Genomic DNA, 239,562 nt, shown 5'->3' on the forward strand with positions numbered 1-239,562 from the left:
AGGCACCTGGCACTGCTGCCTCTGATACAGAGGCAGCAGCACGGAGAGGCAGAGGGCTCCTCAGGAGTGGGGCTGGATTGTACTGGCTGCGGGGGACTAAATTTAGTCGAGTAACCAATAAGAATTCATGAGGTTACTCGACTATTCAATTAACCGATATTAAACATCCCTCCTTCAGACCGGTGGACTGTGATATGCTTCCATTACCAGACCACCTTCTCCCCTGTGTATTTCCAGAATACATAGCTCTTCTCTGGGACCCAGCAATCCAACACCTCTGTTATTCCGGGGTAAACTGCGCTCTCTTGTCATCAGTACCAGTACCGCAGATTTACCTCAGTGTCACTGAGAGGAGAAACTGTCCAAGGGATTTTGGTGGCTAAATAAAATAACAACAAAACTGTTTTCCACACCTGGAAAAACTGCTCAGCTAAGATTTGTGTAGGGCCCGACTTCAGAAATGCCGAGCGTCTTCGAAAGCCGCTGAAGTAAACAGAGGCTGCAGATGCTCAGCATGTCAGGTGAACGCAGCGTTCGGCCCCGATCCTGCAAAGCCAGACACACTGGCTTAATGTGGCTCTCACAGAATTCCACGGGAATTCTAAGCTAAGCCGAATCAGGGCCTACATCTTGTAGGCTGGAAAAAGTGACACTACTTCTTTCCAGCGTTTTCATTGAAAAGAACATTTCCCCCAGAGTTTGGATGCATGAATGCATGAACTCTCTGGGAGGGTGCATCCCTCCGGAGATACCAAATACACTTTCCCATCAAGAGCAATGATAAATAATACAGTTAACAAGTCATGTACAAAAATTCACCAGCAGGCATAATCCAGGAGCTAGCTTCTGATGGCATGTTTAGCTTGACTGGCTCAATATTGGAATTTGCCCCATCTCCAATTCACATAAGAGAAGTAGAACACAGAAAACTTACAGGCCTGGGGACACTGCATTGATTTTAGAAACAACACAGAGGGGTTCGGCATGGTCATGCGACCCAGATCCAATGCTGCTGTCTCTTAACCCAGTTCCAACATTGCTGTCTGAATGGAGCCTTATTGTGCTGTAAGTGAGTCGCACCAAATGGGCTAAATTAGTGGAATTAAATTCTACTTAGCTCCTGTATAGCCCTGTTCAGCCATCGATCTCCATGTGCGTTACAAAAGATAGGGGAGTAAACATCTGGATAATGCCAAGAAACACAAAATCGATGCCTGACTCTCGTCAGCTACCCCTGTGTAAACTCCATGGAGCTGTTCCTCTGGATTTACACTGAGGGTATGGCTACACTTCATTCCTCTTTTGAGAGAAGAATGCAAAAAATGCAGCCGAGCGAAATTGCAAATGAAGCGTGGATTTGAATTTGTCGTGCTTCATTTGCATAATCACATCCAGACGCTATTTCAAAATACCCCATTTTGAGAGAAAAAATGCTGCGTAGATGCAGTTATTTCGAAAGAAACCCTTTCTTTCAAAATAACCCTGATGCCTTAAAAAATGAGGTTTAATGGTTATTTCGAAAGAAGGGGTTTCTTTCGAAATACAGGCAGTCCCCGGGTTACGTACAAGATAGGGACCGTAGGTTTGTTCTTAAGTTGAATTTGTATGTAAGTCGGAACTGGTACATATTGTAGGGGAAACTCTAGCCAAACATTTCTCCAGAGCTCAGTTTTATTCTCCCACACCTCACTTCCCTCAGTCCTTTATTCTCAAGCTGAGGTGTCTGCTGAGAAAAGCCGCTCCGCATGTCCCTGGTCTGCTGGGGGGGCCCGCTAGCTTCGCGTCTCTCTGGTCTGCTGGGGGGAAGCAGCTAGTGCGGGGTTGCCTCACCCCGTTTGTAAGTAGGGATCCGATGTAAGTCGGATCCATGTAACTCGGGGACTGCCTGTAACCATGTCTACACAGTGTTTTTTCTCTCGAAATAGGGTATTTCGAAATAGCGGTCGGACGGGATTATGCAAATGAAGCGCGGGAAATTCAAATCCGTGCTTCATTTGCAATTTTGCTCAGCTGCATTTGCATTCCTCTCTCGAAAGAGTAACGCAGTGTAGACATAAAGGTAGCAGAAATCCAGATCTAGCTCTGTCTTTCATATTCATTTTAAATAAAGAAGAACAGGTGAGGCTCTCTACCCACAATCCTGCAAACACTTACTCATGTGAGTAATTAAGCACATGAGTAGTTCTCATGAAGATGATGGGATTATTCACATATTTAAAGTTGGGCATGTACCTGAGCATCTGCAAGACTGGAACCTTGAATCTTCCCTTTGCGTGATGGACTAATTTTCCATTTTAACACTCCCAGCCAATTATCGGCAGTCATTTGGGGGTTGTCTTTTTTTGTACCGCTTTTCCGAGCCAGACCGATGCCAAGCTCACTGAAATCAATGGCACCAGGAAGGTCCATTATTACCATTATTCCAGTTTCGGTCTCCGATTGCTCCAAGATACCAGTGAAAACTAAAAAATGCCGATTTGTTTCTGTTTCTTTAATTAGTAACAAAATGAGAACATTTGGAATTTGATCAGTTATTTTACACGTAAAATATTGGAGTGGTATTTCTCCCTCCTCCCACTTTTTGCTTTTTTTTTTTATTTTTTTGTTTCTCTGTAAAAAATACACATCTGGTAAATGAGATTTAAAAAATAAAATTAAAACAGTGAACACACAAAAAATCTGTGGATGCACTTGAATACTGGCTTTAACATTTCAATTTCATAAGCAAAAAAAAAACAAAACAGCACACGATTTAAATATTGACGTCATGGAACATACAAAACCTCTCCAGAGAAAGGCCAGAACATACACTTAACTCTACCATGGCTCAGATTTGATACACAACAAACAAAAAAACAAAAAACAAAAAAAATCACTTCATCTCTGGTCCAAAGGCCAGCGCTAGTTTAGTTAGTAATAGTAATACAAGAATGTGAAAGGATATTTCTAACGTATGATCTTAAAGCGCATCAGAGTTTAAACAGGAAGATCCAACAACAATCATGATCTGATTCCGATAAGGAGACAATATTCAGCAATTGTGTCTGAGGCATTCAAAGCCGAGAGTGTATCGGAAGCTATTGATCGGGTCTTCCCATTTTGATTTCCTGCCTTCACTTTGTACCATGATGTGGGGCTTATCATGGAATTTGAATCTTTAGAGCAAAGAACATTCCTGTGACGGAACATTCCCAGAGAGTTCGAAACAACACAGAACTCCCATTTCTCTGGTGAACTGTCCCTCCGACACGCCGCTTGCTGTTTGCCTTCCAAAAGCCGGAACAGGAAGATAAATCATCAATCGGTGCCACACTGTTTGGTTCCTTTCTGTAAATCCTCCATCCTTCCTTTTTTTTTGCCTGAAGTCCTCCATAGAACATTACAAAGGAAGGGTTTATTTATATACACAAAGGGAGAAGAAACCATGACAACATCTGCAAGAAATGATACTGGTCTGACTGGTCACCAAGGCCACCTATTCATGACGCTCCAAGACCCATTTAGAATGGCTCAGATTGATACCTTCACTGAGAGATAAGAGGGGAGATCTTGCTCCTTGAAAAATGCTCCCTGTAAGGAAGCAGCTACTGGTAGGTTCGTTAGCACGGCAGAAGGGAGAGGCATGACTGTAACAGCTATGTTTAAAAGTGCTACATGGGGTTTTAACCACACAAGTCCGCAGGAATTGCATGGCACTGAAAAGGTAGGGATGGGGATGGCGATATTTTATTGCAACTGTAAACAAATTAATGATCCTTTACCCAAAAACGGGCCACATTCAGCAAATTCAGTGGCATTGCCCCAGCAGTGAATTTGGACCTGAAACCAAAAGCTACTCAATTGTTAACTCTGAGAAAAGAGCAGTGTGAAACTTGATGCAAAACTTGACACCACCTGTAGCTACCTAGTATTGGAGTTTTGATAGAGGCTTGGAACACAAACGTGAGGTGGGACCAGCCCTCGAAACTCGTAGACATCACAGATTGAAATGCAGCCCTGGTTTGCACAGTTTATAAAGCTCTGGGGGGGAACCGGGCCCAGTTTTGAGGGAGCTGAAGGAGATACAAGAGGACTCGCAGCTTCATCCGGTTTCATGCCAAAATCAGATGAACAAAATCAGCCGTTGGACTGCATTTTGATTTCAGTTTTGGGGCTCTGCGCAACCCCACTCCCCAACTCACTGATTCTGAACCCCAACACTCAGAACCAGAATTAATGGGGTGCAGTTTTTGTTCGGATGAAAAATGTTCTTTTCCTCTCTATTTTCCTTACACGGTTTTCGAGTTTTGGCCAAAAATAAAATAAACCAGACAACCAATCCCCAAATTAGAGGGGCAGGTTCAAAGCCCAAAAGGGACCACTCTGAATAACAAAGGCCCTAGAACGCCCCTGAAATAATTCCTGTGTGAACCACAGCAGCTTTTTGAGAAAGGCCGCCCCTCTTGGTTTAGCATTGTCTTGGATACACCTTAATAAGCTAGTCCAATGGCTAGTGATGCTTACTGTTGAGGAGATACACCTTATTTCCAGTCGGAAGTTGCCTCATGTCAACTTCCACACGTTAAAAAACAACGAATAGTCTAGCAGCACCTTAGAGACTAACAAAACATGTAGATGGAATCAGGAGCTTTCGTGGGCACAGCCCGCTTCTTCAGCTGAATGGAGCCAAGTGTCCAGAGGTACAACTAAAATACGTGCACACATTGGCTCTTATTACACCTTCGCTAGATGAAAAAGCCAACAACCCTGAAAAACCTTTGGTGGAAAAAGTGAAGATATGGGAGGATTTGGCCAAAATGTTTGGTTACTGGGGCAAAGAAATCATTCCTGCAGTAATTTTCATTTTGAGGAACAAGCGGTGTTTGATGCGGAGCTGTTTCAACTCCGTATTGACCTGCTCTAGTCAAACTGACTCCAGTTCTCTCACTCCCGCTCACCTTCCCTCCTGCAAACCCCATCAGCTGTGCATCAGCCAGCCCCGTTACGTGGTTTTCTTTGCAGCCAACCTTCCTCATTTGCGAGGAAGAGCTCTCAGTGACCCCCCCCCCCCCGCCAGCCATACCAGGATGTGCAGGGGTGAAATTCATCCCCTGGTGTCACTGGGACGAGAAACAAGGTCCCAGGAGTTTTAATTAAGCACAGGAACCATAGCCGAGCTAAAGGAATTCACAAAGGCTGGGATTCGATCCCTCCCCGGCTCTGTATTCAGAGAAAGAGCACCTCAGTTTGATCTTTGCAGCTCCCCTTTGCATGGCTGAAGCTGGCGGGGGAAGAGAAGGTGCAGGGGGAATACGATTCTTGGTGCTTTTTTCCATATGCTTCTCCACATGGGCAGCGCGAAATGCAGGCAAGGGAAGGTATTGCCTTTCCCAAAATTACCTACACATCCTAGTTGCCTGTCTTCCCGGTGGTTGGGGAAGGTTGGGGCCATGCCACAGGGCAGCCCCCTCCCTCAACTAGGGTTGGGAAGGGTTGGCTCGGAGGCGGGGGAAAAGGTTGTGAAGGGGCATGGTCTCCGGGAAGGGGTGTGGCTTTAGGTGGAAGGGGCGGGGCTTCAGCTGCCTTTCCTAGCTAGGCCTTCATCAGCTTCTCTATGCTTCTAGGAAGTGAGCTATTTAGCTCCTTCCCAGTGTCAGGATCCGAGCTGCTAGTGCACAAGCGTGCAAGGGTACAAGAGGAGCCTTCCTCACATCTGGGACCCAGCCACAATCCCAAGAGAATAAACTCCTGGTTATCCCTACATTACCTGAACCCGTGCACTATCCAAACCCAGTTGTGCCTCAGTGCTTGGAATCGGGGCAGGCCCACAGTTTGATTGGCGGAAACCGAGCTTTGCTTGCAAGTTGTGTCATGAAGGGTAGTTTGGGAAGAGGGGAGAAAGGAAGAGTTGACCTGCAAAGTGAGCCAATTAGATGCTGCCATTATTGAGGAAGAACTAATGGGGACCACAGAGATGTGATTTTTTTTTTTTTTTTTACACTCGCTGGTAAAAACGTAGCTCTCCTTCAACACGCAGGGGGAAAACTGACAGAGGAATCAAAGCACTAGTCTTTGGGGACCCATTACCCTGAAGAGAGAGACTTGTCAAGGCTCCGTTTGAAAATCAAAGCAGCACGGGAGGCTCTGGAAATAGTCTATTAATGACTTACGAGGAGAAGGAGAAGCCGCAGGGGAGATTATCAGCAAAGTGCTCTAGTCAGCATTGCTGGGGTCTTCATTCCAGACTGGTTCCTGGGGACCCACGTCTGCTCACAGCACAGGGGGGAGGGGAGAGGGGTGCAAAGAGGGTAGTTGCCCTGGGGCCCGGTGGTGGCTGGGAGTCCTAGGCCCTTTAAATCACCGCTGGAGCACTGCATGGAGAGCTCCGGGTGGCACAGAGGGCTGGCTGCCCCGGCCCCACCCCTTCCAGGATTACAGAGCCAGGTATACCCCCTAACGTGCTCAGGGACATAGCAAGTCTGTTCGCCCCTCCTGCAGGGCTGGCCTTACCATGAGGCGAACTGAGGCGGCCGCCTCAGGTGCCAGATTGTGGAGAGGCACCACTAGGACCCAGAGTGTAGAAAATTGTGTCTGAGGCTGGTGCAGATGTATTCTCTCTGCTCCAGATGCACCGAGATGGTGGAGTGCTGTGTTGGAGGAAGGAGGGCACAAGAGACACAACAGGCAGGCAGGAGAAAAGGTGAGAGGAAATCAAAATTTTGGCCCAAGCGAGGGAGCATGGGGGCATCATTTGAGCTCCCCACCTCAGGTGCCAAAATGTTGTGGGCCAGCCCTGCCCTCCTGTGAGGACCACAGTTATTGGGAAAGTTGGAGGCTGCACAAGACTGGAAGAAGAGAGTTTCTTTATGTCAAGCAATTAACAAATCCATGCCACGAATCCATCCGGCGCCAAAGGACACATCAGGCTGCTATGTGGCTTTGACACCCGGAGAAGGGTTTTATAATGCCCTGGAGGTGTCCTCGCTCTGTTCGCGACCAGGTCTGCGAGTCAGCCAAAGAAGAGACCAGCTCCACTCAATCCGGCTCTTACAGTGAGTTCAGTGCTCGGACAGGACACTCGGGTGGGGGGAACTGAGGCAATAGGCGTGAAGCAGAAGTCCTCACTGGAGCGTTTAGCTAGGGATTTCACCCCCAGCGATCAGTGCCATCGTTCATGGAGATCCACAGAGCCGAGGACACACCAGGTGGGCTGGGGCTGTGGGAATGGGATTGAGGGGAATAAAGAAACCGGCAAGGAGAGCTTGTGGAGAGGAGAATGAAATCTGTCGGCATGTATTCAAAATACCCCATCCTTGTCCTATCCCTGCACTCGCCAATGGCTTCTAAACAAAGAATCCACTGGGATATGAATCCTGTTCAAAACTTGTCTGGAAGTTTAAGTTGTCACCCCGGCCCAAAAAAGGCGCTAGAGCCGAGTGCATGTTTCTGTGCGTTTCAAATTTCCACCGCAAGACCGTGGAGTCAGATAGTTCATCCTTCTGCGTTTCCATCCCGTGGCAAGTGCGAGGCAGACGAACTTCTCGTCTCAGTGGCAAATCCTCTCCGTCATTTCCTTCTGCATGGAAAATGAAAAGAACACACAACACAAGGTGATTTATTAAGGCAGAAGGACAGCCCGTTTGGCAGATCTGCTAGGATGAAGCGCCGTCTGGAAACTTCCTGCTAATGGAGCCCTGCATTCCCCAATGCTGCCGCGCTGGCATTTCTCACCAGAGGTCAGCTCACACTCAGCCTGCTCTCTCTGGCTTGCTGATGGGATTACATTTCAAGGAGATAAGAACTGAAACAGCTTGCAAAACTAACCCCATTCATGCAAGTTCATTCAGGCCTCTTGTGTGCCTATTTCGGATGATTTAGAATCATCGAGCAGGAAGAGACCTTAGGAGGTCATGAAGTCCAGCCACCTGCCCAAGGCAGGACCAATCCCAACTAAATCATCCCAGCCAGGGCTTTGTCAAGCCGAGACTTAAAAACCTCTATTCCACCCGCTCCCTAGGGAACCCATTCCAATACATCACTACCCTCCTAGGGAAATAGTTTTTCCTAACATCCAACCTAGGCCTCTCCCACTGTAACGTGAGACGATTGCTCCTCGTTCTGCCATCCCTCACTACTGTGAACAGCCTTTCTGTATCCTCTTTGGAACCTCTCTTCAGGAAGTTGAAGGCTGCTATCAAATCCCCCCTCACTCTTCTCTTCTGCAGACTAAACAAGCCCAAATCCCTCAGTCTTTCCTCATAGGTCATGTGCTCCAGACCCCTAATCATTTTGGTCGCCCTCCACTGGACCCTCTCCAATGTGTCCACATCCTTTCTATAGTGGGGGGCCCAGAACTGGACACAATACTCCAGGTGTGGCCTCACCAATGCCGACTAAAGGGGAATAACTCTCTAGCTCTACTGGCAATGCTTCTCCTAATGCAACCTAATATGCCAATAGCCTTTTTGGCTACAAGGCGCACTGTTGACTCATATCCAGCTTCTAATCCACTGTAATCCCCAGGTCCTTTTCTGTAGAACTGCTACTTAGCCATTCAGTCCCCAGCCTGTAACAATGTTTGGGATTCTTCTGTCCCAAGTGCAGGACTCTACACTTGTCCTTGTTGAACCTCATCAGATTTTTTTGGGCTCAATCCTCTAATCCAGGCATGTCCAAAGTCCAACCCTCGGGCCAATTGCGGCCCGTGTTCCGATTTAATACGGCCCCCGCTTCCTCCCCCTCTCCTGGCTCCCCGGCGCTCTTTTGAACTGGCGCACCCAGTGCGCCACTTCCGGCCGCGCCACCGCCGCCGCCGCCCATGGTCTCCGCGGTCCTAGAGCCTGCCCTGTAGGGCATGTCCGCAGCCCCGCTCCCCCGCTCGGCTGCGGGTTCGCCCTGCCCCCGGGCCGCCGTGAGGCCGGCGTGCCCTGCGCTCTCCGCCCGCCTCCGACCCTGCGGGCCCTCCGCCTTGGGGATGAGAGTGCGGGACGGCCCTCACGCATGTTCACTTCTTCAAATCTGGCCCTCTTTGAAAAAAGTTTGGACACCCCTGCTCTAATCTGTCTTGGTCACTCTGGACCCTATCCCTGCCCTCCAGTGTATCTACCTCCCCCTTTAGCTTAGTGTCATCCGCAAACTTGCTGAGGGTGCAATCCATCCCCTCATCTAGGTCATTAATAAAGATGCTGAACAAAACCGGTCCTAGAACAGATCCTTGGGGCATTCTGCTAGAAACCGACCCCCAACCTGACATCGAGCCATTGATCACTACCCGTTGGGCCCAACAGTCTAGCCATCTAACCAAAATCCCCTTATTTAGTTTTGAAATAAAAGTTCTGAGGAGGAAAAAAAAAAATCTCAATGCAAACAGTTTGGGTTGTTGTTTTTCTGTGAGGCACATTCTCATACTTTCCTTCACATTAAATTACAGCAGATGGCTCACTTGGATCACCTGTAAAGTACCTTGCTTCTTGATCTGAAAAAGGCTGTGAAAATCTAGCCCTAAGAAGACAGCAGTGACCCCTAATTTCTGGTACAATAAGAAAGAGGAGTGAGTACTGCTTAAGTACCTTATTTCTTCCTTAACATAGCAAAGAAATGAAGTCCCTTTAGGATGCATGTGTTTAGATAGGAGACATATGCACGTGCTTAATTGTGTCACTGAATCACAGCTTTAATGTTTAGAATCTTTATAGCCTTGCAATTGTTCATGAGGCATAGACTGTGCTGAACAAATAACCAAGCTCCTGCTCCAAATAGCATAATCCCTGAGCTAATGCCCACTGAAATGAACGAGGGCATGTCTACACTATGGGAAATACCAGTGCTGCCGTGATTGATCTTCTGGGGTTTGATTTAGCAGGTCTAGTGAAGACCTGCTAAATCAAACTCAGAGGGCACCCCCGTCAATGCCAGTACTCCTGCTCCTTGCAAGGAGTAAGGGAAGCCGACAGGAACATTTGTTCTCGTTGACCTGCTGCTGTGTGGATGGCGATTTAAGATACGTCAACTCCAATTAACATAGCTGGAGTTGTGTATCTTAGGTCAACCTTCCACTCCAATGTAGACCAGGCCTGAGTCTCTTTTCATGGACATCAATTGGCTTTGGATCAGGCCTTTCAAATCCCCATGTACCCAGCGCTGGGTTCCTCTTGCAAGCGGGCAGCTGCCTTCCAGATCAATTAAAATCAGCTGGAGTGGAAATGTTTAGACATGGAGCATGCGGTTCACACTGAGCGTTTCTTGGACAATACTGCAAAAACTGTCTAGATCAGCGGGCACCAAAGATCCCCTAACATGTTTTCATAAGACAAGGGTTTGCCGTGCTGTCCATATACAAAAATTTCCTTTTCCTCCACTTGGGTACAGCTCATGAAGGGACAGGGTCCAAATCCAGTTGACATCAACAAGAGTGTTTCCATTGAGTTTAATCTGAATTGTGCACTGATTGGCTACTGTAGTGGACTCAGAAGCATCTGGACAGCTGTGGTGCCTACGGTAACCAGATGCCCTGATTTTTTAGGGACAGTCCCTTTTGGGGTTTTGTCATATATATAGGGGCCTATTACCTTCCACTATCATCCCGATTTTTTACACTTGCTACCCTAGTGGTGCAGGAGGCAACTTTGGGATGGAAGGTCCCTTTGTAAATGTGAATTACTGTTAAACCTATGCTGCTCCTTCCAAACCACTGTTGCATTGTGATGCATAGTTTTTGTCTACGTCCTACACGCACAACCTTTCAATCTCAGTGGCAGGCTGGTGAACTTTTATAATCAACCGGGCATTGATCTTCTCTCTCTCCAAGTGCTACACAGTTTCCAACAGGACAACAGCTGGGACCGGAGGACTGCGAGTTGGAAGCAGCTAGAACAGGGCTTTGGTAGGAGATTGGGGACTAGTTGAGAGCTAGTTCTGGTCCCCAGGGGAAGGAGAGGGGTTTGATCGGTGAGACGCAGGACTGAACACCTTTAGATACTAAGGAGGGACCGGGCAGCTTTGCCTCATGACCAAATCCAGTTGTTAAAGTGATCATAAAATACATATTTAGCAAGCTCACAATTTGCCTTCTTTAAGAAGCAGCCCAGAAGGATATCACTGCTAAGACAGACCTCAGAGCTGGGCTGCTAATTAGCGCTACAAAATATATCGCTTGGGGGAAAAGAAAAATCAGTATGCAGAGTTGCTCCTTTTAGGAAATAAATGCTGATCATGGAGAGCTAATTATTTGCTAGAGGTCTATTGTCATTAAAATAAGGTCATTATTAAGCTAGAAGAAATGTTATTTATATAGTGGGCACGCACAGGCATTAAATTGTCATTTCAGAATGTTATTTAATAATCACAGAAGAGAAGACATTTTCAGAATGAAGGTTCTCAATTCATTCTTAAAGGGGCCTTACTAGATGGCAGAACAAGGAGCAATGGTCTCAAGTTGCAGTGGGGGAAGTCTAGGTTGGATCTTAGGAAAACTGTTTCCCTAGGAGGGTGGGGAAGCCCTGGGATGGGTTCCCTACGGAGGGGGTGGAATCTCCATCCCTAGAGGTTTTTAAGCCCCAGCTTGACAAAGCCCTGGCTGAGATTATTTAGTTAGGGTTGGTCCTGCTTTGGGCAGAATGTTGGACTCAGTCTCCTGAGGTCTCTTCCAACTCTAGGATTCTACGATTCTATGAAAAATAAAAAAAAAACGCTAAAATTATAAAGCCTAAGGCTGCGTCTAGACTACATGGCTCCGTTGACAGAGCCATGTAAAGTAGTTTACTTGGCATAGTCAAAGAAGCGGGGATTTAAATAATCCCAGCTTCATTAAAATAAAAATGGTCGCTGCGCTGTGCCGACAGTCAGCTGATCCAGCACGGCGCGGCAGTCTAGACACAGTGCAGTCGACAAAGGAAGGCATAAACTGAGGCATACCGGAGCGGTCGACAAAGGCTTCCCTTGTCAATCGCGCCACGTCTAGACTGCTGCACTGTGCCAGATTAGCTGATTGTCGGCACAGTGCGGCGGCCATTTTTATTTTAACAGCTTCTTTGACTATGCCGAGTAAACTACTTTACATGGCTCCTTCGACGGAGCCATGTAATCTGGACGCATCCTAAGATTAGAGAAAAAGATATTTGATGTCTTCCCTTTTACCAACAAAACAGTTTCACAGTCTCCCCTGTGCAGATGAGCCTAAAACAAAAGAACAAGACAGCAGGGAAAATACATTTTAAAGAAAAAGAGAAGATTGTATGATTGTAAGAATCACAAGGACAGAAAGAAAGACTGAGGGGCAACTGTGATATCGGGGACCACTTTCTGAAAAAGGCTAAATGCCACCGTGTCCCTAGAAGTCACTCCGTGCTGCTAAATATTATCACAGGATGATCAGTGGATTTTTTACAAGCCATCTGTGTGGCAATGCCACCCCATGTAGTTCAAAATCAGAAGCCAGTCCCACCACAAAAGGAGACTTTTTTACAAATCATGAGATTTAAAACACTAATAATCTCTTTTTAAAAATTTACATTTTGAGCTGTTAGGTGTCATGTTTTCACGCTTTTCTCCACAACCAGGAGGGCTAGTATGAATGTGACTTTAAAAAAAGAGGAGAGACTTTCACATAAGCACATGACTCCCGGAAATGGGGTTTTAAGAAAACGTCCGTAAGTATCATGACTACTAAACCAAGGTGGAGGGAAAAGTGTCTGGCTAATCTAGCTGTTCAAGGCAGCCAGTTGCAAAATGGCTGCTTTACAATGGCAGCTATTTGTGTGCCAAATTTAAAGGGCCCGCTCTAGAAAAGCACAATGAGTGGGCACAACTCTCTAAGGCCCTGTCTACACTAGGAGATTATTTCGAATTTACTAAGTTCAGCTTCTGGGCACCTGATTTTATACATTCGAACGTCTGTGTCCTCACTAGGGGGAAGAATTGAATGTTGTCCAAGGCAGGCTCTGTTAATGTGGACGCGTTACCTCAGACTCAGAGCTCCAGGAAGCGCTCTGGGGGAACTGTGGGAGGCGTCCTGGAGGCCTATTTTTTCAAATTAACAGCACCAGAACATCCACACTAACGTTATTTCAGACTTACAAGTTTGGGAATCGCATTATTCCTCATGAAGGGCAGGACGACAGAGTTTGAATTCCGCAGCCCCTTATTCCAGAATAATGGGCGTGGTAGCGTGGACACATTGCTTACAAATTCGACCTTGGGGGGGTTATTTTGGATTAAGGTCCTAGTGGATACCAGGCCTAAGAGGGTAAATAAGCCAGAATGCAACTGCACAAGAACATAAGAATGGTCAGACCAATGGCCCATCTAGCCCAGTATCCTGTCTGCCAACAGTGGCCAATCCCAGATGCTCCAGAGGTTGGGAACACAACAGGTAATTCTCACATGATCCCTCTCCTGTCATCCATTTCCAGGCAAACAGAGGCTAGGGACACCATTCCTACCCATCCTGGCTAATAGCCATTGATGGACCTAACCTCCATGAATCTATCTAGCTCTTTTTTGAACCCTGTTAATGTCCTAGCCTTCACCGCATCCTCTGGCAAGGAGTTCCACAGGTTGACTGTGCGCTGAGTGAAGAAAAACTTCCTTTGGTTTGTTTTAAACCTGCTGCTAGTCAGCCCCTGTATTCTAGAATAGAACTAATGCCTTCCAATCGAGCAGACAGGGCATTAGCTCTTGTCTAGTATGGCAACTGCTATGTTCCTATGATACAACTACTGCCTTGCTAACTGAAGACTACCCTTTGGTTTACTCCATTAAGCAGCCATTAACCAGCCAAGCCTGTTCTGGGTAACAATAGCCGAGATAGCTAAACCGGACATCCCAAGATGCTTTACTCCCTTAAAGGCCCAGTTCCACACTGCAGAAATGATGCAGTGTTGTAGGGACCAGGAAGATGCTGCCTCCACAGTGGGAATGGCTTCTTATATCGCGCATCTCGAAATGCACACAACAAAAGCGAAGTCCTCCTTGCAGGGTCAACACACAGTCGCTGGTTCTAACCACAATCTCTTTCCAGCTGAAGCTAAACAGCCAAAGCGATTAGCTCCAAGGCAGTTGCAAACTCAAACTTCTTTACGTGATCTACTCTCGCCACTGGGGGAGGACGGGAAATAAGAGAGCCGCAAACGTAGGCTCCTAGCACGACTTAGTCCCCCAAACCAGAAGCCTGATTGTTCTATATTCCCTCTTTTCTCACAGTGTATGCTTGTTTCATATGCTTCATGCATAAACACTGGGAGTCCTAAGGGGTTGTACACAGGAAAAGACAAAGACAGATCCCCTGTAGAAAGCAAACTCGATTCAGGCAAATGAAATGTTCTCCTTGCAATACATCTGTCTTGCAATGCCAGCTAGATTCACTGGGCTGGATTCTCAGCCGTGACAATCAACACAGTATCATCTGTTGGCTTTAAGGGAGCTTTGAGGATTGCAGATTTATACCAGCTCACGATATGGCCCAACAGGTTGAGTAAATCATTCTGCTGCAGGAAAGAAAGTTTCTGATTTTTCCCTGGTTCCCAATCAGCCAGGCGCAGAGTTGAGAGGAATTAGTAAATGTGCTAGAGGGTTTTATTTCATTTCCAAATGGGGTTTGACTTAAGACACTCTGAAAGATTCAGGAATGAAAGGAGGATAGCGCAGAAGCAAGAGTTGGGCAAGAAAACAGAACAGCGCCACGCCCCTTTAAGCGTTGCCTTGGCGATATCATCAGGGAGGCCGTAAGAAGCTAGAATCCATAAAATCCAATTTCAGCCTCAAAGCGCTTCCCCTTCCCCACCCTCTGTGAAATGGAAGTGAAATGCTGCTGTCGCGGAATAGTTTTCCCCATGAGCAAGCGCACATAAGTGGTGCAGGGGGAGAGAGGGAAAAATCCCCAGACTCCCAGCTCAACAGAACTCAGGTTGCTCCCCGCCGCAAGTTTGATGGTGCCCCCCCAAGTGCCGACTCTGCAGCTCCCATTGGGTGGGAACCGTGACCAATGGGAGCTGTGATTGGGGCGCCTGCAGGTGCCAGGACAGCGTGCGGAGCCTTCCTGTGCACAGGGACCTGGGGGCTGCTTCCTAGGAGCCGTGGTAAGCACTGCTGGGACTCTGCCCTCAAACCCCCTCCTGCACCCCAACCCTCTGCCCCAGCCCAGAGTCCCCTCCCACACCCACTTTCCATCCTGGAGCCTGCATGCCCCCCCCACACATCCCAACCCTCTGCCCAGCCCTGTGGCCTCACCTGCACCCGAAACCCCTCGTACTCAGCCCCACCCCAAAGCCCATAGGCCAGCTTAAGCCCTCCCCACCCGCATCTCATCCACCTACCCCAGAGCCCTCTCACCCACCCTGAACTCTTCACTTCCGGCCCCACGCAGAGCTCACACTCCTAGCCGGAGCCTCCATCCCCCACCACCCTCACCTAGCCCGGAGCCTCTTCCTGCACCCCAAACCTCTTGTTCCCGGCCCCACCCCAGAGCCCACACCCCACACGGATTCCTCCCCCCTTACCGCACCCACTGTCCTGCTCCAACCCAGTGAAAGGGAGCGAGGGTGGGGGAGAGCGAGCAACAGGAGATGTGGGGATGGAGTGAGCATGGGGCGGGGCTTCAGAGAAGGGGCGGGGCCTTAGGGAGGGGGCGGGGCAGGAGTGTACGGTGTTGTGGGATTAGAACGTTGGTATCCCTAAGGAAGGTGGCACCTCAGAACCAGCTGATGGTCACTGAGCCAGGGTCTCTACCCTCTCCTAAGGGTAGTACAGTGTCAGGAAGGCCCAAGTAGCCCTTCCAGACCGGTCTGCAGAAGGGGCAGTCTCTCAAATGGTAGGCCAGAAGCAAGTAACAGTTGCAGGGGGCTACCTGAGCAAAGTTAAGGCCTATAGTGTAAGGTACTGAAACCCCATTGAAGTCAGGCGTCTCACTTGCAGAAGGGCTGGACACAGTGAATGTGTCTTTCTTAGCTTCAGGAAGGAAGTATCTAGATACCAGACCCCTTTTGTACTAGGACCCTCCCCGCATTGTGTGTTTAAAAGAAACCAAAGGAAGTATTTCTTCACGCAGCGCACAGTCAACCTGTGGAACTCCTTGCCAGAGGATGTTGTGCAGACCAGGACTTAAACAGGGTTCAAAAAAAACCTAGATACATTCATGGACTTTAGATCCATCAGAACTTATTAGTCAGGACGGATACGGATGGTGTCCCTAACCTGTTTTTCAGAGGCTGGTCATGGGTGACAGGAGAGGGATCACTTGATTCCCTGTTCCGTTCACCCCCTCTGGGGCATCCGGCATTGGCCACTGTGGGCAGACAGGACACTAGGCTAGTTGGACTTTTGGTCTGGCCCAGTGTGGCTGTTCTTATCTAAATAGCCCATGCCTCCAGGGTTCAAGGCACATGCACGCCTCTCTGCTCTGATCTGCTCTTTGAGGGTGCTTTGGGAATTTCTTACATTGGCTCGCCTCCGTCCATTGCTACCAGTTCTCACATCTGGTTACATCTGTTGTCTCCGGTTTGCCCATGGGAGCCACATAATGGGGGATGCCAGATATTCTCAACCTTTAAAAACAAACCCAATGTATTGATCCTCTTCAAGGGCTTTGAGATTTCACCTTTCCCTGTCAGATGTCTAGATATTCCATTATTCCTCCCACCCACCTATTTTGAAAGCTAAGAAACAAGCTTGAGAGAAGCCTCTCGTTTGCTACTTCTCAGCAACAAACACCCACTCCGCTTTCTTAGCAAGACGGAGAGAGGAAAATAGTCAAGAACCACAGCGGCAACAGACAGATGTCAAGGAAACACCACACATGGGTGACGCTAGTGACTAATTTGCATGGGCTTGGGTGCTAGGGATTTCAGGGCATTGGCTGTAAACAATACGAACCGCGTTAAGTGTCGTGACCTGTCCAAGTCTCAATCCATCTGACTTTTCTCATGTCCTGGTGGGCTTTTTTTTAATAAAAGGAGACTAGCGATTTTTTTCAAAGTTTGCTGCAACGTTGAATATTTGTCAACAACCACCCCCCTCCTGAAGCCACAAAGATTGCCACAAACTCTTCTGATGATACCCTTCAGGTACAACCCTTTCTTTCATGGGCCACCAGAAGGAATCCAGCCTAGATCAGCAGTAAATTCAAGTCATCAACTCCTGTTACACGAAACAGGTCTGTAGGCCATAGTCCACTTCCCAAGAGCCAACAATGCCATGATCTGCTCCCCTAGGAACAACACCACCTTCCTACACACTGCCTTCCTACACTACCTTCCTTCTCAAGGGGCCTCTATTTCCCTCCCAGGAAAGTGCAGCTGCAAATGACTGCAGATGCAATTTTTCCCCAACATGTAGCTCACTTTGGTGTCAAACGACCCCAATTAGTTGGAGCAGTTCACTGGTTTGACATGCAGTGGTATAAACGACGTCAGCAATTGTTTGCATCTGCAAAGTGCCAGCTGCAAAACAGGAGGTTTGTTTAAGGCCAGCCTCCCTATGAATAGTTTAAATGACGTTTCATCCGTACATCAACAGCCTCTTCTTTCATGCTCTTCTCCTAGCTCGCCCGATCTTCCTTTATTTGCTCACTCGCTTTCCCCAGCCCCCTGGGCTGCATTTTCACTTCAGCTTTGTGTCACTACCTGTAAATTCATCCCCATTGTGTATTATCCCCATCCTCCTCTCTTCACCCCCCATGCACAGTGTAATGCCTCTAAGGGTTAAAAGACATTCATTACACTCCGAATATCCTCCCCCACATCTCTACACAGAACATAAGAACAGCCAAACTGGGTCAGATCAAAGGTCCATCTATCCCAGTGTCCTGTCTTCCAACAGTGGCCAATGCCAGGTGCTCCAGAGGGAGGGAACAGAACAGGGAATTATTAAGCGATCCCTCCCCTGTCACCCATTTCCAGACAAACAGAGACTAGGGACACCATTCCTTCCCATCCTGGCAAATAGCCATTGATGGACCTAGCCTCCATGAATGTATCTAGTTCTTTTTTTAACCCTGTTAAAGTCCTGATCTTCCCAACATCCTCTGGCAAGGAGTTCCACAGGTTGATTTCTTTTTGTTTGTTTTAACCTTGCTACCTATTAATTTCATTTGGTGTCCCCTAGTTCTTATGTTATGGGAACAAGTAAATAACTTGTCCTTATTCACTTTCTCCATTACCTGTCATGATTTTACAGACCTCTGTCATATCTGGCCTTAGTCTCCCCTTTTCTAAGCTAAAAAGTCCCAGTCTGTTTAAACTGGCACCCGGTCCAAACCCCTCATCATTTGTGTTGATCTCAGCTAGTTCTTTTCATCAGTGGATCTCAAAGTATCTCGCGATCTTTACCCCATTTATCCTCACAGCACCCCGGGAGGCAGGGCCGTGCTGTTTTCCCCACTGTGCTGAGGCCCGGAGAGGTTAGGGCACTTGCCAAAGGCCACACAGGCTGGTGGAAACCCAGATTTCCTACATGCTAAGTTGGTATCCTAGCCACTGGACCATCTTTTCTTTCCCGTGGTGCTAGGCACTGTACAAACCAACCTCTGTTACTTTGGGGAGTTCTCTGGCCTGATCTAGGGGTCAGACGAGATAATCACCATGGTCCCTTCTGGCCTTGGGAGCTATGCCTAGGCACCAACTCCCAGGGTGCTCTGGGGCTGAAGCACCCCCATGGGGAAAAATTAATGGGTGTTCCCTTCCCCCCCAGTCCCTGGTGCTTGCTGGCAGCTCCGCTGCTCAACTCCTCCCAGCTCCTGGCGCCTCCTGCCTGCCCCAAACTGCTGTTTGGCAGTGTTTGGGATGCTCTGGGAGCGGGGGGAGCAGAGACAGGGCAGGCTTGAGGGAGGAGGTGGGGAAGAGGCAGGGGCTTGGAGGAAGGGGTGGAATGGGACCAGGACAAGGGGCAAAGGAGAACCGGGAAGAGGCAGGGGCTTGGGAGAAAGGGTGGGGCTGGGGGCAGACAGAGGGAGGATCAAAGACCCTCCCAGCTAGAAGGAAAGTCGGTGCCAATGGATCTATGAATATAACAGAGACAGGCCCTTACTCAAGGATCTTATAGGCTTCTGACCAGGAGAGGAGGCAGAGCCCGGAGTGGGGAACGAGGTAGCTGGGAGCCAGACTCTACAAGTTGGTTCACATTACAGAACAGCCGGGGAGCCCTGTGCTAGGCCGCACGGCCCTCCCACTCAGAATCAGCCAGGTCCCTTCTCTGGTGGCTGGGCTTCGTTAGGGCCTCCTACAGATCACGGCTGCCATGTTTAGCCAAAGGACCTGCTGGCCAGTAAGAAGACAAGACTTGGCCCTTCCCTAGTAGGAGGATTTCAAGACACTCTATGGAGGTAGGGGCGCGTTGAAACCAATCCTTGGTCATCTGTGAACGCCATGGTGTGGGACGTGGGGGCCAGTCAAAGCTTCAGCAGCAAGAACAGAACTTGCCACCTCTTACTCTGACAAAGCACAGGTGAGGTCAGCCCTCTAGGGCCAAGGACCCACAGCTGAGTCATTCCTATTTCATCCACTAGAGGGCAGTAGTGCATGTCATGTGCCAATTCACTACACCAGTGGCTCCCAACCTGTGGTCCACAGACCCCTGGTGGTCAATGACGGTACTGTAGGGGGTCCACGGAAAATTTAAAATAGAAATTAAAATACATCTCTAGTGTCTAAAAACACTTCTGAATTTTAATTAATAAATCTTCATATATTGTGTCATTATAAATATATACTCAATATTTAGTTCCATGATCATGTTACATGAATAGGTCACCCTGCTCTAACTGTTCAAAAGCTAGTAGTATGGCAGGAAGGGTTTAGTTGTGACAGGGGGTCCGTAAAATCTTAATAGGGGTCGGAAAGGTTGGGAGCCGCTGTACTACATTATTGTGGAGAAGGTTGAGGGTGCTTGCCTGCAACCTCAGAGCCACAAGTTCAAGACCCTGCTCTTCCAGAGTGCCTGGGGCTGTGTCTAGACTGCAGGGTTTTTTTCCAAAAAAGTAGCCTCAGTTTCTCTTCTGTGCAATGAGGGTAATGCTGCCTACCTCACAGGAGTGTGCAGAGGACAGATGCATGAATGACCAAAAGGCACTCAGATACTATGGCTTTTTGGGGCAAGGGAGGGAAATATAAACAACCGGATAGATCCGGCCCGCTTTATAGCAACAGGAAGTGAACTATGGAGAGGTCGTGTGATTCACACAAGTGAGTGAGCAGCAGAGCCAAGAATAAAGGCCACGTTCCGGACTCGCGGGCTCTTCCTCTCTCTGCGCCACTGGGCCAGAGGGGCACAAAGGGAGGTTGGCTGAGCAGGAGCGGGGAGAGGGGTCCCTGATGCAGCCGCTCTCGGCAGATCTCCCATTCCCCAACCAGCCACCGAAAAAGCCCGACACGTCTGCGAGAGGAAACAGGGGCCGCCGCTGTCCAGGCTGCACACTCATTGGCCCGCTGCTTTAGCGCTCCAGTTCTCAAGCGGTAGGGGCACCCTGGGATGGGGTCGCCAGGGCTGGCTTAGACTTGCTGGGGCCAAGCCACGCTGCCCAGGACGAAGTAGAGATGTTACGTATAGATTAACCGAATAGTCGATTAACCTCATGCATTCGTATCGGTTACTCGACTATTCTATAGTCCCCTGGGGTGGGGCCGGCAGCCAGTGCACTAGGGTCCCACTCCCGAGGAGCCCCCTGACATTCTGATAGAGAGGCAGCAGCATAGGGTGCCTGCAGCCCCTGTCCAGGAGGGGAAGGGGTGCGTGTCTGAGCTCCTGGACCAGGCCTGAGCCGGGCTGCCTGCCTGCTTGGCTCCTAATACGCTTTACATGCAGAGTGACAGTGGGGGTAGGTCCCAAGCCTGGAGCAAGCCAGGACTGAGCCAGGCTGCTGGCCAGCCCGCTAAAAAATTACTGGCAGGGTGTGTGTGTGTGGGGGGAATGCATGTAGTGTCTAGCTTCACCTATAAGCTTTTGCTTATTGGTGAATCGGTTAACCGACCACACTATTCCATCCCTAGGCTGAAGCTGAAGTCCGAGGCCCCTTCACCTGCAGTGGTTGAGCGTGGGCTTTGCCCCCCGCCAGGGCATGCTGGGGGGCAGGCTCAGGCATCTGTCGCCACTCCAGGGGTGGGAACTGGGTCGTGGTGCCATGACGTTTGAGAACCCCTTGAGAGCCAAGCCAGCTGCGTCTGCATTCGTTTTCACCGCGGTAATGTTCTCCAGGCTAAATCCGGTGAGAAAACGGGAATTAGTTTATTTGCACCTGCCTGCAAATGGACTCCAACAGGCCTCACACAAACGTGGTGGCCAAGATTTGGGAAGCCGCAGCTAGCACAGACTGGAGGAAGGTGTTTTAGGTGTATATCTCAACTGAGCAACAACAAATATCTAGATACGAGCCTCATCATGCAAGGTATGCAGGAAAGAAACCCATGTCACCATGGATACGGTTAGGCATCTGTCCTGTGTTACACAGGTCAGACCAGATGACTAATAGTCTCTTGAGTGGAGCAGGGGCATTGTAGTCTAGTGGTTAGCGCGAGACCCTGAAAGTTCTGTTGAAGGCCCTGCTACTGACTTGCAGTATGACCTCAGGCAAGTCACTTAGGGTACAGCTAGACTGCAAGCTTCTTTCGAAGGAAGCGTTCCCAGAAGAGATCTTACGAAAAAACTTCTTCTGAATGACAGCGTCCACACTGACAAAGTGCATCGAAAAAGCAATCTGCTTTTTCGAAAGAGAGCGTCCATTCAGCGTGGACGCTATCTTGCATTTCAGCTGTGAGGATGGAGTGGCCACCAGGGCACCTGTGCTTTTTCCTGGAGGCCTTTCATTTAGAAAAAAAACTCCCTCTTCCCCGTCCACACACACCTTTTTCCAAATGGGCTCTTTCAGAAAAGGCATTCTTCCTTGTAGAATGAGTTTTACCAATGTTGGAAAAACCCTGCATTGCTTTGATTTTCTTTTGAAAGAATGCAATAGCAGTGTGGACGTAGGTGATGTTTTTTTCGGAAAAACGGACGTTTTTAAAAAAAAAAAACCCTGCTGTCTAGATGCACCCTTAGTCTACCCCTGCCTCAGTTTCCCCCCTTCTGAAAAGCAGGATTATTTCATTCCGCTTAGTATTGTGTATTGAGGTCCTCTGCCGAAATATTATTTTGCTGGTCTTACAATTCACAATGGGACTCAGCCAGCAATCACCCCCCCCCCCCCCCCACACACATACATACATAAATAAAGAGTTATTGAAACGGTGCAAGGATGTTAGCACTGAAACTTCCACTCATTGTGCCTTCAAGGAAAGAGCAGAGGGAAGGGGAAGTGGGTTATTATAGCAACATTTCCCCCCTCTCATCCTCTTCGGCTTCCTGGTTTTTAATAGTGCTTGGGGCCAGATGTGGGAAAGAGCAGCTCTCTGAGGAGACAAGCTTCACACAGCTCCTGCTGTGTGAGCCAGGCTCTTTCACAGGGCTCAGCAGCTGCTTCCAGCCCGTGGGATTCTGGTTGGTGTCTTGGCGGCACGGGCCGGCTGTATTTTTCACGCGGGTGGCCGAGAAAAGCACGTGACAGAAACAACTAGCTAGATCTCACCGTGTGACTGGGCCTTCTACGCGCCACCCTGGCAAAGTGCAGCCGTCTCTGGGGTGGATTACGGCAGCAGCCAGCCAACACACAGGCCAGAGGAAGGCAGTTTTGGAGAAGGAACCCAGGGCAGATCTCCCGGCTCACAGCAGAAGCCCCCTGAGTTCCATTACTTGTGAAAAGTACGCCAGTGCCTGCTCATAGCGGTGTATGTTGTGGTATAGCTAATAAAGAGGCAATAATGCCAGGTCCCCACAGATACCTGACCCTTTTAAGCAGTTAACCGCTTAAATATAATGTTTTAACCAGTTTGCTGATTAAATGGGATTTTACATCCTTGCTGTGGATCCTCTCCAAACTGTTCGCATCTTCCCTAGAGCATGGTGCCCACAATTCCACACAGGACTTCCGTCCAGGCCTCCCCGTGGCTAAGCAAACCAGGACAACTGCCTGCAGTCTAGTACATCCCGCGCTCCTGTCCACGCACCCCCGAATGAGAGATACCAGCCATGTTTTGCAACTGCCTCCCACTGTTGATTCACACTCCGTTTCCGATCCCCTGTCACCCCCAGACCCGCTCCAGCAGGGTGGCTACCTAATCCCTTAGTCCCCATTTTGTAATTGTGCATTCGATTTTTCCTTCCTAAGTGAAATACTTCGCGCTCATCTGTCCACCACCAGGACGGTCATCCAAGCAGGCGGGCTGACCTCAGTTATTGTTATGATTGTCATCGCAGATAAGGACTCCCGTCAGGTATTGGGGCCCTGTTGTGACAGCACGTGGGGGACCCCCGACCCTGCACCCCAGTCTGCAGCAAGATGGGACTCTACCAGCCGGTAGAATAGAGAGGGTTTATTGCTTCTCAGAGATACAGCACAGCCCGGGTTCGATGTGGACATCGGAGTAAGGGGGCAGGCAGCCCCAGACCCCTTGGGGTAGGGCCCACAGGCCCCCAAACCCCCAGCACTCAGCTTAGTCTCTTCTCTTCATGATTGCCCAGCCAGGACCGCCTCTTCTCCAAAACCACTCAACCCACATCCCCCAGGTAGCCACACCCCTTCCCTTGTTAAACCTCTTCCCCTGGTCAGGCGAGAACCGGTTGGCCCATTGACACTACTGCAGGCAGGGACGATCCCCCGCTGGGCAGTGCTTGCAGACAGAGGCCAGTAGGGGTCGCCCACAGCACCCAGTGAATGCCCACGCCCAGGGCACTAGAGTAGGCACCCCCAACTACGTCGCGCCTGTTCAACGAGGCGCTGTACAAATCCCAGACCCTGTCCCATGAAGGCTCGCAAGCTTGGGATAGACAACAGGCGAACAAACAGATAGGAAAGTAAAGGGAAGGACAAGGCAGTGGCACAGAGAGGTAGAGCCCTGCAAATCTGTGGTGCTCAGATACAGATACAAACTTTATATCTGCACCGGGCTCTACAGAGAGGTGGTTTTGTACAGCTGGGGAGTCACAGTGGTCTCCATGGCCACATGGGGTCACCAGCCCGACTAATACCAGGAGGCCTTTTTGTAGGTGTTGTGGCAGAAGCAGAGTTCAAGGAATGACTTTAAAAGAGGATCAATCAGGAGATGGTTTTGTGAATTTTGAGGGGGAGTTCTTCCTAAGCATAAGGGGAGGCATGGAAGAGAGGGGTAACACCAACAAACCCTGGTCATCTGTTGGTGGAATTGAACCTAGGACCTCTGGAGCTTAGTATATGCGCTCCTACCAGCTGGCTAGTAGCTACGCTGTTGAGTGGACTCCTTGTTCGCACTGTAAGGGTATGTCTACACTACAAAGTTAATTCGAACTAACAGCTGTTAGTTCGAATTAACTTTAATAGGTGCTACACATACAAACCGCTAGTTCGAACTTAATTCGAACTAGCAGAGCGCTTAATTCAAACTAGGTAAACCTCATTCTACGAGGACTAACGCCTAGTTTGAATTAAGTAGTTCGAATTAATTAATTCGAATTAAGTTAGTTCGAATTAGTGCTGTAGTGTAGACATACCCTAAGTGAGCTCAGTGCCACTAGATGGGACCGTGCACCACCCGTGGGAGGTGTGTGGCTTACAAAGGCAGGCGCAGCTGGCAGGACATCAATGTGAAAAGAACAAATTAGATTGCAACAGGACAGTCAGGGTTCCGTGGTGAAGGGCCATTAAGGTCAGGACAAGGAGGTTGGGGGGGGAACAGGTGTGTGTGGTCTTTCTGCATAGGGGTCAATTTCATCCCCCCGCAAAGTAGGCAACTCCTTACCAAAGGCTCCAGCTCCCGGTAGTCAATGAGGCTGAACTCTCGGATGAAGTAGTAAAAGTGCTTGTAACAGGTGTTGACGTGAGCTTCGGCGCCCAGGCTGATGATGCTATCGAAGTGATGGATGTAGACGTGGACGAAGACTCGGAAGAGGCGGGTGAGGATCTTGGTGCACACCTGCTGGAAGTTCTTGGGGAAGGGAACTCCTGTGAGGTAGAAGCAAAAGCCATTTTTAGCTTGTAAAGTATCTGACCGCTTCCAAACAAGTAACATTTGAAAGGCTTGGCACTCCATCACCATCACAGTGACAACATGGAGCGTTTCAACTCACGGACAATCACCGCTTCTTCCATCTGCTTGTTGTGTCCAATTGTCTCACGTCTTACCCGTAAGCACGATCATTCGTCTTTATAACAACACGGGCTAGCGTGAGGCACTGTGAGAAGGCCCATTAAAGTCACCGGAAAGAGATCCCTGAGTTTTGGATCACAGCTAAGAACCGTTCTGCTGTGGGAAGTTTTGAAATGACTTCCCATTCTGAATTGGGATCAAGTATCAAAATAGCAAAAAAAAAAAAAAATTATGAAAAAATGAAAAGACCAAAAAAGGGTTTCTAATTAGAAAGTATCAACATGGGAGACAACCAGATTTTAGACAAATCAAAAATTCTACCAAATGTCAATGAGAATGGCTAGTTTTGAAGTGTCCATTCTAAGTGATATTTTAGGGTTTGATTCCTCCCCAACTGGGAAATTTCATCCAATAAACATTTTTTTCCAGCAGAAAATTGCAATCTTGACAAAGTTTCCAATGGGATTTTTTTTCCAGTTTAAAAACCCTCACCAGTTCTACCCACAGGCCATAAAGTTAAGCATGTGCTTAAGCGTTTGCAGGATCAGGGACTTGGATTGTAATTTCTTTAGCCCAGTGGCTGTCTTTTCATGAAAGATTTGTACAATACCTAGCAAATGAAGCCTTGATTGGATCAAGATGCTACGGTAAAGCTAATAATGATCAGTAACAATAACACTATTCAAAGCTTTTCATAGACATTCACTAATTAATCATCACAAAATTACTAATATGCAGGTGTGTGTTATAAAGCTGGCTGCAGGTTTTAAAATGAAAATATTTTGTGGTACAGCCACCTTTTTCCTCCAAAATCAAAAACACAGTTGTCTTTTGACTATTATTAGCTCAGAAGTGCCTGGCTTGCAGATTTTAGTCCCCTCGATTGTGCAAGACCTTTGCCTAGCAGTTCCAATGGAAGTCTCATGGGAACACAAAGAGGATTTTCTGTGGCAGCCGCTTTGCAGGATAGAAATCTCAGCACGGCAGGTTTGCAGGCGGCAGTACAAAGAAACCCATTCCACTTCCGATTCTCCATGCCCTGTGATGTACATTCAACCAGGTCTGAAAACAAGCGCCAAGCCAGGCATCAACGGTACCCACTCCCTCTTTCAGTGACCCACAGAGGAAAGTTCCAGCAGTCGTGCATTTGTTTTCTGCACCCTGCTTTCCAGTGGGCTACAGTGGATCCTCCCCTGTGAAGTCACACCTCCCTGGAAACTTAGCACAAGGCTGTTTAATCAGTGACGCAGCTTAATGAAGCGCACGCTGGTGTTTAAAGATATCTCAGCAGCGTCGCATCTGGACACAATGCGGCTTCTTCCGATGATTTTCACACAAACAACAGCCTGTCGATGAATAGAAACCATCACGTCACAGCCATGTTCTCCACAGTCCAGCCGCTCCCTCTGTATTAGTGAATAGACCATTATTGTGTAACCATGGTAACAGTGTCAGGGTTGCATCTTGGTGAGTCCAACAACCACGGTAGGCCCGAGCCAGGAAGTTTGGACTTGAACAAATTCATAAGTGGAGCGTCCACACTACTAAGCCTGTTAATTCGAAATAATGGACCGCTTAATTTGAAATCTGTACTCCTGCTCTCCTCGGGGAATAATGCTAACTTTGAAATAGTTATTTCGACATAGCGGTAGCATGGACATTTTTGTGTTGCTATTTTGAACATAAGAATGGCCATACTGGGTCAGACCAAAGGTCTGTCCAGCCCAGTGTCCTGTCTGCCGACAGTGGCCAATGCCAGGTGCCCCAGAGGGAGTGAATCGAACAGGTAATGATCAAGCGTCTCTCTCCTGCCATCCATCTCCACCCTCTGACAAACAGAGGCTGGGGACACCATTCCTTACTCATCCTGGCTAATAGCCATTTATGGGCTTAACCTCCATGAATTTATCTAGTTCTCTTTTAAACCCTGTTACAGTCCTAGCCTTCCCAGCCTCCTCAGGCAAGGAGTTCCACAGATTGACTATGTGCTGTGTGAAGAAGAACTTCCTTTTATTTGTTTTAAACCTGCTGCCCATTAATTTCATTTGGTGGCCCCTAGTTCTTATATTATGGGAACAAGTAAATCACTTTTCCTTATTCACTTTCTCCGCACCACTCATGATTTTATAGACCTCTACCATATCCCCCCCTTAGTCTCCTCTTTTCCAAGCAGAAAAATCCCAGTCTCTTTAATCTCTTCTCATATGGGACCCGTTCCAAACCCCTGTTTTGAAATAACTCCTCCCCGGAGTTTTTGATCTGAGGAAGTGGGTCTGGCCCACGAAAGCTCATCATCTAATAAACCATCTTGTTAGTCTTTAAAGTGCTACATTGTCCTGCATTTTGCTTCATCCTCCCCGGAGTAATGCGAACTAATTACTGCCCAGTGCTTCTTGGGGCTCTAAGTTGAGGTAGCACGTCCCCATTAACAGAGCCTGCCTCAAGCTAATTTCGAATCTTCCCCATAGTGTAGACACACTAGTTCAATTTTGTTAAATTGGGAGTTATTGAGTCGTATTTAGTCATTTTGAAATAATTTCCTAGTGTAGGCATGGCCTAAATGTTTACCACTGGTGGTAAAACAGATTGGCTGATCTCAACCTTGTTCCCACCTGACATATGTTTGCCTCACTCAAAGATACCACCACAAGTCTCAGAGGAAAAGGACATGGGTAGATAAAAATGTCCCAGAAGTGGAAATGTTGAAAAATTCTGTTTTGTGGGAAGTTTTGAAAATATTTGTTTGGAATGAAACAAACTTTGAAATATCAAAATGTCTCATGAGATGGAAATCCTAAGTTTTGACCAGCTCTGTTCATACTATAATAGCCTCTGTTTTTATGGGGATGCCATCTGCATGTCTCCTTCCAAACTAAAATCACTGCTCTCTTTTTTAAAGTGGTTTCCAAGACTTGACAGAGAATTGGACAACTGCTTCATAAAGGAATTCTTAAGCAGCGACGGCTTGCTCTCCCCCTGTGTAACGGCTGCGTTCTTAGCAAGAGAGATTTAAAAGAAAATAAATAAAAGACAAAAGATTTTTCCGTAATCCTCCATTCACAAAAGTCAGCATTTCAAAGGCCAGAACTCAGAGTGCTGCCAATGCCACTGCTGGGCTAAATCGGGGATATACTTGAGAGGAGAGAGACAGATTTACAGTCTGGTTCCAAAAATGTACAGTTACCCTAAGCTCTGAAAACTATTGGAAACACAATGACTAAGCAGAATCCATCAAGGGTCCCCTTCTCATACATTGATTTAAAGAGCTGCCTAGAATTCATGCCACCTGTAGATCCAACGGATCCGATTTTACTCTCCCTTACGTGAGTGTAAATCAGGAAAGACTCCATTGGGTTTAATGGAATTACACCCAATTTGCACAGCTAGCGCAGAGTTTAGCTCACTGCTTTTGTTAACTAAAAAGCACTTGGGGGTGGGGGTGGGGGGTTTAAACCCTTTTGTGATAACAGGAGAGAGGATTTTGCTGCAGATTATCAATCCAAGAAGGCGTGGCTAGAATGTTGCACCAAAGGCTTTCATTGTTTTCATGGAAAGTGGGTGAATTGTGAACACCGCACTGAGAAAGCCAAGCGATCGCTTGGCAGCAAAGGATTAAAGTGACTGCAGAGGTTTATAGGGGCGGCCTGTGGTTAAGGAACTGGATAGAACTCCACAGATTTGGGTTCCGTTCCTGGCTCTGTCTCAGACTATGTGTAACCAGGGGAAAGTCGCTTCGTCCGGATCTGGCAGAGCCTTCACAGAGCCAGAGCTGAACGTGAATCTTCAAATGATCAGGCTTTCCTTGGACATGTCGGTGTGTTGTCCCTTCTCATCCACCCCTACATCCGTCACATGGATCTCACGGGCTATTGCATAAGCAACCACGACAGCTGTTATAAGATCTGAACTACTATGCACCGTCTCAAAGGGTATGTCTAGACTACATGGCTCTGTCAACGGAGCCATGTAGATGAGTTTACTAGACACAGGAAAATGAAACGGCGATTTAAATAATTGACACTTCATTTACATCAAAATGGCCGCCGCGCTGTGCCGATCAGCTGATTGGCAGCCTAGCGTGGCAGTCTGGACACGCTGCGGTCGACAAGGAAAGCCTTTGTCGACCGCTCCAGTAAACCCCATTCCACGAGGCATAACGGAGCGATCAACAAAGGCTTCCGTTGTCGACCGCGGTGCGTCCAGACTGCCCCACTGTGCCGCCAAACAGCTGATCAGCACAGCACGGCGGCCATTTTGATGTAAATGAAGCAGCGATTATTTAAATCGCCGCTTCATTTTCCTATGTCTAATAAACTCATCTACTTGGCTCCGTCGATGGAGCCATGTAGTCTAGACATACCCAGAGAGAAAGGGCTCAGCATGATAGCACATTTTGTGTTATCTCAGCATTGACAATTGCCAGCCCATAGGCTCCATCTAGACAGTAGGGCTATTTCGGGATTCCGGAAGCATCCTGAAATAGCAATTCCACGTCTTTAAACGCACCCGTCATTTCATTTCAAAATAATGGGCGTGCTCTTCCAGCATCCCTGCAACTCTCATTCTACGAGAATTAAGGGGCTTGTCGGAATAGCGCTTTATTTCGAAGTCTGGCGCTGTGTAGGCATTTCGAGGGAAGGGAACTGTGTAGATGCACCCATGGAGTCCGGATTCCGGCGGCCACCCCACGTCCAATGAAAGGAGAAAATAAGCACAATGCCCCTGTGCATGGGAGGCAGTAATTCCTTCCTGACCTCCGAGTTGGCCAGGAAATGACCTGAAGCATGAACATGCGACTCTGGAATCATAGCTCCTAGCAGGCAATTGCACCAGATACCGGAGAATGTGTATCCCTATCGTGCTCAGATGCAAGCCTTAGCACAGGCCATGCCCAAGTATTTAAAAACGAAGAGGCAAGCTGCCTGTTTGAGAGACACAGGATCCGCTCAGCATGAATCATAGAATCATAGAGCTGGAAGAAACCTCAGGAGTCATCAAGTCCAGCCCCCTGCCCAAGGCAGGACCAATCCCAACTCAATCAACCCAGCCAGGGCTTTTTCAAGACGAGACTTGAAAACCTCTAGGGATGGAGATTCCACCCCCTCCCTAGGGAACCCCTCCCAGTGCTTCCCCACCCGCCTAGGGAAACAATTTTTCCTAATATCCAACCTAGACCTCCCCCACTGTAACTTGAGCCCATTGCTCCTTGTTCTGCCATCAGTCACCACTGAGAACAGCCTCTCTCCATCCTCTTTGGAACCTCCCTTCAGGAAGTTGAAAGCTGCTCTCAAATCCCCCTCACTCTTCTCTTCTGCAGACTAAACAAACTCAAATCCCTCATCCCCCTAATCATTTTGGTCGCCCTCCGCTGGACCCTCTCCAATGCGTCCACATCCTTTCTATAGTGGGGGGCCCAGAATTGGACACAATACTCCAGATGTGGCCTCACCAGAGCCGACTAAAGGGGAATAATCACGACTCTAGATCTGCTGGAAATGCTCCTTCTAATGCCCCCTAATATGCCATTAGCCTTCTTAGCTACAAGGGCACACTGTTTAATGGCCTGCCAGGTGATTAAAAAGGCTTCCTCCGGGCAGGACGCAGGGTGGAAATCTGATTAGCATCCCCCGCCTGCTCTTCATGCGCTGTTGTCGGTTTGCAAAGCCCCAAAGGCTTTTCACCCCCCTGCTGGCCAGACACGCAGCTCACCCTCGAAGGTGGCACGTTCCAAAGCAAAGGATGCCCGGCCTCACCTCTTCTGACACATCACAAGGAGCTGGGGAAATGGAGCGTAACTGGATGCAGGTTCTTATGGATACGGCGCCGTTGGTCCTCGCAGCCGCCGCCCCCCGGCGAGGACGAAACACCCACGTGAGGCATGTTCCACACAGAGCCGCATCTCACCCGACCCTTGGGGAGCTGCCCGAATGCCTCACCCATCTGCACCTCGAGCCGTCCTGGAATGATGGAGCCGCCTTTGCCCCAGGAACAGGGCCTTGCGGAGCTAAATGAAGCTTTGTCTACACTGCCTATTCAATGGCAAAACCTTTGTCGTTCACAGGCGCCTAGGCCACCTCCCCCACAATGACGAAAGTTTTGCCACCACAGAGGTAGTGTGAGCAGCTTGTGTTCAGTAGGTGCGCTCTTCTGTTGACAACACGACCCCCCGGGTCTCATGCTTTGGGGGGCCCCCTGATTCAGGGAGAGGGGGAAGTGAAGACGCACCAGCCCCAGGGCAGCCCGAGGGACTAGCAAGGCCCTGATACCAGCCCCAGGAGTCGGGGCTACACCCGAACTCACCAGCAGTGATGAGAAGTGCGACCCACCCCCGACCCAGCTCCACGCTGCTCCACCAACCTCCACCCACGTCTCTCAGGACAGGAGGGTCGGAGGAAGCGGTGGAACTGCTGCTACACTCACCAGCGTGGCCGGGAGCTGGTGGCACGGAGCACGCTGAGGCCAGATCTCTCTGCTTCCCATCCCCCAGGCTGCATCACTCCGGAAGGGGCTTGGGGGGAGGCGTGGAATGGGGGGAGGAAGAGGCAGGCAAAGTGGGGTCGTCCTGGGCCCTGCACCTCCCTGGAACGGCCGTGTTCGTCAGCGAAAGTGCCGACAAACAGCATTCACACTGCCTGACTGAGCAACACGGCCCTCACAGAGGAAGCCCTGGGGACGAATTCTCCAGCCAGAGAAAGCGCCATGCATAGGGTTGCCAGATGGTTTCAGAAAAAATACCGAACCAAAAAAACACGCCAGGAAAAAGTTTATTGGGGAAAAAAAAAAAAAGACTCAGAGTTGTTAAGCAGAAAACCCCCCAGAAACAAAAAAAGACACCGTGGCCCCTTTAAAAACCATGTAGTGAGGCCTTTTGGCCCTAATAGGCTGCTGGCGGCCTCCTGCCATCTTGCCTCCCTGTGCCACACTGGACAGCTGCCCCGCGGAACTCGGTAAGCACTGGGGTTGCCAGGCTGCCTCTGTATTGAGCCGGACAGTCGGGGATTTTTGCCTCCTGGCGGGTTAAAAAAAAAAAAATCAGAAAGTACCGGACTTTTTGCATGTCTGGTATTTTCTGAAGTTTTTTACCGGCCAGGAGGTGAAAATACCGGACTGCTTGGCTTAGTACCAGACGCCGGTCAACGCTAGACATGCAGCTATAAACGAAGCCGGTGTGAGGAAGGCTTGTGTGTGCCCCTCACCGCGGCACAGTTAGAACGAGCCAGTGCTGAGACATTCAACTCCTTCCCCTGAGCCTGAGAAAGACTCACGCTGCCTCCCATTGATTCCCAGCATCACCGCCCCTGCCCTGCTGGACACTCAATGCTTATCAATGCTGCACTGGGTTGCTTATTGGAGAGGCATCATGTTACAGAGCAGAGAAGAACCAGGCCCTCTCTAATGTAGCCCAGTCTGGGTGGCCACCTCTCCGTGTCAATACAAATAACAATACTCCGTTGTTATCATCCCAGCCACAAAGCCTGTGACGAATTCTAAAATCCAGGCCTGTTGCTTTGGCCACTGTGCGAACCCGAGTCCTGATACAGAACTAAACCAGCTGAAAGACTTCCCTCGCACAAGTAAAATGGTGCACGATGGTGCCGCCGTAATCTTACACGATAGGATTTGTTTTGACTAGAGTGAGCGCTTCAAGGCTAATCTACTTAGGGACTCTCAGGAAAATGAATCAGGAAAATGAATCAAAATTAACTTTGGAAAGGGATCTGTTGAATCCCTGCCTGGACACTAAATTGCAATTAAAGTGGCCTTAATTCAGTGGAGTTTAATTCACTTTGGCGGACAAGCCCTCACATGGGAGTGACTGATTCTAAAACACTTTCCAAAGGGCACAACCTGACTGGACAGTCTATGCCTAGAAGCATCATTTCCCCTCCACTGAAATGCAGCCATAGCTGAGGTGGAGCAGAGCAACTGCTTAACAGCTCTTAGGAACATTACAACAGTATGTGAGACCATGAAGCCAAGAGAACAGTGTCCATGTGAAACCCTGGGAAGGATTGTGAAGAGCTTCACAGTCTGTGAAGAGCCTCAAAAAGATCTCATTTTGAACAAGAAAATGGCAAATGAAATTTAATGTTGATAAATGTAAAGTAATGCGTATTGGAAAAAATGATCCCAACTACACATACAATATGATGGAGACTAATTTAACTACAACTACTCAAGAGAGAGATCTCGGCATTATTTTGGATAGTTCTCTGAAAACATCCACTCAATGTACAGCGGCAGTCAGAAACTCAATGTGCAGCGGCAGTCAGAAAAGCAAACAGAATGTTAGGACTCATTAAAAAAGGAATAGAGAATAAGACAGAGAATAGCTTATTACCTCTATATAAAAGCATGATACACTCATGATACACTCAGGCTACGTCTAGACTGCAGGCTTCTTTCGAAAGAGCCTCTTTCAAAAGATCGCGTCTAGACTGCAGGCGGATCTTTCGAAAGAGAAATCCGCTTTTTCGAAAGAGAGCACCCAGCGAGTCTGGATGCTCTCTTTCGAAGACGGCCTCTTTACATTGAAGAACGCCTTCTTTCGAAAGAGGAACTTTCGAAAGAAGGCGTTCTTCCTCGTGAAACGAGGTTTACCGCCATCGAAAGAAAAGCCGCGTTCTTTCGAAATAATTTCGAAAAAACGCGGCTTGAGTCTGGACGCAGGGGAAGTTTTTTTGGGAAAAGGCTACTTTTCCCGAAAAAACCCCTGAGTCTGGACACGGCCTCATAGTGGACCACAAGTTGAATATGAGTCAACAGTGTGATGCTGTTGCAAAAAAAGCAAATATGATTCTAGGTTGTATCAACAGGTGTGTTGTAAGCAAAACTCGTGAAGTCATTCTGCCGCTCTACTCTGCACTAGTTAGGCCTCAGCTGGAGTACTGTGTCCAGTTCTGGGCGCCACATTTCAAGAAAGATGTGGAGAAATTGGAAAGGGTACAGAGAAGAGCGACAAGAATGATTAAAGGTCTAGAGAACATGACCTATGAAGCCAGGCTTCATGAACTGGGCTTGTTTAGTTTGGAAAAAAGAAGATTAAGGGGGGACATGATAGCGGTTTTCAAATATCTAAAAGGGTGTCACAAGGAGGAAGGAGAAAATTTGTTCCTCTTGGTTTCTGAGGCCAGGACAAGGAGTAATGGGCTTAAAGTGCAGCAGGGGAGGTTTAGATTGGACATTAGGAAAAAATTCCTAACTGTCAGGATGGTCAAATATTGGAATAAATTGCCAAGGGAGGTGGTGGAATCTCCCTCTCTGGAGATATTTAGGAACAGGTTAGATAGACATCTGTCAGGGATGGTGTAGCCGGAGCTTGGTCCTGCCTTGAGGGCGGGGGGCTGGACTCGATGACCTCTTGATGTCCCTTCCAGTCCTATTATTCTATGATTCTATGTCTTGAATACTGCATACAGATGTGGTCACCTCATCTCAAAGAAGATATATTGGCATGGGAAAAGGTTCAGAATAGGGCAACAAAAATGATTCGGGGTTTGGAATGGGTCCTGTATGAAGAGAGATTAAAAAGATGTGAACTTTTCATCTTAAAAAAAGAGGAGACTAAGGGGGGATATGATAGAGGTCTATAAAACCATGACTAGTATGGAAAAAGTGAATAAGGAAAAGTTATTTACTTGTTCCCATAATATGAGAACTAAGGGTCACCAAATGAAATTAATAGGTAGAAGGTTTAAAACAAACAAAAGGAAGTGTTTCTTCACACAGCGCACAGTCAACCTGTGGAACTCCTTGCCACAGGATGTGGTGAAGGCTAGGACTTCAACAGGGTTCAAAAAAGAGCTGGATAGATTCATGGAGGTTAGGTCCGTCAATGGATATTAGCTAGGATGGGTAGGAATGGTGTCCTTAGCCTCTGTTTGTCAGGAAATGGATGACAGGAGAGGGATCACATGATGATTACCTGTTGTGTTCACTCCCTCTGGGGCATCTGATATTGGCCACTGTCGGCAGAAAGGATACTGGGCTAGATGGACCTTTGGTCTGACCCAGTCTGGCCGTTCTTATGTTGATATAAGTACTCAGAATTTAATTACCTTAAATGATATTTGTCCAGGACCCTAGTATTAGGGGCAATTTACAGACCTGCAATGGTTTAGCACCTTAATTTTAACTTTACTGGAATGTGTCACTTGAAACCTACAGAGGGTTGTAATGCTCAAAGAGATGTGTTTTCCTTACACTGAACTTACTGATTCAACACACAAGAAAACTATATTGAACAGTGAGAGAAATCCAAAAGTTCACACGACGATGGAAACAGAATTCCAAGCAGTCTTGTATCTTTCCAGCCAGGTTTCTGCTTGTGTGCTGCCGGCTAATTACTTTCTTTCATTAATAATCAGTCCCATGAAATTGTAGAAAGAAATAATTCAAGTCAACAATATTAACACAATGAATGAATTAATTATTATTAAATCCCATTTTGGCAGCCTATTGTTACAGAACGGCCGCTTCCTCTTTGCCTCGTTAAAAAAAACACTTAAAATTAATGGTAGCACAGCAGCTGCAAATTATACATGGTGTTAATTGTGGAAAGAGATGGGAAAAGACAAAAAAAAATCTTGTTTTCTCAGCTGGCTGTGTCCAAATGTTCCCCCCACCTCCCTCTTTATTATTGGGAAAGTATCGGAGAGTTTTGTTTTGTTTTGTTAATTGTGTTCTTTGGGAAAGAGCGTGCAAGGCACAGATTGGGTTTAAAAAGAAAGCACTTTAAATAGTTGCTTAACTATGAACAAAGTTGGTTAACTTTTCAGTAACAGAATTGAAAAGGGGGTTCACTGCGCTTCTATCATCTGTAGGCCTCAGCTATGCAGTCTGCATGGGTTTAAGGTGGGTTAAGGATCTGATTTTTAATTGATCATTTTTTAATCAGTACAATCCCTAGTGTGGTCACAGATCGACCAATATAGAGACCCTTCTACCAGTATACCTTATTCCTCTTCCCATAGGAATAAGCCAAACCAGCGTGAAGCGCTTCATACCATTATAGCTGCATCTGCAGTGGAATGACTATATGGCTTTAACAACACTGGCATCATAAATCAGTACCCGGCATGTGTGTATACAAGCCCTCGGCTTTTAACCTTGCCTTACATTGTTGACTCAGACCACCACTGTCCTCCATCACCCTATACCCAAGCTTCGGTGTCAGATCATTCCAAGAGGCCTACAAAAGCCTCAACAACAGGGTTAGGCAGCTGGTCAGCTGATATCCCTGCCCACCACACTGAAAAATACTGCCTCATTGTTTGTGTCTGGCCCAGTCCATCTGGTGCCTCGTTTTACAAGCTCCTTGGGGGGCTCACAAGTGTTACCACAATGCAAATTAGAACAACTCACGGGCAATGTTCCCCTCTAACCTTTTCCATCCGTGTGCAGATTTTTTTTCATCCATGTGTGGAATAATTTTTTCCTGTGTGCACCAAGGCATGTGTGGATGTGCACCATCAGTAGACACAGAAAACCTCGCTGTGGTGCTCTGTTATTCAGCTGGGTGGCATTGGGAACTCTCTTGAGAGGCCGCACATGCGCCCAGCTTACAGGAAACGCTGATCCTAGGAGCAGGGTTGCCAGGTGTCCGGTTTTTGCCCAGACAGTCTGTTTTTTTTCTGTTTTTTCTGGCTCCTGTCCAGTAAAAACAACAACAAACTCCGCTCCCCCCCAACAACCAGAAAATACTGGACATGTAAAATATCCGGCATTGTCTGTTTCTCTCGGACGGAAGGCCAGTGAGGACAATCTTTCCCTGCCATGTCTGGCATGGGCGGGGGAAAGCAAGGAGCACAGGTATTCTTAAAGGCACAGCACCTTTTTTTTTTTTTTTTGGTCTCCCGGGGTGTTTTTTTGTTATTGCTGTTGCCATGTTCGGGATTTTTGGTGAAAGCATCTGGCAAGCCTACCTGGGAGCACCTGTCCCAGAGCACTGTGTGAGGACAATGGATGCCACCCTGTCAGCAGATGCAACAGACCAGCCAGGCCTCAGTAGAACCGGATGCCCCTGCCTTGAATCTCTCAGCCAAACTTTCCCATTTTACAACCTCCACAATGGAACGAGCCCTCGGCACAAACCAATAAACGTGGCATTTTCCTTTGGCCCTGCAGCTCCATCTTCTGAAAGGCCAGAGCTGCAAACCAATTAACCTCCGCACACTGTGGACGAGTCAGAGGGATTAATTGGGGAAGCGTTGGCATGTGACGACCCCATCCCAGGCCCCAGCCTGTCAGCGTAGGTCTACTCTGCAATGAGATATTTGCAGCTGGCCCATTCAGCCGCTTCCATGCAAACCCTGAAAGATGAAGGCGGCTCTATAGCTGCAGGGTCCTAGAATCTGTGCTGATTGAGTCAGGGAAGGCCTTCAAGTTCACAGCGCTATTGCTTTAGCTCGAGGAACCCAAGATCAGTCCGCCCAGATGACCTCACATGTCAGGACCCTCAATGGATAAGGACCAAAGAACATTCACAAATCACTCCACTCAGTTCTAGGGATGCAAACATCGCTCAAAACAGTTAACCGGCGCAACGATTCAAATGATATCCTTTAACCGGTTGGTGGTCACAGAGCAGCAAGGGGGACTGATGATCTCGCAATGACCTGACAGGGCAGTGCCCTTGTCTGCACAGCAGCAGAACCGCACACGTGTCAGAGACCCTATACTGGTGATGGAGATTCTCCTTTCGCTCAGGGGACTGCGCTGAGCAAGCCAGTGGCCCTCAGTTCTCTTTGCTACCTTTGCATCCAAGAACCAGAGAAGTCCAGCAATCCCAAACAACAGCCAAGAGCTTCAAGCTACGAGGGTCTTTATCCTCTCGCTCACAGTGGTAGTGGGAGCAGTTGCCACTGGATTTTCCAATGGAATGTTTCCGACCATAGAGACCTGGCAGGGGCATCAAGACAAGCGATTTCAGCTTGACAGAGAGATCAGCTGGTCCCTCTAACACAGAGCTCTCTCTCTTAGGTGTTGATCAACCCTCGGTGGGCTACATCACGTGTACCTCAGTTGTGTGTGGGGCAGAGCTGTGATTCAACCATCACTGCAAGTGAATCCTCTGGTGCTATCCCATGATCCCCCTAAAGCTTCTCAGAAAGGGAGTCTGTCTTGTCCTCTGCTTAGCCTCTTCAGCAAAAAAGTCATCCTGGCTGCGAGCCACCTGCCAGATAATACTGTCCCGCACCATCGTCTCGGTTTGGGCTTTTCCTTCCAGCATCCTGCGGGGGGCAAACAAGTCCCCCCGTGAGCCATGTGACACGGCACACTGCATGCCAGAGTGCGCAGCGGTGGCAGGACCCATCAGGGGCACGCTCAGAAATCCAAGTGCCCAACGCATGGGAGTGTAGCGGCAGCTTAGAGGCAAAGGGTAAAAACACAGCCACTGCCCATGCACATGCATCGAGTGTGGAGATGCTGCCTTGTTGTGCTCAAGTTACTGCGACAGGTTCCCTCTACAAGACATGCCCCTGAAGTGTGGAACCGTCTCCCAGGAGGAGAAATGGAAGCCCATCAGCTAAGTCATGTGGAACCAGACTGGAGAATACAAGGCCTCTTGATGCCAGCTGATGATTTTGCTCAATAATCCTGCACGCGTCTTTCCCATCCCAGATTGCTATGGCTTTCCCAACAAGGTAACAAAGTCCTGATCTACACTGGAGGCGAAGGTCGACCTAAGATACACAACTGCAGCTACGTTAATCATGTATCTGGAGTCGATGTATCTTAAATCGCTGTCCACACAGCAGAAAGTCAACAAACGTTCCCACCGTTTTCCCTTACTTCTCACAAGGAGCAGGAGTACCGGTGCTGACAGCGGTGCCCTCTGAGCTTGATTTAGCAGGTCTTCACTAGACCCACTAAATCGAACCCCGGAAGATCGACCGCAGCAGCATCAATCTTCCCCGGAGCATAGACATGCCCTAAGGTAGGAACCCTAAACAGCAGTGACTGGATTTGGAGCCACAAGCCCATGCCCCTCTGGAAAACAGTAACGGTGAAGAACAAACTCGCCAAGTGAGTGTCCCTCACTGGTGGAATGATCGGTTGTTCTGAAGCTTCTTAAAGCTTCCTTTGGGGGAGGAAAAACGTATGTCAAGCGTTGCTCACTTCATCAGGAAAGGAGCCGTTTCCAAGTGCGCCATGTGGGTTTGACAGCTGGGTTCATTCCAACCGAACCATGGAGAAGACCGACTGTGAGCGAGGGGGAAGTTTATTTATGGAGCCTGCATGCTTTATCAAGACACTGAAAACAGCAAGAGCAATCTGTAGGAAACCAGGGCTGGTGGTACGTGTCTGCCAGACCGAATAACAAATCACCAATACCGCTCAACCAACCCCGTAGACTCCAGTCCCTGGTCTCCCCAAAGACGTTACCTACAGGGGTAACAAGGATTAAATCTGCAGCCAAGGCAATCCATTCACAAACTTTTTGCCTCTGGGAACTTGGTTAGGTGACAAGGGCATGTGTTTGTGGTGGGCCATATCCTGTTCTCCTGGCGGAGATTTGTCCTCCTGGAAAAAGCTGGGTCCTAGTAGGCCTAGAAGTGGAGTAGCGGGGTAGGCCATGGGTCAGGAGCTGGAGTGCATTGTCACAGCTATTTGCAGGAATGTTAGAACATAAGAACATGAGACTGGCCAGACTGGGTCAGACCAAAGGTCTATCCAGCCCAGTATCCTGTCTGCCGACAGTGGCCAATGCCAGGTGCCCCAGAAGAAGTGAACCGAACAGGTAATGATCAAGCGTCTCTCTCCTGCCATCCATCTCCACCCTCTGACACACAGAGGCTGGGGACACCATTCCTTACCCATCCTGGTTAATAGCCATTAATGGACTTAACCTCCATGAATCTATCTGGTTCTCTTTAAAATCGTGTTATAGTCACAACTTCCTGAGGCAAGGAGTTCCACAGGTTGACAGTGCGCTGTATGAAGAGAACTTCCTTTTATTTGCTTTAAACCTGCTGCCCATTTGTTTAATTTGGTGGCCCCTCATTCTTATATTACATTGAGTTGCCCCGGTCCATATCTCCTGCCTGGCTTTAGCTAATGTACCAAGTATAGGAGGTAAAGATTCAGCCGTTGTGTGCATGCCGGGATGGGGCAGCCTCCCTCATCAGGAATCACACCCGGAATTCTCACCCCCATGTAGGTATTGGTGCAGTGGCCAGGGAAACTGAGGCACACGCACAGGGTGACCACAGGACAGTAGAAATCCCCGGAAATTAGACTTGGATCACTGGCTGGACATAAGAGACTGAATGTAAGAGGTACAGCCCACTTACCGATCCTGGTGGGGAAGATGTCCTCGTTGTTAATGAGCATCTCGATCCACTCCATCAACATGCACATGTACTGGGGAGCCGATAGCTTGGTGGGCCTCCTGTACTTGTGGTCGTCCTGCCACCGGTATTCATACTTCAGCCCGCCGGACATGATGGGACAGCTTTTCCCGGTGCAGAACTCCGACATGGTCCCATAGATGAGGTTGATCCGGTTGAAGAAGTCCACCACGTGCACTGCGATCCAGTCATTGATGTTCTCCCCGGGAGGCAGCTGGACCACAGTTTTCAGATCCAGCCCCGATTTCAGAGAGGCCTGGGCCTTCTTGTACAGCTCAAACCGTTGGGTGCCGGGCTCGAATTTCTTCCGGGGGCGAAAAGTTTTGTCTTTGTTGAAAACTTGGCTGAGACACAAAGCCATTCTGGGCGGGGGTAGCCAGGTTTAAAAGGGCAGGGGAGCGGTCCCGAGGTGGAGTCCTAGCCTGGAAGCTTCAGGGTGGACATCCTGGGTTTCTGAAAGGAAAACAGATGGAGAGACATTGGATTCGTTATTTATTAAGCCAACTGATGGATCGGAGGCACGTTCAAGAGAGCGCATGCCCTTGTAGCTAAAGTACTGGACACAGCTTGAAAGAATGTGGGGTCAGTTCCTGGCTCTAGCCAGACTCCTTGGGAAACCATGACAACATCACTTGAATCTATCCCCCACATCTCCCTTCCTCAGTTTCCCCTATCTGCAAAACAGAGATAATAATCCTTCTTGTGTCTTGTCTATTTCTATGGCAAGATCTTGGAGGCAGGGGGGTATTAATAGGGCCTGGGACAGTGGCTCTCAACCTTTTGGGCTTGGGGCCCACCCTGTTCAAAGCAGACCTCTGTGGACCACCAGCCAACCACCCATGATGACAAAATGGGTGTAGGAGAGGAAGGAGGTGCGGAATCTGATGCAGGAGGGAGGATGCAGGAGCAGGTTGGGGGTAGAGATCTGTCCAGGAAGTTGGGTGCAGAAGTGGGCTGAAGGTGGGGAGGCAGGGAGGATGGGTGCAGGAGCAGGGGGAGAGATCTGGAGGGGGGAGGGTGCAGGAGCAGGGGGAGGGATCTAGAGGGGGGAGGGTGCCGGAGCAGGGTGGGAGTGTGAGGTCTTGGCAAGAGGAGGGTGCGTGAGGGGGACAGGGGTGTGGCCATGAGGGAGATGGGGGGCACTTACCTGGCTCTCTGCCTCCCGCTGCACCCATTGATTCCCAATGGGAGCAGTGGGAAAAGTCTCCAGGTGAGCAGTTTCCTGCACGGCTGTTCCCCCAGCTGGGGGGAGGGGAAGCAGTACCACACAGAGCCGCCTCCTTACCCTGCAAGCCGGATCCGGCCCATGAGACTCCCCATTCCCGCAGTGGGAAACTGACGCTCTAACCTCATGGGGAAGCCGTGGGGCTGAAGCACCCTGCTGTGGGGTGGAGGGTAGGCCCCGAGCCTGAGGCCCACCGGCAAAACGGACACGGACCCCACTTTGAGAACCCCGGGCCGAGGGCGACGGGGACCCCGTTCTCGGTGGAGGCATCCCGCTGCTGCCATGATGCAACGGATGTGTGGCCGGTGGTGCCGTGGCAGGCCCCGCGGGAAGCCGGGCGTGTGAGAGATGGAGGCCCCTTGTGCTCAAACGCGAATCGCTATCCCGTGCGTAGCGGTGTGATCGACAGGAAAAGGCTCCGCTCACACTGGTATCTCGGGCAATGTGACGACTGCCACCGGAAAGCAAAATAAAAAGCAGCATCTGAAGTGGTCAGGGCGGCTTTCCCTCCCTCCCGCCCCTGCACTGCTCAAACGACTGGGGATGTTTTGCTTTCGGGCATGTCCGAGTGCTCTCTCTCACCTGCCCTGCGGCCAGCGTGGCTGGTCCCCCAGTGCTCTGGCGGGAGCACAGACATCTGGCCGGTCACTGCTCTATCCTGGATTCATCACTAGATTTACCCGGTGTTGCTCCGGGCCTTAACTCAGTTAATTGGGGGGGCGGGGTGAAAATAAACAGGGCTGTCAATGGACCTGCGTTAACACCTGCGATGAGCGCAGGGCAGGATTAACGTGCTCATTTTTTAAATGAGTGTTTATCCAACCTGCTCTCAAATATCTCCAGTGACGGAGGTTCCACAACCCCCTTAGGCAAAAAGGTGAATAAAATCACCACTTCATCAGTCAGTATAAGCTGTATCTCCACTTGGGATTTATGTCACATCGCTCGGCTGATACTTCCCCGGGACACAATTGTACATGGGAGTTGGGCCGAAAGGGCTTTTAAACCCCCCCAAACAGAACACAAACTCCTACTATATATTTGAGACAGTCGGTCTGTTTGTTCAAGAACGCCTCTTAAATGGGAAGAGTTAGGACCACCAAATTTGGTAGGTAGCTTCCTCTTCTCATAACTTAAAGCAGTGTCAGGGTTTGTTTGTGCCAGGCCAATGGGCTGTGCCTGGAATGGAATTGGTTCTCAAATCACCCTACAGAAAAGAGGCAGAATCACCAGGCAGGTGGAAGGGGTTGTCATAACTTACCTTCCTTTAAGGGTTGTGCTAGGAAAATGGGAGCCCTTGAGTGGGGGGGAGGTGGAGCCCCCCCAATTCATACAGGAACATATCCTATGGCAGTGCTGCAGGGGGTTCTGGGACTGGCAGCAGGCCTTCTTGTTGGCTGTGGCTCAAGGTCACTCCAATGACATCACCCTCTCCTGCCTAGCAGCGCTGACTGGCTTGAGGGGGAGGCTGGTAGGGCTCAGCCAAAGGCATTCGCCCAGTTACTGAGCCGGGACATGCAGCCTGATAAAGAACAAGCCTTAGCTGATATTTTCCTGCCGGGCTGTCACATTTTCCAGGCGCCCCCGGCTGAGAGCGAGACCCTTTCCATGCCTGTCTGTAGCCTACCCTTGTAGGGTGATGGCCACTTCTAAAATTGCCTGCCGGCAGCCTGCCCCCCACCAGCCGACTGCCGGAGCACGGTGCTTCATTTGAGGGGAGTGACTTACAGGGCTCCCCCAGAACTCTCCACAGGCTTCACGTGCAGTCGCGGCCTTCGATACTCGCGCTGGATCAGGGCCTTAACGACAATCGGGATGCGCATGCCGTACGTGCTGTGGCAAAGTCCTCGCTCGGGCCCCTTGCCCTGGGATGTCTCCTGGTCCACAAATCACCAGGAGACCCTCTCTTGGTGCAGGCACCCCGGGCCTTTATGGCCAGTTTCCCACACCCCCTATTTACAGAGCTCAGCAGCCTTAGCCAGCTTCTCCTTCTACCTCGGGAGCACACACAGCCACACACCCCTTAACTCCTCCCTCCTGGCCCCTTTCCTCGGCCTTGTCTAGCCCTCTGGCTACTGAGGCCCACAGCGGCTTCCATCAGGCCTTCAGCCTTGGGCTTGCTCAGCCGTCTGCCATCAGCCTTTTCAGCCAGGCTACCGCGGCAGAGCTCTTAGCCAGCCGTCTGTCACAGGGCACAACCCGCGAGTCAGACACCGGTAGCAACTCCATCGCTACAGCCGTATGGAGATTGGCACTCAACATAGGACTAAAAGTCCCTCCCATTATACAGCATGAGCCCATCCCTGGAGCGGAGTCACCACACTGTAACACCTCGGGCCAGAACCGCCATTTGGCGACAGTCGCCTGGCTCCACTGGGGGCCGTCCCTACCCATATACAAAACACGCCACCGGGAATTTCATGGTGCCCTATGCCAGGGTTTCTCAACCTTTTTTTTTTTTTTAAATAAAGCACCCCTTTAAAAAAATTATAAGTACCCCCAGTCCCTACAGTTTTCCGACACATTTTTTTTTATTACCGTTGCAACACATTTGTTTCAACCACTTAATCGTAGCAGGGCGGGCGATGAAATTTTGGGGTGTAAAAAGTACAGAAATAATAAAGGGCTGTAAAACTTAAAACAAAAATTCAATTTTCTCTAAATTTCAGCTGGGTTGACGTGCCCCCCAGACTTCTCCTGAGTATCCCTAAGGGTACTCGTACCACTGGTTGAGAAACACTGTCCAATGCAGCTGTTGTCTATGGGGCTTTGGCAATCCCCAACTCCCCTCCTTGCAGGCTCAGCTGACCCCCTTTCTCCCCCCGGGGCTCTGGCAACCCCCATCCCCATCCTTCAGCCGCTCCTCACCAGCCCAATGTGGGTCCAAGGGCCCTCAGACTCCTGCCTCGGATGCCCCCTCAGGGCTCCACACCCAGCCCCTATTCATCAAGGGGTGACACAGAATCATAGAACTGGAAGGGGCCTCAAGAGGTCATCGTGTCCAGTCCCCTGCCCCCACGGCAGGACCAAGCACCATCTAGACCATCCCTGACAGGCGTCTGTCCAACCTGCTCTGAAATATCCCCAGTGTTGGAGATTCCACAACCTCCCTAGGCGATTTAGTCCAGCGTCTCACCATCTTCCCAGGCGCGGGGCTGCAGTACTCTCCCGCCTCCTGCTCCTCTTGAGAAGTGACGCTTTCCCCTTAAAAGTGCCACTTCTCTCCGTCTGTCTGCACGACCACCCGTTGCTTCTCTGGCCCACTGCCCCTCCGGCCCATGTCTCTCTCCCAAGCCTGCTCCAGCGCTGCCAGCTCTCCTGCACCAGACAAGTTGGCAACCCCTTTCCCCCCTCTCGTGTGAGGAGCGGCTGCTCAGGGAGTGCAGGCAAAGCTCATGCCGGATTGCACGGGGCACCAGCACCAGTAGGGACAGCCCTGGCTCCCCTCAAGTCACCTATCCAGTGAGGGTGAGGCCAGAGGGGCCATGAGCCCAGTTGGTCCAGTGAAAATGGGCGGATCCCCCCATTTTCAAACGGAGCACCCTTTGGAAATCTTAGACCCGATGTGGGGACCCACAGGGGGGTGACAGACCACAGCTTGGAAACACTCCGCTCTCGCCTGACTCCTTGTCGGGCGCAGCCCCGAAAGCGTCACCCGCTGAGCCGTTTTATCTGGCGCCGAGTTTTATCCCACCGCGCGTCGCCACGGCTTTGGAGCGCCTACCACGTAAAAGCAACCGCAGTAACAAAGGGCCGGGAGCCTCTGGCGTCTCCCTTCCCGGGAACGGCCTGCTGGCGGTGGGACTTTTTCCCTTGGAGGGGCAGGGGGCTGGATCAAAGGGGTGTTTGACTTGTGAGGCTTTTTCTTCCTCAAGTAGATCTGTCTGTCCACATCAGGCTGGAGGGGCAGATGCCAGCTCGAGCAGCCAGATCCGCAGTAGGTCTCCAACGAGCCTGCTTAAAAAACCAGAAGCGTAGCTACAGCCGTGCAAGCTGCCTCGGTGCCCCATGTCCTTGTGGTCTCAGACTGGCTTGTACTCAGAGCAGCCAGCTCCTTCGGGAAGCCCAGCTAGTGAAGGCAAGCCCAAACTCCGCCCCCGCTGCCTGAGGCCCCGCCCCTTTAGCAACCTTTCCTCCCCCCCCTCCATAAAACCATGCCCCGCCCAACTCCAGCCTGGTCCTTCCTGGCCAGCTGGCAGGCTAGGACTGGTGCGCCTCCGCCACGGCCCCAGCCTTCCCCGGCAGCTGTGGCGTGTAGGCAGTTTGGGGAAGGCAATGCCTTCCCTTGTCTACATGATTTGCTGCCCAAGTCGCAAGCTCCACTCCTGGTTTTAGCACAAGCCATGAATCTCCAAAGGGGAGGCAGCAAATGAATTTCAGAGCCTCTGCCATAAAGCATGTCACAAAAAAAAATAAAAAGCAGTGACCCACGAAGAGAGGCTTTTACATCCCTGTTCCTCCAATCATGAGGCTATTATTTTTAGGTCTGTGGTATACTGCTCTGCCCAGATCATTTATACCCAGTGGGAAATGACTCTCTTCTCCCAAAACCAGCTCCCGGGGGCATTTTTCCTCATACAAACTTACTGCATCGTTTTCTTGTTGCCCTACAAAAGTGATCTCTTCAATCCTTCGACAAATGGACGTGGGTTTCCTCTTTAGATATTTATTGTCTTCCTAACACCCGATTAAAACCAATGAAGCTATTGAGCATCTGTTAAATGGTTCCTTGCAGCCTCTCCGTGAAAGACGTACCTGAGCGATTTCCTGGGTCTTTGACTTCATCCGTGATGAAAACAGCACTGTACGTGACCTTCCAGACTGTCTACCGCCGGCGCAGTCAGCACCTCCAGGACCGATTTGCCGCGGTTTTGCTTCCTGCTGCCAAACTGCTAAGTCATCCCAGCTGCACAGGCCTCGTAAACCCGGACAGGGCTTCAGACCGAAACCGTTCTAAAATGTGGAGGCAGAATGTTCCCAGTGAAAACAAGTCTGCCCGTAGCGCCACCGATCTCCAAAGGAGCCAGGTCACACTCCCGCGATCTCCCTCAAGGGCAGTTGGTTTAGTACCAGCGTGAATCTAGGACGGGGAGGGTAAAGCACCAGGCTCAGAGCCCAGGGACTTGGGGATGAAAACCTCGCCTCCCTGAAGTCAGGGGAGTTTGAAATAAGGGCTCTGGGATCTTTCGGAAAAGGCTTTATTTTCCGCAAGATCAGAATCTAGACTGGCGCTTTTTTCCGACAAAGCTCCGTGCAGAAAAAAAGCAGCAGCCATTTTTATGCTAACCAAGCGGGGGAGATTTAAATCCCCGCTTCATTAGCAATTGCGATACGTCTAATTTACATCCCTTTTCCGAAAAAGGGATGTAGTCTAGACATAGCCCATGTGTATCAGCTCCCGCCCACCCCTCTCCCCACTGCTGATAAAGAGGCCGCAGCGCACAGAGGAGGGGCCCAGCAGCTTGCGTGAGCCAATGTGTGGGGTGTCATGATTATGAGGGTTAGCCAGCAGCCTGGGGATTAAGGGGTTAACTACACCTAGCCAGGTGGAGTGACCAATAGGAATGTAGGTGGGACTTTTCAAACTGGGACAAAGGAATTTGGGTTTTTTTCCTTTCTCCTTTTTGTCTCTGAGAGAGTTCTCTGCAGCTACAGAGAGGGACAAGCATGTCTCTCTCTCTCCAAGACACCATTCTTCATTTTCTGTAAGTAGGGTAAAGTTTCGGTAGTTTCGTTAGGCTTTATTGTTTTAAGGATTGGGTATGGGATCTGAGATCTGGCACTGCTTAAAAGATGTTTTGGCTTTTCTTTGTAACTAAGTTCTAGGCCCATGGAGTTTCTCCATGAGTATATTTTGTTACCTCCCTATCTAGTCATTATGTTTGCAACAGGAATATTGTTGTAATAATAAAAGTTCTTTCTTTTCTTTTTATTAACCTGGCAGTGGTTAATTGTGTGCCTTGATTTTTATTTTAGGGTTAAGATTTCCCAAATGATTTTTCCCCTGATTTCTTTATCAACATTTGGGTGGTGGCAGCGGAAGTTTTATTCCCAAGATCTAGGTTTTTAAGATTTTGGGGGGAGTTTGATACCAAAGCCTGGTAGATAAGGCTTTGGGGTACACTTGCTGGCCCCCACTTCTGCATTTATCATGCCAGAGTGGGGAAGGAGCCATGACATGGGGAGCCTGCTTGAAAGCCGGCTTCCCACATCTACTGGCTCTCACTTGTTGCCCTCACACTCCATACTGCTGCCTCGCTATCAGAGGCAGTGGCACAGGGGTGGACGGGCAGGCAGCTCCACGGTTCTGGTGCTCATGGAGCGTAGCTTAAAAGCCAGCTCCTCATGGGCACCAACTCCTGCCTCCCCCGCTCTTGCTACCTCTAATACAGAGGCAGCAAGGCGGGAGGAAATGCGTGTTGACGGCAGGATTAACCGATAAGTCCAGGCTTCTCGATTAATGGTGTACTCAACGACATGTTGACATCCGTAATCACAGGAGGCACCTACACACTTTGCCAAGGACCAGCTGGAATTAAGCGAAGCCTCTGGAAGTCTCGACCCCGGGAAGGGGGATGTGGCATCAGTCTCTTGCCTTCTATTCCAGAGTTGCTACTGCCGTTGGGCAAGTCACGCTCTCCGCCTGTACTTCTCTATCCCACCGGGCTGTGTCGTAAGATCTCATGGAGCTGTGATCCTCTAGGGACACTCACCCCTTGAATGCCTCAGAGAGGCCGGGTGCAGGACTGAATCTCTCCCTTCATTTGCTCATCCCTGGTGCCGTTTGCAGGCTGTCCGCTGACCTCACGGCCTTTGGTGGGTTAGCTCTTCAACTGACTCCCAAAGTCTGAACGACCCTTCTGGGGCTTACAGGAGTCCAGTGAATAAACAGTCTATTTACCCTCGCTGGGGTCCTCCGTCACAGCGCTGGGTCCTTTATATTCGGTCTTTTGTTCAGTCCCATATAAGTTCCACTCCCCGTTGTGGGGCTTGGTGGAGGAACCTGCCCATTGTTCTCTGCTTCCAAGCCAGGGACCCTCCGCACAGCAGCCGTGCACTGCTCCTGCCAATCCTTCACTGCTGTTTCTTTGGGCTTCTTCCTACTGAGGCAGAGGCTCCGGGCGAACACCACCAGGTTCCTGTCTCTGCAGTCCCAGCTGTGCAGGTTCAGCCAGTCCTGTCTACTCTCCTCCAGTCCTAGCCAGCAACTGGTTCTCTAACCCCCAGGCAGCTCCTTTTATCTGGACCAGCAGGGCTCTGATTGGCAGTTGCTAGCCCCTCTAGCCCTTGAAGGACCACACCTCTATGGTTTTCCAAAGTGGCAGCTATGGAGAGTCCTCTCTAGGCAAGCCTGGAGGACTCACCTCCACTGTTCTTGTCTTCTCAGCTCACTGCTTCTTAGGGTGGGAGGTATCGTAGGACTTTGGGGCCCTAGCAAGGAGCTGCAAAGGGCAAACACACGCCGTCCCAGAGCTGTAGGCAGGCAGGTGACCAGCACTATACAAGCCTTGATTTCTTTATAAGAATTTGCCTGGATATTTATCCGAGACCCCCCGCTGAGCCATGCCATCCTTGTCAATGGCACATGGCGTAGCTGTGGTGACACCCCGCAGCTGAATCCGGGAGGAAATGAGGAACCGATTGGAAACCACAGCCTTTCACTAACTGACCCTAGCGACCAGGAGACCCATTGCAAAAGGGAGATGCTGAATCACAAACGATTTCTCCCTCAGCTGTTCTTTAATCACCGGTGACATTTCCAGGCATGCTGGGACGTGCCTGGAAGGAGATCAATAATCCTTCAACCTTTGGCCCACTTACAGCCACTGGCAGAGCTGAGCCAATACAGCCCATGCCGCACATGGGCAGTGCTGCCGTTTGCCCCCGTGGATTTTTGTTTTCCCTTCCTCGAAACTACAGTTGGTTCCTACCGGCGCGAACCACAATATAGCCAGTCTGCATGGGGACTTGCCTGATCGACTTATATGGCCCCTGTTACCATACTAGTGGAACATCCCATCCTCTGTAATGCATTTACCCCCACAGCACCCCTGCTTCACAAGTGCATTGTACCCATTTTATGGATGGGAAACTGAGGCACGGAGTGTCGACATGAGTTGCCAAAGATACCTGAGGCCACTCAGGAGACTGAACCCAAGTTTAGCCTCCTAAATTCCTGACCAGTCCTGCCCCTCCGTACATCAGAACATACAAACCACGGTCCTGGGTCAGACGAGGGTCTACCTATCTAGCCCAGCAGCCTGTTGCGGAGAGCGGCCTGTACCGGCGCTTCAGGGGGACTGTTCAGAAAAGTCAATTACGGAGCCATCCGTTCCTGGCTTCCGATAGTCACAGGGTGAGGTGGTCCCAAGCAGTCCCTTCTGATGGTGTTACTCCTACAGCTTGTGTGATTGGCTAGTTCCTTGCTGAGGGGTCGAGAGAAACCCATTTTGATGTGGCTTAGCCAGATTCCAGCCGTTTGATTTCATGGCAACCGGTCCACTAGACAGGGTTGGACAAAAGGGCCTCTGTGGGCCTGATCCAGCCCACCAAGTGGATGGATCCGGCCCACGGCGGCCCTGCTGCTCTTCCGCCCCCGGGCCAATTAGGGCCTGGGCATGCGGGGAAATGCACGAAGTTTCCTCCGCCCTGCCCCCGCCCTGCAAGGAGCACGTGGCACTTAGAAGCACCACGTGCTCCTGGCAAAGTAGGAGGAGACTTTGCGCCTGGAGGCAGAAGAGGGAGCGCTTAAAGTCTCCTCCCAACTCCAGGGGCATGGGCGCCTAGGGGGAACCTCTGTGGGGGGGGCAAAGACTTCACACACTCCCCCACCAATCATGGTCTGTGGGCGGGGAAGCAGGGAAGTATCCTGGCCCCGCCCCTTCTGCTTGAAGCTCCGCCCCTTCTGGTGTAGCCCCAGGCCACTTCCGAAATTTCTAAAATGGCCCCCAACAAAAAAATTATTGCCTACCCCTGCACTAGAGGCACCAAAAGGCCACAGAGCCACTCAAAACAACCCTGAGCACTTACACTTCCGGCAGACATTATCCGTCCTCTCCAAGAGACCAGGGACCCCACACTGCAGATTTTGCTTTGACCCCTTTGCTAACAGGATTGCAAGGAATTACAGCTAGCCTTGCAATAGCTGCTAGAGGCCCCATTGTTCCTGGCACCGTGCATACACCTGGCGAGAGAGAGTCTCTGTCCCCAAAGAGAGTACAAGCTGTATAGCCAACAGACAGGAGGGGAAACTGAGGCACGGGGCAGGGAAGTGACTTGTCCGAGGTCCCCCCCCAGCAGGCCCACATCTCCTGACTCCCAGCCCAGAGCCCGCCCTGCTCAGCCTGACCTGCGATCGCCGGGCCATTCTTAGCCGCAGCTCCCGCCAGCTTCCCGACCCTCCGTAAGACGCGCATCCTGCAGCATCCCTGCCCAGGATGGACTGGAGCAGATGGGAGTGGCTGTCCCTGCTGGAGCCCCAGCTGCCTTTCCTGCCGCGCTGGCCCCATTGTGAGTAGAGCCCTTCCTGTTCCCGGTGGGGCCTGCATCTCACAATCGCGGGGGGAGGCAGGAAGTTGGAGAGCGACAGGGAAAGCTCCCTCTCCCTCCCCCACACAGTTCCATTCTCCGTCCAGGGTCCCCGATTCATTGGCCACAGGACAAAGGCCTCGTTGTGGGAGCTGACGGAAGGAAGACAGAGCCCTGTTCCTGTGTCTGCAACGTCAGGCAGGAACGGAGCTGCAGGACTGACTCAGCTGCCAATTTCAGCCCCAGCTGTGCGGTGCTCGCTCCTTTCAGCGCATGGTCTTGTCTACATGGAGAAGTGGTCCCGGTGTAGCTCAAACCAGTTTCATTGAACCGGGAAAAATCCAGATCTGTTGAAAGCTGGTTTCATCGGTCTAGGTTGGCCTGTAAATTTACCAGCCAACCCAATGCTGCAGGCAGGACGGAGTCAAAATAGGCATTCACACGCAGGGCTGGAATTTAGTGTGTTCTCCACTAGCAAGTTAAAGTGACACAACCCACCTGGTACGGAGACAGTGACACCGGGAGAACAGTGGTTTCTAATGGTATAGCCCTGCCTGATCGGAAGAGAAAATAAGCCAGACTATTAGAGGCCCCTTTATAGTGGTATAACTCTGTCCACACTAGGGGTTGTACTGGTATAACGGTCACAGTCCAAATAATCATGGGTATAACATGAAGAAACATACAATGTCTCTTAATAGTTTTCCATGAACCGGTTCCTCTGTGCCTGAAAAGGACTGGCATTGCTAGGGTAAGGGTTAGCTCTTTTCAGATGCAGACTGCCAAAGCCCTGGGTCAGTCCCATCAGCCGCATTGTACGAACGGGGAAACCGAGGCACGGACAGCAGGAGTTGTCCTGTGTCACACAGCAGACACGGCGGCAGTAGAGTGTTGATCTGGGATCCAGGTTTGTTACCCTCTCGGTGTGACCCAGGGAAGCAAGCGCATGTCTTGATGCTCATTGTCTGACTTGTCTATTTCGACTGTAAGCTCTTTGAGGCAGGACACGATGGGGCTCTGGCTGATTTACACATAATGCCCCCAAATAGAACCCAGCTCTTTCCTGACTTCCAGTTCAGTGTATTACCCACTAGACGGAAGCCACAACTCAAGTTTCAGTTCCCCTAGTCAGCAGTACAGCTTCACAGACCTCCCCATAGGCACAACAATCTTTAAACACGAGAAGCCCAGCGAGCGTACGGTGTAAGGGGCGGGGCAGGGGGTAATCAAACAGACTCTCAAACATCCCCTCCACTTAGTGACCCAAACTGCTGGCCAAATCTCCAATAGACACTGGGGCAAGACACAGGCCGGGCAGCCGGGAGCCCATGAGCTCTAGTCCAAGTGATCAGATATCAGGGTGATGAGCACAGTATGAGAATGGATTCTGACTCTGATTTTCTCAGGCACATGGGCGCGTCCCGACCTTTCTGCCTCAGTTTCCCCATTTTTTACAACTCGGGTATGTAGGCTGTGCCCCTCTCCTTGCTCTGCTTTGCTGTATTTAGGTTCAGAGCTTCCTTGTCAGTTGAAAATCACTTAGGCCCGGATTCTCAAATATACTGCCGTTCTAAAAATGGGGAAACTGAGGCAGGGAGGTTGTGACTTGCTCAGGTGCCTGGACGTTTGCAGATCTGTGCAGATCTGTGGGCCTTCCGACATTGTGGATGCTGTCGGAAAGGATTAATAAGTGTATTATGAATAAAGCATGAGAAAGGAAACTCGGCCGTACACGGTGACTAAAACTAAAAGATCAGCCAGGATCATCTGTTCATCTGCCAAGAACACAGCTTGGTACTTGATTTATTGTTAAATGCAGAGCTGGGAGGCTGTTTGAAACCTTTAATGAATTAAGTCTCCTCACATGCCAGTGGTCAAAGGCTCACACAAGCATCTGGCTCCCGTAACCTCAAACATCCACGGAGCAGCCCGATCCAAACGTTAAAGCAGCGGAACAGCCGGGACAGGGCGAGGCATTTAACATCCAAACGGGGCAATGATGAAACCCACAAGCACCAGCAGAGGACTCTGACAAGATGCCCAGCCCAGGGCGGGTCCCAGATTGCAGGTTCTCAACTCCATACATGAATTGCTGCTGGGAGAAAAACATCCACCCGGGACCTTTAGGAACCACAGGGCCCTGTTTTGAAGCAAGGGGTCCCACGCCCACTAGCATTTTTGACCATGGAGTTGAGAAGGCAAGCAACCAAGGTTCCAGGGCCTCTCTGTAAAATGGGAATGCCCCTCTAATCAGCAAGGCCTGGATCAATCTGCCTGTTGCAATCTGCCTTCCTTTGTGTACAGCCTCACTTTACAACAAACCCGTTTTCGTGGCCTTGCAACGCTGCTCTCTACTGGACGGACTTGGTCCTGCTTACGTCTGCGTCCCACTGCCCTCTACTGGACAGATTCAATCCCCACCCTTTGCCATTTCTTCACCCCGGCTCTGCTCGTGAACATGCGGATCTCTCGAGCAACCTAGTTAAGAGCTTCCTTTTGGTTTGGGCCGTCCATAGGATTGATGGGGCCCTCGGCAGTATTATGAAACTGGCGCCCCTATGTCATACGGCAGCTGTGGGTGAGGGATGATTTTTTTTCAGAGGTGTGATTTTATACTCTTTAGCATAGAATCATAGACCTGGAAGAGACCTCAGGAGGTCAAGTCCAGCTCCCCGCCCACGGCAGGACCAATCTCAGCAACACACTCATGAAATATTTTTAAAGCAAACTGTAAACTAAGGTTCCGTGGACTAACACAGTAAATCCAGACACTGCAGGCGAGACCGTAGTTTGGCCAATGTCCGTGAAATAGGCAATCGGTACCCCTTGAATGGCTCTTTCCCAGGTTTAGTGGCTGCTAATCACTCCAGCCGGCTTTTTCCCTTTTAAATTAACTAGGGCCTGTCTGGAGGAAGCAGGGCCACAAAACAGGGGTAGGAAGAGGCGGAAGGGTGGACTTTAAGACCCAGAGGTGCCCCACATTTTTGGATGCCCGTACACAGCTGTGTATTCTGCGTATGAGTAAGAACGGCCCTTCTTTCAGTTGAGCACCTCATTGGTTTTGGGAACTCATGGTCACAAATTTCCTCTCTCGTGCCCAGCAGTGAAAGTAACTTACAATTTCTTACAGGCGCTGTCCTATTACACCCCTGACAGCTCTTTCAATAGCTCCCGGCTGGCTTTTGTGGCAGGGCTCGCCGGAGCTGTGCACCCGGGCGCACCCGCTTCCTTTCACCTCTGCTCACATGGTTTGTGGACAACCTTGGGGCCTGTGCATCCAATGTGTGCCCGGCCGTGTGTCTCGGAGGCTGCGACTGCTGGGTTTGCAGGGCTCATCCCACGAGGCCAAAAATAGCTGTGCAGATGTTCCCGCTCGAGTTTTAGACCGCGGGTTCCAGCCAGAGGTGCGACTCCACGGCTACTCCTGGACTCACGCCCCCCACGTCAAAAGTAGGGGGTCCACAGTACCCACCTCTCCCAGCTGTTTGGCAGAGCCCGGGGAGACTAGCCCCTCATTTGCAAGCGGCTGGTGGGAGACGCTTGGCGGGGGCCGGGGGCGGAGAGGAGCGAGCCGTGGGCGGGCAGAGGGGGGCTGGAGCAAGCGTGGGGCTCAGAGCATCCACAGGGAAAAAGAAAAGCCACTGCTCCTGGCTCAAGCCCAAGTAAGGACCTCGGCACGGCTATTTTTAGCTTCCTAGCGTGAGATCCACAAGCCTACAGGGTTGACTGGGGCTCTGAGACTCACTGCAGCGGGTGTTATTTTTTTCTGCCCCGCAGGCCTACCGCACAGGGCTGTGGGCTGCACACGCCAGCGAGGCAGAGTGAGGCCTGTCACCCTTCTCCTCACCCTCAGAGGCTGACCTCAGTTCCTCTGAAACGTGGCTGCATGTCTTCGCTTCAGTTTCACGGGTTAGGGAATTCCTCAGGAAAAGAGAAAAAGCCCCTGCTGACACATTGATAGCCGAAGAGCATCGGCGGAGTCTAAGGGGAAGCTGCTAGGGGAAGTTCAAAAAGGATACACTTGAGATCTTTAGTTTGGTTCTTAACCTCTCCGGCCAGGTGTCCAATCAACCTACCTGCCACTGTATTAACAGGGCTGTCCTTACCATGAGGGAAACTGAGGCGGCCGCCTCAGGTGCCAGACTGTGGCAGGGGGGCGCCCTCAGGACTCAGAGTGTAGAAAATTGTGTCTGCTGCTGCTGAACAAGGCATTTTAAGTTGTTAGTTCTCCTTTATCGGGGTAGGTAGCGGAGCAGTCCCATGAGAGGAGTAGGACAGGAAGAAGGCAGAATTGAGACCTTTCAAAGTTTTATCCCAAGCAAGGGGACATGGGGGCATCCTTTGAGCTCCCCGCCTCAGGTGCCAAAATGTTGTGGGCCGGCCCTGTGTATTAACGATTATTATTTGGGCTCTGAGGAGTGCCCCACGCCCAGCAAGTGTGCGGGTTACATCCCTGCTGTAAAGCACGCAGCCTATCGCATTAGTAATGCCACTGCAGTCCTTGGGACAGAGACGCTTCAAGTTAAGTGTGAGCATACGGATTTGCTGGGTTGGAGCCTCGTCGCGCAACCGTGCTACAAAGAGCTGCACAGCTGGAAACAGATCTCAAATTCTCTCCCGGATAGTCCGCTATCTCTGCCCTGTCCTTGTCCGGCCTTTGAGTTGAATTCATCAAAGGAGCCATGAAATGATTATATTTTAAAATGGTCCCAGGAACACAGTGCTCTCCAAACGGGGCTGGTTTTGCTTTCGGCTGAAGACCCAACCCAGCTGTGCTGCTGGGGAGGAACGGGGTTACTGGCCGCGGATCCCAACTATGAATGATGGAAAATTCCAGGAGACGTTCCAAGTGTCTCGCTGGGAGGGGGAGTTAACAGGCCGGGGTGTGAAGGGCTGTGGGAGAGGCCAAAGCGCACTACCGTGGGAGAGGGAGCTCGGACAGGGAGCCCCAGCTGAGCCGTGGGAGAAGATTGTCCACCAAGGACTTGGCAACTGCCTTCGGTCCCCTGGTGCACAATACTCCAGCCGTTCAAAGTCCTGCTTCCAGACACCGGCCCCTGCTGGTCTTGCTCACTGCCCACTGCCAGGCAACCCCTCCCTGGTGCTTGCACCTCCACTGCCTGGCAGCCTGCTTCTCCCTTCACTGTCACATCTGCCTGCCTCTCAGTCCCCTTGCCCTGAACTGGTGTTACTGGCTGGCCCATCGCTCTGCCCAGGGCTAGCCCACTGTGGACCTGGCATCACCCACCTCAGCTGCTGCTGCTCCTCCAACACCCTCTTAGCATGCGTCTCCCAACACGCCTCCTTGTGGGGTTCGTCTATCCTTGTGGGGCTCCAGTCTATCTTGGCCCTGTCACCATAGAAACCATGTCTTCCTCCTTCCCGCCCCTCTGTGAGGCAGGGCAGGGTGATTACCCCCATTGCACAGAGAGGCTAAGTGACTTGCCCACGGTCACATGGGCAGTCTGTGGCAGAGGAGGGATTGAACCCGGTCACCACGGAGACAGCCTTCCTTTCACTAGACCGACCCTCTTATGCAAATAACAGAAGGGAGATGTAGCTCCCTAGCCAGCGTGTGTTGCAGGTTCCTCCCTCTGCCTGATTCACAGAGGACACAGGTCTACCACTGCTGCTAGCTAGAGGATATGAGCCAACACCCGTGGGTAGAGACGGTGTCCCTGACCTCTGCTGGTCAGAGGCTGGAAAGGGGTGACAGGAAAGGGATCACGTGATGATTCCCTCTTCTGTTCACTGCCTCTGGGGCACCTGGCATTGGCCATTGAGGATACTGGGCTAGATGGACCTTTGGTTTGACCCAATATGGCCGCTCTGATGGAACTGGGGAGACGCTCGTGCTCTTCGCTCAGCCCTTAGTAACGGTTGCCATAGAGGCCGTACCCCAGAAGGTTTCCACGTGCGCAGCTCCCATGTGAGGCTCAGACATAACCCCAAAAGCACAACACAGCAGCCGCCTACAACTCATCCTCAGGCCAAAGCCAAGCTCTGCCCGGTCTCCGTACGGACCAGCTTCTAGAACATGCCGTTTCCTCCCTCACGCCACCAGCTCTGGAGGTTTAACTGCACAGCTCTACCCACACGCCCAGCGCATTTCATCTCCCAGACCCCCGTCAGCTTCGCCTTGCAGTGGCAACTGGCCCCGGTCCAAATTCTGAAAAACACAGGATACAGCTTCCAAATGCTGGTTGTTTTGGCTCCTCATCTGCTCCAGGAAGTCACATTGACTCTACTCGTCTGCTCAGAAAGCCACATGCGCTTCCCCCCTCTATATGCGCTACCCCCCCCCCCCACTATAGCTGGTTCCTCACGCTCGCCCCGGACACACACAATATGGGGGAGGGTCACTAAATATCGTCCAGCTGACTCTAGTTGGCAGCAGCCAGCTTCTGAAATGCCTCCTCTCCCCACCCTATAAAATGGACCAGCAGCAACTTCATTCCTGGGGTCAGAAGTTGGGGGAATTAATCCACTTGCTGCATTTGCTCTTGTCCCCCGTGGGGCTGGGACACAGGGCAGGCTAGAAGGGAAAGTGTGAGGCTGGAGGGGGAGCTGCAGACAGTTATTCTCAGAGCAAGCCAGAAACTTCTTCAGGAAAGTTTTATAAAACCAAACAAACACTCACCTAACTCCAGACCTGATCTGAATTGGAGAGCAACTGTCCCCCGCGGGTATGGACAGGTCAGCTAGCTAGGTCCTCCGGATTTCTTCCGAGCGTCCTCCGTTTAGTCCTGAGTTCCCAGAGTTAGGGAAAAACTCACACACGCACCAGCCCTTTCTGGGGTTTTCATGAAAGAAACTCTGCCTAATCTTTTTCTCCCCTCCCAATGATGTCATATCCTGAGAGTGTCTAGAAGTACAGCTGCCTGAGCAATAACTGACTGACACACACACACACACACACACACACACACACACACACACAAAAGAAAGTTGTGGCTCGCCCTGCCCCCCTCACGCCTCAATCTGTCTGTCTCCTGTTTCCTCTCTGTGGCATTGTGGTAGCTGTGAGTCCCAGGATATGAGAGACCCGGGGGTGTGGTAATAACGGCTCCCTACCAATGCTAAATAATCAGTTCTGCCTTGTATTTAACTGTGATGCCAGGAGCCAAACCGGAAGACAAGCTCTGGGTAAGCTCGAAAGCTTATCTCGGTCACCGACAGAAGTTGTTCCAATAGAAGATATCGCCTCACCCACCTTGTTCCTTGACTATGTGGTGCTTTTAGCTGTGTGAGTATGTCCTTGGGGCTTTGATGCTGCAATATCTCCTTTGGCTTATGTGTCCTTCCTCTAGTTGACTCTAGTCCACAGAGATATGAAGGAATACTACAAGTGACGGTTTAGCTCTCCAAGGCTGTGTCCACAGCAGCGTTGTTTCGGAATAACGGATGCTATTCCAAAATAAGAACATCAGAATGGCCATACTGGATCAGACCAAAGGTCCGTCCAGCCCAGTATCCTGTCTGCCCACAGTGGCCAATGCCAGATGCCCCAGAGGGAGTGAACCGAACAGGTAATGATCAAGTGTCTCTCTCCTGACATCCATCTCCACCTTCTGACACACAGAGGCTAGGACACCATTCCTTACCCACCCTGGCTAATAGCCATTAATGTACTTAACCTCCATGAATTTATCTAGTTCTCTTTTAAATCCTGTTCCAGTCCTAGCCTTCACAACCTCCTCAGGCAAGGAGTTCCACAGGTTGACTATGCACTGTGTGAAGAACTTCCTTTTATTTATTTTAAACCTGATGCCCATTAATTTCATTTAGTGGCCCCTAGTTCTTATATTATGGAAACACGTAAATAACTTTAGTCACCAAGCTGAAAAGTCCCAGTCTCTTTAATCTCTCCTCATATGGGACCCGTTCCAAACCCCTCATCATTTTAGTTGCCCTTCTCTGAACCTTTTCTAATGCCAGTATATCTTTTTTGAGATGAGACCACCTCTGTACGCAGTATTCAAGATGTGGGCGTACCGTGGATTTATAGAAGGGCAATAAGATATTCTTCATCTTATTCTCACATAACAATACAGTCCATGTCTACACACAAGCAGTTCTTTCGACAGTGCCAAAATAACGTTTAGCTGTTGGACTGCTTACTCCGACTCCTTGTAACCCTCGGGGTGCGTCTAGACTGGCAAGATTTTGCGCAAAATCTTGCCACCTCTCTACACTGGCCACGAGTATTTGTGCAAGAACACTGACTTTGCACTGTACAAAATCAGTGGTTCTTGCGCAAATACTCCGACGCTCCCGCTCAGGGATAAGCCATCTTGTGCAAGTATTCTTGCACAAGAGGGCCAGTGTAGACAGCCAAGTTAATTTCTTGCACAAGAAAGCCCAATGGCTAAAATGGCCATCGGAGCTTTCTTGCGCAAGAGAGCGTCTACACTGGCACGGATGCTTTTGCGCACAAGCTAATCTTTTGCGCAAAGGCACATGCCAGTATAGACGTTCTCTTGCACAAACACTTCTAACGGAAAAACTTTTCCGTTAAAAGCATTTGCGCAAAATCATGCCAGTCTAGACGCAGCCTCATTGTATGAGTAGTAAGGGAAGTTAGAATCATAGAATCATAGAATAATAGGACTGGAAGGGACCTCGAGAGGTCATCGAGTCCAGCCCCCCGCCCTCAAGGCAGGACCAAGCTCCGTCTACACCATCCCTGACAGATGTCTATCTAACCTGTTCTTAAATATCTCCAAAGAGGGAGATTCCACCACCTCCCTTGGCAATTTATTCCAATATTTGACCATCCTGACAGTTAGGAATTTTTTCCTAATGTCCAATCTAAACCTCCCCTGCTGCACTTTAAGCCCATTACTCCTTGTCCTGTCCTCAGAAACCAAGAGGAACAAATTTTCTCCTTCCTCCTTGTGACACCCTTTTAGATATTTGAAAACCGCTATCATGTCCCCCCTTAATCTTCTTTTTTCCAAACTAAACAAGCCCAGTTCATGAAGCCTGGCTTCATAGGTCATGTTCTCTAGACCTTTAATCATTCTTGTCGCTCTTCTCTGTACCCTTTCCAATTTCTCCACATCTTTCTTGAAATGTGGCGCCCAGAACTGGACACAGTACTCCAGCTGAGGCCTAACTAGTGCAGAGTAGAGCGGCAGAATGACTTCACGAGTTTTGCTTACAACACACCTGTTGATACAACCTAGAATCATATTTGCTTTTTTTGCAACAGCATCACACTGTTGACTCATATTCAACTTGTGGTCCACTATGACCCCTAGATCCCTTTCCGCCATGCTCCTTCCTAGACAGTCGCTTCCCATCTTGTATGTATGGAACTGATTGTTCCTTCCTAAGTGGAGCACTTTGCATTTCTCTTTATTAAACTTCATCCTGTTTACCTCTGACCATTTCTCTAACTTGCTAAGGTCATTTTGAATTATGTCCCTATCCTCCAAAGAAGTCGCAACCCCACCCAGTTTGGTATCATCTGCAAACTTAATAAGCGTACTCTCTATCCCAATATCTACATCATTGATGAAGATATTGAACAGTACGGGTCCCAAAACAGACCCTTGCGGAACTCCACTTGTTATCCCTTTCCAGCAGGATTTAGCACCGTTAACAACAACTCTCTGACTACGGTTATCCAGCCAATTATGCACCCACCTTATCGTGGCCCTATCTAAGTTATATTTGCCTAGTTTATCAATAAGAATATCATGCGAGACCGTATCAAATTTGGGGGAAAGAGTGCTCCATTTCGAAAGAACTGCTGTGTGGACAGCACCAAAAGCCAAAATAAGCTATTTCAGCTTAGCTACGCCATTAGCCTAGCTTAGTGTTTCTAAAACTGTGCTCCGCGGAGACCCAGGGCTCTGCAAGACATCTCCAGGGGCTCCGCGAGGTTGATAAACTAGAAACATCGATAGGTACAACACATACAATCAGTGGACCGCTGGGGCGCCGCATAAATTTTTATGAACGTAAATGGCTCCGGAGCCCCAGAAGTTTGAGAACCGCTGGCATAGCTCAAGTCCTGTAGCTGATTTTGGTTTATGCCCTGCTGGGTAGACGTGAAAAAGTGAATGGAAGAGAGAGAGAAATGAACTATTCTCCTTCCCTCTGCCACTGAAAATCAGCGGATGGATTTCACCTTCGATGAGAGCAGCTGCACAAGCGTCACCGTGTCCAGAGAAAGACTGGTCTCTTGATCAACAGAGCTTGCTTACTGGGCTAGCCCACCGGGAACATTTAATCAATGAATGTGCTGAAAAGTTGCTTCTTTTCAACGTCACATTCGAAATAGAGGTCTGAGCCCACAGTTCAGTGCAATGGATCCTGGCTCCAGCTTATTTGTGTCTGCAAGACTGGGTCTTGATATTTGTATATGATAAAGTTCTTTAAAGGAGCTCAAAACTCTTGGCATACTCCTGCATTCCTGGGGAACCCCAAAGCTGCCTCTAAGGCTGTGTCCAGACTCAGGGGTTTTTTCGAAAAAAGTAGCCTTTTTTCGAAAAAACTTCACCTGCGTCTAGACTGCAGCCGTGTTCTTTCGAAATTAAATCGAAAGAACGCGGCTTTTCTTTCGACAGCGGAAAACCTCATTTTACGAGGAAGAACGCCTTCTTTCGAAAGTGCTCTTTCGAAAAAAGGCGTTCTTGACTGCAAACAAGGGTTTTTCGAAAGAGAGCATCCAGACTGCCTGGGTGCTCTCTTTCGAAAAAGCGGCTTGCTTTTTCGAAAGTTCCGCTTGCAGTCTAGACGCTCTTTTTTGAAAGAGGCTTTTTCGAAAGTATCTTTCGAAAAAGCCTCTTTCAAAAGAGGCTTGCAGTCTAGACATAGCCTCTGTCAGGGGCAGGGAACCTTCTTTGGGTAGGGGGCTGCTGGCCCACAGAAAAATCAGCCAGGGGCCACACACAAGTGAGAAGCGCAAAACAAAACAAACCCCTTCACTGATACGACCCCCGACTAAGAAGGAGAAAAACACTCCACATATTCCCCTCACACACCAGAGCATGGGGGTCCCAGGCTAGTAGATTTTTGTGTGTTCCAGCCCGATGGGGGAACAATGGAGGGGGGGGCTGGAGCACCAGTGTGGACTCCCCAATACTGGGGGGAGCCCCAAGCCTTGGGGGCTGAACCCAGGCCAGCTGGGGGCTGCATCGGGCCCCTGGCCTTCGGTTCCCCAGCCTTGCTCTAAATCATATGGGCATTGTAGGGGTGTGAGGAAACTAGAATGAAGGCCCTGGGAATTGCACACAGCAAGTTTCTGTTCTTATGTAATTACCGACACCTCCAATTTCTGTGGCAAAAACATCCAATTTCCTTCACTGTTTGCTTTTGGCTGCTTTTTCTCAGCTCAGATTAGAGAAAGCAACTGGGCCTTTGCCTATAATCAGTTTCGCCATCAGGTTGCCTAGTAGTGGCACAAAACTTCAATGTTTAGGTAGCAAATATTGCTGGGGAGTATTTGCCAAAGGGGGTTTCACTGTGTGTGTGGGGGGGGGAGAAGTGATGGCAAATTGTCTGTTCTTAGCTGCTGCAAACCCTTATTTCATAAAAGGGAGATTTAGGGCCACGTTTGGTCTGTCAGCATCCATTGGGTACATCAAGTCTGTAACAAGCCCCCAATCCCGAGACTGACCTGCAGATTTCCTTAAAGAGGGTAATCAACATATATGTGATCTAATCCCTCTGCTTGCCACTGCCACTAGTAGCAGCTCAACTTTACATTAGAGCCATCTTTTTCTCTAAAATGATATAATGTAGCAGTGAGTTCCACAAGTTAATTGTTTCCCAAGTACTTTCTTTCACCAGTTTTAAGTTAAAAGTAACTAACTTCATCAGATGCCCGTTGTGAGGAAGATGTTCCCAACTGGCCTTGAAACCATCATTGTTTTATATACGTCTGTCAGGTCACCTCCTTGCTATCATGGTTTATAGAAGCATACTCATTCTTACACAGGAGGCATTTATTAAAGAAATTGACTACAGCTAGAGACACAAACAGGCTTCCATGCAGCTTGAGTCCCAGCTTTGTCTCCCTTGTTTACCAGTATAGCTGTACCTTACCTACAACTCTAGACAAAACACAGGGTCACCTGAGTAATATCCTGCAATGAAGACAGAGTAGATTCTGATCTTACTTCCCACTGATCCAGGAATAATTCCACAGAATTCTGGGGTGTTACCCCACAGTGTAAAAATGGAGTTCCAGCTCAAGCACCAGATTTTGCTCAGTCACCAACACGGTCTCCCCTGGCTCCCTAGCCTGCCTGCATCACCAGGGTTCCTGTGGGCCTGGTCACCGTTTTTGTGCATGTCACAGTCCCTTCCTGGCACAGAGTGAGTCTCAACTGCCATCTCCGCCCCTGGGCAGAGAACAACGTGGGGAGCGGTTTGATTTGCCTTTCCCTTTTTCATCACCCCTTAGAATCTTGTTGACATGACATGAGTCATCCAGGAGGCAGGAAGCCACAGACCCTTCAGCTAGCAAAAAAAAAAAAAAAAAAATCACACCCCTCCCTCCACGGCCTTGAATTCTAAACTGTGCCTCAAGAAAAGGCAACAAACGTGAAACAAGAAGGCAAGTTCCCCCTCCCCCACACCCTGGTCTGTTCCCTTTTACGGACCCTTGGTCTCTAGGCCAGATCTGAAACTGGTGCAAGTCACCTTAGCTCCACTCAAGTCAACAGAGTCACGCCAGTTCACGCTGATTGAGGGTCTGGCACTATCTCCACAGTCCTTTTTGGAGAGCCATTAAATCATATGGCTTTCTCCAGCATTTCCGTCCTGCTGCTTGTCCCTCACAAAGCAGGGGGTGGGGGTGGTTGATTTTTTTGCATTAAATTTGAGGTTTGCAGGCACTGATGTTTTCCACATACTGCTTTCATCCTTTGCAGAGGGCTTGAAGGTTACATGTTCCTCGTGGACAGCCAATATGTGACTTAAAAGTGTCCAATGTACAGTTCACCTTCAACAGAGAGGGCCCAGCCCTGCAGAGACTTATGCAGGCAAGTCACCTACATAAGTCTTAGCCCTACTGGGCCCTAGTCCCCCAAATATGGACTCTACTTCATATCATGTTGGATCTTGTTCATTTGGTTAACAGCTACAGGAGGCACTTACTAAAGCAATCGACGACAGCTAGAGACACAAACAGGTTTCTATGCAGCTTGAGTCCCAACTTTGTCTCCCTTGTTTACCAGCACAGCCATACCTTGCCGAGAACTTTATTCAGAACACAGGGTCATCGGAGTAATGTCCTGCAAGACAGTGCACAGTTAGACTCACTGAAGGCTGGCTCCTTCCCAAAATTCAGGGATGCTTCAATCTTGACAACAGTAATAATAATACAACTACAAGCATGGCAAGACTTCTAACCAGCTCCAATTTATTTCATTTTCAGCCTCCCAAAACAAACACTCAGCAAAAAACAGATACTTAAAAGCCTGGACCCTTAAAGGGTCAAACAGATTTTTTTGTTTGTTTGTTTTTTTGGGTTCAATTGGTGTTTTGCCCTGGTTGATGCTATATGAAGAACAATGCTCTCCAAAATTCAGGGATGTTCAGATCTGGATGGGTCTTGCTTTACACGCACCTCTAACAATGCTTACAATTCACTCTGATAGCTAAGTGTGACGTAGTGGGGGAACCTGGCTGGTTTCTATGCTGCTGGCTCTGGGGTAACCCCCACTGGCTGCCGTGGGTACCACGACCCAGCAAAACAGGATGAGTCACTATGCAAACCAGTGGCCAGACACCCCCCCATGGAGAGGAACAAAGGAAGGTGGAATGCTGCCCTGGCTGGGGGGCAGGGCTGGAAGAGAGTTAGTGAGTGGCTGGCTGGCTGGGAGCATGGAGGAGACAGCCTAGGGAAAGGGGCTGGAGTTTAGGGGCCCAGTCTCCCCCATCTCAAGGGGGCCTGAGGCATCCTAACCCAGCTCTGTGACCAGATTACATCTGTGCTGTGCTGTATCCTGGAGAGGCAATAAACTTCCTCTATTCCACCGGCTGGTGCAGTCTGTTTGTGCCATTTCGGGGTGCAGGAGACGGGGGACCCCCAACGCGCCGTCACACTAAGCAAGGCAGAGGAGAATTCTCTGACTGAATACCCCCATATGCTGGGCAAACAGAGGTTAGGTTTAGTGTGGGAGCTACAGCCAGCCACAAAAGGGCAGCATTCAGAACACGAATAAAGAGGGAGGAAGGATAATCTTGGTATGCTCCAGCTTCATTGTGTGACCCCACACAAATCACTTTGTTGCTCCATGCCTCAGCTTCCCCACCGGGACAATGGAGATACAGATCCTTTGTTTATGTGGCTTGTAAGCTCTTTGGGGCAGGGGCTGTCTCTCCCTATGTTTCTACACGACGGCCACCATCTTTGCCAACAGGCGATGGAATCAGCGGCCCCCAAGAGCTGAACTGGTGAGTTGCTACAGCTTGAGCTGAGCTGACTCAAGTCCTCCAGAGACTAGGCCGAGTGGGAAACAAAACACACCCCGGCCAGTGGGCTGTTGTGTATGTACAGCACCGAGCACAGCTGGGGAACGCGGATACGCAACAAACAGAAATTCCTTTCCTGCCTCTTCCTCCTTTAGAGCCCTCTGCAAGACTCACTGCTGCGGATACCCCCTTCCCAGAGCGGCCAAGGCTGAATTCGCCAACTGCGGGGCGGCTTGTCCTGCTTTGGGAATACTGTGTCTGGAGGTAGCCGCTGTGTTCATTCACTAGCAACACTGCCAGGGAAAGCAGCCTGAGGAGAAGGTGAAAACGGATCTGCCCCTCTCAGCAAACTCAGACTGGACAAGGCTGGTCCCATGTGCTGTGATGGGCTGCCTAGATCTCTGGGGCTGGACTTTTGGGCTGCCTAGATGCCCCAGGCTGGGCTAGTTAAGCAGAAACGGCTCAGTCCGGCAGGGGATCAAAGCCTCAGAAAGGTTTAAGACACAGACGCTTTCAGGAAGAGGGCAGATGGTTAAGAGGGGAGTTTGGGGCTGAGATTGTGGGGGAGCAGTCTGCACCCCAAAGGTTGGGAGGGTCTGGCAGAAGATAGCTCTTAGGTAAGAAAGGCCTGCATAGAGACTGTTTTAAGGGAGAATGTGGGCCGTAGTGGACAGAGGCTGGCCTAGGATTCATGCTGTCTGGATTCTGTGCTTGGCTTGTGGTAATCATGGACAAGGCACTTTCCTGTTTTCCTGTGCCTCAGTTTCCCCATCTGTAAAATGACAACGGCCCTCCATGGCAGAGTCCTTTGAGCTCCGCTGGTGAAAGATCAGAGATTCCAGCTCAACTCTTGTCATGCTTTGTTCTATTGCTAAGACCAAACGATATTTAAGAAGGCTGCTCTGCAGGACCGTCTTCCCCCTCTGCCAGCAGCCCTCTCAGGGGACAGACCTCAGGGGCTGAACTCAGTCGAGCCTGCGAGGCAGTGATGGTCGTTACACAGAAGTATTACAGCCAGCGCCCTCTCTGGCAGTGAAGAAGTGTGAGAGTCCTCCACAAGAAAGGGGAAGTTCAAGGCCTGACACATGGAGGGGTGAACTCAGAGATCCAGGAAGGGGTCAAAGATGCAGCCCTGCTTCTGAGAGTCGGGAGGGGGAGGGATGCAAAAGGAAACTTTGGGGGATTTTGGGGGGGTTTTGGTTTTGTTTTTTCCCCAGGCCTGGTCTAGAAAAACTGGAAATTTGGGGGGAAATTGAGAAGAAACAAAAGTATTTCTCTCTCAGAATGAGCAATGCTAGAGGAAGGACAGAAGTAACATTGAGTTATGTTGTTTCTGTTATATTATACTAGAAATCTTATCCGGTATTGCCCGGGGCCGGCGCAGGCTGGGGAGTGCAAGCTGCTTCTCCCCAGGACTGGCCTAGAGTGGTGGGGATCATGCTGCCTGCCGGCTTTTCCCCAGGCCAGCCCAGGATGGTGAGGCCACACAGCAGCTACTCCCCGGGGCATGCTGGGATAGCGGGGCTGTGCTGCCAGCAAGCAGCTGCTCCCTGGCACTGGAGCACTTACTGCCCCCCTGTGGTCATTCATGGGTATAACTGTCCCTGCTATCACACCTCTCCCTTTACATGTGCTGCAAAACAATCACACTCCACCCACATCCCATTGTCCTGGCATAACCGAACCCTGACCTGGCTTTAAGTTATAATAAGAGGAAGCTGCCTACCAAATTTGGTGGTCCTAACTCTTGCAATTTGGACTGAGTTATTGAACAACCGGACTCACAGGTGGACACACACACTCACACACAAACTCTCTAAAATATATACTAGACTGGTCCATAGGCTGGCTAGTTTTGCTTATAGTTATGACACCTACTACATACAGATGTGTATCAGATGATAATGCCCCTTTGAAGAGTTCGGTGGTGTTACTATAAAGTTTGGATATACAGTAAAACTCCATTGGTCCGGCATCTGACGGTCCGGCACTCCTGATGGTCCGGCACCATCAGGAACCCAGAAGTGCTCCGCAGCCGGACCATTGGAGCTGCTCTGCCCCCAGCTTCCCCTATTCAGCCGCTGCTAAAACTGACTAGTGGCTGAATCGGGGAAGCCGGAGGCAGAGCAGCTGGGGCGCTGCCGGGTAGGTCCCCTAGAGCTGCCCCTGGGGGCTGCGGGACCAACCCGGCAGCACCCCAGGCGTCCTGATTCAGCCACTGCTGAAATTGACCAGCAGCTGATTCCAGGAAGCCTGAGGCAGAGCAGCTGGGGTGCTGCCTCAGGCTTCCTGGAATCAGCTCTTGGTCAATTTCAGCAGCAGCTGACTTGGGGACGCCTGGGGCAGAGCAGCTGGGGTGCTGCCGGGTTGATCCAGTAGCGCCAAGGAGCGGCGCTGCGGGACCAACCCAGCAGCACCCCAGCTGCTCTGCCCCAGGCGTCCCCAAGAGCAGCTGGGGTGCTGCCTAGTTGGTTTCGCCACGCCAAGGGTCGGCGTTACCCCGACCAACCCGTCAGCACTCCAGCTGCTCTGCCCCAGGCGTCTCCGATTCAGCCACTGCTGGTCAGTTTCAGCAGCGGCTGAATCAGGGATGCCTGAGGCAGAGCCAGACTATCGGAAGGGGGGGCTATGAGGGGTCTGGGGTGGCATCCTCCCCACCCCAGACCCCTCATAGCCCCCCCTTCCGATAGTCCGGCATATCTGATAATCCGGCACCCCCTGGGTCCCAAAAGTGCCGGATTAGCGGAAGTTTACTGTATACCTACATTTACTGCATACTCACATTTACTGCTGGTCCATAATATTGTGTTCTGTTAACTTCCTTTCAGGGACATTCATTTTCCAAGCTTCTTCTTTAGGAACATGAATTTCTTCTGTGTCTGCGTGATAATGTCAGATCAGGACTATTTACATATTATTTCTGACCCCCCGATGATGGATGTTTTCAATTTGCAATCTGTGATATTTTTAGTACTCGTGGAATGCAAGTTTGTTCAAGAGCTCCCCTTAAAAAAAAATATCCATCTAAAGTACCTTGCTGTGCCTGCAGAATACAACGAAAGAATCTATTACAATATACCAAACAGCACTTTATGTATTAACTAAATTATCCATCACACAGGCCTGATGATTAAAGATGTAAATAAAGTTTAGTCTTGCAAACCAAGCAACTACTGCAGACACTGCAGTTTTCCCCCAAATTTCTGGGGGGAGGGCTCCTGAAAACAGGGAGGAAACCCAGTTTTTCCCCTCACGTCTTCAGAATTTCTGCCAATTTGACAAGCTTAGCCCTGGCCAGCTGTTTTCGAGATGGCAAACATCTGCTAACCCGTGGGGGCAGCCATCTGCTGGACTTCCAGCTTTTCCTTTAGCAGCCCCCATCTGGCCCTGCACCACAGCTCCAAGAGCTGATTGGCATGAAACTTTTACTTTTTTTAATCAGCGCGACATCCTTAGTACTCAGTTGCCAAGGCAACGAAGCATGTTTCACCGGTGCCCCTCTGTTTCAACACTGCTTGGAGGGGACCCCATACCACACCGGCGATGACTTTTGGTTTTCGCCAGTGGGTGCTCCACCCCCACTCCGGCTTCGCCTCTGCCCCTGAGGCCCTTTCCAGACGTAACCTCTTTCCACCCTTGCTCCACCCCCTCTCCTGAGGCTCCTCCCACCCGTTGCTAGCTCCTTTGCCCTTGAGGCCCCGCCCACTGCCCACTCATCTCCGCCCTCCTCCCCCGGTGCCTCCTGCCCCCTGCCTTAAGGGCGAGTGACATGGGGAGGGAGCAGAAAGGAGCCAGTGGCGGAGGGATCTCGGGGAAGAGGCGCAGCCCAGACGGAGCGTTGGGGGAAGAGGCTGTTTGAGCCCCGGAGCACCCATGGAGTTGGAGTCAATGCCTCACCACGTTCGGCGCCGATTTGACCATCCTCTTTCTGCACATCCTCCCGCCCTTGCGATGCTGTTTGTGGCTCTGGAGTCAACTGCTCTGGGCACCTCCTTGGCCAAGGACACGTTTCAAGGGGGCCAGTGGGTGGAATCGGAGGGGGTGGCCTGCATTTTAGGAGCCATTTCATGCCAATGCAGGAGAAAGCAGAGTCTCTCTGGCTTCCTCCTCGTAGCATCAATCTGATGCATCTGCCCTCATACCACCACTGCCAACAGGGAAACATTATCCCCCCTCCTTCCCTTAGATGGGTAAACTGAGGCACCAAGCATTTAAGTGATAGACTAGACCCTCCGATTCCCCAATCGGTGCTTTCATGCAACTACAATTTTCCCTCACCTATCTCTAGTGGGCGTTGTGTGTGTGACTACCAGATCAGAGTAAGACTGAGATGAAATAACGAAACCGATGGCTGTGGCATTCATCAGCAGAAAGCTGGAGTTAGTCATGGGGAAAACCCCGCCCAGCGCCCCAACCCCACGGCATGCACAAGCGACTGGGCAGGCCAGTCAATAGAATAATCCACTGCATCTTAATAGCCCAAGAGTACAGAGCTGTCCTGATTACGCTGCCACCCTGTGGCTGCTCCAACTAACCACATGCCATTATCCATGCAGCATCCTTGCAGGGAGCTAAGGAAGGTGTTCAAAGGTCCCGGCAACAACCGCAGTTCATTGGTAATGTTGATATTCAAGTTGCTAGTCCAGCAGTGGGCAGCCTACATGTGTTCTACATGTGGCCCATGAGACATTGTTACTGTCGCCGACATGCAGGACTGCTAGATTCCACGGTTTTCCGTCTGTGCAGGTTGTTTTCCCCATAATAAGAACATAAGAATGGCCACATTGGGTCAGACCAAAGATCCATCTAGCCCAGTGTCCCGTCTGCTGACAATGGTCAATACCAGATGCCCCAGAGGGAGGGAACACAACAGGTAATCCTCACGCGATCCCTCCCCTGTCACCCATTTCCAGACAAACAGAGGCTGGGGACACCATTCCTACCCAGCCTGGTTAATAGCCATTGATGGACCTAACTTCCATGAATCTATCCAGCTCTTTTTTGTACCCTGTTAAAATCCTAGCCTTCACCACATCCTCTGGCAAGGAGTTCCACAGGTTGACCGTGTACTGGGGGAAGATAAGCTTCCTTTTGTTTGTTTTAAACCTGCTACCTCTTGATGTCATTTGGTGACCCCTAGTTCTTGTATTGTGGGAATAAGCAAATAACTTCTCCTTATTCGCCTTTTCCACACCCATCATGATTTTATAGACCTCTGTCGTATCCCCCCTTAGTCTCCTCTTTTCTAAGCTGAAAAGTCCAAGTCCACGCATGTGAAGTGAGGTACGTGCTGATTACACACAACACATAGGATGTGTCTAGACTGGCCAGCTTTTCCAGAAAATCAGCCGCTTTTCCGGAAAAACTTGCCAGCTGTCTACACTGGCCGCTTGAATTTCCGCAAAAGCACTGACTTCCTATTGTAAGAAATCAGTGCTTCTTGCGGAAATACTATTCTGCTCCCGTTCAGGCAAAAGTCCCTTTTGCGCAAAGCTTTTGTGCAGAAGGGCCAGTGTAGACAGCTCAGATTTGTTTTCCGCAAAAAAGCCCTGATCGCAAAAATGGCGATCGGGACTTTTTTGTGGAAAAGCGCGTCTAGATTGGCACGGATGCTTTTCCGCAAAAAGTGCTTTTGCGGAAATGCATCCATGCCAATCCAGACGCTCTGTTCCAAAAATGCTTTTAACGGAAAACTTTTCCGTTAAAAGCATTTCCGGAAAATCATGCCAATCTAGACGTAGCCTGACTGTGTGCGCTCTCTGCATCCAATCACAGCGCTGCTGTGGTTCCATCGGCACACCCTGCAAATTCTACATACGCCAGTGCCATGAGCAACACATCCTTATCCTAGGAGACAGTCTTGGTTATGACAATCTTGCAGGCCACGGAGATGGAGGAGGGCCACTCCTACAACCCCCGCACTAGCCTAGGTTGCCTCTTGCTGTGCCAGTCTCTGGAAAGGGCTTTATTGGATGGGATGGCTGTGTGCAATAGTCTGAATCCCACTGCCAGGACAGTACCAGGGCTGGAGGAAAAGGTTGGGGGGGGAGGGGGATGGAAATGAAGCAGTACAGCATGTGCAGGACTGGTAACAGGTGCAAAAACAAATGCACCCAGGGTCAGCTGTGGGGCAGTACTGGCTAGAGAGTGAGTCCTAACAGAGCAACGGCAGCCTCACATACATAAGAGTTTGCTGTTTTATTGGCCCTGCATAAATCATCTTCGTCAGAATCCCCCACGCTCTTACAGCACACGCCTGTGCCTCCGTTTGCTCGGCAAGGCGGCTGGAGATCCAGGGATGGCAAAATATATTATTCTCCCAGACTAAGCAGATGAAGGCAAGCGCAGAATACCACTGTACTAACCAAAGCGCTCACCAGTAGGAACCTGCCCTAGGCTTGCAGGGAAATCCACCCATTGACCTAAACAGATCTTCTCCAACTCTCTTATTACCCCCCCTAGTGTGGGATAGGGTGGCTTTTAGGGATAAAGACAAAAAGGAAAGTTAGGCATGCAAACGTGGACCGTTCAGTCCCAGCCAGGAAAGCAGCTAGAGCTGTGGTGTCCAGCATGCTTGTCACTAGCCACATGTGGCTATGTGGCTGGTGGAGTGTGGCCAGTTGGCTTGAACGATGTGGCTATTTGTCCTGTTGAGTGTGGCTGGTTCGCTATAGCCGTAGCCACTAGAGTGGCTACTGCTTCAGAACTGGTGGGACATCACGGACCAAGACCAATGGCTCGCCCTTCCATTCTACAAAGATGAGTATTGCATTTGCTTTTCTCCATCTTCATCAGCAACCTGCCTCTTTTTAGCCCTTGTCCCACATGCAAATACAGTGTGTAGCTTGGCAGCCCTTTAGAGCAGAACCTCATAAAATATTTACGGTGGGTTACATACACACGTACCCCCACATCTCTGCTATCAAGAGAAACCCCTCCAACCCTTGGCATAAGTTTGACAGCTCCCCCAGAGAACACCATCTTGATGACTGATCGAATATGATGGACAGACTAGACAGCAAGGTCATGACTGCAACAGCTGGGAGATCCTTCACCCAGTTTGCAGGGGGAGCCAGTAACATCACCTAAAACACTGCTTACGTCTACACTGGCATGATTTTCTGAAAATGCTTTTAACAGAAAAGTTTTCCGTTAAAAGCATTTTCGGAAAAATCGCGTCTAGATTAGCAGGATGCTTTTCCGCAAAAGCACTTTTTGGGGAAAAGCGTCCGTGGCCAATCTAGACACGGTTTTCCGCAAAAAAGCCCCGATCGCCATTTTCACGATCGGGGCTTTTTTGCAGAAAACTACTATGCTGTCTACACTGGCCCTTTTGCGCAAAAGTCTTTTGAAAAAAGACTTTTGCCCGAACGGGAGCAGCATAGTATTTCCAGAAAAGCACTGATGATTTTACATGAGATTGTCAGTGTTCTTGCGGAAATTCAAGCGGCCAGTGTAGACAGCTGGCAAGTTTTTCCGCAAAATCATTTGCCAGTCTAGACACAGCCAGAGAGCAAAATACATTGCAATGCCGCACCTCTACCTATTGCAGTGCTGTGGGCATGCAAAGTTAGCACATTGGGCTCAGCTACAAACTCCTACAATCCACTGGCTCACCTGACTAAAACCGATATTTCTGAAAGAAACACTGGCCCTGGATAGAACAGTGTTTTTCAACTTTTTAAATAAAGTACCCCCTTTTAAAAATATTATAAGTACCCCCAGTATCTATAGTTTTCAGACACAGAAAATTTTCTTCTACCATTGCAACACATTTGTTTAAATAACTTAATCGTAGCTGGGCAGGCAATGAAATTTTTGGGTGTAAAAAGTACAAAATAACAAAGTACTGTAAAACAAAACAAAAATTTAGTTTTCTCCACATTTCAGTTGTATTGATGTACCCCCCAGGCTTCTCTTGAGTACCCCAAAGGGTATTCCTACCACTGGAATAGAGTACCTCAAGCTGATCCCCAATTCTGCAAGTGCTAGGATGCAGAGATGGGAAAATATGGAGTGAAACTTTTTTAGGGGGACTGACGGGGGTGGGGAGATATATATTTGTAAGGAAAGCATCACAGTTGCTGATAAATATAAAGGGAAAATATAGATCTTCTTGCAGATGTAATTAGTATCATTGTTCCTTCACAAATGCCATCGTGTGATGCTTTTTTCTCTCAAACGTTCGGTTATTTTAGCCCAATTTAAGCTTAAATTCAGAGCCATTCCTCATTGAGTCAGATTGGAAATGGCTGAGAGGAGTGGTTTTTGTTTAGAGCAGTATTTTAGGTGATTTGCAAGAGGAAAATTAATTTGTGCCTCTTTTTTTTTTTCTTATTTATGGTCCATTTCTCCCCTTTATTATGTTAGCAACTCAGATCTTATCTGTCCTGTTTTTCCTGGAAGACCTTATGGATGGTAAGAAACCTAGTGAAATGATGACATCGTAAGAGTTAAGAAAGTGAAAATGGAGTAATGGAGGAAGGGAAGGACTTTTCAGTCCGTCTATTAAAACATTTCCTGTGTGGTTTTGTCCGTGGCTATTTTATTCAAACACCAGACAACTAGTTGTGACAAGTCTCCGAGGGCGTTCGTCTGTATCTGCAACAACAAGGAGGTGTCCCACGGTACCATAAAGACAAACAGATTTCTTTGGGCACCAGCTTTTGTGGGTAAAACCCACGTCAGCATCTGACGAAGTGGTTTTGACCCACGAAGGGGATGCCCAAATACATCCGCTAGTCTCCAAGTTGCCGTAGGATTTCTCATTGTTTTGACAAACAGTTGGGATTAGTAAGCTCATTGCTAAAACAAAATATCAAACCCAGCTCCCTTGGGTCCACAGCTGAGAAAACTTCTGCTCTGCAACCTTGTGTCTTCCCAGAAAAGCTCCAGAAAAAACAAAACAAAACCACACTCTAACCCTTTGTATTCCTGATCCTGTAATTCTCAGGGTAAAAAAGCATTAAGAAAATTCACAGAACCCTGCCACACTTTCTCTGCCTCCGAAAAGCATCGAAGGACTCCCGCCCGTTTCCCCCTCTGCTGCATGGCACCTTTGAAAGCCTGGAGGTTGGTTTTCAAAAGCTGTTGGGTTGCGGCAAGAGCTTTGACTGGTCTGGGGGGAATAGAACGGCCCGAAGGAGCTAGGGAGAGGCCCCTCGCCCACACTCGGTGTGTGGGGCTGTGCTCGGTCAGGGAAGACGACACGGGGTAGAAAACCATCAGGACAGGCTGGAGGCTGAAGCGCAGTTGCCTAGCAACACCAGAAGCTGGTGCACAAAAGCACCCTCCCTCGCACGCTTCCCTCACAAGCAGCGCCCACTGCACAGCCCCAGAGGAGCGCACAGGTGTCCTTAGGGTCTTACCAAAGCCAGTGTGTCCTGGTGCAGCGCAGCCCTGACCCACCCATCCCGCACTGCACCATACACCCCACCCCCCCGACCCCTGCATCTCACGCCCCTCTGCCCAGAGACCCTCATACACCCCGACCCTGACTCCTGTACCCCCCATACCTCAACTCCCTGCCCTGAGCCCCTTGTACACCTCAGCCCTCACTCCTGCACCCCCCAAACCTCAACCCCCTGCCCTGAGCCCTTCATACACCCCAGCCCTCACTCCTGCACCCCCCAAACCTCAACCCCCCCATCCTGAGCCCTTCACACACCCCAGCCCTCACTCCTGCACCCCCAAACCTCAACCCCCTGTCCTGAGCCCTTCATACACCCCAGCCCTTACTCCTGCACCCCCCAAACCTCAACCCCCTGCCCTGAGCCCTTCATATACCCCAGCCCTCACTCCTGCACCCCCCAAACCTCAACCCCCTGCCCTGAACCCTTCATACACCCCAGCCTTTACTCCTGCACCCCCAAACCTCAACCCCCTGCCCTGAGCCCTTCATACACCCCAGCCCTCACTCCTGCACCGCCCAAACCTCAACCCCCATCCTGAGCCCTTCACACACCCCAGCCCTCACTCCTGCACCCCCAAACCTCAACCCCCTGCCCTGAGCCCTTCATACACCCCAGCCCTCACTCCTGCACCCCCAAACCTCAACCCCCCCAACCTCCCATCCTGAGCCCTTCACACACCCCAGCCCTCACTCCTGCACCCCCAAACCTCAACCCCATCCTGAGCCCCTCACACAACCCAATCCTGACTCCTGCACCCCCCCCCCCACACACACCTCAAATGTCTCCTCTGAGCCTCCTGCATCCCACCCGACTCTTAAATTTCTTAAAGGTGCTGTTGTATAGCAACCCCCCTGCTCTGCATCCCTGCCCCCAGTAGGGGGATGGGGTGAGATAGGGGTGAAAGTAACTTTACATGTTCCATCCTGACTAAAGCCTGGATTGTCTGGCCGTTGGAGAAGCCACAGAACAAGTCTCTGCACATGCGATGGTCACCATTGTAGCTAACTTTGGGGAGGGAATTAGCTAAAAGCACATGTCCCTACAGCTCATGCCAGACAGCCAAAGCCTAGAACAGATTCACCTACACACACACACACACACACACACACACACACACACACACACACACTCACTCACTTATTAGTTCACATGGCAGTAGCATGTAGGAACCTACCCATAAGCCAAGGCCACATTAAGCGAGATGTTTTACAAAAACAGAACTAAAAGGACAGTTCCTTCCCAAAGAGCTTGCCCAATGCTGCAGAAGTAAGAAGATTCGGTTTTGAAGACCTGCAGCATTCATTCCTCTGCTCTATTCCACTCTGATTAGGCCTCAGCTGGGGTATTGTATCCAATTCTGGGTGCCACATTTCAGGAAAGATGTGGAGAGATTAGAAAAAAGCCAGAGAAGAGCAACAAAAATAATTAAAGGTCTAGAAAACGTGACCTGTGAGGGAAGATCGAAAGAACTGGGTTTATTTAGTCTGGAGAAGACCGAGAGGGGACACAATAGCAGCTTTCAACGTACCTAAAAGGGGAGGGAGGTACATTTTTCTTTTTAACCTCTGAGGACAGGACAGGACCAAAAAAAAAAAAAAAAAAAAAAAAAAAGTCAATGGACCTCAATTGTAGCAAGGGCAGTGTAGGTTGGACATTAGGAAAAACTTTTAGTCAGGGTGGCTAAGTACTGGAATAAATTGTCCATGGAGTTTGTGGAACCTCCATCATTTGAGATTTTTAAAAGACAAACATCAGTCAGGGATGATCTAGATCAGGGCTCTGCAACTTTTAGCTCTCAACCTGTTGATGTTAGACGACTACTGGGAGGGGAGGGGGAATGTTCCTACAGACAGTGTCAGCAAAATGCCTTGCAGACCACCAACAGATTACTGTAAGGGGCTGCGAGCGAAAGGTTGCCAACCCCTGTTCTAGGGATGACTGAATCCTGACATACGTGCAGGGCACTGGACAAGACGACCTCTCACAGCCTCTTGCAGTTCTAGGATTTTTTTTCAGATCAAACTGACTGAATCACACGGTTTCCATCTGGACTGCGTTGTTGTCAGCTCGGTCTGGAGTAAATGACTTATCCGTAGGCTTGGGAGGATTAGATTTTCACCGGTAAATGTCAGCAAACGTCAATTTCCTCCTCCACACAAACTGACAAAAATTATTTCCCTCAATAACAATCAAATATTACAAATAGAGAAGTAAGAGCCAGGCAAGTTTCATTTAAGGCTCTTTACACTGTATATTCTGAAGTGACGCTAACAGTTTGTTTTAATGGGTATAAAGTGTTGGGTTTTTGAACCTCCAAGTCTACGGCTGTTAAAAATTATTGTCTGACACCCCATCATTTCCCAGAACGGTGAAAATTTAAATGGATAAAAAGAGAGAAAAATGCTTCACGATAAACATGACTATTATCTGTCAGAATGATTTAAACACAGAATCAGATCCCACCATGCCTACTTGTCAGCCACGTTGCTTCGTTTGTTTCCAGCCAGCCAGGGCAGGAGTTTGGTTGAAAGGCGTGGGGGGCAGAGACGCAGTGATCTCAGCGACTCCTGGGAAAGTACGCCAGGGCTACGAGGAAGCAGATCGTAGATGGGAGGGCTCATCTTGCCAGTCGCCTGGAGGGTCTGCTTCATAGAGCACAACAAAGCCCCCCTTGGCAGGCGCATGGGTTGGTTTAGTTGTGCAGAAGCCAGAGTTCGGATTGAGGTTTAGGAACTGATCTTGCAGGTGGGACCACACCCACCCCTCCCTCTGCCTATGCACGGACCAGTCTCAGCTGGGAGCTTGTCACCTCCCAGCAGAAAAACCCCTAGCAACGGTCACCAACTTGAGCCTCAACCTGGACACAGGGGAGTTTGTGGAAGCTACTGGCTACCAACCCCGTTTCATGCTGCATCCCTCTCCTGGCATCCCTCTCTATAAGGGAGAGGGAGGCCAAAGGCTGCTGTCTCTCTTGCCGAATGCACTATTCCAGTGATTTGAATCAATCCATAGCAATGCACCACTGGAAAGCCGACAATCCTTTCCAGCGCTTTGCCGTTTCCAGGCAGATGCCCTCTGGAAACAGTCCAGTACGGAGCAAAGTCCTGTGTGCCTAGACACACCCGTAAAGCAGACCTCAGATCTAAGGCAGTCCTGCTCAACCTTACCTCACCAGCTGTGGGAGAACTCACCTGGGATCTCTACCAGGGTTAGGCTTCCGTGTTTCACCCAACCTTCCAGAGATGTACTGGGTTGGGGGCTGTTTGCATTCAGAACTGCTGCTCGGATGCCTTCACCGGGTGGGAATTTCTGGCATTTGACATCTGAGCCCGGTGGTCGCAGCGAGCTGGAGATGGCTGCTAGGACTGTGCTCACCTGTCCCCTCTGCGGCTGCTCCAGGATGTCGGATTCCTCCCGGTGCTCAGGGTGCGTCTTGGAACTGACAAGAGCCTAGAGGAACATCGCTTCCTGAGTTGGGGCCTGACTCTGCCCGAAGGCGGAGCAGGGCAGGGCTGGTAAAGTGGATGATCAAGAGCAGCTGATCCTGTTGGTGGAGCTGCTGGGTCCAATTCCCAGCTTACACATGGGGCTGTGTCTAGATTGGACAGTTTTTCCGGAAAATCAGCCGCTTTTCCGGAAAAACTTGCCGGTTGTCTACACTGGCCGCTTGAATTTCCGCAAAATCACTGACTTCCTACTGTAAAAAATCAGTGCTTTTTGCGGAAATACTATGCTGCTCCCGCTCGGGCAAAAGTCCTTTTTGTGCAAAACTTCTGTGCAAAAGGGCCAGTGTAGACAGCTCAGATTTGTTTTCCGTAAAAAAGCCCCGATTGCGAAAATGGCGATCGGGGCTTTTTTGCGCAAACGCGCGTCTAGATTGGCACAGACGCTTTTTCGCAAGAAGTGCTTTTGCGGAAAAGCGTCCGTGCCAATCTAGATGCTCTTTTCCTAAAATACTTTTAACAGAAAACTTTTCCGTTAAAAGCATTTCTGGAAAATCATGCCAGTCTAGATACAGCCATGGGCTTTAAGGTGCTTTAGGGTGCTCCCCATAGCCTGCCCATGCTGCATTGTCCTCTGGCCACGCCCCCAACCGATCCCTTACTCCGGGGCTTGGAGCCCTATTGCGGAATCCCCTGGCACAAGACGCGAGTGGGAAGATTTTTGGGGAGCCATTCCCATCCCTTCATGCTGACAACATACCCTAAATGCAGGGGTGAGGAACCTCAGGCCCGGGTGCCGGATGCAGCCCCCGGTTTGCCTGGATCCGGCCCCCCAAGGCTCAGGGCCTTCCTGTGTTGGCGAGTCTTTGCTGGCACTCCAGCCTCCTCCCCCCCCCCCCGCAGCCTCACCATGGGGCTGGAGCCCACAAAATCAACTAGGCCGGGCCCCCTTTGGCTCTGGCATGTTAGGCGGAACGTGGGAAGTGTCTTTCTCCTCCTCAGTTGGGCTTTTGTGCACAGCCCTTGACTGATTTGTCTGTGGGTCAGTGGCCCCCAACCCCAGAAAGGTTGCCTTCGAGCAACCCTTTGCCTTCGAGCAACTGTCTCTCCAATCCTCAGAGCCTTAAACCAACCCCACGACACCTTAATTGCCGGCTGCGAGGGCTGCGTGGATCTGTGTTTTGATTCCTGAGCGTCTGATACTCAGTCCCCTCTAAGGAGCTGACTGCTGGTCTCATTTCCCCTTCATACAACCCGTCACTGATGGCTTATGCCAAATTAGCTGCACTATTTCTCCTGTGTTCCAAGAAGGCCGGTATCTCCCCCGCCCCCCAACTCCACAAAGTCACATTCTCTTACACTGACTATAGCAATCCAGGCAGCGCCAGCCAATTATAACCGCCCCCTCTAACTTCATTCATAGCAGCAGCGCAGCCAGGCTGTGGTTCATAAATCCGCTGCGCTCCTCCACGCCATGCGGCTGGGGACGAAACAAACGGTGGTTTTCCCAGTCGTCCCTCGGCTGCGCAACAACCTAGCGACCCCTGAGCTGCAGCCGCGCACAACGAACCTCGCTCGCTTGTAGAAACCTTGGCGGCCTCCACTGGCCTCTTCCCACCTGCTTTCCCTTCCCCATGACATGGCAGCTGTCCCCCCCCGGCAGGGTGCGAACTGAGACATTAGCCTGATTCATAGACGTTGGGGCTCAAAAGGCCAGATCCCAAAAGGAATTTAGGCTCCAAACTTTCATCGAGCCTAAATACCTTAGAGGATCAGGCCCAGGAGCCATATTAGGTATCGACCCTTTGGGCAGCAGGAGCAGGTGCTACCAAAGCCCACAGCCCGTTTGATCTCCAGCAGCAAATCTGCTGGCTAAAATCGGAGCAGTAGAGCTACCGACCTCATCCCCAAATATGCATCTGAGTGGCTGAAATGCAGCCAGAAATCAACAGGCTATCTAGGCAATGAACTTCGGAAAGGTACAACTTGGGGGCTCTCTCCCATACTCAGCACCCTATCACACAGAATTCCAAGATTTAAGCGCATCAGGAATACTTGATTGAAGACAGGGCGTTGTTACAACAGAGCCTACGCCAGAGGCACGGGAGACGGAAAAGAATCTCCCTGCCAGGACAAGACGGTTCCTACTCGACAAGTGCTGGGCTAGTATTTTGTCCAGTCTGATTTTAAACGTATTGCGCAGCTGATGTTTCTACTCCTTCCGCTGCCAGCTGCTTCGCCAGCTAACCCTTCCGAGTGCACGATCATTTCATTTCGATACTCGTCTTCTGTTTCCGTCACCTTTGCCTGCTCTGCGTTGACTTCCCACTCCTTGACGTTTTTAAAAGCAATTCTTAATTGCTGTTAGGCCTTTCAAATATTCGGTGGTTATTGTCCCTCCTCGCTGAAGGCCATCTCTTAACCAAGCTGTATTTCATTCTTCTTTGTCCGTGAGTCAGTTTTGCACACCCACACACACCTGCCTCTCCCTCCAGTAGCCTCATCGTTTTTGTTGCTCTTCACTGAATCATTTTCCCTCCAGCTTGTCAATGCTATTTCGGTGATGAGGTATCTGTCCTCTCATCCCCTCAGCCTCAGTAAGGGACAAGACAGAACTGTCCCACAGAACCGAATTTGCTGGGATTTCCAAGCCGACACCTTAGCAGGCTCTTCTCTAGTGTATCTGATCTGTGGTAGGCTTGGCCATGAAGATTCTGATTGTGAAATTAATTTCACAGGCCCACTTCTCCTATTTTAGCCAGGTGGTTTGCTGCTGGAGTCCAAACGTACTGCAGTCGACATGTAATATGGCTCTCAGGCCCAGATCTTTAAGGTATTTAAGTTTTATACAATTCATGGATTTCCTTGGATTATTTGGGCATCTTCTCAAGCCACAACTGGGAGCATTTTTGTGACCAGTCTCAAATCCTGCCTGTGTTCGGGTTGCTGGGAAATGACTTTGCTCATCAGATGAGACCCTAAACACCCACCATCAGTTAAGTGTGGAGATTGCTTTATGGTTTGGCTTAACGTCGCTGATCTTCCCTTGTACCTTTGTACGTTCAGTGATTTAAACCTTATCCATCACGCATCTCAGCAGGCTCCTCAGGAGTGTCTCTGGTCGGTGGTGGATGGACCATGAAGATTCTCATTGTGAAATGAATTGCACAAGACACATTCACTGCCTGAATAAGAGAACCAGCTGCTTTCTAACTCTGTTGGGCCCATGGCCCTTCCCAAAGAGTGGGTGATCCTGCCCTCTAGCGGCAATACGGTAGACTACACTTATTTTGAGTTCTTTTTTTCTCCCGTTTCCCTTAAGGCAAACAGACACCCACTCTCACTAGCACTCCAGGCTCAGGGTATGCAATACAGAAAAGCAATCTACCATTCAGAGCAGAGGCTTCAGAGATTTTAAGGCCAAAAAGCGCTGCTATATTGATCTCCAGCATAACACAGACCATATAATTTTGCCTCATGATTCTGGCACGGAGTCCAATAATTTGAAGTTGAACTAGAGTAGCTCCTTGATGTAGCTTATTAAAAAACATGATCAGGAGGGGACTTGATTATGGCATGTAAGTACCTTCACAGTGAGAGAATCCTGCATAGCAAGCCAGCTGCTAAAGGGCTATTTAATTTAACAGAGCAAGGCTTGAAGTTAAAGACAGGCAAATTCATATTAGAAGGCACAGGTTTTTAACAGCAACAGCGATTAGCTATTGAAACAAACTGCCAAGGGAAGGGCTAGGTTCTCCATGTCTTCACATCCAGACTGGATGGCTTTTGGAAGAAATGATGTTAAAGGCCATAAGGTACTGTTATGGTTCTCCAGTCTGACTTTCTGCATGTTGCAGCCTCAGAACCTCACCTATCTGCTCCTTTAACAGACGCCGCCTAACCTCAAGCTGAGGGCTTGTGTATACTTACTAGAGAATTGATGCTCCAGCGACTGATCTTCAGGGGTTAGACACACACACACACACACACACACACACACACACACACACACACACACACACACACACACACACACACACACACACACACACACACACACACACACACCCACACACACACACACACACACCCCCTATGCCAGCTTCAGGTCATTCAGTGACAGTGTGGGGCAAAGCAGCCTCACACCTGCAGCATTAGGTCGGTCTTCGTTCTTGTTGGCCTGATTCCCCTCCAACATATACCCCCGTCACTCTCTGTGGCGTTCCACCAGATTTACACCAGAGGAGATGGCAGGAAGAATCAGGCCTGGACTTTTATTGGGCCATTCACGCTCTGATGCCAATTGACAAGGGAGACTGTGGAATCTTCCTCATTGCAGATATTTAAGAGCAGGGTGGAGAGACATCTCGCAGGGATGGTCTAGATCAGTGTTTCTTAAAACTTTTTAAGACCAAGGAACACTAAACAATATTTTTTTTGTTGAGGGGGGGGGAAAAATTGCCTGCCCCTTTAAGGGCAGCCATTTTGAACTGTGCTGTTCTCCGCAGCATACTTTGACTGCCTCGCAGCCCACCGGTGTACCACGGAACAGTTTAAGAAACACTGCTCTAGACGGTGCTTGGTCCTGCCATGAGGGACCCTTCTTGAGGTCCCTTCCGGTTCTAGGGTTCTATGATGCTTCCGCCACACAGCTTGGCCATCGGTGTGGCCCTTCAAAGGGGTCCCGCGAACTTGAATCCGTGCAGCGAGCACAGAGAGACTGGCCATTCTTACAAAGCAACAAGAGCTGTTTTTCTAGTCAGAACAGCTGGAGGCACGCGGTCAGGTGGTATCAGAGGCTGACCCTGCCCCCTCAAAAGAGGGCTCTCAATATTGAACAGCTTTAGGGCTGGTTTGGAACCAAGCAAGTGCTAACAGGCTGCGGGATGAGACTGAAACAGTTGTCAGTCGAGAAACAGAAAACTCACCTGGAACTCTTTGACTGAGACACACACAGACACCAGCAGAGCTCTGGGGGGCACTGTTAAACCTCACGGTGTGCAGGACACCGTGCAGACCCATTTGAGATGGATAAACTCAAGCACACAGGGTCACTTTGTCAAATGCGCCCAGGCGCCTGACGCGAGGTCCCAATGTGTTTGTGGTTTACCTGGGAATAGAATGCTTAGCGCTCTCACCCCTAGGTAATACTGCTCCTGTTAAAAGGGACAAAAGTACCTGGCCAGCTCCACTTCTCCTCAGCTTGTTGGGGAGAAACCCTGAACCAGTAGGGCCTTGTTCTAGAGCAGGTGGTGGGTTTATATAGGGTCATGAGTTCCCATTTCTAACAACAAACGGACAAACATCTCTGCTCAAAACTGCAGCAGGCCCTACACCTGACTTTATTTTAGGAAGGGGGAAGAATAGTCTGTCTAGTGGGTAAAGCGCTGGAATAAGGGCAGCTGGGTTTAGTCTCAACTGTGTACCAGGAAAAAGAAAGCTCTTTGGCAAGCCATACTGCCTGTCTCTAAGTTTTCCCACGTACAATGGGGACAGTAACACAGTCCTAGCTCTCGGGGTGTTGTGAGGGTCAAGCCACTTCATTTACAAGGTGCCTTGAGAAACTCACCAGAAAGGTACCAGGGAGAAGGGCAAACTGAAATCCTGTTGCTTCCACCAGAGGACAGTGATGGTCCCGTGCAGCAAGACAGACGGCCACATGCACTGTGTTCACAAGCAAAGGGGGTCAAAACCCAGACTTTTCCTTTCATGGGGAAACAAGCCACCACGGTGACACCGGCAGTGTCCTTTTGACATGTCTCTTCGAAGCAACATTTATTAGATTGTCCCAGTTAAAAAAAACACTCTCTCTCATCCCCCAAAAATTCAACATTTTTCTACCAAGCCAATTTTGACAAAACCTGCCTTCTGCCGCGGGGGGTGGGGGGAAGAGAGGGGGAAAGAGGGAGGAACCCCTCTTCCCACCAAAAATGTCAGCTAACTGCAGCAGGAAACAAACTTTCATCTGCCACGTAGCTTCCCCCTCCTGCGTGTGCGCGCTCAAGCATCCGTGAAGTGACTGTTTATGGCAGGAAAAAACGCTTCTTGACCCCCTGAACATAATTATACCCCATTCCCTGAAACCATAAACTTGGATTACCTTATCTTAGCATGAACAGCTGCAAATGCTGTCATGCGTTGATACAATCAAGTCCGTATTTATTTTAATGCAGTTCCAGGAAGCGCAACACGGACATCCTACTGAGGTAGCTATACACAGCATAAAGAAATGCCTCTCTATTGCTTAACACATGCTCTTTAAAGCTCCTGGGAGAATTTCTTACCTTGTCATTATTTACAGGAGCTTCCGGGGGTAGCCGAGTTAGTCTGTTACAGAAAAAAACAGCAAGGAAACGGTCTGGTAGCACTTTATAGACTAACAAAACATGTAGAGGGTGGTTTGAGCTTTCGTGGGCACAACCCACTTCATCTGAGGAAGTGGACTGTGGCCACGAAAGCTCATGATCCCATCTACATGTTTTGTTAGTCTATAAAGTGCTACCAGACCATTTGCTTGCTATTATTTACAGGGTTGGCTTAAAAAAAAAAAAAGATATAAAATTATGGATCATACATGCTTACTCTGGGTGGTTCACTGTTCCCCTCTAGGACTAGGCCACAGCCTCGAAATGGGAACCTGCCACAGCCTCGAGCGAACAGAGCTTTTAGCTCAGAGAGATGCTAGGTTTTAAGTCCGGGATTTGAGACCTGCTGCCCAACAGGTGTCACGCTCCATATGCAGCAAAACCTTGTGCAATGGCTGGAAAATCTTGACACCAGGACGGGGTAAACACATGGAGATCCTCCTTTGCTCAGACTATGAAGGGAAGCCAATAAGCGTAAGAGGAAGGGCCCATTCGGGAACGAGGTTCACCCCCAGCCCCTGAAGAAGGGAGCACCAAGGCACGCCCCAAACCAAACAGATGCCCAGGAACCTTTGGGAAGCCAGCACCATCTGCGTGAAGGCACTATGCCTCCCTCCTGGTGTGTGTTCCTTTACAGCTGCTCCCACAGGGACTCCATGGTCCCACGTGCCTACCAGGACTCTGACCAAGCGTCTGACCTCCTTGCTGATTCCTATTCAGCTGGTGAGGGAGTGTCATATTCCCCCATCCCCACCTGCTCTGCCACTTGGCCTGAGCAGTGTCCATCGTGTCCTCAAGAGCATGTGGAGAAGCCTCCAGAGGCAGCAGGGTCAGATGGTGGTGGTGGGGGGGAGGAGAGAGAGAGAGAGAGAGAGAAAGAGTGTGTGTGTGTGTGTGTGTGAGACTGAGTGTGAGTGACTGAAAATCCAGGGTGCAGGGGGGGAGGAGGGAGGAACCAGAGGGGAGGGTGTTCATACCTCTGCCTGGTTCCAATGGGTCAGGCAAAGCTTCTAATCCTTGCTCTGACCAAGGCTCCTTCCCCAGCTTGGGGCAAGCCTCTTACCCCTCCCACTGTGACACACGAGGGCCGTTGGAAGGGCAAGGAGCATTAGCAAAGTGCTCTGGACATAGCCAACGCTCTCTCTGTGCTAAAGAGGATAATTACTGCTCCCGCAATTTGAAATCCATTTGAGAAGCCTTCCAGTTCCATTCCCCCGAAGGAACAACTGCAGAAGAAAACAACGCTGGCTGCTTCTCAATACTTCTCTAGGTGCACACTGGCACCACAGTATCAACGATCTACGCAAAGCTTTTGCATCCTCACCGGACGTCTCGTTACGGCCTTTGCTCAGGGATGCAGCGGCTGTTTCCCGCTGTCATGGCAAACAACGGGACCTCAAGCACAGCTTGTAAGATCCTTGCAGGAAAGGCGCTAGTTTCAACAGAGATCACTGAGGTTCGTTAAGACACACTCATTTTAATGGCTGTTCTGTCAAGTGTGTAGATTTCCTTCAGTGCATGTGTGTTATCCCATGAGGATCCGAAGCAGAATTACAAAGCTCTCTATTCGGGACTATTTTGAATGCTGCACACATCATCTTTCCCAAACCATAATGGGGAGTTATATTTTACCTCTTTTCAATGCTGGCTGTGCAGGGGGCTTCTGACAATAATGATGATGATCTCTAAAACATGTTAATTATCTGCTGGATCATTTTGAAAAGCCCCATATGCAAAAAGAAAACGCTGTTTAATCACATCCTGTCATCAGCAGAGCGACCTAACAGCCGGGCACCTGAATGAAGTTCATGCCTCCATTAAAACATTGAACATTCCCAAATCTAAGTCAGCTGAGTGTGCTTTGTCCTGAGCTGCACTAACACAGAAAGCAAAGCATGCATCATCACATGTTCATCAACAAAGGAGAGCCGGTTTTGGATCATCAACTGCATTATCTTTTCACTGCTGGATGGAAGAGGGGAATTTATAATCTTCAGACCAGATACAAAGCATTGACCCATGCCGTTATAGTGGAGGGCAACTTCCAACTAGCTTTTACTGAACACAAACGTCCTTTGTTGTCTTTCTCCCATGGTTGACATCGTCTGGTAAGCGGCTTCCCTTCTCGCGTGTGATTTATCATAGCCAAAAGAAACACAGAACTCAGGCATAAGTTAATGAAAGAGAGAATAAGCTGTTGTGATGAGGTTGTGCTAAGGTGCAGCATTCCCGTTTGGCTGCCACATTTCCTTGTACCAATACAAAACAGCCCGGGTGAATCTCACTCCCTGAACCTTTCTTTTGTCCACAGCAGCTTTGCAGCAAACAGGCCTCACCCCTGCCCCCGCCATGTAAAAAATGGTGCCTGCCCCGATTTAAAAAAAAAAAAACTCCTGTGCCAAGGACCCTTTCCGGTGAGTAGTTCCAGTTGTCTCTGGACCAGATGCGGTGCCCATCAGATGCTAGGCTTTGTCAGAGTCCCATTTAGGTCTCAATTCTCTTCCCAGTCCACTCTGCTCCAGCTCCGTGATAACTGCCATGTACTTAAACTCATTAGGTCTGTGGTTGAAGGTCTCCACTAATCTGTAGGTCTCTGGACGATCTGTCGCATAGAAAAGCTGTGCCTGATTGGCTAGGCACTGAGCTTCAGGGACACTCTGCAAGGTTTAAAAAAAGAAAAGAGAAGACCGTGTCACACAGTGAAAGCAGCGCTAATGGCATGAAAGCGAGTTCCCCTTTCAAAAAAACTGGGTAGCTGATGATGAGCTGCAAACAGATCCCTCTCCAGTCTGCTTCTGTTACCTTAGCAAGCTTCCTACCCCGTTCCTAACACCATTCAAAGTTGTGCTAGTTTGTCAAAGCTCTCTACAAGCCCGTTGCATTGGCCTATTTACCTCAGTGTCACTCTTACAAACCTGGTCTTCTCAGAGCAACGATTTTCAGGAACCAAAGCACCCCCTGCCACCTTCCTCCCCGACTCTGAACAGAACCCCCTTACCTTTCCCTTCTATTGCTCGTTGGACTTCCTCCCTAAAAACATTCAGTAATACTCTGTATTAAACACTGCAATTCCTATGTCTACCAGTATAAAATTCTGTCAGAGGTGAGATTTTATTTTAAGAACATAAGAATGGCCATAAGGTCCATCTAGCCTAGTATTGTCTTCTGACCGTGGCCAACGTCAGGCGCCCCAGAGGGAATGAACAGAACAGGGAATCTTTAAGTGATCCATCCCCTGTTGCCCCTTCCCAGATTCTGGCAAACACAAGCTAGGGACACCATCCCTGGCTAAAAAGCATTGATGGACCTATCCTCCATGAATGTATCTAGCTCTTTTTTGAATCCTCTTTTATTCTTGGCCCTCACAGCATCCTCTAGCAAGGAGTTCCACAGGTTGACTATGCGCTGTGTGAAGAACAACTTTCTTTTAATTAGTTGTAAACCGGCTACCCATTCATTTCATTTGGTGTCCTCTAGTTCTTCTATTATGGCAACTAATAAATAACTTTTCTTTATTCAGGCTCTCCACACCACTCATGATTTTATATACCTCTATCATATTCCCTCTCAAACCAGCTGAGCTGGTTCATTCTGATTGGAATTCCAAGGTCACATGTTTCTGTTTCCGGACTGGCTGAGCAACTAACAACCAAGCTTAATCCAACACAATGTTTCTGAATTAAAAATACATTTCCCTCGAGTATTCTCCAATTTCCACACTATTTCTATGAATCTTTGTGACCAGGGACTGATGGATGCTAATAGACAGATGCCACAAGGGGCACACAGAGCTTTTCCAGAGATCCCTGGTCAGCTATATGCAAAATAATTCGCTACAGGGTGGCATGTGAGGTGTTTCCCGAGAGCCAGTAGCCCACTGGACATCAATCACTATGCAATGTACATATAGATAATATTAAGGAGCTCTGTGTATACTGCAAATTGTGTTCTTAAGGCAGGTAACCAGGATAATGACAAGTCACACACAAATTCCTTTCATAGCAAGAGATAACACACACTGCAATCTCTCCCCTCCGGTCAAGGGTGTCATATGCGAATGTCTCACGTGGGGTGCCTGTGTGTACACTGAGCAAAGAGCTAATCAAGACATTGTGAAATCTTCAAGAGAGGACATGTACAAGAAAAAAAAAAAAAACAGCCAGGAACAAGATCCTGTTCAGGAGTAAAAACAGTGGAATGAGGCTGTAGAATTAGTTTATGGAAACATTACAGAAAACAGAGAAAAAAGGAATAAACATTTAAAAATTCATATAAATATCCACTGAACTGTTTTTATTTTGAGATTTGTCTCGCTCTAGTATTTAGAATCTGATATAAAAATATAATTCACAAACAAAACTTTGGTAACCAAGTTAAAATCAGAAATGCAGCAATAATAGAACATTGGGGTGATTGAAAATCATTAAGTATCGGAGAAGAAAATGTCCATTAAGGTAAAATGTTTCCATTTATTTTGCTGAAGTGTGGATATGCAGAGTTAAGGCATCTACACTCATAAATGTTAAGACCAGAAGAGACCATTAGATTAGTCTGCTCCAGCACTGAATCCAACAGATATACTCGAATCTAACAGAGTTATCAGAAAGGCCTCCAGTATTGATCTGAACACTTCAAGTGATGGAAAGACTATCACTTCCTTTGGCAAATTGTTCCACGCATCATCAAATCACCTTAACTCTGCCCCTTCAACAGCAGATCCTCTACTAAAACATTATACAAACATGCAATTAATGATCTTGGCAATAAGAGTCCCATAATTCATGACATGCACTAGTTCAGCTCTCTCAGTAGAATTACATCCTTACTCAGAGTAGGGGAAGGCACAAGGAAAATCCAAAGCAGGCTTTAATATAGGCTTTTTGATTTGTCTATCAGTGTTCATTTTAAAAAGCGTGTTTTAACATTGTTGGTAAGTGCCAACTTTTTCATCATTATTCTTTAAATCGCCTTCCTTAAAAAGGAGAAACTGAGGCTCCAAATCCTGCACTTTTCTAAATTATCCTTCAGTATTTTGCTAATGGGGGAAAAAAAAATAGACAGCATAAACTACAATCACTAGGACACCCAGACTGCAGGCTTTTGGGAGTTTTTGGCCTTACCTTAGGTTTACTATTCAGTGGATAGCTGTAGATTTCTTTAGTCTAATTACTTTAGGGGAAGGATGGAAAAGCAGCAGCACTTCTCATTCAGAAAAATCACCGGATTCTGTTCATTGTGGATTTACAAGACTTAGCTTTTAATTGCTTTTAAAGACGGAGTATCAGATCTTAGTATAACACTAAAGAACCAATATGGGATTCTCTTACCAGGAAATTGGAATTCATTTCGGCAGTCATTAGCACTATCCCCTTTTCTTCTTGGAGTTCTGGATAATGGTACAATATCAACTGGCTAGAGGCGGCTTCACCTCGGGTCTGCAGGAGAGAACAGAGATTTCTTAAGAGTGCCTTGGAAAGAACTCTAGATCTATTGCATATTTAATAGTCTGCTAATCAAAAAATGTGAATACTCGCTGCATGGATAGACTCACTCCTTCAGAGTCCCTCCTAGGAAGGTCAAGGAGAGGCAGTCTGAACTAGGAATCAATCATTTGCACGTCTGTGGGTCTGTAGACAACAGTAAGTCACAGACACATCGAGGTTAAGGCCAGAAGGGACTGACTATTAGATCTTCTGACCTGAACGGCAGGATAGTACATTAAATCTCACCCAGTTACCCCTGTATCGAGCCCAATCACTTGTGTTCAGCTACAGCTCAACTTCCAGAAAGGCCTCCAGTCCTGGTCTAAAGGTTTTAAAACCTTTTTTACATTCCAAATCCCCAGAAGTTGTCGTTTAACGTCACTAATGAATGAAAAAATACTTCATCGTCTTCATGTGAGGGGAGTACATTATCCTGCTTCTTCACAAATACAGACCAGAAATAATTTTGTGAGCACTTCTGCCTTTTCTGCATCACTAACAGTTTTACCATCGACAGTTAGTAATGATCCTCTCCTATTGCTAGAATTCCTTTTGTTCCTGCTATGTTTAAAAACCTCCGTCTCATTATCCTTAGCCCTGTCAGCCATGGATTTTTCACTGGCGTTTTTAGCTGCCCTGATCAATTTCTACCCTTCAGATTTTCAAATTTTATATTGACTGCTATCTTCTCTCCCCTCCCCTCCGCCCTTTTTCCATTTGTTATATATTCCTTTTTATTTCTAACTGTTGCCTTCGCTTCACCAGTGAACCAGGATTGGCATTTAATGCTTCACCACTGAACCAGTATTGGATTTTAAGCAAAGATGTTCAGTCGATTGATTGTGGAATCACTGCTTTCTGGCTATCTAATAAACTCTTCCTAAATAATTTCCACATTTCATTCATATTTTTCTGTCTAAATTTTTCCCCCTCAGTCAATTCCTCTGAAAACTTTCCTCATCTCTGGAAAACTAGCCCTTTTAAAGCACCAAGTTATCGCTATTACTAGCTGGGATTTTCCTTTGTTTGCACCTATTGAGAGTAATCAGGTTATGACTGTTGGTCTCCAGGCAACCACCAGCCTCCAGCCCAATGATTCAGTCATTTTCATGTGTCACAAAAAAGTCCAAAATAGAGTTCTTGTGTTGCGGACAATTCCTGTTGTTCTAAAAAAGGTTTATTCTAGATAATAATTTACCTACATAATAAATAGGTATGAAACTAGCTGTAAGATGCGAAATCAGAAAGCCTATTTCTGATTGGACAAGAATAACTATGCTGGTATACAACACAAGTCACAGAGGGGTTAGAAGCGAAAGTGTTTATAGACATTTTAAAAAATTTTAAACACAACAAATAGTCCTGCAGCACCTTAGAGACTAACAAAACATGTTGATGGTATCATAAGCTTTCGTGGGCACAGCGCACTTCTTCAGATGACTGAAGTTCTGAAAGGTTCAGTTTCTAAATAAATAGCGTGGGGGGAGGAGAAGGAAGAAGGGGAAAAAAGGGAAAAGAATAGTCAATTTGAGTGTTCATGCCACATGAAGCTGATACAGAAGGTACTAAGTATTCTTAAGTACCCATTGTTTGGCACTTTAAGGGTACATCTAGACTACAAGCCTCTTTTTTTGAAAAGAGCCGCTTTTTCAAAAGAGCACCCAGGCAGTCTGGATGCTCTCTTTCGAAAAAGCCCTGTTTGCGTTTAATAATTCCTTTTTTCAAAGGAGCACTTTTGAAAAAGGCGTTATTCCTCGTAAAATGAGGTTTTCCGCAGTCGAAAAAACTGCCATGTTCTTTCGATTTAATTTCGAAAGAACACAGCAGCAGTCTAGACACAGGTGTAGTTTTTTTTGAAAAAAGGCCACTTTTTTAAAAAAAAAAAACCTGTAGTCTGGACACACCCTTAGATAGGAAGATGATGTCTATTTGGATCTGTGCCTTCTTTATCAGCTTCACGTAGCAGGGACACTCTGACTATCCCTTTTTTCCCCACCTTTTTCCTTCTCCCCCACATCCGCTATTTATTTAGAAACTGGGTGTATGTGTGTGTGTGTGGGTGGGGGGGGGTGTCTTTATAAAGCATATGCTAACTTCTTCTCTACTGTATTCTCAATAAACATGGCATATTGCCTTTTCCCCTGAAAAAGATCCCATGTGTTTCTTATAAACATAAAACTTGTACCATGCAGTTGTTCTTAGTGGCGATAACCTGTCAGCTCTTTGGTTTCAAATCCAAAAGCACAGCAATTCCAGGCGTGCAGCACCACCCTGACACATGAGTTCGTGATTTTTATTTGGAGAGGATGAGCTTGAGTCTCCTTTGTACAGTGCTTCCAAATCTACAGAGGAAGTATTCGACTGCTCTTCCCTTTGCCTGTGCGTAAGAGTCCAGAAAATCGTCCACATCTTTTTAAAAAAATGGGATTGTACTCTTTGACTTGCAGTTACAGTTCTGCATGTTCCAGTTTTCTGATTCAGCAAGCTAAGCAGGTTCAGACACGCTCTGTACCTGGGTGGGAGACCTCCAAGGTTCGCTCTGTGACATTCGTTCCTCTGAGTTATCTCCTCCCACAAACTGCCTTCAGTCAAATACTTCATGCAGAGACCGATTGCTGAGGATATGTGAAAGGAAACCTTGCTTACTTGAGCAAGGCGGGCTAGGAAGAGGTAGGGTGGATCTGCAGAACAGGAAGGCTGACAGATGATTTGTCGTATTCGATCAAAGCAAACGGGAATAAAACCAGTAAGGGCTGAACAAACAGCTAAGATGACGACAACCCCTTTCGTTTCCAATACGACGAAGGGCTACATCCTCACCGAATTAGAACGGCTCATTTAAAAACCACACACCAGCAGCAGAAATGCTGCATTGCATGGCACTTGGAGGAAACAGCGCAAGCTATTGCTTGGCATTTTACGGAATGATTCCGTTATGCAGGGTTGGGTGGTTTCGTTTCAGGTCGCATCTACTTCTCGATGTCAATCAGAGCCAAATGCATCTGGGGTCTCTCCTCTACCCCTGGGGAGTGATACCATCAGATCCACCCACCTGAATGTTGATCAGCGCAGTGAAGTGCAGTTCTGAGCCTGACCACTGCCCCACAAAAAACTCGTAGCCTTCTTTCCTTGGCAAAGCACATAGGAACTGCAGAGAAAAGACAGGCAGCGTTATACGGGCTCCCAGCCCCCAACAGAACAAACGGGCACCCCCACTGCATGAAACGGGGAGCCACAGAAGGGAGATGGTTATGGAGACAGAACTTGGGCCTTGTTGACACTGAGGATGGAGTGTAGGATACACAGAGCTACAAGTTGCCCTGAATAGCAGGCTCATGTTTTTTAGGCCTTTAAATCGGTTTTGTTGCTGTTATGTGAGCCAAAGGGCAAAACAAGATTCTATCAATGTACCGGTACCAACGGGGTTCTTCAGCAGGGAGTCTGACATGTCTGTCATGCCCCTTGCACCCTATCCAGCAGCACTAGCGTGGGGTGGAGTCAGGAGCAATCCAGCACAGGGTGACTACATCTGCAATGAACTTGCCAGGAGCAGGGTGAGCAATGAGACATGCAGCTGTACGGAAGCAGACACAGATGTGACGCAGAGGTTGCTGCTGTGGAAAAGGTGCTGTGGCCATTCCCCAGGGAGCGACCATGACCTGCGCGTGGGGAACAAAGGGATGTGGTCCATCGCAGAGCGAACATATTCAACACGTCAGGCCTGACACAATGCTAGCGGTGCTCAATGGTGCTATATCAAGCCATTAGCCTGAAGGTTAATTAAGAAAGCAATTCAGGATCAGCAACGGGGGGGGTGGGGGGGTCACTATGCAGCAGTGTCAATAAAGCTGGCATACAAAGCTGGTTTCTCCACAGGGCAGCAATCAGATTTAACCACATGGCACCTAATAAAGTGAAATCGAGCTATGTCGTTACATTTCCAGGATAAAACTAAACTTGGGAAACTGGTGTCCAGATACGGTTGTGGAACTCTTTGCCTGTTCCAGACATACTGGAATGTTTGACAGCGATGAGTGATCGTATCTGATCGCTAAAACCAATACTGGATCAGCTGGCTTTCACCAATCAAGTTACTACAGTTAGTCTGAAGAACCAAAGGTCAAAAGTTCTAGTTTCACTTCTAGAGAGAAGAAACCCATTAAAGCTGTACAAGCATGCAGTATAGATCACACTTACCGACGGACAGGTCTGGGCACGCTTCCACATCAAATCAAACGTCTCTGCCTTTGAAGAAATAAGATCATTAAATTAAACTTTTGCAGCATGAAAATAATGGATATACAGTTATCACTCAGGCACTCCGTTAATCTTTATAAGACACAGGACTCCACTTGAGGTATAACCAGCGCAGAATCTTATGTATCTTCCTAGTTATGCTGCATAACCATGTAATCTTGTTCAAGCGTTCCACAAATTTCCTCTCCCTGCTGTTTTCTTTGCCCTTTTGTTGAGTCATACATTAATATAGACTATAAAGTCTTCAGAGCAAAAGAAATGTGATGTTCAACTGTTCATTTTGCTACGGTAACTACTTACGGGAATAACTGCATAAACTGTATCTCTTGCAGAAAAATACTGCTTCCAGATCTGTAAGAAAGGAGGGAAACCAGATACGATTAAGACCACAGAAAAGCATCTAGCATTTAATATAAAACACTTTTTAAAGTAAGTACTCACTTGTCAACTACTCTTTGATTGTAAGCCTATCAGGGCAAGGGCCATTTTTCCATGTATTTCTGAAACCTCTAATTTCCTATATAATGCTCCAAAACTATCAGTACCACACAACGCATACTTTATCCAGACAACTGCCATAAATAACAGGATCAGATTTGATGGCCGCCAGGTTAGTAATGGTGAGAAATACGTCAAACCGTGTGACTTTTCACAACTCTCTCAAGTGAAAGATTATTTCTAAGAAAGAAATGTACAAGATCTCTCCCATCAGAAGATTAGTAACTTACATTTTTAACAATTCTCTGTGCCCTGGTCTACACTAGGGCTTTATTTTGAAATAACCTCCCTTAGGTCGAATTAATAAGTGGAGCGTCCACACTATTTTGAAATAATGAGCCACTTATTTCAAAATCTGTATTCCTGCTTTCCTCGGGGAACAACACTAATTTTGAAATAGTTATCGTGAAATAGCAGTAGTATGGATGCTCCAGTGCTGCTATTTTGAAATAACTATTCCCCAGAGTAATTCAAACTAATTACTCCCCAGTGATTCCTGGGGCTATAAGTCAAGGTAGTACCTCCACAATAACAGAACCCGCCTCGGACTGATTTCAAAGCTTGCCCGTAGCAAGGACACACTATTTCAATTTTGTTATTTCGGGAGTTATTAAATGGATTTGTTATTTCAAAATAAGTTTCCTAGTATAGACATGCCCTGTGTACATAGAGTTACGCTTCTTACTTTTAAGTAAGTCATAAGAATTTTCAAAACATTTGATAAAGTTGGGTTGGTATTATTCCTTTTGTTACACATACAGGGAAAGTGAGTTATACTTTTCAGGTATCAAAAGGGGTGTCACAAGGAGGAGGGAGAAAACTTGTTCATCTTGGCCTCTGAGGATAGAACAAGAAGCAATGGGCTTAAACTGCAGCAAGGGAGGTTTAGGTTGGACATTAGGAAAAGGTTCCTAACTGTCAGGGTGGTTAAACACTGGAATAAATTGCCCAGGGAGGTTGTGGAATCCCCATCACTGGAGATATTTAAGAGCAGGTTAGATAAATGTCTATCAGGGATGGTCTAGACAGTACTGGGTCCTGCCATTAGGGCAGGGAACTGGATTCGATGACCTCTCGAGGTCCCTTCCCGTCCTAGTATTCTATGATTCTATACGCTCAGCCCAACGTCATTAATAATCTTAGAGGCAGTTAGACATACAACACTCCCTCTCAAAACTCTTTTCTAACTGCTAGACAATACTACCTCCCTATAATCCTCAATACTTAATCAGAATCTTCAGAGAGGCCTTTAACAAATGAAAACTTGGAAGTTTGGTGCTGCCTTAGAGATCGTGTGTATGCAAGATATCCTCAAACACTTTATTGTCTCTCAATCTGAGAAGCAAAAAACTTTGCTTGAGTTAGGCTGCTTCAGAGATGTAGAATGGAAGCAGATTTTTAAATAGATAAAAGCGGAAAATAGATCTCAGTGCAAGGCTCACAAGTGTGCCAGGAAAACAACCTTTAATCCTGCTATTTTTAATAAAAATTCACTTCCCTCTCCTCACCCTGAGCTTTGTTAGTGCTAGTGAAAGGCACCCCGCTCAGAGCCAGAGGACTTTGGTTCTTCTGAAGAATGGCAGAACAGGGTGCAACACAGGCAACCGGAGCTTCCTGCAAGATGCCCCACCAAATCTACTTTCAAATCCGACTGCAGCTGGTGAGCAGGCAATTCAGTTACACCCTTGCTCAATTGTTGGGACACTGCCAATTGCATTCAAGCCAACTGTTGACTGATGAGGTCAAGCTATGCTCTGCTGAGCTTCACAAAGGTGTTCCAGGTCCCATTACCTAATCCCAAAAGAGCTTTTTTCATTTGTTTTAATGTTTGGCTGAAAGAGATTCCTTTATTTGCATAATTCTTCCAAGTGCACATTGCAGCCTCACACACAGAAAACTAACACGTGAACTCCAAAATGACATTTAGCATGAATTTTAACATGTTCACCTGTTTTATTTCCTCTGGTGTTTTCTCCTTCACCATTTCAACATTCAGTACTGAATCAAGGGTCTGCAAAAGAAAGCACAAAGGACTCACAATGAAGGCAGTTCAGTGGTAGAACGAATCCAGGCTGCAGCGGGTTCAGAAGCGACATCTCATGTAAACTAGGGGGCTACGTCTACATTGGCCCCTTCTCCGGAAGAGGCATGTTAATTTCCAACTTCAGTATAGGGAAATCCGCGGGGGATTTAAATATCCCCCGCGGGATTTAAATAAACATGGCCGCCGCTTTTTTTCCGGCTTGGGGAAAAGCCGGAAAAAAGCGTCTAGACTGGCGCGATCCTCCGGAATAAAGCCCTTTTCCGGAGGATCTCTTATTCCTACTTCAAAGTAGGAATAAGAGATCCTCCGGAAAAGGGCTTTATTCCGGAGGATCGCGCCAGTCTAGAATCTTTTTTCCGGCTTTTCCCCAAGCCGGAAAAAAAGCGGCGGCCATGTTTATTTAAATCCCCGCGGATTTCCCTATTCTGAAGTTGGAAATTAACATGCCTCTTCCGGAGAACGGGCCAATGTAGACGTAGCCGGGATGTAAAATCCCAGTTAATCAGTTAACCAGTTAAACACTAGGTTTAACCAATTAAGCAGGATCCCACGCAGGCTAGTTGGCAGCCACTCGCCCGGCTCACCTTCTATGCTTGGGACAGTGAGGGGCTGCCCCTGCCCCACGCTTGAGGGCCGACAGCCCCAAGCATGGAGAAGACAGCTTCTGCTCCCCGCCCACCTGCAATCGGGGCAGGAGCAGCCCTCTGCCTGCAGCAATCGTGTGCGGGGGGCTGCTCCTGGGTACTGGTTAACCCAGAGATGGGCAATAATTTTTAACAGGGGCCACTTCAGAAATTTTTTTAAGTGGCCCGGAAGGGGCGGGGCCTCAGGGAAGAAGGGACGGAACCAGGATACACATGAAGTCTCCCTCCCCCACCCCACACTGCCCAGAAAGAACCGCCAGCTGTTTGGAACAGCTGGCGGCTCCCTCTAGGCACCCACACCCTGGCAGTGGGAGGAGACTTTGTGCGCTTCCTTCACTACCCTCAGGTCAATCAGGGGCGGGGACAGCATGCAAAGTCTGCCCCGCCCTGCAAGGGAGCACTGCACTTAGTCACCCAGCTGAGCAGCAGCTGGCGGCTGACTCCAAGTGCTGAGCCCCTTGCAGGGCAGGAGGAGACATTGCGCGTTTCCCCACCTCCAGGCCCTGATTGGCCTAAGGGGGGGAGGCGCGAAGCCTCCTGCTCCCTGCCCTCTGGCATGCAGGGCTTAGAGTCAACCTTGACTGACTAAGCGCCATGCTCTGCCCCATCCCTAGGCCCTGATTGACCCGGGGCAGGGGAGCAGCAGGGCCTCTGTGGGCTGGATCAACCCATGGAGGTCCTTTTGCCCACCCCTGGGTTAACCGGTACCCAGTAAGCATCACCTGTTACTGGGTAACCGGTTGCCCATTCATGTCCCTAATTTAAGCCATACCTGGCACACTTAATTATCTCTTAGCCGGGATTCTCTGGTCCGGCAATATCTATGGTCCAGCACAGATGTTGCAGGACCTCAGAGTCCCGGTGGAAGGCCAGTGGCAAGGATCCCTGCAGGGTCCGCTGGGCGGTGGGCTGCCCGCAACGAGCCCGCCTTCAGTGCGCAGCAGCAGGTCTGCCCAGTGGGGTTGGGAGACATGCATGTGGCTACCCGGCAGGACTGGGAGCTGCGGTAGCTCAGTGGGATGGGGATCCGCGGCTACCTGGCAGGTCCTGGAGCCAGGGCAGCAATGGCTGCCCAGCAGGATTGGCAGGACAGTGGGGCCAGTAGAAAGTGAGGAGCCGGGTAGGAGGCCAGTGGGCTTGGGCGGGGAGGGGCAGCAGCAGGGGAATCCAGAAATGACTTCCTCACGTCTGGCAAAATCCCTCATCTGGGACTGGTCAGGTGCCAAGAGTGATGGATCAAGGAGGTCCAACCCGTACAACCCCCCCAAAAAAAGAAAGAAAGAAATCAATCAATCTTAGCATGAGCTACAACATAAGGAATTTCAGACTCTTGCATCCCACACGAGAACTGGCCTAGCGAGAAAGTGATGTTTAAAATCAATCTCCAGGCTTGATTCCCAGGCATGCCAGAGCCGGGTACCGGGGTCCATTTGATCTCACCTTATCTTTTGTGAATCCTTCCTTTGATGCCTTCGAGCCCAAGGCTTCTGCCTAAAATTAAACACACATCCTTAAAGTTCTAAGTTTGTTTTCGTGTTATTTGCACAGCCCGATCCGCCACACGCAATATGCCCTCTGACAAAAATCAGTCGTGCTTGTGCCCAGTGGGGAGAAGTGAAGAAATCAAAGGACATACCTATGCAGTCAACAACCGTGTGCTGCTAAAGAGGCACTGACAAGGCCTAAAAATTAGATCTACAGCTTTTCTTTAACACGAGATGGTCATAACCACTGCGTTGTTCCTCTGCTCTGTTCTTGGAGCACAAATAAACAAGAGTCGCAGAAATCAGAGACAGAAATAGCTGCTAAGACGCCATGACTAGTTCACCCTTGTAGCCAGTGAAGGACCGCCCATTGCTTCAAAATCTTGGGTCTTTTGAAAAAGCCTCAAGCAATGGGGCTTCCAGCATTTCTCTAGCCCCAGTCTACACACAAAGCAGTCTGCTGTGAAGGGTATTTGTCAAAACCGTCTCCACTAGGGATGTGAACAGGTAACCAGTGAAGGGCGATGCTTTCTGGGTAACCGGTTCACAGGTGATGCTTACTGAATAATGGTTATCCACTTACCCAGGAGCAGCTCCCCACTCATGGCCTGCCACAGGTGGAGGGCTGCTCCAGCCCACAGGATTGCCTCTGTATCCGAGGCAGCAGCGCAGGATGCCAGGCGGGAGCTGGTCTGCGAGGGGAGCCAGTTTCAAATCCATCTCCCTTCGTAGACCGGCTGCCTGATGCCCTGTGCTTCTGCCCGGACCCGTCGTAAGCCAGGACTGAGCTGGGCTGCTGGCCAGCCTGCTAAAAAAGTGACTGGCAAGGGCAGGGGGAGGGAAATGCGAGTAGTCTAGAGCATTGACCTATAAGCTTTGCTTATCAGTTAATCGATTACACTATTACATCCCTATTGCCTCCCTCCCCCCCATCAGAGGCAGCAAGGGGGGGAGCAGGAGCTGGGGGGAGCCAGCTTAAAAGCTGGTTCCCCCCAGCACTGTCTCCGCAGGGGTCAGAGAGGTAGCGGGGAGCAACTGATCTCTGACTTGTGCCTAGTCCTAGATGCTGCCCCTCTGCTTTTTAAATGTATTAAGAGCCTGCTGGCTCTGAATTCATTTAAAAAGCAGAAGCACGGGGTGGGGGGGGAGGGAGGCCGGCTCGTGCTGCGCCCCCCTGCTGCGCACCAGCCTTTCAAATGTATTAAGATCTTGTTGGCTCCCCTGCTGCGTACCGGCCGACAGGCTCTCAATACATTTAAAAGGCAGAGCCACAGCACCGCTTATCGACTAATCGATGGAAAATCCATCAAGTAGTCAATTAGTTGACAACTAAATTTAACATCCCTACTGCCAGCTCCCAGCCCGCACAGGCTCACGGCCTGGGAGTTGGCAGCCTCATGAGGAGGGGGCTACCGCTTCCAGTCCCACTCAAGGCTCTGACTCCCAGCCCATGTGGGCTAGAAGCCGGCAGACCAGCATGTGGCCAGAAGCAGCCGGGCTGGAGTAGCCCCTGCCCATGGCATATGGGCCTCTCCAGACTGTCCCCATTCAATCAGTTAACTGGTTATAACCTGTTAACTAATTAAATGGGATTTTACATCCCTGGTCTCCACCTTAACTGGCACAGAAAATTATTTAGCTACTCCCGTGAATAGGACAACACTACTTTTAACACCTTTAAAGCATGCAAGTATATTCCATATTCAGAAAAACAAGATTTCAAATCATTCTCACGGTAACAGTGGTGAAAATGAACCTGGGGAACATATTGCTAACGACCATTGGCGGCAATGGGTCATTTACCAGTATAAAAAAAACCCTGGAAAGTGTTCTCCATCTAAGAGAGAAAACGGAAAATGCTCCCCAAAACTGAATCTGAAGTCTGCATTGTTCAGTTTTCTCTTATTACTCTTTTTATACCCCTAATTCCCCTCCCTTCTTGGTGTTTTTAGCTTCCTATAAGTATTGGAAGAGGAACTCTTCTTTTAGACCCTGCCTAAGCAAACTAAAACATAGGTTTTTTTTAAGAACTGAGACAGCAAAGTATTTGCACATAAATGGCCTCCTTGACTTTAACATCAACATGCTTAGAGTTAGGTATAAATTTAAGCTTCTTACTGAATTGAGGCCTATATCTTTCCTCAAAGATCAGTCCCTTCCAGCCTCTTAATCAAGTAGCTGGTAATTTCCACAGTTCTCAGACCTGAATTTGTTTACACATCCATGCAATTCAGGCTCATAAAAATGGAGTAACCCACCAAAGTAAGGTCCTAATGTGATGCAGCCAATGTTTCAGCACCCTTCAGGGGGTGTTGGGTCATCTGATGCAGAAGTCAGTATTTAAATAATGTTTTTGGTTGCTAGAGAAGTTTTTTGCAAGAGTATAAATAGTTTTCTTTTTAAAAAGTAATTTAAAACCTCGTCCTGTAATCCTGGCAGTGCACTTTAAGGCAATTCATTCACTACCCCAGTCCAGATTGGGTAAGTGGTGCACTAATTCTTCACACAAAGAAAAGAGCTGTTGAAAAATTAACTCTGCGTTATGTCTTCACACCCACCAAGAGAAGGCAGTGCCCCTGCAGCACTATAGCAGCAGCTCTGGAAGGGAATGAGAGGTAAAAATACTAAAATGCAATTAATTCAGATAAAATATTGGATCCGGACAAGTAAACAAATAATAAGCAGAGTACATGAATGTGAATTACTAATTACAAAAATCAATGGACAACTGCCCAACCACTTCACTTTTATCAGTGATTCAGCTTCAGGTTGGGAATGCCAGAGGGGACCTACAGAAGCCAAATCCAGATTTAATAGTATTCAATAATTAATTTCGTTCATAAAAAAGATTGAAGACCATGTGACAATTGAGCTGGAGCAGTGATTGATCACAAACACTTTAAATAAGATTAAAATGCAGCATTTAGTAATAGCAACACCACCACTTGGAGCAAGCACCTGTCATGCATATTGCCAATGAGTCTTGCACATTCATTCAGACACTATAGAACAGGTACGTTTTTTAATTCTGATTCCTAGACTACAGTTGTAAAAGATGACAGTTTCAAGCTAATTTAAACAGAACACTGAATTTAATTTAACAATTGGTCTTGCCTTTTCTTCCATATATCTGATGAAGTCCATTTGTTTGGAATGCCCCACTGGCTGCTTTTTCACTTCACTTCGTTTCTCCATGCGGGATTCAAAAACATCTGGATTGGATCTGAAACACAGCTGAGACAGTCACTACTTTTGAGTGGCTACTAACTTTCTAGCATTTTAAAACTTGACTTTCCAACACACACTTTTATTCTCATTATTCCTAATTAGAGCCCTGCAAATCCGTGGATATTCGCATTGTATCCGTGGACCACGTTTACGGATCTAATGCGGATACACATTTTGTATTGGTGCTGAGCTTTATTTCTAATGAAGGAAGGCAAATCCATTAACTGCTAAACCAATCACATTGGGGCAACTGATACCCATAAATACATGCAGCCCACGTGGTCTAAATTGAGAGTTGTGTAGCTGTATTTTAAGGTTGAATCTGGCCTCAAACACAGCTCATGTTTTAATAAAGAGACAGCCCCAAACACTCTACAGCACAGCACTAAAACGAGTTATTTCAAACAAAAATCATTTGTCCAGCCAGATTAGACCTAGAACTCAGGTGCTGTGCATAGCTGTGCAAGAGTCAGTCAGTAGGTCAAATCTGAGACATGAACTACTACAGCTGACCAGTAACTTGCTTGGACATGTCAAACAACAGCATCAACTGACTGACGTGTCATAAATTTGGGTTCGGGGACTATCCATAAAAAAAAGCAACACATATTTTGATGAATTTTGAGACTTTCCCCACCCCAACCTTGTAAAACTGAAACAAATGCAAAATCACACCCACCCACTGCTTGAATGTATTACATAAGTAAGGCGACGATTTAGTGACAGATGTTACAGAAGTCACAGATTCCATGACTTTACCAGACCTCCATGACTTTCTGGCTTCAGCTGTCAGTGGCAGAAGCCAAGGCTGGAGGTGGGACTGTGCACACCTACCCTGCAGCTGAGGCTGAAACCAGAGCGGTGTGCCCCCCTTCCCATGGTGGGGACAGGAGCCAAAGCCATGCACGCCTGTTCTGCAGTGGGAATCATGCTCTCCTGTCCTATGGCTTACACTGGGGGCTGTGATCATGGTTTTACACTGTGTGCACATCTCCCCAATGGCTGGGGCTGTGTGTCTGGAGTTGGGGTTGCAGCGAGGACAGTGTCCCCTAGCTCTACAGCGAGTCACAGAGCTCTGCCCCCTCCAGCCCAGTGGTTATGTGTCCGCCTGTGGCTGAGGCTGCTGAAGCTGTCTCTCACTCCCATGGTGATGGATTTTGGCCGGTCCTTCCCGCTCCATGGGACTCCTGCTATCAATCAACCCCTGTCCCTCTTCCAGACACACACATCCTTAGCCCTGCCCTCTGGTTACTTTTAATCAAAGTCACACACAGGTCATGGTTCCTGTGAATTGTTTTTGTCCACGACTTTTACTGAAAATAACTGACAAAATCTTAGCCTGAACAATAAGGTAGCCCACCTCCCTGCCAAACATCCCTCCCCATTGCCACAACCTCTCCCTATAACCCCCTTATGCCAACGCCAACCTCTATCTCCTACCTACCTGCTCCCCATCACTGGGCCTTAAGAAAACCAGAGTAAGGTTCTGGAGGAACTCACCCACCCCACTGCAGACACTGGATCAGCTCCCTCCTGTGGCAGCACCCCATGCCCCTCACATCCCCCAGCCCTCCCCTACCCTGAAGGCGCCGCCTGCTCCCAAGAGATCCACGCTCTGGGTCTCTCCCAGCACCCCAAGTGCCATCTCCCCCTGGCCCCAGGGGGCCTGCTCCCAATGACATGCAGCACCCCAACGGCTGAGAACTCCAGCCCCTAGGGGTGCCCCTCTTCAAAGGGACCCCCATTCCTCCGAGGTTCCCTCCCCAGAGGGGTCCCCCTGCAAGGGGTCTCCACCCCCAGGGGTGTCCCCTCAAAGGAGCCCCCATGCCCCAAAGCTCCCCTGCCCCCACGAGCGTCCCCTTCAAAGGGGTCCCCCATCCCCCCGAGGGGTCCCCCCATCAGACCCCTCCCCCAGGGGTGTCCCCTTCAAAGGGGCCCCCCCGAAATGTCCCCCCATCAGTCCCCTCCCCCACGGCCCACAGGCCCCTCCCCCACGAGTGTCCCCTCCAAAGGGCCCCCCCGCCCCGCACCTGCGCAGCGCCCGGATCTTGTCCCGGTAGCGCCCGTAGAAGGGGTTCTCCTCCAGGCCGGGCTCCCCCCGCCCGGCCGGGCCCCGCGGCACCGCCAGCAGCCGGGCCTGGGGGGCGAGCAGGCCCAGGGGCCGCAGCACGGCCCGGCCGCGCAGCGCCCCCCGGGACAGGCCGGACACCTGCTGCAGCGCCCCCGCCATCGGCTCCCCCCACATGCAGCGGGGCCGCTTCCGCTTCCGCTCCGGCTCCGCCGCGCCGCCCCGCACCAGGGTTCCGGGCGCCAAAGGTTCCGGCCAGGGGGGCGGGGCCTGGAATGACGTGGGGGGAGGGGCTGAGCTGGAGGGGGGGTCTGGGAGGTGGCTGGGGGGCAGGGTTTCCCAACCTGTGGGTGGCCAGGTGGCTCTGAAGGAGCCATTCCCCTTGTTTGACTTGCCCCTGGTCACCAGCTCTTCCTGAATTGTCAGAAGGGGTCCCCCTCTGGGACCCGCCGGGCTAGGGCCTCATCTGGGTGCGAGGGTGAGCCCCTCCTTTCCTCTCGCCCGGCATGCCTGTTGAGCCCACCAACCACCGAGAGACTGGGGCTACGTCCAGACTGGCAGGATTTTCCGCAAATGCTTTTAACGGAAAAGTTTTTCCACTAAAAGCATTTGCGGAAAAGAGCGTCTAGATTGGCACGGACACTTTTCCGCAAAAGCACTTTTTGCAGAAAAGCGTCCGTGGCCAATCTAGACACGGTTTTGCGCAAGAAAGCCCCAATCGCCATTTTTGCCATAGGGGCTTTTTTGCGCAAAACAATACCGCGTTGTCTACACTGGCCCTCTTGCACAAATGATTTGCACGAGAGGGCTTTTGCCTGAACAGGAGCAGCACAGTATTTCCGCAAGAACACTGACAATCTTACATGAGATCGTCAGCGTTCTTGCGGAAATTCAAGCGGCCAGTGTAGACAGCTGGCAAGTTTTTCCGCAAAAGCAACTGCTTTTGCAGAAAAACGTGCCAGTCTAGACACAGCCAGGATGAATCTGTGATTGGGGGTGGAGGGGGTGAGTAAGCAAATAAATCTCTTCTTCAGCTGTAAGGGCTCCTGGCTCTAGAATTAGTACAAAAAAACAAAACAAAAACCAACCCCCCCCCCCCCCCACCGCACTCAAAACAAACAAAACAAAACCAACCCAGAGGCTTCTACCAAGTTAAGTGTGTGGGGGCCATGCTGAAGAAATTGACTTGGAAGGTTTTTTAGATTATCTATCAGTAACTGTCCATCACTGTCCGTTTCCCCTGGAATAGTGATAGAAATGTAGCCCTGTTAGTCTGGTGTAGCTGAAGCAAAATACAGGACGATGTAGCACTCTAAAGACTAACAAGATGGTTATAATAAACCTAAAAAACCATCTTGTTAGTCTTTGGAGTGCTACATAGTTCTGTCTTTTGTTTCAGCTACACCAGACTAACACGGCTGCATCTCCATCGCTGTAGAACTCAGAGTTTGATTTAAAAGGTTGTGTCTTCGGGCGTGCTTTATTGGCCACCTGTGGTTTAACAGTTGTAAAGCTTTAGAATGTCAACATCTTCTGGCATTAGATAATGATTGTTTTCTCCCTGCCCTTTCCTTTCCCTCAACTGTGAACATTTGAATCAGTAAAAATAAAATGTTTATAAATAAACTTATAACCATCAAACTTATTTTAAAAATCAAATTATGTGAAGCTTATGATTTTGCTAGCCCAGGTCTCTGCTGTGCATAAGTGTTTCAGTGGTAATCAGCCCCTGGGTTTAGTGCAGGCTGGAGGAGTTTCTGTCTTTAGAGCAGGGGTCTCCAACCTTTTTAAGCCTGAGATCACTTTTTGAATTTAAGTGCAATCCAAGATCTACCTCTTACCCAAATACCCTGGCCCCGCCTCCTTTGTGCCCTTTCCGTAGCCCCACCCCCTGCTCACTCCAGCCTCCTTCATTTTCACCAGGCTGGGGCAGTGGGTTGGGGTGCAGGCTCTGGTCTTGGATTAAGGGATATGGAGTGAGATGAGGGGCTCTGAGCTAAGATTGGGGCAGGCAGTTGGGGTGTTGGAGGGGGTTCTAGGTGCAGGCTTTGGGAGGCTGGATGCAGGGGTGCTTGGGGCTAGGGCAGGGCCTTGGGCTGCAGGAGGTAGTTCATGACTGGGGTAGGGTTTTGGGATGTGGGCTCCAGCTGGGCCTTGCTTATCTCAGGTGGCTCCAGGGTGGTGCAGTGGGGCTAAGGCAGGCTCGCCCCTGCACCACTTCCAAAAGCAGCCAGCAAACTCCCTCCCAAGCCCTGTTGTGTCCCCTCTCTGTTCTGTGGAGATAGGCTACAGGGGGGCGGCTCCTTGACATCAGCATTCTCCTCTCCTTCCCTGGCACAGCAAGGAGGATCCTGAGGGGACAGTTCTAGGGCAAAGGGCAGGAGATGCACAGCAGTGGAGGGGATGGGCAGCTGAAGTGCTGGCACTTGGGAGCCTCTTGACCAAACCAGTCAAGATCATCTGTCAGAGGCGCCAAGATCTACCAGTTGATCCTGATCTACTGGTTAGTGACCACTGCTTTAGAGTAAGTAAGATTCACTACCAGTATCTCTCACTCTTTTTAAAGGAAAAACTAAAAAATACAACTAATAGTCTAGCTGCACCTTCAAGACTAACCAAACATGTAGATGGTATCACGAGCTTTTGTGGGCTTTGCATCTACATGTTCGGTTAGTCCTGAAAGTCCTCCTAGACTATTCCTTGTTTAAGTTTCTGAAATTACAGACGAACTCGGCAACCTCCCTGATCCTTTTAAAGGGATATTCCCCACTAGCACCGCATAGGTTTATTTTATGCTATCAGCTACGATTGGGCCCTACAGCCACAGGAGTATCCTTGAATGCCCCAAGCTTGTATTCTAGCTCTTGTTGATGCAGCAACAACCATTGTTGCATTGTGAGACCTAGAATGCTCAGCTGCTGCCACTCTGTTACATCAATGGCACCAGCTGTAATCTCAGTGTGTGTGTGTGTGTATCTTCAATCCCTCCTTACTCCCCTCTCGAGCAGGGATGGGGACCAACCCTGACCTGTGCTATTACCCACACCTCTTCTAGGAGCACTTTGTGGGTAAATAATGATTATCCCCAGCAGTGAGTAGCATTTACTACCTGAAAACTAATTATTGGGTTTCTGTTATTACATCCTTAAGATGCTGTTTCTCTGAGTATCAAATAGTGTAACTAAGCGAAACAAGCAAGCCATTAAGGTCAGCTTGTAAAGACAATGCTCTGCTTAACTCATCCTTTCTGCAGAATACTACTTATGGTGAAATGCCCTCTCACCATTAAGCCAGTACAACTGTTCTCCTGTGACAAGCCTTAAGAAATTACCCTGAAAATCTGGAAGGTCACATAGACAAGTGGTTATCTGAATGATAATATTTTGGTTCTTTAAGCGTTTATACATTTTATTAGCTTTTACGTACTACAGATAGATTTGCCGGGTTCAAAAGGCATTTGGTAATAGCACAGCCATAGGGGTTTAAGGCTAGAAAGATCCATAATATTCATCTATCTCCTCCTAACGCAAGCCTGAAATTCACCAAGTAGTTCTTGCATCCAGCTCATAACTGGTCCTCTTCGCATTCCTGGTGATAACCCCATGAAACAGATCTCATTATTACTGTCTTCTTGCTGCTGGCTATGCACTATTTATGTCCCACCCAGACAAAGCAGCTTTTTCAACGAGCCCCTCCCTCCCCGCAAAAAAGTGTTTGACTGGTGCCTTTCCTACAATACTGAGTTTTACATCACTTTTCTTACCGAAGGATCCCAAAGCACTTTACATTATAACAGTATTGATACTTCTGCACAACATAGCAGATTTTTGAACCAGAAATGGGGCACTTACCCAAAATATCACATGGCCTTTAACCTTTTACTGGAGGTTTTTAAGTACAGGTTAAACACCTGTCAACAATGGCTGAAGTCAGGGGCTCTCCATTTTTTGGGGTGAGACCCTGTTTGAAAATTTTTCAGGCTGTTATTCCTCCCTTCCCCAAAAATGTCAACCCCTCCCCTTATTTTTCCACTGCTGCTGGCAGAGGCAGTGCCTTCAGAGCTAGACACCTGCCAGCACCCACTGTTCCTGCAACCCCTATTTCAATAATATTGTGACCTCCCTTTTGAGTTAGAAGTCTACAAGTGTTTGAGGAACATGTGTCCTGGGGAGAAGGGGGAAGAGAAGAACAGGAAAGGTGACCTTTTGAGGTCCCTTTCAGTCTACATTTCTTTATATTCACTGAACATGGTCTTTATTTTTTTAAAGCTTTCCTAACGAATTTTACACAAACTGCATGTTCAGCCGACACTGGCACTTGTGGGATTTGAACCTAGCTTTCCAGATAACCCAGGGATTGTCTAAATTAGTGTTTCTCAACCCCCTGTACCTACAGTTTTCAGACAATTTTTTTTCCTACCATTACAACACATTTGTTTGAACAACTTAATCATAGCCAGCTGGGCGATTAAATTTTTGGGTGTAAAAAGTGCAAAAATCAAAAAATGCTGTAAAACTTAAAACAAAAATCCAGTTTTTTCCCAATTTCAGTTGTGTTGACGTACCTCCCAGACTTCTCTCTAGTTCCCTTAAGTCAGCCACTGACTGAGAAACACTGATCTAAGTAACCTAAGGTGTTACTTAAGGATTTAGTAAAACCAGTACAAAAAAAGGGCATAGACACGATTTCATATTAAGCTAAACCACAGAAAGATCATCAAGACAGTTTCAACTGGCAATCATTTGTGTGGCTCAATCACATACATGCTTTAAAGCTGCAATTCAGCTTCACTCCAATTAGGGATGCAAAATCCGTTAACCAGGATTTTGTGGGCAGGTGGCTCCTCCAGCCCAGCCTTGCCTGCCATGATACAGGCTGCTCCGGTCAGGCTGGGCTCAATCCGCCATGCCAGTGGTGGGGGTACTCAGACTGGGCCCACCGCACTACGGATGAGGAGTTGTTCCAGCCTATGCTAGGGCACCCCCGCCCATAGCGTGGTGGAGGGCTGCTCCAGGCCGCTAGCTAACCGGTACCTGTTAACATCTCTAACGTAAATTGAGTCAGATTACAATTTTAGAATAATTAAAACTCAGGTGTTGCTTGAAGCTTAGCCCTCCAACAGATACTAACAGACTGGGAAAGAGGAAATTCTCTTCTATAATTACTACAAGCACATAAAAAAAAATCAGCTGACTGACAGACACGGAAAGTCATTTATAGTAGAATCACTCTGAAAAGCCGTACTCAGATTTCTGTCTGATGCAGCATAAATGCATTAGCGGACCTGATACCTGCCCCAAAGAGCTTACCCTCTGCTCTTGCTTTTCAGGTTGGCTGCCTCTCTACTTTGCGAGCTTCGGGCTATGTTACATCTTGATCTTCAGCAGTATGTTTTACTTTCAGTGGAAGAAAGTTGTCCGCCGGGAGCAACGGGCGAAAGCATGGGTGGAGCTGATGAGGAGTGAAACATTCTTCCCCAATGCAATCGTTCACTGGGCAAACAAGAGAGCTCATTATGGGATTAAAGCAGAGGTTTGCACTCCGGAGTCCAGAGCCAGCCCAAAGCAATATGGCAAAGGCTTTGACAAAGACGACAACTCAGGCATTGATACTTTCCTTCCTTCCCTCCCAGGTGGGGATTCATACCAACTGGTATTTCAGGAACTGCCTTGTGTTCGTTCACTCTCCAATCTGCCACCCCTGCTCCCTCATTCAACTTCTTATCCCTTTTCAGCCATTCCATCTGGGACTGTTCCATTCATTTCTCTTCCCGACTTCATTCCATTAGGAGATGGGAGAGACCACTTCGGCAGCAGCAACTCTGCTTGTGAGTTGTAACTCTTGGCTAGCCCGCAAAGGGTGCAGCCTTTGGCTTTGGGATGGGAACCCAAACGAAACATGGACACATTTCTAAAGTCAAATAAAACTGGCTACAGCATACTGTCATCAGAATACTTTCAACGCTGCCTTCTGTGTGTTTTCTTTGTTACTCACAGGACACTTGGGGGCTTCAGTAGAGATACTTCCCCCTTTGAGGGAATTCAACCTGAACCCCTCCAATGTCAACTTCCTATATGTACATCTCAAGTTAAGGTAAAACTGGTTATCTGATTCCTCCTCAGAACGCCACACAAGCCCATCTGCCCAGCCTGGCGGTTTGCTTTGCACTACTCTGACTAGTACAGAATACACCACCTCTTATTTCCACATCCAGACTCTTGGCCAAAGCTCACTCTCAAATAAGCAATTGAGAGCTTACTCCATCAATTAAATGAGTTGTAGCCCCCCCCCTTTCAGTTTAATTTTTTTTTTAAATTCAGCCTCACATACAAAACTGCTTTGGCATTTTTCATCCTGTCATAACGGGGGTTACGAAGGGCAATCCATGCTAAAACCTTATTTTGTGTTGCTACTCAATTATGGAGAAAATGTCATGGCTCCATTTTAAAACTGGTGAAATCCTGGCTCCAGTGAAGTCATGGAGTTCGGACCTGGACTTTTAAAAGGATTTAAATCCTTGATGTTCAAACTCCCTCTGTCTTCAACTTAAGCTAGATTAGTTTGCCCATCAAAAATCTGCACGGTTAAAGTTAAATTGGAACAGAGTTTTCCCAATATTTCCTGGATGTTTTAAAAGTTTGAGATAGCCCGTTTATAAAAAGCCCCACTTTTTTTCCAGCTACCTCTAGTTTGAACAGACACACTTGTCCACAATTTTAACCAGTATTCGTAACTCCTTTTTGTCCTAATTATGGAAGACACTGCTGAAAGAATTGCCTCAAATATTGCTTTCCAAGTACAGGCTGAACCTCTCTAGTCTAGAACACTCCGGTCTGGAAACGTCCATTGTTCGGAATTATTTTAGTTAGCTGGATATTCACTCTTCATGGATGTGGCCAAGTTTCCCGCAGTGTCATAAAGTTTGTTTACAGCTACCAGTCCTGACTCAGTGTTCTGCGCTATTATTTAGCTCTAATTTACCTCTAAAATAGCCTCTAACAGTCCAATAAGCAGTGGAAGTGTTGGTAATGTTGCTAGACAATATTGACATCCCATGTTCCAGAAAATTCTCTCGTTCGCAACTGGTCAGGTCTTGAGGGTGCCGGACTAGAGAAATTCAACCTGTACAGGGTATATTTCTTTATTCTTGTCTTCAACAGCAAATGTAGCAGATATAAAATTATTAAAATCACAACATTTTTCCCTTGGAGAGGAAAAAATAGAATAAAATATTACACATAATAAATGTCAGTCAAAGTTTAATGCACTTCTGGAAGGTTCTCTTGACGCTATGGCGATAAGGGTGGGCTAAGACTCTGAACAGAATAAAAAGGATTCATCATCAGTTCCCATGTGCTAAAGTTGAACATTTAACACACCAGGGAAAGTGAAGCTGATTTCACATTTTTTTATTTTAACTGCTGATCACGCTAGAATTGGTTATTCCACAAATGATTTACTCACGTGCACACTACAAAATTTAAATATTTTATTTCGATAAATTAAACTGTTATTACATAATGACATGCGCAGAACTCAGTAGCTAAAACTAGCTTTAATTTACTCCATATACAGATCTCAAAAAGCCTCAGTACAGTTCCAAATAGGTCAAACTTTATTCAAATAAAGCCAACATTTCACTTATTGTACAGGAAAGGTCAGGTAAACTAAAATTCACAAAATGGTCCTTGTGTACTTTTGAGTTTAAAAACCAAGATTAGTAAATCAAAGTTTAAAAACAAATTAGCAGGCAAGAATGTAATGTATACAGAGAATAAACTAAAAAAAACCCAATGCAAAACAACTTGGAAATTATTTACAATGCTAGGATAGGTTCTAAAATGGGGTTTTAAGAATTCTGGACAATAATGGAGGCGCTTTAGTACTAGTTTAACAGGAGTACAGAGGCTTCTCTCAAGTAGATATTCTCAAACACGAAAGTCTACATCCCTATGGGTTTGTCTTTGCTTCAGGAGGACTCCACGCTGTAGCAATCAATCCACCGGGGTAGCTTAGTGACTCTAGTCAAGACCCACTAAATTGACAGCCAATCACTCTCCTGTTGACTCCGGTATTCTAGCAGATCGAGTAAGGAAGTTGACAGGAGAGTTTTTCCTGCTGATCCCCTGCAGTGTGGTCCCCACATAAATAAAGCTAAGCTGTGTCCATTTGAGTTCGCTTAAATCAACCTGTCCTTGTAGTGTAGCCCTGCCCTAAGTTAAGAGCATTAAAAGTCATAGTGATTGTAAAAGCCCATTTAATAAAGTGATGTACCTTCTCTCCTGACCTTTCCCACTGCTTAGAAGCAACTTTTTTCTAACCTTCCACTGCTAAAACCTCTGTTGGGTTCACTTCTCCATCTACTCTCCCAAAGTAAACCCATCTCCTTAAAGCCACCTCTGCTTCTCAGACGTAACACTTTCATGATAGGGCTTTCAATTAGTCAAGGTATAAAAGCTTTACTGCTACTTCTGTGGCAGCATCTCCTTTTAAGTATTGCATCCTAGTGACCATGGATGAGCCTTCCTAGGGTAACTACATTGGAATCCATGGTGTTAACCACAGTGAAAGACTACAATCTGGGATGCATGTATCTGCCATGAACTAGCCCATGGTTTCATTTTGCAACAGCTGTTCTAGTTGTGCAGAAGGGGGCATTAAGGCCCATAGCTGACAAAACATGATTTTAAAAGCCATACCAGCTGTGGCTTGATGAGCCTTTTTGGCTTGATTTCTCACTAGTGGCAGGTGGTACAAATGTAGACCAGTCAGCTCTCCTTGCTTAGAGTAAATATAGGAAAGTGTTTAACAAGCCTGCAGTTACCAGTGACCTATCAAACACTAGTGTAGATCATGTCTTTGGACTTTCAGACAAAGTCTGCTACCTAACAATTTAGGCCAGCATATGGGTTGATAACATTAGTGGCAAATGAGAAGCAGTACAAGTCTTGACCATCTAGATACTGAGCAATACTTTGAGATGGGGATGGCTGCCTGCTGGCCCAAATTAAATAAAAAACTAGTCCGCAGTCCTATTTGGTTCAATTCATTGTACATGTTTATTTCATTATCGCGGAAAGGCTGAAAATTTTGAGGCAATGCCAATTAATGGTTCTGGAGATGGCACTATGTATCCAAGACTCATATTAACCAAGGCTAATCAGTACCACAGAACGGTCTCGTGTCTTAGTGCTTCAATAATTGATCAATTCAGTACCACGGCCATATTTACAGATACAAAAATATTAGCGATCAGCAATATGCACACTCTCTTCAGAGAGTTTTGTTAGAGTAAGATTTCTCACTAGGGAAGAGCCCTGCAAAATTAAAACAAAATACAAGGAAAATGTTTAAAGTTTTCATTATACACAATCCTAATTTTTACCTTTTAACTAAGTTTTGTTTCATACAAATAAATCTTCCAAAAATACTGTGCAAATTCTGACAAAGCTATGATACAGTATGTACAAATAAAATACCAGAATGATTATTTTTTTTTATTGCTAGAATTTTATTTGGTTAAGGAATTTATACAGAAGTGTATAAAAGGGGTGTGGAAACTGGTCAGAAGAAGCTAGTGTCAACTTCTACTTGGCTTAGAAGCCAGGTTATACTGCATTTCAAAAGTTCACATCAATGAAAGCATCTTCCTATTGGGCAAAGCCAACATGCCTGAAGCAGGACCTACAAGTGATGGTGAAATTGACTAGATCATCTAGGAAAGAGTTCTATTTTGGAAATTCTTGACTGATTTGAATACTTCCATAGAATATTTTCTTGTAAAAATTATAAACATCCCATTCAAAGTAACATAAAATTAACAACTATGAACAGACTTCCAGATAGCCCATGTTACGAGACTATCACTGTATTTCACAGTGCACTAAATCAATTCGAAAGACCAAATGGCAATATTAGTATGTTCTTCTCTGGATGTGGATATTTGTTTCAAGGCCATAGCAAATTTAAAGAAGAAAATTTATATTGCACTCATCAATAAAAAAAATTATTCTTACTCTTGCACCCACACCTGCCTTTTATCCCCCTTTAAACGAGAAGAATATACAGTCATCTGAAGAGCCTAAGAACTGTGAACAGTCACACAGCAAGGAAATTGCATGCAAGCTCTCTTTAGTGTAGGCTTTCCAATCTGTGGGTGACGCTGCAGCACAAAAGAGGCATGTTCAGAAACAAACTGCTCTTGGTTGTGGATAGCCTAACAGCATCCTGTTGAAAATAACCCCAATGACCAGTCAGGAAAACCATATTCATGCATGGAAGCCTGCCAGATACAGGGACTATAAGGGTGCAAACAATTTGTCATGATGGTAGCCGGCAGCAGCTTCAGGTGACAAGCTTGCTTTTAAATTTTAAGAGTCAATTAAAATGTTCCAATATTTCCCTCTTATCGCCACCCTCCTCCCACAAATTATAATCCTGAATGCAACAAAATTAGAACTGGGTAAGAAGCAGTTACCTTATCTAATACCAGTCGTGTCATTATTCTGATGGGCCCAGAATGTAAAAAACACCGAACAATTAAGTTTCTCATGCCTTACCTCTTCAAATGAAAGCATGAGAATTCATGCCTTGCATCTGCCTCACTTTGAACTCAAATTCCATCCCTGGATGCACTGGCAATTTAAAATCCAAGTGGAAACTGAAATACCCTCTGCCTACAGACTATCCGACATTTATGGTTTACACACCAGCATGGTTATCAACACAGCCCTGAAAACACACACCCCTACAATATGCATAATTTATCCTATTTCAAATATTTACAAGCAGAAAAGGCCTATCTTTAAAAGACAGATCTCTTCTGGCTCTATATAAAGTGCAGCTCTCTAATTTAAGGCAAATTTATGTGAACTATAAAACATGGGTTTGTCCCTGTGTACCAATTTAAACCCAAGAATGCCCCTTAAGGGAAAGAAAATGTTGGGTGAAAATTCCTAATGTAGTTTGACTTTACGAGCTTCCTGGAATCTTGAAAGAACTTCCTAACATTATGCCATTGATAAAACCCTTTAAAAGTCTTAAATATATTCAAAGAATGCAAATTAAAAAAGGTGGCAACAAGTACATTAAGTTTAGCTCCAAAGATCTGAAGAACACTGCGCAAAGTGCAGATGTAGCTTTTGCAGTTTTCAGTAGCTATAGTAAACTTCATCAATACTGCGTTTCTAAATGTGTTTGCTATACACCTAAAGCTAATCTCAGTTCTGGTAATGAATATTTTTCATCCCCGTCTGTATCAAATTCCTTCAAGCTCTGTGACTCCTGTATGGCAAAGCCAACCAGAGTTTGGAGATCTTCCAGGGATAGCTTTCCATCAATGCCTTGATCTGTCTTTTCAAACAAACCCTGAAGATCTGCAAGAAGGGTAAACAGCTGTAAGGAGCAAGCTCTTAAATTACATGAAATTATAGTACAAGTTCTGCTCCTATTTTACTACATTATAGGGCCCACTCCAAGCCTGGAAAGCTAAACAAAACTTTAGAAGATGTTCTTTGTATACATACAGTAGATTCAACACAAAGCGCAAACCAGTAACCATGACAATTCAGATTGCAAGTATAAGCTCTGGTGAAGGAGTATTTCACTTAGTAAAGCTGAACACAAAAGCGTTTAAATTGATATTTCTACTTATACTTAACTCACTCCTACAACCAAACCTTGATAAAAACATGAGGACTTAGTTTACCATCCATGATAGAAGTCTTGGAGTTAAAGTTGCTGTACTTTCTATGCAGCTCAGATGGAGGGACAAGTGTCTATTCTCCACACATTTTCTGAAGCTAAAACATTACATTTTTACCAATGCCAATTTGCACCATCTTACAGCTATATCTCGCACCCTTGACACCTTCCATTCCTCTCTTTCTCCCCCATCCTGCTTGATACATCTTGCATGAGACCCCTTGTACACAAAACAGTCTTTCATTTCATGGAAGGGCCCCCTCTCCTCCAAATCACTAAAGCCCATCTCCTTCCAGCTATTCTTCTTTCTCCTTGACTTGCCAACATACTTTCTATACCAGGGATGGGCAGTAATTTGTGATGGCGGGGGCGGGGCAAGCCAAGATTTTGGAAAGTGGCCAAGGGCTGCACTTTTCTATGGTGGGGGTGCAGGGTCTGGCATGGAAGTTGGGTGCACGAGGGAGCGTGGGGGTAGGTACTAGGAGAGGGTATGGCGTCTAAGAGAGTTTGGGTGAAGGAGAGGATTGTGATCTGGGGCAGGGGACTCGGATGCAGGGTCCAGCAGGCAGCATGGGTGCAGGAGAGGATTCCGGCTTGGGAGAGTAGAGTAGGAGTGCAGTGTCTGGGAAGGAGATGTGACCTGGGAGAGGGTAGCGCAGGGGGGTTTGGTGATCTGGGGCAATAGGGGGTGTTGGCCTGGGCTAGTGAGTTGGGATGGGAGGGACTGGGTTGCTAGAGGTAGGCTCTGGCTCAGAGGTGCTTACCTAGGTGGCTCTTGGCCAGCAGCGCTGCAGGACCCCAAGGCAAGCTCCCTACCTGCTGCAACCCCAGGCTGTTAGAAACACCTGGCTGCTCCCTGTAGCTCTCTGCTCTAGGTGCCAGGGAATGGGGGAGAGGATCTGTGCACTGCAGCCACCCCCAGCACAATTTCTTTGCTCCCACTGGCAAGTGTCCCCAGCACTCAGAGCAGTGCCATAGGGAGCAGCCAGTTGTTTAAAGCGGGGCGAGGCTGCTCTGTGTCTGAGGGTCTTGGTAGGGTGGTCTGCAGGCTGGATCCAGTTCATGGGCCACATCTTGCCCAGCCCTGTTCTATAGGTTCCCTTTCACGAACAACTCCCACGTTCAGTCCGAGCGATATTATACAACAACTATGCACGGTCTGTTAGTCTGCGTGTACAGGAAGTGTTTATGAAAATCAAACATGCAGGCCAAGATTTACCTTTTATGGTGGCAATTCCTGGTAACGACAAGCGACTTGGGTGTCCATTTCTCTCCATGTTGCCTCCAACCGATCTTGATGCAAGTTTTGGAAGATTTGGAGGCTTTGATGTAGCAGTCTGCATTTTCCCAGCTGTTAAAAATTTTACACAAGTGTTATAAATGCTTGCAGTTTGACTGCACTTCAGGGCATAAGCAGTTCTCTAGCTGAGGGGCTAAAGAACAAAGTTTCCTAATGGCTACATTAGGGATTTGAAAGTGTAGCCGTGAACAGTTAACCAATGAGCCTGGGCAGCCAATGAGGCAGAGGCAGCAGTATGGGAGCGAGGGTGTGGGTGACTGCAGGAGGGGCAAGCAAGTAATTTATTTGAACACACACATTTTAACACCCCTAGGCTAGAAACCATAATTGTCCACTTCAGGGTGTCTTGCACCTTCTTCTGCATCATGTGGTGCTACATTTTTTGGAGATAGGCCATTTTCCTAATTCCTATGCAGATCTCACTGTTGCTCTTCTCTCTTTCTGGTGAGAGAAAATCCTCTTTTTTGGGAAGGAACTACCAAGTTTACCAATTATGCAAATGAGAATTAGCAAGGTTCAACTCCAGTAGAGAGTGGCCATTTGACATACATGTTTGGAGGACTGGAAAGAGCAGTACACTTAATTTGGCTACTAAGCACCAATTAATATTAAAATGACTTCATGGCACTAATAGACTACTAAGCAACATTTCATTCTATGCGAATAAGGTCCTATATATTTACTTACATAAATGGAAATGAGACACGGCATAAGTTTAGGGGGTTCTTCTAAGCATGGTGGGGAAACCTCATTTAATTTCTCCACATTATATTTTGAACTCGAAGCAAGAGCTCTCTGTTTTAGTACCATCAAATTCTTATTATTTTAAACAACACATGGTCTTTGACTAATATAGTAAGAAAATATTAATTATTCACCTTTGCTACTTATTTTTTGAACTATAAAGTAATCTTTCAGATTTACGTGACATTACTACACAATAGTCTCACCTCTTTTTGATGCCTCAAGAAGTTTTTCATTTTCTGGCTTATTTGTGAGAGCATTGATCAGCTGAAGCTTCTCTCTTAGTTTTGATACCTGAGAATCTACGTGTTCTATTGTCTGCACAAAACAGGAAAATATTTCTTAAGAACAACCTTTCTTCGGCAAATACAGCACAGCAAGTAGAGAGAATTCACTTTACAACAGAGCTGTATACTTCTGAGAGGCTGTGTGTGTTTCCAGGACAAGGAAGTTTTAGTTAAGAGGGAACAAAAAATTTCAGGGAATTATATTCCATCTAAGTACTACACAGGCTCTAATACCAGAACTTGGATCTAAAAGAACAGGCAAAAAATACTTCTTACATTATCTATTTCTAAACAAAATCAATCTTTATTTACTACTATTATGTATCTAAATGTAAAGTGTCTAATGTGGACTAAAATCTTTGTTTACTACATTTTCCCAATGTGCCATGGAGCAAGCTTTTGACACATTAGTTGAGCTGCACAGTAAGGTTTCAACTGCTTATTTTATAAGTGCTCATGCATCGCTGATTGTCGTGGTGGGATGCAGAAGTTATAAATTACCAAATTCCTGTCAAATGAACTGAAAAACCTTTTAGAGAGAGTTCATTTGTCACATGGGACCTATTTTGTTAATTTTCTTACAATGAACATAGGATTTAAGCCATGTACTAAAATCCAACCACCACACGCACAACTGAACTTGAGATCTTGTTCGTAAGTTAAATCAACTCACTGAATCTTAGGATGTCTTAGGAATTATTTCAGCCATCTACAACAGCATTCCCTCTATTTTTTCTAATCATGTGCAGAATAAATGTTATGTGCACCTAGGCAAATGCAGATGTGCACCACCAAAAGAAACACATCTTACTGGCTGTGGGCACACTGAATCTCTCGTGGGTGGCCACCCAAGCACTCATCTTACAGGGAACACTGATCTAAACCCCTTTTAAATTTTACCACACTCTCCCCTTCAAACTTTTTGCTCAGTCTATCCATTCTCTGGCCCTTATCTCACAGACTGGGCATATAAATCAAGATTACACAAGAGTTACAAAAACATGGTTACTGAAGGCATTTGTTCTATAGCAAATACCACTCCGAATATTACAGGCTTGTTGTTTTTTAAACCAGTGCACAAGCATTTCTTGTGCATCTATGCACCCTTCACCGTTTATATACTGGACACAAAAGAATGAACTCTTTTCCAGAAATAACTCCCCAGCCTCCACAGTTCAGCTCTTGCTGCATAATCAGAGTGTTGTTTTGTTTGTCTATTAGAGATGCTCCCACTTAGTCTTTCGAGTTTGTTACTTGAGGGAAGGTTTTTGCTGAGCCATAAAACATGCCATGTTTGTCCTGCTCTCTATTAGTAAAATGTCGATGTGCCAAAGGCTGTCTGCCAAGTCTCTGGCTCCTCTGAGTCTCCTCAAGTTGCAATATTCCTGTTGAGTGCAGCTACCTTGCAAGTTGCAGAGGGAGATGTAGTTACTGGGCATCTGGATCCTGCAGCTTGAATCATGTGCACACTTTCATAGATTGCAAGATGACAGAGTCTGACCCTATTACTAATTTTGTTCCATCATAAATCTTTTTTTGCTCATACAATGTTGTGGGAAAGTTACTTTGCTACTTCATTGTCTTTGAAAATATAATTAGTATCTGAATGACCCAAATAAATATGATTGGAAATGACTAATTGCATGATCTACTCATCAACATGATTATAGATTTCTCTGTTTACCTTTATATTCAGTGCTTTTTCTGCACCAGTTGCATTCTCTGGTTGATCTTGGCTTTCCTCCTTTGGGGAGGTAGTTATATTACCCACCTGAAGAAAAATGAAAGACATTTGCTTAAAGTCTTCCATTATGAAGTTGGCTTCCTTCAAGCCGGGCATGCATGTAGTAGTAAAAATAGAATCAAGTTTACAACAAATACAGAACCACATTAATATTAAGAGGTTAATTCTCATGATCACACTATGTGAAACATATTTCTGAAGAATTTCCTGCATGGATTTGGCAACTTCTTCTGCCTTCCAACAAATAACTAAGACCCTGCAGGCAAAAATTGGATTAAGTAATATATTTAAATGAAAAGAACAAATATGGCATTGGAAGTCTTACCTTATATAGTCTTAAAAATTAATTTCAGCACAAATTTATTCGTATGCCTTAAATGTTAATGAGATTTATATAATGAAATTCTTACACAGTGTTCCATCAGCATATCCCTTACACTTGGAAACCCTATCACAGAGGCAGTCCAAGATAGCAGCATACCCAGAATGGCCTAGATTTTAATAGGTTGGTGGAAGAATTGTCTCAGTTTCAACATGCCAACATTTTTAAGGTTGCCACTTAAGATCTCAACAGCAGCTGAAATGTCCAACTTCCTTTTAAATCAAGTATGAAACCTCTCAAAGCATCAGCTTGACACTTTTCCTTTAAGTTACCCAGTAGCTCTCAAATGTCATTGCATCGTGACCGCTTCTGGCAACAAAAATTACTAGAGCGGCCTGGAACCGGGAGGGGAGGGGGGCCCAAATAAGAGCCCAAGTTCCACTGCACTGGGAGTGCATATCTGGGGGGCCTATCGAAGGTCTTTAGCCCCAAGTGGGGTGGCTGTAACCTGAGCCCCATCACCCAGACTTGAAGCCCTTTGAATTTGGCTTCAGCCCTTAGCTCCAGCAATTTTAATGCCAGCTTCGTAATGGGGTCATAACCCCCCCACCATAGTTCCCTTTAAGATGCATGCCTGCGTGGGCGCTCACCAACAATTTGACTCCCACCCACCTCCTTAGCAGAGCTGCACAGTGGCGGGCGGCTGCTCTGCCCTAGGAGCAGCTGGACAGTCACCATGTGGCCCTGGCCTTAGCTTCAGCCCTTCCCCAGAGCTGTGGTGGCTGCCAGAGTTTGAGTCACGGCCACAATGTTAAAAATTGCACTATGCCCCGGCCCAGGAGCAGCTGCACCATGGTCTCGGCTCTAGTCCCGGCACACGAGGCAGGTGCCCGCCACATGACCACACCCCATGTACCAGGACTGGAGCTATGGCTGTGGTGCTATTTTTAATACTGTGGGGTCCTGGCCCCACAAAACGTCATGCAACCCTGGCTCCAGCCGCTCCCGAAGCTGGACTGCGTGGCGGGCAGCTGCCCAGTGTGCCGGGACTGGAGTTGGGGCCATGGTGCAGCTGCTCCTGGGTTGGTGCCAGGGTACTAAAAATAGCACTTCGGCCCCAGATCCAGCCCCAGCCCACAGGGCAACCTCCCGCCATCCTGCCCCACCCTGGTACCAGGGGGCCTAGAGAGGATTGAGTGGTGCAGGTGTCAGGAAGGCAGAAGGTGAGGGAAGGCGCAGAAGGAGAACGAAGTGGAAGCTGGGGTGCAAAAAGGAAGGGGCTTGTGCTGAGGGGAGAGGAGGAGGGCAGGGCAGGAGAAGAAAGGGGAAGGCACCAAGGGGAAGGGTGGAGGAGAGACAAATGCCAGGGGGAGAAGAGAAGACAATGAGGGGAAAGGGCAGGAGGAGTGGGGCAGGGAATGGGAAGGTGCCAGTGGGGCTAGGAAAAGGGAGGGGACAGGGTTACACAAGAAGAAGAAAGGGGAGGGGCAATAGGAAGGAAGAGGAGAGGGGAGGAGTGGGTGTCAGGAGAAGAGGGTTTGAAAGGAGAGACGGGCACAAGGAAGGCAGGGGAAGGAACAAGTCTTGTGAGGGAGCAGAGGGGCGTGAGGAGAACTAGGGCAGAGGGTGATGAGGGGGTGGGCACCAGAGAGAAAGAGGGCAAGGGGGGCGGGTGTTGGGAGGGCAGGGGCAGTGAGAGAAGGAGGCAGCACCAGAAGGATGCAGGGGTTAAGGAAAGGTGCAGGTGCCAAGGGATTGGGGGGGTGAAGCAGAAGGGCAGACACAGAGAGGAGAGTGGAGGGACAGGCAGCAGAGAGAGGCAGGGCAGGTGGGTGGCCGGAGGTGTTACGTGAGGGGATTGGGGAGGCAGCTACAGATGATCAGAGTGGGGTCAGAGGAGGGGTAGACATGGGGGTGGGAGGGAAGGACAGGTGCAGGAGTCAGAGAGGATGGGGAGGGCTGAGGAGAGTAAGAAGGGAAAGAGCTAGGACAGCAGAGGAAGGTGGGTGGCGAGGGGCAGCAATAGGCACCAGGGAGCAGATGGAGCAAGGACAGGGTGGGAGACATGTCAGCAGAGGGGAAAGGGGAAAGGTTTATAAGATATAAGATATGTATTATTAATTTGGGTGCTACAGTGGCACCCATCCGAACAAGCGCACACGATCTCAATATTGGTGCACAAGACAAAACGCACTCCGCTCATGGATGGAAAATCTTAGAGGGATCACTAGTCCTTACCCACACTTTGCTGGATTAGGCCATGCCCAGTGTAGCCAAAGGCCGCCTTAGCCTCTTGCAGACTGGAACTGCTGCACAGAAAGCACCCTCAGCCACTTAAGTACCCTTCTCAAGGCAAGCAGGCACACATGGTCACTGACCACTTACCACACTAGTAGACAAATTCTCTCTGCTTTCCAACGTATTCATGGCAGCCACATGGTTTTCTAACAATGTAACCCTTCGACTTATATTACTGATTGCTGTATCCACACTTAGAAGCTTTAGATCATTGAGCTTCTGATACACCACTAAGGAAGCATTTATCTCTTCTACCATGGCATGCAGGAACAGATTATCCTGAAATAAAAAGAAAGCGAGTAGTGTTATCCAACTATGACTGTTCAGAAACACAGCCACAGCATTATTTCAGTTAAGGAAACAGAGACTGGCTCAATTCAACCAAATATCCTTCTCTGAAGGGCCTCAGAACCACCCACACTGCTTTGTAGTTGGAACTGCCTGACAGGGAGGAAGGCTAGAATGAGTCACTTTAGCCTTTGTTTGAAAATGCGATTTCCTACTGCTAAAACTCATTGCTGCCAATGAATACTCTGATTATAACAGGCATCATGGTGTTAGCTGAAGGATCCATTGACCTAATGTTTCAACGCAAATCCTTAGGCACAATACCAATTACTTGTGTTAGCCAAAAACACAGACAATGCTCATAGTTGAAGTTGGCATCGTTTGTATTAAAAATACACACACTAATTTCCCTCCCACTCCTGCTATTTCTGTCTAATCATATGTACAAATCACTTTTTTCTAAGCCCTATTTCTGTACTTTACCACCTTCAAAATGACTCACCACCTGCCTCTCCCTCTTTTGCTCAAGCTGACAGGCAAGTACCTGACATTACAGCCAGGTTCTATTTCAAATCATTAGTCATACTTCTACTACAAGCTACACCTAACTTTTTTCAACCACCAGTTACTAAGCCTTCGCAGTCCACTGTCTTGCACTGTATTCCTAGTAAAGCTATGAAAAATGCCATTTTAGGAGGCACTATAAAAATCCACCTAGAGTTACATGCAGAAACACTACTATGGGAAAACATTACAGGAGTATCATTACAATCCAGCATTTGGCTCACATGGATTCTATTAAAATTCAATCTTGACATGAACATACTTAACAATAATGTACTACAATATTGAAGAGCACAAGGGAAAATATCAATTGTATTTGTACTAGTTGCAAGGTTTGCTGGCATGTAATGGCAAAGCAAGAAATACCTGTGTACAATTCTCGGTCTGATTTCTATTGGTAATTCTTGGACTGACAGTGCCGGAAAGTGAAGACAACTGTTTTTCGACATTTCCTTTGGTGTATTCATTCTGACAAAAAGAAGCAGAAGTTTCATAGATGCAGAAAAATATTTGTCAATGTAACTTGAGGCTAGTCAAAGACTGTAGACATAACTTCCAAAATTTTACTAAACTATTGGCAAGTTACACATTTTGAACCATATGTTGCTTGTGCGTGCAATATTAAGTATACTAGTACAAAATGCACAACTTCTATTTTATCAAACAGGTAGCGTCCAGACTGAAGTTTAATTAAAACAGTGGCCATATATTAGCAATTTTCCCTTTCACACACATACTTCAGTTAACAAAAATTAAGACCAAACTGCATAGTTTATTAGAATCAGCGCCAATGATTTTCCAATACATAGCACAAAGAACTGCTGGTTGTCAGTGTTGGAGAGTTAACCCTACTATAAAACAAAAACAGGATTCGCAGAATTGAACAAATCAATTAGCATTATGGTGTTTCTGAAGTGTTTCCTGCCATAGCAGGAGAAGTTAGTTTACAAACATCCATTCCCACTGGGGCAGGAAGACTGAACGTTAACAATAAATTGAGATTTCAGATAGTTGAACCTTTAGAGTTTCAGCTGATATTAGTGAACCTGTATTTCCAGTGTATGCCTCTTGATTTGGACTAGAGGCTCATTCATCGCAGCACACGCCCAGCATCACCACAATCCCTCCCACCCTTGTTCTTAAGTTGTTGTGCAGAGAGCCACAACAAACTGTACTCTGCAGCATGTTGGTGGAATAGAGCCTTGCTGAGACTTCACACCTACACAATAGATAACTGGTATTTCTGGTCTTGCAAACCTATGGAGGGAACAGAGATTTTGGCTTCAAGGAAATATGCTCTGATTTCTGCACAGTGGGTGCCATATGAAGACTATTAGCTATTATATTATACCAGCTAGCATCTTGCAGAGATCTTTAAATATTCATTATTTTCCAGGTTACACAGCACTTCGTATAGTTCACATTAAGCTTTACTACACATTATTTAGCTAATATTTAATTCTTCAATCGGAATTGTCCTTACCATGTCATTCTGGAGTCTCTCTGTGATTTTCTTGTGTTCTTCCATTGCCGTCTGCATAGCCTCAACATCATGGGCAACACTGGTTAGAGTACTACCTATGGTAGCTACGCTCTGGAAACAGAAATAGCCCCATAAATTCCAGCTATGCTCAACTGCAGAATCGGAAAGACTGATTTGCAAACCAATCTTTTGTTAACGAAACGCCATGCAGCCAGATTGCCAGAAACCTGTGGACGTGATGAACTGAAGGATTCGGATGTGCGTCTACAGTGCACAGCCATCATTCTATCCTTATTCTTTGCTCAAAATGTTTTGATGCAAACCAGGAAGATGAACATAACCTCCATGCACATGCTTTCTTTCACTTTTCACCTGGATAACTTAAGGGGATATACAGGACATGGTCCTCCTCAGCTATCTAAGTATTCTTGGGCTGTTCAACGGTACTTACATGAAAAGTGATGTGTAATTTTGTTGTGTGAAGTTTTAATGTCAGCATCCTTACACTAAATATGAACCACTAATCTTGGCTTTTAAGCCCCACCATGGCCTTTTCTCCCTCGTACTCTATTAAGATGTTGCCCCATCTCCATTCTGCCAATGACCCTAGTGTTTATCACCCATTGTTTTATTTACAAATAAGCATCTTCATGTTTCTCCCAGGTAGCTCCTCATGCATTGGAGAAGCTTCCCATAAACATCCACTAAGGCACCTCATTATCCTCCTTCCACTCTCAGGAAACTTGGCAATGGTGAATCAACAAGTGTGCTGAGTCCACTGCTTTTGATAATGAGCAGTTCACCAGTCAGTTTCCTTGTACACAGCCTTCTGCAGTCACCTGCTGTCTCTTATCTTACATAGATTGTAAGGCCCTTCCCTAAGGAGCTGTTTTATGTTTGTACAGTGTCTAGCACAGTGAAATCCTGATACTCAACTGGGGTTTTTAGGTGCTACTGCAATATAAGCATACCCCTCAACTGTCTGTTCCATTTTAACACTTCTCCTCCACCATCAGTATGAACATAAGCTATGCAAATCCACTTTCTTGTCCAACCCAAACAGGGATAAGCACACTCCCTCCATTTCCTCCTCTTGTAAATAAATACCAGTACAAGTACACAGTAGACATCCTCTCCACTCTTATGAAAATCAGGACCCCAGCTGTTCTGCAAAGCAACAATGTCTTTACCACTTGCCCTTCTGCAGGAGGAACCCTGATACAGTGAAAGTATTCTTCAGGCTTGTTTCACAGTATAAAATAGGCTCCCCATTATTGCAGTTAATGTCTCTGAAAGCAGAGGAAGCAGCTTAGCAATATTCTTAAATCCAGTTCAGGGGATAGTAGCAGTTTCCCTACCAAACAAGGCAACCCCCAAATACAAAATTAAGAAGCTCCACATATGCACTTCAATTCCACAAGAGCATTCAAAAACTATCTTACTACCGAATTACCATTGCAATCTCGAGTGAGCTAATGTGCTGCAATGTACGCACAGCAAGAGGTGAACACCAAGCTTCTAGGTTAAAATTTCACCACTTTTCTAGTTGTCCAACCTAAAAACTATTTAAACATGTTTTAACAACTCCCTGTAGTGTTTTCCAACACTCAACTTTATTTTTTTTAAGCAGAGGCATAACGTACTTGCTGACACGATCCCAGCTTTACTTCCACTGCACTACAGAAACCAAATGTAAGCGCGCAAACCAGACGATATCTGGGAGAAGATGGAAAATAGATGCCACTACTTCTAACACTTTTGCTTAGGATTGGAAATAGTGCCATCCACAAGCCCAGTTCAGCTTCTAAAATTTCACAGTACCGTACGCTAGGCCTTCAATTTTAGTGAGATGTGGCCAAAGATTACTTGTTTCTGTATGAAATTCAGCCTTTGCATGCTGGAACCTGCAAGCCCTACAGACCACAGTTTTATTATGAAGTTGGTGGTGACAGCAATAGGAAATCTGGGGAGGCTGCAATCTTCTGCTTTATACAAACTAGGTGCGGCCCCCAGGCTCCTGGAAAATTACTTTAAGACCTACCTTTGATATAACATCTACAAAACAGCCTCCTAATCATGGCAAAACAGGTAACAAGCCATGAATATTCTTCTCTTCTCCTTTCCCATTCCCTACACTTAGTCTCTAGCGTCAATTAAAAACAGCCCCATCAATGTAACCAACCAACCATGCCGTGCCAATTCCTTATTTTATTATTTTCCTTGTATGTTGTATCCCCATCTCTGACTTTCACTCTTGTGTCTATAGACTGTAGAACCACCAGTTAGATACTATCAGCACGATGGGGTTTCAGCTCATTTGTAGCCTGTAGGTATTCCCGTACTATAAATATTTAATTATAAAAACAATGGCCAATGCAGACCGTCGAAAAACTAACCCAGAGAACAAGACCGCTCCTACTGAAAGAAAGTTCAGGTAAGGGGTGAGCCACAGAAACTGCCAGCAAAATCATTACTGAAGTCCATGTAGTTACACTGGCTTCCATCTAGTTCCATAGTGCCCAATCAGTTCTGAAGCAGTAGCTGCTATATAGCCAACTAGCCACACTATTCTGAAAGTGTAAATAATTTTGTAAGCCAACTAGCTACACTCAACCAGCCAAATGGCCATATGCAGCTAGTGTGTTGGACATCACAGATCTAGCTAGTCTTTCAAGAGCTTATCAATTGTTTGGAAATACTCTCTACATGCTGAACCCTGCTCCACAGGAACTCTGACCACAACAGTGGTACGTGCTTGTTACTTTTAAAGAGTTAAAAGCAGTGCAAGTTTGCCTTGTATAATTCCAAAGACACTTTTACTCATCAATTTTAATTTTGACAGCTAATAGCTTTATAAAACCCATTGACAAAATGGCAGATAGGTAAGTTAGAAATTCTGATTAGTGTATGTGCACTAACCAATTTTCATAATAAATTTCACTATTCATATACTGAAAGTACAGTACCCTGAATGCTCCTAAATTGTTGCTTCAGTCTATTGGATAAATGACTCACCAAGTTTCTGCATTTCCCCGTTATTTCTGAAATGTAGGAAGGCTTTCTAAAAAAAGGATCTGTTTCCATTTGCTACCAAAGCAAGCTAACTGAAATACTGAATTAGGGTTTTAAGGCTTATAAAATAAAGCCAAGCATTCCATGTGCATCCGATGTGAATAGAGGAAGATTATCAACCCAAAAGCAAGACAATATATATAAAATCAACATAAGGATGTACCGTTTCATGGGAGATATATTTCTTGTTTTACCAATTAAAATTTGTCTAGAGAACTCTATCCATCATTCTAGTTTGCATTAAGTAAGGATCACTGCAAATGACACACAAGATGCTCCACTGAAATGAACACATGCTAACAGTATTGCATAGAGCAATGCTTTTCCAACTACGGGTCGCGACTTAGTACTGGGTCATAGAATGTCAGGCACTGGATCTCCTTGCTGTAGGAGGATCAGGTGACCAGTGAGGGTGCAGGGTACCTGCCTGTTCTGTGCCCTAGAAGCAGTTGGCAGGAGGCCCAACTCCTAGGTGTGTGTGGAGGGGAGGGGGGGGGAGATGTTCGGGGCTCCACACACTGCTCCAGGCACTAGCTCCGCACTCTCATTGGCTGCTTCTGGGGTGCAGCATGATCTGCAGTGCCAGGAGAGGCAGGAAGCTGCCTTAGCACTCCTGTTGCACCGCTGATCGGGAGCTGCTCAAGTAAGTCCCTCCTGCCCCAGCTCTGACCCCAAAGCCAGAGTCCCCTCCTCCACCTCAAAGCTCTCACCCTCAAGCCCACCCCAGAGCCCGCACTCTACTCAAATTATCTTGGGTCACAGGCATCAACAATATTCTTCAACTGGGTCATGAGAAAAAAAGTTTGAAAACCACTGTCAGAGGCATAAGATCTGAAAAGATTTTGGTAATGACTGGTGTTTGACTAGTTTCCAAATGTTTCTGCAATCAGCTACAGTTTATAGTTAGTCAGATGTTGACCAAAAGCCACATTTATAATAATTACCTTCTGAAGTTCCTCTACAGTAACAGGAAGAGTTATCAAATCAGAAGCTGACTTGATGTTGGCTTTGAGGTGATTTACTACCGATGTCAAAAACAATATCTAAAAACAGAGAAAAATACCTTGAAATAAAAATTAGTAAACACAGCAAGTTCTTGATCTGCCCCTACCTCCCATGACTGTTACTTTAATTTGTGACTGATAAACATAAGCAACTTCTTGAAGCCATGTGTTTTTCTTGGAAGTGCACACAATCCCTAGCACAATCAGTCTTCACTACCAGTGGATGCAGATGTTTCTAGAACTATTAATGCCTTCACATAAAACAAAAAGCAAGAATTTAATCAGCTTGGGCCCTGCAAGTCACAGGAAAGCATTTACCACAAACTTTAGAGCAGGGGTTGGGAACCTTTTCTGGGTCAGGGCTGCAAACAAGCGAGAAGTAAAAAAACAACAAAAAACCCCTCACTGATGTGGCCTGTCTGAGAAGGAGAAAGACATTCCTCATATTATTCTCCCCATACCAGAGTCTTGGGGAGGCCCAGCCTAGTAGATTTTGTGTGCTCTAGCCCCTGGTGGGGCAGTCGAAGGACTGATGGGGCAGTGGGAAGACCCCAATGTGAAAATTATTTTATGAAAGTAGAACTAAGAATTTGTGCAAAATAATTCAGCTCAAAAATTAGTTACAAACAATGAAGCTGCTGAGTCACTGAAAAGATTAAATTATTCAAATGGGCTAATAAAATATCATCTATGCAAGATACAAAGTTTCCAATTAGCAAGTAAAAATATCCAGTGGTACTCACTTGCTAAATATGTCATTAAAAACCAGTTTACACTGCTCTACAGTTTAAGTGAACATGGGACAAAGTCCTTCAATTTGACAATCCAGTTGTTAGATAAACTCAACCTAGTCCTGTAAAACTATCTTCCCAAGCCCAGGAAAGGCTCAGATATTGGTTTAGCTATGGCTGGTTGTGTTGTAAATGAAGTAAAGCCCTTGTGTGTCTCCAAGTGGGAAGTCAGTATGTCAAACGAGCCTTAAGTGGCCAGCTATAAAATAACTGAAAACTTGGAAATGATTAGTGCCAAAGGGTCAGATCTGAAGGTATTTAGGTGTGGAGGGATACAGATAAAAGAGTCTAGATGGATATTTAAAATGTTAAAGATCCCAGTAGGCACTATAAGAATTTTAGGCACCCCAAATACATCTAAAAATCTGACTCAAAATGATGACTTTAGCCAATGTTAAATTCATTTTGAAAACAATTAATTCCATAGACTGAATCTAAATCTTTATCTTCCCAGCACAAAGCACCTTTATCTTCACTAAGATTCTTATTTGCCAGTTTTAATTAATAAGTTATAATTAAAATTAGATAAAACTCAAAGGCTCAGATCCTCATCGCATATAAAGTTGCTTAGTGTCATTGACTTCAATGGAACTACAATTTATTCCTGCTGAGAATCTGACAAAGGCTTTTTTTTAGTATGTTTCATGCTAACAGAGGCAATGAGTTTTTTATTTGCCTTTGCAATATGATAAACTAGAAATAGATTGTGGTTTCTCTTCCACCTTCCCCCACACTCAAGGCTTTTGATGCAATTAGGAATGCTAATTTCCACCTCCAACAGCCTCCTAAGACATGGGGCTGCCTCATGTTAGGTATTTAGGGACAAGAGACAATTATCTCTGTCATAAAGGGTGTGTCTAAACGACACCCCTCTATCGGCAGAGGGATGTAAATTAGACACATCAAAAGTGCAAATGAAGCCGGGATTTAAAAATCCCGCGCTTCATCTGTATAAAGGCAGCCGCCGCTTTTTTCCGAAACGGGGCTTTTCGAAAAAACCCGACAGTTTAGACGGGGCATTTTCGACCGAAATGCCCTATTTCAAAATATCCTGTACTCCTCAAAAAACGAAAGATCCTGTACCTCAAAAAATGAAGAGTACAGGATCTTTCGAAAAGGTCATTTCTGTTGAAAATGCCCCATCTAGACTGTCATTTTTTCCCCGAAAAGCCCCGTTTCAAAAAAAGTGGCGGCTGCCATCATGCAAATGAAGCACGGGATATTTAAATCCCGGCTTCATTTGTACTTTTGATGTGTCTGATTTACATCCCTCTGCCGACAGAGGGGTGTAGTACAGACTTACCCAAAGATGAATCAATGTCAATTTTAAGACACCTCCTTTAAATCTTTTTCTCCCAGATGAATGATATTCAGTCACTATAATGTACTATGTTAGAAATGTTCAAAACTACCTAGGGCACTTTGCTGTACATGTGCCACAAAAAACCCAGGGAGTTATATATGAATCCCTTGGTCAGCTTTGGAAATTTCAACTTACATCTACATAACTTCATCCTAAGTCTTTAGAGAAGTGGTTGCTAGCATGTTTGTAAGTATCAGAGAGCTCATTTTCATTCCTACTTTCATGCCAAGTGTAAACACACAGTAAAGTCCAGAAGGCAGAGCTGCTTTAAAACACTGAAAATATTTCTCAACAACTCTGTCTATACAGGCAGTCCTCGGGTTACATGGATCCGACTTACATCGAATCCCTACTTACAAACGGGGTGAGGCAAGCCCGCACTAGCTGCTTCCCCCCAGCAGACCAGGCACCCCCCCCCCCCCAGCAGACCAGGGAGACGCCGAGCGGCTTTTCTCAGCAGACACCTCAGCTTGAGAATAAAGGACTGAGGGAAGTGAGGTGTGGGAGAATAAAACTGAGCTCTGGAGAAATGTTTGGCTAGAGTTTCCCCTACAATATGTACCAGTTCCGACTTACATACAAATTCAACTTAAGAACAAACCTACAGTCCCTATCTTGTACGTAACCCGGGGACTGCCTGTATATATAAAAAAAACCTTTCCTGTGGGACAACAGAGTGACAACATGATGTTACTCTGTGTCCCACAGCCCCTCTCTCCACCCTCAGCCACCTTGTCTCCTCCTTCCTTGGTCCAGCAACCAGAGCCATGCAACCTCTCCCCTCGGGGGGTGGTGGAGAGTGCCGGGGCTGGCTGTGCCCAGTGCGGGATGGAGGGGCTGAGAGGGAGGAGATGCGAGGCTGGAGGGGTGGGGGGAGGGGTGGGGGGGTAGAGACAGAGATGAGAGGCTAGGGCTAGCTGCATCCGAGACGGGGAGGGAGGAGGCTAGGACTGGTGCATCCCTGGCCCTCCCCAGCAGCCGGGGGGAGAGTTGGGCCTGCCTACCTCCAGAGATTGGGGGGGGCGGGGGGGGGAGAGCGAGCCTAGTGAGCAGAGGGCACCAGGCCCTAGTATTTTTCAACATTAAACATGTTCTTATTACCTGTTTATTGATCTCAGTGATATTTATCCAAATTTTATTTAAGCCCATGTCGCCAGTCTCTATTTTCTCAAGATGCTTTTGCTTATCAAGCAGATCTTCATTTAATTTGGGAATCTCTTGGAATGATGATTTTTGATTAGATTCCACTAAAAAAAAAGGGACAAATAATTGAATAATCTAGCAAAACAGACTAACATATGAACATTACACAAGACAAAAACATAAGTTGCAATCAGTGACAACTACAGTAACTGGGAAACATTCCAAATAACTTTCTCTGCTGTGTTATTCTCATATATTCAGAATCAACTCAGAAAAAGTTTCTCTCCACTCAAGATCATCTGAAGAAGGGTTTTTTTCCCCACAAAAGTTCATGGTACTATTTGTTAGTGTCCCAAGCGCCAGAGGACTACCTGTTTCAGAAATAGAATGCTGATTTAAATTGATAGGTCTTAGACCAACTGTATGCAACACCTAAGGCTTGGAAAATACAACATTACAGAGTCTACGAGGTTTGGCACGTCACAATTACTTTCTTTCTAAAGCTATTTTAGAAATAGTCAACTTATCTAAAGAGCTTATTATGGAGAATCTTCAGATAGTATTCTGATAATCTTCAGAATCTCTTCAGTTAGTGCAATTATTTTGCACTATTTTATTATTACATCATAGTTGGAAGCATAGACAAAAACTGATGCAATAAAGAAAAAAATGCAAAATGACTAAATGATGAGAATGGCCAGGAATGGTACCTTCACAGTAGAAGCATATGAAACATACACAGTGACTGCAGGCTATAAAGAATATTCCAAAGAGATTAGGATAATTTCATATCACTTGAAGGAACTGAGAATCATAGAACATTAGAACTGTAAGGGACCTCAAGAGATGAAGTCCAGTCCCCTGCCCTCAAGGCAGGACCAAGCACCACCTACATCATCCCTGACAGGTGTCTGACTAAACTGCTCTTAAGTATCTCCAGTGATGGAGATTCCACAACCTCCCTGGGCAATTTATTCCAGTGTTTAACCAATTTAAGAGTAGGGATGTAAAAGTGTAACCATGTAAACAGCTACCTGATAAGCCTTATCGGTTACTGTTCATGGTTTCACACAGGCTCCTGGTATGCCCATGCACACTGGCTCCCGTGGCGCCGCCTGCCACACCATGCTGCTGCCTCTGTATCAGAGGTAGCAGTGTGGAATAGCAGGCAGGAGTTAGTATGTGAGGAGAACTGGCTTAAAAACTGGTTCCCCGCATGCACCGGCTCACGGGGAGCCAAGTGCTGCCCCCTTCCCGCATGTAACTACAAGCAGGCCCCGGGTTACGTCAGTCCGACTTAAGTCGGACCCCTAGTTACAAACTGGGGGGGGGGGGGCAGCGCAGCTAGTGCAGGGTGCCTCCCCCACTGTCGCCGCCTCCGGCGGCGCAGGGGGTGCTCCCCCCCAGCAGACCAGGGAGACGTGGAGCTAGCGCCCCTCCCCCCCCCCCAGCAGACCATGGAGACGAGGAGCGGCTTTTCTCGCCGTGGAAGACGCGGGTGCTACTGGACCAACCCAGCAGCACCCCAGCTGCTCTGCCCCAGGCGTCCCCAAGTCAGCCGCTGCTGAAACTGACCAGCGCTGACTACAGGAAGCCCGAGGCAGAGATGCTTTGCCCCGGGCTTCCTGGAGTCAGCCGCTGATCAGTTTCAGCAGCAGCTGACTTGGGGATGCCTGGGACAGAGCAGCTGGGGTGCTGCCGGGTTGGTCCAATAGCACCGAGGAGCGGCGCTGCGGGACCAACCCAGCAGCACCCAGCTGCTCTGCCCTAGGCGTCCCCAAGAGCAGCTGGGGTGCTGCCGGGTTGGTCCCGCCGCGCCAAGGGTCGGTGCTACCAGACCAACCCAGCAGCACTCCAGCTGCTCTGCCCCAGGCGTGTCCGATTCAGCCGCTGCTGGTCAGTTTCAACAGCGGCTGAATCTGGACGCCAGTTCCGACTTACATACAAATTCAACTTAAGAACAAACCTACAGTCCCTATCTTGTACGTAACCCGGGGACTGCCTGTACTGACATTTTCAGTGGTTACACGGTTACTTAATGACATACATTTTAACATCCCTAGTTAACAGTACTGAACAGAGTAAGTTCCCTGTACAAAAATGCATGTACCTATTAGGATGTTAAAATTAGATTAATCAACTAATGGAATAGTTGATGGAATTTCCATCAACGATTCAATTAATCAATAAAGGCGCTTCCGCTTTGAAATGTAGCAAGAGCCCGCCCGACTGCTGCTACATTTCAAAGGCGGAAGTGCCGCCTGTGTTCCACCTTTGAAATGTACTGCGCATTTCAAAGACTGAAATGCTGCATGGAACCCGGGGCCAGCAAGGAGTTCCCCGCTGGCCCCAGGCTCCATGCGGTGCTTCCGCTTTGAAATGTACCAGAGCCCCAGCAGGGATGGAGCTGGGGGGAACTGACTTTTAAGCTGACTCCCCACAGCACTCCCTCCTCTTTTCCCACCCCACTTGCTGCCTCTTTCTGGTAGAGGCAGCTGGGGAAGGCGGGGGGGAGCAACGAGTTGATTAGTTGCTTAAATCCCTAGTATCTATACACTAAAAGTCCATTTGTAAAACAAGTTGGTGAACAGAAAATTCCTTGCCTAAGAGAACTATTTAAAAAATTTAACAGCACACCTTTAAAGAAAGAATAATATAACGAGTCTTGTGGATTTATGCTATCAAGAAAGCTACTTTTAATTTAGTATTTAACAGGAGGGTTTTTAAAGGAGCCCAAAGGAAGTTAAGTGAACAACTCCTGACTTTATAAGGCTTGGCAAGGAAAATAAATGACTTAATTAGGGTGACCATATTTCCCTATGCCAAATACGGCACACCAAGGGAGGCACTGGTGCTCAGGGCTTCAGCCCCGCAGCGAGGAATAGGAGAAAGAGCTGCCAACACTCAGAACTTCTGCCAACGCTCAGAGCTCCCGCGACTGAAGTTCTGAGTGTTGGTGGCTCCCCACCCACTCTACCCACTACAAGGGATGAAGGTCAGCCCTGCAGTACACAGGCTGGGGAAAGGAGTCAAGCCATTGGCGCTTGGGGATTCTGCCCTGCAGCAGGGAAGAGGAACTGTCAGTGCTTGGGGCTTAAGCAGCTCTGCATTGCTTGAAAAGACTTCTGCATTGTTTGAAAGTCTGTCTCTCGCATCCAGGAAAGTCACTTTGGACATCACAGGTAAATACAAGGTGGCACAGATTCCTTGTATTTAGCTGTGGTGCTCACAGTACCTTTCCCAGACTCGTAGAAGAGTTCTGTGTAGTTCGAAAGCCTGTCTCTCACATCAACAGAAGATTTACCTCACCAACTTCGTTTCTTTAGTGAAAAGTCAGATTAAAAAAAATCTATTTTAAGTTAAGAATTTGAATTTTCTTTGCATCATAGAATTTTCTCAATAAGTGAAATCTTTTCTCCTACACAAAGCTGGCTCAGAAATCAAGAACAGAAAGCTCAATTATAATAAAAATTCCCCACCTACCATTTAAACCAAAAGAAAAACACCAATTAATGGATTATGTTTATGTTGCAAGAACATAGAGAGAAATACATATTTTGAGCAACTATAACAAAAGCAAAGCAGAAATTATTTTCATCATCAGAAGCAATTTACTGAGCATACTCCCAAATGCAACATCAGGAATGTATAATAGGAATAACAATGAGGAAAAAAAAGGAAACATGGTCTTGTAATTACAGCTGTGCAGAGACTCAGAATATCTGTGTTCAATTCCCAAACTTGCCAGTGCACCTCTATGCCACTTGCAAAATGGGTATAATGTTTCTCCTCCCAGAATTTTCACAGGTCTTGTCTATTTAAACTGCTAGCTCTTGCAGAAAGGGACTGTCTTTTGTGTTTCTGTACATTGTGCCTAGCACAATATGGCCCAGTACTTGGCTGGGAACTGGAGGCACTACTGTAATACAAATTAACAGTAACAAGACAGGTTTGTGTTTCTTGCCAAGTGAGGGTTTTTATACAATGTCCCTTTGGGGTGGACAAGCTTAATTGTTTGAGGGAGGTCTATGTACAGGGATATGATCTGCTGCAGCTGCCTCAATCTTGTATGAGTGAACAAAGCAAGATTCATATTAAAAAGCAGAATGCCTCATATAAACCTAAATCCCTGTAATACAGAATTATCAACTGAATATCAGTTTAAGTGCAAGAGATGAAAATAAGTAACGAGAAAAATGAATCCTGAAGCGAGCAATTTCAAATGAAAGTAATTAATTACAGATTTTAAAAAGATACACAGCAATAGCCATGTTGTACTATAGCAGCACATAAATTGTAACATTCAAAAACATGAAAAGAAGTTGAATTTTTTGAAAGCAGCCAAACGGATGTTCACACATCATCCATTAATTTTAATGAAAGGTGTCAAAATCTCTTAAGACTATAGGTTGGAGCTCTCAAATCCAGGACTCTCTGGTCTGGTAACATCTGTGGTCCAGCAGAACCATGGATGTTGCTGGACTAAAGAGTCCCGGACACCAGGAGCAGGAGTCAGACAGGAATCCTGCAGTAGCTGAGGAGTTCTGGATGGGCCGGCTGAGGCTGGGCCTCTAGTGACTGAGGAGCCCCAGCAGCCTTAGGGCAGGGAACCCAGGCTCCGGGGAGCCCCAGCCATGCCAGTGGCTGTGGGGCACTTCAGCCTGGAGGGGAACCCGAGAGTGGGGCTGGTGGCCAGCATTGACCTCCTCTGGCCCAGCAAACTCTCTGGATTGGGACTGCTCAGATCCGGAGGGTGTCTGACCAGAGAGGTCCAGCCTGTACTTGGAAAGTTTCATTTTTTTCTTAAAGTGCGCTGCAATCACACTGATCCGAAGAGAAAGACCATACACCTCTTGGGTTTTTTGAAAACAAAATGTGAAATTGGTTCTAAGAAAGATGTATACAAATCTCTATAAAAACAAGTAGACAGCTGAGGTTCTGGTCTTGACTATCCAGATTGTGTCTTGTGGCAATCCGAAGCACAAGACAGTATGTTACAGTATGCACAGCTTATCTTCCCCCAACAGATAAGGGGGTAAAGAACAGCTAAGTTATTCAGTTTAAGAAAGGCTGATGTACTTACTAGTTCGAATTTTTTCCTTTAATGCATCCAGATCTTCCTTGAGGGCCACCTGCATCCATACTAAGCCAACACAAGCTACCACACAAGCAGCCAGAATGACAAAAGCACATAGCGGGTAACAGAACTTGCAGCATCGTAGGTATTCTCCTCTGAGTAAAGAATAAAAATCAGTCATGAATCTGCAATGGGACATGTGTAGCTATATTCTAAATGTAAGAAGATCTACAGGTTCAACCTCTCTAGTTCAGCACCTTCGGGACATGACCGGTGACGAACCAGAGAATTTGCCAAACTACGGGAGATCAGTATTGTCTAGCAGCGTAAGAATGGCCATACTGGGTCAAACCCAAAGTCCATCTAGCCAAATATCCTGTCTTTCAACAGAGGCCAAGCCAGGTGAACCAGAGGGAATGAACAGAACAGGTAATCATCAAGTGATCCCACCAGCCATCCATTCCTAACCTCTGACAAAGGCTAGAGACACCATTCCTACCCATCCTGGCTCATAAGGATTAATGGACCTATCCTCCATGAATTTATCCAATTCTTTTTTGAACCCTGTTAAATTCCTGGTCCTTACAATAACCCCTGGCAAGGAGTCCCACAAGGTTGACTGCCCATTGCACGAATAAAAACTTCCTTTTGTTTGTTTTAAACTTGCTACCTAATAATTTCATTTGCTGACCCCCTATTTCTTACATTTTCTGAACAAGTAAATAACTTCTCCTTATTCCTTTTCTCCACACCTGTCTTGATTTTATAGATGTATCATATCCCCACTCCCCCCAGTCTCCTCTTTTCCAAGCTGAAGTCTTTTTAATCTCTCCTTCATGTGGCACCCATTCCAAACTACAGTACTAAACATTTTTGTTGCCCTTTTCTGAACTTTTTCAAATGCTAAGTATCCACATCTGCAAGCAGTACTCAAACTGTAGGATTTGTAGAGGCAATAAAATATTCTGTCTTACTCTCTATTCCTTTTTCAATGATTCTTAACATTCTGTTTGCTTTTTTGACTGCTGCTGCACATTGAGTGGATGTTTTCAAGGAATTATCCATAACAAGCCCAAAATCTCTCTTGAATAGTGATAGCTAATTTAGTCCCCATGTTTTCCAATATGCATTGCTTTGGATTTATCAATATTTGCCATTTTGTTGCCCAATCACCTACATTTGAGAGATCCTTTTGAAGCTTTTCACAGTCTGCTTTGGTCTTAACAGTCTTGAGAAGTTTAGTGTCATCTGTACTACCAACACTTACACTGCTTACTGGGCTCTTTAGAAAAAATTTGGGGTAAAATAGAACTAAGTAACAGCACAGAATACTGAAAGTCAGGACTGGTAGCTTTCAACAAACTTTATGGGACCATGGAGGTGGCAAAGCTGGCTCCAGGGGAGCTGGCTGCCGCCCTGAATGCAACCACGGACATTTTCAGGTGTTATATGGTTAGGCAGTTACAAGCATTTTAACATCCCTAGCCCTCACCGACCTTTGCAAATTACAAAATTCTAAACATACTGATATATTAAATGAGTTACTTTTGAAGACTGAAGGATCCATTTGTAACCAAGATATTGTCATCGGGCTAGCTGGTAACAATCCTGTATGATTCAGAACGGTATCCCTAGCCTCTGTGGAACGGTATCCCTAGCCTCTGTTACTCTGGAAGTGGGTGACGGGGGAGGGATCACGTGAGGATTACCTGTTGTGATTTCCCCCCCGCCCCCCCGGGGCATTTGGTACTGGCCACTGTTGACAGTCAGGATACTGGGCCAGATGGACCTTTGGTCTGACCCAGTATGGCCATTCTTATGGTTAGCTACTGTGGTCATCCATTGCTTTTTGGATGAAGACAACCAACAAAGGACAGAGGACCTTTTTCCTTAGAAGAAGAGAGACGATCAGTCCCAAAGCATCAACAAAAGCGGTGTCTACAACTACAATGTTTGGTGCATTGGAAACACAGAAAGACAAACCTCTTCTGATACTAGGGAATCAATTCATCTAGAAACCAGATAACTAGGTGTGTGACTAATCTGACTACTGCAGATGTGTCAGATTCCACGAAGAAGATAAACAGTTTTTAAAAATGAGAAAAAGGCAGTGGCAGTGTTATCTTGGATGTAAATTTAAACTAAAAAGAGGCGTCAGTGTCAGAGCTTTATTTGAAGTATGTTACGAGCCAGATGTCAGCTCACATGCTGCTTAAAATTAAGATTTTTTGTGTTTGTTTCATAAAAGGGAAAAGAAGTGAAGAAGAGGCTGAAACCAAGGAGTCAAGGTGCACCCAGGTTTATTAGGGAAAGGAAACGTATAAACTTGAAATCATTGGTGCAAAGCAGAACATAAAATAGAAGTAATTAGAATCAGGAAACCGGGACAACAAAATCAGTAGGGCAACAACAGTGTGTCAACAAATCAGCATCTAAAACCCTGTTTATCTTCAAGGGTTATTCCCCCCCTCCCCCATGTCAGAACCTGAGAAAACTAGGTGGCTAAATTACCCTCACAGCCCATAATCATTCCCCTCCCATCCTGTATCTTCCAGCTCCCTTATTACACCTTTCCTACACTACTGCCCAGAACCTTGATCCCCTCCCAAATTGCACTTCCAGTTCATAGCTCCCTTACATCCATTCCATGACACCATTTCTTAAGCTGTTTATGACCCTTCTCCCTTTCCACAATCAATGTATAGCATCCAAAATAACCCTCAGCCCCCATATCACACCAGCTCATCACCTGTTCCCCTGCACCAACCACACTGCAACTCCCCCGCTGCTCTGTCCAACATGCACCCTTGCTCCTGCCCCCCAAATGCTCCCCACACTCCTCTCCCCCCCGCCCCCGGGCTCTCCCCATCCCCCTCCAGGGTTCTCTGCATCCAGCTCCCACTCTCCCCTTCCCCCCACAACTCGCTCCCTCTCCCTTCGATCCTACCCACCAGGGCTGTCCCCATCCCCCTCTAGCTCCCTCCCCCCGGACTTTCCCCGTCCCCCCTCGGTTCTTTCAGCATCCTGCTCCCACTCCCCTTCCCCTCCCCAGACTCTCCTTGTTCCCCTCTCGCTCCCCCATACCCCTCCATGGGGCTCTCCCCATCCCCCATCCCCCCCAGGGCTTTCAGTATCCTGCTCCCACTCCCCTCCCCGGGGCTCTCCCCATCCCCCTCCACTCCCCACCATGGCCCTCCATGGGGCTCTCCCCATCCCCCCAGGGCTTTCAGTATCCCCCTCCACTCCCCTCCCGCCCTCCCCGGCTCTCCCCCCCATCCCCCTCCACTCCCCCTCCGCCCCCCCCGGGACTCCCCCCCCCCATCCCCCTCCACCCCCCCCGGGACTCCCCCCCCCGCCCTCCCCGGGACTCCCCCCCCATCCCCCCCCGCCCTCCCGGGACTCCCCCCCCATCCCCCCCCGCCCTCCCGGGACTCCCCCCCCATCCCCCTCCTCTCCCCTCCCCGGGACTCCCCCCCCATCCCCCTCCTCTCCCCCCCCCGCCCTCCCCGGGACTCCCCCCCCCTCCACTCCCCCCCATCCCCCTCCTCTCCCCCCCCCGCCCTCCCCGGGACTCCCCCCCCATCCCCCTCCTCTCCCCTTCCCGGGACTCCCCCCATCCCCCGCCCTCCTCTCCCCCCCCCGGGACTCCCCCCCCATCCCCCGCCCTCCTCTCCCCCCCCCGGGACCCCCCCATCCCCCTCCTCTCCCCTTCCCGGGACTCCCCCCATCCCCCGCCCTCCTCTCCCCCCCCGCCCTCCCCGGGACTCCCCCCCCACCCCCCGCGGGCCGGGCTCACTTGGCGCAGCGGGCGCGGGCGCCCGGCGGCCCGAACTCGTCGTCGTCGGCCGGCGAGCTGGACTCGGAGTCGGAGGCGGGCGGCTCGGTGCGCAGCAGCCGGTGGCCCGAGCCCTTCTTCTTGCGGCGCCCGTCGGCGGCCAGGCCGATGAGCGCGTTCAGCTCCTTGCGCTTCTTCATCCTCTTGGGCGGCGGGGCCCCGGCGGCGGGGGGGGGCGGGGGGGGGCTCCCGACTCCCGGCCCCGCCGCCGGGCCCCGGCTCTCCAGCGTGGGGGGCGCCGCGCGCAGGGGAGCCCCGGGGGGGGCTGGTCGCTCTCTGGGCGGGGGGGGGGCCGCGCTCAGCGGGGCCTCGCGCCTCGGGGCCGCCGCCGCTTCCTCCCCGCCGCCTGGGCCATGGCTGCGCCCTCAGGGGGCGGCCGCGGCGCCTGCGCTCCCCTCAGCGCCGCGCGCGCCCCGCCCGCCAGCAAGGGCCGCTCCCATTGGCCGGCGGCGCCCGCCTGGCCCCGCCCCGCCGCCGGCCGGAATGGGGGGGGGGGGGGCGGGGAGGAGGCGCAGGCGGGAGCCCGGAGCTGCGGGTTCGAGTCCCGCTCGCGGCGGCCCGGGCTCGCCCCTCTGGCACAGTCCGCGCGCGGGCGGGCGCTGGCGGGATGGACTCCTCAGCGGCTCCACGGAGCGGTGCGAGGCCACCTGCGATGGCCAGAGGGTGGTTCGCCAACTGCACCGGGGGACCCAGACTTTGCAAGGGGGGGATTTGCAAAGCAGCAATTGCTGCAGAGGGGGCCGCGTGCCATCAGCACCCCCATGCTCTAGTCCAGAGGTTCCCAAACTGGGGGACGGGGAATGAAGAAATTCCCGGGGGGGGGGCAAGGCAACCAAGCCCCCCCCCCCCCATCAAATTTTGCTGCCCTGTTCAGTTCCTTTTTTCCTTTTTTTTTCTCTCTCTACGGCTACGGCTACACTGGCATGATTTTCCGAAAATGCTTTTAAGGGAAAAGTTTTCCGTTAAAAGCATTTTCGGAAAAGTGCATCTAGATTGGCAGGATGCTTTTCCGGAAAAGCACTTTTTGCGGAAAAGCGTCCGTGGCCAATCTAGACGCAGTTTTCCGCAAAAAAGCCATTTTCGCGATTGGGGCTTTTTTGTGGAAAACAGTACTGTGCTGTTTACACTGGCCCTTTTGCGCAGATGATTTGCGCAAGAGGGCTTTTGCCCGAATGGGAGCAGCATAGTATTTCCACAAGAACACTGATGATTTTACATGAGATCGTCAGTGTTCTTGCGGAAATTCAAGCGGCCAGTGTAGACAGCTGGCAAGTTTTTCCGCAAAAGCAGATGATTTTGCGGAAAAACGTGCCAGTCTAAACACAGCCTACAAGTTTTGCTGCTATGAGGGGGAGGCATGAGGGTTTTTCAAAAATGAAAAAGGGGTTGCATGATGCCAAAAAGTCTGGGAACCACTGCTCTAGTCACACCCCTGGGAGAAAAACCTTCCTGGACCGACACCAGCGGGCAGCTCCCGCCTGGGCAGCAGTCAACAAAATGTCTGGTGGGACTCACATAAAACCCCGCGTTGGGCCTCATCGGGCAGCCCCTGGGGCCACAGGTTGGCCACTACTGAGATAAGGCCTCAAAACGAGGAATGCGTTGAGCAGACATTAAGCAAACAAGAACAGACTATTCTTACACCGTGTTTCATTATTTCTCTAGGATTCAGTACAGCAAACACCAAGGCTGAATTTAAATAAACAAGGGCCTGCCAGTGGCTTGATTATAGCATGTGCAGCTGTTCGTGCTAGATTATAAAGTAATCAAACTGGCTTCAGGGAGAAAGGTGAATAAGCGCCTGTAGGAGACAAGAAAGGTCCCCACCCCCTCCAACGGATGTTGCTCAAAGGATATGTGTTCACACGCTACCAGAAGGCGGGCAGTTATGGGGCGTACAGGAGTATGCCTTCTTCTGAAGCATCAAGTAGTAGACATTGCTCGTGTACGCAAGCCAGAGATCGGTTCTGATTAGGAAGGAGTTTGGAAGCTAAACTAGATGAAGCTAGGCTCTCTTCTGTGACAAATCCTGTGTTCTTTGGCTGTAGATACTTGGGGATGAAAACAGGAAGCATCACCCAAGAGAATCTGTATATAGTACACATGAAATATCACCCGCCCAGTGGCATGTATGTCCAACATGTGCTTTGTTCGCTCCACTCTCAGACAATTCACTCAAGCATCCCTGAGACCACCTCGTCGAGGTCACTTCTCTTTGTAACTCATTTTTCAACCACCATGATGAGAGGCTTGGCTGGGACCACTAAGTTGGCTCTAGTGAGGCTGAGACTGTCTCTGCCAGATTTGCTGTCAGAGATGAATTTGCTAGGCTCTGTCACCCACAACCTGTGGCCTTCTCTGATTAAGAGTGAAGCGGTGGAGACACAATGAAGATCTAGTTTCTACCACTTTATTCAACAGGGTTACACCAGCAACACAAAGGTAGGTTGCTGTGGCTAGAGCTTTGACTCAGCAATGGTTACAGGGAATTACAATGGAATAAAGCACTACTCACATTCTTCTTCCTGCCAGCAGATATAAAGGACTGTATAGTGCTAATTATCTTTAACAAGGGAAAATGCTTTTCTTCCCCTCTCCCCTCACTTCCCTGAGTTCATGTCTCCAGTGATGGGCCAGAGATTGATCTTCTGCTGTTTGATTTAGCAGGGCTAGTAAAGACCTGCTAAGTCAAACTCTGAGGGTGGCTCCAGTCGGCGCCGGTACCTCTGGAGTCATGAGGAGTGAGGGAAACCAACGGGAGCTTTTGCTCCCATTGGCCTCCCACTGGGAAGACAGCGCCAACCTTGGCTTAAGGTAAACTGACTCTAGCTATGTCTTTTATGTAGCTGGAATGGCATACCTCAACCTGACCTTCTGGGTGTAGTGTAGACCTGGCCTGAGTCATTCACTCCCTCCAGTCTGGTTGGATCAGAGATGTAGGAAATTCCACTCAGCAAAAGGATTCCTAACTCTTGGTCAGTCCACCTCATCCATCCATCTTCATATCTTTCTTCCTCTCCTCCCTCTCTGCTCTGCCATACACCTGCTTTGTTGACTTTCCAACCCTCCCCTATCATCCTGAACTTTCCAGGAATTAAAGATTAATCTTTAATTAATGATTATGTCATGTGATGAAACATCCAGGAATACATCCAGCCAAAATTGGCAACCTGCTAATCTGAGTCCTGACTGTGACAAAATTAAAGCCAACCATGGTGCTGCTAACGTGAAACAGGAATAGTAGCTCCATTAGGGTATGTCTAAACTACATGGCTCTGACGACGGAGCCACGTAGATTAGTGTACTCAAAAAAGGGAAATGAAGCAGCAATTTAAATAATTGCTGCTTCATTTACATCAAAATGGCTGCCGTGCTGTGCCGATCAGCTGTTTGGCGGAACAGCGCGGTAGTCTGGACGCTCCGCAGTCGACAAGGGAAGCCCTTGTTGACCGCCCTGGTAAACCTCATTCCACGAGGCATAATTTGGCCGTCGACAAGAGCTTCCCTTGCCGACTGTGGAGCGTCCAGACTACTGCGCTGTGCCGCCAAACAGCTGATTGGTACAGTGCGGCAGCCATTTTGATGTAAATGAAGCCGCGATTATTTAAATTGCCGCTTCATTTCCCTATGTCTAGAAACCTCATCTACATGGCTCCGTTGACGGAGCCATGTAGTCTAGACATATCCCTAGTGACTACAATGGCAGAATGATAGCAGAACCTCATGATACAATGGTAGTTCTGAAGAATTGCACAAAGCCACTTTCTTTACAATATACATGTAGCCTGCTGGCCTGTTCCCCAGCCCGGAGGGAGCTGACCCCAGGCCTGAAGTCTGGATCAGCCCCTTTCTCAGGATGTTTTTTTATTCAAGCCCCAAATAAGGCTATTCTCCTGGCCAAAGCATGCTGCAGGAGCCCAGAGGACCTTCCTGTGCATCTCTTCTCCGCTTCAGGGCTATGTCTACACTGGCGGGTTCTTGCGGAAGAACTCTTGCACAAGAAACACGTCCGGACGGCCATGTGCTTTTGCGCAAGAGCATCCATGGCAGTGTGGACGCTGTCTTGCGCAAGAAAGCTCTGATAGCCGTTTTAGCCATAGGGCTTTCTTGCGCAAGAAATCCCTGCCACGCGTCCACACTGCCCTCTTGCGCAAGAGGGCTTACACTTGTTAGAAAAGAGGGTTGCTCTTGCTCAAGAAGCCCTCTCTTCCCACGCTTTACTGTAAGTCTTCTTGCGCAAGAGTGGGTGGGCCGAGTGGACGCTCTGTGGGTTCTTGCGCAAGAAATTCCGTTCTACCCTCCAGTGTAGACATAGCCTAGGGCTGCCACATGAGTCCATCTGCTTCCTATAGTCCTCCTCCCATGGTGTACTCTTAGCCCTTTGTCAAAACCCCCTGACCCAGGACCCTTCCCATCTAGACCTGATAATGAAACCTGACATGCTGCCTCCAGGCCCCCTGACTCTTCAAGGGGCAGACCAGATTGTTATAATGCCCAAGGCATGAAGACACGCACTGTAACCCCCTTCTGTAACATGGTGTCCAGAAAGGCGGGGGACAAACGATTCAACAGTGGCAAAGAGCATTGTTTTCCCAGGCTGCTGTCGAATGTAGCACAGATGGCTTGTTGCAAGTAGGTGGAGCAAGATGATCACCGCAAGGAGCGTCCAGAAAAGCGTGTCATTTGCTGGTTGTTGCGATTGTTCTCCCCATAACAGGGCAGGGACGTTGAGGTGTTGTCTGGGTGAATAAGCAGAGGCATGTGCAGAACGTGAACTTCAGGTCAGAAGTGAGTCAGGATTGTCCATGGAGGGTGTATGTCCCAACACTAATCACCGTTGACAGCTGAACTTGACAACTAGCTTTCTCTTATTTATTTACATTTATAACAATATGGATAAAAGCTCCTCGCTGAAGCCTTTGCCAACACTTTAAAAACAATCAATCCAAAGTCAAGGCAGCTGCTGCTCCACACCCCTATGCCAACAGGAGGTGCGGAAGTCAGGGCAGGGCCTTGGGGTGTGGGGGGGCAAGGCAGGACACTGGAGGGTATGGGGTGCAGGAATCAGGGTGAGGGGGCTGAGGAGGGGCTCAGCATGGGGCTGGGAATGTGGGGTGGGTAGATTTGCCAGGTGTCCGGTACTGGCCCCGACAGTCCGGAATTTGCAGTCTCTGTCTGTTAAAAAAACCAGAAAATACTGGATATGTAAAATGTCCTGGATTTTCTGATTCTCAGATGGAAGTCTGCTTGGGACATTCCTCCCCGCCACATCTGGTGGTGGTGGTGGTGGGAGCGGTGAAGGGATTTAAAGGCTCAGTGCCTCTTTTTTTGGGGGGAGAGGGTCGTCTGTGATTTTTTTTTGCTCAACCAATTTTTTTCCCCCACTATGTTTGGTATTTTTGAAAGAACACAGCAGCAGTCTAGACGCAGGGGACGTTTTTTTTTGTTTTTTAAAGGGCCACTTTAAAAAACAACAAAACCCACTGTAGTCTAGACACACCCTTAAACAGACACAGGAGCGTTCAGACTGAAAGTCGGATCTATTCAGCTAACCTGGTTCAAAAGCACACCTTTCATTAAAAAGGCACCACTTTGTGTGTTGGCCCGATGAAAGATATTACCTCCCCCATCTTGCCTATCATTGTCACTTGCAGCCTACACAGGCAGAAAATACACTCGCAGCTGCGAATCCATGGTGGTCTTGGTTTGTGACTTAGCCAGTCTCTCAGTGGAAGGATTCAGTTATACTTAGCAGGCTATGTTGTGAGTGGAATAGGTTAAAGCAAGTGTGGGGAACCTTTTTTGTGGGGAACCTGCTTTGGGTTGGGGGCTGCTGGCCCACAGAAAAATCAGTCGAGGGCTGTACACAGGTGAGAAGCAAAACAAAAACAAAAAAAACCCCACCCTCACTGACGTGGTCCATGACTGAAAAACACTCCCCAATTTCCCCTCACACACCCGACACTAAGGGGCCCCAAGCTAGTAGATTTTTGTGCTCCAGCCCCATAGCGAGTGGCGGAACTCAGTAATAACAATGAAATTAATGAAATTTGGACTAGGATCTGATCTTGGTTTTGATTTTGTTCCTGACACCGGAAGCATAGATCCCCTGACACTGTATCTATCACCAGGGAATTCTTATGGCCCCAATAAAAACACAACTCCAAAATAAATTTAACCAATCTATTAAAGAATTTGAATAATACACAGCATGTGATAACACAGAACAAATGAACCGCAGTACACCAACCCCACACCTTCGAATCAGAAGAGAGAAGAAGATAGTAAAGAATTCCGCAATACAACAAGCTAAGTATTCAAATACTTTACAGGTGTCTGGCTTAAATGCAAGATGACACTTAGGCCGTGTCCAGACTCAGGAGTTTTTTCGGGAAAAGTAGCCTTTTCCCGAAAAAACTTCCCCTGCGTCCAGACTCAAGCCGCGTTCTTTCGAAATTATTTCGAAAGAACGCGGATTTTCTTTCAATGGCGGTAAACCTCATTTCACGAGGAAGAACGCCTTCTTTCGAAAGTTCCTCTTTCGAAAGAAGGCGTTCTTCAATGTAAAGAGGCCGTCTTCGAAAGAGAGCATCCAGACTCGCTGGGTGCTCTCTTTCGAAAAAGCGGATTGCTCTTTCGAAAGATCCGCCTGCAGTCTAGACGCGATCTTTCGAAAGAGGCTCTTTCGAAAGATGCTTTCGAAAGACCATCTTTCGAAAGAAGCCTGCAGTCTAGACATAGCCTTATAGATGGAGGAAGGAGGCAAGCTTAGGATCTTCTACCGTTCAGCAGGGGAACCTGCTGTCAGGGAGGAATGCTAGGGGTACGTCTAGACTGCATTGCTCTGTCGGCAGAGGGTTGCAGATTAGGCAGGTTGACATTGCAAATGAGGCAGGGATTTAAATATCCCATGCCTAATTTGCATAAAAATGGCCGCCACATTTTGCCGACTCAGCAATTTGTCCGCAAAAAGTGGCTGTCCAGAGGGGGAATCTGTCGAGAAAGAAAGCCTTTTTCGACAGATCCCTTGTGCCTCCTGCAAGGAGGTTTACAGCATCTGTCGAAAAAGGCTTTCTTTCTCGACAGATCCCCTTCTAGACTGCCACTTTTTGCCGACAAAGTGCCGAGTTGGCCATTTTTATGCAAATTAGGCATGGGATAGTTAAATCCCTGCCTCGTTTGCAATGTCACCTGCCTAATCTGCATCCCTCTGCCGACAGAGCGATGCAGTCTAGACATACCTAGGTGATCCCACGGAGATGTTGTTCCGGTTTGGGCTAATCACGGATTCCTTAGGTTTCAGAGGGCTTTCACCACAAGGACCAGGCTTCCAGAATGAGGCAAAGGAACCTAAGAGCTCGGCTGGATGTCCCCTAGACACAAATCCCCACACCCTTCCGGGAAGGTTGTGAAGGGAGGCGCCCACAGCAGCTCAGTGATTCCAATCCTCCGGCAGTGTCTATCCTGTAGCCGGACGGTAGGCCTCACCCGAGTCTTCACCACGGAGTGACAGCAGGATGACCAGAAGCAGCAACAAGCCAAGGACCGGAGGACCGAGCAGCAAAGTGTTCCGGAGGAGCAGAGCAAGAGCCCCACCCCGACTGTCCTTTTATTGTTCCTTGGGCGGGAAAAGCAGTGAGGGTGCTGAGTGCAGTTTCTGTGCCAGATGCAAAATGTCCCGAGCCGTGTTCAGCGTAGTGCACCCCTGAGGTAATTTCAGCTTTGGCGGGAAAAACCGGCTGGAGCTGGTTTTCCAGTGCAGGGCACAATCCAAGATGGAGTTTAGTAAGACAAAATGGAGTCCATTGTCCAAGATGGAGTTTGTTAAAACAACATGGAGTCCATCAAAATAATAAAGAGCCTTCAGTCCTTACAGGGGGGAAAGAGGCAGGAGCACAAGCATAGGCTCCCCAATGCTGGGGGGAAGCCCTGAACCTCAGGGGTCGGATCCATGCAAGCCGGGGGCCACATCTGCCCCCCGGGCCTGAGGTTCCCACCCCTGAAGAAATAAATTGGTATTGCTAGCACAGACCACTGTTTCAGACAGGGCATCAAGAAAGGCAGTAAATGTGCCTGATTAGTTAATCAAATCTGCATTCACTTCAAAAACCTCCATTTGGCACCTGTCCGTGTTGGTGATAAACATTACTGTTACAGCCTTTGACCGGAGCAGTTAGCTCATTTGGGGCCTCTTGTACCTTGGAGTCTGGTATTTCTTGGGTGCCAATCTGCTAATTTATCAAGAATGTTCATCAAGTCCTTTTCCTCTGAACACAAGAGCAATCAAAGAGCAGGAGGGCAGTTTCTTAGTTCAAAGATCCAAGTCTCTTTCTGGTCAGCCCTGTACCCAAAGTTGCTCTCTCTCAGCTTTTCTCAGGCTATGTCCAGACTGCAGGCTTCTTTTGGAAGAAGCTTTTCCGGAAGAGATCTTCTGAAAAAACGTCTTCTAAAAGGCTGTGTCCAGACTCAGGGGTTTTTTCGGGAAAAGTAGCCTTTTTCCGAAAAAACTTCACCTGCGTCTAGACTGCAGCCGCGTTCTTTCGAAATTAAATCGAAAGAACGCGGCTTTTCTTTCGACGGCGGTAAACCTCATTTCACGAGGAAGAACACCTTCTTTCGAAAGTGCTTCTTTTGAAAGAAGGCGTTCTTGAATGTAAATAGGGCTTCTTCGAAAGAGAGCATCCAGACTCACTGGGTGCTTTCTTTCGAAAAAGCGGCTTGCTCTTTCGAAAGTTCCACGTGCAGTCTAGACGCTCTCTTTCGAAAGAGGCTCTTTCGAAAGTATCTTTCGAAAGAGCCTCTTTCGAAAGAGGCTTGCAGTCTAGACATAGCCAAAGAGAACGTCTACACTGAGAAAGCGCATTAAAAAAACAATCTGCTTTTTGGACAAATAGCATCCACACTGAATAGATGCTATTTTGCATGTAAGCTGTGATTGCTATGGATGGAGTGACCACCAAGGCATCTGTGCTTTTTCCTCTTCTTGCGAAAAAACTCCCTCTTCCCCGTCCACACACGCCTTTTTCCGAAAGAGCTCTTTCAGAAAAAGGCTTCTTCCTCATAGAAAGAGAATTGGCAATACCAGAAAAACCCCTCTGTTCTTTCAATTTACTTTCAAAAGAATGTGATTGCAGTGTGGACATAACTCGGGTTTTGTCCGAAAAACGGTCTTTTTTCCGACAAAACTATGTAGTGTAGACATACCCTTGGAGTCACGTGACCCGGGCTTCTGTGACTGGAACCTGGTGCTTCTTTGCTCCCTTCTGTCTCCGGTGGCGTTTGTAGTTCATCCCCGCACACGCAGTGGGGCCGACAGCCGCCGCAGGGCAAGGTGAGTGTGTGTGGCCGGCTCTGTGCCCTTAGAAGGGGTGGGGCTTTGGGCAGAAGGGGTAGGACCAACGTCAGTCTGTCCTTAAGGCCACCCAGACCACAGTGTGTAGGGTTACCAGATGGTTTGAAAAAAATAGTGGACGCACTTGATCTCAAATCGGGAGGGGGTGAGGCGGCGGAAGGACTGGCCAGGAGGGAACCAGACAGCAGGGAGCGGGGCTAACCGGGAGGAGATCGGGGAGAGTAGGGCTGGCCAGAGGAGGAGTCGGTGGGGGGGGGAAACCAGCCAGAGGGAGAGCGGGACTGGCCCGGACACATGTAGATCCCAGGGTGCTGCCTGTCCCATGCACAGTCCCGGCAGGGCACATGGGCGAGTCCAGTCCCGGGGATTTCATCCCACGCTGGCCCCCCTCTACTGTGTAATTGCATACTGCCTGGTTGGTAGACACCCTCACACAGTGCGAGCATGTCTACCAGCCAGGCAGTATGCCACTACGTATTGATACTCATGATCATAATAAAAACTTAATTAGAAAACCCCGGACATTTTATCTGTCTGGTATTTTCTCAATTTGATTCCCAGACAGAAAGCTCAAATACCAGATTGTCCGGTTCAAAACTGGACACCAGGCAACCCTAACGGTGTGCGCCCTCCACCCTGCCCTGAAAGACTTGCGGCCCGCCCGGGGCAATTCAAAGAGGCCCAGGACTCCAGGCCCCATTGCAGAAGCTCCAGATTTCTTTGAATCTCCGAACCCCGGAGCAATTGCCCCCTTTGTCCCTCCTCCCCCCGTTGGCAGGCCTGTGCGTGCACAAACACACGCAGCGCTCCAGCAGCCAGTCCTTAGCAAATCGCCTCTGCCGGTAGAGCTCAGGATCGGATTGGCCCGGCGTGACCTGTATTTTGGGGGGGTGCGCCTCATGCCAAGTACCCCCAACGGGGGGCTGCCAGAGGAGCAGTCATTTTGGAAAATACTGACCACGGTGCTTGGTCCTGCCAGGGCAGCCTTAATTTGTTTTCTTTCTATGCCTGGGTTATGCTTGCATACTCATTTAATTACAGGCTTGCATACTCATTTTCCCACCGGCGTCCTGAGGCATTCAGTGCACAGGAAGGATGGTGCTCAATTAACCAACATTTCTCGTTAGCCTGAGCAAGGCGGGTGGCTCAGTGGGGCTGATTTTTCTACCCGACCTTCCGTGCTGTGCAATGATTGACCTAGATGCGGTGACAGTGTCACCTGCTTTGCAGCCTTGCCTGCAGCGATACAGTCCAGGAAAGACAGGCCAAGTTGTCACTGTGATGGTCCCCCCTTAATCTTCTCCCCTCCCCAGCCAGCTGCCTGGATTCTTTGCTCCAATAAAGGCTCTCATGATTTGGCAGCAAGCCTGCCTTGGAGGCTCTGCCTCTTTGCACCGCATTGGCTGAGGCTGCTGTTCATAAGTGCAGCTAAGGGAGGGGGGCCTGTCTTTCGGGGGGAATCAAACAGAAGCAGCAGGAACATGACAGCTGTGCTGGAGGGAGGATTGAAGCCCTTCTGGGCCTGGCTGGGAGTGGAGTTCTACCGGGTTTTTTACCTGGTGGCCGTGTTCTGCTTGACCTGCCTGCTGTTGAAAGCCATTCAGCTGTATCACAGGAAGCAGGAATTGATCAAAGCGTTCAGAAGGTTCCCCGGCCATCCGACCCACTGGCTGTATGGCCATGTCCACGAGGTAGGCAAAGGGATGGGTTTGCACTTCATGGGGCGGGAAGGGGGTGTGATTTAAAAAGGAAAACCACACAAGGCAGGGGACAAAGGAAAAAGCTTCCCGGAATGGAGGTGGAGAGAGAGAGAGTGAGAGAGAGAGTATATACAGGAATCTTACTGAAATAATCTCTCAGAGGGGTAGCCTGTGTGTGTGTGTGTGTGTGTATACATACAGGAATCTTACTGAAATAATCTCTCAGAGGGGTAGCCTGTGTGTGTGTGTGTGTGTGTGTGTATACATACAGGAATCTTACTGAAATAATCTCTCAGAGGGGTAGCCTGTGTGTGTGTGTGTGTGTGTGTGTGTGTGTATACATACAGGAATCTTACTGAAATAATCTCTCAGAGGGGTAGCCTGTGTGTGTGTGTGTGTGTGTGTGTGTATACATACAGGAATCTTACTGAAATAATCTCTCAGAGGGGTAGCTGTGTTAGTCTGTAACTTTAAAAACAATGAGTAATCCCCTGGCACCTAAGCCACTAACCCAAATACGATACTATCAGATACTATATATTATTGAAATAAATATGGTATGTCTTTGTGAACTCTGAGGCTATGTCTACATGGCAGCTCTATTTCGGGACACTGGAGGGATCTCAAATAGCTATCCTGTATCTTAACAGTAAGCCCGTTATTTTGAAATATAAGAGGCTCGCTATTCCGACATCCCTGTAAACCTCATTCCACAAGGAGTAAGGGACGTTTTGGAATAGCGGGTTATTTCGAAATTTGGCACTGTGCAGACAGCACCAAATTACGAAATAAGCTACAGGCCGTTCTCGCTATAAGTTAAGTTCCAAAAACCTTGGACTTATAGCGAAACAACTTAAAGCAGGGGATTTTTTTCCCACAGCTGACTTCCATTTGTGCAAATTCGGGGGAGGGGTTTGTGCAACTTACGAGTGGGGAATGCGAGGACTTATAATGCATCAGTTCCTACAAGCATCAACAACTTTAATGCGGAATGGAATTCGCCAGGCGACTTATAGTGGGGACACCCTCTATTTCAAAACTGATTTGAAACAAATCGCATAGCTTATTTCGAGCTACGGGTGCAGTGTAAATGCATGCAGAAGGAATTCCTCCTCGTGCCCCTTTGGCTAATATAAATAATTGGTAAGTCATGTATCTCACTATCCAATGCTTGCTCTGCAGTCATTATCTAAGGAGCATTGTGTATATAAGAACATAAGAACGGCCGTACTGGGTCAGACCAAAGGTCCATCTAGCCCAGTAGCCTGTCTGTCGACAGTGGCCAGCACCAGGTGCCCCAGAGAGGGTGGACCGAAGACAATGATCAAGCGATTTGTCTCCTGCCATCCCTCTCCTGCCTCTGACAAACAAAGGCCAAGGACAGCACTTCATCCCCTGGCTAATAGCCTTTTATCGACCTAACCTCCATGAAATTATCTAGCTTCTCTTTAAACTCTATTATAGTCCTAGCCTTCACAGCCTCCTCTAAAAAAGACACAGGCCAGTTCAAATAGCACAACAAAAAAATAATGGTTAACTGAGGGCAAAAGAAGAGGACACATCTTGTGTTCCCGGTAAGCTGCGTGCTTGTGCAGCCACTCAGGAGCAATTCAAATGCCTCCTGGCTGATTAGCAGAGCACCCACAGCTAGGTTGCAATATTTCTGTTGGTGGTGCCCATTTGCACATGCTTTGGTGCACATAAAATGTATTCTGCACATGGATGGGAAAAATCCACACATGGATGGAAAAGATTAGAGGGAACGTTGTTTGTGATGCCTTATGGGTCGGCTTTTCACCCACTGCAAATGAGAATACTTCATTAAAACCAGGACATCGACACTGATTTACACCCACTAGCCCCGGGTCTCTTCTGGTTTGACTAGGGAGTGAACTGAGAGTGAAAAAGCTGCAATGCTGTCCATGTGGTATGTCCTTTGCAGAAGGGCAGAATGCACATTAGAATCAGTTTTCCATACACGGCAGATAATGAGGCTCTGGGGCATATTGCTACCCCTGTTGGTAGAATTTCATTGAATCCATTGCCAAATGAAATGTATCATAGAATCATAGAACACTAGGACTGGAAGGGACCTCGAGAGATCATCGAGTCCAGTCCCCTGCCCTCATGGCAGGACCAAATACTGTCTAGACCATCAAGTAGCAGTGATCAGTTTGTAATGTGCCTGCACAAGCTACATATCCCACGCTCCGCAAGTCAGCACTGATTGTCATGGACCAGGGCATGAGCCATCAGGCTTTGTTGTCGGAGCAGCAGTGGTGAGGCCTAGTGGTCATTGCAGGAATCAGAGGCCGGGCACAGTGCTGGGGATGGGGAGGTCAGACCCAGAGCCAGAGATTGCGGCAACAGTCCTGGATCAGAGCAGGAGGGTGGGGACTTGCAGCTGGAGATGTAAACACTGACTAGCCAGCAACCTGCTACAGCTGCTAAACTTAAATGCAGAGATGGTGGCTTCTGGCAGCCGAAAAGGGGGCTGGCCCATCAGGTGATTCTGTCGTAGCCAGGACTGTCCCTAGTGGGGTGTGGGCTTGGGCAACCCCCCAGCGGCAGGCCCTGCTCAGCTCTGTTCCACCCCACCCCCGCTCTACCTCTTCCTAAGCTCCGCCCCTGCCCAACTCCTTGCCCAAGCCCCCGCCCCCAAGCAACGCAAGTCAGGGGATTCCCAGGGAGCCTGCACAGTGCGATAGCAGGGGTCGTCCTCCCTTCCCCCTGCATTCACCGTAGCAAGGGGAGCTGGAGCATCCAGCAACGTGCTCCGCTTCACCACACCACCCTCTCCCAGCCTGCTGCACTCCGCTTCTTCCTGGGGCTAGGGTGCTTGGCTTCCTGCCGCTGCAGTGAGAGCAGGCTGGGGGAGGGCGGTGGGACAGGGCGTGGTCTTACCCCCATGGCAATCAGTGCCAGCACCTGGTCTTTAATTATTATCTAGTGAAAGTCTGTTCTGAGTCTGCTCCACAATGCAAAGTGCTTACGAGCTCGTCATGTTTGAATTCCAAAGTTCAGTGTTTCTAGGTTAATGAGAAAACGAGGGCTTCCTTAAAGCATCGGAACACGTGTGAATCTGACATAGGATCATGCCTCCTTAGGAGATATGGGACCCCTGGAAGTCCTATTAAACTGGTACCGCTGAGTCCAACAGCAGGTGGGGAGGGGGGCAATTTTTTGAGAGATGTGATTGTATACAATTTAGCAACACACTAGTGAAATACAGGGCGTCCCTGCTACAAGTCGCCGTTCTGCAACAAGTTGACACTTGTAGGAACTGACGCGTTATAAATCCTCCCATTCCCCACTCTTTAAGTCACACAAAAAAAAAACCCCAAACACCACAATTTGCACAAATGAAAGTCAGCCACGGGGAAGAAATTCCCCACTTTAGGTTGTTTTGCTATAAATCCAAGATTTTTGGTATGTATCCTGAACTTATAGTGAGGACGGCCTGTATTTTAAACTAAGGCCCTGTAGACTAACACAGTAAATCCAGAAACAGATGGTACATACCTGGGGTTGGCAAATGCTTGCTAAGTGGCTTCATTACCCCTTGAATGGCTCTTTCACAGGCTCTGCTAATAACTTAAAAGTGACAAAGCCGGCCAGAGCTAACAAGATATTGTCTTGCAGAAGCAGGGCCACAGAACGTGGGTAAGAAGAGGCGGATGAGTGGACATTAAGACCCAGTGGTGCCCCAAATTTTCAGGTGCCCTCTGCCAGCGGTTCCCAACCGTCGGGCCACAGCCGCTCTGGAGGCTGGGGATAAGGTCAGGGTTCCCTGTAAGGTGCATGTAAATGAAGAATTTCAGTCCCACTGACCCCATCAGCTGAGCCTTGTTGCCACAGCCCCAGCTGCTCCCAAGGGGTGGGGTTGCCCCAGCCTTCCCTGTCCTGCCCCACTAGTAGCTGGGCAGCCACCATGTGGCCACATGGTGGCTGCCGGGCTGGAGCCTAGGCCGCAATGCTAAAAATAGCACCATGGCCCCGGTTCCAGTCTGGGCACACGCGGCAGCCACCTGCCACATGGCCTCGCCCTCAGAGCAGCTGGAGACGCAGCTGTGTGGCAGCTGCTGGGGCCCAGACCATGGTACTAAAAATAGCACCATAGCCCCAGCTCCAGCCCTGACTCACAGTGCATCATGCTCCGTGTACTGGGACTGGAGCCGGGGCCATGCTGCTATATTTAGTTCTGAGGTCCTGGCCCTTGCCGCCTCATAGCCCTGGCCCAACTGCTCCCAGAACCGAGGCTGCATTGAGGGGCAGCTGCCGCCGTGGCCATGGCTGTGTGGCAGGTAGTGGCTGCTGCTGGGGATTGGGGCCACTTGACCTGTGGCAGGTGGCTGCTCTAGCAGCCAGGGCCAGAGCTGCGTGACCTGAAACAGGAGGCTGGCACTGGGGGGATCTGGTGGGCAGGGTATGGGGGGACTCTAAGAGGAAGGGGGATGACAGACCTGAAGCCGGCTGTTCGGAGTGGCTCTGGGGGTGGGGCTTTTGGTGACATTTTCATTAGTTTCAAAATGAATATACAAATAAAATGTTACCAGTCTGCCAAAAGTTCGTGAATGGGTTTGCCGGTCCCCAGTATAAAAAAGTGGGAACCATTGTCCTAGGCAGCTAGGTATTCTCGGGATGGGTGAGGAGGCTCTGATCTATTAATGTCAATGGTTTTGGGTGAGGACCATAGATGCTACTATATTATTTACTATTTGTATTCCCTTTCCGCCTAGCAGCCTCAGTCGCAGACCAGGACCCCAAAGGGTTGGGTGCTGCACACACACAGAATGTAAAGACAATCCCTGTTCTAATGGGTGAATGCCTGGTCTACACTAGACCAGGCAGGTCAGTTTAAGGTACACCATCCAGCTACACAAAATGTGTGGCTGGATTTGGCTTACCTTAAGCCGAGCTGCTGCCATGCAGGAGGCCAATGGGAGCACACGCTCCGGTCTGCTTCCATTACTCCTCGCAAATTGAGGCATATAGGATGCCAGCAGGGGCTTCCCTCAATGTTCGACTTAGGAGGTCTACACTAGACCTGCTAAATCAAACGCTAGATCGACCCCTGGAGGTTGATTTTCTCCATAGTGAAGATGTACCCTGAGAGTTAAGTCTTGCACCTTGGCCAGGGGAATCCTGTATCCAGCCCTCAAGTTGTGGCTCATGCCTGATGCCACGTTCTGTATGTAAACCAGTGAGGTGGCTCTGCTGAAGTGAGACATACCAAGAATTTCTCATCAGGCGCAAATTGCTGTCACCAGAGATCACAAGTTACCATGAGCAAAAATTGATCACAACGAGCAAGTTCCTTATTGAGCTGAGCTTCTACCTGGTCTGCAGAACATGAGAATAAACCAGGCTGGTTCCTATCCCTTGGGTCTGATTCTTATTTATACTAACACCCCTGTATCACTCTCCAGCAACTTAAATGTATCTTTAATTTAACTTACACCAAGTCTACGGCCCCTTTGCATTGCTAGGGCTGTGCTAAGTGCCCCTCCTGTAAATAAAAATGAGGCCCATAGCTCCCCTACTGAGCAGTTACAATGAGGAGGGAAGAGAGAGAGGATGCCAGATTTAACTCCTTGCTTATTACGAACCTGGTGTTGCCTCCACAAATTTCTTTCCAATACCCTAGAAAATCAAGTCCTCAATGCCGCCATGGCTTTAGTTACTGCACCATGTTGTTTCATTGGCCGTTTGGAATTAGTGGACAAATGGATGACTTAGCTGTAAGACTCAGTTCCTCAGTGTCCGTGTGTACAAATCAGAGCCTATTTCTTTGTGAGTCTGTTTAAAAATGGAAGATGAAAGAGGATCCTCTGGAGCTGACAGGACTGCTCTGGCCTCGCCTTGGCATAAAGACAGCTTGTATAAGGCAGGTATTTACCTTTGTTCCAGAGAGTACAAAATCCGTGTTGATACACTTTGATAAATATTTATAGTACGGTCATGGATGGCGGGTGAAGGTCCAGCTGGGGAAACCAAGCTCCAGCCCCGCCCCTTCCACCCAAGGCCCCGCCCTTCAGGAACCTCACTGCCACTCCTGTGAAGCCAAGCCAAGCCCCGCCCAACCCCAGCCCGATTCTTCCTGGCCACCTGGAGGACTGGGGATGCCGTGCCACAGCTCCAGTCCTCTCCTGCAGCTAGGAAGTTGAGCTACTGTGTTCCAGCCCCAGCCTGCCCGGGTGGCCGGGGAGGCAGGCTGCCATGCCACAACCCCAGCCTTCTTGGATGGCCGGGGAACTGCAGCCCCAGCCTTCCCGGTGATCATGGATTGTAGCCATTTTTGGGAAGGCAATGCTTTCCCTTTCCTACATTACCCGCCGCCCGTGAGTACAGAATTTTATAGCCAATAGATGATTTACCCATCCAAGCTCTGTGGCATTCTTCCGTGAATGGCTCCCTCTCTCTGTAATGTCAGATTTTGGTGTAGTGAGTTAGGGGGATCCATTCTGACCTCAGAAGCCTTGCTTCGTGCCTTCTGTCAAAGCAGATCCATTGCGTGCAGACCCACCCAAAGTAGCATAGTTGAAATACAGATCTGTGGTCAGTATTCCTTACATCGGACACAAAAGTGACCCTGGCATCTAAATAGGAGAATCACAGTCAGTAAATCATAACCTTTCCAATGACACCTTACATGCATTATCCTGCATGAAGCATCTCTCAGTTATATCTCCCTGCACAACCTGGACCAACCTTATGGAATTAAGCCAACGCTTAGTGGATTAGGTTTGAGTTTTTTGGGGAGTTATTTATTTACAATGCAAAGGGTTATGTATTATTGTAGGTTTGTATGTAACATCGCTAGCAGGAGATGTGACTAATTCAAACTCTGGAGTCAAAGGACTCTTTTAAATAATGTGGCAGACAAGAATGAACTTTTGGCTAATCGGGTTTCATAGAAATTTCTAGGGGGAGATGAATGCAAATATAGTATCATAGAGCTGGAAGAGACCTCAGGAGGTCATCAAGTCCAGCCCCCTGCCCAAGGCAGGACCAATTCCAGCTAAATGAACCCAGCCAGGGATTTATCAAGCTCAGACTTAAAAACCTCTAGGGATGGAGATTCCACCACCTGACTAGGAAACCCATCTCAGTGCTTCACCATCCTCTTAGTGAAATAGTTTTTCCTAATATTCAACCTAGACCTTCCCCACCCATTATGCAAAACCCCAGCCTTGTGAAGCTATGCCCTGAGAAGAGAGCCAGTATCTGTTTATCTTCTGCTGGAATCTCTAGATCAGAGACCCCAGAGGTACAAAGGTCAGGCGGGTTTATTCACGCAGATTCTTATTCTGAGCAAAAGGTGTTCTGAACTTTTTCTTTTAACCAAAGAAATGGCCCTATGTGTGGTTTGAGGAGCTGATTCCTACTAGAGCCCCACCTGGAGTTTGAGGTCGGGGTGTGTGATCTCTGGTAAACTAACTAACAGAGTTCTTTAGGGTGGAGATTTTTCCAACCTGCCTTATTTGTGTCTCTCATTTCTCCTCCGCTGTTGCAGCTTCTACAAGAAGGGGAGGTTTTAAACAAAGTAGAGGCCTGGAGCCAGAAGTACCCGTATGCCTTCCCCATCTGGTTTGGGAGTTTCTCAGCATTTTTAAACATCACCCACCCTGATTATGCGAAGGTCTTATTTGCCAGAGGAGGTAAGGGATGGTACATCTCACTTCTGAATGATAGTACAGGCTGCACTGCTGTAAACTGGGGCTCTCTGGTCTCACAACATCCGTGGTTCGGCAGGGCCACGGGTTTTCCAGGATCAGAGAGTCCCACAGTGCTGTGGAGTTTGGGGGGAGCCAGGGTCCTCGTTTACTGCGGGGGGTGAGGGAGGCCAGGAGCCTGGCATGTTGTGGGGTGGGGGAAGTCTGGTGTTCTGTGGGGGTACAGGAGCTCAGCATGTGGCCCAGCATGCGGGGGGACAGGATCCGGGACGCTGCCGGAGGCACAAGTGGGTAGGAGCTGGGAAGCCCATCATGTGGCTCATTTGGGGGGTGGGAAGGGACAGGAGCAGGCACACGGCTTGTCTAGGCTTGGGGGAGGAGGGCAGAAAGGCCAGTGCATGGCCCAGCTGGGCTGCACGTAGGAGCCAGGAAGCCTGGTGGGGCAGCAGGGCAGGGGTCAGCAGTGGTGGGGCCAGAAATGACCCCCCTTGGTCCAGCAAAATCCCTCATCTGGGATCAGTCAGATCCCGAGGGGGCCGGACCAGAGCGGTCCAACCTGTAACGTGACTGCAAATGCCAAGCATAATTCCCAGGGAGCAAGCGATTCACAGCAAAGCAGAATGCCACAAAGCCGACGTCCCACAGAAATCCTGAGTCCTTTCTTCCTCATGTGGGCAACTGTCCGACCACGGCTCCATGCACAGCCATCAAGGGCAGCCCTAGACTAGCTGCCAGCAACTGGCGCCCTAGGCAAACCATGCAATCGGCACCCCCACCTCCAAACCCCTCAATGATATTGCGCCACCATTCGGCACCTCATTTAACCTGGCGCCCTAGGCAACCGCCTAGTTTGCCTATATGGATAATAACAGAGATTGCATTGCCTATCTCCTAGAACTGGAAGGTACCTTGAATGGTGATCAAGTCTAGTCTCCTGCTTTCTCAGCAAGACCAACTACCATCCCTGATGAATTTTTGCCCCAAATCCTGAAATGGCATCCGCAAGGCTTGAACTCACAACCCTGGGTTTAGCAGGCCAATGCTCAAACCACTGAGCTATCCTGGCCCCTGACAGCTGTATACCACATGCAGCTCTGAAGGACAGCCAGAGTACCATGGAACAGTTTGCCTGCTGTCAGGCCGGAGAGCAGTTACTTTCTACAGTCTCATACCACTGCTTCCTTAGATGCAAGTCAAACTATCTAAAGTGCTACATAAAAATTTCATGCTGGGGCCTGATCAAAGGCACACAGAGTCCGTCAGGAGCCTCTGAGTTTTAGAGTTCAAAGCCAGGAGGGACTAATAGATCTACTGGTGTAATCTCCTGTCTATCAAAGGCCATTAAATATCACCAGCTACCCCTACAGAGACCAAAGCCTTTAGTTAGACTACAGCATTTCAGTCCTCTAGTGACTCAGCTGTGTTCCGCGGACAGAGAAGAGGAGATTCCATGCTGAAATCCCCTGCAATGGCTGGGAATAGATTAGGGATAGGTCTAGAAAGCAAACTGTGCCCCATGTTACAGGGGAAAATGGAATCTCTGGCCAAGGAAATTCCTTACTGACCCCAAATCTTGCCATCAGTGCACCTGTGGGCATGAGCAAGTCATGCCAGGCCAGCCTCTAGAACGGTGTTTCTTAAACTTTTTATGACCGAGGAACACCAAACAATATTTTTTTTTATGAGGAACACCAAGGATTTTTTGTTGAGAAAAAAAAAAAAAAGGTCAGGGGAAAAAGGGTCGGAAGAAAGTTATTGAGAAAAAAAAGTCACCTGCCCCTTTAAGGGCGGCCATTTTGAATTTTGTTGTCCTCCGCGGCACACGTCCGACTGCTTTGCGGCACACCAATGTGCCACGGAACACTGTTTAAGAAACACTGCTCTAGAACAACCGTTCTCGGTACCCTCTCCGAGCTCAGGTCCGCCCCATCCGGTGTTCTGTATCCAGCTGTGTCCAGTGATTTCAGGTTTGGGTCATGCTGCTCTGATGTATGGTAGTGTCACGGGGCAGCGCTTTGTTCCCCCTTTCCGGGGGGACAGGACCCGTGTCCTAGGGCTGCCTGGGTCTACAGCCCACCGCACGTGCTCCCCCACAAGTGGTAGTCTGTCCCTACCCACGAGCTAGACGGCCACACGGCCAGAGACCATAATGCAAATAGGTCACTGGCCCTTTAAAGTAGGGCTGGGGGGAGGGCCCGAGGCCCAGAATCACTATTCAAGTCAACCGTGGGCCCACTGGCTTGAGTCTCTGTGGGCGCCAACTGCTGGCCCTTTAAAGCAGAGCGGAGCGGCTCACTGGCTGACGTCTCTACGAAAGCCAGTCTCCAGGGCCAGGCTGTCTATGGAAGGTCAGGCGTGGGCCTTTTAAGGCAGAGCCTGGTGACCAACCAGCAACTCAATAGCTAGCCCTCCGAAGCAGGGATGAGCGACTTGCTGGCCAGGGTGGACTTGCTATGAAAAGTCCATCATGGGCTCTCTAAGGACGGGGCCAGCAGCCTACTGGTCAGAGTCTCTATAAAAAGTCAATGCTGGCTCTATAAAGCAGGGTTGAATGGCCAGCTATTGCAAATCACGGGTGGGGCTGCTCCCCAGTAGGGGGACCCAGGCCCACCCTACTCCACTAGGTCCCGGCCCAGGGCTCTGAGTGGCAGGACAGCCCACCACTCCCTTGGAGGGGAATCCACCCGAAATGTGCCGAGCATCTCTGGGTGGGAGAGGCCGCTCTTGCACCCTCCTAGGGCCAGTTCCGGCGGGCAGGCTTCCCACGTGCTCATGGGGTCCCCTAGCTCCACAGGGGCTGCTTCTCCTTGGTGTTCAGCGCTGGGTATGTCCCAAGAGGAGGTAGAGCCTCCGCTGTCTTCCTGCTGGTTGGGAGCTCTCCTCTGAGGTCCTTCTCCTCCGGCAGTCAGCCCAGACAGCCTCTCCCAGGGCTTTTACACTGGGCTGCAGTCTGAGCATGCCCGGCAGGGTTGTGGGGGCAGGGCTTCTTGTGCCAGGGTAACGTGGCTAAGCCCTGTGAGTCAGTGCGGGGTGGCTCTCCCCGTCACAGGTCGCTACAGAACAACACACAGAACATGTCCATGTGCATTTGTGGAGGGGAAATACCTGTGAGCGTCCATCTCTAACCCTGCAGCCTCCGCGGTTAAGGCCGGTCTCGCCTCTCTCCTTTGCTCAGCAACCTCACAATGATGCTGAACTAGATGACTTACTTGGCATTGCCCAGGTCCGGCCCAGGGTGGGGGGCAATGCAGGCCTCCTGCTGGTGTTCCCCAGGCCCGGCTCAGGGCAGGGGGATAAGGCTGAGCCGGGGCCTGAGGGGGCAGCCTGGGATTCGGGGGTGAGATTTGGACTAGGGGGGGCCACTTACCTGGGCCAGTGACAGGCAAGATGATGAGCCCCGACCCCAGCTGGTGTGGCTGCTACCAGTGGGCATGTTGCTGTATAGCTGTTCCCTGCGCTCGCTGTCCCCAGTGGTGACTGTGCAGCATTGCATCCCTTCCATCCATCCCCTCCCTTTCCATGTCATGAAAAAGAATTGAATTCCAGGCGCATCCCATTTTCCTGCCACAACCAAACCCTGGCCTTGGTTTAAGTTAGGATAAGAGGAAGCTGCCTACCAAATTTGGTGGTTCTAGGTCTTACCGTTTAGGCATTCTTGAACAGACTCACAAGAAGATAGACACCTCTAACATTAGATAGATAGATAAGATGTGTGGGGATGGATAGATACATAGATAGATAGATAGATAGATAAGATAAGATAAGATAAGGTAAGATAAGATAAGATAAGATAAGATAAGATAGAGGTGTAACATTCATTCGTTATGCAGAGACGCCACCAATTTTGTTTCATTCACAACTGAAGTGTGCTGTGTACCTCACAGACAAACGTACAGTGCAATGAATCATTACTAATAAAGTACTATCTTCTCTTTCTCAATTGGCTTCCCTAGATCCCAAGGACAACGTTAGCTATCATCACTTAGTTCCATGGATTGGTACGTATATTTGTGGCCTCCTTGACCTTCTCGGCCAGAAATGATGCCAAGGCCAGTCAAGAACAAGCCATGGAGAGATGGCATTTCCCACTCCTCGGTGTGGTTAAGGCCAGAAGTTTTCTGAAATCATCTTGCATGCATTGTGTCTCAAAAAAAGGCGAAACTAGCAGACGCTTTTGGTTTAGATAAATGTGGTTGCGTACTGGAAGGTTGAGTTTACCGGGCTGAAATGAATAGTTTTAAATTGGTGGATACAAAGTAATTTTCTTATAAACATTACTAGCAGGCTACGTCTAGACTGGAATGATTTTCCGCAAATGCTTTTAACGGAAAAGTTTTCCGTTAAAAGCATTTGTGGAAAAGAGCATCTAGATTGGTATGGATGCTTTTCCACAAAAGCACTTTTTGCGGAAAAGCATCCACGCCAATCTAGACGCGCTTTTCCGCAAAAAAGCCCCGATCGCCATTTTCGCGATCGGTGCTTTTTTGTGCAAAACAGATCTGAGCTGTCTACACTGGCCCTTTTGCGCAAAAGCTTTGCGCAAAAGGGACTTTTGCCCCAACAGGAGCAGCATAGTATTTCCGCAAGAAAAAGCACTGATTTCAGACAGTAGGAAGTCAGTGTTCTTGCAGAAATTCAAGCGGCCAGTGTAGACAGCTGGGAAGTTTTTCCACAAAAGCAGCTGATTTTGCGGAAAAACTTGCCAGTCTAGACACAGCCCCCATGTTTAGTTAAAAGAAACAAGAAAGGGACTGCCGGCTCTTATGGGTTCTTTCTCTGTGACTTCCCCGATTTAATCGCCAGTGCTCTTTGATCACCATGGTCATGTCCAAGCCAAATAATCACAAGGATTAATAATAAAATGGGCAGACTAGTTAATGGGCAAGCCTAGTGGCTGAAGCAGGAGTCGGGCTTAGTGGTTGAACAGAAGTAGGCATCCAGGCATCAGAGCCAAGCTGGAATCAACAGCCAGGGTCAGAACTGGGTTATCTGCAGTGAAGCAAGACAGGAGAAGGGGCTGGGATCAAGCCATGAGTAGGAACTATGAAGCTTGTTGGATTTAAGAGCCAATCTGCTGACTCATCCAAGTAATAGGCAGAGTAGCCAATCAAGCAACCTACTACAGGCCAGCTGTGCTGGTTAGGTTGCCCAGAGACTAGCTTTTCTGCATGCTCTGATTCCTCACCGTAACTTCCGTTAGTCTCTTTTGCAAGCCTTTCCACGGTGAGTTTTTAACAGAGATTATACCCTTGAGGGATCACTCTTCCCTGGGTAAGTACATACCAAAATATATTGTTTTCCATCATTATTGTGAATTTCATATTAAAACACTTAAGTATCTAATAAGATCTTATGTGCAGCAAAATATTTGTTTAAGCCTACCTAGTTGTTAATTATAGGACAGATAATTTATAGCTGGGCAAAGTAAGCAATTTGCACTGAATCCCATGAATTCAAAGACAATGTTTAAATTAGTTTCTTAAACTTTAAAGAGCTGTTTTAGAACAGGCCAGCTACAACTATTAAGAATCCTAAATCCAACTGTCTCTGTTTACCAATGTCTCCTTTCCAGGAACCCAGGGTCTAATCTTTTGGGGATTAACAGGAGAAACAGTCATTTAAATTACAAGGTCATTTTAATCTTCCCATGAAATCATTACAAAAGTTTTAAACCTCTTCCCTTCAGGGATGCTGGATCAATTTGTATAGTGCGGCAGGGCGCTGAGAGCCACTGAACCAAAATGTAAAACTTGTGGGTGACAGAAACCACTTCAACCCAGGAGGTGTTCAACTTTCAATGTATCAACGATTTGTATTAGTCCGAATCTGCAAAAGCGGCGAGGAGTCCTGTGGCACCTTATAGACTAACCGAAGTGTTGGAGCATAAGCTTTTGTGGGCAAAGACCCACTTCATCAGATGCATGCAACAGGAGTTGGAAGTAACCAGTATCTTCTGTAACAACATCTGTGCCACCATGAAATATTCTCCATCTCTGGGCTTAAAGAATGAAGACTTTAGCATGTTTACAGAATAAATCAGTTTCAAGGAGGATAGTTCTAGAATTTCTTGTGTGGGTTTGAACCGAGGTTTCTCTTTGCAACGAAAAGGGGAGGGGCTTTGTAATAGGCCCAACTTATTTTGAATGTATTGCTAAGATAACACAACTTACTAGGGAGTTAGTTCTAAACCCCACCCCCCTTATTTCAAAATAATAAGCAGAACGTCTGTAACCCGTGAGTTACACGTTCACACGACCAAAACCCGATCGGGCTGGTTATATCAAAATCTGTACTCCTGCTTTCCTTGGAGAATAAGCTTATTTCAAAATAGTTATTCTGGGAGTTGTAATTTTGAATTTAGTTATATTGGAAGAATTTCCTAGTGTAGACATGCCCATGATCAGTTTTCTTCCTACCAGGGTTTAAATGGTTTTTCTATTTGAGACTTGGCTGTCCTTGGGAGTTAGATGCAGAAACCTTCTGAAATTTTCTTTGATTAGCTCTAATATTTTGTAGCACAATTAGCTAAACATGTTTGTGGTCATATTTTCAAGCACCCTGGTTATAACATTATGATAGTTATATGTTAATATTCAGCAGACAACTTTGTAACAAATTAAAAATAAGTTAATGATTTTCTTATCATTTTTGCATCAACACTTAAGTCTTGTGCCTTCCGCCCTGACATATTACTTATGTCATGTATACAAATGAGATTCCATGAACATATCTTGACTCCCCCAAGGACTAATGTGGGAGAAGCTCTAAAGATTCAGTTTGAAGAAGCAGCCAAAGGTTTGGTTACTCATCTGAGCTTCTTGGCTCTCGAAATCTGGCTGCAGATTTCATAAGAACGGGCTTATCCTTGAGGTTTAGGCTATTCTTTGCTTCTCATCCTATCAGGAAATTTGGGACTACAGTAAATGCAGAGAAGCATGAAAATGAACATGTGGTCAAAAGCTAACTTTACTGGAGACTGGTGAAAGTTGAGTTAGTTTCAAGTTCTGGGTGAATGTTCAAATAGGTTCTTATTTCCTCTAAACCTGGTCACCTATCCACTATAAAATCATCTGGATTATGATCCTGAAGAAATGGTGAAATCCGAAGATGAAGACCCTCTCTGCATTCTTATTAGTTGTTTGTTTTTATAGCACTAGAAAATATATTGTCCCAGCAAATAGGAATTGGACTAGATAGGTGTGTCTAGACTGCATCCCTCTGTTGGCAGAGGGATGCAGTGTAGGCAGGGCGACATTGCAAATGTGGCAGGGATTTAAATATCCCGTGCCTAATTTGCATAAAAATGGCCACCATGTTTTGCCAACTCAGCACTTTGTCAGCAAAAAGCAACAGTCTAGAGGGGGATCTGTCGAGAAAGAAAGCCTTTTTTGACAGATCCTGTAAACCTTCTTGCAGGAGGCATAAGGGATGTGTTGAAAAAGACTTTCTTTCTTGACACATCCCCCACTAGACTGCCGCTTTTTGCTGACAAAGTGCTGAGTTGGCAAAACGTGGTGGCCATTTTTATGCAAATTAGGCATGGGATATTTAAATCCCTGCCTCATTTGCAATGTTGACCTGCCTAATCTGCATCCCTCTTCCAACAGAGGGATGCAATCTAGACATACCCGATGTGACCAAACCGTTTCATCTCTGACAAAAGTTCTGGTGGCTAAGGATTTAACTATATGTATCAAAAATAACTGTTTGTGAGCTTTAAAATCTGAAATAACCTGAACCCCATTTCTTGTGTTCCCCCAGGGAAAGGATTATTAGTCTTACATGGGCCCAAGTGGTACCAGCATCGTAAACTGCTGACTCCAGGGTTTCATTACGACGTGCTGAAACCTTATGTGCCATTGATTTCTGATTCTACCAAAGTGATGCTGGTAGGAATGCTCACAGTGATTACCATATTTATTATGTTAGTTTCTCATCCTTGCTGGGTTAAAGGCAGAGGGATAGATCAAGAGTTTCTTTGCTGTACAGGTTGAATCTCTCTAGTCCAGCAGCGTCAGGACTTGACCAGTGCTGAACCAGAGAATTTGCTGGACCATGCGAGGTCAATATTTGTCTAGCAGCATTACCAACATTTCCATTGCATCCTGGGCTCTTAACAGATATTGAGGGGTAAATTAGAGCTAAATAGAACAGAACACAGAGGGTACGTCTAGACTACATGGCTCCGTCAACGGAGCCATGTAGATTTGTTGTTTTGGCAAAGGCAAATGAAGCCGCGATTTAAATGATCGCGGCTTCATTTACATTTACATGGCTGCCGCGCTGAGCCAACAGTTGATCAGCTGTTTGTCCACTCAGCGCGGCAGCCATGTAAATGTAAATGAAGCCGCGATCATTTAAATCGCGGCTTCATTTGCCTTTGCCTATGTGTCTAATCTACATGCCTCTGATGACAGAGGCATGTAATCTAGACACAGCCTGAGAGCCAGGACTGGTGGCTGTAAACAAACTTTATGGTGCCACAAGAAACTTGGACACACTCATGATAAGTGGACACCCAGCTCTCTAAAATCATGCTGGACCACAGATGTGGCCATGCCAAAGAGGGCCAGATTAGAGAGATTCAACCTATGCAGTTATTAGCCTGTACAGTCTATGGTTCCATGGAAATTCTTTTGGTTGTGTAGATTTTTGAATGAAAGAATCAAAATTCTGGTGTGAGGTATAGCAACGTATTGGTCAGAAGATGTACAGACTCTGTAGCAGAGCTTATGTCATTAAAAAACAAAACAAAGAAACAAAGTAAAGGACTAGAACGATGTCTTGATGAAATGAACATTTTGCGGTGATGCCTCTGCTGTCCTTGACAGTTTTCATTTTTCAAACTCAAAACTGAAAAGAAAAAATTGCGACAGTTTACAGCCCAATATTTTTGTGGTTTGAGTTTTGGTTTTCAGGGAAAAGTGGACATTTTCGATGGAAAATGCCCTATTGTTCTGACCTCTGTGAGGGACATATTTTTCAATGAAAAGGTCGGTGAAGAATAGGTTCCTGGATGATCTCTACTCTGGAGTTAATTAGGCTACGTCTACACCACTTGCTTCTTGCTCAAGAAGCCTTTTATGCAAGAGTTTTTGCACAAAAATGTATTGTACAAGAGCACGTCCACACCTCAAACCACATCGCAAAAGCCATGTGCTTTTGCACAGGAGAGCAGCCACACTGCATGGACACTCTTGTGCAAGAAAGCTCTGATGGCCATTCCCGGAATGGCCATCAGAGCACCTGTGCTTTTTCCCATAGGCCGGGGTTTCTTGGTCAACGCTTCTCCCTCTGGAGCGTTCACACTTGCCTTCTTGTGCAAAAGCTGCAGAGCTAAAAGCAGTTATGCCTCAGAAAAGGAGGTTTACTTACGGCGGAAAAAGCCCTCTATTCTGCCATTTAACTGCCCATTTAAGTGTACAAGAACTCATTTGATGTGTGGACGCTCCACAGGAGTTTTTGTACAAAAACTTTGTAGTGTAGACGTAGCCTTAATGTATGTTGCCTGATCTGAAAACAGATTAACAGTCGGGGCCTCGCTGAAATTGACTTCAGATCCAGTATTTCTTTGCTTTTCAATAGATACCACAATTATTTTAGAACAGTTCTAGAAATTAGGGATTTGGAATTCTGTTTTACCATGATTCAAAACCCACATCTAATCTATAGCAATGCTGACTACTTTAAGTAAGAAGGCACTGCAGTGGTTCTTGGTGGCACTCTCTATAGGCATTTATATGAAAGTCAGTATTAAACAAGGGATCTCATGCATTCCTAAACCCAAGGATTGGGGACATTTTAACCTGGTGATCTGGCCATCTGAGGATTAGAAAATAGCATGGGATGCCAATATGTACAATGCCTAGATTATAATCTCTGCTTTGTATAGTACACAATGCAGCTACGGTTTTATTTCTCAGTGGGCTCTATGCAAGAAAAGAGTGAAAAGATTTGGGCGTGGGACCATCCATCAAATTCTGCAGCTGCACTGCCAGGGAGTCAAAGCAATGACTCATGCAATGCATTGTCCCTGAAAGCACTCTGATTCCACCTGGGGAACACTGCCTTCTAGTGGGAGAATTTTAAAGACAGGCCTGCAGCATGGATGCTCAATGATGAGACTCACTGCTGAGTGAACTGATCAGGTTCACTGGGAGAAGGTTTATTATTGACACATTGAGCCCTGGTCGACGCTAGGACTTTATTTTGAAATAATCCCCCTTTGGTCAAATTTATAAACTGCGCATCCACCTGACCAAGCCTGTTATTTTGAATAACAGGCCGCTTAATTTAAAATCTGTACTCCTGCTTTTCATCAGGAGTAACGCTAGTTCCAAAATAGTTTTTTCGAAATAACGGTAGCGTGGATGCTCTGTTAGCGCTATTTTGAAATATTTGACATATTTTGAATTAATTACTCCTCAGTGCTTCCTGGGGCTCTAAGGGGATGTCTACACTACACCATTTTGTTAGAAAAACGGCTGTTTTTCTGACAAAACTTGAGGAATGTCCACATTGCAATTGCATTCTTCTGCAAGAAAATCGAAAGAACTGAGGCATTTTTCCAGCATTGGTAATTCTTATTCTACGAGGAAGAAGCCTTTTTGCAAAAGAGCTCTTTTGCAAAAAGGCATGTGTGGACGGGGAAGAGGGAGGTCTTTTGGAAGAAGAGGAAAAAGCACAGGTGCCCTGGTGGCCATTCTGTCCACAGCAATCATAGCTCAAATCCAGAATGGATGCTCTCTTTCAAAAAAGCAGATCGCTTTTTCGATGCACTTTTGCAGTGTGGACACTCTCTTTCGGAAGAAGTTTTTCCGGAAGATCTCTTCTGAAAAAAGCTTCTTCTGAAAGAAGCCAGTAGTGTAGACGTAGCCTAACTCGAGGTAGCACATCTACATTAACCTCAGACTCATTTTGAGGCTTCCCCGTAGTGTGGACACGCTATTTTGATTTCTTAAATCAGGAGTTATTAAGTCGAATTTAGTAAGTTCAGAATAGTTTCCTAGTATAGACATGGCCTGAGTTTGAACCACACGGTAGCTATTGTTACAGAAAAATAAACAGCCACATTTTCTCTGTGTGTCAGCCAACATCACAGGGAGGAATGAGTGACTTCCACCGCTGAAAACACAAGTCTGTACATCTTGTATTGAGCTAAAGAGACTCCTGGTGTAGCTAGGAGCTGTAACTGACCTGTTTCCTCTTTGGAATGGGTCTGGAAGGAGAGCACATTGATGAGTAGGTTACTTTAACATGAAACTGACCAGCATTGGAGTAGAAGAAACCTTAATGAGGCTGGACTGAACATGCCAGTCAGCAGCCATAATAATCCAGAGCAAGTTTACAGGCAGGAGTGTACTGGCAATCAAAATAGGCCCGGGAAATGGGCTGAGAACGGCCCTGCCCATGACGTCTCCCCTGCGTGTCCCTCAAGCCCCACCCTCTGCGTCATGTCTGGCACGCGGAGCCGCTCGGAGCGAGGCGCAACGGTGTGCAGACACTACGGCCCACCGGATGATGGCCCACTGGGAAATTCCCGGTATCCCGCCGGGCCAGTCCGTCCTTGCTTACAGGGGTTAAGAGCTGGACAGGCATTTATAATACAGAGCAATTTTACAAAACCCATAATTTACAAATACAATAGAGGCAGATATTCTTATGTCTGCCACTAGATGGCGCTCTTTCTCCAATAGCAAAATGCAGGACAATGTAGCACTTTAAAGACTAACAAGATGGTTTATTAGATGATGAGCTTTCGTGGGCCAGACCCACTTCCTCAGATCAAATAGTGGAAGAAAATAGTCACAACCATATATACGAAAGGATACAATTAAAAAAAATGAACACATATGAAAAGGACAAATCACATTTCAGAACAGGAGGGGGATGCGGGGGGAGAGGGAGGGGGAGGAAGGAAGGTAAGTGTCTGTGAATTGATGATATTAGAGGTGGGGAGAGTGGGATGTTTGTGAGTTAATGGTATTAGAGGTGATAATTGGGAAAGCTATCTTGATAATGTGTAAGATAGTTCAAGTGTTTGTTCAATCCTCTTTGGAGAGTGTCGAATTTTAACATGAATGACAGTTCAGAGGATTCCCTTTCAAGTGCAGATGTAAAAGGTCTTTGTAGCAGAATGCAGGTGAAGTCAAGTCATCGAGAGAGTGTCCTTTCTGGTTAAAATGGCAAGAAACTGTTTTTTCTTTGTGATCTTGTCTGATATCTGTTTTGTGGGCATTAATCCTTAATTTTTCTCCAATAGGTTTGGCAGAGCTTATTTATTCATTTCTATAAGTTGGACCTCCAATATTGATTCTTTTAAAGCAGTTTTTTTAAATTTGTGATTTAAGATAGTTGTACAAATTATGGGTTAGGAATAAATCTCATCAATTTACATTTTCACAGTTGCAGGAAATTATGCAGGAGCTGGAGTGGGGGGAGTCCGACAATTTTTTAATGACAGACATTAAGATTCCAAAAGGTAAAGCTTTAACCACTTAAGCCCAATTTACCAACATCACATTGCCAAATCAACTAGCCTTAAATCAAACTCTTAAGTGTTCAGGCAGTATTTTTCTTACATTGCCTATTGATTTATTTATGGAAATATTTTTTTCATCTGTTTGAGGATGCATGTGAAACTGACATTTACACATCTAATTGTTCCAAACTGAAATTGGTATGATAATCCCTCCCCCCCAACACTGATTTACATACAATTCTTAACCAGGAAGCAAGTTGCATCCTACAAATGAATGCATCCACTAGGACTACGTTTAGACTGCAAGCCTCTTTCGAAAGAGACTTTTTATGAAAGCTACTTTTGAAAAAGCCTCTTTCGGAAATAAGCGTCTAGACTACAACCAGTACTTTTGAAAAAGCAAGCTGCTTTTTCGAAAGAGAGCACCCAGGCTGTCTGGATGCTCTCTTTCGAAAAAGCACAGCTTGTATTACATAGAGCCTTTTTTCAAAAGAGCACTTTCGAAAAAAGGCGTTATACCTCGTAAAGCGAGGTTTTCTGCGGTCGAAAAATCTGCCATGTTCTTTCGGTTTACTTTCGAAAGAATGCGGCAGCAGTCTAGATGCAGGGGAAGTTTTTTTTTGAAAAAGGCTACTTTTTTTGAAAAAACCCTGTAGTCTAGACACACCCTTGCAGCCTAAGGCTACATCTACACTGCAGTGCTATTTCGGGATACTGGAGGTGTCCCACGTCTTAACAACAAGCCTGTTACTTCAAAATATAACGGGCTCGCTATTCCAGTGTCCCTATAAACCTCATTCCTCGAGGCCTAGGGGACATTTTGGAATAGTGGGTTCTTTCGAAATTTGACACTGTGTAGACAGCTCCACAGTTAGGTTGGAAGGTACAACCTAGCTCTATATTTGAGGGTATAAGCCACCCTCAAATACCAAAGCCTAAGCATCTGACCTCTTCAGCCTTCAGTGGCCTTCAAACAGTCTGCACTGGAGTCATGCCTGATGTACTCGATCAGTGAACAAATTATTCTACAAGCCAATCTGAAAATAACACACAAGATCCTTTTCAGTGTCACAGGAAACAAAATATGAATAGCCCGTTGTGGGACCAATCAGCTCTGTCATTTCAGCTTCCGCTGGACTCAGAGACTACCCCTTGGGGTGATTATTTCTGACTTCATTGAGGTGCGAGTGTAACCCACACACCGACTGGGTGTGCGTCACCATCCCATGCAGAAGCACTGAGACCACTGACAGAGAGAGAATGAGTTTGCTCTACAGCTGTCTCTGAATGCCAGCTGGCTTTTAGCTCAGGCTGCAGAGGTTCGTGTGCCAAGGTCCCAGGTTTGGTTCTGCCTGTGGGTGCTACACAAGCCTGAGATTTCTTCTGAGAAGGCTTTTGGGAATAATATTGGCCTCATCAGGCTGGTCTGTGGGCCAGCATTCGTGAAGCTCTGTCTGAACGGACATAGGACAGGTACATGTCTGGTAGCAAACCTGCGTAGTAAGGAAGTGTAAGGCATTAGGGACTGAAGAGATGCTCATGGCTGTGCAGAGGGCCAGCCCAAGACCGTCAGCTCCAGGGTCTGGCTAAAGAGAGACCATTTTTACATAGAAAATTTTCTGACTAATTTTCCGTACTATCAGATGTGTAGCAATGTGACAATCAAAGCAAAGGCAAGAGAGAGAAAAATAATGTGGGTCTATGTGGTAAATGCCAAGTCAGATTTCTAGCTTGCTCTTGTGTCAAAGTGGCATCTCTAGTAGATACAGAGCAAGGGAGTGTCTCCTTTTCCCATTTATTTTGTTGCCTAGACCAGTGTTTCTCAGCCTTTTTGTATAAAGTACCTCTTAAAAAAAATTAAGTACTCCCAGTACCTACAGTTTTCAGACAAATTTTTTTTTCTACCATTGCAACACGTTTGTTTAAACAACTTAATCATAGCTGGGCGGACGATGAAATTTTTGGGTGTAAAAAGAACAAAAATAATAAAACACTGTAAAACGTAAAACAAAAACTCAGGTTTCTCCACATTTCAGTTGTTGACGTACCCCCCAGACTTCTCTCAAGTACCCCTAAAGCTTCTCGTACCCCTGGTCGAGAAACACTGATCTAGACGGTACAACTGGTTAAAGACATCGCCTGTGTGTTTTGAAGGTGGGAGGTCAATGTGGACTCTGGGTTGTCTCACCTCTGTCTCCTTCCCGTGCTAGGACAAGTGGGAGGAGCTGGTCACCCAGGATAAGTCGGTGGAGCTCTTTGAACACGTCAGCTTGATGACTCTCGACAGCATCATGAAATGTGCCTTCAGTTGTCATAGCAACTGCCAGACCGACAGGTCAGTACGGGATGCTCTGGGGGCCTGATGGAAGGCGTCTGTTCATTGGCCAGGAATAAGCGGTGCAGCTTGCCCAGGACTGGGGGAAATTCTCCATGGTCCGTGCAACTGAATGGGTGGCATGCACAGGTGCCCCGCCTCCTGTGGTCTGTCACCGGGCCAGAGATGGTGCCTATCTTTCCCATAGCACAACACAACCTGGGCACATATGTTTTTGTCTCAGGAGAGAACACAGGGAAGATTCTGCCTCTACCCATAGGCCTCTGGGGCGCCGAGGGGTGGATGTGACGCTGAGGGACTTGGTGCCTTTTCAAGGATGCTCTTGCAATTCTGGCAGTGGACCTGGGGCACGAGGCTTCGGTTTCCGGCTCAGCTGCAGATTCTTTGTGTCACCTAGATCAAGCCACTTAGTGCCTCAGTTTCCCACCTGTAAAAGGGGGATAATAATCCTCCCTTTCTCCTGCCCTTTGAAGGCCTTGTTTCTTACTGTGTATGCAGACCAGGCCTAGTCCAGCAGAGCTCTGCTCTTGTATAAGCAGGTTGCATGGTGGCTGCTCAGCTGCTCCTGGGATGGATCATCACTCGCCATGCAGCCCCATCCGCATGAGAAGCTGGGCTCCAGTTGTGAGGCTCTGCTGAGGCGGTGGGCAGGAATGAAATTCTTGGTGCACGCTCATGCAGGCACACACCTCACAGGGAACCCTGTCTAGAACTCAGCACATTTGCAGATATTTATTTTAGATCTGTGGGTATCAGCAGCTGCGGTTGTCCACAGCTCATTCTTGCGGATACAGATGGGGCTGCGGATACACATTTTGTATCTGTGCAAGGCTCTAGCGATAGCTACTCACTCTGAGACGACGATGCGGCTTTGTACCCTGTGAGCAGGTCGTGACGGTGTCCGTGGGTGGATGTGGGCATGGGCCACGTGCCCCATCGCAGACGGGATTCCATTTCCTGAAAGCAAATCTCTTGTGTTGATCCCTCTCTTTCCCGCCATCCCCAGGGAGAATTCCTACATCCGAGCGGTCTTTGATCTCAGCTACTTGGTGCACCAGCGGCTGCGCATCTTCCCGTACCACAATGATCTCGTTTATCGGCTCAGCCCCCATGGTCTCCAATTCAGGAGGGCCTGCCAGCTTGCGCACCGCCATACAGGTACTTCCCTATGCCCTGGCCTTTCTTTGTCTGACTCTTTTGTGCATGGGGAGTGTTCAGCGGGGAGCCCTCGCGATCCACGGAACAAGCAGCAGCCATCACGGCAGCTGACCAGTGTGCTCCAACCTCATTTGAAAAGGATCCCTGCTAGGATTCAGAGATTAGTTCCGACTACCTGGCCCTATTGGCTCCCTAGCTTCAGTGCTGAGTCTTTAGTTACTTATAGACTCACAGGCTGTGTCTAGACTGGCAAGTTTTTCTGCAAAATCATCTGCTTTTGCGGAAAAACTTGCCAGCTGTCTACACTGGCCGCTTGAATTTCCGCAAAAGCACTGACGATCTCATGTAAGATTGTCAGTGCTTTTGCGGATGCTGCTCCCGTTCGGGCAAAAGTCTTTTTCCGAAAAACTGTTGTGCAAAAGGGCCAGTGGAGACAGCAGAGATTTGTTTTCTGCAAAAAAGCCCCTATCACGAAAATGGCGATCGGGGCTTTTTTGCGCAAAAAGTGCTTTTGCGGAAAAGCGTCCTGCCAATCTAGACGTGCTTTTCCGAAAATGCTTTTAATGGAAAACTTTTTCGTTAAAAGCATTTTCGGAAAATCATGCCGGTGTAGATGTAGCCATAGACTTTAAGGTCAGAAGGGACCATTATGATCATCTAGTCTGACCCCTGCACAATGCAGGCCACAGCATCTCACCCACCCACTGCTAGACTAATCCTCTCACCTGTGTCTCAGATATTGAAGTCCTTGAAACGATGGTTCAAAGACCCCAAGATGCAGAGAATCCTCCTGCAAGTGACCTGTGCCCCATGCTATAGAGGAAAGCGAAAAACCTCCAGAGCCTCTGCCAATCTACCCTGGAGGAAAATTCCTTCCCGACCCCAAATATGGCGATCAGCTAAATCCTGAGCATGTGGGCAAGACTCACCAACCAGACACCCAGAAAAAAGGTCTCTATAGCAACTCCTACCTTCCCACCAGTGGCCTATTTACCACTGATCGTGAAAGGTCAATTAATTGCCAAGATCATGTTACCTCACAAACCATCCCCTTCATAAACCCATCTAGCTTTATCTTGAAGCCAGATAGGTCTTTTGCCCCCACTACTTCCCTTGGAAGGTTGTTCCAGAACTTCACTCCTCTGATGGTTAGAAACCTTCGCCTAATTTCGAGTCTAAACTTCCTATTAGCCAGCTGGTACTTGCCAGATGTGCATTGTTTCTCACGAGCACAGGACAGCTAGGACCCAGGAATACAAGGACTAGCCATCAGTGGGTAGAGCGTTGGGTCCTGGATCATGACCGGTCTGGATTAGAACGGATCAATGTCTCTTCTCTGAATTCTAATTATGCCACCATGCTCCCAACGGGTAGTAATTTGGATTGATGGAGGTGCTGGGGTAAGGCTAGGAGGAAATCCCTAAGCAGAGTGAGTGCTACCATGTTCCCAACTGCACAGGTCAGAAGAGGGTTCGGTGCAGCTGACCGGCTGCCCCCCCTTGTGTGTGGAGGGCACTCAGGCAGTCTCCGGGGCTACAGTGCTCTGCCGGCTGTCGCGGAAAGTTGTGCTTGAATAGTTTTCTATCTCAGACAAGGTGATCCAGGAGCGGAAGGAGTCTCTCAAGGACGAGCGAGAACGTGAGAAGGTCCAGAAGAAGAGGCACTTGGACTTTCTGGATATTCTTCTCCATGCCAAAGTGAGTTATGGAGGAATGGGTGTGCACTAAATGACACCACGCATGAGTATGTTCCACTGGGCTTCACCAACAGTGTCTTGGATGAGAGGCAGCAGGTTCAAAACAAACCAAAGAACGTTTTTCTTCACATAGCACACAGTCAAACTGTGGAACTCCTTGCCAGAGGATGTTGTGAAGACTAGGACTTGAACAGGGTTCAAAAAAGAGCTAGATACATTCATGGAGGTTAGGTCCATCAATGGCTATTAGCCAGGATGAGTAGGAATGGTGTCCCTCTCCTCTGTTTGTCTGGATATGGATGACAAGAGAGGGATCACGTGAGGATTACCTGTTGCGTTCCCTCCTTCAGGGCATCTGGGATTGGCCACTGTCAGCAGACAGGATACTGGGCTAGATGGACCTTTTGTCTGACCCAGCATGGCCGTTCTTATGGACCCCTAAGCTGAGTGCCAGCATAGGACCTTTGCAACAATTATGCCCTCAAATGAGGGCTGTAGTAATGCATAAGCTTCATGGCTGGCCCGCTGCCTAGAGCGAGTTTCCTCTGGGGACAACAATATTCCCTCTTCTCATCTGACTGAAAGTTGGGTGGGTCTCCAGACTTTACCGGCGGGGCCCCTTTCCAGAAAGGGGAAAGAGAAGCTAGTCCCCATACTTAATCACCCACCAGCACCCAGGTGTAAATCTCACACGTCTCTAACCTCCATTTGCAGTAAGTGACTCTGTTCACTAGGGAGCCCTTTGCTTCCATTTTCCTCCTCTCTCTGCTTTAGGCAGGCCTTGCTCTCCAGTCTTCTTCCCCGCTGTCATTTCATAGCGTGGGAAAGGGAAGGAATTCTCTTCTCTCCTCCTCGTGGTTGCTTGCTGGAACCTCTTGAAGTGGCGTGTGTCCACACAGAGGGGTAGAGCAGGCAGATTCATTTTTAAAGGGGACTTAACTCCTTTTGCCGCACCGATGGCATTACCTGGACGAAAGGGGCAATATTCAGGAAAGGAAATGTAGCCACAGTTGACCAAAACCATATTCATGGCTGTCGGCTGGGTAAGACCAGGATGACTTAGCCCTTCGGGCCTCCCGAATAGTCTTTGAAGGGAAGTGGAGAGAGCATTTTTTTCTGGCGGGAACCAAAGACAGGTGAGATGAGCAATTCTCCACTGCACCTCCACAATGGACGAGATGAGCCTCGTTCCATCTCTGGGCCAGGGTGAAGCAGTGGCAGCAGGAGTTTTCCGGGGGCACTGCAGCATGGATTTTGGATTCCTGTCTGAACTGGTTGGCCTCGCCTTAACCAGCACGATAAGTGAATGTAATTCCTGTTGCTGAATATATATCGTGCCACTGACAGTGTGTATGTGTTGCTAGGATGAAAACGGCGCTGGACTGTCCGACGAAGACCTACGTGCGGAGGTGGACACGTTCATGTTTGAGGGGCACGATACCACGGCCAGTGGGATCTCCTGGCTCTTGTACTGCATGGCCCTGTACCCAGAGCACCAGCAGAGATGCAGGGAAGAGATCCAGGAGATTGTGGGAGACCGGACTACTATCCAGTGGTGAATCTCACATTTTCATATTTATTTGATCGTTCCTCCCCATCAATATTGTTCGGGTCCTTTTGTTAGTAGATAATGATATATTTAGAAATATTTGTTAGTCAAGGTGCTCAAGGCTTCATTTTCAGAGGTACTGAATACGTAGCTGTTATGACTTCATTTACTGTCGTGGAAGCTACCCCCTTCTGAAAACCGGGCCTGACGTATCTCTATGAGTAGCCCATAACATAATGCACTGCCAGCTGCCTATGGCGCCGCAGCTCAGACATCAGATAGTGGTACCCTTAATATTTTGGAATATTAAGTCAAAATTCCAAACCCCAACCAGAGGTGTGCTAGATGCAAACAGTGCGTATCCTTTGGAGAAAGTCCAGCAGAAGGCAACAAAAATTATTAGGGGACTGGAGCACATGACTTGTGAGGACAGGCTGAGGGATTTGGGCTTAGTTACTTTACGGAAGAGAAGAGTGAGAGGGGATTTGATAACAGCTTCTAATTAGAATCATAGAATCCCAGGGGTTGGAGGAGACATCAAGAGTCATCGAGTCCAACCTCCTGCCCAAAACAGGACCAATCCCAACTTCCTGGAGGGAGGTTCCAAAGAGGATGGAGAGAGGCTGTTCTCAGTGGTGACCGATGGCAGAACGAGGTGCAATGATCTCAAGTTACAATAGGGGAAGGTCTAGGTTAGATATTAGGAAAAACTATTTCCCTAGGAGGGGGGTGAAGCACTATTTCCCTAGGGTGGGGGTGGAATCTCCATCCCTAGAGGTTTCTAAGTCCCGGCTTGACAAAGCCCTGGCTGGGCTGATTTATTTGGGTTGGTCCTGCTTTGGGCAGGGGGTTGGACTCCATGACTCCTGAGGTCTCTTCCAACCCTGGGATTCTATGAATTGTGATTGAACCTGCTTTTACCAGGGAGTTGGACGTGATGACTTCCTGAGGTCTCTTCCTGCCCTGGGATTCTATGATCCACATGTGTTTTCCGTTGGAATAGCTGTACTGGAAATATCTGCATCACTCACTTGCACCTTTGCCTCTGGTCATTTCAGGGATGACCTCAGTAAGATGACATATAGCACCATGTGCATCAAGGAGAGTCTTCGCCTGTACCCTCCCGTACCTGGAGTGTCCCGACAGCTCAGCAAACCCATCACATTCCACGATGGACGTACCTTACCAGAAGGTCTGTACAGCTGGTTTCCTCTTTTCCATTAAGTTGTAATGGTGACATCCTGGTCTCAGCTACGCAAGTTCAACTCCCCCTGACAGCTGGGAAAGTTACACCCATGGAATGGAGAGAAAGCAAGATATGGCCCTAAATAAGTGACATGGCACTATAAGAGCCAGTGTTTATACACAAAGCTGCAGCTCAGGAAAAGAGGGTATGTCTGCACTAGTTCGAACTAGGGAGGCTAATGTAGGCATTCGAAGTTGCAAATGAAGCCCAGGATTTAAATATCCTGGGCTTCATTTGCATCTTCCCGGGTACTGCCATTTTTAAATCCCCCTTAGTCCAACCTCCGTGCCCGCGACTACACGCGGCACAGAGTAGGTAGTTCGAATTAGGATCTCTAATTCGAACTACTGTTACTCCTCGTGGAATGAGGTGTACCGGTAGTTCGAATTAAAGATCCTAATTCGAACTACCTACTCCGTGCCACGTGTAGCCGCGGGCACGGAGTTCGGACTAAGGGACATTTAAAAATGGCGGCGCCCGGCAACATGCAAATGAAGCCCAGGATATTTAAATCCTGGGCTTCATTTGCAACTTCGAATGCCTACATTAGCCTCCCTAGTTCGAACTAGGGGGCTAGTGTAGACATACCCAGAAGATGTAAACCAATCTAAAGACAACAGGTAAAGTTGGAGTGAAGAAACAACGGTGTTCTAGCTACAAAGCTGTAAGAAGAACAGAGTTCAGGAGGCAGAAGGAAAGCAAGCAATTAGGACTATGCACAAATCAGCTAACTATAACTAAACTCTCTTCCAGGCCAGTGATGTAAATATGTAACAGGATATTTGCCTTGATTCACTGTGTATCTGACGAAGTGGGTCTTTGCCCACGAAAGCTTATGCTCCCACACTTCAGTTAGTCTATAAGGTGCCACAGGACTCCTCGCCGCTTGTGTATCTATCTATATTTTTTGGATCAGTGCACATTTCAGAAAACTTAAGTGAAACAAAATTTCCCCCAAAATGCATTTTGATTTTAATTTTATTTTTATTCTCGTATAATACACAATGAAAAAGGACTATTTTAAAATGAACAGTTGAAATTTTTGTTCCAAAGTTGTGCAAAAGAAATTACTGTAATGATACTGGAAGATTTCATCTTAATTTTTCTTTCAAATACCAAATTGGGTCGAAATAGACATGTTCCCGTAGAACATTCTGAACTTGACGAAGTATTTTCTGATGCAAACATGTTCTGTCAATTTTTGACTGCTATAATATTGTTAAGAATGGAGATTTAAAAATCTTTAGAAAGAGGTATTTGCTTGATCTAGGGACCAATGCTGAGTAATAGAACTGCAAAATGAGTAAGAAAAATAACATATGATAGGGTGAATCTATACAGAACCCTTAGCTCGGAATAAGCTATGCAATTTGAGTTATGCATTTTGAGTGTGTTTTAAAATAGCTTATTTTGTAATTTGGTGCTGTGTCAAAATAAACCGCTATTCCAAAACGTCCCTTAATCCTCGTGGAATGAGGTTTACAGGGATGTCGGAATACCGAGTCTGTTATATTTCAAAATAACAGGCTTGTTCAAAAGGCGCGGAACAGCTATTTCAGGATACTGGAAGTATCCCGAAATAGCACCACAGTGTAGACGTAGCCTTAGTGACCAAGAATTATTTGTGGCTGCTGGTCACATGCCTCTATGAAATGAATCCGTGGTCAAAGTTCAATTAGTGGATTCTAAGGCCGGAAGGGACCATTGTGATGATCTAGTCTGGCCTATTGTATAGCACAGGCCAGAGGAAATCTCCCACAATTATTCCTAGAGAAAAACATCCTATCTTGGTTTAAAAATTGCCAGTGATGGAGAATCCACAACATTCCATGACAGGGTGAAATCACAGAAGTCCCCTTAGGGTAGTTCCCCGGTGTGCTGGTCATGCCACTGATGCCGGCATTCCTGCTCTCTGCGGCTCCCCCCAACTCTATCCTGTTAGACCAGATCTTCTGGTCTCCCCATACAAAGCTTAGAGTTGGGGTTACCATCCCTCTGCAGAACAACTCAGACACTGCTCAGTTCTAAAGGCTCAGAACCCAGGAAGACAATCCTCAAAAGGGACCAAAAACCCCAAATAAAACCTTCTTACTCCCTGTAAAAGTTCTACACAGAGAAAGCTTATAAGGTCAGCCTCCTTCATCAATGAAAGAGACGCACAAAGGTCGTTTCTCCCTTCCCCCTCCCCTGTAACAATTATTTACACTGGGCTTGATAATAAACAAAAGTGTGTGTATTAAGCATAAAAAGTAGGATTTCAGTGGTTGGAAGTGAAATCAGTCAGCTCAAAGTCAGTTACTACATTAAAATGAATAAAAACACATATCTTGCTTTAATCCACTAAGAAACTTGTTACGTTTTTAAACTAAACCATTGTCATTTCAGGCAAAGCTTCAACTCAGAGTTGGTCTTTTTCTTTGAATGGGGTCTACAGATCCTTTGAAGTTCGGTTGTATCCTCTTAGAGTGGGCCAAGCAGTTTCAAAAGCCAGCTGAAGACAAAAACTGATGGCTTCCCATGGCAAGAATCCATTGTTTGGCATCCCCTATTCCCATAGAAAAATACCAGGTTCAGAATGGATTCCAGTACTGGGTGGCATGGTCACATGTCTTTCTAGGACCAATCACCATTTGGGCTTACAGGACAAACAAGACTGTTCACAGGTTGTTGATTTGAGCACCAAGCCATTAGGTTTCTGACATCAGTGACGGTCCTCCTCAATACATTTATAATTATAAACAGAGCCACATTTCATATTTCTAACTTCACATACAAGAATGATACACGCACAAAAATAGGACATATATGTTCAGCAGATTGCAACATTAAAATGTGATAGGTTACGTGAGATCTAAAGTATCTTTGAGTTCTGCATATTCATAGTCACAAACCAAGTCTTCTAAGGCATGGGGGACAGTCACAAACCCCTTGGAAAATTGTTCCATAATTTCTCGCTGTTCGTGTCAGCCTTTTCACTGTGGCTTGGTGTCATATTGCAGAGAAATCACAAGTGAAACCCTCAGCAAATTTAGCAGTGAGGTTAGAGACTGAATGAGATCTTGGAAATGAAACTCCCTCCAGGCCAGTAATGTGAAACATTGGCCTGGCTCAGTGGGCAACTTATATTGCTGCTGCTTGAGAAATTCCTTATCCATGGACAAACAGATTTTTTCCTGCAGGATTGTCAGGCCAGCACCCTCTCCTAGCTCTCAGTGTTGCACAATATTTGCTTTAAAGTGGAATGAGGCAAGTTGGACTTCAGTCTCCTGTATCTGTTATGTTTAATTTGTTCTTCTCTGTTCATGCAAGAGTCTTGACTATTCATGTCAAAGTGCGCCATGTGAAATTTACCCCGTGTCAGGTGCCAGAACCAGTGGTGTGCCTCACTGAAGTCCTAAAACTAAGGACTAATTAGCATGAGAGCAGGTCACGAGCCGGTCTGCACAGAGATGAACTCCCCTGAATATTTAAGCAAATTCTTTCCTTGGTCTATCTTATACTCAAGGATCGTTTTAGAGTTTAATGCCTGATGATTTTCATCTTCGCTGGGGATTCAGTAATCAAAACAAAATGGAATGGGATGCTACTCTACAGTCACAACAGGGATGTCTTGGGCTCGCCTGAGCTGGGGTGTCCAGCTCATTTTTATTTAGTTTTCTGTGAAACAGCATTCAACGCAAAATGGCCCTCTGGGTGCTAAAGATCCTAACTGCCTTTCACAGATTTAACCAAACTGTCAATGTTAGGCCCATGACTAGCCCACATTTTAGTCTTAAATCAGGGAGAGTGAGTCTTCCCTCTCACAGCCACACCTAGAACTGGCCTTTGAAAGCAGCAAGGAGCCCTTTTTATCTGGCTTGCTGGCCCCTGATTGGCCCTTGCCTGCTCCCAGCCCTTCTAGCTTCACTTAGTCCTCCAGCAGCTGATCCCAGGAGGCCACTCTAGCCAATCTCTGGAGGTCCGAACTCGCTGTTCTTCTCTTCATAGGGTGGAGTTGCCATGGCAGCAGGGCCTAGCATCCCCCTCACTCCCCAGAAGGAATCTGCAGATTTTCTCCGTTGACTTGTTCTTCTCATAAACTGATACTGAACCAGAGCCATTTAATTTGGGGAACAAGTGGAATAGAAATCCCACAACAGGGTCTGATCTTATCTAAATCCTATTGACTTCACTGGGCATCCCGAACGCTCAAAAGATTCTGTAACTGACCCCTTGTGAAAAGGAGCCAATGTCTCCGCAAGCTGGAATTTACACCCCCACTCCAAGCGTAGCCATCCCCATGAAAGAACGCTTCAAAACTGCCCTTTTTTTCCCAAGTCCTCTTCCACGCTTTGAAAAATGCAAGAACAGAGTTTTACTTCATAGGCATGAAATGATCCCAACTTGACCTACAGAGGGAGACACACGATACACAAGTAATTTTCTACAGAAGCTCCACTCTTCCAGTCAGCGTATGGGCTGCTAAATCAGGGGACGATATAGCTGCAGTAGAAACTCATTGCTAATTTCCACCTTCTGACCATGTAAGCAAATATAGATAGATGAGATACCATCTCATTCCTTTCAGGTAGGAATAAGAGATCCTCCGGAAAAGGGCTTTATTCCGGAGGATCGCACCAGTCTAGATGCTTTTTTCCGGCTTTTCCCCAAGCTGGAAAAAAAGCGGCGGCCATGTTTATTTAAATCCGCGGGGGATATTTAAATCCCCCGCGGATTTCCCTATTCTGACTTACCTGCTTTGCATCCCTTTTCCGGAATTTGGGGCCAGTGTAGACGTAGCCTAGAATAAATTGCCTAGGGAGGTTGTGGAATCTCCATTTCTGGAGATATTTAAGAGCAGGTTAGACAGACACCTGTCAGGGATGATCTAGATGGTATTTGATGCTGCTAGGAGGGCAGGGGGCTGGACTTAATGACCTCTTGAGGTCCCTTCCAGTTCTAGTGTTCTGTGATTCTGTAATCATTGAAACATGTTTCTTGTGTACCATAGGACTCAGAATTTCCTTCTGTATTTGCTGTATCGGTAAATGATTCTCCCCTTTGTTTTACAGGCTCCTGGGTTGCAGTAAGCATCTATCTCATTCACAGAAACCCAAGTATATGGAAAGATCCACTGGTAAGTTTTCTTTTGTTCGTATGAGACCCTTTCAGCTGCAAGCCAGGCATTCAGTGTATGTATTTTAGTAGCTAACTAGCACCTTTAATAGCTAAACACCTTGGCATACAGGTCCCTGTGATTGAAGATTGTAGGCTGCACAGGTTTCCTGCCCACTGTTTTGTTATTTTCTAGCTTTGTCTCCCTTCTCTCTTTAGGTGTATGGATGGGCTCATCTTACTTCATAAAAACACACCCGAGTCCCCACACAAACCCCACTCCCAGTGCCCCACAAAAAAAGTACATAAGAAAATCCATGCGCATGTGCATATGACCCATGAAGTCCAGACTCCTCCGTTTAATCCTGGCTCTACCAACATCTGACTTCCTGGTCTTGGAGAAATCACTTAGTCAGAAGCCTTGGTCAACGAGGAAAGACAGAATTAGCAGAGAGCAGTAGCATTGCCAGGTGTCCGGTTTTTGTCCAGACACTCTGGTAATTGCGTGTTCTGTCCCGTAAAAAAACCCAGAAAATACTGGACATATAAAATTTCTCGGACGGAAGGCCGGTGAGGACTTTTTTTTTCACTTAACAAGTTTGGTCTCTTTTGTTTTTTTCTTGCCCAACCAATTTTTTCCCCCACCCTGTTTCAGATTTTTTGTGAAGGTATCTGGCAACCCTAGAGAAAAGCAAAGGGATTTCGTAAGTCCACCTGCCTCCTCTGTGTTGACTAGGCTGATTCCTCCTCTTCTGATGGGTGGGTCTCTTATCGCACTTACTCAATAGTTATCTGCATATCTGTGCCATCTTTTTATCTGAGAATCTCCAAGAAACTCTCTGAATATTAATGAAACCCTCCCACATCTCGAAGTAGGGCACGTGGTGCGAGTATCCACTTTTCAAATCGTGGGCCCCGATTTTTCTGCAGGTGGCAGCTTAGCCAAGCATAAACTGGCTACGGGAACAATCTACTGGGAGACATATTTAACTGTTTGCTTTTTAATCCTCAGTGGATGTCCTAGAAATGTGCAGATGATTGATTATTATTAAATGGTTTTGGAGGAACCCCCCAGTGAGAGATGACATCCTCACTCAGATTCATCAAAAATAACATTAGATCTCTGTGTCACAATCTTGTTTTGAGCAGCAAATCCATTTGAGCTTTCAGACAGGCAAAGCCCTCAAGGAAACTTTTTCCCTGATTCTTGCATGTGGTCAGTGCTAAAATCCACTTTATACAACTGAGGGGCTGCACTGTGTGAAAACAGGTGGCTAACCACACAATAGCCACCAGTCTCAAAAATGACTAATGATTTTTGGGTGCTCAGCTGGAGATACCTAAAGAACCAGAGACTGGAAGTCCAGTCCCCTGCTGTTATGGGCAATGAAGTTATTTAATCCCATTCATAAATATATCAAGCTTCATCTTCAAAGTTGGAAGGCTGTCCCAGATGCCTAGAAACCTTCTTCTCATTTGTTCTTGTGCCAACACTGTCCTTTAAATATCTCTTTCTCCTGCTCTAATTTACCTCCTCCCCTGCTTTAATCTGATGTCTTTAGAGAGCAGTTAGATCCCCTTCCTACTCTTTGTTTTGCGAGGTTAAATGGGCCGGCACTTTTAATCTCCTCTGTTGAAGCAGGCTCTCCATTCCCCCGATCATCCTAGAAACTCTTCTCTTGTTTCCATTTGAAATCATCTCTCTCAATTCTGCATGACCAGAATTGTACACTAGTCCAGGTGAGGTTTTGCCAGAGCCTACATTTGGCATTAATGCATCTCTCTTAACCGGAACGACCTCGTTTGATATATCCTAGGACATGTCCATGGATATGCAACTCCAGCTATCAGAACAGTATAACTGGAGTCAACGTACCTTAAATCGAATTTCTGCTATGTCCCTACTGCGGGAGATTGATGGGAGAAACTCTCCCGTCGACTTCCCTTACTCCTCGCAACCACCGTGGAGTATCGGGGTTGGTGGAGGTACCATCAGCGGTTGATTTAGTGGGTCCTTACTAGGCCCACTAAATTGAACTCCGGAAGATCCATCTTTGAAGTGTCAATCTCAGGGTAAGTGTATACATGGCCTAAGACAGCCTGTAGTATCTCCTCCTCTGTTTCCAACTGATTGATAACAGAAATACTTATTAGTCTACGTGCATAACCTCAAACTTTGTACTATTAAATTTCATCCGTTTTTTGTTACTTTAGTTCCTCCTGTATTGCTGATGCCTCCCAACTTAGTTCATCAGCAAGTTAATTAGTATACTTCCTTAAAAGGACCTGGCTTTCCGAGGGCTGGGACTTGACCCTTCCTCGGTCGAAGTGGAGGAGAGAGAAAGAGACATATTGTAAGGCCAGAAGGAGCTATTAGATCCTCCAGTCTGACCTGCATAACAAGCCAGAGAACCTCGTGCAGTAACTCCAGTATCAAGCAGACCAGTTCGAGCTGAGCTAGAGAAATCTATTTAAATCAGGATGGGATACCCATGTCAAGACTTGAAGCTATGAGGAATCCACCGCGTCCCTCATTCGGTGATTCCATAGATAACTACCTTCGCTGTTAAAGCTTCGTTGTGCCCTGTTTCTTGTCTGACATTGTCCAGCTTTGTCTCAAATTGAGCATCCAAAACATGGACACCAGATCAGAGTATTGTAGCTGACAGGAGACTAGATGTGGGAAGAGAGATCACACAGACATTTAGAATAGATGAAAACAGAGAAGGAGCCAAGAAAGCCAAGCAGGAGCTTGTTAGCACAGTTTGACCCTGGAGAAATCTAGTGAGAAAGTGTTTGGGTCTGGTGTTAGCTAGAGACACTTGTGGCTTCTAAGATAAGAAACTGCTCCTTTTATAGAACGTAGCCATCCACTCCAACTCATCTGATAGAGTGGGTTTTGCCCATGAAAGCTCAGGAGTCTGTATTTTTTTGTTAATCCCTCACCCAAAGGTGCTGTAGGACTACCATAAAATCTTGAGTGTAATGCGCACTTTTCCCTGATTTTTGGGGGGGTCAAAGTCAGGGTGTGTATTATACATAGCAGTTATTTTTTAAAATTTTATTTTGGCAGTTTATTCAGAAGCCGATGAACCTGTAAGTAGCCCCAGGCCGGGGAACTCCCTGTCTCCTCCACACAGAAACTTTCCCGCTGCAGCAAGGCGCAGGGGCCACCGCCCCGGCCAGCTCCCAGACAAGGCGAGGAGCCGGCGGCGCCACCAGGCTGCAGCCCCCTGGCTTGCTACCTGTCCGGTGCTCCTTCAGGCTGCATCCTGGGGCCCCTGCAGCAGGCACGAGCTCGGCATGGCACGTGGGCAGCTGTCTGGGGGGACGCGGCGTGTCCCTCCCTCCCGCAGCACCAGGCTCCCGGACAAGGTGAGGAGCCGGTGGCGCTGCCAGTACCAAGCCCAGCCTCGCCCGCTCCCCGGCACCGGGCTGCAGGAGAGCGGGAGGGAGGGACATGCCGCTCCCACCTGCAGGCTCGCCCGGGAAACGCGCGCGCAGCCTGGGGAGCCGGTGGCAGAGTTTAAAACCTGCCCCTCGTCCTCTTGGGGGGCCCCTGGGCGCAGCCTGAAGGAGCACCGGGCAGGCAGCAAGCCAGGGTGCTGCAGCCTGGAGGCACCGCCAGCTCCTTGCCTTGTCTGGGAGCTTGGCGGAGCAGCGGACCCCGCGCCACGCTGCAATGGGAAAATTTCTGTGCAGACCAAAGGGGGAGTTCCCCGGCCCGGGGGCTACTTACAGGTTCATTTCATAGGTGCTCATTATATATAGGAGTCTAACTTTTTCCATTGTGATAAGACTTCAAAGTCAGGGTGCGCATTCTACATCGGTGCGCATTATACGCGAGATTTTACGGTACTTGTTGTTTTTATAGGTACAGACTAACACGGCAAGACCTCTGTGACTTAGACACCAAAAGTCACTAGCCACTTCTGAAAGAATTGGCTTTGAAACAGAAAGGATCGTCGTTGTTTGCTTTTTAAAAACAAATTCTTTCATCCCAGGTGTTTGATCCGTGGAGATTTTCTCCAGAGAACATATCCGACAGACATTCTCATGCCTTCCTGCCTTTTGCCGCTGGGTCAAGGTGAAGTATATTTAATTACAAGTCAAAGGGAAGAAAATCCTTCTCCCCTCCCCTGCACTGTTAAATGTGATTTAGAATATTTTTCTGTTTGTGCAGAAGTCCTTGTGCAGAGACCCCAGGCAAGAACAAAGCTTGGGCCGCATTAGGCTAGACCAAAGCACAAGAACAAAGCAACTGATATGTCCCACCCCAAAGATTTACAATGTTAGTATTTTCTATCAAGTTGACATCAGCTGTTATATATATTCTGGTAGCAACTGGAGGCCGCAATGGAAATGAGATCAGAGAATTACAGCCAAGAGGAGACTGGGTGTGGGAAGAGAGATCACACAGAAACTGAGAATGGATCAAAACAGAGAGGGAGACAAGAAAGCCAAGCAGGAGCCTGTAAGTCCATCCTGACCCCAGAGAAAGCTAGGGAGAAAGACTTTGGGTCTGCTGTTAGCTGGAGACACTTGTGGCTTTTAAGATAAGAAACGGCTCCTTTTATTCTTGGTTCCTTTTGTGTTCAGAGAGATGGGACTTTGTACATTCCTTGAAAATAAACAAGATAATACTAGACTCCGTTCATTTCTGTTTCCAGCTGAAACATTCGTAGAGCGCCAAACTTCGATTAGCGGCGTGTGTCAAGAAAAGGCAATGCCAGTACACACAGGCTTTGTCTACACTATGGCATAAGGCTCTTGTGCAAAAAGGGGGGTTGTGCAAAACAGCTACGGCCACACTGCTTGTTTTTGCGCAAAAACCCTTTGCGCAAAACCGGCTCGGAATAGACTATGCAAATGAAGCGTGACACAATGCTAATCAGCTCTACATTTGCATTGCCTCTTCCAGCAAAAGCTGTCATTTAGACAAAGCCACACTGCATTTGAAGGAGACTGTTGCCAGGAGCGGCCCGAGGTGGGCTGCGGCAGCTGGTGCCCCAGGCGGAACGCGCGATCGGCGCCCGCCTGCAGGGCCGTCAAGGGACTGATGTCATCGGCGGGTGCCCTGGGCGCCCCCGTGATGTCATCATCGGGCACCCTAGGCGGCGGCCGAGTCTGCCTATAGCCACAGGCCACCCTGACTGTTGCTCACTAGTATTGGCTACAGACTCCCAGAGGAAGGACACAGGTGCCTGAAGCCCAGTCAAGCCTTCCAGGTAGTAAGGCACTGATACTCGGGGAAGTGCACCTTTGTCCTGATCTATTGGGGAGGTGGGGTAGGGGAGGGAAATGCTGCAAGATTCCACCTTAAGGCAGGATAAGGACAAGAACAGTTGCACACAGAGACCAACAATAGGACAGACGGGCAAGAGTCTAAGAGGAGAGTCTGGAACTTCCTGGGGAGTTTTAGTAGCACACATGGGAGAGCAGAGCGGGTTGGTTAAGCGTGAAAATAGGCTGGATACCACCCGTCAGATAGCAGGTGAGTCTCATCTGTTGGATCTGCTACGTAGCCATCTGCTCTACAGCTGCGTCTGTAGGCCAGGACTAAGAGAACTGAAGAAAACCATAAATAAGGTCCAGTTTGGGGCTAATGAAAGAGAAAGGAGAGGGTGAACGACTGAGCGAGTCTCCGGCTTTGTGTGGGGGAGAGCACAGCTGCTGACGTTCTTCTGGGTCTCTCTCCTCAGGAACTGCATCGGGCAGCAGTTCGCCCTGAACGAGATAAAGGTGGCCCTGGCCCTGACTCTGCTCCGCTTCGAACTCTCACCGGATCTGGCCAACCCCCCGACCCGAATACCTCAGCTCATCCTGCGCTCCAAGAATGGGATTCACCTGCACTTGAAGAAAGTCCCTGGAGGCTGAAATCGCGCCGTTCTAGGTGCGGGAAAGGGAAGGAGTTGATAACGGGGTGCCACTTGAATCAGACCAAGGCGTGAGTTCTCATAAGCCAGCTCTTGGGCCCAAAGATCTTCATCCTCCTTCTCCTGCTACCGTCAGCCAAAGGCCCCTTTTGGCCTGCATCGATGTGCCAGATGTAGCTGGTTTAATAAGAGGCCTGGGTCTTATTGCCCGCGATGATTTTATTCTGCCCAGTAAGTGGTCCCCTTGGAACATCTGCACCTGCTCTGATATTGCCTCTTCATAGCCTTTGACTGGCTTCTTCTCCTCTGCCACACGGGTGTTCTGCCTGGCACCCCGTGAAGTGTTTCCCTTGATGCCAATGGGCATTGGCTCAGCCCCAATGTTCTAGGGGTATGTCTACACTACCACCCTAGTTTGAACGAGGGTGGTTAATGTAGGCAACCGAAGTTGTAAATGAAGCCCGGGATTTGAATTTCCCAGGCTTCATTTGCATCTTGCCGGGCGCCGCCATTTTTAAATCCCCGCTAGTTCGGACTCTGTGCCCGCGGCTACATGCGGCACGGACTAGGTAGTTCGGATTAGGCTTCCTATTCCAAACTACCGTTACTCCTCGTGGAATGAGGTGTACTGGTAGCTCGGAATAGGAAGCCTAATCCGAACTACCTACTCCGTGCCGCGTGTAGCCGCGGGCACAGAGTCCGAACTAGCGGGGATTTAAAAATGGCGGCGCCCGGCAAGATGCAAATGAAGCCTGGAAAATTCAAATCCCAGGCTTCATTTGCAACTTCGGTTGCCTACATTAGCCACCCTAGTTCAAACTAGGGTGGTAGTGTAGACATACCCTAGCTTCTCACTTGTAACTCTTACTGCCTCCTACTATCCATCTATCCTAAATCCCCCCCCACCGCCCATTGCTTTCTTGGGTCCTTCTTCCACCATCCAAACCTTCCACAGTGCCTACACATGGCCCTCTCTGGCCTCATTCAAAACCTTCCTTGTGTTGCACTTGCCAGAGCAGGCCAACTATTACCGACCTTTTTGGGTTTGTTTGTTTTTTTTATGAGCATCGACTAAAGTTTGGGCTGTTGACCTATGGGCAAGCTGCGTTATCTGTGTCTGATTAAGACTGCAAAGCTGCCCAGGGTGATTTGTGTCTTCTGTGTTAATAAATAACTCGTGATTAACATCATAATAGCTGGTGTTGTGTTATCTGCCACATTTGTAGCTAAACCGATCACAAACCGGAGTATTCTCGAAATCTTATCGACGTGGGAGGAGAAAAGCATGCATCTGAGTGAACTAGACCAGATTCTCAGCCAGGTGTGAACTGGTATCGCTCCACTGACTTCAGCAGGGCAGCTGTGACTTACACAAAGAATCTGGCCCCTTGTGCAAGAGAAATGGCTGCAAAGCTGGGTGTCAAAGTCCATAATGAGCAGCACACAGCCCGGCTTTTTCTCCGTTGCCCCAAAATGGAGTTAGCCCCTTTTTCTTCTTTCACTGTTTGGCAAGGTAAGTTAACAAGAAGATAAAGCCCCAAATCATGTCCAGCGATGTCCTAGAATCCTAGGGCTGGAAGAGATCTCAGGAGGCCATCGAGTCCAGCCCCAATATCATGAGCGCTCCAGAGAGCAAACTAGTAACCAGAGTCCAGAAAAAAAGAAAGAAAAGAAAGCCTGGGTGTGGTAACATTAAATCATTCCCCTTCCTCCCGCTGTAGGGGCTTCGGCACGCTAGTAACCAGGGTCTTCCCACAACCTAGGCTTTTCCCTCTGGGCCTCCTGCCCCTTGCAGCTCTCCATGGCATGGTCTTGAATTGGTTTTTTTTGTTTCAGGTGGGCATTTTCGTAGCTCTCGCCTGGATTCTGGGCTTCTTTAACAGAGCTGATCCCTCCTCTGTGTTCCTTAGCTGGTAACGATCAGACCCAGGCCCCTGACTCCACTCAGTGGGTCTGATGATTCCCAGATCCTCCCCAGAATAGCTGGACTCATTGCTATCACTCCCAGCAGGCCTCCCTCTTCCCCATTCATCCAGCATCACTGATGGATGTGGCTTGTACTGTGCAAGGCATTTTTCCTGGATTAACACTGAGGAATAGCCAATTCTTCAGTGCAATGTGCATTTAGAGAGAGGGATGACTAGATTTTTCTTCTTTTCCAGGGAAGTTTTAGCAGCTTCACGAGTATACGTCTAATCTTGATCGTTGCTTTAATTACTGAAATGAGCTTTACCATCGAGTCTACCATTGTTTCCCCCTGTAACTATGGCGTCTGATTGTAGTACACCGTGATCTCAGGGATTGTGGCTCTTTTCCAGCTGTTCGGATTTACACCTTGTAAACATGCAAATAAAATTCCATGAGAAGCCACTGCAGTGCCTGGAGCTACAGGGTGGTAACACAGAAGCCTTCGTTACACAATCATCTGTGCTGCAAGCATTTTGTATAAGAACCTTTCTCCGTGGTGTCCTTCCATCTTCTGTAGAATGTCCCTCTGTCAATATAGGAACGCCAGGATCTAATACCCAAAGATGGGCCTGAGCCAGAGATCTGGATCAAAATAGGAACTTCCCCCTGAAATAAGAGGCATTCAGGCCTGGTGTTCCAATCAGACCCATTAATAGATAAAGAACATTGCTACAAAACTGGGGCGTTTTCGGAGAACTTCTTCCAACTTCCAGAGAAAGAAGGGGAGGGGATCTGGCATTGCTGTCAGTTACCACTTCATTGAAAGAAAATAGAATCAAACGTATAAGTGACAGATCTCAATAGAACATCCCCAAATCCAGATCCAGGTAGCTGATGCCTCTCTCTCTACTTAGAGAGTCCCAAACCCCAGCAGAAGTACCCATGAATTAAGGGATTTCGAAATCCAGATCCACCCCTGTATTTTGCTCTACTTATGAATAGCCATACTGGGGCAGACTAAAGGGCCATCTAGCCTAGTATCCTGTCTTCCGACAGTGGTCAATGCCGGATGCCTCCAGAAGAAATGAACAGAACAGGGTCTTATCACATGATTCCTCCCCTGTCACCTATTCCTAGCTTCTGACAAACAGAGGCTAGGGACACCGTCCCTGACCATCCTGGATAATAGCCATTGATGGATCTATTCTCCCTGCATTTATCTAGCTCCTTTTTGAACCCTGTTAAAGCCCTGGCTTTCACAACATCCTCTAGCAAGGAGTTCCACAGGTTGACTGTGCGCTACATGAAGAAAAATGTCTTTTGGTTTGTTTTAAACCTGGTATCAATTAATTTCATTTGGTGACCCCTAGTTCTCTGCTTACTGTATCAAATATTGGCTACGTCTAGACTGGCATGATTTTCCACAAATGCTTTTAACGGAAAAGTTTACCGTTAAAAGCATTTTCGGAAAAGAGCATCTAGATTGGCACGGACACTTTTCTGCAAAAGCACTTTTTGCAGAAAAGCATCCGTGCCAATCTAGATGCGCTTTTACGCAAAAAAGCCCCAATCGCCATTTTCGCGCGGCACCCCGCTGCCGCTGCGGCTTTGCTCCCTGTGTCCCTGGTCTGCTGGGGGGGGGGGGCGCAGCTAGTGTGCCCCCCCAGCAGACCAGGTTTTTGTTGTGGACCCTGGGGCAGAGCAGCTGGGGCGCTGCCGGTTGGTTCCGCAGCGCCGCTCTGGGCACTACTGGACCAACCCGGCAGCACCCCAGCTGCTCTGCCCCAGGCGTCCTGATTCAGCCGCTGCTGGTCAGTTTCAGCAGCGGCTGAATCAGGATGCCTGGGGCAGAGCAGCTGGGGTGCTGCTGGGTTGCTCCAGTAGCGCCGAGGAGCGGCGCTACTGGAGCAACCCAGCAGCACCCCAGCTGCTCTGCCCCAGGCATCCCCAAGTCAGCCACTGCTGAAACTGACCAGCGCTGACTACAGGAAGCCCGAGGCAGAGTTGCTCTGCCCCAGGCTTCCTGGAATCAGCCACTGATCAGTTTCAGCAGCAGCTGACTTGGGGACTCTTGGGGTTCTTAAGTTGATTCTGTATGTAAGTCAGAACTGGCGGTCAGTTTCAGCAGCGGCTGACGCCAGTTCCGACTTACATACAGATTCAACTTAAGAACAAACCTACAGTCCCTATCTTGTACGTAACCCCCTGTATCTAGTTCTCTCCCTGCCTTTTGCCTGCACTTTGCAGCAGCCAAATCATCAATGAGATCTCTCAGCTCCTGTTATTTTCCCAATGAATTCTTGCAGAACAGGGCCAGAGACCAAATCCAGCTGGCATGACAGCCATCCTGTATTGCATTCAGCTGGAACATCAGCTGTCCATCAATGCAGAGAGTTGGATTTGGCCCAGCTAATTCGGTTTATCCTTTGCCAAGGGTAGCCGGAGGCACTTGTGCCAGATCATGCTGACTCTCAGCAGATCTAAGCAGGCCCAGTGACTGGTTGTCAGTTTCAATCAGTGCAAGATCCATACACCCTAGTGTCATGAATGCTGGGGGGACACAGCAGCTGTCATGATTAAAACAGTAACGCACCGGTGAAATCGACTCCTGGCATTACATCTAGCAGGGCTCGCCCACTGTGTGCACCTGTCCTGAAGGCCCGTGGGACACCAGGCAGGAAAAAGGGTAACTGGCCATGGAACCATAGCATATGACCAGCGTGTTGAATTAGGCTGCTGGGCTCAGGACTGGCTGCCAAGAGAAATGGAGAGGGGTGCTGGATGCACTTTGACTCAAGGGGCTGGGCAGGCAGCTGGGCACTCATGTACTCCTGGTCACGCCCCTTTTCGTGACCACGCCCCTTTCATAGCCACACCCACTTTTCTTGGTCACGCCCCCTACATGGGAGGCTGGCAAGGGTCCGGAGTGGTGCTGAGGCTGGGGTTCGTTGTGTACACTGTGCTGCACGGGGCTGGGTCTCCCCAAAAGCCAGGTGGCCAACACAACTCCACATGTGCTGTCCCTTCGGATCCCCTGCACTGTCCATATTGCCCCCCATCCTGTACCGTAACGATGGTGCCCCTTGACCTGTAGGCTGTGCCATCTCCTTCCCAGGGGCCGCGGGCTCAGCCAGAATCCAAGGCCCCTTCATTCCTCACCTCTCTCCATGCTCCTAGGGCCCTGGGCTCTTCTCTTTGTCCTTCTGGCTGGGGGGCCCCAGACTGCCGTGATGGCACTGCCTACCCTGAGAGCTCGAGTACCAGGGAGGGTGGGCAGGAGGCTGTTCTAGACCTAAGCAGCAGGGGGAGGAAGGTGCAATGGTGAGCTCAGGCTACTACAACGGGGAACGGTTCAGAGACAGGCCGAGGCGGAGGGCTGGCAGGGGAGGGCAGTAAGATCTAGGAACAGGCATTTCCCCCAATGTCTGGCGGTGCAGAGCCTTGGGGATCAAGACGAGAAGCCCAGACGTGATTCAGAGAGCGGGATCATGGCTTGTTTGCTGCAAAGGGGGTCGAGCTACCGTGAGCTCAGCTGTGTCAGAGCCTTTCTCCACGGAGGTGTCTCGTGAGGTGGAGCGGGTACCAGGCTCTACTGGTCATGCAGAATAAACGCCTTCCTATACAGAGACAGCCGAATCGTGGGCTTTCTGCTGCCCTTCCAAAGACGACATCCTCCACCTGGCCTGTCTGGCAATCCAGCTTTGTTTGACTGTTTGTGCCAGATCTTCCCTTACACACCGTGAGCTGAGGTAGGCATGAAACTGTAATTTTGGCATGGCTGCTATGCTGAGCAAGGTTGTTATTCATAACAACAGTGTGAGAATTCCAACGTGCTAATTACTCCACCCCGTTTATTGAAGTCAAAACAACTTCCTCAAAAACAGACTGCAATGAGCATTTAAATAAAACTGATCCTAATCAGGCAGGAGGGAAAAAGTCCCTCACTACTACACAATTGTTTCTGTGGGAAATGATCCAGGGTGTGACCTGGAGGAGGTGTTATTTTCACACCAGCTTCCCGTGCCAAATACTGGGAAGAAAAGAGTCTAACGGTGCTATCATGAACAATGGAGCTGCAGTGACATCACAATACGTTTGACTACTGGTGCCCCCGACTGCTTTTTATTAGCAACTGACAATGAAAATCGATTCACTATGCAATCAGAAAATATAGATCTTTGATGTACAGAGGAAGGCGAAGGTTAATGCTGAGTGGTCGCTGCTCAGCTATAAAGTGGATGCAGAAGCAGGTCATAGAATCATAGAACACTAAAACGGGAAGGGATCTCGAGAGGTCATCGAGTCCAGTCCCCTGCCCTTGCAGCAGGACCAAGCACCGTCTAGATCATCCCTGACAAGATCATCATAGACATCCAACCTGCTCTTAAATATCTCCAGAGATGGAGATTCCACAACCTCCCAAGACAATTTATTCCAGTGTTTCACCACCCTGACAGTTGGGAAGTTTTTCCTAATGTCCAACCTAAACCTCCCTTGCTGCAGTTTAAGCCCCATTGCTTCTTGTCCTACCATCAAAGGCCAAGGTGAATAATTTTTCTCCCTCTTCCTTGTAACACCCTTTTAGGTACAGGTTGGACCTCCCTGGTCTGGCACCCTCGGGACCCGGCCCATCCTGAATGAGGGAATTTGCCAGATCAGGGGAGGGCCTAACCACTGGCCTCCTAGGACACTCTGGCTGGCTCCATTCCAGTCCTGCTGCTACAGGGCTTAGGCTTGGCTCTGGCTTGTTCCTGCCAGCTGGCTGGGGCTCTCCGGGGACGGAGCTCCCCAGCCACCGCTGCCCTGCTTCTGTAGGAGGATGGGGCTCTGCGGGTGCCCTGCTGTGGTGTGCGGAGTCAGGGGTCCTCTGATGCCCGGCTGCTGTCCCTCTAGGTCAGGGCTCCTCGGCTGTCCGCTGCTGCCATGCCGGATCAGAGCTCTGCAGCTGCCCCGCTGTGCCCAGCTGGGGCTCACCAGTCCCGATGGTGGGACTCCCCACTGCTGGGCTCACGACCGGCTCACACTCCCGGGTGCCAGGGCTCTCTGGTCCAGCAACATCCATTATCCTGCCGGACCACAGATGCTGCCAGAGCAGGGAGTCCCAGATTTAGGACATTCAACCGGTATCCGAAAACTGCTATCGTCTCCCCTCTCTCTCCTCTTTTCAAACTAAGCAAAGCCCAGTTCTTTCAGTCTGCCCTCAGAAGTCCTGTATTTCCAGCCTTTCTGCCTTTTTGTTGCTCTTCTCTGGACCCTCTCCAATTTCTCCACATCTGTCTCGAAATGGGGTGCCCAGAACTGGACACAATACGCCAATTGAGGCTTAATCAGTGCAAAGTAGAGCCTGGCTCCACGCTTCCAGAAGGGGCGGGGCCTCAGGCAGAAGGGGCGGGGTTGAGGCCCTCAGCCCCCCCCTTTGCTGCCTGGATGGCCCGGCACCCCCATCTCCTGCCAGCTCTCACTACTGGCCTTGGAATCGATGAATCAACCACTTTTTTGAAACAAGTGAGTGTTAAGCAGAAGTCAGAGTTAAGGCTGAATCTGACCAAGCTCTTCGAACTCCACTTCTATCATGCTGCCTACAAGGAATTTTGTTGATTTTTATAGGCAATCCCATTTTTTGTTCCCCTTTTTTTGACCAATGTTCCCTGTCATCCTTTCTGCCCATGTGCGGAATAATGTTATGTGGTATGTGCGCCACCAGAAGAAATAAAACCTAGCCGCGGGCGCTCTGCTAATCTTCTGGGCAGCGTTGGAATCTCTCCTGCACGGCCGCACAAGGATACTGCTTACATGGAACACTGTTTCTGACCTCTGCCGTTCTATTCTTAGACTGTGAGCTTCTCAGAAAACAGAACATCTTTCCTTATATGTCGACTTAGTGCCTAGCATATCACAGATACACAAATAAATAATGAAAAGATTTTCTTGAGCTTAATACTGTAATGCCTTTGCACTGCTGTATTGTGTGAACCCCACTCTTAAAAGCTGGCTCCCCCTAGCACCGTCTCCGTGGTGCCGCCCTGCCTGCCCTCTATCAGAGGCAGTGTGTGTGTTTGGGGGAGCGGGGGAGGGATAGGGGAGGCTGCTTCCCTAGTCCAGGACGCTGCTCCTCTACATTTTAAATGTAGTAAGAGCCCAACGGATGCTCTCAGGGTGTGTCTAGACTACAGGGTTTTTTCGAAAAAACATCCCCTGCGTCTAGACTGCTGCCGCTGTTACCAGATTTGCCCAATACCCTGGGGTATGCTCATTTATGAGGGTTACTCTTATGGGATTGGGGGAAGGTTAACAATTCTATCAGTGTGTTGCTTGTGCTTCCTTGTGCTCTCATATGGAGGTGAATTCTCCCTGCTGCCAATTCCTCCTCCCACTGGAGCTCTCCTGCAGGAACTAGGTTCCTCGGGATGGGGTTCTTCCCACCTTAGCAACACACCCAGACACTCGCACCCACTACCAGAGCACGCCTGAGAGGATTGGGGAATCAGCACTCCCAAGCTAACCCCTCATATGTTCCTGGATTCAGCAGGCTGGGTTGAACAGCAATGCCACACTGCACCCTCATGTGCCTTTGAACTCAGTGGGCTGGATTAAACAGCATTTTAAGCTGCCATCCTCATATGCCCCCAGGTTCAGCACCTCCCTAGCCCCACTCTCACACCACAGTCATTCACTGGTAAACCACAGGATGAGCAAACCCCACAGGACTTTGGGCACTCCAGGGATCTTTAGCTTGGGTACAAGAAGTGTTGTTGCAGAGCGAATGGGGAAGCCAAACTAACACCTGGTGAGGAAGAGTGGGTACGTCTAAACTATATGGATCTGTCGACGGAGCCATGTAGATTTGTTTGTTCGGCAAAGGGAAATGAAGCCGCAATTTATATAATCGCAGCTTCATTTACATTTAAATGGCTGCCCCGCTCTGCCAATTGGCTGTTTGTCGGCAGATCGGAGCAGTCTGGAGGCTCCCCTGTCGACATGAAAACCCTTTATCGACCTCCCCGGTAAACTTCATCCTACGAGGCATAACGGGGAGGTCGATAAAGGGCTTTCAGGTTGGCGCAGGAGTGTCCAGAATAGTGCGCTGAGCCGACAAACAGCTGATCAGCTGTTTGTCGGCTCAACGCGGCAGCCATTTAAATTTAAATGAAGCCGCGATTATTTAAATCGCGGCTTCATTTCCCTTTACCGATCAGCCTAATCTACATGGCTCCATCGATGGAGCCATGTAGTTTAGATACACCCAGTGAGAGAAAGAGAAAGAAAGAGAGAGAAGCAACCAGCTTAACAATGAAAGTTATTTATTATATATATAGGGAGCCAGACACACAAAACAGTTACAACATTAAATCTAATAGTTACAATATTAAATCTAAATTGGAACGGATTGCAAATGTTAGGGCTAGCTAACCATATAACAGTTTACATAGGGCAGGGTCAGGAGGCTAGGCTTAGAGCTAGGTAGTTGGTGGGTGGGAGGGAGAGAGATAGACAGAGAGAGAGAGTTCACCACTCCGTGAAGCTTGTACTAATCGGGGTTCCCAAATGGTGATGGGAGCCGGGGGTCCAGAGGGCAGGAGACAAGCAGAACAGAGCCCCCAGCACGATCAGACAGGGGATGAAGAAGTCTCATTGGAACAGATGCAGTTTAAATCCAGGTATCAGAACAGTTTTTCTTGGGGCAAGGATAGGAGTTTTTATAGGGATAGGACAAAAATTCAAAGAGAAAGAGGCGAGACAATACAGACTGATCACCCTTAGGGTATGTCTACACCACCCTCCTAGTTCGAACTACCTAGTTCGTGCCCCGTGTAGCCGCGCTGAACGGGGTTCGAACTAGCGGGGTTTTAAAAATGGCGGCGCCCCGCTTATGCAAATGAAGCCCGGGAAATTCAAATCCCAGGCTTCATTTGCAAGTGCGGTATGCCTACGTTACCCCGCTAGTTCGAACTAGTGGGGTAGTGTAGACATACCCTTGATTATGGGTGATGTTCCTTGAACGAGCTCACACTGCAACGAGGTAGTTTCAGTATTTTAGATGTCAATAAGATCGTTACTAGAATTGGTCTGATAATGACTAATTTGGGTGTGAGCAGGCCTGGGTTCATTACTATCTGGAGTAGGGATTTCCCATCAGGCAGTGCTTCTCTGCTTTCGGTATCCCATAGTTCACTGCGGTTCCTGCCTTGGAAGAGCTGGTCTACATTCTGTTTGCTAATGAGTTCTATCTTCAATGCAGATGAGGCTGGGGTGTTTCCGTAATTATTTTAGGTGTGTCTTCCCAAGCCTTTTCATTGCTTTATCTGATTCTAGCAGAGGCCTAAGGAAAGGGGGGAGGATGGTTTTTCCATGAATGTCACTCCCTGGCTCCCCAAGAGCACAGGCTGGTAGGTAACACCGCATTCTTTTGAAAGTAAATCGAAAGAACGCGGCAGTTTTTTCAACTGTGGAAAACCTCGTTTTACGAGGAAGAACGTCTTTTTTCTAAAGTGCTCTTTCGAAAAAAGGCGCTTTGTAATGCAAACTGTGCTTTTTCGAAAGAGAACATCCAGACTGCCTGGGTGCTCTCTTTCGAAGAAGCGGCTTACTTTTTCGAAAGTACTGGTTGTAGTCGAGACACTCTTTTTCGAAAGAGGCTTTTTCGAAAGTATCTTTCAAAAAAGCTTCTTTCGAAAGAGGCTTGCAGTCTATAGACGGCGCTTAAGGCCTGAGGATTTGTGAGGTAGCAGGAACTCTAAAATGCCTCAGATCTTCTCTTCTGAAGGAGTGGACCCACTGGATTGTTTTCTACTATTATGCAATATCTTCTGCAGTGCCACCGAGCAGTCCTTCTCCGCCTGACCCAAGCACTCACGAGCCACGCCATAAGGTGCAAGCTGGTTGGGTCACCCTGAAGCATTGGTCTATACGGCTGGCACATTAGGTCTGGAAACAGAGGTGGGGCCATGGAAGTTGAATGAGAGGCTATGAAGAGCTGAGAACTAGCATCTCTTAGACAAGTTGGCGCTATAAGAATTATCTTAACGTTGTCTTGCCTCAACTGGAGCATCTGTCATGGGAGGAGCAACGATGGAGTCGGGGGAGGGGGAGGAGATTGTATGCATGAAAGTTGATCCCTACCAAAGAGAAAAGGTTAAAGACCCTGGATTGCTCAGGAACAGAACTTGTCAGAGAAGAAACAGGTGACCCAGGAACGGATGGGATAAGTGGAACTACTTTATTGCTCATGCACATTTTCCTTGGACATTCAACCCAACGTCCAAGCGGCCACAAACTACACCCAATACACCCTTTTATCTATTTTAGTATGTTAATTCACATACTTTTCCTAAAACCTTATTTAGTAATGTTAACTCCTATAACATGAATATTAATAAGCAGGCCACGAATATTATTATACCCACCCCCAATTACTATTTACAGAATTTCTAATGCAATCAACACTTTTCTGTGCCACAAACTTTCCATACCAGCAGGTTACAGAGATGACAAGAAAAACAACCCTGAAATATTTACACAGCGCCAGTGGGGGTGGGGAAAAGACATAACAAAGAAGAGCAGCTGCGTGCTCATCTATTTTTCTAGGCTGCAAAAACGAAGGGCAAGAGCACATTCAAGGGTAATGCCGTCTGTGGCTGAACTCCTTACCACTATCCCAGATCCCTCTTCCTTTTTACATATCCCAACCAAACTGATCCTGTTTCCTGTTACCTTCCGCTACACCAACATCCACTGATGGAATATTCCCGACTAGCATGACGGTTCGGAGTACACTGTTCTTCAGGGACCACTTGTGATTTGGCGAACATCGCTGGCTGAGACGATTTGCCGTCTGGTTCTGGGATCTTGGGAAGGGCACCGCAATGGGAGAGATATCCTCCTTGTGGCAAACGTCCTTCAGCAGTGGTCACCAACCGGTCGGTCGGGATCGACTGGTAGATCTTGGAGCTTCTGACCGGGGATCTTGACTGGTTTGGCCAAGAGGTTATCAAGCGCAGCACTTCAGCTGCCCCACCCCAGCCTGCTGCACATCTCCTGCCCTTTGCTTTGGAGCTGCCCTGCCCCCACCCCCAGGAGTCTCCAGCTTGCTGTGCAGAGGAAGGGTGCTGATGTCAAGGTGCCCCCTCTCTCACTCTGTATCCTATCTCCACAGAGCAGAGAGGTGGCACAACAGGGTTTGGGATGGAGTTTGCTGGCTCCTTTTGGGAGTGTTGCAAGGCCAGGGCAGGGGTGAATTTGCCTTAGCCCCACTGCACCCCCACCCAGGAGCCACCTGAGGTGAGCAGTGCCCAGCTGGTACTCACATCCTGAAACCCTCCCCCTGTCATGAACCCCCTCCTGCAACCCAAGCCCCTGCCCTAGCCCCAAGCACCCTTCCAGATCCTGCCCCTAGAACTCCCCCCCCCCCCCGACACCTCAACAGCCTGCCCCAGCCTGGTGAAAGTGAAGGAGGGTGGGGGAGGAAGGGAGGATGGAGTGAGCAGGGGCAGAGCCTCAGAGAAGTGGCACACAGGCGGCAGGGCCAGGGTATTTGGGTGTGAGGTAGATCTTAGATTGCACTTCAGTTCAGAAAGTGATCTTGTGCTTTAAAAGGTTGGAGACCCCTGTTCTACAGTTTCATTGCTTCTAACAAAGCTGACCAGACAGTGCCCCTCGCTGTCCACCTAGGCAGGACATTGCATGAACTGTCAGTCAATATCTGGCCGGACCAGCCCTTGATATGGGAGAGTAAAATGCAACAAAGCTTGTGAACTGCCCGGAGTGTGAGGACATTCCTATGAAGGGTCGCTTTGTGCTATCTCCACAAGGGTTGGTGTGTGTGCTATTCATGGACTTGTATAATATCTGTGTGGGGAGTTATAAATATCGACTCTGGGTTGATGCTGGAAAAGTCTCTGTCTGAGGCAGAACAATGGGCCAGGAATGTTCGTTCAATGGCTATGCTAATTAGTGAGGCTCAATGGACAATAGAAGTGCCAGAGATGCACCGGAAAGAACGTGTCTGGCTACCTGCAAACCAGGCAGGACATAGTGGCTGCAAGCATGTGAACCAAGGATAGATCCCTGAACCATGTGACCTGCTCTGCCTACGAAGAGGCCAGGTATATAAGTGCCATGTGGCAATCTCCATCTTGTCTTGAGTTCAGCTCCTGATCCCAGATGCAGCCTTGCAGGGAACAACGAGCTGGGAAGAACCGAGGACCCGTCCTGACATAGGATGTACACCAGAGACTTTTAAGAGAGCAGTTGTAACATCTCTGCTGAGAGCCTGTGTTGAGAACTGGGTAATTCGATGCACGTCGTGTATTTTCTTTAACAACCTTACTCTCATGCTTTTCTTTCTTTTAGTAATAAACCTTTAGATTTTAGATACTCAAGGATTGGCTCAGTATGATCTTGTAGGTAAGATCCAGAGTGTAAATTGACTGGGACCTGTGGCTGGTTTCTTGGGACTGGAAGAACCCGTTCGGGGTAGGTGAGATTGGATTCTGTAACCCCTCACCTGTGTGTTAGGCCCGGGGCTGATTGGGACACAGGAAGAGCTGGGGTGTCAAAGGGGTTTTGCTCGTGGGGCTTCAGGATGGCCAGATTGGCAGCTGAAGCTCTCGGTGTGACGGTTTGTGGCCTATTTGGGAAGGTCTCCAGTCCGGGGCTGTAAGGAGCCCTGAGTATGAGCAATTCGCCCTGAGCGGACGCCCTCAGCTGTGCCCAGGTCTGTCACGCTTGGTTTTCCACATTCTGTCTGTGAGCACCCCTTCTGGCCAGGGACTCATTGGGGGTGGTGATCTTGGATGAAAAGGGACAAGAAAAGTGACCTGCCCAGGCTGCCTGGGGACGGTTTAGAAGCTCACAACCGTCCAGAAACCGAGAAGGAGTCTCTGTGCTCACTGAGTCATTAGGCAAAGAGGAAGAAAGGTTAACAGCACCGAATGGATTCTTGTGTAGTAAAGTCGGTTCCTTCTGAGCCATGGCTGCCCTCTGGGTGGTGCTGAGGGCTGACTAGCTCCAACCCTGCCCCCTTCCGCCCCGGTCCCACCCCTTCTGAACTGTGAAGGAAGCCCCTCCCCCCGTCTTGCCGAGGTGCCTAGCAAGGCTGTAGGCCTCACTGGTTTTTCCTTCATGTGCCCCTAGCAGAGGCACAAAAGGCCGTGCAAATAGGGGGTCTTTGTTCGGGGGAGAAGCCTCACATGGCAGGCAGTGCTCACAGCCCAGTATGAGCTGCATCCCAGCAGAATGTATGTAGCACCAAAACGATTACAATGAAATTAAAAATAAAATAAAATAAAATAAAATAAACATCGAATCACAGAATACTAGAACTGGAAGGGACCTCGAGACGTCACCGAGTCCAGTCCCCTGCCCTCATGGCAGGACCAAATACTGTCTAGACCATCCCTGATAGACATTTATCTAACCTACTCTTAAATATCTCCAGAGATGGAGATTCCACAGCCCCCCTAGGCAATTTATTCTAGTGTTTCACCCCCCTGACAGGTAGGAAGTTTTTCCTAATGTCCAACCTAAACCTCCCTTGCTGAAGATTAAGCCCATTGCTGCGTGTCCTATCCTCATTGATCAAGGAGAATGATTTTTTCTCCTTCCTCCTTGTGACACCCTTTTAGAGACTTAAAAACCACTATCCTGTCCCCTCTCAGTCTTCTCCTTTCCAGACCAAACAAGCCCAGTTCTTTCAGCCTTCCTTCATACCTCATGTTCACTAGACCTTTAATCATTCTTGTTGCTCTTCTCTGGACCTTCTCCAATTGCTCTACATCTTTCCTGAAATGCGGTGCCCAGAACTGGACACAAGACTCCAACGGAGACCTAATCAGCACAGAGCAGAGCGGAAGAATGACTTCTCGTGTCTTAGCTATGAATGACTTCTTAACATCTTAGCTAACAGGTGCTAATGGCTAACTGTGTGCAGACAAGGTAGAAAACTAAATTAGCTCCTGCTAGAAGAAAAAAAGTGAGATTAATCCACATGGGGAGTGCTGACTGAGGCCACAGCTGGGGAAGAGCACCCAGGCAGAGCTGTCCTTATATAGTCTCCGGAGAGGCCACAAGGATGTACCACCCCAGTGCAGACTGTTGCAGAAAACTCTCCAGCTCTGGCATGCTGGGCTCATGCACCCCTGGTTGGAATCTACATGTGCAACTGTAACTGCTATTGGGCAGATTTGAACCTGGAATCTCTGTAACTGAGTATAGGAGCCTCTACTGCTGAGCTAAAAGCCAGCTGGCTCCCAGCCCCTGCTGTAGAGGTCTCTTGGTCTTAAATGTTGCTGTGGTCTAGGTGCCACTGCATGGGACAGTGAACCACGCTAGATCATAGAATCATAGAATCATAGGACTGGAAGGGACCTCAAGAGGTCATCGAGTCCAGCCCCCCGCCCTCAAGACAGGACCAAGCTCCGTCTACACCATCCCTGACAGATGTCTATCTAACCTGTTCTTAAATATCTCCAGAGAGGGAGATTCCACCACCTCCCTTGGCAATTTATTCCAATATTTGACCATCCTGACAGTTAGGAATTTTTTCCTAATGTCCAATCTAAACCTCCCCTGCTGCACTTTAAGCCCATAACTCCTTGTCCTGTCCTCAGAAACCAAGATGTGTGGGTTACAGAACCACACAACGAAACAGTTAAAATAGACCATAGATATACCTCGAGGTTGTCCAGTATTTTGTTGTTCTTGCTCTTCTCCAAAGTGAACATCTATAGCTACGCCTCAATTTTCTATTCTTGGATCTGTCACTCTACACATTCCTCCCTGTCTAGCTATAGCTTGCTGTCTATCATATTATAAGTACCGCTGACACGTGATCACCCTCTTCGTCTCTTTCCGTCTCTTATGATGCTGGTCCAAGTGCCAAGTCAATGATGAGAATCACCCCAGACACTACATCAAAACTGCCAGAAGTTAGAAGCTGTTCTTCTGCCTCCATCCCCAGTCTCTGCCTATATCTGCAGGGAGCTTAATATGTGAACTCACTCTGTAATCATCATCATTGTTTTAGATCACCTCCGTCTCCTGGCTGACGAGGTATATTAGCAGCACCACGCAAGTGAACTGAATGAGGCCCAAAGCACATCTTCTTCCTCTTTCCTGTCTCTTCTAAACCCTGCCTAACAAGCCTGGCCAAGTTTCCATCTAGGAGGTGAGCCTCCATTTGGCTCATGTGGCGATGGGGAAGTCCAAAAAGGCTTTCATCACTGGAATTACTCCAATGATTTTTTATTCCAATTTCCTGCAACACCACTAGCTGGTCTCCAGCATCCACATTCCAAGATTTTCTTTCATTCCTGCCACTGAGATAATCATCTACACACGAACACAAGGGATTCTCAGACTAGAGCAGACCTGGCCTCTATCTTGTGCAGCTGATCCAGTGTCTTGTCTCCAGCTGTGCAGTTCAGAAGAAGTTGCAAGAAACCCAAGGAGCAGGCAGACGGGGGATAATCTACTCCCTGCACTAACCCTTTCTTTGAATCTGGATGGCCTCACATTGTATTTGGCGGATGACACGTTCGGATTAGGCTATAATTGGTAGGGAGAGGAGATCTCGTATCCTCACTGTAGCAACATTTATTTTGATACCTTCTTTTCCTTAGGTTAGCCTCAGCTGTCCAAGATTCCTCACTGGGGAGTTAATCAATAAAATAACCTTAATCTCCTTGACTAATTTACTAAGTTTCTATTAAGCTGTACTACTTAGGCTTTTCAGCTTGGATTTCTAAAGACATTTAGGCATTGCTTAGAATCATAGAATTATAAAAGTTTAGGACTGGACAAGACCTTAGGAGGTCATCAAGTTCAAAGTCCTGCTCGAAGCAGGACCAACCTCAACTAGTTTTAGCTTGGCGTTGTAAGGCCTAATTGGCTGAGAACCCTAAACTGCATTTGCAGAAGTGACTTACCACTTAAAAGCCTATGGACTGTTGACTTTCCATGGAGACTTGGGCTCCTACGTCTGGTAGGTGTTGCAACAATGAACAAAGCAACTCCTGCACAGGCTTATATAGCTGGACCTTCTACTGGGTAGACTTTTCTGTGTTGTCCGCAGACCAGCATCTGGGTAATGGTGTGACTCTACTGCATAAAACTGGATGAGTCTGCAACCGAGGACAGCTCTAACGAGGAAGCTGCTGACACATTCGGTGGTGTGAGAACACAGGCAGCTGGAACATGACATCTGTCTTGCAGGAGGTCAGCACTTGGTTCTGGCTGATTTTGTATTCAGTACATGTGGCGGAGCTCTGCCAGTGCCCCCTGGGACCTGCGCTTCCTGCTCGATTTTAAGATGCCTCTGAGGCTCGTGGTGAGCGTCCCACTGCCTCCTAGTTCTTTTAGAGGCGAGGGTCCCCTGCTTAAAGAGCCATTTTCATCATCAGCCAGTCACTAGCTCAGAGGGAAAGCACCTTCATGGTGAAAGCCTTTTCCCTGGTGGTGGCCCACTGGGCATGGGGAAGGTTGGCGGGAACCCTGGCCCGCCCACTTACTCTGTTCCTAGGGCCCTAGGTAGCAGCTACAGGGGGGTACTCTTGCCCGTATCCCCACTATATAGCAACCTCTCCCTGGCCACTTTCCCAACCGCTCCCGCAGCGCCTTCCCCTGGCATCTTGGGAGAAACCTCTTCTGCTTGTCACCCGCAGCTTGTTTCTCTCTGTGCTGCCTCCACCGCTGCAGTCCGTCCCTCTTCTCCTTCCCCCTCCTTGCCTGAGGGGAAGCCTTTTATAATGGACCAGCGGGCCCTAACTGGCTGCAGGTGTCCCCCTAGCTGGCTTGTCTTGATTGCAGGGCAGCAGTCTCTGGCAGCCTACTCGGGGAACAGGAAGCCGCTCTTCCAACGGCCAGTGTTCCTGCCCACCACTAAACTCCTGCAGCCGGCTGCCTTGGGTCTGCCACATGTATCATTGCTATTAACTCATCTCTCGTTGGCACTGCAGAAGCCGCGATGATTTAGGAGGGCTCTGCACGAGGAAACAGGTGTCAGGATCCTGACCAAGGCAATCAGGAGCAAGGGTTAGAGCAGGATCAGACCTGAGGCTCAGAGTCATGTTGGCGTTTGTAGTCAAGCTCCAGCATTCTTCTCCCTCTGCAAGCAACATTGGGGGGTTTTAAAAAGTGGATTTAGGCCCCAGTCCAACACATGCTGACGTCAACACAAAACTATCCATTCCCTTCAGCAGGAGTAGGATTGGAGTCTTGTTACTACACATTCACCATAGAGACTAAAGTCTTCTGTTGCTCTGTATAACTGGTCTAGCAAAGGCAGCCGTCTGGAGAGCTTCCCACACACTGCACTGCCAGTTCACCTCAGTCTTCTCCTGGGGAATCCACCTTGGGCCTACGTCTACACTGGCATGATTTTCCGAAAATGCTTTTAATGGAAAAGTTTTCCGTTAAAAGCATTTTCGGAAAAGCACATCTAGATTGGCAGGAGGCTTTTCCGCAAAAGCACTTTTTGTGGAAAAGCGTCCGTGGCCAATCTAGATGCGGTTTTCTGCAAAAAAGCCCCGATCGCCATTTTCGCAATCAGGGCTTTTTTGCGGAAAACAGTACTATGCTGTCTACACTGACCCTTTTGCGCAAAAGTCTTTCGGAAAAAGACTTTTGCCTGAATGGGAGCAGCATAGTATTTCTGGAAAAGCACTGATGATTTTACATGAGATCGTCAGTGCTTTTCCGGAAATTCAAGCGGCCAGTGTAGACAGCTGGCAAGTTTTTCTGCAAAATCAGATGATTTTGCGGAAAAACTTTCCAGTCTGACACAGGCCTAGAGTATTAGAACTGGAAGGGACCTTGAGAGGTCATCAAGTCCAGTCCCCTGCCCTCATGGCAGGACCAAGCACTGTTTAGATCATCCCTGACAGGTGTCTGTCCAACCTGCTCTTAAATATCTCCAGTGATGGAGATTCCACAACCTCCCTAGGCAATTTATTCCAGTGTTTCACCACCCTGACAGTAAGTTTTTCCTAATGTCCAATTTAAACCTCCATAGCTGCAATTTAAGCTCACAGAACGGAGGCAAAATATGTAGCTCTTGGCCAGCTGAGCCGGAGAAAAGGAAAAAGGTGTGTGTGAGAGAAAAGGGCTGAACTAAGAGGAGGAAGGAAAAGGGCTCACTGAGGAGAGGGAATGATGGGGAAGTGCGTGACAAAGTCTTACCTTGCAGATGGAGTTCTGGATTTACCTGGAGGTGATGCAGGTGGTGATGTATCCCCTTTTCTGGCTTGGTCCACACACGACAGCTTTTAGAATCAGGATGAAGAGAACGCAGGCTCCCAGGAGAAGGTGGGGAAGGCAGCCATGGGAGGACGCTTGTTCCTGTAGCTAGTTACTTGCCCCCAGTCTCTTCTTCAATATGGACCTGTGGGGAAAACAGCCCACCTCCCTCATTATCTTTCTGCCAATTAAGTCTAATAACCGACACACCAATTTTGGTTTAATAATTTCCCGACACATTTTTTTTTGTTAATACAGTCAAGTTATATCAGTAGGTATTTTTGTTCAGACTAACTCAGTCTTTCTGGCTTGTGTTTGCACTTTTTTCCCATCCACATGTATTATTTCGTGGGCCTGGCCCACGAAAGCTCATCATCTAATAAACCATCTTGTTAGTCTTTAAAGTGCTACATAGTCCTGCATTTTGCTTCAGCTACACCAGACTAACACGGCTACATTTCTATTACTATTCTAGTATTATTATAGGTTATTGTAACCTTTTTGCCCACTGTTCTAGGGTTCGGTTCACACGTAGGGTAAATTTGAAGGCCTGATCACCACCCCACTGCCCTCAGGCTGAATTTGAGGCGTGAGCCTCATCTAAATCCTAACGATGCCAGCTCAGATATAGTGAGAAATAACTGTGGCGCCAACTGGGTGGTGATAGGACAGACGCCCTACTTTCTCCTACAGACGCTTGCATGAAGGCACCAAGTGGATTTCTTCTAGCAGGCCTCTGCCTCTGCTCTGTGTCGTCTGGTGCTCATGGAGAGCAAATCCTCTCCTCAGCATGGAATATTATGGGGCCAGGAAGATCTCACATCTTGAATGGACACCCTTCTCTCTAGGGATAGAACTAGCAGAGAAATCCAGGGGCTGGAAACTCTATTCTTATGCTTCTTTTCCTTAAGCGATACAGAGAGGAAGGAATTTCTGGAGGCTTGGCAAGAACTTGAATAGATCCAGAAGAGGCACCTGGATTTTCTGGAGATTCTTTTGTGTGCCACGGTACGTACAAAAAGAACCTTGCTTATTTCTCATATCTAGTAAACAAGTGTGTAGGTCAATGGGCCAAAAAATTCTCATGCCGATTTTCCACTTTGCAGCAGCATCACTTTCAAGCTGGTCTGGGCTAAAATGGGATTTTCCTGGGAATCAGTGAATTTCTGGAACAAGTTCTTTACTTTTAAGGACTCCTCATCCTTCTAATCTGTTTGTTTGTGAATATTTAAGGCTGCAAACTCACATATTTTAGCAGCGTCCGGGAATTCTCTGTTCTTGAACTGGGGTCCATTGTCCGTTATTAAAATGCTTACACCATCAAGGGGTCCATGTGTCCCCACATGCTGGACGCTGTAATATTGCAACCAGTCCTGCTTGAGCCAAGAGTAGCACTGAAATCCCAGACCATGAAGCTCACAAGGAGCTTGTGGCTCTTGATGAAAAGAACTAAATTTATGAAGTGAAATTAGTTTCCTACGTGGACTAGCCACTAGAGGGAGATAAAGTGAGGATTCCAGTACGTTCCGGTCTCACTGCTTCTGGTAACGTTCACGTGACAACATGCATCTTACTTCAAAGAGACTTTAACACCAGATTACAGAGAGAAACTTCAGAAATTTCATTCATGCTTAAATTCGACACATTAGGCATGGGCCTTAATAAAGATGCTAATTACCTTACACATTACAAAGACAGCTTCTCCGCCTATTGATAGTCCTAGTAACTCCAAATTACCCACTGATTGTCTTACAATAAGATATTCCCTCCTTCCCTCTCCCTCGCCTCACCTTCTGTTCTAAAATCTGATTTGTTAGTTTATAATGTGTTCACTTTCTTCATTGTATTCCTTTGTTATATATGGTCATGCCAATTCTCTTTCAGAATATGATCTGAGGAAGTGGGTCTGGCCCATGAAAGCTCATCATCTAATAAACTATTTTGTTAATCTCTAAAGTGCTACATTTCCCCCCCCCCCCCCCTTTTGCTTCTGGTAAGTTACTGAAATAGCCTATTATGGTAAAGGGGTCAGAGACAAGGAGATTTTACTTTGTCTTGCAGACCTGCAGGTTATTTGTGTTACACAAAAGTGCCCTGAAATGCATTTCTGTACTTCAGGCCAGTTCCACGCTTTTTCCCCTTTCTCCAAAGAAACCTTTGCACTGAAAACCATCATTTTACATGGAAACATATCAGTGTTGATCACATAATAACGGCCGTACCGGGTCAGACCAAAGGTCCATCCAGCCCAGTAGCCTGTCTGCCGACATGGCCAGCACCAGGTGCCCCAGAAAGGGTGGACCGAAGACAATGATCAAGCGATTTGTCTCCTGTCATCCGTCTCCAGCCTCTGACAAACAGAGGCCAGGGACACCATGTCTATCCCCTGGCTAATAGCCTTTTATGGACCTAACCTCCATGAATTTATCCAGCTTCTCTTTAAACTCTATTATAGTCCCAGCCTTCACAGCCTCCTCTGGCAAGGAGTTCCACAGGATGACTACACGCTGTGTGAAGAAGAACTTTCTTTTATTAGTTTTAAACCTGCGACCCATTAATTTCATTTGGTGTCCTCTAGTTCTTACACAATTTTAGCAAGATTTGTTAGAGAGAGGGAGAAACTCACTGTTGCTAACTCTAGCCTCGGCCGATAGAGAAGGCATCTCTCTTTCTTATACTTAGAGCCTCTCCCATTTTGGAACTTCTGAAAGGTCTCGATTTTGTTATGATGCAGAATGAAAACAAATGTCAGGACCTCAAACTTATTTTGGGCAAAACGGAATTGCTTTTCAGTCAGCCCTAATTCTTGCTTATTCACAGACGGAATCTAATGCCTCTATCTTGCTTTCTTCACTGTCATTGTATGATGCCTAAATCACATATAACAGCCCATGTTTTTTCTTCTCATTGCACAGGGAACGACTGACTCACTACTTTTCACGACTAGGGCCCTACTAAATTCACAGCCACGCAAAAGGCATGAAATCTGATGTCCTGTGAAATCTGGCCTTCAGTGTGCTTTTACCTTAAACTAAACAGCTTTCACGGGGGAGACCAGCCTCTCTCAAATTGGGAGTCCTGACACAAAATGGAGTTGAAGGGGAATCACAAGATTATTTTAGCAGGGTCATGGTATTACCACCCTTACCTCTGCATTGCTGCGTTCAGAGCTGGGCAATTGGGGAGCAGTGGTTGTAATGTTGGCCAGTTCCCCAGCTCCCAAGATAGCACCCCGCCAGCAGCAGTTCAGATGTAAGAGTGGTAAGACCATGCCCATATTACCCTTACTTCTGACTGCTGCATTCAGAGATGGGTGGCCGGACAGCAGCTGCTTCTGACTAAAGACCCGGCTATGCAGGCAGCAGTGCAAAAGGAAGGATGGAAATGCGATGCCATGACATCCTATGGCTAGGTCTACACTAGGGGGCATGTTGAACTAAGATACGCAACTCCAGCTGTGTAAACAGCGTAGCTGGATTCAACGTACCTTAGATTAAGTTACCATAATGTCTCCACTGTAGGGGGTTAATGAGAGAAACTCTCCATTGACTCCCCTTATGCGTCTCGATCTGGCGGAGTACCAGAATCGATGAGAGCACAATCAGCAGTCAATTTAGTGGGTCTTTACTAGACCTACTCAATTGACCCTTGAAGGATTGATCCCTGCAATACCGATCTCCCCTTAAGTGTACACAAGACCTGATTTCTGCCCTACGGGTGGCAGTAGCTCTGCCTTCAGAGCTGGATTCCTGTCCAGGAGCCGCTGCTCTTCAGCTGCCCAGCTCTGAAGGCAATGCTGTTGCCAACAGCTGTGCAGAAGTAAGGGGAGCAGTACCGCAACCCCCACAAAATAACCTCGTGACTGCCACTCACAACTCCTTTTTGTATTAAGAGCCCTATAGTACAACAACATTTCAGATTTAAATCTTTGACATAATGAAAGATATCGTTTTAAAAATCCCATCCCTGTGAACTTGACCAAAATGGACCGTGACTTTAGCCCTTGTCAGGGCTAACTCCATTGCAGCATTGCAGTAACACCAGCTTCACAATAATGCTCTTTCATCTCCCGTTCCTGAGTGATGATACAGTTCACAATGGGTGTCTCACATTCACACCTATTATTACCGCTTGTGCCAGATCATCTGGTTGTGCGTCATCCACCTTGGCAGTAGAATAGTGATAGAGATGTAGCCGTGTTAGTCTGGGGTAGCTGAAGCAAAATGCAGGACAATGTAGCACTTTAAAGACTAACAAGATGGTTTATTAGATGATGAGCTTTCGTGGGCCAAACCCACTTCCTCAGATCAAAACCTGATCTGAGGAAGTGGGTTTGGCCCACGAAAGCTCATCATCTAATAAACGATCTTGTTAGTCTTTAAAGTGCTACATTGTCCTGCATTTTGCTTCATCCACCTTGGCATGCATTCTTGACAATTTGACTGTAATTTCTTAGGGATTCAGGGCTAGAACGTCAGGGTTGCATCACATTCCCCTACTTTCAATTTCTCTCTTATGTATTACAACCACAGGTTTATCAGCAATTTCAGCCTTGAAGCCGAGATGAATGAGAATCTAATGGAACTTCAAAGCCTAATGTCAATTTTTGGATCTGTGCAAACATTTCCACTGCTGGAGTCATAACTCTCACGGCAAATATCACATTTCCATAGCAATGTGGCCCCTGGCCCTTCCTTTGAAGTGTGGAACAGATCTCCTTAAGCGCCTCAGAACATGGCATCCACAGTGCTGCTGTCATCAACATTACAAATCCTCCCATTTTTTGGCATTCATTCTTATTCTGTATTTGAGTGAAAGGAATTTTCGTGGCTGAATAGTTCAATCTGCAAGTTGCCTCTGAACTTACTTACAAAATGCAATACCTTGCAGTCTCTGATTTCCTTTATTGCTGGGCCTTGACATTCTTCCTGGTGCTCAAATCTAAGACAGAACAAGCATCGTCCATTGGTCATCAATGTTTCTTCTACGTAAGTGAAGTCTACTGCTGATCACCATTTTTCAGAGACAGAGTTTTGCATCAAAAATTGTTCTACTGAAAGCTAATTTTCAAGTAAAAAATCATTTTGACAAAATTTCAATCCCCCCACGTTTTGAAATTTAAAAAGGGAAGAAAAATGTGAATTTGTTGGCCCTTTCAAATTTTTCCATTTCAAATTGTAAGTACAATCCTACAGTCTCTATCCCCCCCCCTCATCTCTTTTCTCAGAAGACGGGGGGGGGGGATAAAAGTAAAAGAAGATAAAACAACACAAGGAGGAAGGCGAAAATTTGTTCCTCTTGGTTTCTGAGGACAGGACAAGGAGTAATGGGCTTAAAGTGCAGCAGGGGAGGTTTAGATTGGACATTAGGAAAAAATTCCTAACTGTCAGGGTGGTCAAATATTGGAATAAATTGCCAAGGGAGGTGGTGGAATCTCCCTCTCTGGAGATATTTAAGAACAGGTTAGATAGACATCTGTCAGGGATGGTGTAGACGGAGCTTGGTCCTGCCTTGAGGGTGGGGGGCTGGACTCGATGACCTCTTGAGGTCCCTTCCAGTCCTATTATTCTATGATTCTATGATTCTATGAATAACTCGTCAGTTTCTTATTGTTTTCCTCTTGGCAAAACTTGAACGTGAGAAAATAGGAGAGGTGGAGGAGCCAACATAAAACCTTCTCCCACAACACTTTCCATAGGTGGCAAAAGTTGGAAGACTACTAGAGAGGGGGTGGAAATTGTTTGTGTTTGATATTCGCCCTGGGAAAACCATGCTTTCCCTATGGTAATTATTGGAGTGTTTTCTTTCCCCCTCAAAAATTCGTGCCGGAAAAAATATTCTCATTTTCTGGTCAGCGCCACTGATTTCTATGGCATTCAATTGACATTTCACATACCTCGTTTGAAGTAGCTTTCTTTCTGCAGCACCAGGGCTGCCCTAGGCTAGCATTGCCAGCGCACACTTTCACTCCAATGAGCTAGCCTATTATCTAAGATATTAGATGTTGAAATGCTGCGTGTCGTGGATAATCTCCAAAAGGCAACGTCAAGAAGCTGCAACTGCTGGCCTGCGTATGAAATATGCTAATCTAGGAGACTTCTTCATCTATGGCAACCTGCCAGTGCATCAAATATGCTAAAGATTTCGGCTTTTACTATCTTATCAGACGTCTAGTTTCTTGTGCATACCCAGACATATTCCCCATTAAAGGTCTTCTTCAAGTCCTTTGCCCACCTTCTACTTTGGTAAATTATTAAGGGGAGCACCCAGTAGCTAGGATCAGTGGAAGATACCATCTGCTCCATTCTTGACTCATTTAGTGCGCGTGGAACGGTTTGGGAGGCATACACTTATTCTGTTCCCTCCCAGACCTGCTCCCCTTTTCTGGGACCACACCTTTGCATGATGCAAGGAGACCCCTCCCATCAGATTGAGATGGATTGCAATAGTTGTCCCCATGACTCCCTGCGGCTTATTCCTTCTTCTCAAGGCCCACATTGCCAATGTATCTCCATCCAAAAGAGGTTAATCATTATGTGTTCCTGCCAAGCCCTTTTGTCACTGCTTTGGGCAGCGCTGACAGTTCCCACGCACCCGCAACTGGAATTTATTTCTCACTGCACGATTGGAAAGTCACTGTCGACTTCTCAAACTTTACACATATTTTGTGCAAGGCTGCAGAAATCAGTTTCTGTTACTACATTCTGTTGGACACCTCTGCCTGTTTCATACGTCACATGATTTTTTAGTCATTCTTTGGAGTTTGTAACTTCTTTCCCTCTCATGTTGATGGGTAGTTTGTCATCTTCATTCATGGTACCTGGACTTTGTTTTTAGTCCATGCCTGTTTTGGCTATACGCTTTGCAAAGTGAGCCTGGCAGGATGAATAGTTCGGGATTAAGACCGTATAAAACCTGGAAAATGAATGTACGTAAGAACATAAGAATGGCTATACTGGGTCCATCTATCCCAGTAGTCTGCCTTCCAACAGTGGCCAATGTCAGATGCCCAAGAGGACATGAACAGAACAGGGGATCCTCACGTGATCCCTCTCCTGTCACCAATTTCCAGCCTCTGACAAACAGAGGCTAGGGACACCATTTCTACCCATCCTGGCTAATAAATATTGATGGACCTAATCTCCATGAATTTATCTAGTTCTTTTTTGAACCCTGTTAAAATCCTGGTCTTCAGAACATCCTCTGGCAAGGAGTTCCACAAGTTGACTGTGCATTGCATGAAGAAAAGTCTTATTTTTGTTTGTTTTAAACCTGCTGCCTATTAATTTCATTTGGTGACCTACAGCCGAGTTAATTTGTAACTAGAAAAACTTAAAAAACAACAAATAGTCTAGCAGCACCTTAAAGACTAACAAAACATGTAGATGGTATCGTGAGCTTTCATGGGCACAACCCACTTATTCAGATTGAAAGTCCAGATCCAAGAATAAATAAGAGGAGGAGAGGGGGAATGGAGGGAAAAAAGGAGAAAAAAAAGACAGTAAACAGATTGTTCAAATAGTTACAAGAGGCTGATAAGAACAGTTAGCACCTCCATTGTTTGGTTGCTTGGTGCTAATTTTTCTAATCAGCCCCTTGCAACTACTTGAACAATCTATTCACTGTCTTTTTCTTCTTCTTTTTTTCCCCTCCCTCCACCCATCCACCCCCTTCCCTTCTTTATGCTTGGATCTGGACTTTCGGTACTCCAGTCATCTGAAGAAGTGGGTTGTGTCCACGAAGGCTCGTGACACTATCTGCATGTTGTGTTAGTCTCTAAGGTGCTTCTAGATTATTTCTTTTCTTTAAAGTTTTTCATAGTTCTTATGTTATGGTTTAGTTTTGCTTTGCTGCTGCTGAATTTCTCATAGTGCTACTGTGAATTACTGTGCAGTAAACATAACAGCAAACACATAGAAAAGCTACGGGTGGGAGGGGGAAGGGTGGCACAGTTTGTCTACACAACAATGAACCTCATCCAAAGCTCACTGAAGCCAGTAAAAAGAATTTATTGGGTTTTAGTTCTGATCCAGCAAGATGTGGCCCTGAACCAAAAACCTGGATTCAAACACCAGTCCGACGTGGACTCTGATTCCTATTGGCTACACTTGTGCCTTTGGATAGAATGAGCACAATTTGCTTTGGTTGTTTTGGGCCAGCCTCCCTCTGGTGAAATCGATAGCCTCTTCGCAGCCAAAACAGGAGTCGTGGAGAAAGGAAATCAACCAAAGCGGCTGGAGAGAGGCTGTTCTCAGTAGTGACAGACGGTAGAATGAGGAGCAATGGTCAAAAGTTACAGTGGGGAAGGTCTAGGTTGGATATTAGGAAAAAACTATTTCCCTAGGCGGGTGGGGAAGCCCTGGGATGGGTTCCCTAGGGAGGGGGTGGAATCTCCGTCCCTAGAGGTGTTTAAGTCCTGGCTTGACAAAGTCCTGGCTGGGATGATTGAGTTGGGGCTGGTCCTGCTTTGGGCCGGGGGCTGGACTTGATGACTCCCGAGGTCTCTTCCAGCCCTGGGAGTCTATTATTCTATGAACCCCCAGGGACCCAAGATCACATTCTGGCTGTTTGTGTCAGCTTTTTTGGTGAGGTGACTATATACTGGAGGACTGGCTAGGGGACACATTGCAGAGGGAAGATTCTCTCTCCACTCCGTGTCCCCGTGCTGCAGTTTATAAGCCTTCCTCAAAGTACCTGTGGATGGGCAGGGAAAGCAGAGCTGAGGTTAACCCTGATTCATACCCCACCTCAACCAACTCCTCCCTGCAGCACAGCCGGCAAATCTCTTTAAGCCACAGGACTGATTTGTAAAGAAGCTGACTCACTGGACAGGGTAGCTCTCCCCACTCCCTTTCCCCCAATGTTCCTGATTTTTTTCCCTGCCCTCTGTATGACTCAGGTGTGTGGATTTTCCTTTCTATACAGGTGATGCACTTGCTGCCAGGTGTCTTTGAGAGATGACAATTGGGGTAGGGTTGCCAACCCTCCAGAACAGTCTTGGAGTCTTCAGGAATTAAAGACGAATCTGCAATTCCCGATTCAGCCAGGTGACGAAATCTCCAGGAATACGTCCAGCCACAGTTGGCATCCCTAGTGGAAGTTTTGGTATTTCGCCACCAAAATTCCCCCAGTGGTTTAAATGGAAAGCAAAATGCCACGTTCTCTCCTCTTGCCTGTCCTGCTCACCGACAATTCCAAGGCACCGGGGCCGTGCCAAGAGGTTCTTGTCCAGTGAGAAGGCAAACGAGTGTTGTTAAATAAATGTTATTTTTTAAAAGCAAAAACTGGGATACGAAGGTGAGAGACAGGGGCTATGTCTAGACTACGTAGAATTTTTGAAAGAGGATATGCAAATTCCAAGGGAATTTGCATAATGTCTTCCGATCTCACTTTCGAAAGAGGAGCTTTTGAAAGTGAAAGTAGTCTGGATGTGGGTTTTTTTGGAAAAAAAACCCTCCTTTTTCGAACCCCCCCCCACTCTTTCTTTAAAAAGGAGGTTTACGCGTTTTTTTGTCGAGAAAGGAGTTTGTCGAAAAAAAACCCTGTCCAAACTACTTTCACTTTCAAAAGATCCTCTTTTGAAAGTGAGATCGGAAGAAGATATGCAAGTTCCCACAGAATTTGCACATCTTCTTTCAAAAAAACCCACCTAATCTAGACATGCTCTGGGAAAAAACAAGAGCATAGAAACTGCCAAACCGGAGGCCCACTGTTTCCTTCAGCAGTGGGCAAGAAACCTCAAAACAATCAGAAGTGGAAGGACTGGGCTCAGTCGCAAGCTCTTTATTCTATTTTTGCGCAAACTCCCATGGAAATCAAAGAGACTGGATAAAAAGAGGTGATGAGTTCATATTGGATCCATTCATAAAGGAGAAGAATTTTCTATTCCTTTTCCTCCATCTGTCTTAGAACCAGGTTTTTGAAGCAGAAACGGGTTTGTCTAAGTGCCCACTGAGATTTTCCACCTGCCCGACTACCTCAGCTGAGATCAGCGAAGATGTTTGAGTGGACTCCCTTTTGACTAAAAAGTAACATCTCCGGAGGGGCTTCGGGACTAGCCTCCATTCATGGTCTGAGCCAGATCCAATCTACCAACCTTCAGAGTTTACTGCAAGAGTCCCAATGACTTCATAATGAATCCATATATCTTAGCAGTACAAACATAGAAATGAATCATGGAATCATAGAGCTGGAAGAGACCTCAGGAGGTCATCAAGTCCAGCCCCCTGCGCAAAGCAGAACCAACCCCAACTCAATCCTCCCAGCCAGGGCTTTGTCAAGCCGAGACATAAACATCTCTAGGGATGGAGATTCCACCACCTCCTTAGGTAACCCATTCCAGTGCTTCCCCACCCTCCTAATAATGAAATATTTTTTTTAATATCCAATCTAGACCTCCCGCACTGCAACTTGAGCCCATTGCTCCTTGTTCTGCCATCCGCCACCACTGAGAACAGCCTCTCTCCATCCTCCTTGGAACCTCCCTTCAGGAAGTTGAAGGCTGCTCTCAAATCCCCCCTCACTCTTCTCTTCTGCAGACTAAATAAGTCCAAATCTGTCAGCCTCTCCTTGTAGGTCATGCGCTCCAGCCCCCTAATCATTTTGGTTGCCCTCCACTGGACCCAATGCATCCACATCCTTTCTATAGTGGGGGGGCCTAGAATTGGACACAGTACTCCAGATGTGGCCTCACCAGAGCTCAATAAAGGGGAATAATCACTTCTCTAGATCTGCTGGCAATGCTCCACCTAATACACCCTAATATGCCATTAGCCTTCTTGGCTACAAGGGCACAGTGTTGACTCATATGCAGCTTCTCATCCACTGTAATCCCTAGGTCCTTTTCTGCAGAGCTGCTACCTAGCCAGCCGGTCCCCAGCCTGTAACAAATGACAGAATTATCTCCTGTAAAGGGGAAAAGACAACCACATTTGATCTATTGTTTGTGCTCAGAGCTCCTGTAATGTAGCCTGGTTTCTGGGGGCACCGCTGAGAGGGTCAAATCAGAGTGAATTGCGAAGAGACAGGGCTACATACAGCCCAAGACAGGGGATCCTCCTCTATAAGGCCCAGCAAACCTGTCACACGGAGCACTTCTGTTCACCACACTGGCAAAAAAGAAGTCACACAAGCAATCCCCTAGACACTCGGGGTTAACTGTGACAATACCAGCACCACTCCTTACATCAGAGGTGGGCAATCATTTTTTGACAGGGGGCCCCTGCAAGATTTTGGAAAGTGGTCGAGGGCCATACTCTTCCAGGATATTAAAAGAGGAGGTGTGGGGTTGGGAGCAGTAGGGAGCTCGGAGGAAGGGATTGGGGTGCAGGAGGGAGAATGGGGCCTGGGAAGGAGTTTGAGTGAAGGAGGCGGTTGTGACCGAGGGCAGGAGACTGGGATGCAGGATTTTGGGATGTGACCTAGGCTAGGAGGGGATTGTGATTGGGGGCAGGAGACTGGGGTGTTTGATCTGCAAGGGGGCATGGATGCAGGAGGGGGGCAGAGGGTTTGGGTCTAGGGAGGGGGGGTGGAAAATTGGGGAAGGGAGGGGCTAGGTGCCAGAGGCAGACTCTGGCTAGGAAGTGCTTATCAGCAGAAATCTGAGGCAGACTGTTTGCTGCAGGCTGCTCCACGGGGCTCTGCTCCGGGCAGGAGAGGGAAGGGGGAGGAGAGATGAGGAGGGAGGGAAAGACTTCCTACACTGCCCCTCTCCCAGCAAAAATTCTCAGCTCCTATTGGCCAGAAACTGAGAGATTGGCCAATGGGAGTGAAGAGATTTTGCTGGGGGGGGGGGGGCAGAACAACATGAGAAGTCTCCCTCCTTCCTCCCCAGCCGTACCAAGTGGAGAACAGCCGCTTTTTAAAACGTGAACTGATCTCTGCCTAAGCAGCCATTCAGCAGAAAAGGGCCTGGGGATTACAGTGGATAAGAAGCTGGATATGAGTCAACTGTGTACCCTTGTAGCCAAACAGGCTTATGGCCTATAAGGGTGCATTAGGAGAAGCGTTGCCAGCAGATCTAGAGAAGTGATTATTCCCCTTTATTCGGCTCTTGTGAGGCCACATCTGGAGTATTGTGTCCAGTTCTGGGCCCCCCACTACAAAAAGGATGTGGACGCATTGGAGAGGGTCCAGCAGAGGGCAACCAAAATGATTAGGGGACTGGAGCATATGACCTACGAGGAGAAGCTGAGGGAGTTGGGTCTGTTTAGTCTGCAGAAGCGAAGAGTGAGGGGGGATTTGATAGCAGCCTTCAACTTCCTGAAGGGAAGTTCCAAAGAGGCTGAAGAAAGGCTGTTCTCAGTAGTGACAGATGGCAGAATAAGGAGCAATGGTCTCAAGTTGTGGTGGGAGAGGTCCAGGTTGGAGATTAGGGAAAACTATTTCACTAGGAGAGTGGTGAAGCACTGGAATGGGTTACCTAGGGAAGTTGTGGAGTCTCCATCCCTAGAGAATTTTAAGTCTTGGCTTGACAAAGCCCTGGATGGATTGATTTAGTTGAGATTGGTCCTGTTTTGGGCACGGAGCTGGACTTAACGACCTTCTGAGGTCTCTTCCAGCTCTATGGTTCTATGATTCTATAACAGTGGTTGCAACAATGCTTTGTACGTTCACATGAGACTCCAATAATGGCACAGCTCCATGTTTTTCACAAAACCTGTAGAATTGCCTAGTGAGCAGGAAGAAACAACCATGGAGAAACCTACGGAAGTTCTGGGCCATTCCTAGGACAGAAGTGAAGGAGCTGATGGGGTTAATCTAGTTTGATGCCTCTAGACATGTTTCACGTGGCACACGGATAATTGTGGAGCAGCAATTAGACTTATAAAATAGTAGAGACAAGGTGGATGAGGCAATATCTTTTCTTGGCAGAACCTCTGTTGAGGAAAGAAGCTTTGACGTTGACACAATGCTCTTCTTCAGGGTTGGGAAAGGTACTCAGCGTGTCACAGCTAACTAGAATAAACTCATGCGGAAAATGATTGAAGACAAAAAAAATCCTATGACTAGCAGGCAAACTATAGTTTCAAAGGGATGATGTCATGTCTGACCCCTCAGTCCTCCTCATCACAGGAAAGCTGCAAAATATCTTCAAAAGGTGAGCCCGGGAACTTAAGTTCGGAACGTTGCTAGCCACTAAAAACCATGGACTCAATATAGACATTTGGATTCATTGTTTATTAGAGGATTTACCCAGCGTTGCTCAGGTCCTTGTGAGGGCTCAGGTCGGGGGGTTGGGAATGGGCTCAAGGGAATGGGCCCCACCGACTATCATAGGAGATGGTGGCCATTTTGAGGTGGACAAAATTTGCAAGTTGGCACCTTTCCACCATGAGACAAGGGCTACCCCAAGATCACTACAGTCAAGAGGAGACAGCAGGAACTAATGATGCTGGATCAGACAATTACTCCCATGTCCTCTTTTAAACCATGACCAGCTGTGCTGCAAGATACTTACCAGTGATAATTATGGGATAATCTGCTCCCTGGGAAGGTATCTTCCTGACCATCTGAGTTATGCCTTGAAGCATGAGGTTTTTATACTAGGCAAAATTCATCTTTCTACCATAACAAAGCTCTTTATATTTTTGCTACCCTATAATTGCCAAGTTCATTCATATCTTATTAATCCTACTAAGCTCTTGGCCTCTTAGAATCATAGGATTGGAAGAGACCTCAGGCGGTCATTGAGTCCAACCCCCTGCTCAAAGAAGGATCGATCCCAACTAAATCATCCCAGCCAGGGCTTTAAAACCTCTAGGGATGGACCAAAGGTTTTACATTTATTTGATTCAATGAAGAAAAGAATAAGCATGAACCTTCAGAACACATCGCTTCTGTGAAAATCCTTCTGCTTCTTGAACTATCTCAGGACACTGTCTTCAAGCCTTGCTTGGAAAAGTTTCTTTTGCCAGATTTCATCTGAGAAACCCGTTGGCCCTTGGAGAAGCAGAAACTCATTCCATCCCATGGGACAACCATTCTGTCTTTCTGCTCCCATCAGTCTCATTGACTAAGTATACTTTGGAGTCTTTCAATTATACTCCACTGAGTTCTTCATTAACAGTCATTTGACTGCTGGAACGTCACCTTAGCATTTTATTACACTGGCGCTCAGGCATGTTGACATTCATTCATTGATGAATCATTCACATCTTGTTCACTTGCTAGGTCTTTGAAGCACCTTCTTCAGCATTTTTTTAATTATTGACTCTAACACTGCATTTCAGGGCATGTCCTCCAAGGGTTTTCTAAAGTCTGTCTCAACCTTTATTGGCAAATGGAGTGGAGTGGCTACCTCACTTTGGCTGGAAGGGGTTAGAGCAGGCTGGAGGGAACTTGTGCAGATTCCAACCAATCAGGGAGATGCTTGCAAAAAGCCAATCAGAAGGTGGCTTGCTGTAGCATCCCTATTATAAGAAGCTGCTCAGCAGAGCAGAGGGCAGTTAGGTTCTGACCAGCGAGGCTGCAGAACTGGCTCCCAGCGAAGGAGAAGTGCTTTCAATAGCGCAGTGCTGGGCAGGCGCAGGGGGGCTAGAGAGGAAGGTTCCAACCTGATACCTCCCAGGCTGTGTCCTTCATAGAAGGACCCAGAAGGTGTAAAGGGTTGCAGGGAAGTGGCCCACGGAGCAGGAGGCAGTAGAGGGGTGAGAAGGAGGGCAGGAAGAAACTGCCATCAGAGAACCCCTGGATCCTCCCTTCCCCCTTGCACCACTGAAGGGTGGCCTTCATAGACTGTGGCTTGCCCCAAGGTGAGGAGCTAGACTAAGGCTGCAGTTGGCCACAGTGGCAGAGGGTGAGACCGAGGGCTGCTGATACTCCAGGAAGGTGGCGAGAGACAGGAGTGGTGGGAACTGCTGGAGGGCAGTGTCCTGACAAAGCTGCCCTGGTCCTGGGAGCGATGTGGCTCTAGAGCTAGAGTGTGGAGAGCTCAAAGAGTGACAAAGAGCAAGACACTTGCCAGAAGGGGGCACCCTGCTGAGGACTGAGCTAATTCTCGGAGTGACTGGTGGAAGGTGCCGTAGTGGTGAGTCCTGACCCTCTTAGAGGAAATGTTGCCATACACTGTGGCTAATGCTGATATTAGCAGACACACAAACTGGGATGGAAATGTTGCCATACACTGTGACTAATGCTGATATTAGCAGACACACAAACTGGGACAGAAAGTTACAATCAATGGTATATTTAGTTAAGCAGCCTGAAGCTGGAGGTGAACACAGCTTAGAGACTAAGGCTGTGTCTAGACTACATGGCTCCATCGAAGGATCCATGTAAAATAGCTTATTCAGAATAGTCAAAGAAGAGGGGATGTAAATAATCCCCGCTTAATTAGAATAAAAATGGCTGCAGCGCTGTGTCGACGATCAGCTGATCCAGCACAGCGGGACAGTCTAGACACAGTGCGGTCAACAAGGGAAGCCTTTGTTGACCACTCCAGTATGCCTCATGAAATGGAGCCATGTAGTCTAGACATACCCTAAGAGAGGTGAGTACCAGTGGAGAAAGGCAGAACTTCCTTCCCCCTTCTTTTTCCTTTCCTTAACTTGATACAGTACAAGGGTGAACCAGCTGTGGCACTAACTCTCAGGGGAGCGTCCTGTAACCCCCATATCATTTGTCTATAACTGTGATATTTCATAGAAAGCATGCCATGTGAGGCATCATGGGAAAGGCTATGATCTGCAGAACACATTGTTCCATCTGAAGAGGTGCATCGTTACTGCAGATAAAATGACAAAAATGGTGCTATATGGTTTTCACTAAAATACGCAGTGTGTTTGGGAAGTGCACACGTACTAACTCCCAGAGACAATGACAGCTGAGATAACCAACACCTGGGCGAGGGTCGCACAACCATCAAAAAGGCTACATTTTAGTCACAGGTATTTTTAGTAAAAGTCATGCACAGGTCACGGGCAATAAACAATTCACAGCCCATGAATAATCTATGACTTGTACTATCACGCAGGCTCTTCTGTCCCTCTGACCACTACCTCATGCTGCTCCACACTTGGGGAGTAAGGCTACTGCCAGGACTGACCTTTAGCAGATCAGTGATGACTCCATGCCTCTGAGAATAAGGGTGACGGAGTCCTGGGTGCAAGCTGTGTTCTTGTGCCTTTCTTCCAATGGAGGCTGAAGGCCCAAGCAGGGAGATGAACATCCTCAAGAGGAGCACAGGGCTGTGCGGCACGTGTTGATGGGAAGGAGTCAGTTTCCTGGATCATGGGATGCTATCCTGGGAAGAAGGCCTGTTAGGAGAAGATGGGACCTATCGAACCACACAGTGGGATAGCATCGTTGTGCTCAGAGTTGCCAACAAAGAGTATGTCTACACTTGCATCCTCTTTCGAGAGAGGGATGCAAATGTAGACATTCAAAACTGCAAATGAAACCGGGATTTAAATATCCTGCGCTTCATTTGCATATTCACGGTATGGCGCTAGTTCGAAATAGCACTATTTAAAAAAAAGAAATGCTGTCTAGACGCAGTTATTTCAAAAGGAAACCCTTCTTCCAAAATAACTGGTAAACCTCATTATAGGAGGAATAAGGGTTATTTCAGACCTCGGAGGACTAGATCTTGGAGGACACATCAAAAATAGGGTGAAGGGAAGAGTAAGAGGGAAATCAATGAGGGAATAGGAGCAACAACATAGGTGTGTATGCACAAGCGAAAGCAGTATCAGGAAGACCTGGAAGCATGGGGTGCATCAGCATATTTGGTCTCACCTCAGCACAAGTAGGTGGACTTGATGATTTCCCTTTCAGCTCTACGTTTCTATGATTCTGCAAGCTAAATTGTGACTTAATTTGAATAATAGTTGAAACATGGGCCAGTTGCGAAGGAGGCAGGCACAAGCATAGCACAGAATCAGACATCTAAGGCACAAAATAAGAACAAGGGACATAAAAGGCAGCAAGAAAATGATCTTTAAAACATTGAGATGCAAGAGAAAGACCAAAGGAAAGTGTAGGTCCTCTACTTAGAAGGAAGGCTTATAACCGACGCCTTCAAGACGTCTGAGGTGTTTACTGTGAATCATATTTCAGTCTTCTCTGAAGAGATCAGATATTCAACACAATTAATATTGGCAACAAGGAGGAAGGAATGCAAGGCAGAAAAGGGAAAGAACAAGTTAAAGAATATTTAGATGTATTCAAATGAGCAGGACTGGATGGAATTCACCATAGAATACTTAAGAAACTGGCTGAAGCAACCTCAGAACTATGAGGGTGTGTCTAGACTACATGCCTCCGTCGATGGAGGCATGTAGATTAGACAGATCGACAGAGGGAAATGAAGCTGCGATTAAAATAATCGCGGCTTCATTTAAATTTAAATGGCTGCCCTGCTCTGCCGATCAGCTGTTTGTCGGCAGATCGGGGCAGTCTGGACGCGCCGCGTCGACAAAGAAGCCTTTCTTGATCGGCACAGGTATGCCTCGTGAAACCAGGTTTACCTGTGCCGATCAAGAAAGGCTTCTTTGTCGATGCGGCGCGTCCAGACTGCCCCGATCTGCCGACAAACAGCTGATCGGCAGAGCGGGGCAGCCATTTAAACTTAAATGAAGCCGCGATTATTTTAATCGCAGCTTCATTTCCCTCTGTCGATCTGTCTAATCTACATGCCTCCGTTGACGGAAGCATGTAGTTTAGACGTACCCTGAGTGGGGAAGAGGTGAGGTCCCAGAGGACAGGAGAAGGACAAACACAGTGCCTGTTTTTAAAAGGCAAGGAGAATTATAGGCTGGTCAGCCTAACTTCAAAACTGGACCAAATTCTTAATCAATATGAGGCACCTAGAGGCACCAGGGTTATGAAGGACAGCCAGTATGGATCTGTCAAGAGCAAGTCATGCCAAACCAACTAATTTCCTTCTTTGGCAGAGTTACCGGGTTAGTGAATGTGGGAGGTCAGTAGATATTATGTGACTAGAACTTGGTAAGACATTTGACACACGACATCATATATATAGTAGCCCAGTGTCTGAGAGGACTTGGTAACGGTCTTCAAATATGTGAAAACTGGATACAGCGAAGACGGTGATCAATTGTTCTCCATGTCCAGTGAAGGTAGGATAAGAAGTAATGGGATTAATCGGCAGCAAAGAGCTTCAGGTAAGATATTAGGGAAAGCGTTCTAACTATAAAAGTAGCTAAGTTCTTGAATAGTTTTCTCTGAGAGGATGCGGGACAGTACCACTTCTGGGGCCCTCTCCTGGCTTCTCTCTCATTACAGGAACTGCAGCCTTCTCTTAGTGACTGGATAGTTTCCTGTTCCAGAGGTGTAACAAAATTCCTGCTCACTAGGGGTATGTCTACACTACCCCCCTAGTTCGAACTAGCGGGGGGAATGTAGTCATACGGAGTTGCAAATGAAGCCCGGGATTTGAATTTCCCGGGCTTCATTTGCATAAAGCTAGCCAGCGCCATTTTTAAATGCCGGCTAGGTCGGACCCCGTGCCGCGCGGCTACATGCGGCACGGACTAGCTAGTTCGGATTAGGCTTCCTAATCCGAACTAGCTGTATGCCTCGTTCCACTGGAACAGCTTTATGCAAATGAAGCCCGGGAAATTCAAATCCCGGGCTTCATTTGCAACTCCGTATGACTACATTACCCCCCCTAGTTCGAACTAGGGGGGTAGTGTAGACATACCCTAGCAGTCCCGGGCAGTCTTCCCTTCCACTGCCGCACGGTCCTACTGCCTCAATGGTAGGGAAACTTGAGCTTGCCCTTTATTTTAGGTGGCAGAACAGGGAACCTGGAGTCAGCAACCAAGGTCTGTTCCATCCTGAACCTTGCTGCATCTTCCATACCTTCTGGCTCTCCCCATTCCTCTAGGTTCGGCAGCCCAAACTCCCTCTTCTCAGAGAGCACGTCCACACAAAAGCGTTATTTCAGAATAACTCACGCACCTACAGTGCACATCTACACTACAAGCCTTTATTTCAAAATAACGTCAAGCTGGAGAACTTCTGACTCCGACTTATGGTAGCCCTCATTTCACGAGGAGCAAGGGAAGTCAAAGGAAGAGTGCTCTTCCTTCGACTTCCTGCTGTGTAGACAGCACCAAAAGCTATTTCGACTTCAGCTACACTATTGATGTAGCTGAAGTTGCATAGCTTAACTCGACGTCAGCCCCGCTGTGTAGACGTACCCAGAGAGCTGACCTGACTCTATAGCCCCCAAACACACTCCCCTTCTCCCAAAGAGTGACTGCAAACTGTTTCCTACAGCCTCGCACACTATTTCCAGACTCCTGGATTTACAGAAGTCCTACCTGTGGCCTCACACAGGAGTCTCCCTCTGATTAGCTTCCTCCAGCCTAAATCTCCCTCTTTAGCAGCCTAAGTGGCTAATTGAACCCAGTTAGCCTCATTTAGCTCTTGCAGGGCCCATATGGGGAGCACACCCCATTGTAGCTTTCAAAAGAGGTTTGGAAGCCCCATTACTGGAGGTTTCTAAGAGCAGGATGGACAAACATGTGTCAGGGATTTATCCTGTCTGGGTGTCCTTGGTGGGAGAAGGGCTGGACTTGATCTCCTAAGGTCCCTTCCAGCTCTACCTGTCTATGATTTTGTGTCCAGTATCTACTGCTTCAGAAGCCTCCATTGCATCTGTAGCCAGGCATGTTTTCCCCTGTGTGCCATCTCCCCACCACCTGCACAGCCGCTCAGAGCCAGTCACAACCTAGCCCTCTATGGGACCCTGCATCTAATCCAAGCAAAGGGTTTCACTCACCAGAAACAGTCATGATTCATGGGCATTTCCTCTTGATTCGGATGCAGGCACCTGGATTTCTAGCTGTAGAAATAATGGGTGAGTTGAGAGTTTGTAGAATCATTTGATTTGTGTGAACTCTTATACAAACACAATTTACACAAGGGCTGAGTCTAGACTGCACCTCTTTTCCATAAAAAGAGGAATAAGGGATCTTTCGGAAAAGGCTTTATTTTCGGAAAGATCCCTGTTTAGACTGGTGCTTTTTGCTGGTAAAGCCCCGAGCCGGAAAAAAGTGGCAGCCATGTTTATGCAAATGAAGCAGGGAAGATTTAAATCCCCGCTTCATTTGCAATTGCGCTGTGTCTAATTTGCATCCCTTTTACGGAAAAGGGGTGCAGTCTAGACACAGCCAAGAAGTGCTTAGTGTAGTACCGCAAGGGGCTAATCCTAAAACCGCAAGGAGCTGCACTGATAGATGGTACAATAAGAACACAGGATGAGGTCTTCAACTGATGTAAATTAGAATAGCTCCATTGATTTTAAGGGGGCTCCACCAATTTATACCAGATGAGTATCCAGTTCATAGATTGGACAAGCAGATAGAATATGGGCAACTTTTAGCAGATGATTATAGCCAGGTTAAATTCAGCACCAGAAGACAGAGGCTACATCTAGACTGTATCACTTTTCCCAGACATGATTCAGAGAGCGGGATCATGGCTTGTTTGCTGCAAAGGGGGTTGAACTACCGTGAGCTCAGCTATCTGAGCCGTTTTCTACGAGGTGTCCCCTGAGGTGGAGGGGGTACCAGGCTCTGCTGCAGCAGAACGTTTTTTGGGAGGCAGTCACGGAAGGAAGAGGATGGGGGGTGGGTGGGTCATACACAACAAGGGCCTGCCTATCCAGAGACACCCAAATTGTGGGCTTTCTGCTCCCCTTCCAAAGACGACAGGCGTCCTCCATCACGGTAGGCTTGGCAGCTCTTCTGGACAGCCTGATTGTGTTCACTGTTTGGAATGTACCTCTCCTTACACCCTGGGAGTTCAGCTAGGCATAAAGCTAGAATTTTGGCATAGCTTATCTGCTGAGTAAGTTTTTAATTGATAATTACTGTGTGGGAGGACAATAGATATTAATGACTACACCCTTTCTACCAAAGCTAATACAGCTTCTGGACACAAAGAGAATTTTAAGTCCTTTTAATCGGCCGGGTTGTGGAACATCCTCAATCCTTACACAACTCATTTCTACCAAAAAAAGGATGCAGAACGTGATGTGGAAGTATTGTTTCCATAGTAACATCTGACACCAAAGAGCTGGGAAGGAAAGAGTGTTGTAGTGTTTTCAAGTACAGATTGGCAAGGACTGACTTTTGCTAGAAGTGACCAACCCAGGCTGATCCCATGCGCAATGCGATAACAGCAGTAACATTGGTTCTTATGAGGGAGACTTAAACCAGGCTGAGGTATTGGTTCTTTCTTAGACGAAAGACCAAGACTATCTTGGAGTCGCTGGGGCATTCTCAACCTCCTTGAGCTGAGCCAGGCTAGAGAGAGCCACTTCTAAACACGACTCCATCCTATAGACAACCTCTCCTCTTCCTTTTCCAAAACATGAGCATTAGGCGTAACAAAATATGTGCAAACACAAGCCCTAATGACTCACTCACAATTTTCTATTAGTCTTCAAGGCGTGCTGTTCAGTTTTGTGGATCGTCACGGTATCCCTTCAATCTCTGCATGGTGGGGTTCAGTGCCACCCATTCTGGGGATTTCTCCATGGCACTTCCTAATTCCCACCCTGCGGGTTTGAACTCTGCCTCACGTGTTGTTTCATTTCTTGTCTCCTTTTCCACCCTTCATCCAGGCACATCGCGGGGTCCTGTGGCGCATTAGAGACTAACCAAAATATAGAGAATCATGAGATTTTGTGGGCAAAACCCACTTCCTCAGATGGATTGGAGTGGAGTCCATCTGAGGAAGTGGGTTTTGGCCGCAGAAGCTCATGATGCTACACGTTTTGGTTAGTCTCTAAGGCTGTGTCTAGACTGCAGGGTTTTTTCGAAAAAAGGAGCCTTTTTTTGAAAAAACTTCACCTTCATCTAGACTACAGCCGAGTTCTTTTGAAATTAAATCAGAAGAACGCAGCTTTTCTTTCGACGGCGGTACTCCTCATTTCACAAGGAAGAACGCCTTTTTTCGAAAGTGCTCTTTCGAAAAAAGGCGTTCTTGAATGCAAACAGGGCTTTTTCGAAAGAGAGCATCCAGACTGCCTGGGTGCTCTCTTTCAAAAAAGCGGCTCACTTTTTCGAAAGAAGAGATTACAGTCTAGATGCTCTTTTTCGAAAGAAGCTTTTTCAAAAGTATCTTTCGAAAAAGCCTCTTTCGAAAGAGGCTTGCAGTCTAGAGGTAGCCTAAGGGTATGTCTACACTACAATGTTATTTCGAAATATCTAATTTCGAAATAGTTAATTTGAAATAGCTTATTTCGAAATAACGCGTCTACACACAAAATGCATTTCGAAATAGCATTCTTCTATTTTGAATTAGTGCGTCCACACTGAATGGATGTTGAATCGCATTTAAGGCTAGTTGAATCCAGTTTTGGCAGGGCATCAGGTCAGAAGTTACCTTGTGGCCAGGATGTCCAGCAGTGCAACCTGGGAAGGGCTGGAGGTCCGCTATTTTGAAATAAACATCTACACAGAGCTTATTTTGATTTAGCAATTTTAAAATTGGCACTATTCCTTGTGGAATGAGGTTTACGAATTTCGAAATACGCCCTCTGCTATTTCAAATTGATTTCGAAATAACAGATTGGCTGTGTAAATGCTAGGAAAGTTATTTCGAAATAACTGCTGTTATTTCGAAATAACTTTGCTGTGTAGACATACCCTAAGGGGTCACAGGACTGTTCGTTGTTTTTAAAGTTACAGACTATCAAGATGATCCCTCTGAGATTCTTCATCCAGGGGTTTGTTGAAGGTGTCTCCTATTCCGTCTGTATATCAGTCCCTTAATAGTAACAATCATGTAGGACCTGGGAGAAATTTCATGACACACTCCAGCTGTTGTGAGCAAGTTCTTGCCTCAGGTACATACACGTGATCATGTTGGTGCAAAGGCTCAAATTCTTATGGCCTCTGTCATAATAAACTTTTTTTCTCCTGTTCAGTTTTCTCTGACATATTGAAGCCATTTTAGCTGTTATATCAATATCTACACAGTGAGGCTGTCTTGTTTTCTGTTGAACAAAACCTCTGCTGGTGACAACCCATGTGTAATGGGGTGTGACTCCTCTCCTCTTCTTCCCTACACAAAATGCACAGATTCCTGCGGCTGGGCTTTCACTGTAGCCCTTTAAGTAGAATCATAGAATCCCAGGGCTGGAAGAGATCTCAGGAGTCATCAAGTCCAGCCCCCTGCCCAAGGCAGGACCAATCCCAACTCAATCACCCCAGCCAGGGCTTTATCAAACTGGGACTTAAACACCTCTAGGGATGGAGATTCCACCCCCTCCCTAGGGAACCATCCCAGGGCTTCACCACCCTCCTAGGGAAATAGTTTTTCCTAATATCCAACCAAGATCTCCCCCACTGTAACTTGAGACCATTGCTCCTTGTTCTGCCATCCATCACTACTGTGAACAGCCTCTCTCCATCCTCTTTGGAACCTCCCTCCAGGGAGTTGAAGGCTGCTATCAAGTCCCCCCTTACTCTTTTCTTCTGATGACTAAATAAGCCCAAATCCCTCAGCCTCTCTAGCCCACCAATCATTTTGGTTGCCCTCCACTGGACCCTCTCCAATGTGTCCACATTCTTTCTGCAGTGGGGGGCCCAGAACTGGATGCAATACTCCAGATGTGGCCTCACCAGAGCCAAATAAATGGGAATAATAACTTCTCTAGATTTGCTGGCAATGCTTCTCCTAATGCACCCTTATAGGCCATAAGCCTGTTTGGCTACAAGGGCACACAGTTGACTCATATCCAGCTTCTTATCCACTGTAATCCCCAGGTCCTTTTCTGCTGAATGGCTGCTTAGCCAGTCGGTCCCCAGCCTGTAACAATGTTTGGGATTCTTCTGTCCCAAGTACAGGACCCTGCACTTGTCCTTGTTGAACGTCATCAGATTTGGCCCAATCTTCTAATCTTTCTAGGTCACTCTGGACCCTATCCCTGCCCTCCCTGCCCAACAACTCCATCTAGTTTAGTGTCATCCGCAAACTTGCTGAGGGTGCAATCCATCCCCTCATCCAGATCATTAATAAAGATGTTGAACAAAACCGTCCCTAGAACCAATCCTTGAGGCACTCTGCTAGAAACTGACTGCTAACCTGACATTGAGCCATTGATCACTACCCTTTGGGCCCAACAATCTAGGCAGCTTTCTATCCACCTTACAGTCCATTTATCCAATCCACATTCCCTTAACTTGCTGTCAAGAATATCGTGGGAGACTGTATCAAAAGCTTTGCTAAAGTCAAGGTATATCACATCCACTGACTTTCCCATATCCACAGAGCCAGTTACCTCATCATAGAAGCTAATCAGATTGGTCAGGCATGACTCACACTTGGAAAATCCATATTGACTATTCCTGATCACTTTCCCTTCTTCCGAGTACTTCAAAATGGATTCCTTGAGGATCCCCTCCACAATTTTTCCAGTGACTGAGGTAAGACTGACTGGTCTGTAGTTCCTTGGATTGTCCTTCTTCCCTTTTTTAAAGATGAGCACTTCATTTGCCTTTTTCCAGTCATCCGGGATCTCTCCCGATCTCCATGAGTTTTCAGAGATAATGGCCAAAGTCTCCGCAATGACATTTATCAACTCCCTCAGTATCCTTGGATGCATTAAATCTGGACCCATGGATTTGTGTATGTCTAGTTTTTCTAAATAGTTCTTAATCTGTTCTTTCTCCACTGAGGGCTGTCCACCTCCTTCCCCTACTGCATTGCCTAGTACATTTGTCTAGGAGCTGACCTTGCCTGTGAAGACAGGCGAAAAAAGCATTGAGTACTTCAGCTTTTCCCACATCATCTGTCACTAGGTTACCTCCCTCATCCAGTAAGTGCCCCTCACCCTCTCTGATCACCCTCTTATTGCTCACATGCCTGTAGAAACCTTTGTTACCTTTCACATCCCTTGTTGGCTGCAATTCCAATTGTGCCTTTGACTTCCTCATTACACCCCTGCATTCTCGAGCAATATATTTATACTCCTCTCTGGTCATTTGTCCAAGTTTCCACTTCTTGTAAGCTTCCTTTCTGTGTTTAAGTTCACCAAGAATGTCCCTGGTTAGCCAAACTGGTTGTCTACCATATTTGCTTTTCTTACTGCGCATCGGGATGGTTTCTTCCTGTGCCTTCAATAAGGCTTCTTTAAAATACCGCCAGCTCTCCTGGACTCCTTTCCTCTTCATGTTAGCATCCCAGGGGATCCAGCCCATCTGTTCTCTGAGGGAGTCAAAGTCTGCTTTTCTGAAGTCCAGGATGTGTATTTTGCTGCTCTCCTTTCTTCCTTCCGTCAGGATCCTGAAATTTGCCATCTCTTGATCACTTCTTCCCAGGTTGCCACCCACATCTACTTCCCCAATTAATTCCTCCCTGTTTGTGAGCAGCAGGTCAAGCTGTGCATGGCCCCTGGTCAATTCCTTCAGCACTTGTACCAAGAAGTTATCCCCAACATTCTCCAAAAACTTCCTGGATTGCCTGTGTCCTGCCGTATTGGTCTCCCAACAGATGTCAGGGTGATTAAAGTCCCCCATGAGAACCAGGGCCTGTGATCTGGAAGCTTCTCTTAATTGTCTGAAGAAAGCCTCATCTACCTCATCCACCTGATCTGGTAGTCTATAGCAGACACCAACCACAACATCATGTCTGTTGCTCCCACCTCTAAACTCAACCCATAGACTCTCAATAGGCTTTTCTCCCTCTATATACTGGAGCTCTGAGCAATCATACTGCTCTTACGTACAATGCAACTCCTCCTTTTCTCACCTGCTTGTTCTTCCTGAACAGTTTATACCCTTCCATGACTGCTCCCATCATATGAGTCATCCCACTAAGTCTCCATTATTCCAATCAAATCATAATTCTTTGATCGTGCCAGCGCTTCTAATTCTTCCTGTTTGTTTCCCAGGCTTCTTGCATTCAACGAACACCTTAGAGAACTAGTTCATTGCCCTACCTTCTCCATACGGATCAAGAGTCCTCCTTTGTTGCTCCTTCCTCCTTTTCCCCAGTATCCCACTTCCCCGCCTACCTCAGGGCTTATGTCACTGTCCCCCAACAAACCTAGTTTAACGCCTCTCTAGTTTAAAGCACTCTCTTCCATTTCCACAACCTCTGTGCAAGAGTCTATATAGCACTAGGGTTCCCTGTTATCCGGGCTCAGGTACCACCATTCAGGAGAGATTCAAATGCTGTCCAGCTGATTAGCAGAACTCCCACAGTTAGGTTTTTGTTTCTACGCACCTTGGTGCACATAAAAAATTATTCTACACATGGGGGGAAGTCTGTCTGTCTGTCTGTCTCTCTCTCTCACACACACACACACACACGGAAAAGATTGAGGAAATGTGGTATAGCACCAGCATGATTTTGGCCTCCCCCCCACCCAGGACTTCAAGGGAGCATAGATCACTCTCCCTTGAGGACTCCATTTAACTGGGCTCAACTAGTGCTAATCCACTCCCTCTTCCCCTGCCCCTTCCTTTCTGTCTCTTTGTCAAGCTCCTCATCAGCCTTGGATTGATGGGGTAATTGGCTCCTGATACCACCCAGCTGGCCAACCTGATTATCTAATTACTTCTGCCAGCTTCCTCAGGGGGGGCTAATTAACATCTGAGTGATCAGAACACAGGCTCACCTGGCTCACCTGTTTGTTCCCTGCAGCAATTATAAGTAAGTATCCAAGTTAGAGTCCTCTTTCTTTTTAAACAGCATCTTGATTATTTTACGCAATTTTCAACTAGATCATTAGACTGTGCATATCTCAGAGTAGAGGCAATGTTTTTACCTAGTCACACTGTAAAAAAGAAACAAAAGTAGTAGTATTTTTCAATTCATTTCATACAAGTAACATATAGCCATCTCTTTATCATGAAAGTACAATTTAAAGAGGTAGACTTATTTTTAACACAATTGCATGCAAAACAAAAGAATGTAAAACTTTTGGAGCCTAGAAATTGAAGCAAGAAAAGGCATAGGAATGTGTGGTATAACATGTACATAAATACCTTGCATATGCCATGTGAATACCTATTCTTACTTTCAGGTGCCATTGTAAATAAGAAGTAGGCAGCATTATCTCCCGTAAATGTACACAAACTTGTTTGTCTTAGTGACTGGCTGAATAAATAGTAGGACTGAGTGGACTTGTATGAGGTGAACTGAAAAATATGATGTCTTTTGTTTATTTGTTTTTTACAGTGCAAATATTTGTAATCAAAAGTATATAAAGGGAGCACTGTACACTTCTGAATTATAACTGAAATCAGTATGTTTGAAAATGTAGAAAACATTCACAATATTGTGGCAAAGCTCTGGCTGTGCCCTGTGGGTCTTGCATTCCTTTGGTGGTTATTGTATGCCTCAGAGGCTCGCTGTGACTCCGTACGCTGCCTCTTGTGGTTTTCTAGAGGTCAGGATTACAGATCAGTGAGGCATTTTCATCAGTGACAAAGTCAATGAATGGGGAGAGGGAGTTCCTTCCATAATCCTGACCCCCCTTCTCCTAGAACTAGTTTTTTCTGTGGTGCAGGGAGGTTGTGGGGAACCCAGGACCACCCCCTGTTCTGGCCCAGGGACCCTAGGCAGAGGCAACTGCTCCGTTTTCACTCTAGCCCCAAGAAAGCAGCCTTTTCCCTGGTCCACTTCCCCTAATGCCTTTTCTCTGGTACCTGGCTGAATTTTTCCCTTCTCACTTCTTCATGAACACACTTCCCTCCTCTCAGTTCATCCCTCTTCTCCTTCCCCCCTTTCTTAACTTTTTTTTTGGGGGGGGGGAGGGGAGACTTTTTAAAGCAGCTGCCTAGGCTTTAATTGGCTGCAGGTGTCTGATTAATCGGCTCCTTCAGGCCAGCTATTAATTAGCCTCAGGTGTCTGCCTGCCTTAATTATGGGGCAGCAGACTGAGGGGCTACGTCTAGACTGGCATGATTTTCCACAAATGCTTTTAACGGAAAAGTTTTCCGTTAAAAGCATTTGCGGAAAAGAGCGTCTAGATTGGCACGGACGCTTTTCCACAAAATCAGCGTCCATGCCAATCTAGACGCGGTTTTGCGCAAGAAAGCCCCAATCGCCATTTTCACGATCGGGGCTTTTTTGCGGAAAACAATACCGCATTGTCTACACTGGCCCTCTTGCGCAAAAGCATTTGCGCAAGAGGGCTTTTGCCCCAACGGGAGCAGCATAGCATTTCCACAAGAACACTGACAATCTTACACGAGATCGTCAGTGTTCTTGCGGAAATTCAAGTGGCCAGTGTAGACAGCTGGCAAGTTTTTCCGCAAAAGCAGATGATTTTGCAGAAAAATATGCCAGTCTAGACACAGCCAGGAAGTTTATTCAGGGAATAGAACACTGTTTATCCAGTGCCCTGCATAACTGATCTCCATTACAGTGTGACACCAGGTGGTCTGTGTCTGTCACAATATTTATTTCTAGAAGATTTACCTGGCATTGTTGGGGTTCTTAACTTAATTAAGGTTTGTTTTTCTTAATTGAAATCATTCCTCTGGGATGGGATTGAGGGGTTCAGGGTACATGCTGCCTCATGAAGACAGGACTGCCTCTCTCACTGCAGCAGCTTGGGGCCAGGTGAGAAGCACCTCTCCATGGCCACTGCAGCTCCAACAGGCACAGCTCCAACACATCCCATTGTCCTGGCACAACCAAACCCTGACTTTGCTTTAAGTTATGA

The 239,562-nt window shown here is 47.8% G+C and overlaps 5 protein-coding genes across 8 annotated transcripts; 2 read left to right on the forward strand and 3 right to left on the reverse strand.

Moving 5' to 3' along the window:
- Positions 1-2,578: 2,578 nt before the first annotated feature.
- MOB3C (MOB kinase activator 3C) lies at positions 2,579-58,158 on the reverse strand. Of its 2 annotated transcripts, XM_075935916.2 has the most exons (5): positions 57,865-58,158; positions 46,452-46,649; positions 40,415-40,924; positions 24,771-24,973; positions 2,579-7,555 (listed from the first exon to the last, which is right to left on the reverse strand). In XM_075935916.2, the coding sequence occupies exons 3-5, from the start codon at positions 40,830-40,832 to the stop codon at positions 7,526-7,528; spliced, it is 651 nt and encodes a 216-aa protein (XP_075792031.1). In that variant the 5' UTR covers positions 40,833-40,924; positions 46,452-46,649; positions 57,865-58,158; the 3' UTR covers positions 2,579-7,525. The 2 variants fall into 2 exon arrangements, with proteins under 2 accessions (XP_075792031.1, XP_006111513.1); XM_006111451.5 differs by lacking the exon at positions 46,452-46,649 and having other exon boundaries at positions 57,865-58,156.
- A 28,177-nt stretch (positions 58,159-86,335) lies between these two features.
- On the reverse strand, positions 86,336-104,786 carry ATPAF1 (ATP synthase mitochondrial F1 complex assembly factor 1). 2 transcript variants are annotated; one of them, XM_075935919.2, is made up of 9 exons: positions 104,547-104,786; positions 102,403-102,511; positions 99,245-99,295; positions 97,065-97,127; positions 94,919-94,969; positions 94,559-94,606; positions 93,414-93,509; positions 90,206-90,313; positions 86,336-87,535 (listed from the first exon to the last, which is right to left on the reverse strand). In XM_075935919.2, the coding sequence occupies exons 1-9, from the start codon at positions 104,759-104,761 to the stop codon at positions 87,341-87,343; spliced, it is 936 nt and encodes a 311-aa protein (XP_075792034.2). In that variant the 5' UTR covers positions 104,762-104,786; the 3' UTR covers positions 86,336-87,340. The 2 variants fall into 2 exon arrangements, with proteins under 2 accessions (XP_075792034.2, XP_075792035.2); XM_075935920.2 differs by having other exon boundaries at positions 102,403-102,522; positions 104,547-104,782.
- A 2,752-nt stretch (positions 104,787-107,538) lies between these two features.
- On the forward strand, positions 107,539-110,545 carry TEX38 (testis expressed 38). The gene is made up of 2 exons (XM_025184863.3): positions 107,539-107,675; positions 109,914-110,545. Exons 1-2 carry the CDS (start codon positions 107,660-107,662, stop codon positions 110,420-110,422), a joined length of 525 nt encoding a protein of 174 aa, XP_025040648.3. The 5' UTR covers positions 107,539-107,659; the 3' UTR covers positions 110,423-110,545.
- Positions 110,546-112,051: 1,506 nt separating this feature from the next.
- On the reverse strand, positions 112,052-141,954 carry EFCAB14 (EF-hand calcium binding domain 14). The gene is made up of 11 exons (XM_075935921.2): positions 141,564-141,954; positions 137,774-137,922; positions 132,649-132,794; positions 129,334-129,432; positions 125,318-125,428; positions 124,201-124,302; positions 123,070-123,261; positions 120,303-120,389; positions 118,538-118,649; positions 117,507-117,638; positions 112,052-115,959 (listed from the first exon to the last, which is right to left on the reverse strand). Exons 1-11 carry the CDS (start codon positions 141,740-141,742, stop codon positions 115,784-115,786), a joined length of 1,485 nt encoding a protein of 494 aa, XP_075792036.2. The 5' UTR covers positions 141,743-141,954; the 3' UTR covers positions 112,052-115,783.
- A 10,436-nt stretch (positions 141,955-152,390) lies between these two features.
- LOC102452942 (cytochrome P450 4B1-like) lies at positions 152,391-192,216 on the forward strand. Of its 2 annotated transcripts, none has more exons than XM_006111448.5 (12): positions 152,391-152,645; positions 160,171-160,315; positions 164,284-164,328; positions 168,092-168,219; positions 175,022-175,146; positions 176,153-176,304; positions 177,895-178,001; positions 179,365-179,555; positions 180,608-180,741; positions 185,847-185,911; positions 189,894-189,976; positions 191,592-192,216. In XM_006111448.5, the coding sequence occupies exons 1-12, from the start codon at positions 152,436-152,438 to the stop codon at positions 191,764-191,766; spliced, it is 1,560 nt and encodes a 519-aa protein (XP_006111510.1). In that variant the 5' UTR covers positions 152,391-152,435; the 3' UTR covers positions 191,767-192,216. The 2 variants fall into 2 exon arrangements, with proteins under 2 accessions (XP_006111510.1, XP_075792037.2); XM_075935922.2 differs by lacking the exon at positions 191,592-192,216 and adding an exon at positions 190,073-191,101.
- Positions 192,217-239,562: the final 47,346 nt, after the last annotated feature.

Source organism: Pelodiscus sinensis, chromosome 9 (assembly GCF_052426305.1).
Source record: "Pelodiscus sinensis isolate ZL-2025 chromosome 9, ASM5242630v1, whole genome shotgun sequence".
Classification (NCBI taxonomy): domain Eukaryota; kingdom Metazoa; phylum Chordata; order Testudines; family Trionychidae; genus Pelodiscus; species Pelodiscus sinensis.

What these genes read in the sequence shown, in the direction of transcription:
- MOB3C (XM_075935916.2), bottom strand. Translation starts at nt 40,832, where the DNA reads ATGGCTTTGTGTCTCAGCCAAGTTTTCAACAAAGACAAAACTTTTCGC. An exon ending in CATCTTCCCCACCAGGATCG is followed by an intron (nt 24,974 to 40,414) that starts GTAAGTGGGCTG and finishes TCTACCTCACAG; the next exon opens with GAGTTCCCTTCCCCAAGAAC. An exon ending in ACCGGGAGCTGGAGCCTTTG is followed by an intron (nt 7,556 to 24,770) that starts GTAAGGAGTTGC and finishes TTTTCCATGCAG; the next exon opens with AAGGAAATGACGGAGAGGAT.
- ATPAF1 (XM_075935919.2), bottom strand. Translation starts at nt 104,761, where the DNA reads ATGTGGGGGGAGCCGATGGCGGGGGCGCTGCAGCAGGTGTCCGGCCTG. An exon ending in GTGCCCAGACCTGTCCGTCG is followed by an intron (nt 93,510 to 94,558) that starts GTAAGTGTGATC and finishes TTTTCTCTGCAG; the next exon opens with TTCCTATGTGCTTTGCCAAG. An exon ending in AAATGAATTCCAATTTCCTG is followed by an intron (nt 87,536 to 90,205) that starts GTAAGAGAATCC and finishes TAAACCTTGCAG; the next exon opens with AGTGTCCCTGAAGCTCAGTG.
- EFCAB14 (XM_075935921.2), bottom strand. Translation starts at nt 141,742, where the DNA reads ATGAAGAAGCGCAAGGAGCTGAACGCGCTCATCGGCCTGGCCGCCGAC. An exon ending in CTGTAGAGGAACTTCAGAAG is followed by an intron (nt 125,429 to 129,333) that starts GTAATTATTATA and finishes TTCTGTTTCCAG; the next exon opens with AGCGTAGCTACCATAGGTAG. An exon ending in AGAATTTGTCTACTAGTGTG is followed by an intron (nt 120,390 to 123,069) that starts GTAAGTGGTCAG and finishes ATTTTTCTTCAG; the next exon opens with GTGGGTAATATAACTACCTC.
- LOC102452942 (XM_006111448.5), top strand. Translation starts at nt 152,436, where the DNA reads ATGACAGCTGTGCTGGAGGGAGGATTGAAGCCCTTCTGGGCCTGGCTG. An exon ending in TGTATGGCCATGTCCACGAG is followed by an intron (nt 152,646 to 160,170) that starts GTAGGCAAAGGG and finishes CCGCTGTTGCAG; the next exon opens with CTTCTACAAGAAGGGGAGGT. An exon ending in GTATATGGAAAGATCCACTG is followed by an intron (nt 185,912 to 189,893) that starts GTAAGTTTTCTT and finishes CTTTCATCCCAG; the next exon opens with GTGTTTGATCCGTGGAGATT.